Genomic DNA, 243334 nt, shown 5'->3' with positions numbered 1-243334 from the left:
CTTGCTGAGTGGGTGGGTTGGATGGGGCAAATCTGCAGGAAAATGCAGGGCAGAGTGCAAGGTGTTAGCAAGCTATGTGGAAAGTGTTTGTGGTGGTTCCCACAGATATCTAGTTATCTAGGTTTGGAGAAGGTGTAGAGAAATAGTGCCTACCAGCCCTTTTGTTCTTGGAGATGTCACATAAAGATCCCTGACCCCCAGCACATATTTTAAGATTAGCAAATACATCTTAATGTGTACCCCAGGCACTTTTCAAGTGGCTGCCTCTATGCTGTGTCTTGGTAGGGTTGTTTGTTATGCTGTCCCTTTAAATGCAGGTACTAGTTTCTCTCACCCTCCAGCTGTCCCAGAGCTGAGACTGCTTGCTGATTTATAAAGTACCTGGAGTTAAGCCCCACTGATTATAAAAAGTCAAGAAGTTAAACTCCTGGTTTTCAAAACCAAATGTTATGGGGACTCATCTTCCCAGTGTAGGTCTCCCATGACTGAAGTGTCTAGTGTGAGGTCTGTTCCTCCCCCTTTTCTGTGTTTATGTGTCCATCCCACTTTTGGTTAGTCTCCCCAGGAGTTTGGTTACCAGAGGGTCTCTTCCCCTCCTACCCTCCTACTCTTTTTGATGGGGCCTCCTCTCTACAATTAACTGTGTAAAGTCTATTCCACTAGTCTTTGGGTCATTTTCTGGGTTAGGTGCACTGATGTGACTGGTATCTAGGTGTATCCATGGAGGAGGTAAGCTTAAGATCCTCCTACTCCACCATTTTCCCAGGTTCCTCCACCTAAGTTTTTTTTTAATTGGCTCAAGAAAAGGCATGTTATATCACATGGAAACTACAATTGGGGCGACTACTTCACAGAATTTGTAGTATCTCCTGAAATTCTTCAGGTACCATCTCTCCTTTATAGAAATCAAACTGGTAGATTAAATGAAAACAGGGGGAAACACCACCTCTGTATCCCTTAAGGAAGGTACTAATTTCTGCCATTCCTCCTGACATGGAATTTTGTTTTTTTATTTACACTCTTGGTTATGGGGGAAGCAGTTTCAAAATCTTCCACTTAGCTTTCCTCATTATGATTATTTCCTCACCTGCCCACCCCAGGCCAAAGAATCAAACTGAGGGTTGTGGTAACTATCAAGTATGTTCATTTCAATTATACTTTTAAGGACTAAGGTAATAAACAGTAGGTATATCTGTGGAACTAGTGGACCCCCTATGAACTGGATCTGAGCCAGGATTCTTTATTGCTTGGTCTTCATATGTCCTCAATATAGTACGGGTGCTGTGGCAAGATTTGGGGCTTCTGAGTAACAATGTCAATTCATATTCTGAGTTTAAGCAATACTTAAAATGTTTGGTTATTCACCTTTGCCTAGAGTATGGTCACACAAATAGTTGGCCATAGGTCCTATTATGGTAGTAACAAAGAAATTATTCCCATATACACTTTTTAAGAGTTTTTCCTATTGGTGATCTGACCTCTCCTTTAGGCAATAGGTTTAAAAAGTAATTTAAATCCAAAAATTGCACACAGAATTATGAATGATTATTGAAGCATCCAGCTTCAACCTTCTGGTCATCCATCCTTGATTTCTTTTCATTGTATAAACTGAATAGTATCCCAGTGGGTTACCCATCTATCTTGCCACTAAAAGAGACCATGTTCTAGGAGCCACAGACTCTCTATGAGTCAGGTATCTTGACTGCCACCCAAACCTTGTTCTTATTTAGCATAACTTCACCCACCTGACTCTTTACTATTAAGCATGGCCATTAGCCTCCACAGTATTAGGGTCAATTGCCCCAGTTCTTTAGAAGTGTGGTAGTTTCCTATTGCTGTTGTAACAAATTACCAAAAATGATGGCTTAACATTATGCACATTTATTTTCTTGCAGATCTGGAAGTCAAAGTCCAAAATATGTCTCACTAGGCTAAAATCAAAGTGTTGGCTCAGCTGTATTCCTTCTAGAGACTCGAGGGTATAATCCATTTGCTTGCTTGTTCCAGCTTCTATAGACTGCCTACATTCCAAGGATGTGGCTCATGGCCACATCATTTCAAGGCTGCTTCCAAAGTCACCTTCCTTTCTGTCTCTGACCCTCCTGCTTTTCTCCTTTAAGGACCTCAGTAATTACAGTAGACTTATTTGCAAAATATAGGATAATCTGCTCATATCAAAATCCTTAACTTAATCAAACCAGTAAAATAATTTTTGACATGAAGGTTACATATTCTCAGGTTCTGGGAACTAATACATGGACATTTTGGGGAGGTCATTATTCTGCCTACCACAAATAATAACCCTAACTATCTGGCCTATACAGAAGAGCTACTACTGTGATTCTTTCTGATGCTGGTGCCTCTCTTACCAACTCACTCCTCACTGTACCATAAATCATCTAGGCCTTCCATGGAACTTAAGTATTAGGTTAACTTTTCAGTCTTACATGGTATACCCACCCTAGCAGGCTCCCTTTGCCTCGTCTTTTAGTCCCTTCTTTCACCATCTGAGATGTCAATTCTGATGTTTCTACCTTGTTTATGATGGCTTACTTTCTCTATGTTACTAATGCCATTTTTTAAACATGTTTGCATTGTTTTCCAGGGTTCTTTCCAGGGTATTAAATTCTATATCCTCAGAGAGTGCTCCCATACTGAAGTTTGTCTGATGTTATGGTACATCCCTTGATTCCAGCACCCTTGGAATTCAGTCCCATGCCTTCTCTCCTGGCAACAGGCAAGTGGAATGCTGCATAAGAGAAGTCTAGCAGACTTCTCTTAAATTTGAAACACAGATTGTGAAAAACATTGAAAATGAGATGGGGCATTGGGCAAGAGCAATGTCTTCCTTGACACAAAGCTCTAAAAGACATTCATTTTTTATTTTAATTTTGTTTAAGGCTCTGATTTCTGTTAAAGCCTATCCCAAAGTGCTGTTATTCAGGTAAGACCTCCAACTGAATACATAAAGCATATCTAGTGCTTCATTTATTTTATGGTTGTATTTATGTTTATGTTTATATGTGTAAACTCTGTTAAATCTTCTTAACAAGTATATAAGAAAGTTCCCCTGAACTTTCTTGAGTACTTGTAAGTATCTTTAACACCCCTTCTTATTAAGTGCATGTTTTTCTACTTTCCATACAAAATGTCCCATCCATTCCCTTCTTCATTCTTATTTTTAAATCTTGACTATAAAACAATTTCATTTTAAATGTGGCTACACTAGAACTAGTTTCTTATTGCCCATTCTAATTTATTTAAGTCCTGTATTGTAGGTGACACAGACTCACTTATCATCAGAGTCAGGTTGCTGAGAAATGAGGACAAAAGCCAGGGAGGAGAAAATTCATCTTTCCTACCTTTATTTCACACATAAATTTTTAATATTCATTCCCAGTATGTTTTTACCTAAGCATCTTCAATACTTGTTAGGCCTCTCACCTTTTCTGGATCTATCGATTCTCCTCGCAGTTTAGCCCATTTTGAAAGGAGTTGATCTGAGAAGATGGGAGAGAAGGGCAGAAGAGCAGACTGGAGGCTCTTTTTTTTTATTTCTCTCTTGGGGACAACACTGCAAATAGGCTGAACTCTTGTGGTAAGAGATGAAGTGAGGGAGGATGTCAGAAACGAAAACAGAGACCCTGAACTCATCTTCCCTTTGATGTGAGGCTGGCTGCTGTGGGCCCTGGAGAATTTGACTGATAAAATATTCAGAGCTCTTAAGCTTTGTGGTGAAGGATTTCCCCTTCTCACAGAATAAAAGCAGGGTCTACCGTGGCACATGAATATATATTTATAGGTATTATATATAACTTAGTGACTTTGCTTTAGATCTGAGTAATACTTGAACACTGTGGTCACAGCACTGCCTAGAAAGACTAGATCTCGTATTTATTTTGTAGTTAGCTCACAGGAGTGTTAAATGTAATATTTGTATTGTTTTATACCTAAGAAATCTATTTCAGAGATAAATATCTGAAAGAAGGTCGAAGATTCTTCTGCCAATGAATTTACATCGTAGTCTCTCGTCTGCTAGTATGGAAATGGTACTGTCTCTTTTCATTTCCCGAAAGCTATTAAAGAATTTAAAAACTGAGATTGGATTTATAGATTAAAATTTTTTAATTAGAAATCATAATTTCACTACAAATATTTGGAAAGACTTTCTGTGAAAAATCCTTTTGTCATTTTTTTAGAAGACTAAAACAAGATAACCATAAAAATGTTTTTATGAGATTGTATAAAAATGATAAACCAGGAATTTAATCTAATTATTATTTGAGGTAATGTCTAAATCTTTGTTCTTGAATTTTTGTGTTTTATTCCAGTTGTAAGTCTTTTTTTTTTTTATTTTCATTCCAGTATAATTAACATACATCCGTTTTAGGCGTAGAAGATAGTGATTCAGCATTTCTCTACATTACTTAGTCTTCATCCAAATAAATGTGCTCCTAATCCCCTCGACCTGTTTCACCCATTCCCCCCACCACACTCCTCCCCTCTGGTAACTATCACTTTTTTCTCTATAGTTAAGAGTTTGTTTTTTGGTCTTGTCTCTTTCTTTCTTTGTTCATTTGTTTAGTTTCTTAAATTCCACATATGAGTGAAATCATATGGTATTTGTCTTTCTCTGACTTATGTCACTTAGCATTATACCCTCTAGATTCATCCATATTGTTGCAAATGGCAAGATTTCATGATTTTTTATGGCTGAGTAGTATCCCATTGTATATACATACCATTCTTCTTTACCCATTCGTCTATAGATGGACACAAGCTGCTTCCAAAATTTGGGAGCTGCAAATAATGCTTCAATAAACATAGCGGTGTGTGTTTTGGAATTGATGTTTTCATTTTCTTGGGCGTAAATACCCAGTAATGGAATTATTGGATCATAAGATATTTCCTTTTTTTTTTTTTTTTTTTTTTTGAGGAAACTTTATGCTGTTTTCCATGGTGGCTGGACCAGCTTGAACTCCTACCAAAAATATACAAGGCTTCCTTTGTCTCCTCATCCTTGCCAACACTTGTTGTTTCTTGTGTTTTGACGTTAGTCATTCTGATGAGTGTGAAGTGATATCTCATTGTACTTTTGATTTGCGTTTCCCTGATGATGAGTTGATGATGCGTTGCGTTGCGTTTCCCTGATGATGATGATGTTGAACATTTTTTCATGTGTCTGTTGGCCATCTGGATATCTCCTTTGGAGAAATGTCTGTACTTATGTTCTTCCCATTTTTTAAATTAGATTATTTGGGTTTTTGGTGTTGAGTTGTGTAAGTTCTTTATAAATTTTGGGTATTAACCCTTTCTTGGAATTGTCACTTGCAAATAGCTTCTTCCATTTGTAGGTTGTCTTTTAGTTTTGTTCATTGTTTCCTTTGCTGTGCAGAAGCTTTTTATTTTGATGCAGTCTGAATATTTTTGCTTTTGTTTCCCTTGCCTCAGAAGACATATCTAGAAAAATGTTGCTATAGCCAATGTCAGAGAAATTACTGCCTATGTACTCTTCTATGATTTTCATGGTTTAATGTCTTACATTTAGGTCCTTACTCCATTTTGAGTTTAATTTGTGTATGGTGTAAGAAAGTAGTCTAATTTCAGTTTTTTTACATGTAGTGCTCCAATTTTTCCAGCAGCATTTTTTTTTTTTTTTTGCCATTGAGTATTCTTTCCTGCTTTGTTGAAGAGTAATTGATTATATTTTCTGGGTTTATTTCTAGGCTCTCCATTCTGTTCTATTGATCTGTGTGTCGTGTGTGTGTGTGTGTGTGTGCCAATATTATACTGTTTTGATTACTGCAGTTTTGTAGTATCTCTTAAAATCTGGAATTGCAATACCTCCAGTTTTGTTCTTCTTTTTCAAGACTGCTGTGGCTATTCAAGGTTGTAGTGATTCCATACAAATTTTAGGATTATTTGTTCTAGTTCTGTGAAAAATATTGTATTTTGATAGGGATTGCATTAAATCTGTAGATTGCTTTGGATAGTATGGGCATTTTAACAATATTTGTTCTCCCAGTCAGTAAGTATGGAGTATATTTCCATTTCTTTATGCCTTCATCAATTTCTTCCATCAATATTTTATAGTTTTTAGAACACAGTTCATTCACTTCCTTTGCTAAGTTTATGCCTAGGTATTTTATTCTTTTTGATGCATTTGCAAATGGGATTATTTTCTTCATTTCTCTCTCTCTGCTATGTGAGAAATAAATTTAAGAATTCTGTATACTTGCATCAAAGGGTTAACAAGGCTTAGGGCGGAAAGCTGCTACCTGGTGAAAGCACCCAAGGTTAGATTATAAGTAAAACAAGGCTTAAGGTGGAAAGCTGCCTCCACAGGACGAAAGCATCTGAGAACAGTTAGAGGCGGAAAGCTGCTATGGGACAAAAGTGTCCAAGGTTAGCTAGTGAAAAGGGTGCCTTGTTAGCCTTGAGGCAGCATGCTCTGGCAATCTTAAATTTTGGTGATAACAGATACTTAACTGCATTGCCCACAGAAAAATACTGTCCATCTGGTGTCTGGCACCAATATATCATTGTGCTTTAATCTCAACTTCTAATGCCACTCGCCTCCCCCCAAACCCTTTACTTCTTACACACACAAACACTAATGGTAACTATCTTCTTGTTTTCTTCTGCACATTCAGCACATATGTAAAATTTTGAGAGCTCAAGAAATACAGAGACAAAACCCCTGTTCAGGGTTCTTGTCTCCTCCCGGACTAACCTCTCTTGTATTCAATTCTGTGTCCGCTCTCCTGCTGGACAAAAGAGAACTCCAGACTCAAAGTCTGCAACACTTCATTATTAGTGTATAGAAATACAGCTGATTTCTGTATATTAATTTTGTATCCTGCAACTTTATTGAATTCATTTATCAATTCTGGTAGTGTTTTGCTGGAGTCTTTAAGGTTTTCTACACATAGTGTTACGTCATCTGCAAACAGTGAAAGCTTTACTTCTTCCTTACCAATTTAGATGCCTTTTATTTCTTTCTCTTATCTAATTGCTGTGCCTCAGACTTCCAGTACTATGTTGAATAAAAGCGGTGAGGGGGGATATCTTTGCCTTGTTCCTGATCTTAGTGGGAAAGCTGTTTTTCACCATTGAGGATAACATTAGCTGTGAGTTTTTAATCTATGGCCTCTATTATGTTGAGATATGCTCCCCTCTAAACATACTTTGTTGTAGGTTTTTATCATGAATGGATGTTTGACTTTGTCATATGATTTTTCTGCATCTATTCAAATCATCATATAGTTTTCATCCTTTCTCTTTTTGATGTGATGAAGCACTCTGATTGATTTGTGAAAATTGAACAACACTTGCATCCCAGGAATAAATCCCACTTGATTAAGGTGATTGATTTTTTAACGTATTGTGGTATGTGGTTTGCTAATATTTGTTGAAGATCTTTGCATCTATCTTCATCAGAGATACTGATCTGTAGTTTTCTTTTTTTGTAGTGTCTTTATCTGCTTTTGTTATCAGGGTAATGTTGGCTTCATAGAATGAATTTGGAAGCTGACTTTCCTCTTCTATTTTTTTGAATAGTTTGAGAAAAATAAGTTTTAAGTCTTCTTTAAATGTTTGGTAGAATTTATTTATGAAGCCATCTGGTCCTGGACTTGTTGTTTGAGAATTTTTTGATTAGCAGTTCAATTTCAAAGCTAATAATCAGTCTGTTCAAGTTTTCTATTTTTTTTTATTCAGTTTTAGAAGGTTATTTGTTTCTAGGAATTTATCTATTTCTCCGATGTTGTCCATTTTGTTAACTTATAATTTTTCATAATATTCTCTTATAATCCTTTGTATTTCTGTGGAGTTGGTTTTTATTTTTCTTCTTCCATTTCTCATTTTATTTATTTGAGTCTTCTCTCTCTCTTTTTTAATGAGTCTGACTAAAGGTTTGTAAATTTGGGTGATATTTTCAAAAAAACCAGTCTCCTGGTTTCACTGACCTGTTCTATTGTTTTTTTTTTTTTTTTTTTTAACTTTTTTAAATGTTTATTTATTTCTGAGAGAGACAGAGACAGAATGTGAGTGGGTTAGGGGCAGAGAGAGAGAAGGAAACACAGAATCCGAAGCAGGCTCCAGGCTCTGAGCTGTGAGCACAGAGCCCAACTCACAGCTCGAACCCACGAACTGTGAGATCATGACCTGAGCCCAAGTCGGACGCTCAACCGACTGAGCCACCCAGGCGCCCCTATTTTTTGGTTTGTTTTTTTCTTTCTATTTCACTTACTTCTGCTCTAATCTTTATTATTTCCTGCCTTCTGTTGGTTTGGAGTTTGTTTGTTCTTCTTTTTCTAGTTCCTTTAGCTATAAGATTAGTTTGCTTATTTGATATTTTTCTTGTTTTGTGATGTATGCTTGTATTGCTATAAACTTCCCTCTTAGAATAGCTTTTGCTGCATCTCAAAGATTTTGGACCATTGTGTGTTCATTTCATTCATCTCCATATATTTTTCTTAATTTCCTCTTTGACTTCTTGGTTGAGTTCTAGTTTCATTAGCATTTAGTAGCATTTTATTTAACCTACATGTATTTGTGTTCTTTCCAGATTTTTCCTGTGGTTGATTACTATTTTCATACCATTGTAGTCAGAAAGGAAGCAAGTTATGACTTCAATCATTTGGAATTTGTGGAGATTTGTTTTATGGCCTAATAAGTGACCTATGCTGGAGAATATTCTATGTGCACTTTTAAAAAAAGGTATATTCTACTCTTTTGGGATGGAATGTTCTGAATATATCTGTTAGATTCATCTGGTCCAATGTTTCATTCAAAACCACTGTTTCCTTATTGGTTTTCTATTTGAATGATATTTCCATTGATAGGGTGTTAAAGTGTGCTACTGTTATTTTATTAATATCTATTACTTCCTTTATGTTTGCATTAGCTACTATATATATATATATATATATATATATATATATATATATATGAGTGCTCCATGTTGGGTGCATAAATATTTTCGCTTGTTACATCTTTTTGTTAGATTGTTCCCTTTATAATGTCCTTTTGTGTCTGGTTACAGTCTTTGTTTTAAAGTCTATTTTGTTCAGTATAAGTATTGCTACCCCGCCTTTTTTTTCACTTCCATTTGCATGATAAATACTTTTCCATTCTTTCACTTTTTTTCACTTTCACTTTTAATCTACATTTGTCTTTAGGTGTGAAATGAGTCTCTTGTAGGCAGTATGTCAATTGGTCTTGCTTTTTTATCCATTCCATCACCCTAAGTCTTTTGGTTGGAGCATTTAGTACATTTACATTCATTTATGGATAGGTATGTACTTATTCCCATTTTGTTATTTGTTTTGTGGTGTTTTTGTAGTTTTGTTTTTTTTTTCTGTTCCTTTCTTCTCTTGTTCTCTAGTCTCATAGTTTTCTGGCTTTAGTGATATACTTAGATTTCTTGCTGTTTATTTTTTGCATATTTGTTACTGGTCTTTGATTTGTGTTGCCATTAGGTTTGTATATAACATCCTATGTATATGACAGTCTATATTAAGTTGATGATTGTTTAAATTTGAACCCTTTATTTACTCCTCACCCCTCCACAACACTTTACGTATCATACTTTACATGGTGTCATATTTTACGACCTTTTATTGTGTGAATTCCTTGACTGATTTTGAGAGATGTCCTTATTTTTTACAACTTTTGTTCTTCCTTCTTTTCGTATTCCTACACATATTCTTTTTTTTCCACTCAAAAAGCCCCCTTTAACATTTCTTGTAGGGCTTATTTAGTGGTCATGAATTCCTTTCACTTCTGTTTGTCTGGGAGACTCTTTATCTTCCATTCCATTCTGAATGATAGCCTTGCTGGATAGAATATTCTAGGCTGCAGATTTTTTTTTCTCTCAGCACTTTGAATATATTCTGCCACTCCCTCTGGCCTACAAGTTTTTGCTGAAAAAAATCAGCTGATAGCCTTGTTTTCTTTTCCCTTGTGTTTTTAAAATTCTCTCTTTATCACGACTTTTGCCATTTTAATTATTATGTGTCTTGACCTCCTTGGGTTCATTTTGTTTGGCAGTCTCTCTGCCTCTTGGATCTAGATTTCTGTTTCCTTCTTAAGATTTTGGAAGTGTTCAGCTATTATTTATTCAAATAAATTTTCTTCCTCCTTTTCTGTCTTCTTCTGGGATCCCTATAATGTAAATGCTATCATGCTTGAGGGTGTCACTAAATTCCCCAAGTGTATTTTCATTTTTTATTTTTTTTCTCTCTCATGTTCAGCTTGATTGCTTTCCAATACTCTGTCCTCCAGGTCTCTGAACTTTCTTCTGCTTCCTCTAGTCTACTATCTATTCCATCAAGTGCATTTGTTTTGAGTCCTTCATCTCCGGTTCTTTTTTATGTTTACTGTCTCTTTATTAAGCGTCTCATTGAAGTCTTCCACTCTTTTCTCAAGTTCATTGAGTAAGTTTATGATGATTAATCTAAGTTCTCTATGAGGCATATTACTTATTTTAGTTTTATTTACTCTCTTGCTGTGATTCTGTCCTGTTCTTTTATTTGGGACATATTCCTCTGTCTCCTCATTTTATTTAACTCTCTGGGTCTGTTTCTATGTGTTAGGAAAGTCAGTATGTCTCCTGCTCTTGAAAGTAGTGGCCTTATGAAGAAGAGGTCCTATGGTGCGCTATAGTGCAATGTCCCCTGCTCACCAGAACCTGGCACTTCAGGAGTGTCTCCTATGTGTGTTGTGTGCATTCTACTGTTGTGGCTAAGCCACTTCTGCCTTCAGCCTAGTCATTTGCAATGGCTCTCTTTGCCCATTGTGGACAGAGTTTGGTCCCTGTGTTGTTAGTGGGCTAGTCTGTAACTACCTTGGGCTTGAGTTGAGTCAAACCAGGCATTTTCCAGGTATTCAGTAGCACTGAAGTGCCATGTACTTTCCCTATATTGTCCCCTGAGAAGCTTTTGTTGGTGGGCAGGACCTGAAGTCATACCAGATATCTGCCTCTAGCTCACTGCTGGGGAAGCAGTGGAACTAGTGTATATGTGGTTATCTTCCCCTCTCCCCAAGGCAGGAGTCATTTTGGAGTAGTGCTGGCCCTTGTATGGGTTGCTTGCACACTGCCAGGCTTCTGGTAGCTCTTTGGATGGGCTCTGTCCAAAGGTGTATTGGAGAGGGTACATCCACAGGAGAACACAGGGTCAAGGGGTATGATATTAGCTAAGTTTGAGCAGGTCTCTCTCTGTGGGATGGGTTCTGGAGTTGCTTTAGAAACTCCTTTATCAAGGCTGGAGGGGGAAAGTCTACAGAAAAGCATGGTGGGCAGGCAGTACCAACAAGTTTAGTGTAGATCTGCTGTGGGAAGGGACATGCTGCTGCCCAAACTCCTGCCAAGGCTAGCCAGGTTGGAGGAGGTGCAAACCCAGAATAGTGCTGGGGGTGAGGTGTTAGCAAGGTTTGTGTGAGTATGCTGTTGGAGAATAACTAGATGTGAGGCCTGGCTGGAGGTACATGTCCATAGGGAACACAGGGGTGGGGGCAGGGTACACTGTTAGCAATCTAGGTAGAGAATGTTGCCATCATGCTCATTTCTGCAGGTATCTGTGTGTCTAGGCTGGGGGATGAAGGGGGAAAATGGTACCCACCAACTCCTTTGTTCCTGGAGAAGTCTCCCAATAATAACTGCCCCTGCTGCACGTACTCTGGGATTAGTAAACAAATCATCCTCTGTATCTCCCCGGATGTTTTAAAATTACTGCTTCTATGCTGTATCCCCACAGGGCTGTTTGTTATGCTGTGTCTTCAAGGGCATGGACTCAGTTTCCTCTTTTCCTTCTAGCTGTCCCAGAGTTGAGCCTGCTGATTTTTAAATTTCCAGATGTTAAAACCCACCAATTGTAAGAATTTGTGAAATTATACTACTTTGGTTTTCAAAGTCAAATGTTCTGAGGATTTGTCTTCCTGTGTGGGTCCCTTGTGTCTGGGGTGCCTGTTGCAGGGTCTGGTCCTTTCCCCTCTGAATGTCTGAAGTGTCCCTCCCTCAGACAGTCCTGTGAGTCCATTTAGCTCCAGATTGTGTCTCCATCCTTCCTGTCCTCTTCAATGTAGCCTCCTGTCTACATTTAGCTGTGAAGAGTCCGCTCTGCTAGTCTTCTGGTCACTTCCTGGGTTATTTACACTGATGTGGGTGTTATCTAGTTGTACCTGTGAGACAAGGTGAGCTTAGGATATTTCTACTCTGCCATCTTCCCCAAAAATCTAATGTCTAAAACTTTTACAAAGTGTTTATAACAGTTAGTAGTTTGCAAAACACTGTCATTTATATCTTATCATTTGACCCTCATGACAGTTTTATAGATGATATTATCATTAGCTAATTCCACTAGTTAAAAACTTGATCCCTCCCAGAAGTTCAGCAACATGTCCAAGTTTTCTTGATTAATGAATTGCAGAACCAAGATTTGACCTATATCTCCTGAAACTAGAGTGTGTGCTCTTTATATGCTATTTACATTTGCTACCTTTTGCTTGAGTAAATTATCTTGATCAAGTTTTTTGGTGAGTCTGGATCTTATTTCCCTCTACAAAATACAGGAACTATTTTATTTATTTTAAAGGATTTTTCCAGCTCTACATATCATTTCCTTTTGTATATTCTTAGTAGACATGAAAGATAATTTTATTTACCTACTGAGCCAACTATAAGGAAAGAGAACCAGACATAATCAACACCTTATAAAACTGAGTAATCTGCCACCTGATGATTCTTTCCCAAGACTGAATGTAAACCTGAGTTATAACATTTATCCTAATACCTATATATGGTAAGGTCATAAAAAATAGAAAAAATATGAAGAATTTAAATGAATGCTATAATTGTTTCCTTTGGAAATTATTTAATTTAGTAAAAAAATAAATTAACAATCTTAAACTATTAATGTAATAAATATTCAAAAGGTGATGTATGTAAATTTACATTTCAGTACCAAGAAAGAGGATCTGAAAAGCCTAGATCATGAAACTATATTTAATATAGTTTTTTATATTTCTCTAATTGTATTTTTGATTTAGCTAATTTAATGCAATAATTATAACGATTCTCTGAATGTATTAATACTTTATAATAATATTGGAAGGTCAAAAAGCACGGGTTCAAGTCTCGATATTTTCATCTTAGCTGAGTGACTTTGAGCATATTATTTAAAATCATTTTGATTCAGTTCCCTCAGCTATAAAATATTAGTACCTCTATTAGATATTGTGAAGATTAATTGGCATTCCATACAAATCACTTAGTACTGTGCCAAATACATAAGTGATACATAAGTATATGATGGTATTATTAACAAGCACACTATACAGCCACTGTTATTGTTGCATGTGGCAAAATCTTACAACTGTATGATCTTCTTAACTCCCATAGACCTTTGGTCATCTATTCTAGAGTGAAGTTATGGGTTTTCCCCCCCAGATTTGATTAAACCACAAGGAAAGGGTCTTAAGACAAACCTCATTATTCTTTTCCCATAAGATAAGAGACAGGCAACAAGTTTAAGGAGAGGACAGCAGGGGCTCCTGGGTGGCTCAGTCTGACTTTGGCTCAGGTCATGACCTCAGAGTTTGTGAGTTCGAGCTGGCATTGGGCTCTGTGCTGACAGCTCAGAGCTTGGATCCTGCTTCAGATTCTGTGTGTGTCTCTCTCTCCACCCACCCCCCAACCCCCGTCCTCTACTTGCACTCTGTCTGTCTTTCTCTCTCTCAAAAATAAATAAACATTAAAATAATAATAACAATAATAAATAAAGGGAGGATAGCAGAATCTAGGCTTGTGTCTAAGCAAAGAGGAAATGCCAAGATGAAGTTTATGAGCTCCATTATAGAAAATGACTATGTCATACTTATTCTTTATTGCCAAACCAGGTTACTGATCTCAAAGAATAATTATTTGACCTCAAGAAAAGTACACCATAGTATTCTTCCTGGTTACAGAAAGGAAAATGTATTATAATTATAATATATATTAAAATATTCGAAATGAGCAACAACTTAAAAGCAAGTCACAAACTGTTAACCTGAGTAGAACAATTTTTATAATTAATTTTTAACTACAGGTAGAAATGATCTTTAAGGAAATAATGGTATAAAAATAAAATAAGTAAACCTATAATACTAGTTTAATAACATATGAAAAATTGATGTAGCATGAAGAGATAGTTGATCACTTCATGGTAGAGTCTCATCTAATGAGTAGGTCAGGGGTCTGATGTTGACAAGATGAAAAGATACATAAAATGGGCTCTTAAATCATATCAAAATCTGTAACTGTTAATACAATTAAATACACCTGCATATAACAGAAAAATTCAAAATAGAGGCTCAAAGAATTCCTTCCCTCTTCTGTCATCCTGTTGTTCATCTTGCCTCAATGTCCAAAATGGCTGCTTAAGCTCTAGCTGCTCTTCATGCTGGTGCTGCAGATACTGGGAAAGAGTAAGGAGGAGTATTGTAGGACTCAGACCTCATTTTTCAAGGAGACTGCCTGGAAATCCTACACAACACTTATACAACATGTCATTGCACACTTAGTTATGCAGCCATGCATCTCTGAGACTGCGTGAGATTGGACAATGCAGTCTTTGACTCTAAGTGACATGCACCAACAAAATATTGCTCTTCTGTTAACTGACAGGAGAGATGGGCTGCTGAGGTAGGCAGTTAAGAGTCTGTACCACAAGATCAATTATCTAAATCAGAATCAGAACTGGAGTTCTAACAGTTGAGGCCAAGCAAAAAACACAATATTTGGTGGATATTTTTGAGACATTAACCCCACAATGGGAAGTGCCTATCTGCGAGTGTCTAAAATAAAATCAAAACATTACTGAGTAGCAGTGGTTGACATCAACAGGTTTAACATAGTTATTAAACAGTGATTAAGTCTGAGCCACTGCTCCAAGTCACCTATGTTTAGTCCTGGTATTAACTGTATCAGCTTGGGCAAGTTGCTTGATACCTTAGGTTCCTCATCTATGAAATGGGGGAAATGGTACCTATTTCTTATAAGAATTAAGTGAATTAAAAATGGAAACTTAGGGGTGCCTGGGTGGTTTTGTCAGTTAGGTGTACACCCTTGATTTTGGCTCAGGTCATGATCTCACGGTTTGTGAGGTTGAGCCCCGTGTTGGGTTCTGGGCTGGCAGGGTGGAGCCTGCTTGGGATTCTCTCTCTCTTTCTCTCTCTTCCCCTTCCCCCCACTCTCTCTCTCAAACAAATAAATAAACATTACAAAAAAAATAAATATTGGCTATTATTATTTTCATACTTTATTAACATCATATCTAAGGCATACATTATCTAGTAACCTTCATACTATGTGAGATATACAATAAAAACAAAAACATTTTCAATTAAATGTATATGTTAGTATCGTGCTTATTAAATTTACATCTAATTTTAGACCACACGTTATTACTGTGTGTAAAATCTAAAAATGGGAAAGTGATTTATATTTTATAGACAATTTTAATGAATACGTAGACTTCTGGGGACAACAACTGCAGAACTTTGCAATAATATTGGTAGGATTATATTTTTCTTCATTATGAATTATTAACATACATTTTTCCAATATTAATAATAAGAAAGTCACATATAGTATCCAGAAAAGAGAATAAAAGAATAAAATACACTCAGCTTATAAACCATTTGATTCTAGTTAAATCATAACTATGTTGTAGAATAGAGTCCAGATTCGTATTAGTGGCATTTCATTTTATTTAAAGTTTTATGAAATCTACTCAGCATTCTACATTAGTTCTTGGAAATAATCAGCTCTCCCATATTATTTGTAAAGTACACTCATTTAAGAAACTGCAGAAATCTTGATACACTGACAAATTGCACCCTCCAGTGGAAAAAAAAAATCTGTTTTATCCATTAAAATTTAGTGTGTTTCTGCATTGCGGGTTTGTATATTCAAATGTGTTTGTGCCTAAAAATTTTTCATGCAATTATGTTTTATTGTTTTCATGCAATAATGTATATCAACCACTATTCATTTTCTCTGCATCCCCAGGAAGTTGCTCTGAGTTTCAGAGTCTGTTATGTAAATAGTACATTAAATGTTGGGAAAGCAAAAAAGTTTTGAAAGACAAATTTTAAAAGAAAAGTAAAAGATAAAATTGGGCCATATATTAAATATCTTCTAGAAGAATAGTTTTGACTGTTTATTTAGAACAGTAGTACTTTAGATACACCTTATCATCAGGTAAATCTTTCTTTCTATGTCAAAATGTATATTATTTTGTCAATGTAGAAAATGTAAAATACTGTTAGTAAAATTATTAGTATTTGGAAAAAACTAAAAGACTGATCATATCTGTATGTTTTTCACTCTAGTCTAGGAAGCATAAAAGCTGACACTAACAGGATGTGACAAGAAGCATGTTTTGAACACAGATCAGTTTGACTCCAAGACTAAACTCATTCCACTATATTCTATGCCGATTCTGTGGTTATTGTCCTCTTGTGTTACCTTCTGTTGCTTATGAATTGGTGGCATATGATCAAAATCAGCCATAGGTATCACCTAAAACTGAGGTTCTTTTCTTAACTGTCATCTCTCCTTGAAATCCCTTCCCTCTTCGGGGTGAGTGGGTGGGGGGTGGGCAAAATGGGAGAAGGGGAGTGGGAGATACAGGTTTCCAGTTATTGGAATGAATAAGTCATAGGGACAAAAGGGAATATAGGACATAGGGAATATAGTCAATGGTATTGTAATAGGGTAGTGTGACAGATGGTAGCTACACTTGTGAGCATAGCATAACTTATAAACGTATCCCATCACTGTGTTGTACATCTGAAACTAATGTAACATTGTGTGTCCACTGTACTTCAATTAAAAAACAATTCCTGCCTCGTTGGCTTTCCTCTGTACTGCGACATGGCCTCTGAAAATCTCTTCTATTTCCATAATTCTTCTTTAGCTTTCATCTTACACACTCCAAGCAAAACAAAAGCCTGATAATCCAGGTGTGGCTACTTTTAACCTCAACATGCTCTTTAGAGGATTTACAGATCTCTTTCTTGGAGAGAAGTATGCTAAGAAATAACATTTTCCTTCGGTGTTACCACTTTGCCAAACATTTGGTGTCCTTCACAAATCAACTTAAATCTTTCTCTGAAAAGAAAGCAAACACAATATTTATCTCTGTTACCCAACACTCTTTTAGCCTCTGGACTAATTCTGACCCCTCCCCTTCTTCTTTCTTCTTCTTTGATCTCGTCTCACCTCCGAAGTCCCTGTTTGGAACCAACCTAGGCATTACCTGTCAGAGAAGGTTCCTTCTCACTCCTCCTGAACACCTTCCTTATCCTAATTCAATGTTTTGATGTTACTTGCTCCAGGTCTTATTTCCACTTTTTCTAAGTCCTTTATTTACTTCACTGTTCTACCTATTTATAAATGTATCCACTTTATTATACTTAGATCTCACTTTTTGTTCATCTATTTTAAAAAGGTACCCCCTACTTCCTAAACTTTTGTCTTACTGATTTTATTCTTTAACCTATTACTATCTCCCTTTTTCTCTTTTCTATTCTTTACCCAATTCAGGTTTTTTTTTCCCCCTTTTCTTTTCTTTCCTTTTCTTTTTTTCCTATCAACCCCTCCATGTTAGATAGCAGGGTAGGACCACAGTGGAGACCAAAGAAAGAAGACAGTCTCTTATGTCTAGAGGAGGAAACTATTGATCAAAAAACACACAAATAAACTTAAAATTACAGCTGTGTTAAATGCTACACAGGAGAGGTATGTGGTTTTATGAGAGTATGTGACTAGGTTATTAGCCTAGTCAGAGAAATTAACAAAAGCTTCTGTAGAGAAGAGATGAAGTAAAGTCTCATGAAAAGATGAATATGTGTAAGACAGTGAGTGCCACAGACAGGCGGCAGGACAAAAACCCAGCAAGGGGAGAGAACATGCAAGTTGATTTGCAAGAAGTAAAACAAGGCTGTGTTGACTGGAGCACAGACAGAGTGAAGCATGGTATGAGATTTAAACACAAGTGGGTTTGAATTATTGCAGGTGTTGTTCAGAATTTTGGTGTGTATCTTAAAACCAAAGGGATGGCATTCAAATATTTTAGCAGAGATCAGAGGAGTGGTGTGAAGAGATTCCACGTGAAATCTTATGTCTTACGTATTTGCCACGTGACATGACTTGGGGCAAGTTTCTCAACTTCTTCTAGCCCCATCTTTGAAATGGCAATAAAATGGGCCTTACAGTAGCAGTAGCATAAACAGCAGTAATGGTAATGATGGTTCAGCTTTATGGAGCATCCATCTTGCACTAGACGCCATTCTCAGTGTCGCAGGCATTGATCCTTTAGGTCCTATTACTACCATCCTTGTTTTTCAAATGAGGAAAGGGAGGAACAGAAATGAAGTGGAACAAAACAGCTAGTAAATGGTGGATTACCTACATCATAGGATTTTGCGAAGATTGAAAGAATTGATATATTTCAAGCTGTGGCCACAGGATCCAGTACATGGTAAGCATTTGGCAACTATTTAATCTTGTATTGGAGATCCAGTTTCAAATTAAAATGAACAAGATTTTTAAAACGCTAGGTTGAAGTCTAGTCAATGACAGTCTCTCTCTTTTTTTGGCTGCTTTTGGCATACTTACTTTTAACACTTTTCTCTTTTTTTTAATTTTTTAACGTTTATTTATTTTTGAGAGAGAGAGACACAAAGCGCGAGCAGAGGAGGGTCAGAGATAGAGAGAGACACAGAATCCGAAGCAGGCTCCAGGCTCTGAGATGTCAGCACAGAGCCTGACGCGGGGCTCGAACTCACGAACCATGAGATCATGACCTGAGCCGAAGCCGGATGCTTAACCGACTGAGCCACTAAGGTGCCCCAATACTTTTCAAAACCTTTATTTTTTCCTTTTCTCCACCAGGACTTTCAGCTCGCTTGGACCTCTATAGTGTCATTAACTACATGGATTTTAATCTTCTTATTGTCTATGTCAACTATACTGTACTACTCTGCATATCAAAACTTTCCACTGGGCTTTCCCCTACGTAAATACGCTTCTCTAACTTCTTCACTGAATACTCCCTCCAACTTCTTTTGTTGTTATTGTTGAAGTGTGTTTGGTGAACAACATTATTAGTCTCAGGTTTACAACATAGTGAGCCAACATTTATAAACATTATCAATTGATCACCATGATAAATCTGGCTATCATCTCTCACCACACAAAATTGTTACAATATTATTAACTATATTTCATACGCTGTACATTATATCCCTGTGACTTATTTATTTCACAACTAGAACTTTGTACTTTAACCCCTTCTCCGGTTTCACCTCTTTCCCTGTTCTTCTTCCCTCTGGCTTCTCTGTATGTATGCATCTGTTTCTGTTTTGTTCACTTGTTTTGTTTTTTAAGATTCCACATATAAGTGAAATCACGTGGTATTTGTCTTTCTCTGTCTGACTTATTTTACTTAGCATAATACCCTTTAGGTATATTCATGTCGTTCCAAGAGAGGACATCATCCTTTTTATAGCTGAGTAATTCCATTATATATATCCCACATCTTCTTTATTCATTCATCTTTTGATGGGCACTTAAGTTACTTCTATATGTTGGCTACTATAAATAAGGTTACAACGAGCAATAGGAGTACACATATATTTTCAAATTAGTGTTTTCATTTACTCCTATTCAAAAGCGGAATTGCTAGATTGTATGGTATTTCTATTTTCAATTTTTCAAAGAAACCCCATAGTGTTTTACATATGGCTCACCAATTTATGTTCCCACGAACAGTGCACAAGGATGCCCTTTTTTACACGTCTTCATCAATACTTGTTATTTTTTTCCTTTTTGGTAATAGCCATTCTGACAAGTGTGAGGTGTATCTCATTGTAGTTTGGCTTTGCATTTCTCTGATGATTACAGATGTTGAGCATCTCTTTGTGTGTCTGTTGTTCATCTGCATGTCTTCTTTGGAGAAATGTCTATTCATGTCCTCTGATTATTATTGTTTTGTAAATTTTCTCTCTTTAATACCCATCATCCACTTAGCCCACCCCCACCCACTTCCCTTCCAAATCTTCCATTTGTTCTCTGTAGTTGAGTCTGTTTTATGGTTTGCCTCCTCTCTTCTTTTCCCTCTACGTTAATCTGTTTTGTTTCTTAAATTCCGCATATAAACAGAATCCTATGGCATTTGTCTTCCTGTGACTGACTCACATCACTTAGCATAATATATTTTAGCTCCATCCATGTCATTGCAAATGGCAAGATTTCATTCTTTTTGATGGCTGAGTAATATTCCATCGTGTGCGTGTGTGTGTGTGTGTGTGTGTGTGTGTGTGTGTGTATACCACTTCTTTTTACATTTATCAGTCAATGGAAATTTCGGCTCTTTACATAATTTGGCTAGTGCTGCTGTAAACATTGGGGTGCATGTGCCCCTTCAAATCAGTATTTTTGTATCCTTTGGGCAAATACCTAGTAGTGCAATTGCTGGGATGTACGGTAGTTGTATTTGTAACTTTCTGAGGAAACTCCATACTGTTTTCCAGAGTGGCTGCCCCAGTTTGCATTCCCACCACCAGTATAAGAGGGTACCTCTTTCTCTACATGCTGCCCAACATCTGTTGTTTCCTGTGTTATTAATTTTAGCCATTCTGACAGGTGTGAGGTAATATCTCATTGGAATTTTGATTTGCATTTCCATGATGAGTGATACTGAGCAAATTTCCATGTGTCTGTTAACCATCTGGATGTCTTCTTTGGAAAATGCCTACTCATGTCTTTTGCCCATTTGTTAACTAGATTTCTTGTTTGGGGGTGTTAAATTGGATAAATTCCTTATAGATTTTGGATACTAACCCTTTATCAGATATATCATTTGCAAATGTCTTCTCCATTCCATAAGCTGTCTTTTAGTTTTGATGATGGTTTTCTTCAGCATGCAGAAGTTTTTTATCTTGATGAAGTCCCAAAGTTCATGTTTGCTTTTGTTTCCTTTGCCTTCGGCAATGTGTCAAGAAGTTGTTCTGGCCAAAATCAAAGAGGTTGCTGCCTGTGTTCTCCTCTAGGATTTTGATGGTTTCCTGTCTCACATTTAGGTCTTTCATCCATTTTGAATTTATTTTTGTGTATGATGTAAGAAATTGGTCCAGGTTCATTCTTCTGCATGTCACTCTCCAGTTTTCCCAGCACCATTTGTTGAAGAGACTGGTTTTTTTTTTCCACTGGATATTCTTTTGTGCTTTGTTAAAGATTGATTGACCATATAGTTGTGGGTTCATTTCTGGGTTTTCTATTCTGTTCCACTGATCTATGTGTCTGTTTTTGTACCAGTATCATATTGTCTTGATGACTTCAACTTTGTAATACAGCTTGTCTAGAATTGTGATGCTCCCAGATTTACTTTTCTAAGATTGCTTTGGCTATTCAGGGTCTTTTGTGGTTCCATACAAATTTTAGATTGTTAATTCTAGCTCTGTGAAAAATGCTGGTGGTATTTCATGAAGATTGCATTAAATGTGTAAATATTTTTGGGTAGTATAGACATTTTAACAATATTCTTCCAATCCATTAATATGGAATGTTTTTCAATTTCTTTGTGTCATCTTTAATTTCTTTCATAAGTATTTTATAGTTGTCAGAGTACAAATATTTTAACCCTTTGGTTAGGTTTATTCCTAGGTATCTTATGGGTATTAGTGCCTTTATAAATGGTATCAATTCCTTGATTTCTCTTTCTGCTTCTTCATTACTGATGTATAGAAATGCAACAGATTTATGTACATTGATTTTTTATCTTGTACTTAACTGAATTTGTGTATCAGTTCTAGCAATTTTTTGGTGAAGTCTTTTGGGTTTTCTACATAGAGTATCTTGTTGTCTGCAAATTGTAAAAGCTTGACTTCCTCTTTGCCTATTTCTTTTTGTTTCTGATTGCTGAGGGCAAGACTTCAAGTTCTATGTTAAATAATGATAGTAAGAGTAAACATCCTTGTCTTGTTCCTGACCATAGAGGAATATCTCTTTTTTTTCCCCATTGAAGATGATATTAACTGTGCATCTTTCATATATGGCCTTTATGGAATCACTGAGTTCCTTAAGTCTACATTATGCTTCAACATTTTTCCCCTCTTCTATTCAGCTTCACTATTTGCCATACTTTTATCTTCTATAGTACTTATTTGTTGCTCTGTTTCTTCTATCCTTGTGGTCATTACCTCCAGTGGATTTTGCATCTCAGTTATAGCACTTTTTGTTTTGGCCTGACTAGTTTTTTTGTCTTTTATCTCTATAGTAAGGGATTCCTTGATGTCTTCTGTGCTTTTCTCAAGCCCAGCTAGTATCCTTATGATTGTTGTTTTAAATTCAGGATCAGGCGTAGTACTTATATTTGTTTCAATTAGATCCCTGGCCATGACCTTTTCTTGTTCTTTTTTTGGGATAAATTCCTCCAACTTGGAATTTTGTCTAGGTCTCTGTCTTCTCTGTGTTAGGAAAGCCAGTTATATTTTCTGCTCCTGAAAGTAATGGCTTTATTATGAAGAGGTCATATATTGTCCAGGGCCTGGTGCTTCCAGAAATGTTTCTGGTGTATGCTGTGTGTACTTTAATGTTGTGTCTTGGCTGCTCTTTCCCTTAGGTCAGTCCTCTGCAGTTTCTCCTGCAGTGGGAAGTATTTGGACTTTATCCAGATTGTTACAATTTTAACTAGGTGTGCCCTGGTTTGCTTGTTAAAAGAGGCCTGATGGTATTTCCACTAAGAGTTGAAGTTTTGCAGCATTCTATGGTCAGTGGACTTGGTGTATGTGAGGGCTTTGTGCTGGTCTTCTGAAAGAGGGGTCTGCTGCTCTGGTTCTCAGGTACATTTGCCCTAATAAAGAAGCACCCATAGAGTACAAGTGGCCGGACTTGGTGTCAGTGGCCCAGGCCTCTGCTATTCATGCTCTGCTGCTCACTGAAGTCAGTCGATGCTGATGAATGGGAGAGAAAACTGGTGCCAGCCCTCTCCCTTGTCCTTAGAGAGGGGAGTTTGCACCTGCTGCTATTTGGGAAGCCCTCACAGAAGAGCTAATAATCTCCTCTGTTGTGTCCCAGGTATCCCTCAGATCCCTGACTTCATCCTGTGTCCAGGCCATCTGCCCACACAGAAGCATAGTGCACCTGTGTTCTATCCCAGACAGGCTGCCAAACTCTAGGGACCCAGATCCATGCTGGTTGTCTGGAGTAGGGTCTCACTGTGCTGAGGCTGGTGTAGGTTTGTCTGAGAAGGGCAGTCACACCAACGTGCAGAAGCTTGGAGTTTAGAATAAAGCACAGAAAAAAAAAGACCTCTGATTATTTTTTAATAGGCTTTTTAATATTGACTTGTCTGAATTCTTTACATATTTTAGATATTTAACCCCTATTGGTTATATCATTTGCAAATATCTTCTCCATTAAGTAGGTTGACTTTTTGTCTTATTGATGATTTCCTTTGCTGTGCAAAAGCTTTTTGGTATGATGTAGTTCCATTTATTTATTTTTGCTTTGGTTGTCATTGCCTGAGGAGCAGATTCAAAAAAATATTGCTATGATTGATACCAAAGGGCTTATTGCTTATGTTTTCTTCTAGGAGTTTTATGTTTTCCAGTCTTACATTTAAGTCTTTAATCCATTTCCACTTTATTTTTGTATATGGGGTAAAATAATAGTCCTGTTTTATTCTTTTGCATGTAAATATCCAGGTTTCCAGTACCATTTATCAGGGAGACTGTCTTTTCCCCCATTGTATATTCTTGTATCCTTTGTCAAAGATTGACCATAAAGATGTGGGTTTATTTCTGGACTTCCTATACTGTTCTATTATTTTCTGTGTCTGTTTTCGTACCACACCCATAATGTTTTGATTACTATAGCTTTGTAGTATAATTTGAAATCAGGGAGTGTGATACCTCCAGCTATGTTCTTCTTTCTCATGATTTCTTTGGCTATTCTGTGTCTTTGTGGTTCCATACAAATGTTAGGATTATTTGTTCTAGTTCTGTGAAAAATGCCATTGGTATTTTTTATAGGAATTGCATAGAATTTGTAAATATTTTTGGAGATTATGCAACTTTAAACAATATTAATTCTTCCAGTCCATGAGCACAGTATATCTTTCTATTTATTGGTGTCAACACCAATTTCTTTCACCAATGTCTGTAGTTTTCAATGTCTAGGTCTTTCACTTTGTTGGTTAAATATATTTCTAGGTATTTTATTCTTTTTCATGCAACTGTAAATGGGATTGCTTCCTTCAGTGCTCTTTTTGATTGTTTATTATTACTGTATAGAAATGCAACAGATGTTTGTATATTAATTTTGTATCTGACAACCTTACTGAATTTATTAGTTCCAATAGTTTTTTGGTGGAATCATTAGGGTTTTCTATGTATAATATTGTGTCACCTGGAAATGGGAAGAATTTTACTTCTTTTTTTCCAATTTGGATGGCTTTAATGTATGTATGTATGTATGTATGTATGTATATATGTACAATTTTGGTCTTATTGCGATGGCTAGAACTTCCAATACTGTGTTGAACAAAAGTGGTGAGAGTGAGCATTCATGTCTTTTTCCTGATCATAGAGAAAAAGCTTTAGGCTTTTTACTGTTGAGTATGATATTAGTTAGGGGTTTGTTCTATATAACCTTTATTATGTTAACATTCTTTCCTCTACTCCCACTTTTTGAGAGTTTTTAACATAAATGGATGTTGAATTTTATTGAGTGCTTTTTCTTCATCTACTGAGGTGATCTTTTGATTTTTATCCTTTTTGCTAGTGTGATATATCACATTGATTTGTGGATATTGAACCAAACTTGCATACCTAGAATAAATATCACTTGATTGTGATATATGATCCTTTTAATGTGCTGTTAAATTAGGTTTGCCAATATTTTGTTGAGGATTTTTGCATCATCTATATTCATCAAGGATATTGGCCTGTGTTTTCTTTTTTGTGGTGTCTTTATCTGGTTTTGGTATCAGGGTAATGCCAGCTACAAAGAAATGAGTTTGAAAATATTCCTTCCTCTTCAATTTTTTAATAGCTTGAGAAGAATAAGTATTAATTCTTATTTAACTATTTGGTATATTTTACTTGTGAAGCCATTTGGTCCTGGGCTTTTGTTTATGGGTAATTTTTTGATTGCTGATTCAATTTCATTACTAGTAATCAATTTAATTACTAGTAACAAAACCGTTCAGATTTTCTACTTCTTCCTTTCTCAGTCTTGGAAGAGTGTATGTTTCTAGGAATTTATCCGTTTTTTCTAGATTGTGCCATTTGTTGACACATAATTATCTGTAGTAGCCTCTTACGGTACTTTGTATTTCTGTGGTATTGCTTGTCATTTCTGATTTTATTTGGGCCCTCTCTCCTTTTTCACTTGATGTGTCTTGCCAAAGATTTCTCAATTTTATTTCTCTTTTCAAAGTACTGGCTCTTTGAAGTTCCATTGATCTTTGTTTTTTTGTATATGTGTGGTTGTTGTTGTTTTTTTTTAATTTTTATTTTTTTAGTGTTCATTTTTGAGAGACCAGTGCAAGCAGGGAAGGGGCAAAGAGAGAGGGAGACACAGAATCCGAAGCAGGCTCCAGGCTCTGAGCTGTCAGCACAGAGCCCAATGCAGGGCTTGAACCCACGAACTGCAAGATCATGACCTGAGCCAAAGTCGGACGCTCAACCCACTTAGCCACCCTGGCGCTCCTGTGTATGTGTTTTTTAAGGCTCCAGTTCATTTATTTCCACTCTGATGTTTCATATTCCCTTCCTTCTACTATATTTGGGCTCTGTAGCTCTTTTTCTTGTTCCTTTAGATGTAAAGTTACATTGTTTATTTGAGATTTGTTTCTTTGTTTTATGAAGTAGGCCGACATTGCTATAAATTCTTCTCAAACAACTGCTTTTGCTACATCCCATAGATTTTGGAAAATTGCATTCTCATTTTCATTTGTCTCGGGTATTTTTAAAATTTCTCTTTAATTTTTTTGTTGACTTACTGGTCATTTAGCAACATGTTTAGCCTCCATGTGTTTGTAGGTTTTATTTTTATTTTTTTCAATTTTTTCCTTGTAATTGATTTCTAGTTTCATACTGTGGTAATTGGAAAAGATGCTTGATACGAGTTCGGTCTTCTTAAATTTATTGAGACTTGTTTTGTTGAATCTATCCTGGAGAATGTTCCATGTGTACTAGAGAAGAATGTGTATTCTGCTGTTGGACAGACTATTCTGTATTTATCTGTTAGGCTCATCTGATTTAATATATAGTTTAAGTCTAATGTTTCCCTGATCAACTCAGATGCAAAAATTCTCAACAACATATTGGAAAACTAAATTCAACAGTGCATTAAGTGGGCCATACACCACGATCCAGTGGGGTGTATTCCAGGAATATAAGGGTAGTTGAACATCTGCAAATCAGTAAATGTGAAATATCACATTAACAAAATGAAGGTTAAAAATCATATGACTACTTCAATAAATGAAGAAAGGCACTTGAAAAAATTTGATATCCTTTCGTGAATAAAACTCTCAACAAACTGGGTATATAGGGAATGTACCTCAACATAATAAGGAAAGACCACATCTAACATGACAAACCCACAGCTAACATAGTTAATGTGAAAAGCCAAAGCTTTTTGTCTAAGACCAGGAACAAGACAAGAATGTTCCATTCTCACCACTTTTAGTACGGGAGGATTTAGAGTAATGAGGCAAGTAAAAGAAATGAAATGCATCCAAATCAGAAAGAAACAAGTAAAATTGTCTTTATTTGCAAATGTCATGTCATTAAATACAGAAAATCTTAAAGCCTCCACCAAAAAACTTTTAGAACCTAATAAACTAAGTCAGTAAATTATAGGATACAAAATCAACATACAAAAATCAGTTGCACTTCTATGCACCAACAACAAACTATCAAAAGAAATAAATTATTAAAACAATTTGATTTATAATAGCATCAAAAGAATAAAATACTTAAACATAAATTTAACCAAGTAGGGGAAATATCTGTGCATTGAAGATTATAAGACTTTGATGAAAGAAATTAAAGAGTATACAAATAAATGGAAATATATTCTGTGTTCATGGGCTGGAAAAATTAATATTGTTAAAATATTCATGCTATGCAAAGCGATAGATCGTATCAGCAGTATAATAGCATTCTCCATAGAAATTTTTTTTAAAAAGTCCTAAAATTTGCATGGAGCCACCAGAACCCCAAGTAACCAAAGCAATCTTGAGAAAAAAAACGAAGCTGGAAGCATCAAACTTACTGATTTCAAGCTATGTTACAAAACTATAGCAATCAAAATAGTATAGTATTGGCATAAAAACAGACACAATGCTAAATGGAACAGAATAGAAAACCCAGAAATAAACCCATGCATATATGGTCAGTTAATTTTTTACAAAAAAGGTAAGTATATACAATGCAGAAAAAATTGTCTCTTCAATAATGATTTTGGGAAAACTGGACAACCACGTGCAAAAGAATGAAACTGGACCCTGATATTCCACTATACACAAAAAACTAACTCAAATTGGATTAAAGATTTGAATGTAAGACCTGAAACCATAAAACTTCTAGAAGAAAACAGAGAGTAAGCTCTTTAACATTGGTCATGGCAATGACTTTTTTGCATTTGACAACAAAAATAAAAATTAACAAGTGGGACTACATCAAACTAGAAAACTTCTGCACAGCAAACATTCAGCAAAAATGAAAAGCAATCTTCAAAGGGAGAAAATATTTGCAAACCACATATCCAAAAAGGAGTTCATATCCAAAATATTCAAGAAACGAATACAACTCAATAGCAAAAACAAACAAACAAACCCTCCGAATAACCCAATTTAAAAATGGACAAAAGATCTAAATATACATTTTTCCAAAGAAGACATACAAATAGCCAATGAGTACATGAAAACGTGTTCAAAATCACTCATCCTCAGGGAAATGCATACCAAATTTATAAGATATTACCTCATACTTGCTAGGATGTTTATTATCAAAAGACAAGAGATAAATGCTGGTGAGGATATGCGCAGTGGTGGTGGAAATGAATATAGCTACTATAGAAAACAGTATGGAGGTTCCTCAAGAAATTCACAACAGAACTACCATATGATTGAACAATCCCAATTCTGGGAATATATCCAAAGGAAATAAACCTATTGTTTCAAAAAAATATATGCACTCCCATGTTTATTACAGCATTATTCACAATAGCAAATGTTTGAAAACAACTTGATGAATGTAGACACATGAAAGGATAAAGAACATTTTATATGTTATGTATATATTGATATATATGATATATAATGCATTTATATAATATTAGTATATTATATATAAATAATATCTATTGTATATAAAATATATACATAATGTATATGTTATATATACATTATGTGTATATATGATATATATACATTATATATATATACATATATGTGTGTGTGTGTGTATGTGTATATATATATATATATATATATATATATATATATATATAATAGAACATTACTCAGCCTAAAAAAAGAAAGTCCTGTCCTTTGCAAAACCATGGAGGACATTATGCTAAATGAAGTAAGTCAGAAAAAGACAAATACTGCATGGTATCACTAACATGTGGAATCTGAAAACCAAACAAATGAGCAAACAAAACCCTTGAAGTCATAGAAACAGAGAGTAGTAAAGTGGTTGCCAGGGACTCAGAAGCAGGGGAAATAGGGAGAGATTAGTAAAAGGCACAAACTTTCAGTTAACAGATCAATATGGTCTGAGAATCTAATATATAGCATGGTGACGATAGTTGGTAACTCTGTACTATGTAACTGACATTTCCTTGAAGGATAGAACTTAAATATTCTTACAAAAAAAATAAAAGTAAGTAAATACATGAAGTGATGTATGTGTTTATTAACTCAATGGTTGGAATCCTTCCACAATGTGTGTGTGGATCAAATCATCATGTTGTACAGTAAATCTTACAATTTAATTGTCAATTATACCTCAATAAAGTTGGACACGAAAATGTTTTCCCTCTAGTTAGCAGCGGAATCCCTAAGACCACTTGAAGTTTTTATAGTCATGATGTTTTCATAATAAGGTGACAAACCTTTCTTATTCCTTGCCCAGCATGTGTGACAAAGCTCTGACTTTGGAGTCCATAGTCTATATGAGCCTGCAAGTACTATGACCTTATCTGACACTTTTTCTTTATGGTATTTTTTAAATTTATTTTTTGTTATAAAAGTCCATGTTTACAATAGAAAAGTTGACATTTTTTTAATTAAAAGAAAGAAAATCTTACATCACCCTACCACCTAGAGAGAATTTCTGTTAATATTTTGGTGCAGGGCCTTCTAGTCTTCATTCAGTAAATTTTTTTTCTACACACGTGACCTTACCATACAAATAACAATTATTCTTTTTTACACTTAAAAATTATTACACGCTATTACAATTACAAACATGAGTATATCACTTTTATTGAAATATAATTCATATACCATAAAGTTTACCCTTTTAGAGTATACAGTCCAATGGGTCTCAGGATATTTGTACAGCTGTACAACAATTACTGCAATCTAGTTTTAGAAGAGTTTCATCAGCCCCAAAAGAAACCTGTACCTATTAGCGGTCACTCCCCATTTGCCCCTCTCCCTAGCACCTAACAACTAACTAATCATTGTCTTTGTGAATTCCCCTATATAATTCATAGAAACAGAATCATAGAATATGTGGTCGTCTGTGTTTCACTTCTTACACTTAGCATTATTTTTCAATGTTTAGGCATGCTGTAGCATGTGTGAGTTATTCCTTTCTGTAACAGAATATTTAATGCATGAATATACCACATTTTGTTTATCCATTCATCAGATGATGGACATTGGGTGTTTACCACTTTTTGACTATTATGAATAATGCTTCTATGAATATTCATGCACAAGTTTTTATGTGAACATGAGCTTTCAGTTCTCCTATGGGTGGAACTGTTGAGTCACCTGGTAACTTCATGATTAACTTTTTGAGGAACTGACCTTTGAGAATGTTTTCCAAAGCAGGTGCCCCATTTTATGTTTCCACCAGCAATGTTTGAGTGTTCGAACTTTTCCACATCCGTGCCAATGCTTGTTGTTATCAGTCTTTTTTAATTAAGACCAGCCTGGTGGAGGTGAAGTGGTAGGTACCTAATTGTGGTTTTGATTTGCATTTCCATAAAGACTATGATGTTGATCATCTTTTTATGTTTCTTGGCCTTTATATATTTTCTTTATAGAAATGTCTATTCAAATCCAATGTTCATTTTTAAACTTGAATTATGTTTTATTTTTGATTCATAAGTTTTATAAAATATATTCTGTATACTAGATCCTTATCAAATTTATCATATAAAATATTTTCTTCTCTTCTAGGGAGTGGCCTTTTTACTTTCTTGAGAGTGTCCTTTGGAGGGCTTGAATGTCACTTTCCAACTCTGCTTTTCTTATATCCTCTAAATCTCATCTATTGTTTTCTATTGGTAGAGACTAAAGGGAGCCAGCCTGCAAAGCTGAGTTCCAGCCCCAGCATCACAATGCAGAGTATTGAAGGGTGGACTTGAAGTCAGTAGACAATAGCTTAATAAATAGCACGTAAGAAAGTCAATCTTCCTGTGGGGTTAGCAATTGTACGATATTTTGTTGTTCACAAAAAACCCCACAAGTTTTTAATATTGTTGAGCCTTTCTATTAAATGGTTGTTTTCCATTTCATTGATATCTGTTCTTTGGTGTTTCCAATCTTATAATTTCTTTGAAATTTGTGGGGGGGTTTTCTTTTTGTACTTTCTTGAAATAAATGCATAAGTCAAGAATTTTCCATTTTTTTATTTCTAGTGTATGCGTTTAAAATGAAAATAGCAAAACAAAAAAAGTTAAAATTGCCCTCTAAATATGATTTTAGCTGTATCTCACTTGTTTTGATATGTATTTTTTATTATTATTCAGTTCAAAATATTTTCTAATATTCATTTTGATTATTTTCTTTTATCTATGACCTTTTCACCTGTGGGCTACCCATGTATTAATGCATTTCCAAATATTTGGGGTTTTTAAGTTTCCTTTTTGCCATTAATACATTTATAATGTTATATATAATAATTAATATATAAAATATTATATAAGAGTATACTTATCTTTTTATGTCAGTATATATGAAGTAATTATATATACACATGAGGATAGAGAAATAAAAATGAATGAATATATAAAATATATAGATAATTTCATACAGGCATACATATTTGGAATTGCTATGTCTTCTCTGTGGATTGTAAATTGTATGATTATGAAATGTCCTGTCTCAAGTAACTCATCTTGTGTTAAAGTTTACTCTGTCTGATATTAATATTTTATATTAATATAGTATATTAATATATGTACACTTAATATGTTAGTCTGTCTTGGTTAGTAGTTTCATACATAACAAAATTTTCATTTTCCAAATATTTATTTTTAACTTTTCTTTAAATTTATATTTAAATTTGTCTCTAGTAATCATCATGTAGCAAGGTTTGGTCTTTTTAAATTCAGTCTGTCAATCATTGTCTTTTTAAATATGATGATTTGGTCATTACACAGTTAAATAATTAATTATAACATTTGGTTTGAAATCTATCACCTTACTATATTTCTCTATTTTTCCACATGCTCTGTTTCTTTTTCTCTCCTTTCTTTTCTTCTTCTGAATTCTTTTTTCAGTGTTCAATTTCCCTCCTCTATTAGCTTGTTTATCAAATATTCTTTTAATTTTGATTTTAGTAGTTACCCCAGAGATTACAACAAACATCCTTGAGTTATTAAAGTTGTATATAAATTAGAACTTTTAATATATGCTGGACAACTCAGAACTTGAGAAACTCTTAATTTCATTCAATGTATCTTGCCTTTTATGTTATTATTTTGTTAATCCCAAATTATTATTATTGTCATTATTGTTTTCAGAGTCAATATTAATTTACATTTACTCATGTTGTTCTTTATTCTTTCTTTTATTACATTGTCTCCTCTGTCATCATTGTTTTCTTTGCCTAAAAGTCTCCATTTGGTATTTCTGTAACTATAAGTGTGCAGCTAACAAATTCAAGATTGGTGTACTCTAACCAGTTTTTGGTTCACTTCTTATACGAAGGATTTGTTCACTGGATATCTAATTCTAACTTGACAGTTATTTCATTTTAGCATCATTAAGATATTATGAAGATGTCTTTTGTTATTTTTTTTTTCAATGTTTTTTATTTATTTTTGGGACAGAGAGAGACAGAGCATGAACGGGGGAGGGGCAGAGAGAGAGGGAGACACAGAATCAGAAACAGGCTCCAGGCTCCGAGCCATCAGCCCAGAGCCTGACGTGGGGCTCGAACTCATGGACCGCGAGATCGTGACCTGGCTGAAGTCGGACGCTTAACCGACTGCGCCACCCAGGCGCCCCTGAAGATGTCTTTTGGATTCTAAGGTTTCCATTGAGAAGTCAGCTCTTGGTCTAATTTTGTTCCTATAATGCCAACATCTTTTTTCGTGGTTGTTCTGGATGCTCTCAAGATTTTTTTTCTTATTTCTGATTTTCAGCATTTTTAGTGTGACACATCCAATTTGATTTTTTTTTATCCTGCATGAGTCCAAGTGTTACTTGAATCTCTAGCTTGATCTCTTCCATCAGTGGGAAATTCTCAGCCATTATCTTTTAATGCCTCTTCTTCATTCTTATTTTCCTCTCCTTCTGCAGTTCTATTCAGATTTACATTAGTCTTTTCATGTGTTTCACGTTCTTTTCTCTTTTCTGTATTATTCATTCTTGGTGTCTGTGTTTTATTTTGGAGATTTCTTCTGATTTATCTTTTAGTTCAGTGGTTTCTCTTTAGCTCTTTCTATCTCAGGTTAAATCCATCCATTGTTTTTAATTTCATCACGTGTATTTTCCTATTTTAGAATTTCTAGTTAATTTCCTTCTCTTTGTTGAAATCTTCAACATTCTCTACCAATTTCTTGAACATATTACTCATAGTTTCTTTGTTGTTGTTGTCTTTCCAATAAGTCCATTTTCTTGATCTCTTGTGGAACTGTTTTGTCTACTTGTCTGTTTTGTCTCTCCCTTTTTTGGAAACATCCTTTTGTGTGTATGTGTTTGATTTGATGCTGGATATTGTGTATTAAAAATTGACAAATTAAGAGTCTGGATGATGTCATCTCAACTGAAATAGAATTTAGTTTTGCTTCTGGCCAACAGCTAAGCTGAGAGAAGAAGAAATTCCAGATTGCCTTTCTTAAATAAGGAATTTAAAAATATTAAGGTCTTTAGTCCTGTGATTTAGTCTATCTCTGGTACAGTTTTACTCCTAGGTTGGGCCTTTTAGGGGCCCAGTTGAAAACCTGGGGTGTTTACTAGGGCACTTGCTTTTTTAGTGATCCTTAAATTTCAATTTTTATCCCTTGCTTCATGAGTCTGTCAAGTTCTGCTCAGCATATCAACTTTTCAGTCAGTAACTGCTTTGAGGGAGAAGCTCCCACAAACGACAGGATCATCTCTTTGAGCTTTTTCTGCAGATCGTGACCTCACAGTTCCTCACACACAACTTTGATAGTTATCCCATGCATTCAAAACAGAAGCTTTGGTTAAAACTGTTTTGTCCTAGCTGTTCATGGTGAGAGAATTGGTTTGAGCTACTTAATACACCATTATTAATACTAGAACAACTCCATTCAAGTTTTTTAAAGTTTACATAGTTTATTTAAAAGTTTTATCCCCGAATTGCTTCTGAATTCTGATTCATGGTTAGAGTGACCTTCCCCATTTTACTGTTATTAGAAGTTTATGTGTGTTTTGTTATGGTATTTTTATGTTTTCAATCTTTATGTTGAAAATTTTTATCTGTTTGGAATTTATCTTGATCTGCTGAGAGGTTTATATACAACGTACTTTTAGTTTTGATGCTCATCTCTTTACCTATTCTAATTTACTTAACAGTCTATTTTTTTTCACAGACTTGAATTTTATTTTTCTACGTACTAAATTCATCTGTGAATTGAATCCCTGGGCTTTCTGTTTTCCTGTTGTTTATGTGTATGTCTCTATTCATGTGTCTGTGTGACATTTTTTTTAATGACTTTGTTTTGGATTAACTATCATGCAATATCCTGCTTGCATTTAAAGTGTATAATTTGATTAGTTATAACATATGTATCCACTAGTGAAACCATCACTACAATCAAAAGAATGAGCAAAAGTTTTCTTTCGTGTCCTATTTTAATCTATCATAAACTGACCCCCACCTACTGTAACCAAGCAACAAACCGATTGGCTTTCTGTCTTTATAATGTGCATCTTCTAGGATTTTGATAAAAGAATTAGTTAGAATATACTCATTTTGTCTTTTATTCAGTATAATTGTTTTCAGACTCATCTATATTATTGCCTTTATCATTAGTTTGTTCTTTTTTATTGTCAAGTAATAGTATTCTATATTTTGATTTACAATTTGTTTATGAAGTCACCTGTTGTTGGACCTTTGGGTTAATTCCAGGTTTTTTTTTAAATTTTTAATTCCACTATAGTTAACATATAGTGTTATATTAGTTTTAGGTAATTCAACAATTATATGTACTACTCTGTGCCCATCATAAGTATACTCTAAATCTCCTTCATGTATTTCACCCCACTTCCCGCCCACCTCGCTTCTGGTAACCATCAGTTTAAGATGGTTCTTTTATTTGTTTGTCTCTTTTTTCTTTGTACATTTGTTTCTTAAATTCCACATATGAGTGAAATCAGTCTTTCTCTGACTGACTTATTTCACTTAGCATTATACTTTCTAGATCTACCCATGTTGTTGTGAATAGCAAGATCTCATTCTTTTTATGGTTGAGAAATATTCCATTGTATATACACACCATTCTTCTTTATCCATTCATCTATTGATGTGTATTTGGGCTGCTTCCATAATTTGGAAATTGTAAATAATACTGCACTAAACTTAGAGGGCATATATCTTGTGGAATTAATGTTTTCACTTTCTTGGGGTAAATACCTAGTAGTAGAATTACTAGATCATATGGTAGTTCTGTTTTTAATTTTTTGAGAAACATTCATACTGTTTTCCACAGTGGCTGCATCAGTTTACATTCCCACCAACAGCATATGAGGGTTCCTTTTTCTCCACATCCTCATCAACACTTGCTGTTTCTTGTGTTTTTGATTTTAGCCATTCTGACTGGTGAGGTGATATCTCATTATGGCTTTGATTTGTATTTCCCTGATGATGAGTGATATTGAGCATTTTTTTCATGTGTCTGTTGGCCCTCTGGATGCTTCTTTGGAGAAATGTCTGTACATATGCTTTGCTCATTTTTTAAAATTGGATTTATTTGGTTTTCCTGGTGTTGAGTTGTAGACGTTCTTTCTATATTTTGGGTATTAATCCTTTATTGGATATGTCATTTGCAAATATCTTCTCCCATTCAGTAGGCTGTCTTTTATTTTGTTCATTGTTTCCTTTGCTGTGCAGAAGCTTTTTACTTTGATGCAGTCTGAATAGTTTATTTTTGCTTTTGTTTCCCTTGCCTCAGGAGACATTTCTAGAAAAAGGTTGCTACAGCCAGTGTCAGAGAAACGACTGCCTATATTCTCTTCTATTATTTTTATGGTTTCATGTCTCACATTTACGTCCTTAATCTATTTTGAGTTTAATTTTGTGTATGATGTAAGAAGGTGGTCCAGTTTCATTCTTTTGCATTCAGCTGTCCAATTTTTCCAGCACCATTTGTTGAAGAGACTTTTTCCATTGCATATTCTCGCCTTCTTTGTCAAAGATTTACTGACCATATAAGTGAGGATTTATCTCTGTGTGTTCTCTTCTGTTCTATTGATCTAGGTGTCTTTTTTGTGTGCCAGTATCATACTGTTTTGATGACTATAGCTTTGCACTGTGTCTTGATACCTGGGATCCTGATCCTCCAGTTTTGTTCTTTTTCAAGATTGTTTTAGCTGTTCAAGGTCTTTTTTGGTTCCATACAAATTTTAGGATTATTTGTTCTGATTTTGTGAAAAGCGCTGTTGGTATTTTAATAGGGATTGCATTGAATATGTAAATTGTTTTTGGTAGTATGGCCATTTTAACAATATTTGTTCTTTCAATCCATGAGTGTGAAATGTTTTTCCATTTCTTTGTGTCATCTTCAATTTCTTTCACCAATGTTTTATAGTTTTCAGAGTACAGATCTTTCACCTCTTTGGTTAAGTTTATTCCTAGATATTTCATTATTTTGGGTCTATTTGTAAATGAGATTCTTTACTTAATTTCTCTTCCTTCTACTTCATTTTTTTGTGTATAAAGATGTAACAGATTTCTCTATGTTGATTTTGTTTCCTGTGACCTTACTAAATTCTTTTATCAATTCTAGCAGTTTTTTCATGGAGTCTTTAGGGTTTTTCATATACAGTATCATGTCATCTGCAAATAGTGAAAGTTTTACTTCTTCCTTACCAATTTCGATCCTTTATTTCTTTTTCTTGTCTGATTGTTGTGGTTACGAGTTCCAGTACTATGTTAAATAAAAGTGGTGAGACTGGACATCCTTGTCTTGTTTCTGATCTTTGGCAAAAATCTCTCAGTTTTTCCCAATTGAGTATGATGTTCCTGTGGGTTTTTCACATATGACCTTTATTATGTGGAGGTATGTTCCCTCGAAACCTACTTTGTTTAGGGTTTTATCTTGAATGGATGTTATACTATGTCCATTGCTTTTTATGCATCTATTGAAATGATCATGTGGGTTTTATCCTTTTTCTCATTGATATAATCTATCACATTGATTGATTTGTGAATATTGAACCACCCTTGCTTCTCACAAATAAATCCCACTTGATAGTGGTAAAGGATTTTTTTAAATGTATTGTTGGATGAGTCCCATTTTTACTATTATAAAGTTGCCATGAAATTTTGTATATTAGACTTTGTGGATATAATGCTTTGTTTCCCTTGGATAAAGATGGAATGGTCAGCTTGTATGGTGTGTGTAAGTTTAACATTTTTTGAAATTGCTCAACAGTTTTCCAGAAGGGTAGGATATTTCTGATTGATCCATATCATAACCAACACTTGGTATCAATAGTCTTTATAAGGTTAGTTATTCTAATGGATATATAGTGGGATTTCACTGTGATTTTAATTAGATCTTCTTTGAGATGCAATATAAAGATAATAAAGATCTTTCATGTGCATATTTTCTTTCATGAAGTGTCCAAATGTTTTGCTCACTTGCTCATTTTATGTATATTTTTCCTTCTCATTGGTTATAGAAGTTATTTTTATATTTTGGATATAAGTCTTAGCCAGGTGTATGTTTTTAAATATCTTCCCCTAATCTTTGAATTGCCTTTTTACTTTCTTATCTTTTGAAAAAAAAGCATTTAATATTAATGGAAACCAGTTTAATGATGTCTTTAAATCTATAGATCAATTTTTGGAAAATTGATATCTTTACAATATTGATTCTTCCAATCTATGGATAAGACATCTTTCTTCAATTATTAGGTCTTTAACTTCTCTGAGGTGTGTTTTAGGAGAAGGGATCAGAAAACAATGGCCAATAGGTTAAAACCAGCCCATGGCTTGTTTTTGTACATCCAGGGGATAAGATTAAATTTTACATTTTATTTTATTTTATTTTATTTTATTTTATTTTATTTTATTTTATTAAGTTTATTTATTTATTTTGAGAGAGAAAAAGCATGAGCAAGCAGGGGAGGGGCAGAGAGAGAAAGAGAGAGAATCACAAGGAGGCTTCATGCTATCAGCGCAGAGCCTGATGCAGGGCTCGATCCCATGAACTGTGAGATCATGACCTGAGCTGAAATAAAAAATTGGACGCTTAACCAACTGAGCCACCTAGGCACCCCTAAATTTTACATTTTAAAGGGTTGTCAAGAAAATGGAGAATAAAATGGGATAGAGACTATCTGTAGCTCAGAAGCCTAAGATATTTAATATGTGGCCTATACAGAAGAAAGTGTGTCAGCCCTGTTGTAGAGAATTGTGTATAAACGTCTTGAACATCTCATTAGATTAGTTCACAGGTATTTTATATTTTTTTAATTAATTTATTTATTTTGAGAGAAAAAGAGAGAGAGCAAGCAGGGGAAGGACAGAGAGAGAGGGGGAGAGACAGAGAATCCCAAGCAGGCTGCACACTGTCAGTGCAGAGCCTGACATGGGGCTCAATCTCATGAACCATGAGAGCATGGCCTGAGCTGATATCAAGAGTCATACACTTAACTGACTGAACCACCCAGGTGCCCTGATATTTTACATTTTTAATGCTGTTGAAAAACTTCTTTTTATGATTAAGTTTACTTAAAATGTTACATTCTTGGTACATATTTGTTGTTCAATGGATATTCAATGAATAAATGAAGAACAACACGTTCACTTTCTCAAAAAATTTGTGAAACGGTCTGCTAAAGGATGTTGATTTAAGACCATGACAGATCAGCAAAAGGAAAACACCGGAAAGAGATTCTGGAGAGGGTAGGTTTCATTTCTTCTGTGGCTTTCTGTCTCTGCTTTTTCCTCATGGGCCCTTGCCCCACCAGATACTTCCTCTGGCAAAAACTTCTGACATCTTGGAGAGATGGCAGTTGATGCTATATAAGTGAGGAAATTTAAAAGGCATTATTTTTAATTTTTTAATCCCTTATTGTTCATTGCTGGTATATTAGTCAGAGTCCTCCAGAGAAACAGAACCAATAAGGTGGATAGATAGAAATATAGATGTTTTAAGAAATTGGTTTACATGTTTGATTGTGGGGGCTGGTAAGTCTGAAATCCATAGGGCAGGCCTGTATACTAGAAAGTCAGGTAATAGTTGATGTTCCAGTCTTGAGTCCAAATACCTCAGGGCAGTAGGCTGGAAAATCAGGCAGAATTTCTATGTTGAAGTCTTAGGGAGAATTGCTTCTTTAGGAAAGCCCAGTCTGTGCCTAAGGCCTTCAACTGATTACATGAGGTCTAACAAAGATTCCCTTTTTGACCAAACTTTAATCGGACTCCTCTAAGCTCTTTCTCAACTAGGTCCTGACTTTTGAGCTTCTGTGTCTGTCTTCTCTTTGTTCAATTTTAACAAGAACCCACAAACTCAGTTTAGCCAGAATCTCCCAACCTTACTAATATCTTGTTCCACATCCTTCATCAAACCCTAGACAATGACTAAACATGATGGCTTGCCTTTAGCAAGAATCCTATTAGGTCAGGTTAGCCAGAATCCCCCACTTAACCCTGATGTTTCCTTTTAATAATTTCCCATCTACTGACACGCCTCCTCCCCTAGTCTGCTCCTGGGCTATAAATTCCCACTTTTCCTTGTATTTGGAATTGAGGACAATCTCTCTCCCTACCACAAAACCTCTTTGTGGTAGACGCCCTGAATACAGTCAGCCTTACCATTCTTTAACAAATGTGAGGAATAATTTTTCTTTGACAGTTTCATCCATATTATGGAGGATATTTACTTTACTTAAAGACTACAGATAGGAATGTTAATCACATCTAAAAAATACCCGCACAGCAACATCTAGAGGGTTGATCAACATTTGACCATGTTGACTGATACAATCATCCATCACAATGGTGTAGTATTTGATTTGCATGTTAACTTTGTGTTCTACAGTCTTATTGTATGAACTAACAGTGTATCCATAGTTTTTTCCCGTAAATGTCTAATCATGTCTTCAGCAAACAATAATTTTATTCTTCCATTCCAAGCCTTATACCTTTTATTTTTTATCCATGATAATGGTCTCCGTTAACATAGCAAGTTAAAGTAATGACAAATGGCGTTCTTCATGCATTCTCAATCTCCGTGGAAATCTTCAGCAGTTTTTGGTCAAGTACGGTATTTGCTGTTTGTTTGGGGTTTTTTTGTTTGTTTTTTGTGTTTTGGTTTTTTTTGTAGATTCCCTTTATCTTACTAAGAAGATATTTTCATTTTCAGGTTAAGAGTTTTTATTTTTTTGTTAGTATTAGTATTAGTATTAGTATTAGTATTGGTATTACACATATTTTTTTAGGGGAATGGGGCAGAGAGAGAGGGAAAGAGAGAATCCCAAGCAGGCTCTGTGCCCACAACCCAGGGCTCAATCCCAAGACCACGAGATCATGACTTAGCTGAAATTAAGAGTTAGATGCTTAACTGACTAAGCCACCCAGGCACCCCAAGATTTTTTTTAGGTCATGACTATGTGTTAAATTTATCAAATATATTTCCGCAGCTATTGAGATGGCCAATAGTTTTTATCTTTTATTATTAATAAGAATTACATTAGTTCATTTCCAAAGTTAAACGATTCTTGCATTCCTGTATTAAATCCAATTTGGTTGCATTATAACCCTTTCTCCCTCCCTCACTCTCACAACACACATACATACAACACACATATACACACACATATACACACAACACACATACACAACACTTGGATTTGGTTTTAAGATATTTGCACCTAAGTTTTTGAGTGAATTTGACCTGTAATTATCATTTCCTGCAATGTCATTCTCAGGTTTTGATATTATGATCATGCTGGCCTCATAATACAAGGTAGAAATTATTCCCTTCCTCTTTTTAAATACATTTTTTGGAAGAATTGTATAAAATTGGTAATTTTTCTTCCTTAAATGATGGAATTCACTATCTAGGTTCTTATCTGTAGGAAGACTTTTTAAATGAATTTACTAAGAATAAGACTGTTAAACCTTTTATTCAATTGTGATAATTTATGATTTCCTAGGAATTTGTCTATTTTATGTCAATTTTGAAATTTATTGTTATAATTGCTTATAGTACCTTCTTCTTATCTTTTTAGTGTGACTAGAAGAATCTGTAATAATCCCTTTCTTTATACCTCATGTTATTTGTTCCTTCCTTTGTTGTTTATATTCTTGCTGGTGACATATCAATTTCATTTCTGTTAAAATAATTAAGTTTTGGTTTTTGAATAGTTTGTCCATTTTATATTATTGGATTTATTGGAATAAGATTGTCCTATCAACTTTTAATAATTGTAGAATGTGTAATGTCTTCCTTCTTTTTGATATAGGTCTATATTTTTTCTTAGTCATTTTTGCTACAGGCTTATCAATGTTGTTTTTTTCCCTGAAAGAGCCAACATTTGGTTTTGCTGATCTGTAAATATGCTTCTTTTCTATTTCATTAATTCCTATCGTACCCTTTTTCTTGCTTTTCTTTATTTTCAATTTACTCTTCTAACTTCTTGAGAATTTAGATGCTCATTCATTTTTAGCTTTTTTTTTTTTTTTGGTATCATATGAACTTAAAGATATAAACTACCCTTAATACATGTCTTTAGATATATATATCTCACAATTTTGCTATGCTGCATTTTTAATATCATTCAGTTCAAATTATGTGGTAATTTCCATTGTGATTCCTTCTTTGAACCATAGGTTACTTGGAATTTATATTAGTTTCCACCATATGGAAAATTTTAAATTATTATTATTGTTGCTATTCACTGATAGTCTTGTTACATTTCTTTGAAATACGTTGATATTGCTTTATGGTGTAATATCTGATCAACTTTTTTAACCTGATCAATTTTTTTTAACCTGATCAATTTTTATAAGTGCTGTTAGATGTATACTGTAGCTGTTAGATGCACTATTTCATGTGGGTCATTTATGTCAATTTTTAAAGAAATGGTATACTTCTGAGTAACTATCTTCTGATCTAATCAGCTACTGTAAGTTACTATGTGAATCTAGATTTGTCTTTCTCATTGCAGTTTTGTCAATTTTTAAAGTGCAGGTTTGTATTATTTTGTTAGAAGATTATATCCATCCTTTTAATCACTATAGCATTCAGTTATATTTTCTACATTTCTAAGATTTGACAGTCCATCAGACAGATTTACTTACCACTCATTCAATTAAGCATGCAGGGACGACTAGCAAATTCCATTAGAACAACTAAACTGTTTTGTGTATACAGACATTATTAATGGTGGAACGTTTTTGGAAATTTTTACGGTAAATTCTAAAGAACTCATCTGAATGTCACTCTGTTAACAGTAACAGCATATGCATTCAACAGGATTTAGAAAACTGTTAAGAAAATAAACTCTTGGGTTTATATTTGCATTTTCTCTTTTTCTTGCCAGAAATTTCTCAACTTTTTAAGTATTCTAATATACAGATTTTTGCTCTATTGTTTCTCTTACATTTCACTTTTCTTTTTCCGTTTCTTTGGATATATTCATTTTCTATCTTGTTTTAACCTTTCTTCTGTTTTAATAAAAGAATTCATATCTATACATTTCAATCTATATTCAGGGTACTAAGTACTAATATAATGATAACTTTCATCTCTAAATTACTAATCTGCTTGGGTATTTTTAATAATTTCTTGTTTTTTCATTTTCCTTTCAATTCTTTCATTTAAAAAGTATTTTTAATATATTTACTTTATTTTCTGTTTTTGAGGAATCCCGTATCTTCAGGCTTCGTGCATCCAAAGCCTACAGATACTGTTTTTATAGTTCTTTTACTCTTTTATAGTTTACTCTTTATAGTTCTTTTACTCATTTTAGATGACTGGTTTTTGTGGGATGAGTCACCCAGGTGATAGGAATCCTTATCCATAATTCATGTGTGTTTTTGCTAGGAATTTTCATTAAAAGTTTTAACTATTTTCAAATCACAAGACAATTTGAGTCGGTCGGTTTCCTCACAGTTTCTGTCTTTTCGTAGGAGAAACTCCCCTCCACTTCCCTCAGTTCTTCCACTGACAGCGGTGGCCCTTCTAGGTTCCAGCTATGCTCTGTGGTGGGGTGACAGGTAGAGTGGGGTCACCAATCTGGTTATCCCACTTAGCCTCAGCCTCTGCCTTATTTTCCTTGCGTCTGTAAAATCACATGATCTAGGACTTTGCTACTAAAAATGTGGCCCTCCGACCACAAATATCAGCATCACTCTGTTAGAAATGCAAAATCTTAGGTACTGGTTTCAAAAAGTTGTTAAGTATTTTTCTATTTTGGCTTCGTTGCCTGCCCTAACAGCCGTACACTTATATGTACATTTTTCAATGCTTTCTGTGTTCATTAAGAAGTTGCATAATAATTTTAGGATCAACAGCGTTAGCTGTTTAAAGCAGAAAAAAAAAAAAAAAAAAACCCACGAAATCGCAACGTCTGTTCTTTAGTGTGTTTGCTAAGACTAGCTTCTGTCCGTTGCTGCGTGAGCGATCGCACACTATTAAAGCTATTAGCGAAGATTTGTGCTACGGTGCCTCTGCCAATTTCTACTAAACTCATCAGTGTCCCCCCACACCCCCTACTCCCCAGCGAGGCTTCCCGCAAAGCTTCGACTGGTTCAATCACAGTAGGCCACCAAACCACCGCGAAAACCCGGAGTAACGGATTTGGGGCGTAGCTAGGGTCCTCCGGGGAGCAAGGAGAATTTACGGAGCCTGCGCAAAGACGGGAGCGCGCACATGCGCAGTGGTCGGTGCTGGGCCGCGCGCCGGTCGCTCCGGGAGGCTTGGAGGCTGCGCGCGCGGTTGACGTGTTCCGTGGCTGCGGAGGCGGCGAGGCTCTGGGAGGGGAAGGAGCGGAGGGAGGGAGGGTGAGGTGGGGGCTGAACCCGGAAGTGGGTAGGCGCTGGAGCGAGCGCGCCGAGAGTGGAGCTCAGCGGCTGGGAGCCAGCGGGGGATCCCTGGGTTCCCGGTAATGGATCTGTGGGGATTTTGCCCAGGGAAACTGGGGTGGGAAGGGTAGCGGGTTCGCCGTCGGCGAGCGCAGTCCCCTCCTGGGCAGGGCCTGGGAAGGCTCTTCTGTTTCCTTTAGTCGTCCCTCTGGTTGACCCTACTCCTCCTGCTCTGCGCCCCTCCTGGGGCCGTCTCCTGCCGGGTGATTTTGGCCGCGGGACGCTGTCTGTCCCCGAGGAGGTGTGCCTTGCCCGCCCTGGGAAAAGGCATGTTAATGGAGAGACCTGGATTTCGCGGCCGCGACGGCCTTATTGTCACCCACCCAGCGTCCCTAAAACCATGAATGTAGCGCGCCTCAACCTGCACCCTCAGTGTTCTTGGAAGGATCGTTCCCTTTTCGCCCTCCTTGTCTCCACCCTGTTCGTGAATTTAGGCACGAAAGGTGTGCTCTGGCTTCCTTTAAAATTATTCTTTTGTTGGCTGTCTTTTATAACCCGGCCCTCCTTGTTCTCCACCCTAAAACCTTAGCCTCGAATGAGTGGAAGCTGTGACTTTATCATAATTTAGTTCTGATTTGGAAACGATTACTAGACGAATGCCTTGAACGATTTAGGATTGCTTTGCCATAGAGTTATTTTACGTGGTTCTTACTCTTTTGCAGACCATGAAACCCTCGGGCACGCCCCTCCAGAAGCTATTAACCAAGACAATCTAGTTGTTGTTTTTTTTTTTTTTTAAATAAATCCCTTAAGACACTTATGAAGTTTCTTGTTCTGAAATTGTTGTACTGCAATGAAGAAAAGGAGAAAGGTTACTTCAAATCTTGACGAGAAGATCCACCTAGGCTATCATAAAGATTCTTCAGAAGGAGATGTTGCAGTGGAGTGTGACGAAGTAACCTACATTCATTCCACAGAAAGACCGACTCCTGAAGCTCTTCACTGTTACCAGGAACTTCCTCCCTCGCCAGATCAGAGAAAACTTCTGAGTTCTTTGCAGTATAACAAGAATTTGCTGAAGTATTTAAATGATGACAGGCAGAAGCAACCATCTTTCTGTGACTTACTTATCATAGTAGAAGGAAAAGAATTTAGTGCACATAAAGTTGTTGTTGCTGTTGGCAGTAGTTACTTTCATGCGTGTTTGAGCAAAAATCCAAGCACTGATGTTGTCACCCTGGATCACGTAACACACTCAGTTTTTCAGCATTTGCTTGAATTTCTTTACACATCAGAATTTTTTGTGTACAAATACGAAATACCTCTTGTTTTAGAGGCAGCAAAATTTCTGGACATTATAGATGCAGTTAAATTGCTAAATAATGAAAATGTTGCCACTTTTCAGTCTGAGCTGTCTGAAAAGTCATCACCAGAAGAAACACTAAGTGAATTAACTGGAAGACTATCAAATAATCATCAGTGTAAATTCTGTAGTAGACATTTTTGTTACAAAAAGTCTTTAGAGAATCATTTGGCTAAAACCCATAGGTCCCTTTTATTAGGGAAAAAACATGGGTTAAAAATGCTGGAGAGAAGTTTTTCCACGAGAAGATCAAAAAGGAATCGGAAGTGTCCTGTTAAGTTTGACGACACCAGTGATGATGAACAAGAAAGTGGCGACGGGTCAGACAATTTGAATCCAGAACATTTTGATAAGGAAAAGTCCGATAGAAATGATTCTGAGGACCCTGGAAGTGAATATAATGCTGAGGAAGATGAGCTAGAGGAGGAAATGTCAGATGAATACTCTGACATTGAAGAACACAGTGAAAAAGATCAGAATGATGCAGAAGAGGAACCTGAGGCTGGTGATTCTGTAGGAAATATTCATGAGGGGTTAACTCCTGTAGTCATTCAGAACAGTAACAAAAAAATACTGCAGTGTCCTAAATGTGATAAGACATTTGACCGCATAGGTAAGGAAGCTTTTTTCTGTCTCTAATAACTTACTTTTCTAGATATTTTAAAGGTGATAGTTAAAAATAAACTTTGAAGGTAACTTTTAAAAGGAATATTTAATGAAGATGGGTATTTGGTAGGCATTACATATTTTATCCTGTTTTAAATTTCTTTCGATTCAGGAATTTAAGGTTTTGGGGGTTTTTGGGGGGTTTTTTTTGAAGGAATTTAAGTCTTTTTAGCCTTTATTTTCTCTTCCTCATGCCCCACTAAAAGGTGACAGATCATTAGTTCAAGTATTTGGTATGGAAAAACTCCACAGAGTATTAATAATTATGAATGTGGTGCTTTGATTTATATGTTAATTTCATAGCTAAGTGCTGTTTTCAAGTCATAGAAAATTGAATTAGATTATATTAGATTAAATTTAGTAGTTTGTCTACTATTTCCCCTTGAACATGGCAATATCTGAATTAGAAATGTAGTCCCTTCTCAGTGTAGGCTTATAGTTAAGAATAAAACTGAACTGGATATAATTTAATTCTGTTGGTAGAGACTTTTGGAAATGTCTTGATTAGTAGTAGTCTTTGGTTATTACAATAACAAATCAACTTTTCCTTTATTAGAAAAGTATATGCAGGAAATGTGATCTCTAACCTTAAGTTAAAAATACGTCCGTGAACATTTAATTTCAAGAGGTCTAATATTTGGAGATATCGTACAGGAACTGTTCAAATGTGAACTTTGAAAGTGCAACAATTATTTCTGTATAAATCATAGTTATGAAATTGTGAAATATATTCCACCACATACAATGATAAAAGGAACATTTAAGTTCAGTTTGACCTTGTAAAATTACTTCTACGGTTTAGTATATCCCCATGTATCTTGCAGTTTTGAGTACTTATGTTATTGGGTTAGGTGGAAATTGATTTTATAAGGTATTAGTAATCATTTGCTCTCAAAATATGGGACAGTACACACCGTGGCATAAGTGGTAACCTTTTTTGGCTTTTTATTATGCCTTTGAATCTCCAAATCAGAATATTTTTGACAATCCAGTTTAATAATTAGTTATTACTGTTTTTACTGTGTTTGAGGCTCTGTATAAAGGTGGATAAAATAACTTTTCTTGGGTAACTCTATTGGAAGAGCATAGGAATATAAGGAACTTGCTAAACTCAGCCTGGATAAATGTTCTCTTAGGGTTATAAACAAGTGCTATGAAGAGTATAGAGAAGAGAATAATTTTTGATTGGGACACTAAGAACATGTTATCTTTTCAATGGATTCTACTTCTTGGACTTTGTATTCTTAGTGCATGCCTCCCTCTGTTCTGCCTTAATTTGACCTGATTTGACTTGAGATGAGTAAGCAGGGGTCAGTTCCCAAATGGCATTGTAGGCCCAATACTTACATCTCAAAAACAGCACTGTGAGATTCTTTAAGAGAGAGGAGTTCTATGTTCAAGTAAGATTGAAAAAAACTATATTGTATAATTCATGGTCAGTATTAACTCCGTCAAATTCTCTGGTAAAGAAACTTGGTAATTTTATTTAGCCTGGCATTTCCTCAAATTTTACTGTAAGACACTTTTGTGGTACTTCTTGTAATTTCCAAAAAACAAACAAACAACAAAAAAAACCCCTACAGTTCTTTGCACACGGTTTGGGAAAACACTGCTCAGGATTAAGTTGCTGATGTACTAAGAGGAGGATGTTTTGCAGCTTTTTTTACCAAGGGCAGCCTAGATAACTGTGAGAATCAATAGGTCACATTGTAGACTTACTTGTAGCCTCCTTTTCTGAACGTATTGGACCTTATACTCCTCTTTTATCCACGCTTCTCTTTTGCTTAAGCCTCCTTGGGGCTGCTTGCCTTTCCCCAAGATTAAGAGAGAGAGAAAGATTGGGATTGAAATTCTGTCATACTAGTTAAAAAAGCAGGAGTTATATGGTTGTCAAACTGCCTGCACTTTTGAGTCCAGGTCTTGGGCAAGTTACTTAACCTGTCTGCATTCTTGTTTCCTCATAGTGGAGTGGGATGGTGCTAATATAATGCAAATAGTACCTTCTCGTGGAGAGTATTATGAGGATTAAATGAGATAGTCTTGAATCATTCAGAATACTGTGTGAAATTTAGGTGTTCAAGAAATACTAGCTACTCTTATTGTTCATTAGTTTAATATAGTTATTGAGTATGTCTAATGTGCCTACTACTGCTAAACAGCTATGAAATGATGTACTCTGTGTTCTCAAGGTTAAAGTAATGAATACATGCAAAAACACAGTCATACTGTAGTGAAGATAATCTCATCAGGAAAAATTCAGAAGACTAAAGGAAACAGGGAAGATTTCATAGAACAGGTGGCATTTGAGCTGAGAACTAGAGAATAGGGAAGGATTTATAGGGCAGAAGGACCAACATATGTGAATACGTTGAGGTATATTGTGTTCTGGAAATTGCTGAAGGGTGGGTGATCTCACGGTGGGTGAGGAGGCATATTGTAAATGACAAGAGATGAAGATTGGCACATAAGCAGAGGTTAAATTTTGCATGGTTTTTATGCTGTAACAGAAGAGTTTAGATTTTATCCAGTGAGTGACCGAAACTTGAAAAAACTTTGACAAAGGAAATGAGAGCCTGTTGAAGTTTTAGGAAGGTCTTGCTGGCTTCAGTACAGGGAATGAAATTTGAAAGGACCAGAAGTATATTGTGGGCTTGGACTAGGAAGATGAGTAGCGTTGAGAATGGGCTGTTGGATGAGGGTAGATCAGAGAGTTGCACTGAAAATAGATTAAGTGGACTGGGTGATGGATAGAATTTAATTGTGAATTAGGAGAAGACTTGTGTTTCTTAAATGTCCTCCCTCCATTCTCATGTCCACCAGAAATCCCGTTTATTCTTAAAAACAAAAACAAAAAGAAAAAAACAGTTCAAGGACTGTTGAAGCCTGGTGTCATCCACATTCCTATCATATGATTTAAAGATGTCTACCTCGATTTTTGGTTGTTATTTATTTCTCATGAGATTTTAAGCCTGAAATTTTTGTATCTTTTGGTTATTGCCCTTTCTTGATACCCAGGGTCGTTTCAAATAACAAGTTTTCAGTAAGCTCCTATTTAGCTGAACTGAATTGAAAGGTGAGTGTCTGACTTAACTTTGGACTTGGAAGAAGCCAGTTGGGCTTCTTTATCAGGTTCTGACTTTGCTGTCTTGGAGTGGGTTATGATAATTAATGAATAAGCTGTGGGACCTGCTGGAACCATTAGCTCCACAATATGTAGTCCACTAATTTGATTCCATTACTTTGGATCTTTTATCCTTTCTGATGCATTTAATAGTTGCTTGGAGTGGGACTTCTGATCCAGTTATATTTTTCCTTAGGCTACCAGCTGTCTTCCTCAGTCTATTCTCATGCAAATAAGAGTCCTTTGACCTTTCCCCCTTAAGGTTAAAGTGGGTGAAAAAACCTAGTGGGTGAAAAGGCAAAAATAGGGAAAAGATGACAGATGGGATGAGAGAGAAAATTTGGATAATTTATCTTTTTTATTGTTCCTAGTGGGAACTAAAATCTTTCCTTGGATTAAATTTACAATCTCTTCTAGAGGTAGAAAATGTTTTATAGCTTTTTAAAAAATGTGACTCTCTAGACCATCCTGACAGAGATTCCAATTTGTTCTTAATAGAGAAGAGTTATAACAGTGACACAATACTTTAAGGTTAAATATCTTAGTTATGTATTCTTTAGAGTACGCCATATGAATAAATTCAAAGAATAATAGAAGATTTAGCAATATCAGATATATAATGAGCTAATTTGGCGATGTTTCTCTTTGTAAAAACTGCTCACAAAACCTGACAAAGGTAATTTTGCATGACCTATATGGGGGAATAATAAATTCTTAAGCACAAGGTCAAGTTTTTCATGTGAAAATTTCTTTAGAAGTGTCTTTTCTTTCAGAAAAAATTCTGTGGATGAAATTTGTTAATGTTATGTGTTTTGGTAATCAAGAATGGTCGACATAGTAGATTATTCTCTGAAGGAATACAATGTTTTATTGAAAATTTATTTGAAATGCACACTTTGATTTATTGTTGAATTTTCCCCACCCCATAAAAAAAGAAGTGGATATAGATGACTATATTTATGCTAAGTGCCTCCCACACTGCTACCAATTTTCTTAAATATGCAATTTAATATCTAATTAAAATTTTTCCCCACTGGCCCCTGGAGATCTACCTGACTCTCATGGGGTCAGTGTTTCCTCAGAAGTTATGTCTTTCTATTGTTCAGAAATGCAAATCCATAGAGATAACTGGCCTTGCAATGCCAATATGCATAAAATTGAATTAATAACTTAACAAAAAAGTTTTTTCACTTTAGATATTCTTAATGTCATAATGAATCATTCAAGTTTATATATTTTCATTGGTCTCCTTGGACTCATGAATTTATTTAAATGAATTTTTTAAAATTTTGGCTCTTTTGGTTTAAATTTTTTTTTTCTTGGTTAAATCTTACTGGTCTGTAGAAAAATGGAAGTTTAATAGTTAAAGGTGCTTTTGATTTTTAAGTTAACTGTCATTTTGATGGTTTTAATATTCAACTACATGTAACTTAATCATTAAATTAATCGTTTAAAAATTACACAGTATACTCTTGATTTGTTTACATTTTTTCCATAAGTATGTGTCATTTATATCATTTTAAAAAGCAAGTTTAATAAAAATGAAATGTGAAAACTTTCATAGTCAAGGAAAACTTTTTAATTCCATGCAATGACCTCAATCTTTTCAAAATTAAAATTGTGGGATTTTAGTACATATTGATAATGTTTGGATTCTGTACTTTTTATCTAATTGATGTGTAATAAAGGTTAAGGATCTAATCATGCATGCCATATTATGATAGAAAAAGAATAAGATCAACTCAGAAGACATTTTCCCAAAGATATTATAGCAATAATGGTCTGATTATACCCTGAAAAAAACAATATAAATCTGTGTTTGGGATATTTCAAGGTCAGAGATACGTATATTATTATACAATATGCATATTTACACATGTGCTTATACATAAATTGAAGCAAAAAAAATGCACAAAACTAGTGTTAGTACACTCTGATATTTTCTACTCTATTCCTTTTTCTCCCCATTGCTAGTCACAACTCAAGTAATTTATTTCATGAACACTAATGAACTTTAGTTTGTAAAACACTGACTTAAACCATAACATAGTTCAACTCTTGTTCTATAAAACCTACTTATCTGTAACATTTATCAAAAGTCATTTCAGATTTCACCTTGTGGCACACAAGAACATTTCCCCCAATAAATTCCAGTATTAAATCTCATCCCTTGAACACAGCAGAAGTATTCGTGGTAGAGTGTGTATATGCGTGTGTAAATGGAGACTACGTCCTAGAGGTGGCAGACAGAGAACAGAGGTGATAGGCCATTTTAACAATGGCAGGGGGAAAAAGTCAAGTTCTTCCAGTGTTCTCAGAGAGCTGAAACCCCAGTTTGATCTGTTATAATGTATATTCATATGTCAGCTCTATCCGTATTTATATTTGAGGTATACCTACATGTCTGCACTGTGACTAGTAATCCATATAATAATAGTAATAAATGACTGATTTTTATTAGTGCTCACTATGTGCAGGAATGTTTTAAGCATTGTGTCTATATTAACTCATGTACTTCTCAGAGCCCCATGCAGTATTAATAAACGCAGGTACAGAGAAGTTAAATATTAGCCTAATTAAGATCACACAGCTAATTTAGCAGATGACCAAACACTAAATTTTCTAACTATGTATATGTAAAAAATGCATCAACCATTATCTATATGGTCTATATATAAATACCTAATGGATTTTTCATCATACTTTTGTTTTTCTTGGCCCATAATTGTCAGCCTTCCCTCTCAACCTCGAGGAAAATACTTTGGTTCCCTTCCCTGGGTATTTTTATGTAAGTGCAATGTAATTAATTTTTAGGTAATATACTATGTGTTTATTAAACTTAATCATACATAAATATATATAATAGATTGGTGAACTCATTTATTTTATTAAGTAGAAAAATAATTATGATTGGGGTGCCTGGGTGGCTCAATCTGTTAAGTCTGCCTTCGGCTCAGGTCATGATCTTGCGGTTCATGAGTTTGAGCCCTGCATCCGGCTCTCTGCTGTCAGCACAGAGCCCACTTCAGCTCCTCTGTCCACCTCTCTCTCTCTGCCCCTCCTCTGCTCTCTCTCTCAAAAATAAATAAACTTAAAAAAATAATAATTATGATTTTCTTTTTTCCTCAGTGTCATAGAATATTTTGGGTTTTTTCTAATTTCTGTGATCTACATAGAATATTTTTTAAGTATATGACTGAAATACCATACTTTTACATTAGCTTTGGCCTGAAGAAAAATTTACACATTTATTTTGCAGGACAAAGCAAAGCTAGCTTTTAATTGAAAACTGCTTCTCTTACTAATAGTATTTTTTCTTATTTTTATTGCTTTTTGCTCAAAAGAATCCTTGAAATTTCTATTTTAAGCTACTAGATGTGCACATTCACAACTTCTATTACAGAATAATAATAGCCAACGTTAATTGATAACTTAGACACCGTTAGAAGTGCTTTAATGTGTATTCATTTATGCCTGTGACAGTCGTTTGAGGTAAATTCTTTCATTCCATTTTTTTCAGCTGAGCAAGATTTGAGGCATAGAGACGTTATTTGTTCAAGGTCACATAGTCTGCTATTTAAAGAGCCAGCATTCATATCTAGGTACATGTATCCAGGATCTGTGCCCTTACCTGTGATGCTGTTCCGTCTCTGGACTTTAGAAATTTCTGTTCTAAATAACGATGTGAAAAAATTTTAGTCTAAGTAGGAATATAAATAAACATTAAGCCAAAAAATATCTTTGTATTTCATTTTTTATTGTAACTTTTTCTCCTGGAAAGTCTATGTTAAAATTTCTTGATTTTTTTTTTTTTCCCCTGTTGGAGAAACCTATAACATTGTACAGAATTTAGGTGTGTATTCAGATAATACAAATCTCACGTTAGTATGATTCCTGGTATCTGTGCATTGATACCAGTTTATTTTTTCCTTTTCCTGCTTTCCCTGATACTGCCCATATACGTTGGCTTCAGCACTTTAGTGTTACACATGCATCAAAGTACAGGTGATTTACTTGTTTTCTAATATCTTAGGAGTTGGAGAGATATTATATGAATATGTTGTAGTGAAGTATAGGTTTTGTTGAGAATTCTAGATTTGTCATACCCTTTCCAGATTACCTTCTGTGGGAAGAGAGATAAAACTATCATATATTATAAGATACATAAGCATATTATTTTTCCTTTTTAAGATGTTTTTAAAAGGACTATCAAATCTGAAAATTTCAGTTCATGGATATACATAGTAAAAGTAAAATATAAAAACACTAAGTGTTAAATGAAGAATAGATCTTTGCTGAAGGTCAATTTTAAATGAAAAAAATATGTATATTTTATGGGGCGCCTGGGTGGCTCGGTTGGTTAAGGGTCCGACTCTTGGTTTTGACTCAGTTCATGGTCTCACAGTTCACGAGATCAAGACCTGCACTGGGCTCTGCGCTGGCAGTGTGGAGTCTGCTTGGGATTCTCTCTCTCCCTCTCTCTGCCCCTCCCCTGCTCATGCTCACTCTCCCTCTCTTTCAAAATAAATAACATTTAAAATATATCTATATATTTTAAAGTTTTAAGTTCCGACAATTTGCCAACAGAATGTTAAGCAAATTTACCCAAAGTCTTGTTTTTTAAAATGTGTAAACACGAGGGGCACCTGAGTAGCTCAGTCAGTTGAGCATCCGACTTTGGCTCAGGTCATGATCTCAGGTTCCAGCCCGGCATCGGGCTCTGTGTTGACAACTCAGAGCCTGGAGCCTGCTTTGCATTCTGTCTCCCTCTCTCTGCCCCTCCCCTGCTCACACTGTGTGTGTGTCTCTCTCTCAAAAATAAATAAGCATTAAAAAAATTGTAAACATGAATAATTTTTTCTAATGACCCAAGTTTTCAAGGAAGGCAGTGAGGTCAAAGTAATAAGTGTTGAGGTTTATCAGAGATATATACCGTATTTTAGGTATAAACGTGTGTAGGTGTGTGTGTATTAAATGTTACTAGTCATGAGATTTTATTGCACTGTCAAATTTCAGTCACTTTGTACCAAATACAATGAATTTAATTTTAGTTTCTCTCTTCTTATAGGGAAATATGAGAGCCACACACGTGTTCACACAGGTGAGAAGCCCTTTGAGTGTGATATTTGTCACCAGCGCTATTCGACAAAGTCTAATCTAACTGTTCACAGAAAGAAGCACAGTAATGAAACAGAATTTCATAAGAAGGAGCACAAGTGCCCTTATTGTAATAAACTTCATGCAAGCAAGAAGACTTTAGCCAAGCATGTTAAGAGGCAAGTATTATCTTGCTTCCATAATATACTTTATTGTGCCTTCTAATTTAAATATGGAGTAAGCTAAAAACATTTATGGAGTGCTTGTCTCCAATTCTTTCGTTGCTTAGTATTTTGCAAACATTTTTGATTGCAAATATATTTGATTACAGATATATTAAGAGCAGCAAATGTTTATATTTTTTATTGATGCTATTGAGATGAAGTTTTTTAATGTTGAAACAAGAACTATAGAAGTTTAAGATAGCATTTTGGTCATCCTGTTTTTTATTTTGGGTTTTGGCAAGTATATTTTCAAAATCTATGTTTTTAGACCTAGGAAACTTATTCCTCATGCTCAGCTTTGTCTTTAGTGTATAAAAATTTGTGAGAGAAAGCATGTTTAGTCAGTGTTCCATATTTAACTTTAAGAAAGGAAATTTACTGAAATTTGGACTAAAAAAAATCAAGTGAATTACCTTGAAGATTATCTGTGAATAGCTAGGTTTCTGAATGTATTTAAAATATGATTACATTGTCTTTGACTATTTCTGCATAAATTTAGGCATATACATTCATTTATTAAATGTTAATGATACCTATATTCTTAAGGTATTTACATGTGTCTGTCTCTTAATGAAAGAAATCAGTGCCTGATTCTTACAGTCACTGTTGACAGATCATATGGAATACTGACTTAACTAATGTAATCTTTTCCTAACGGTCTTTTTTTTTCCTTATAGATTTCATCCTGAAAATGCACAAGAATTTATCTCCATTAAGAAGACTAAGAGTGAAAGTTGGAAATGTGATGTAAGACCTTTTAATTTGTAGTAAAAAACCAAAATAAATATAATGTTACCTTTGGGGAAAGTAATTAGATGTTAAAAAAATATAAACTTAGCTTATCTCACTTTTAGAATCTTACACAAAGTTATCTTAATATTTATAAATTAAACCCCATAAGGGTTAGTGTTTAGATGGTGGACCTGATGGAAATCTTAGTTTTTATTTCTTATTTAAAAAAATTTTTTTTTTCTTATTTATTTTGAGAGAGAGACAGAGGGAGAGAGAGCAGGGGAGGGGCAGAGAGAGCAGGGGAGAGAGACTCCCAAGCAGGCTCTGCACTGTCAGTATGGAGCCGGAGCCCTGTGCAGGGCTCCAACTCATGAACTGTGAGATCATGACCTGAGCCAAAACCAAGAGTCAAACGGCTCAACCGACTGAGCCACCCAGCGGCCCCAGTTTTTTAGTGAAACTACCATACCGTGTACTTATGTTGTGTATATAAACTGACATTATTATACTAACAGGAGTGTAAAGTGTTTAGAATTTTCCCTCCATTTCTAGTTATCTGTCTCAAAACTCAGGGGCCTTTAACAACTGTCTTATTATATTCCACCATTTTGTGGGTCAGTCATCTAAATTTGGAGGACAGCTTTGCTAGGTAATTCGGTTCCACATGTTGTCATCTGAAGTCACTCAGTTGTTTTCAGCTGACACAGATGGTCTGGTGTGTTTTGGGGCCACTCATGGCTGGAACTTGATGTTGGCTGACAGCGAGGAGCTTAGCAAGGACAGTTGGCTGGGGACCTTGGTTCTTTTCCCCTTTGGTCTTTTCATGAGGCTACTTGATCTTTTTTCTAGCATGGCAGCTAAACTCTAAGAAGCCTAGGTAAAAATGATAGGAGTTTTTAAGGCCTAGGCCTCAGAAGTCACTGAGCATCACTTTTAACACATTCTGTTGGTCAAACAAGTCCCTACAGTCAGGTCAGATTTAAGGGGAAGGGAATTCGTTTCTGTTTTTCCAGTAGTAGCAAAGAATTTTTAGATACCTGTTGTACCACATTCACTAACATCTTTTTCATTATTTAGGTAAATATTGTTTAAAGGAATCACAAGCTGTCATTTGTCTTCCTTATTTTCAGGCTTCAATGTATTTATACAGCAAAATTTTCACTGTCTCTCTGATTTCAGCTTGCAGGAATTGAAGTTAGTTATTAATTATTTGGGTCTACATAAGTTGGTTTCTTCTCCTTAATAAACTTAATTATACTCAGCTGTAAAATGGTGATAATAATTATATCTACCTCGTAGGATTATTGTGAGAATTAAGTAAAATAAACCATGAATTATTTAGCATGTGCCTGGTATATAGTACATGCTATATTATTATTGTTGTTGTTACTGTTGTCATTTTTAACAGCCCCCGCCTTTTTTTAATAAAAGAAAATTGAGACTTTATTTTTCAGAGCAGTTTAAGTTTTACAATATAATTGAGAGGAAAGTATATTGATTTCCCATACCCCACTGCCCCCACAAATGCCTGTTCTCCCCCATTAACAGCATCCCCCTGAAGTGGTGTATCTGTTACAGTGATGAACCTTCATTGACCTCCCCCTTTTTAAATCTTGTGTCTGCCAGATTTCTCTAAAAAGCTGTATCTCTTCCTTTTGACTACTTTAAGAGATAAATTCTAAAATTATTTTTCTGCAGTTTCTTGCTCCTATTCCTAATTAAGTATATGGCAACAATAATAAAACCTACTTATGATATATAAGTGATTTAAAAATATAAATTTAATGGATTTTAGAAATCTTGGCTAGAATTAAGGTATTAAGGTTACTGTGTAATCCTAGAAATTAGCCTATTAGAAATGTAAGGAGTGGAAATTCAGCAACCTTTAGTATGAATTTAAAAGAATTCCTTACTATAATTCCTCCAAGGCTTTTTTCTGCATAATTAAAATTTGATTCTATTTTGGGTAACTTTTCTGTTGGGAGAAATTTTCCTTTAACTGCTTGAATTCATGAGTTTATTTCTCATCATGAGCTTTGTATTTTATTTTTAATTCAGGTTTCCTTATGTTTTGCATACATTTCTCTTAGATTTGTAAGAAATCTTTTACTCGAAGACCACACTTGGAGGAACATATGATTCTGCATTCTCAAGATAAACCTTTTAAGTGTACCTATTGCGAAGAACATTTCAAATCACGATTTGCACGGTTAAAGCATCAAGAAAAGTTCCATCTGGGTAAGCAGATTACTTTTTCTAAAAGCAGTCATAGTAATTATTGATTATCACATCATGCTAGAGGAGCCTGCTGCTGTTGAACCACTTAGGGGAAGGAAGTCAGATAAATTGGGAGGAATACTGGATTTGCTGCTGTTCCTAGAGATGAGTAAATATGTTGATGTTTTGTTTTGGTGGCAGATGTGTCTGTAGTCATAAACAGCATTTGTTCATAGTTAATTGGTGGATAGATCTCTGAGTGCTTGAATAAGGCATTTTTGTTGGAAAAAACTCTTTTTTTAAGGGAATAAAATTAACTTAGTATATGTGGAATTTAGCATTGTATTTGACGAATCCTCTGTCTAATGCTTACGGCCAAGGTGGAAACCTGTGTGCCAGATGGTAGTACAGTTAGGTACATTTATGACAGTCAATACTGCTAGGGAATTGTCGTCATCCATAGTAGAGGCCGTTTGCTGTGCAGCATTGGTGGTGTAGTGGTGAGTATGGCTGCCTTCCAAATTATAGGCGTGTGTAGCTAATACACCAGAAAATAAAGATTAAAAAAAAAAAAATCTTTGTGCTATACAAAAGGTTAAAATAAATGAAGTTAAAAGTAATTGAGAGTAAATACAAAGTCATAAACATGGGAATTATCTGACCTTTGGTCATTGGGGATTACAGAACTATAAAATGGTATAGAATCCAAACTCCTTTATTTATAGATGGGCTTAAAAGCAGAAGCTTTTTAGGCACAATCTGAACCAGTAATGTCATATGACTGACAAAAACTACTGTAGTTTTAAACTGTATTAATAAAAATGTATTGTTCAGAATCAGGGAGGTAATTATCTCACTGATTTTAAATTCATCTGGAATACTGAATTCATTTCTGGATACTGCATTCAAGATAGATATTGACAAGTACATTCTCAAGAGGTGGGTAATTATGGTGACATAAGGTCTTAAAATTATGTCATGTGAAACACTTTTGAAGGACTTTGAAATTTTGTTTGGGAAAGGTAGAGCACCTATCTTCAAAAACTTTTGAGACTTTATTGTTCAATAAGGAACACTTAAATCTTAGAATTGTATGTAAGACTAGTGTATGCTGGAAGATTATTTTTTAGCTTAGTCCTTTTTTGAATTGTCCTTAGTAAGTTGATCTATCATAGGATTTCATCTTGGCATTTCTAAGATACCATCATATGAAGCAAGTTTTATAATTATCAGAAATATAGTTGGAGACACGTTCATGATTGCATGTTGCATGTGAGAAGTTTCTTTATACATTAGTTCCAGGAAAAAGAGTTTCTCTTGGGGAATTGGTGGGCTTCTTCCTTTTTGAGGTGAAAATCATAGGTAATCCCTTTTTGTCCCATGTTATAGAAACATCATAGCAAAATATAATAATTTTTATAGTGAACATATTTGTTTCCACTTCCTTTTTCTGTTCCTGATTTTCTATTTCAGCTTTTGTTAAGTATATCATTTAGTAAATAAATAGGCATTCTAAGAACATTGAGTGGAAATCCTAAGGTATAGATTTAGTTTCAATTTAGAAATCTTTTAAAGTATTGGAACTTATACATTGAAGTAAGTTGTCTTGCACAATAGTTATTTTTCTATCAGTAAAAGTGTACAAGCAGATTCTTGAACTGACAACAGAGTTGTTAAAGAAAGCATTCTTGAAAAGATGGTTGAATTAGAACCATGTGTGCATATGTTTTGTATATGTACATGTATATATTGCATATGTAAATATATATGACATATGTATGTTTTGTATACACACACACACAAATTCTTTTGCATCCCATCTCTGTTTCTGTTTACTTGAATCACTGTATGTTAGGTTAGTGGTTCAGGTCTGAGGTGTGGCCCAAGAATTTGTATTTCTAACAAGTTCCTAGGTGATGCTGATGCTGATGGTCCAGATACCACACACATGAGTATTACTGCTTTAGGCTATTCTGGGTCATATTCACACCGCCTACATTAGGATTATATATTCTGTAAATCAGAGGGAGTGATATCTAAGGAATACAATCTGAACAGTTAGGGCAGAAGAATTTTTTTAATGTTTATTTATTTATTTTCGAGAGAAGATGCAAGCAAGAGAGGGACAGAGAGACAGGGAGGTAGAGAATCCCAAGCAGGCTCTTCCCTGCCAGCACAGAGCACGACATGGAGCTCAGTCTCGCGAACTGCCAGATCATGACCTGAGCCGAAATAAAGAGTCAGAAGCTTAACCGAGTGAGCCACCCAGGTGCCCCAGGGTAGAAGAATTTTTAATGTATCTCCATGTATAAGTGTAAAAGTTACAGTAGGCTTTAAAGTCAAATCTAATTTTATCCTATGTAGAGAGTTGGAATGAAAATCTGCTTTACTAACTTCCCAGCGTAGCTTCGTAAATAGAAGTTCAAGTAAGTTTAACTGTATGCAAAACTGGATATCTAATAGAGGGGAAAGAATGTAGGTATTTCATTTGAAAAACTCTCATAAGTAACTGAGCATGAAAGAGAAAGCTGCTTTCTTTCTTCCCCCAACTGGAGACTTCAGTAGCACATAAAGTTATTTCACTCTCTGCCTAACTTACTCTTGCTGTAATCTGCTCATCTTAGCACTTTACTTACTTCATTTCTTTATCTTTGTGTTTATGCTGAATCTTTTTTTCCCACCTTCTTGGAGCCTTTTTTGGTGAAGAGGGATGTAAGAGGAGGCAGAGATTTTCCATAGCACTGCTTTGCTTAACCCAGTGCTAAATATGAATTAAGAATCAATAAATACTTGTTGAATGAGTTAATAAATGAATAAAAGACTCAGATCTCATGGAAAATGAAACAAAAATATGTTGAAGATACTTAATACATTTTGAGGTCGTCTCTCAAAAACGTATTGAAATTCCCCCCAAAACTACTGTGACTACTGAACTGTTTTGCTTATAGATGTTTCTGAATTCCAGTGTCCAAATGCCATTTTCTTCCCATTGTTCTGCCATGATTAATTTCTCATTAGAGTTCACAGTAGAGTCCACAGTATTTTCAGTCTAGGCAACGTCGTTAAAAATGTGTGGTTTTGAGGAATGACAATATATTTCCAGATTATGAACTCTTTGAAGTCCTTTGTTTATTCGACCAGAGTTTCTCGGTACCTCTTCTCTCCAGAAATCTGGTATATAACATTTTTTACTTTATTCTAGTCTGATTTCAAACTAAGAATTGGCCATTTCAATTTATTAACCCATTACACTATTCAACATTTATTATGTTAGATGCCACACCCTAAACTCAGCTCTAACCATATAGAGGTGATTGTAACTTGCCTTCTAGGAATGAACAGTCCAGAAGAGAAGAGAAAACTATAAATAAATAACTTTATTGTGTTATAATATATGTACTTACAGTGGTAGGTATACATTGACAACATGCCCATTAAATTTAACTTAGTATCGATTCTTTAAACTTTAAATGTACACTTTCTTTCCTTTGTAGGTCCTTTTCCATGTGATATATGTGGTCGCCAGTTTAATGACACTGGAAATTTGAAACGCCATATAGAATGTACCCATGGTGGAAAGAGAAAATGGACTTGCTTTATCTGTGGAAAATCAGTACGAGAAAGGTGAGGAATTATCTACGCACCCAGAAAAACCCTGGTACTGTTATATACAAATAATTAACAAATATAGTTTAGAAGGATTAGGGTAATGCCAGATGTGAGATATTTGAATTTATGCTTTAATTTGAAATTTAAGGATATGCGAAGAAATTGTATAAAATGTTATAGAAGATGATATGAAATCAGGATTTTCAGGTTTAGATAGTGAATTTAACACAGGTCACATTTTATTTCTTTCTGGAACTCTAATAAAACTACATTAAAAGTTATTGATTGACTGATTTAAAAGATAGTAAGCTACAGAGACAGGGAGAACAGAAAGATGACAAGAACAACACAGATTTGGAAACTGGAAAGCAGATGAATCAGTGGTAACTGACTTAGCAGGTCTAAGAAACACAAATCCCAAGGTGGTGATGGAGAAATTGAGAACATAGTTTACATCAGAGAATCCACAGAAGGAATAGGAGTAGGCAGTATCAGATGCCTCTGGAACTAGAGTGAAGGGGAGGCAGAACAAGGAGCACTGGAGTAAAAACTTCTTTAGAAGTTCTATTCTTTGGATTTTCTTCTGGCACCCACACAGGTCATTGCTGGTGGGCACCGACCCCTCTCCCAATTCAGCAGATATCTGGACTGGACTATACCATGTTGTCCTATGATGAATGCTTTCTGAATTCTGGAAGCAGTAAGCCCCAGGCCTTATCCCTTCTGACCTCTTGGGTTTTAGATTTTATTCCCCCAGCAGTAGTTAGAAAACAATTCTCTGAAAATCTGAACAGCCAAAGCGCAAATATATTCCCTAACAAATAGTACACCTAGATCACCTGCTGTGAAGTCATCAGGGCCCCCTCATGCTCTTTGACCATCCCATCCACTTTTTAGTCTATCACACTTAATCATGGATAGATAGAAGAATTAAAAAACAGAGAAAGAAAACCTTTAATGTGAAAGCTAGATTCCAACACAATCAGGAAGGGGAAAAAAAAACTTGAAGGAAACAGATTATCCAGAAAGATGAAAACTTCCAAAAAAAAGAAGATAAACAACTGTTATGGATATTCCATTGAAGATAAAGTTGAAGGTAAAGAATCCATTACACGGGGCGCCTGGGTGGCTCAGTCGGTTGAGCGTCCGACTTCAGCTCAGGTCACGATCTCACGGTCTGTGAGTTCGAGCCCCGCGTCAGGCTCTGGGCTGATGGCTCGGAGCCTGGAGCCTGCTTCTGATTCTGTGTCTCCCTCTCTCTCTGCCCCTCCCCTGTTCATGCTCTGTCTCTCTCTGTCTCAAAAAATAAATAAACGTTAAAAAAAAATAAAAGTTAAAAAAAAAAGAATCCATTACACAAGAACAGGATGCTATATAAAAGAGTCACATAACAAATCACATTCAGAGTATGATAGTCAAAGTAAACAGCCTAATGGAAGGATTGAAGAATGAAGTTGAGGGAATCTCCCAAAAGGTAGAGCAAAAAGATACAGAAATGTAAAATAAGGATTAGAGCATTAGGGAACCAGTCAAGAGGTCTAGAAAGAAAGAACGAACAGCGAAAATAGCAAGGGAAAAAAAATCATCACTGAATAATTCAAAATAATTTCCCAGAACTGAAGCACATGAGTTGCCAGACTGAAATTACTCATCAAATGCTTAGGACATTAGATGAAAATAAACCTACTCCAAGATATATTGCTGTGATATTTCAGAACACTGGGGACAAAGAGAAGCTTCTATATGCTTCTAATTTTCAGGGAAAAAATGTTACATATGCTGAATTATGAATTAGAAGTACTTGGACATCTTTCTGAACGGCAACACTAGAAATAAGATGATGCAGTTGTACTTTCAAAATTCTGAAAGAAAAGTATTTCCAGCTTAGAATTCAGTTCTTAGTTAAACTAACAATCAGACCTAAGGATCATAAAGACATTTTTCATGATACCGAAAAGGTAGTCTTTGATGTACTCTTTCTCATGAAGCAACTAAAAGGTATGCTTCACCAGAATGAGAAGGTAAACTGATGAAGAGGAAGATGAGGGCTACGGGAAATAGGAATTCTAATACTGGGGGGAGGCAACAGGAATTCATAGGAGGATGGTGAATGAGGTTTCCAAGTTGTCAGTTGTGCAACATGCGTGTGCAATGGGTAGTTAGCCCACACTAGTGGTAGTAGTGACCCATGACACGTTGGGGCTGGTCATTGCTGAGATCCCTGCTAGCATGTTTCCTCCCTTAAGAACTGGGAGTCAGAATGCTAGAGCAGGTCCGACCCAAAATATTTTTCTTTTAATTTAATGTGGTAAGAACTTGGGGTGCCTGGGTGGCGCAGTCGGTTAAGTGTCCGACTTCAGCCAGGTCACGATCTCGCGGTCTGTGAGTTCGAGCCCCGCGTCAGGCTCTGGGCTGATGGCTCGGAGCCTGGAGCCTGTTTCCGATTCTGTGTCTCCCTCTCTCTCTGCCCCTCCCCAATTCATGCTCTGTCTCTCTCTGTCCCAAAAATAAAAAAAAAAAAAAAATAAATAAAAAATAAAAAAAAATAATGTGGTAAGAACTTTTAACATGAGATCTACCTTCTTAATAAGTGTTTAAGTGCATGATACAGTATTGTTAACGTAGGCACGATGTTGTGCGGCAGACCTCTAGAATTTACTCATCTTGCATAACTGAAACTTCATACCTATTGAGTAGCAACTCCCCATCTCCTTCTCCCTGATTCTGATTCAAATTCTTATCTATACTCTGCCACTGTATGGCACGTGTATGCCAGTGAAGTTCCTATGATTATACTTACACCTTGCTGCTTGATTTGACAGGATATTTGTTTGATTTCACAGAAATGTTTTTTGACCTGTCCATGGGAATTAGAGACAGTTCATAGTAAGTTTGGAAGCAAAGTGTATACAATAGCCTATTTACTTTGACTGTATGTATTTCTGTCAGACTTCTCGTACTTGATCCACTCTAAATTGTCAGATGCTCTGATTGTGGTGAACCTTACGTTTTCCAGTATTTATTCATGACTTTACCCACTGACATGCTGGAAAGGGCTTTTGCTAGTGTTCAAGCAAGCTACAGCCAGACTTTGATACAGAGACCCTATTCATTTTATCTCATGGCCCTTTAACTAATAGTGGCAATATTACTAGATTTGTACTTGCTACTCAGTTTTTCAAAAATATACAGTATATTGTTTAGTGATATATACTACTAGGTAGTAAAACAAAGAAGAGGGGGAATGGTTGACATACGTGGTTATCCCTGAGAGAACAGAGTAACGTGGAGGCATTCTAAGGTATAGCAATATTCTATGTCTTACTCTGCATGTAAATGTAATAATACTGTTCTTTAAACACTATTCATATTTTATATCCTTCAGCATATAAAAGTTCCATAATTTAAAAACATTAGAAATGCCACTTTCTTAAAATAACAAACTGATATCATGGTAAAATAGGAAAATCAGTATGCTATATTTATATGAAAACTTATATTTATAGACTGGTAAATTATACTTTATTTTATGCCTTATAAATTATTTTTATCTTAAAGGTCTTTCTATAAAAACAAAAAGCAGACAAACCAAAAACTAAAACAACCTTCCATCTTTTTACTTTTAATTACTTAATACATAGGGGTGCGAGGATAGTTTTAGGAATGTTTTCCCCAAAGCTGGGTACACCTGCAAGCCCTGGGGTCAAGTGTTGCTGGGCCTTGTAGAAGAGCACCATCTACTGGCATAGATGAGGCATTAACAAATGAGCCAGGTCAAGTTATCCTTGCAAAATAAGCTACATTAGGCTTTGTTTTTATGACTAAACTAGTTTTGTCTGCTCAGGGAATTTTCAAGGCTGGTCTCTGTTTTTTATTTTAACAAACCCATATCGTGTCAGTAGGGCTGGAGGCTTTAGAAATGGCAATAATTGTCTTCTTTATATTATTTCCCTTCTTCACATTGGCATCTGGAAGTCACAAACACCTGTGAAGATTTCCTTGGCTTAAAACATTCTTTTAATAGATACTGAGCACAATTTGAAAGGAATAGTACTGATAAACTGGATTCCTTCTATATTATTAAATTCTCTCCACTAAAATTCACATCAGTTTTACTTAATTTAGTAGTGACAGTTGAGCATTTTCCATTCTACTTCTTGAAAGTTGCTTAAGCTATATAGTTAAATCTTTGAGCAAACCAATGGCAAAGGAAGGCAAAGTTAATTTTTTTTTTTAAAGAAGAGAGACAAAACAAGCATGATTATGTGTTTGTGAGACTAATTCAATAAAAAGCAAAAATACTGTTGGAGAAAGGGAGAATTGCCATATATCTTTAGCTTGAACACCTTTCTAGTAAGCTTTCTAGAAATCTATGTTTAATATAAATATTGGTATTAAAAAAACTTAAGACAAATGTGTATTTTTAAAATACAGGACTACTTTGAAAGAACATTTGAGAATCCATAGTGGAGAAAAACCTCATCTTTGTAGTATTTGTGGACAAAGTTTTCGTCATGGAAGTTCATACAGGTAAGTCAAGCCATTTTTTCTCTGTATTAAGTAAGATAAATTATGTCTCTTTTAATTCTCTATTTTCTTATCACTGCATTAGTTCATTGGTGAATTAAAACATTTTCTAGTACTCGTGGTAAACAAAATTATGCAAAAAACTCTACTTAACAAACTTTTCCCTCTACATTACAGCTTTTAATACTGTTTTCATTCTGTAGTACAAAATATTAAATAATTTCTTCATCACCAAGTTTGCTAGATGCTTTACTGAGTCGCTGTCATTTAAATGTTTATTTCATTACTTAATCTTTGAATTAAATTCATTAAAGCTCTGATGTTCTAATCTCAATGCATTTTGTCACTCTTGGCTATCAAAGAAATGGTGTGAAATATGGCAAAATTGAAAACTGTAGGATTATCAGTTTTGGAAAGTCTTTTGTGTATTATTTGTAACCTGTATAATTGTTTTTATAGCTGAATTCCTGACCACATTTGCAGTTTGTGAAAAGTTGGCTTTTTCCTGAATAAATAATAGGTGACTACCTACTGTGAGATATATGTACATTTTAAATTTTTATTAATGCTCCTAAGATTTTTAATCATAAGGCTTTAATTTTTATACTTCCATTTATTATTTACCTCTTTTTCATTTTAAACAGAATGTGCCCCCTTTAGATGTAGTTCAGTCAATTTTGCTGGTTATAGTTATGGAATCAACACCTGTTTTGGCAACTTGAGAGCTTGTTTGGAGGTTCTAGCAGGGGAGCGCAGCTACTTGTATACCCTTGACCGAAGAACAGTCCTCCTCTATCGGGGAAGGTCGTCCTCTTCAACTGATCGCGCAGCTTCGGGAGAGACGCACATGGAGCAGTGAGGGAGAAAGGGGACACCCGCCTAGCCAGGCAGATCAGCCGAATCAACCCTGGCGATCAATGGGGTGACAGATGTCGCAGCCAGATCGCCCTCACATCGTGTTTCGGCAACTTGAATGGGAAAGCTATTCATTTCACTAGGGTATATATAGATGGAGGATTATGGGGATACGAATAATTCAAGTTAAATGAATTTGAATAGTTTAAACCTTTATAATCTGTCTTTGGGTGACTATAAAACGAACCGGACTTTGGTTAGTGTGAAGAAAAGTAGCAAATGTAACTGTCAGCAAGTTGATTACTTATAAAATTTACTTAATTCTCATACATCAATTTAGAAGTGGTATCCATCATCCAGGACAGGATTCTTAATTATTTGCTGTATCATATGTTTTTTTCTTTTTTTTTTTCATGAAATTTATTGTCAAATTGGTTTCCATACATGTATCATATGTTTAAGTCACTTACCTTATTTGTCTAATTCCTTCCGACTCATTCCTACTTTTGCTATCTCTGAAACTCCACCAGCAGACAGATAACAACTCTAGACATTTAGTACATTCTAAAAAGTCAGGAAGGAATGCCATCCAGACATAGTGTATATGCACACGTTGAAGTGCTTTTGTGAAAGAGGTGAGTAGCAACCCTGGAGTAAGGTAGTGAAAAGAGTGGGAAAGACGGAACGTCATAGATGTAGAGCACATAATGTATGAGGGTGGCTGAGTAAACAGCCCAATTTCCCTTACTTAATCAAGATTTTCCCTTTGGTGGCACCAGCTTTTATGCTCTTCAATTTTTTTCTTTATAGACTTCATTTACGAGTACATCATGATGATAAACGATATGAGTGTGACGAATGTGGGAAAACATTTATTCGTCATGACCACCTTACAAAGCACAAAAAAATACATTCGGGTAAGGTGTATTTTGTAATGATGGTTACAAAATCCTTTAAAAAAGCACCTGAATAGGACATACTACATCACGTTTATGTTGGCTATAATTTTAATAGTTTTAGTAATATATATACTGGTCACCCCATCAATAATGCTGGTTCTGAAAACTTTCTTTTAAAACATCTGAAAGGGATATAATTTTATGACATGTTTTTGTTCACTGCAATTTTAATAATCCGGTTGCCTTTTATGCCTACAGACTATATTTTGAAATTTGTTTTAATCAAGTTCTCAAAATTTGCACTATGCATATTATGTGGATATGTGCAATAATTGGTATTGGCATTTCTATAAAGAGAGATGCCAAGATAACATTTTTCATTTTTATTGGATTTGAAAGAAGTTAGCAAAACAGATGGTTGAAGAGAAATGATTATAATTGGGTGTTAACATTAATGTAATAGTGAATTTTTGAAACCCTGTCTTTGGAAAAGAGTACCTTAATAGTCCTGATCAATTTCAGATCTTTATACTGTATTTATAACTTTTATATTCTGGGGCTTTCTTTCATATTTTCTTCTCTGATTGATGTTCAGAAAGAGCTAAGAGAGCCAACTCTGTGAGTACAATAATTGGAAAGAGCCGTCTCTATAAGCACAGTAGAACAGGTGCTTATTATTATTTTAAACAATCTAAATATGAAGTATGCAACACATGTAATTACTTTCTTAAATGATCCCAATCAGGGGCACCTGGGTGGCTCGGTCTGTTAAACGTCTGACTTCGGCTCAGGTCATGATCTACTGCTCGTGAGTTCGAGCCCCGCGTCGGGCTCTGTGCTGACAGCTCAGAGCCTGGAGCCTGTTTCAGATTCTGTGTCTCCCTCTGTCTCTGATCCTCCCCCGTTCATGCTCTGTCTCTCTGTCTCAAAAATAAACGTTAAAAAAAAAAATTTAAAAAAAATCCCAATGAGGTTACAAGTTGCAGTTGTTATCAACTGTTATCAACTTTTAAGAGATGCTAACAGTCTGATGACTTTTTCACTGGAATTATGCATTTTCATTTTTAGGAGGAAGATTCTAACTCCTAATTCTAGAGATCACATGCCTTAATTGCATACTGGATTGTTAAGAGTGATTTTTAAAGTGCAAGCCTTTATAACTGAATATTAGAGATGAGAAATGGGACTCATCTAGAATTTTCCTTCATATTTGCATTTTAGCTCATTGCAAATGTGTGAAATCCCCACAGATGAAAAATATTTTTTTAAAAAAGTACAAAAATCTGAAAATGTTCAGGTCCTTTTTATAAACAGTAAAACAGCCTTATCTTGATTCAGTGTGTTTTCATTTGAAGTGTTTGACATCTAGACTTATATATTCCTAAAAAATTCCTGAGTTTTGAAGTCATTTCATTTATCTTGCTCCGTTACATTGAGAGGTAAGATTTGAAGTCTTCAGCAAAAAGGCTATTCATTCCTTCTCCAGGTCGGGAAAAGAGTTCACATCCGTGAAAAAAAGCATAGATTCATTGAAGAAAGGTACTTTAGTAAGGAATATAAAGCAGATAGCCCAGAATAAAGGGTGGCTTTACTTTTCTGGTTGATTTCCTATCATATTATCCTGTTGTTTGATCATCTATTTCTGGGGGGAACACTGAAGTGCATATTATAATCAAACTATTTGGGTCTTTAAGGTGAGAAGGCTCATCAGTGTGAAGAATGTGGAAAATGTTTTGGTCGTAGGGATCATCTCACTGTTCATTACAAAAGTGTACACCTGGGAGAGAAAGTGTGGCAAAAGTAAGTGAAAAAGCAATTTCTCATAAAATTACTGCATTGGATAAGTGTAGTTTGGGTGAGAGTTATAACTGGTCTCATAGTTTATTTTGTTTAATTGAGGATAGGTTAACTAGCTCTTTTTTTCTAGCTTCTGTAGCTTCTCTGTTGACCCAAAGAAATTGAAGGAAATATTGTTGTTTACTTGTTTTCAGTTGACTCAAGGCTAGGAGGTAGTAGATATTGAAGTTAATAACTAATACAGTCTTGGCATTCTTTGGGCATTTCATTTATCTTTGGTTGCTGTGGCTCTTAGCAAAAAATAGAAATGTGCTGCCTGTATACTATACTTAAAAAGAGTTACTGCTGGAAATGTTTCTAGTCAGAATTTAGATTTCTAATCACACTAAGCAGTTAAAATGGTATTTTCTTTGGGGGGGGTGCCTGGGTGGCTCAGTCAGTTGAACTTCCGACTCTAGGTTTTGGCTCAGGTCATGATTTCACGGTTCGTGGGATTGAGCCCCGTGTTGGACTCTGTGCTGGCTGTGTGAAGTCTGCTTGGGATTCTTTCTCTCCTTCTCTCTCTACCTGTCCCCCTCCTCTCAAAATAAAGAAATTTTAAAAATAAATAAATTAAATTAAATGGTATTTTATTTGAAGGAGGCATGTGCTGTCCTGAACACCAACTTTTAAAAAAAATTTCAATATACTTAACATACAGTATTATAGTAGTTTCAGATGTATTCAACAATTCTGTACATTACTCAGTGCTCATCACAATAACTGTACTCTTAAATCCCTTCATCTATTTTACCTACCCCCTGCCCACTTCTCTCAGGTAACTTAGTTTATTTCCTAAAAGTCTTTTTTCTTTAGAACACCAGCTTTTTAAGCAATTTAGATATTCAGGGTTAACTGAGATTAGTTGTTGGGTGTGTTATGTTCAGAGAATCCATGTTCTTGGACTAGGTGTTTGACACAAATGCTAAATAATGCACATGGTCTAAGGTGCCAAGAAACTGTAGTTGTAGTTTAATAGCACTGATCGTGATCAGCAAAATATATATAGTACCTTTAAATGTAGTAAGTGACAGAACACTTTGAAGAAAAGTAGGAAGTGTTGATTTCTGTCCATTTTCTTACATTTTCATATACTGGTTTATTGTTTCTTTCACTGATTTTGTTCAGTGATTCACTCACTGAATCAATGTATTCATGGTAGTCATTGAATTCTTGTATTCATTAGATAATAGGAATGCTGCCAAGGGCTGGGATAGAAAGATATACATGATTCTGTATAGAAAAGAAAATAAGAATTTCAACATATTGTTTGAATAGGTAGAAAGTAGACTGAACTGCATACTCACTTGCTCCAGAAATTCTGTTAACTTTTTCTCAACCCCTTTATACCCTTAAAAATTATTCAGTATCTCAGGAGCTCTTGTTATAGAAATAATAATATAAAAAATTATTATTGTTTAAGTAAACTCTACAAATCATATTAGAAATTCAGTTGATAAAAATGAAGACCTTGTTCATTAATTCACTTGAAAATCGTAATATACCCATCACATGCTCACATAAAAAGCAATTCTGTGAAAAATAGCAACTTTACAAAACAAATTAAAAATATTAAAGGAGGGGCATGTTTGGCATTTTTGTGTATCTCTCTAATGCTTTAATAGAAGATAGCTGGAGTATTGTATCTGCTGCCATGTGTTATTTTGTTTGAAGTAAATGAAGAAAATCTAACCTCACTCTATACATCGTTGGTAAAAGGAGGAGTACTGTGATAGCAGTAATCTTAGATAATTGTGGATATTAGTCTTTGCTACTATACCCAAACTAAGCAAGTGGTAGTTTCTTAAAGGTAGTTGCAAGGTGAAATCTGAAACAAAATTAATGAAGTTTTTGTACTCTGTTACACTCAGCCTATTGGTCTTGTACTTGAATGATTTTTTTGTACCTATGCACAAATTGTAATACATTTGTCCTTTGGAAAACATGGGTTCACTAAATTATGGCAATTTTCTAAATGTAAGCACATTTCACAGTACAGGATCAACAAATCACATGTGTTAATATTGCCTCCAATCTCTCAGAAAGGAGTATTGGGAAGCTGTCAAGATCACAAGGGCAGGTGCAAGTTTTCCAAAATTTTTATACTAGCTTGAAAGCTCAGACTTTATCATTGCTGACAAATATCGTCATTTTTTCCCTTGATGTGACAGGTTTCCTTCCTTTAATTTTCATGAAAATATCTGGCAAAAACTCAAGTCTGTAACTGTGGTTTGTCTTTCATTCTTTCAAGTAAAATGGTATTTCATGAAGAAAGTGGCTACTTCAGCTCACAACTCGGATTCACAAGTGCTTTGCTTTGAGACAACCATTATGCTTTGGTATGCCGTAGAAGTGCTTCTTGTGTCCTTCCCATTTCATCACAAAAAACATTAAAAAGGCCACACTCAGAAAGGTTGAAAGTTAGTAAAATTATAATTTAGCCCCTTTCCCACTTTTTTTTTTTTTTTTTCCTGTGATCGCATGGTGGTAAAGAGCACAATGACTGTTAGTACATTTTGGTACCACTCCCTTGTTTGGAACTGAGGTACCAGCACTTTTATCCACCATTTCTTTTGTATGTGTCATTAGTGTAAATGTCTACATAATGAGAAAGGAACATAAATGTTAAGGTATTATTTTGAAAATAACTTTGATCTTATAAACCCTATGAAAGAGTTTTGGGATTCCCTCCCTGCCACAAGAGCCTGCGGACCTGTCTGCTGGCCTAGATAATTATGGAACCAGAACCTGTAGGCTCCACTTTCTACGAGGGCTGGCTAATGGTGGATCTAGAATACGGAGCCTTACATATCATTTTATGGAACCAATACTTATTCCTATGTGATAAAAAGCCATTGAAAATTTTAAATGAGGGGCACCTGGGTGGCTCAGTCGATTGAGTGTTCGACTTCAACTCAGGTCATGATCTCATTGGTTCATGGGTTCGAGCCCTACCTCGGGCTCTGTGCTGACAGCTCAGAGCCTGGAGCCTGCTTTGGAGTCTGTGTCTCCTCTCTCTGACCCTCCACTGCTCGTGCTCTGTTTTTCCCTCTTTCTCTCAAAAATAAATACACATTAAAAAAAAACTTTTTTAAATAAAGGAAAATTTTAAACAAGAAGGTGACACAGTTGGATTTCTTTTGGGGTAGATTACTCTTATTGATGGGTGGAGGCTGGATTTGTGGTGGATAAATTAAGACAAGTAAATCAGCCAGTTAGAAGGCTGTTAGAATTTAGGAAAAAGATGGTGAGGGCCTAAACTAGGGAATAGAATTAGTAATAAACAGTAGCAGATACTTATTTGAAAAATACTTAGTTTTTTTAATTGAAAGAATGGTAGCAGTCATGGATAATTCCTGTTTTCAAGGAATTCCTGTTTTCAAGTGGGTGGTTGATAAACCAGCCATTGAGATAGAGAATACAGAAGTTGGATTAAATTTACAGAAGGAGTGGGGCGCCTGGGTGGCGCAGTCGGTTAAGCGTCCGACTTCAGCCAGGTCACGATCTCGCGGTCCGTGAGTTCGAGCCCCGCGTCAGGCTCTGGGCTGATGGCCCGGAGCCTGGAGCCTGTTTCCGATTCTGTGTCTCCCTCTCTCTCTGCCCCTCCCCCGTTCATGCTCTGTCTCTCTCTGTCCCAAAAAATATAAATAAAAAACGTTGAAAAAAAAAAAAAAATTTACAGAAGGAGACAATGAATTGTTTGGTGTGTATTGAGTTTGAGATGCCTAATAGAAACTCAAACATAAAATGTGACAGGTAAATAGGAGTCTAAATCTCAGAAGTGAAGTCTGAGCGTTTATCAAGATTTATATGTGAATATGTAAAAGCAGATTATCCAAGGAAAGAATGTGGGGAGTGATGAAGGTTAGCACCCCTCCTCCCACCCATTATTTTATAATGTTTCTTCTTCCCTTTTATAGATCTAAATTTCTTAGCCACAACACTATAGGCATTTGGGGCCAGATAATTATCTTTGTTGGGGAGCTGCCCTGTGTAGTGTAGGTTTATTCATCAGTATTCCTGGCTTCTATCCACTAGATGGCAGTAGCACCGACTTACCTCCAGTTGTGAAAAAACGAAAATGTCTTCCGACATTACTAAATGCCCCACGGGGACAAAATTGCCCCAGGTTGGGTACCACTGCTTCTTTCTGTATGTGCCTATGGTGATCCTGTTTATATCTCTATTTGTATTTACCAGGGATATGAATGGAATAGGACAAACCAAGTATGTTGATTACAGGTCTTTTGCTAAGTTTATCAGTGACACTCTGTTATCTTTAAAAAAAAAAGTTTTTTTTAAACTTTTTGTGTTGTTTTGTTTTTGTTTTTTGGGACACACAGAGAGACAAAGTGCGAGCAGGGGTGGGGGCAGAGAGAGAGGGAGACACAGAATCCAAAGCAGGCTCCAGGCTCTGAGCTGTCAGCACAGAGCCCAGTGCAGGGCTCGAACCCATGAACGCGAGATCGTGACCTGAGCCAAAGTTGGATGTTAACTGACTGAGCTACCCAGGCACCCCTCCCATTATCTTTCTAAATGTTTGTTTCATCAGGTAGAAGTAAGTTTCTAGAAGACAGGACCTTGCATAGAGTTTTTGTAGCCACTCTTTAAATGTTGAGTTGAATGAATTGAAAAGTGTGAATAGCATTTGAAATGTTAGGCATACTATTGCTATTGAATATTGTAACAATATGCCAAATATTCCAGTAAAACCAAGATGTTAAGAGCAAACTGTCTTACAGAACATTATAGTAGCCTCTGTTTGAGTTAATTATTTTGCCATGTGTTCAATTAGATATAAATTACTTCCAGGGTGAGATGATAGACTTTTAATAACTATAACTTAAATGATAATCATTTTACACATATCTTAATCCTCACAATTAAATTGGAGTCTAGGATTGTTTAACTCACAAAGCGTATTCTTAGGCACTACACTTTACTGCCTGATAAGTTAGGTTTTGAGTAATTTGCAGCTTTTTATGTCTATTAATTCGTAATAAAAATAAAAGGACTGGTATCTCATTCTTTTTTGATTTAGGTATAAAATTTATTTTTAAGTTCAAGTTTATGATACTTATTATATTTGTTATAAAGTGAACCAGTTTGGAGCAGTGTCACCTTTTTGATGAATGAACATTTTTGAGAGTACTGCAGTTTTTTTTCAGTCAGACTTAGCGTCTATTTTTTAAATTAAGGTATGCTTTACAGACAGAAAAATGTTTTTTTTAGTCTGTAGTTTTGCACATTTTGATAAATGCATGCAGTCATGTAATCATTACCACAGTCAAGATATGGAATAGTTCTATCACCCCTAAATTACCACTACACCGCTTTGTTCAACTCCTTTTTTCTTCCTTTAGCTCATCATTGATCTGTTTCTGTCCTAGTAATTTTTCCTTTGATATTTTTAATAGCAAATAATAATAATACAGAAGTTCAGTGATTTAAATCTTAAAAGAAAGGGGTTTAAAGTTAAAAGTCGAAGGACCTCTTTGTATAGATTCGTTCACTGAATATAACTGGAGGAGGAAGAACCAGAGGTAAGGTTGGTACATTTTTTTTTTAATTTAATTTTAATGTTTACTTATTTTTGAGAAAGAGAAAATGAACGAGTGGGGAGGGGCAGAGAAAGAGGGAGACAGGATCTGAGCAGGCTCTGCACTGACCGCACGGAGCCCAATGTGGGGCTCAAACTCACGGACCCTGAGATCATGACCTGAGCCGAAGTCAGACGCTTAACCGACTGAGCCACCAGTTTGGTACTTTAAAAGTAATTCCACATTCCTTTGGAGTTCTATGCTTTATTAATGTGAGAATTCTATGTATAATTTTTGTACATGATGTAACATATTTTTATTGTGTTATTAAAGTTATATTGAAAACTCAACCCTTTTTATTTTTCTTAGATACAAAGCAACGTTTCATCAATGTGATGTTTGTAAGAAAATTTTTAAAGGCAAATCAAGTCTGGAAATGCATTTTCGGACGCATTCAGGTAAAAGTTAATAGGTACTTTACATATATCTTTGTGTAATTATTCAGGATAAAATATGGACATTTAAATTTTGTTGTTCTTGGTTAAATTTTTTGCCTTTTCCCCGTACAATTTTTATTTATTATGTTAAAGGTGATGTCATGAATGAACAATATTCTGCACTTTGATTCTCTGTAAGCTTCAGTACTTTTGAATATTATTTTGTAGAATTTGGGAAAATTTTTTCCCATAGGGAATTTACTCAACTTCTAGCTCTAATTTTCCCCTTTTCTGGAGGTTTTTGGTTCTTCTATATCTGTGTAACTCTCAGAAGACATTTCTTTTTTTTTGTCTTTTAAAACAAAAAATCGGTATGATTTGATTGTCTTGCTTACCAAGTTACTGTTGTATACTTTCCTTTTCACTTAGTGAGTTGTGATTTATAGGTAGTTATAGTAGAATGATTTGCTTCAGCTGCTTCCCAGAAGATATCATTTCCTAAATCTTTTTTCCCCCTTGGTAATGCTACCATATTTTGCAATACAGACTATGTTGGATTCTTTCTTATACGTTGTCTTACTCCTTGTTTGACTTCCCACATAAATTGACAATTTTTAAAGCTTTCCTTTTTAAAAAAGGAACTTACTTATGCATTTATGGCTGCTTTGTTTTATATTTATTTGGATTTTGTCAAGCTACTGTTGTAGAAGAGAAAAATAACTGATTTCATAAATATCAGAATGAGAAATAACAATTTGGGCAATTTCAATAGCAAAGAATTGTAGTAAAGAATTTATTACTTATAAAGTGCTGCAGTTAAAAAAATTTACGGCTCCCTACAAAAGAAAAAGTCACAATTTGGGGATACATAAGTAGGACAAAATGAGGAAACTATACTAATGATATCTTCCATATTAGTTATTAATAACAAACTTAATAAACTCATGATTTAAAAGAAATGATGAACTTACAGAAAGTTAATTCAACCATTGATGATTTAAGAATTATAAAACTGCAGGAATTATTTTAGAGGAGAAACTTATATAATAAGGACTGGCTTTATAATTGCATGAAGTTTTTTGAAAACATTCACTTATAGTAATTTGTCGATGACCAATGATAATGTAGAATTTCCATTTCTGAATATCTTGGTTGGAATTTGGGACAAGTCGTTCTCACGTTGAAAACTGAGGACGTGAGGGGCGCCTGGGTGGTTCAGTCGGTTAAGCGTCAACTTCGCCTCAGGTCATGATCTCACAGTTTTGTGAGTTTGAGCCCCGCGTCGGGCTCTGTGCTGACAGCTCAGAGCCTGGAGCCTGTTTCAGAGTCTGTGTCTGCCTCTGTCTCTCTGCCCCTACTCTGCTCGCGCTGTCTCTCTTTCAAAAATAGTATGAAGACTGCTTGGAATTTTCACTTTTTAAATAGAGTATGAGCTCTATTATAGAATAAGACAAAGATTATGGCAGTTATGAAATGAGAATGAGAAATCACCTAAAGCAGAGGTCAGCAAACTTTTTTGGTAGAGGGCTAGATAATAAATATTTAAGGCTTTGTGGGCCAGACAGCCTCTCTCATAACCACTCAACTGTGCTTTTGTTGCATGGAAGCAACTATAGCCATGTAGGTTCAAATTAACATGACCGCATTCCAGTAAAATTTTATTTGCAGAAACAGGCAAGAGGCTATGTGTGGCTTTTGGGCTGTAGTTTGCCAGCTCTTAATCTAAAGTGATCAGAAGGCTACCCAGACAGGACTTCACAGTGTGGCTGTTCCATGAACTGGTTGCCATGTTCCCAAGTCCATTCCTGAGATTTATAGGTCCAGAAAATCATTTTTACATCTGTACACAAAGATTATAAGTATTCTTAGGAGTTCTTCATAATTACCATTGGAAATAGATTCACCAGAATGTCAGCTTATTATTCACCCTGTAGAAAATGAAGAGTGTACTGGCCAAGGTATCCTTTTTCTCTAATCAAGGAAGTAGAGTTGCTAAATTTGTTGATTAGAAAAACTACTAAATGTAGTTCTAGACTAAGGTAGTAACTTTATGGAATAGTTTCTCAAGGAAATGGTGAGGGATACTGAGTCATCTTTACCCATGTAAAGATGGGTGTCTCTTTTGGGACCAGAATAATTTTGCTCCCCAGATTATTTTTCCCTAGCCGGGATGCCTTTAGTACATTATCTAAATTGCTAAATTCTTATTTTTCGAATCCCCTTAACTAGACTCCATGTAGACATTTTTGTATTAGTATATTCTTTCTCTAGACAAGGTGTAACTAATGGATTGGTTCCAGTTTTCGACAGGTCAGTACACTTAATTGGTTCAAATGAGTAGATATGATTAGTGCCTATTCCCAAACTTGCAAATAGTAGATGCTTAATAAATATTTGTTGAATGAATTAGAGAAATTGGTTGGAATACAGATGTAAGATTTTCTTCTGTAAAGGGCTTATTCTCATCCATTATGTGTTTTGTTTGTTGTAATTCTCAGAGTAGTGATAACATCTGTTCTTCAGCAGTAGGCTTGTTGAAATGTAGTGCATTTATTTTAAACAGGCATTAAGGCTGATAAATTTAGGACTTGACTTTAGAGTTGGCAGAATTTTTTTTTTTAATGTTCATTTTTGAGAGAGAGAGTGTGAGCATGGGAGGGACAGAGGTGGGGGGGATACAGAATCTGAAGCAGGCTCCAGACTCCAGCTGTCAGCACAAAGCCCAACACGGGGCTTGAGCCCATGAACCGTGAGATCAGGACGTGAGCCAAAGTTGGGACACTTAACCGACTGAGCCACCCAGGTGCCCCTAGACTTGGCAGAATTGTTTATGCTGTATGTAAAGTATCCAAAATTTAATGAACTGCTCAATGAATTTTTGTAAATGAATACATCCACGTAACCACCACTCAGATTGGTATATAGGACAGTACCAGAATTGCAGAAGTATCCTCTCTGGCTGCAAGGAGTAACCTCCTTGCAAAATAATCATTATTGTGACTTATATCACCACTAATTAGTTTTGCCTGTTTGAACTTCATATGAATGGAATCATATAGTATGTACTCTTTTTTGTCTGGTTTATTTCACTCAGTATGATGTCCATGAGATTCATCCATGGAAGTGGTTTGTTTCTTTTCATTTTCATATGAATATACCACACAATTTATTTATCCCTTGAACTTTAATGGACATTTGGTTTGTATTTACTTGGATCTATTATGAATAAAGCTGCTTTGGAAATTCCTGTTCATGATTTTTCATACACAAATGCATTTATTTCTCTTGTGTATATGCCCGGCCATGGGATTGTTAGCCGATAGGATGCGTATGTTCTACTTAGTAGACACTACCGAACAGTTTTCCAAGGTAATTGTGCCAACTTGCAGTCCTACCAGTAAGTATATGACTTATGAGAATTCCAGTTGCTCCAGGTTTTCACCAACACTTGATACTGCCTTTTTTTAAAAGTTATTCTGATGAATATGTAGCACTATCTCAATGTGGCTTTAATTTAATTTGCATCTTTGTGGTAAGTAATGATATTGAGCACCTTCCCATATACTTATTGGTCATTTGAATATCCTCTTTCATGGAGCACCTGATTAATTATTTTGCTGATTTTCTTAAACTGGATTGTCTGTCTTTTTTTTTTTTTAATGTTTGTTTATTTTTGAGAGAGAGACACAGAGCGTGAGCAGGGAAGGAGCAGAGAGAGAGGGAGTTACAGAATCTGAAGCAGGCTCCAGTCTCTGAGCTGTCAGCACAGAGCCCGACACAGGGCTTGAACTCACAAACTGTGAGATCATGACCTGAGACAAAGTCGGACATTTAACTGACTGAGCCATCCAGGCACTCCTGTCTTTTTCTAATTGATTTATTATAAGAGTTCTAGCTATATTCTGGAGATAAGTCCGTTGTTAGATATCTAAATTTCAGATATATTACGCTCTGTGACTTGCCTCTGAGCTCTAGTAATGGTGTCTTTCAGTGACTGAAGTTTCTGAGTTTTATGTAAGTCACATATCAGGTTGTTTTTGTTTTTTGGTTTTTGGTTTTTTTTTTCCTTCTGGTTAGGTTCTTGCTATATCCTTTTTAAGAAACTTTTGCCTATTCCAAGGTCGTTAATATTTCTGTTGCCTTCTATTTTAACTTACATATTTAGATTATGAACCTTCTCTAATTTACTTGTTTCTTCTTAGGTTGTTAGGTAAAGATCAAAGTTCTTTTTTCACTTGTTTTCCTTTTATTTATTTTTTTCTTTTTACATGTGGCTTTCTATAACCAAGAACCATTTATTGGAAAGATTATCCATTCTTTATAGCATTTCATTGGCATATTTGTTTTAAATTAAATGATGCTGTGTGTGTGGTTTGTCTCTGGGCTCTGTTCTTTATACTGCATTGTCTGTATATCCTTGCTCCATTGTTGCTGTACCACTTAAATTGTTATGGCTTTTGATATCTGGTGATGTAACTTACCCAACTTTGTTCTGTTTTGGTGTCTTTGTTAGTCTTGTTCCTTTATGTTTTTAGATAGATTTTGAAACAACTTAATTAATTTCTAAACATAAAAATCTGCTGGGAATTTTATTGGAATGTCAGTGAATACATAGTCAGTTTTTTCCTAATTGATTATCTCTATTATATTGAATCATCAATCCATGAACAATCCCTACCCTAACTTAAGTCCTTTTACTTTTCTTGATATTGTAGTTTTGGGGGGTACCTGGCTGGCTCAGCCGGTGGAGCATCAACTCTTGATCTCGGGGTCATGACTTCAAGCCCCACATTGAGTGTGGAGCCTACTTAAAAAAAAAAAAAAAAAAAAAAAAAAAAAAAAAAAAAGATGTTACAGTTTTTAGTGAAGATATCTTAAACATCTTCATGAGATTTATATATAGATGTTTGATGTTTTTGTACAAAATTATAAATTGTATTTATTTGTATTTGTTTTTGATGTATAGAAATGCAGTTGAGTTGGTATATTGACTTTTTATGCAATGACTTTGCTATAGTTTAAGTTCTTTGGATTTTCCAAGGATACAAGCTGGCCATCTGTGAATAGTGACAATTTAATTTCTCCCTTTCTGAATCCTTTTCTCTCCCTCTCTGCCTTATTGCTTTGGTTGACATCATCAGTGGTGTATGAATAGAAATACTGATAGTGGACGTCCTTGTCTTATTCTCAATCTCCAGGGAAAAGCTTTCAGTATTTCATAATTAAATATGATGTTTTCTGTATATTTTGTAGATACTGTTTAACAGGTAAACAAATTACCATCTATCCACGGGCACCAGGGTGGCTCAGTCGGTTAAGGGTCCGACTGGCTCAGGTCATGATCTTGGGGTTCATGAATTTGAGCCCCACATCGGGCTCACTGCTGTCAGCCTGTCAGTGCAGAGCCCACTTTGGATCCACTGTCCCCTTCTCTGTGCCTCTCCCCTGTGTAGGCTTTCCCCCAAATAGATAAATGTTAAAAAAAGAAATTACCATCTATTCCTGATTTATTTACAGTGTCATGGATAGGTGTTAGATTTTTTCCTATATTTATTGAGGTGATCAGATCTTTTTCCTTTGTTAATGTGACAAATTACATTGATTGATTTTTTTAATATTAAATCTTACATTCCTGAAATAAACACAGATTGGTCGTGTATTATCCTGTTACTATATAGTTGAATTTAATTTGCTTATATTTTGTTTCTTTTTTTCTTTTTGGCTATGTTGTTTAGACATACTCCTTTTTTTCCCCTCATAATATCGCTGACAGGTTTCGTTATTATGACTCTGCTGGCATTAAAAAAATAATTTGAGAAATAATACATCTTTTTAAATGAAGTGGATGAGTTTATGTAAAGTTGGCATTATTTCCTCATTAGTATTTGGAGGAATTCACTGATAAATCCCTCTGAACTTATTTTCTATGAAGAGATTTAAGTCAGAGATTCTTGGGGTGCCTGGGTGGCTCAGTTGGTTAAGCGTTTGACTCTTGATTTCAGCTCAGATCATGATCTCATGATTCATGAGGTCAAGTCCGCATTGGGCTCCACACTGATGGTATGAAGCCTGCTTGGGATTTTCTCTCTCCCTCTTTTTCTGCCCCTCCCCTGCTCTCACTCTGTCTCTTAAAATAAATAAAACTAAAAAAAAAAAAAAAAAAAAAAAAAAAGATTCTTTAATAGTTACAGAGCTGTCATTTTTTTTTTTATTTTTAAAGAACTCTAATCTAAAATATGAAATCTATCCACCAAATTCAAGGTATCATATTATGTATCTTTTCAATGACTATAGGATTTTTTGATATTTCCTTTGTTTAGACATGTTTTTTATTTCATTTCTGCTTTTTTTGTATTTCTATTTTATTTGGGTTAAATTGCTCTTTCCCTAGTTTTTTTATATCGATGCCTAACTTATTAAATTGTAGCATTTCTTTTTTTTATTTATGTACTTTAATGTCCTAAGTTGCCTTCCAAACATTGCTTTCAGTCCCACACTTTATGTTTCATGTTTCCATTATAAATAAGTTAAAAATATTTCCTAATGTCTGTTCAGATTAATTCTCTCATTTATGGCTTATTTCAAATTGTATTGCTGAATTCCTAAATATTCGAGGGTTTTCTAACTATTTGTATGTTACTCATGTCTAGCTTAATTCTACTTTTGCCAGAGAACATGTTTTATTATTCGAATATTCTACATTCTTACTGATTTTTTTTTTGTGTGCTTATTCTATAAGTTACTGAGAGATCTGTGTTAAAATCTATTAACCTATTGATTGAAAATTATACTTTTTCATCTTGAGTTCTTTAATTTTTTGCTGTATATATTTTGAGGCTGTGTTATTAGATATGTACGGATTGTCGTATCTTTCTGTCCCGTGGTCAAAATATTCCTCTTTATGTTGGGATAAAGATTTACCAGGTCTCTTTTGGATAATGTTTATATATGTTTTTTTTATCTTTTTACTTTCAGTCCTTCCGTGGACTTGTATTTAAGATGTATGTCTTTGGAGCATCATTTTATCATCTATTATGATAATCTCTTTTAACTGAGATACTTAGTCATTTAAATTTTACGTGATATCTCATTTATTTGGATTTAAATCTATCATCATGCTATTCGTCCCATCTCTTCCTTGATGCTTTCTTTCTCTTGTCTTCAATTCCTTGAAATCACAAAGGATTTTTATTACACATTTTCACCTCGGTGCTTGTCAGTTGTATGTTCTTTCATTGTTCGTTAGTAATCACCCTAAAGATTGCTATGTGTATCCATAAATTATTAGTCTACCTTAAGTTAATTCTTTATCAATTTCTAGACAACGCAAAAAAACCTTACAACACCCTTACCTCTCACCTTTTATGCATTGTATGTATTTTAATTTTACATATACTTTAAACCACATAAGACATTATTTTTTGGTTTGTTTTAAATAACCCATATTATTAGGGCACCTGGGTGGCTCAGTCGGTTAAGTGGCCAACTTCGGCTCAGGTCATGATCTCACAGTTCGTGAGTTCGAGCCCTGCATCAGGCTCTGTGCTGACAGCTCAGAGCCTGGAGCCTGTTTCGGATTCTGTGTCTCCCTCTCTCTGACCCTCCCCCATTCATGCTCTGTCTCCCTCTGTCTCAAAAATAAATAAACGTTAAAAAAAAAAAATTAAAAAAAAACCCATATTATTTATTTTTAACCATATATGTGCCCTTTACTGTTTACTGCTTCCTGCATTCACATTGTTCCTCCTGGAATCATTTTCCTTCCACTTGCGGACTCCTTTCGAGCGTATCTGCAAGCACCAGGTTCTCTTAGGTTTCGACTGTCTGAAAATGTTTTTATTTTACTTTATGGAGAATATTTTTCCTGACTATGTAATTTATATTAGCAGCTAATTTTCTTTCAACATTGTAAATATGTGATTTTTTTCCTCCTTGAACCTCTTTTGTTGTTGAAAAGTATACTGTTAGTCTTATTGTTGCTCATTTAAATGAAATGTCTCTTTTTAATTGGCTGCTTTTTTCTCTTTAATTTTTAGTAGTTTTATTATAGTGTGCACAGATGTGTGGTTTTTTTGCTTTGTTTTTTTTGTATTTTGTGAGGTTTGTAGAACTTACTGGGTCTGTGACTTGAGATGTCTTTTCTTTTGTATAGGGTAAATCTTAAAACTCTCCTCTTTCTAGGATTCCAGTTTATTTATGTTAGATATGTTACTTTGTCATATATATATGTGTCTGTGTGTGTATATATATATATATATATATATGTACATATATATATATATGTACATATATATATACATATGAATATCATGCTTTTGTATATTTTCAATCTATTTCTCTTTGTGCTTCTACATAGATAATTCCTATTAATCTATTTTCCATTGTACTAATTATTTCTTCTGTGGTGTCTAATATGCTATTAAATCAATCTACTGAATTATTCAGTTATCTGTTCCAGAATTTTCTTTTTCCCATAGTTCCAATTCCATGGTGAAATTCTCTTTTCCTGTGTTTTCTTGAATATATTAATCATATTCATGTTAATATTTCAGTCTTATGTAATTTCTCTTCACCTTTAGGGCTATCTATTATCTTTTTTCCACCCATCTCTCAACATTTGGTCATTTGGTTCTGTTTCTTGACATGCCTGATCGTTTTGAAATGAACCTTCGATTTTGTGAATGAAAAATTGTAGAGGTTCTTGAAGTTGTATTCTTTCTCAGATGTATTTAATTTTCTTCTCACAAGCAGATAGAATGAGATGGCATGGGTCACCTCTTATCTATTTCTGATCTACCTTTCTCCTAGTTCATCATTATTGTGGTGAGACTTAAACTCTAATCTTCATCTCCCCAGTATCCTTGGGTTTGCTAAAATATCTTTTCATCCCTTCAGTATCCAGCCTCTGGTTTCTAGCTGTCTTATCCAGCAGATGTTCATCTTGAGAGCTGGCAAATGTCAGTATTTTTGTTCATTTCTCTGTTGTTCTTTCCTTTCCAGGCTCTTGACCCCTTAAATCCTGGGTAGTCCCAAACTCTAGCTTTTATCTTCCCATTCCAGTGGAATGCCATCAGGCCCTCGGCTGCCACTTGACCTCTTATTTCCCCTACCCAGGGAATTTATTTTATTTATTTTTCCCCATACCCAGAGAATTTCTTTATTTATTAATTGTCACTAAATCTGAAAGTACACTGAGGAAAGAGCACATGTCCATACCTTCCTGTGCCTCCAGAATCTTGGCCCCTTATGTCCTGGCTGCCTTGTTTGTGCTTCAGTGCCTCCAAAGAGTAGATTCTTTGAATTTTAAAAAATCTTTTATCTTTTCCTCTTCACTAGCAAGAGACATAGTTATGATATAAACTACTCCATCAAATTTGAATGCAAGTTCTCGTTATATTTTCATATACTAATTTTTAATATCTAAACATAACTCATCTATTGGAAGACATTTTTTAATTCTAAAGACTCATAGGTTACTATGATTTTAGCTGAGAAAGAGATTACATTTCTTTGAGCATTGTTTTATCTATTTCCACTCTTAAAAAATAGACTCCTTTCTGTGCATCTTGCAGGAGACCTTTCCTTTGTTTCCTTAGGTCTCTGATTTGTGATCCTGAGATTCACCCAACTTGAGTTCATTGTTATCAAATAGATAATTTTGCTACAGAAAGCCTTGCCTTGCTGTAGAATGTTTCTTCAATAAGTATTCCTCTTTTCATTAAGTCCACAGTATTGACCCTTCTCACTGTGTATCTATAAGCACCCCATATTTACTTTTTAAATATAATAATATCAACATTTCCTTTGTGGATCTTTGTCTTATAAACATAAATTGATTTTTTCTGTGGAAAAATGAAATTTGTTTAAAATGATCACAGAAACTTCTCAGAGAAATATGCCTGAGTCCCAGCTTCCTAACAGTATTTGTGGGACACTGGAACTGATTGACTATGACTTTACATCATCTATAAAAGCTTTTAATGAATGTGCTTAAGAAACTATCATGGCTAATACTGTGCCAAAAGAGAATACTTAAAACCAATACTTTTATCTTTAAAACTAAATTCTGTGCTTGTTGGTGGTGTTCGTAATGCTATGCTAGAGTTTCATTTTTTTTTTTTTTTTTTTTTTTTTTAATTATAGAACACTCCTGGCATGACTGGTTTTAATGCCAGGAATTATAGAAAGTTCTTGCATTTTAGAAGTGTAATTTTTTTTCAGAACATTCTTTTATAACCTTTTTCATATTGTCCCTCATTGTAGGCATTTCAGGTGAAATCAAATGTTGGATACAGTGTGTTCTACACACAGTTGCAAATACTATCTTTTCAAGAATTTTAACCCTTTATAAATGTTTTACTTCATGTTTTACTTCCTCTTTAGTGACATCAGTCATGATACTAGTTCAAAAACAAGTAGAAATGTAATAGTCCAGGAACCAGCATCCCAGCCTGTATACATTTTCTGTACTGGGATTTGAAAGTTCCTGTGGGCCACAAAATAACAATTAATAATATTTAATGAATAGTTAATTGTTTGGTATTAGTGGCTCAACTTGAAGGTGCAATTCTCTTAATTTTCTAGGAGAACTGGCTTTCTTTTAAATGGAAAGATAAAACAGTAATATCAACAAACCCATGTAACAATATAAAATCTTTCCATTTAGTTTTAAAATATATGCCTTGTGTTTGTTGTGCAATTGTATGTCTGGGTTTGTTTTCTCTTGCTGCTGTAGTAAATTACCATAACCTTAGTGGCTTAAGTAATACAATTGTGTATGATCTTAGATCTCTGTTCGTGAGAAATCTGACATGGGCTAAAATCTAGATGTTGGTAGGGCTGCGTTTCTTTCTGGAGGTTCTATAGAAGAATCTCTTTCCTGCTCAGTTGGGTTATGATAAAACCGTCTTTGAGCTGTAGGACCAGGACCCAGGTTCTAGTTTTATTACTTGTGGTAAGCTGAGAGCCTTTCCCAGCTTCTAGAGGCCACCACATTTCTTGGGTCCTGGCGCCTTTTCCCATTTTCAAAGCCAACAGTGAAGGGGTTGAGTTCTCCTCTTGTTGCATCTCTCTGATGCATTCTTCTTCCGTTATCTTCTGCTTTTGAAGACTCCTGTGTTTAAACTGGGCCATGCTGGATAATCCAGCTAATCTCCCCATTTCTAGATCTTTAATCTGCAAAGTCCCTGTTGCTATGGAAAGTAACATATTTACAGCTTCCTAGACTTCCTCTTTGGGAGGTCATTATTCTGCCTACCACACTGGCTAACCTAGGAATTTATGATGTTTCATATTAAAAACAAAAAGGAAAACAACAAAACTACAGCGTAGAAACCTGATCAGGAGGGACTGAAAACTAGTTCGGGTTCCTTGTTCTTTATCCTGATCAACTCTCCTTACGTTGACCTCAGGCCAGACATTAAGTATCACTACTTCTTAGTTTGATTCTAAGAACTCAGTTAATCAGAGTTGCTGTTTTAATTTTAATCCTTCTTGGGTGGGAGGAAATCGGATGTTTCTGTTTTATACCTTTTTTAGGGGCTATAGTGGGAATAAAAACAAGCAATAATAATAGTCTGTGAGTCCATCATGTACTTATCTTATGCCAGCTACAGTTCTCAGCACTATGTGTTTTCTTGTTCAATCCATTCACCATCTCTGAGGTAGGCACTATTGTTGCATATTACTGGTGAAGAAACTATGCTTAGAAGTTGGGTGTCTTGCTCAAGGTTTGGCTGGTAAGTGGTACAGCTAGAATTCAAACCTGGATCTTTTTAATGTTTGAGCCCATTGTCTTTACTGGCTTCCTGTACTGTCTCCATTTTGTGATAGCATATAATATCACTGCTTTTGTTAAGTTCTTGTAAGTATTCGTGTGGAAAATTTGCTACTTTAAATCATTGTCTTCCCAACTGAATGCATTTTACCTTAATTTCATTTTTGTTCATAACAGGTGAAAAACCATACAAGTGTCAAATTTGCAATCAATCTTTTAGAATTAAGAAAACTTTAACAAAACACCTGGTTATCCATTCTGATGCCCGACCTTTCAACTGTCAGCACTGTAATGCAACATTTAAGCGGAAAGACAAGCTGAAATACCACATTGACCATGTTCATGGCATAAAATCTCCAGACGATCCTCTAAGTACTTCTGAGGAAAAACTTGTATCCTTGCCAGTAGAGTACTCATCTGATGATAAAATCTTTCAAACAGAAACAAAACAATATATGGACCAGCCCAAAGTTTATCAGTCAGAAGCCAAGACTATGTTACAGAATGTGTCTGCTGAAGTGTGTGTTCCAGTAACATTGGTTCCAGTTCAGATGCCTGACACTCAGAGTGATCTGGTGCGTCATACAACCACGCTCCCACCATCTTCTCATGAGATCTTGTCACCACAGCCACAATCAACTGATTATCCCCGAGCAGCTGATTTAGCTTTTCTGGAAAAATATACTCTTACTCCTCAACCTGCAAATATCGTTCATCCAGTACGACCTGAACAAATGCTAGACCCTAGAGAACAGTCTTATCTTGGAACACTACTAGGCCTTGATAATGCTACTGCTGTACAAAGTATTTCTAATAATGAGCATCATTCATGAGTAAATCTAAACATTCCACAGACTTTCTTGATTGTTATGTGCTAATGGTAGCCTAGACTGATGGCTTTTAAATTAGTAAGGCTGCTATTTTTTCATTTTTCTCTAGTTTCTCAAGTCCTCAGAACCATTTCAAATCAAGAAAAATATGTATTTCTGTTTACTGAACATACGAATATTTGGACACATTTTGAGGTATAATATTTGAAATGAACATTTTTGTGATTTTTAAAGATAACTTAGTGCTTAATTTTTAATGGTTCCTCAAACTTTTCAATATTACTAGCTGTTGACTTTATGGTTTTGTTTTTGTTTTTGTTTTTGTTTTTAATCATCAGTGGACGTTTTTATTCTTCTTTAGTTTCAATCCTCTTTTCTCCCTTCCACATCTTCCAGAGAAGCTTAAGGACCATGTAGCCTTTCAGAAAGACTATAAGAGTACACTGATAATTGCAACTCTTCTTATCCTAACTTAAGATTCATTATCATTTCTTCTGCATTTTTAAAATTTGAAGTTAGATCTAAATTTGTAGGGAAATCTTGGATATTTTTGTGTTGTTTTTTTATCTGGCCGTAATTTCAGGTTATTATTAATCCTTTGGTCTTTTGATAAACTCAAAGCCAGAAAGCTAACTTAATGTAAGATTAGCTTGTTAAATGAAACGCAGAATTGAAATAATTATTCAAAGGATTGGTTTTTGCCAGTGCTTCAGTTACCATGAATACAAAATGCAAACATATGTGCAGGTGTTAAATTATACAAAGTTGAAAAGGTATTGAAAGCAAATTATGACCGTTTTAACTAGATAACTTTCAAGGTAAGTTCACCTTTTATATTTTGTCATTTATTTAGAAACAATAACAGCACATAATAGCATATATCTTCATTTCACTAAAGGAGGGGCAATTATAACTAATCAGTGAAATTTAATTTATAAGCTACTTTTGGTCTCATTTACTTTGGCTAAGTGAAATTCTGGGAAACAGAACCTACGTATTACGTATGTAACTGTTAGGAAAGGTGCCAAATTATAAAATTTATGTCCCAACTAAACTCCATGTTTACTTTAATTAAAGGGAACCACTACTTGTATACAGATTTACATGTAATCTAGATCTTTATTTTGCTTTTCAATAAGCCTAAGGCCTGTAATTATCCTTGATTTTTATTTTTGTAGGAGACAAAAGTTGAGGACTTGGTGAGAGGAAATAGCAGTTAGAGCAAAAACCTCACTGATAAAAATTGAGGAAAAAGTCAGTCAAAATTACGAAATACCTTTCAAGATGTGCACTTTCCATATTTTCAAGTCCATTTAAACTTAAACTAGGATGATATTTCCTAGGAGCTGCTTGAATGATTAGAATAGGCAGGGTTGATTTATTATTAGCATGTCATTTGTATGTAAACTACTGGAAAATAGCAATTTTAAGATTTTTCTATTTCAGTTTTGTTTACACTCCTAATTGCTTTAAGCACTTTTTTTTGTGTAAACTGTAAAGTCTGGCCCAGCCCTTGTGAAAAAAATCACAAATAAAATAATGAAGTTTTAATGAATAAAATTTAACCACTTACTAATGGGGAAACTTGTTTGCTGAAGCACTTAAGAAATGAAGGTACTTTACAGGAACATTCACATCATATTAGTGGAAATAAAAGAAAAAAATGTTGAGATTGAGGCAGTTAACCAAAGTAGCTCATATAAGTAACAAAACCAACCCGAGTTTTGCCTCAGTTATCAAGGTTTGGTTGTAATTAGTCTAGGACCAGTAGATATAATTAATGTATTCTTTTCAAAACACTTTTACTTTTGTGTGAAAATGTTATATCTGGGGTACTTATGTGATAAAACTTGACTGTATGAGGTACTATTAGTCTGTTAGTCTTTCAAATTGACTTTTAAAAATATGTCTTTATGTTTTTTGATTCCTCTCATGAAAACAAGACCTTCAACTCAAAAACTTACTATAATGAAATGAAGTAATACCTAAAAGTATACCCTGCCTTACATATAAACCGTTGTAGAAAAGTTTGGACTTCTAAAAAGGCAATGGTATATATGTGTCTGTGTATGGTATATTATATGCTTGGTAGCAAGAAAGAAATAGGGTGTTGCATTTTCACATTGAAAAGAATACTTTGCTTTTTTGAAGGTATTTAGGATTCTTTTAATAATAATTTCCTAATTCTATAAATACATAATTTGATCATAGGAGTTGGTTTACAGAACGAAACTTTTCTGGAATACATCTCTTACATAAAATGAAATAGAACTATATTTAGTTATTATTGTAGATAAACTTGAATACTGGTTTACTCTTTTATAAAATGCTTTCACAGTTCTCTTGTTTAACCTCATAACCAAATCTGAAAGAGAAAAGACATGCTGTGTTCCCATTTTAGAGGTAAAGAATCCGAGGTTAAGATAAAGGACTCACTTAAGCTCTCAGCATTAAAAATGGCAGAGCTACTAATAGGGAAAGAAAGCTAGCATTAATAAATGCTTACTGAGTGCCAGGCACTACATTTTCTCATGTAATTTTAAACAGTCTGAGAAGTAGATAGTATAATTCTTGTGAAGAAATTATCTCAGTGGGTGGACAAACAAATCTGCTGCCTCTAATTTCCAAAATTAGAATATAGAACATTTTAAATTGTGAAAACCTCATGGATTTGGGCAAACTGAATGTATATAAGTTGTTGAAGTTGGCACAAAAAATATGAAATGAGGCCTACTCTTTTCAGTTAAACTTTTGTAATATTTAATTTGGAGTATTTGGACAAGTGTTCCATTAACTCTAAAATCCATTAATTTTGTAACTGTACTTAAATTTTTGAATCTTGCAACTAAGTTTAGCCTCATTCAGAATTTTTTATTTTATGAGCATAATTTATTGTTTTAAATTAATTTTTTAGCTGATAGCAGTTAGCACTTAATATGTAAATTGAATAATTTATCAAGTGTAGAAATGTGTTAACCTAATCAGTTTTTCCTTAAATGCACCAAAGATTTTTAGTAGGTATTAAAATAGTTTAATAAAAGAATTAAAATTCTTTGTTGTTCGAATAAATATTTGTCCAAAGAAGCACAGTTGAAGTCCTAGGATTATGGATTTAAAAAGAAAAATCATTAGTTTGAATACTAAGATTAAGTGTTTGTGTTTATATGTATAAAAATAAAAACAGAAGAAAATACTCTGGGAATAGTCATACTGACAAACCAATTACAAGTAAGAATACTCAGTTTTCCTCAGTTCAGTTAATTGAATGTTATGTTTTAAGTGGACACTATTAAATGCTAAATAATAAGCTTATTTTTTACACTACACTATTAAAATAATTTTGCCTTAGAATTTTTTTTTAAGACAAGTTGAAGTTATTTTTATAAGAAACCCCACCTATATTTTGCAGCCTAAAATACCATTTAAGGTTAGGGTTTGTTCTTCATGCCAGCAAGATTTAACCAACAAACTGTAAAGGTAATGATCTTTGCATACTTTTAAGTAATTTAGTTGTTTTTGCTGGGAGAAAAAGAGTAGCAAAAATAGGGTTTTAAACTGGTGCTTTATTAAGTGACTTCCTTTTAAGTGATTGTAGGTCATGATATAGGTACACTAATTTCTGTCAACTTTAAAAGTGTCAAACATCTTTGCAGAGTGACTGTAACTGTTAAGGGCTAATAAGTAATTAAATATCATTCATTGCTTTTCAGTCTTTAATCGCAAACAAAAACACAGTTAAACTGGTATGTTTATAAGTTTGAGTTCTCTTCCTACCAGATCATTCTAACATATCCCTGATGAAAAGTCAGATTTAAAGCTTAGCTCTTCGACAGTGTCCTTTTTATACCCAGTCTTTTCTGAATTGAATACTTTGTGCCTTTTCAATGTGTTGTAGTTGCTTAAAATTGATTCTGCTGGCTAGATTGTACTGGTTAATAAATGATTTTGATTTTGTTGTTGTTGTTGTTGTTGTTGTTGTTGTTGTTGTTATGGGTTTTATGTTTGTGCTGCCTGCTGGTCAGGCAATACTTTTTTTAGATTACTTTATGATTAGGAAAATGGCACTAAGTAATAGTGTGAACATTTATTTTTGTTTTTGTTTTTGTTTTTTTAACTCTTTTGTGGCCTTTATAGTTACTGTGAAGCCACTCCAGGGCCTGTCTCTAGATGCTTATTAGAGGAATCTGACAAATAAAATAAAATGATTAGTGTGTCTGCCTCTCTGTCTTCTCCTCCCCCCACCCCCACCTTCCTTTTTAAAAATAATCAGGTCCCCATATCCACACAGCTCTCTACATTGAATGGCTTCTCATTTCAGTTTGCCTAAAACTGAACTAGAGGTGATGGTTTGAGATGAGTTTCTCATTAGGAGCAGCAACATCCCAACCAACATATGATTTGAGTTGATGGACTCAGGAAAACTTAGGACTTTTAAAGTCATACTTGTATAATTCTAAGATTCAGTGTCAAATTTAAAATGACTAAAAATACATTCTTTAATAAGGAACAGGTAACATTTCTAAAACTTTAAATAGTATTATGGTAAATGTTACTTGCGATTAGGGTGAATAATGGATAATGTGAGAACAATTTTCTAAATAATTTCTAGGAACTATAGGCACTTCTTCCTTAGATTTCCGCCCTCCCTTTCTTTCTCACATTCCTCTCTTCGCAAAGTCTGTAGTGTTCTTTTGGGGGGATCACCCCTTTGTTTCCTCTAATGTTATTTCAACTTAAAGATACTTTTATCTAGAATATTAGCATGCTTTCTGCCCTTCTCTTTGGAAGTAACATTAATAAGATAGAAGAAATAGGATTAGGTTGTGTGGAAGATGAGAGAAAGAAGGTCTTGGTAGAGAGAGTGACTATGTTTTGTTTCCTCTTCATGTTTCATTCAACTTGCTATGTATTGATCTTAAATCTATGACTATTAAAAAATCCCAAGAGAGTTTAAATTTAGTCTCTGCAGCCATTTATATAAAAAGAAATTAAGAATTATATCAGAATAGAGGTTCTACAAAGACGGACATATCTTTTTTTAATTCTTAAGTACAAAAGTAATTTAGTGCTTGCATTGTTGGAGATTCTAAAACATTTCTTGAATGAAGAGCATGTACACTTTTCATTGTTATTTCGCCTCTTTGCTTGGTATTCCTGCTTGCGTTAAAGTTGGACAGTGTACTGTGGTGTAATACAGAATTTTTTGTTTCTTCCAACAATTGGACTTTTCTTATCCCTATAGACACAACTGTATTACAATTGATGAGTGTGGCTGCCAAAAATAATAATAATAATGAGTACAGAGGTGGGCATTTAGCTGCTCCATGTTGTGTAGTAAATATTCTGATTAAGGGGATTTATGATGTACATTAAAGTGGAAATGCTTTTGAACTTAGTCTTCAGTCTCAAATCATAAGTTTTGTTTTTAATCATTAAAGGACACTTAAAAGCAATTACAAAGAAAAATCTAAAATATCAAAATTCATTATTTTGTCAACTGTGTGTGAAGTATCTTGTGAGTTACATATTTTAGCTGTCTCATGTTTCATAAATACAAATGTCTTTATAGAAAAATTCAGTTCTCTGTGAAGACTAGGAAGTGTATTGTATATTGAACTAGTTTGTTGTGTTATTTTGATATTTAAAATAAATATAAAGTTCTTTGGTCCTACCTAATACAGCATATCTAGGTTTTATTGAACATATTTTAACAGCATGGGAATGCAGAACATATTCTGCATGTCTCCTTAAAAAATTGAATGCAAAGACCATAGACAAATAGAACAAATAGAACATCTGGCTTACCATACAGTTCCAACCATAACCAGGCTTTTTCTTCCTATATGAAATGGTCACAAGGAAATTTGCAATTTTCCCAAGTTGTAGATTGAGACAGAGGCTGCAAAAGACAGTTGACCCTTGAACAATGTGGGTGTTGGGGGAACTGACCCCTGGCACAGTTGAAAGTCTGTGTAACTTTTTGACTCCCCAAAGGCTTACTGCTAATAGCCTATTGACTGGAAGTCTTACCAGTAACATAAACATTAACATTTTCTCATGTAATTTTAAACAGTCTGAGAAGTAGATAGTATAATTCTTGTGAAGAAATTATCTCAGTGGGTGGACAAACAAATCTGCTGCCTCTAATTTCCAAAATTAGAATATAGGACATTTTAAATTGTGAAAACCTCAGGAACACATTTTAGCTGTCTCATGTTTCATTTGCATGTTATATGTATTATATGCTGTATTCCTAACAATATAGTAAGCTAGAGAAAGTGTTACAAAGAAAATCATAAGAGGAAAATACACTTACAGTACTGTAACAAGTCCTGTAAGTGAACCAGTGCAGTTCAAACCTATGTTGTTCTAGGCTCAGCTGTATTTGCAAAGATGAATGTAGGGTAACAAGCAATAATGCAATACTCTGGAACTATTAACAACTGTGATACTCCCACCCCCAGATCTAAAGGGATGAGGGGAGAACACCCATGTTGAGAGGCCACCTGTTCAACTATGAGTTGCTTTTAATGTTGAGATGTAGGGAGTCCAAGGCAGGAGAGGAGTGGAGGAAGTAAGTACCTTTAGTGACCTCCCTCTTTGAAGCAAAACAGAAGCCATGGAGTAAGAAAAACTATTAATGTAGCATATATAGAATGCAGATTAGAATCCCACAGCAAAGAGCAGCCTGGAAAATAGTGGAGAGTGGAAAGGAGAGGCAAATAAAAAATATCCAGTACAGTTCATTCTGCTTTTTTAAAAAAATTGTGAGTTAACAGCATGTATGAAAAACCGTGAAGGAAGAACACATATAAACAAAATGTGCTATCAACATGTTAAAAAAAGGTGAATCAAACCTTTCAGTGACCTAAGCTTTAGAGGGCTTGTATGTTCAATGTTAATTTGATGAATAACATTCACAATATGAAATAAGTGCAATTGAAAATAATTGCAATTCATATTAACATTTTTTTTGCTTAAAAAAACTAGTAGTGTTCTCATTGTGCATCAGTCCTAAAGGATTCCACAAACAAACAAACAAACAAACAATATTCTTTAAAAATTGTTAACAGGATTCAACTTTAGGTCCTGTTGAGTGTCAGTGAATATAATTTAGTATAAACCTCACCTTTTTCCTTTTGTTTTCTACTCAGAGACTTTGCTTTGTGTCCCCATACACACATCCCCATACACACATCCATATATTATTTTTTAATTTCTTACTATCTTTAGAGGCAGTATGGTATAGTGGGTAAGAGCAAGAATATGGACCAACTGCCTGTGTACATATCCTAGCTTTGCAAGCTTGCTGTCTTGTATGGTCTATTGCTCATCTGTAAAATACAAATAGTAGCTATCTCACAGGGTTGAAGTAAAAGTTGAGATGAACGTGTAAAGGACTTTAAACAATCCCTGGCATATAGTAACAGTAATATGCAGGCCATAATCATTATTATGAGATACCTACAATTAAGATAAAAACCAAGAAGTTATTTGTCAAGGGCACTGCCTGTCAAAACCATTACTTATAAATTATTGGGAACCTCGGTTCTCTTTTGTTTATCTAGTTTTGCTACCAGTATCCCCGGGGTAAGAACCAGCACGTAACAGAATTACTGAGCACCTGTTATGGTCAGTGACTGAAATGAGCACGTTGATACAATTATAAATTTAATTTTCTTCATTTTTCTCCCTTTCGTCCCCAGGAAACCGCAAAAGAAGAGCTAATGAATATAGTGCTGGGTGGGGCATATTAGATGAATGATTTAAACTAATTTTTTGCCTACCTAACGGTTTTACAAAGGTGGACCTCTGGGCACCCGCAATGATTGCTACCTTTAATGTGGAAGTGCTGTTACTCTCTTCCCTTTAACCCAACCTGTTTTCAAATAAAAAGGCGAATTTCAATTCTAACCCGTAGTTTCAGGGTGCGCCCAAGACTCTGCCACGGTTTTCTCCCCCTCCTAGGAGACACGTTGCGGCCGAGACGATTATTTAAACAAGGCGCTGCCGTCTCATTGGCTAGGGGCTGCTGCTCATTGATTGGCCTTGTGAGGAGGTGGGCGGTGTCCGGGCGCGCCCATTGGTGGAGGCGAGAAGTTTAAACCGAGGCTAGGGCCACAGTTGTTTTGCTCCTCTTTGGAGTTTGCGAATTTGTGGCGTTTGTTTCTTATTTTTTCTGGCGTGTCGGCTCCTGGAAACGAAAGCGGGGGGGCGGATTCGCTCTCACGACCTCCACAGCCGCCTCCGAGGGGACGCGGTCGGGGTCCCCGCTCCGGAGCAGCCCTGTGGACGAGGCGCCAGAATTTCCGGGCGGCGTCTCGAAGCTGCCATGGCGACCCGGCGTGCGGGGCGAAGCTGGGAGGTGAGCCCCACGGAACGGAGGCCGTCGGCCAGGCCGCGGAACTCCGCGGCCGAGGAGGCGGCAGCTTCCCCGCCCGTCCTGTCTCTCAGCCACTTCTGCAGGTCGCCTTTCCTCTGCTTCGGAGATGTGCGGCTGGGAGCCTCGCGGACGCTGCCCCTGGCCCTGGACAACCCTAACGAGGAGGTGGCTGAAGTGAAGATCGCCCACTTCCCAGCCGCCGAGCAGGGCTTCAGCATCTCGCCGCGATCGTTTGAGCTACAGGTAGGTGGTGGGCTGGGCGTGCCCCGGCCAGCGCTCCCTCGGCGGGCTCTCGCGCACCCTCCCTAGGAGGGGCGCGGCTTGGAAAAGAAACCCACAAATGAAAGACCCGTAGATCCTTTTCGCCGACTCTGGGCTGGTCCTTGTCCCACCGGCTCTCTGGAAGCCTTGGGTGGGCGGTAACTTGGGCGGTGACCGCATACCACCGCGCGTGCACGGAGCATCATTAGAAGCGTTCTAATAGACCTCTATTAAATAGCTTTTTAGTAGACCTAAGGCGTTGCCAAAGACTTGAAGTTCTAGAGTTAATACTCGTTTTTAAGATTGCCAGAAAGAGCAGCTTTTAAAAATGTTTTGCTTCCTATCAGTCATCTTCGCATGCATTTTAGTGTCCATATGTATCAGGGAAACTGACTCCAAATAGAGTCAGGGTAACTATGCAGGTGCAATAGTGGGCTTTGTTTTGGCTGAAGGTGTCTACAGCAAAAAAATGAAAACACCTGTTCAGGGTTTGTTTATGCTTTTTTGTGCTTTTTTGTGCTTTTTTTTTTTTTTGTATGCACGCTTTAATATTTTAATCCTTTTTCCCCTTTGCTGTAGTGTACTTTTAATGGGGAATCCAATTTAATTTTATGACTTGTTTCAAGAACAACCTGGGTACCTTTAATGCATTGCGTTGACCGTGATAATGTTCCCATCCCTCTTACCAACTAGAAAATTTATGTTCTTATTTTGATTGCTGTGGCCTTTGCATTGAGTAGAACCTCTGAAAGTGTGAAAATAAGCCACACTTTCAATGCGGAGTGGCTGATGCGGAGTCTGACCAGTTGTCTAAGCAACTGCTTCATAAGGTAGTGGGAAGAGGTTCTCATCTGAGGTCCATAGACGTGTGTGTAAGCAGTGGTTCATTTACACTTAAGAACCTTTGTCTCCCCTCTTTTCTGTGGACAGATAGATTTTTTTTTTCCCGTCTATGTAATACTTTTTTATTTCTTTTTGTTATGTGGACTAAAGTTGTTTTATGGTTTTTAATTTTGTATTGTTAGAATATGCCGTCTTACAGAGTAAAAGTTCACTTTTTTAAAGTTACATTTTTATTTCATTTTCTTAATGTTTATTGATTTATTTTTGAGAGAGGAGAGGAAGAGAGCAGAGGAGGGGCAGAGAGAGAGAATCCTAAGCAGGCTCCACACTGTCAGCTCAGAGCCTGTTGCAGGGCTTGAATTCAGGACCCATGAGATCATTACCTGAGCCCAAATGAAGAGGCCGCTGCTTAACCGACTGAAGTACCCAGGCGCCCCTCACTTTTTTAAAGTGTTATAATTTAAAACTAGCTGTTTATGATATTTTATGATTTCTACCCTAAAACAAAACTTGTCTTTTCTCCTCTGAAAAACAACGGACACAATTTGTTTTGTCATTGTCGGGGTTTTGCATTCGACAAATTCCTGCCGGGCTATGGGCTATAGATGCAATTAAGATTTTCTTATAATTTTATTTTCTTGTTGAATCTTGTTGTTATTAGTGGCTTTTTTCCTTATCATGAAGTGAGATAGGGTAGGAAGATATATTTGACCTGTTAGATGTTATTATGGTGTAGAGTATTGGTGACCAATAATTATTAATCCTCTACTATGTCTAAATTGTACATAATATGTTTTGGTTATTATACATCAGTACTTCTATAGTCATTCAAAATGTGTTCTTTGATTACAGCCTAAAGAAAAAATTATTATTTCTGTTAACTGGACACCATTAAAAGAAGGCCGAGTAAGAGAGATTGTGACATTTCTTGTAAATGATGTTCTGAAACACCAAGCTATATTACTAGGAAATGCAGAAGAAAAGAAAAAGAAAAAGGTAATAAGTTTTAATCATTCTGTGATTTACTCTAAGAAAATAATAACATATAAGAATCATTTTATATTTATATTTATATTTTGATAAGTCTAAAAGTAACATGTCTGATATTGCTAATTTAAAGGTAATTTTCAGTAGCTGTCAACCTAATCTGTATGTTTTGCTTATTTTTGCAGAGGAGTCTTTGGGATACAATTAATAAGAAGAAAATGTCAACTTCTTCAAGTGATAAGAGGAATTCCTATATTCAAAATGTTAATACAACATTTTATGTTTCCCAAAAAGCTGATAGAGTTCGGAGCCCACTACAAGCCTGTGAAAATTTGGCTATGAAAGAAGGCTGTTTCCTAACAGAAAACAATTCTTTAAGCCTTGAAGAAAATAAAATACCAATATCACCTATTAGTCCCATTTTCAAAGAATGCCATGGTGAGACGTCCTTGCCTCTTTCTGTACGTCGATCTACTACATACACATCTCTTCACGCATGTGAAACCGGGGAATTGTTGAAAGTAGAAGGTGCCGATGGTTCAGAAGATTTTAATTTTAATGAGAAAGTGACAAGTGAAACTTCCTTTAGCTCCATACATAATATGAGTGGCCAAATTGAAGAGAATAGTAAGCTTATTCTTACCCCGACCTGTTGTTCAACTTTGAACATTACACAAAGCCAAGGAAATTTTCTAAGTCCAGATTCCTTTGTAAATAACAGCCATGCAGCTAATAGTGAACCAGAGGTAGCTACATGTCTTTCATCAGATACATTTAGGAAAGATAATTCAAGTCCTGTGCATTTGGAATCAAAAACTGTACATAAAACTTACCGGACAATTTTAAGTCCAGATTCTTTCATAAATGACAATTATGGACTAAACCAGGATCTAGAACCAGAGTCAATTAACCCAATTCTATCCCCAAATCAATTTGTCAAAGATAATATGGCATATATATGTATATCTCAGCAAACATGTAAATTATCATCATTATCAAATAAAAATTCTCAGGTCTCACAGTCTCCTCAAGATCAGAGAACAAATGGAGTTTTACCTTGTATTCGTGAATGTCAGGGTTCACAATCTCCTGAAGCTATTTTTGAAGAATCCAAAACTTTAGAAATGAAGTCAGATTGCTACAGTTTTACAAAAAATCAGCCTAAATTTTCTGTAATTCAGAATATTTCTAGTTACAGCCATGATAAACGTACAAGACGCCCAATACTTTCTGCCACTGTTACTAAAAGCAAATCCACTTGTAGCAGAGAAAACCAAACTGAGGCTAATAAACCAAAGGCAAAAAGATGTCTCAACAGTGTTGCAGGTGAATTTGAAAAACCAACAGATACTCAAAAAGAGAAAAGTGGTTTTCAGTCTTGTCTTCCAGTTATAGATCCAGTGTTCAGTAATTCTAAGAGTTATAAAAATGCAGTAATTCCTTCCTCAAAGACTGCTTTAGTTGCTCGCAAAAGAAAGAGTGAGGGAAACAAGGAAGATGCAAATGTGAGAGTTACAGTTACAGAACATACAGAAGTACGAGAAATCAAAAGAATCCATTTTTCTCCTGTGGAATCTAAAATGGCAACTGTTAAAAAAACAAAAAAGATGATAACACCCATCTCAAAACATATTAGCTACAGAGAGAAATCAAACCTGAGGAAGAAAACGGGTGAGTCTTGTTTGTAAAATCTTTAATGAAAGTATACGTATAAGGAGCATATTTTCTGTTTCTTTTGGTTTGGTAAATGTCCTGTTGATAAGCTTGCATTAAGTTGTACTTTTCGTTTACCAGTTTGCTTCGTACAAGATGGAAAAGGGTGGGGCTGAATTCTAAAATCCTTTTGATTTTGCTCTTACTTAAACTTTGATATTTTGTTCATTATGATGTTTTTGCCTTAATTTTAATGTAAAAAAAATACTGCATTAAAATATTTACCTTGATTACCCCAGTTACCTGGTACCCACCTCAAGTTTTACACCCAGGGGAAAGTACTTCACTTGCCTCACCTTAGTCCAGGCCCTGACTGGAAGAGCTAGTGGTGTCCCTGGATCCCATATTACCATCTGACAAAATGCAGAAGTTGTCTTTACATACTCTGTGCACCTCATGACATTATTCTCCCTCAGCCTTTACTTAGCCATTAATTAGCAACCTAGATAGAGCCCCAGAGCTCTATATTCCTTTGGGAAAAATGTCATTGCTCCTTCCCCAGTACAACTGGACCACCAAGACTACCTCAAAAACAGGACTAATTCCATCATGCCCTTTTAACCCAAATTACCTCATGGTAGTTAAGGTCCAGGAAGGGAAACAAACCACTCTACTTATTTAACAGATAATTTAGAAGAATCCTAGAGCTCCTAGGAAGTATCACACATCTGTATTATCTCATTTCTCTTTGAACGTCCCTTCCTTAATTTGAACCATTTTCTATCTCTCCAGCTCTTTCAAGTGTCTGTGCCCTCTGGACTTACTGTCTTTCATTAGCATTATCTTTTCTAAACATTCCCTCAGTTTCTTACCTTGCTGTTTGCATTGCCACCTTCTCAAGTTATGTCTGTTTTCTTTCGTATTCCTCTGACCTTGGGCCTCTTAATGGAATAGTGGACCACCTTCCTCCTCACATCTACTATTGTTTCTCCTTTCTTCCTTGAAAAACAAACAAAAAACAAACAGCAACAAAGCAGCTTGAAGCTCATTTTTCATTCTCTTCCACCCATGTTCTTCCTTGTTACAGTAAAAGATTACTCCCAAGATTTTTACATTTGGCTTCTCCACAACTACCGTCATTATCCTTGATGATTTCAAAATCCTTGTAGTGTATCCTTTCAATATTCTGGCTTTTTGATTCCAATGTACCTAGGCCACACTCTCCTAAAAGTCTCCAACTCCAATCTCCAATCACCATCTCTGTGATTTTAGCATTTTCTCTTGAAACCCAGCTCCAACATTTTTTCTCCTCTTCATACACACACAATCCTTTAATCTATCATGGTTTCCACAGTCCTCACCCTGACGTGTCCTTACTTTCCTACTTATACAGCTTGGATTCCATAACGCGTCATCATCATTTAATTCATCTCTCTTCTCCCTCGTTGTATTTGCCTAGGAAATTCCATCCCAATCCAACCCTCTCTGCTCTGTGCTTGAACCTTGCTGGTTGGTCTTTAATGACCACTAATTTCAAGCAAGCCCTTAACTCTTTTTGGCTACATCTTTTTGGATTTATTGGCTTTTATCGATTTACTGTAGACTATCTTCTCCCTCCGTTCTTTTCTCCCGAAACTTCTAACACCTCTCATTCCTCCTCTCTCATCCTTGATAATAGGAGGTAATATTTACTGAGCATGTGTTCTGTCAGACCCAGTTGTAAGTGCTGTACTATTACCTCATTTAATACTCATAACAATTACACAAAATAATTATAATCAATACAGTATTTTTTAATGTTTATTTTTGAGAGAGTGGAGGGAAGGGGCAGAGAAAGAGAGGGACAGAATCCCAAGCAGGCCCTGTGCTGACACAGATCTGTGCACACAGCAGATTCTGTGCCCTTCTACCCAAGGACGTTGCTTTAGCAATTGTCTTCTCTGTCTCATATCTTCATTTTTTACTCTCTAATGGGTCATTTCTGATACAAATATGCTGTTATTACTTCCATCTCTTAAAACAAAAACAAAAACACCTCTTATTGATACCACTTATCCCTCCTGCAGCCCCTGCTCCATTCTTCTGCTTTCCTTTGAGCAAAACTCCTTGCAAGTACCTAAGTATTCACTTTGTGATAGTTTGCTGAGATATGGGCACTTTTTTGTGTAAACATGAATTAAAAGGTGCTTTTTAATGCAAAAAAGTCACTTAGAAAGTTGCTTGTATTAGCTGTTTCCAATTCCTCTCCTATTTTTTGAACCCACTTCAATGGGCTTTTGACGACTTCACTGAAACCTTTCTTATCAAGGTCCTCGATACCTCCCTACTGTTAAATCCAGTAGATATTTCTCAATCTTCATCTTGAACTCTTAGCAAACTCTTGGCTGCTTTGAGCCTCTGCCTTCTTGGAACGCTTTATTCTGCCATCCCCTCTCTCTCCTGGTTCTCTTCCTATTTCGCTGGCTGCTTCTTGGTTCCTTGTTCAGTGCTCTTTATCATCCCGGCCTCTAAATCCTGGAGTAAGTGAAGGCTTAGTCATTGAACCTTTTTCATACTTTTACTCATTCTGTTAATGATCTCCTTCCATCTTCTAGCTTTCAGTGCTGTCCATACATGGCAGCCTCCCAATTTTGTATCTTTAGGATGGACTTCTAATCTGTAGACTCATTTATCCAACATGTAATGTTTTTGCTTCACTGTCTAGTGAGCATCTTTAATTTGTCCAAAGCCAAACCTTTACTGTCCCCTCTTCCATGATACCTGGCACATACCTGGCATGTTGCTTCCATCACAACACTTGCTACTGTGACCTCTCATCTCAGGCCCAAGCCTTGTAAATGTTCTTAAGTGTCTTTCTCTCCAAACTTTTCTTTATAAATTCAGACAGTCTGTCTGATTCCAAATTCAGTCCATCAACAAATTCTTTTCTTTCTTTTAAGTTTATTTATCGGGGCTCCTGCATGGCTCATTCGGTTAAGCAGCCTACTTTGGTTCAAGTCATGATCTCATGGTTCATGAGTTCGAGCCTGTCATCGGGTCCTGTGCTGACAGCTCAGAGCCTGGAGCTGCTTCAGATTCTGTGTGTTTCTCTCTCTGCCCCTCCCCTGCTCACTCGCTCTATCTCTGAAAAATATGAATAAATGTTAAAAAAAAATTTAAGTTTATTTATTTTGAGAGAGAGACAGCCAGAGGGGTAGAGAGAGAGAGAATCCCAGGTAGCGCAGGGCCCGATGTGGAGCTAGAACTCCGGAACTGTGAGATCATGACCTGAGCCGAAACCAAGAGGCGGATGCTTAACCAACTGAGCCACCCAGGTACTCCGAACAACAAATTGTATCTTCTCTTTCTTCCAAATACGGAATCTGATCACTTCTCACCATTTCCAGTGGCACCTGATTTAGTCTGTGTCATTGCAGAGCCTACTAACAGACGTTGTTTTCACCTTTGGCTTCTCTATAGTCTATTTCCCAGTAGCAACTAGGGCAGTACTTTGAAATCTTGGAGTGTTGTGCCTTCAGCTTTGTTCTTCTTTCTCAAGCTTGCTTTAGCTATTTCGGGGCTTTTGTGGTTCCATGGAAATTTTAAGATTGTTCTATTCCAGTGAAAAATGCCTTTGGAATTTTGATAGGAATTTCACTGAGTCTGTAGATCACTTTCGATAATATGAACATTCTAACAATGTTGATTCTTTAAATCCATGAGCCTGGAATGTCTTTCTGTTTAGTTTTGTCTTCAGTTTCTTTCATCAGTGTCTTACAGTTTTCAGTGTACAGGATTTCACCTCCTTGGTTAAATTTATTCTTAGACATTTTATTCTTTTGATGCAATAGTAAATGGAATTGTTTCTTAACTTCTCTTTCTGATTGTTAGTGTACAGAAATGCAACAGATTTTCATATATCGATTTTGTATCCTGCATCTTTCCTGCGTTCGTTTATTCCAACAGTTTTATGTTGGAGTCTTTAGGGTTTTCTGTATTTAATATTTCATCTGCAAATAGTGACAGTTTTACCTCTCTCTTTCTAAATTGAATAACTGTTATTTCTTTTTCTTGCCCAATTATACTATGTTGAATAAAAGTGGCAAGAGTGGGCATCCTTGTCTTGTTTCTGACAATGTGTCTTCTTCCATTCTTACCTGGTTTTTTCCTCAGTAATTCAAATCTTTCATTTATTTCAAGTACTGTAATCAACTTTTATTAACTCTACTCCCTGATGAATTTGCCGCTAGGTACCTTCCCTAAGCAAATTTGAATTCAGCGTATACGACATCTTGTATGTACCTGTAAACTCTGTTTCTTTGCCTGTATTGTTTCCTTGTTTCCTATAGATATTATCTGACTAGGTAACAAATTCCTTGAGAATAAGGAACGTACATATATACCTTTTTTATTTTCTACAAGGTGTACGATAAGTGATGAATGAATGACTTACTAAATAAGCCACTGAAGTGTTGACATTTGAACCTATAGTTTCTTTAAGGTGGCCACCTAGTTGAGCCTCTTTGCAGGGTTTAGAAAGAATTAGACACGCTGAGTATCTGATTTATGAGCCTATATGAGAGCATGGTAAGTCACTAAGAATGATTGACTCTTCTTTCTATTCTGATGAACCTAGGAGAGCAGAGAAAGAAGACAGTTTTCCTAGATGCATTTATTCAGTATTTATAAGGTGCCTGCTGTGTGCTATGCATTGTTCTAGGCTTTATGGATATGAGGGAGAAAAGGTAGAATTTCTGTGTTCAAGTTGTCTCAGTCCTCTGACTGAGCTATGCACAGGGAATCATGAAAGCACAGAAATGGAGGCACTTTACTTGGCTTTTGTGAATGGCGAGGAGCTGTGAGATGGTTCCAGGAAAGGCTTCTCACAGGATAAAATGACTCCAGGCAGAGGGACTAGCTTCTGCAATGTTTCAGAATGAGGATTTTTTCCTCTTAATGTTTAAAAGGTTCAAACACAAAGAAACTCAGAACCTAATAACTATCATGTCACAATTGACTGTGTTCCTTATTTTCACAATTGGCGAAGATTTGCAATCCTTCTAAATCAAAACTAAACAAACTTTTCCTCTAAAGATCCAGATAATAAAAATTTAGGTTTTGCAGGCCAAATGATCTCTATTGCAACTACCAGACCTCCACTATTGTAGAAGGAGAAAGAGTCATAGACAATGTGTAAGTGAATAAGTGCAGCTGTGTTCCAATAAAATTTTATTTATGTACACTGAAACTTGCATTTCATGTAATTTTCAAGTGTCATGAAATACAGTCATTTTGATTTTTTTTCTTAACTTTTTACAAATGTAAAAACTATTCTTGGATTGTCGACTGTACAAAGGTGGCTGGATTTTGCCTGTGGGGCATAGTTTGCCCTCTGCTGCCTTTTATTAGCTCTTCATATTTAGCAGGTGTATAATCTGGTGAAACTTGCTTTTGAGGAAGTGAACTGCTATCCTGATATAACCTATATCAACCTAGAAACGATATCACTTTGCCACTGTGACTCTTATTATACTTTTCTTTGTAGGTACCACCTACTGTCTCCCTCAGTCCCCTGGGTTAGATAACCTGGACATCATCTGCAGTTCTCATTCTTCTATCACCTGCCTAGCCAGTGGTTGTTAAGGCTTGTAGGTTCTATTAGAATAACTCTTTCTAATTTGTCTCTACTGCTTCTGTTTTAATTTAAATTCTCATAATAGCTAACTTGCGCTACTGTAATAGCTTCCTCTTAGCTTTCTATCTCTAGTCTTGATCCCTTTTATTCCATTGGCCACTGTTTTCTAAAATGTAAATGGTGGCATCACCTCCTAGATTTGAGTCTTTCATTGGCAAACCAGGTACTTCCAACTGACTAATAGTGCAAGCTCTGGGACTATAGTGCCCAGCTCCGCCACTTACTAGCTTGTGTGACTTTGACCAACTTGCTTAATTGTTCTAAGCTCCAGTATCCTAATTATATAAAACGAAAACCTATTTTTATAGAAAACCTATAATAATAATAATACACTTCTTATAGGTTTTCTGGGATAATTGCGTGAGGTATTCTATATTAAAAGACTATGCTAGTGCCTGCAGCAAAGCGTTCAAACATTAGCTGCCACTATTATTTTTACTATGATTGAAGTCTTTTCTACTTCTTCCAACCTCTTCTTGTATTGCTTTTCTGATATGTATTTTTTATTCAGGCACATTGCAGTTCTGTCAACAGGCCACATGCCTCATGCCTAACTTCCACTTTAAGAGTCCATTCAAGTGTATTCTCATTTAGGAAGACTGTCCTGCCCTTTTAAGTGAAGTTAGCTGTCCCTTCTCCTTGTTCTCATTGCTGCTTAAATGTTGTATTTTTCCTCTATGTATTGTATTGTAATTCCTTTTAAGCTTCTGTACTAGACTGAGAACTTCCTAAGGGGTGGGGCCGTATCTCAATTCTGCATTCTCAGTACCTAGCATAGAATCTGCAATACATACATAAAATAAATTGTGATTGAATGTGACTCCTAGCTTCTATAGGCACACAAGATAAAGTGTAACTTCTGGTGTAGAACTTCCAGATGTAGGTTTTATTGACCACCAAGTTCATAGCGTAGTACAGGGTACATAGTAGTTATTCAGTATTTGCTAAATGGATGTGATACTGAAGAACCAAATTTAACTTTAAGACAGTTCATTCATGGAACTTATTTCATTTTTAATGCTATTATTCTACTTTCTAACTTATTTTAGATTCATTAGTATATAGAACTCCTCATTCTAAAACAAGCAAAAGGACAAAACCCGTTGTTGCTGTGGCACAGTCTACTCTGACTTTCATAAAACCATTAAAAACAGGTAAGTGTTTACTATCTTTAAATTCACTGAAAAACTGCCATGGAATGAAGCATGAATGGCATTTGAAATGGAAATGAATTGATACTTTTTTGTTGCATTAAAGCCTCGAGGCATTTTAAAATGTGTATTTAGATAACAATTAGGATATTTTCTCAGACTTTGGTGAAATTGACTCAGGTAACAGGATTTTTAAATAACCAGGAAGTACAGCTCTACTTTTTCCCTTTAAACTTTGATTATATTTTGTACCTAAAACGCTTTCAACTGTTTGCACTAAATAGTGGAAAAGCGAATATTGTTCAGTGTTTTAAAGGTGGTTTTGCTAGGAAAAATGGTCTTTTGCTATATATTGCATAATAATGTAAAAGAGAACTTCTCATGCAATAAACCAATTGTATTCGTAGATATTCCTAGACACCCAATGCCGTTTGCTGCAAAGAACATGTTTTATGATGAACGCTGGAAGGAAAAGCAGGAGCAGGGCTTCACTTGGTGGCTAAATTTTATATTAACTCCTGATGACTTCACTGTAAAAACAAATATTTCTGAAGGTAAACATTAAATTAATGTTTAAGTTAAATAATACTGTTTTAACAGATAGTTTTTAACATGAATTTTCATTTTTTAAATTATACATATATATTATAGTTAATGGCATAGCTCAGTAATTCATTGACATGAATGCTAAAGATTCATATAAGTGAGAATTTTTAGGGAATTCTGTACTGAAAGTACTAAACTTTTTTTTTTTCTTTTTGCTTACCATTCTTGTTCATCAGCCAATTCAATTCCAGCCTTTCAGGGGAATGAGTTTTATTTTAATGCAAGTTCAGTCTGAATTAACAGTGAAACATGACTACTAAGAAATCCAATTCAATCTTAACCACATTAATAAAGTGTAATGTCCTGGTGAATAAGTCTAATAGCCTTACATGACCTGATCCTTTCAGGCATATTGTCTTCCCTTTTTTTTTTCTTTTTTTGTCTCCACTTTCACATACCTTAGTTTGAGATGTGTGTAGGAAGACTACAGAATTTTGAGGAATCTTAAAACCAGTTGATATGGAGAAACATCTCAGTGTTTGTTCTGGAAAAGGGAAAACTCAGATATAGAGCAAGATGGAAACATGCTGTCCTTCAAACATTTGAAGGCTTTTTTCCTGAGAGGAAGGGAAACTTGTGCTACTCTTGCATAGAAATGATAGGGATCAATCAGTTCAACTCAAGATAAGGAAGAATCTTTGTAAACATTTAAATTGCCAAGCCATCGCGTAGGCTGTCTTTAAGATGATAGTTTCTCCACTGTTACAGTGTTCAGGGAGAGGCCAGTCTATATTTGTTAAAGAACAATATATAGGATTTTCACAGTAAAAGCCCTTTGACTAGATGATCTCTAAGGCTGCTTTTCTTTTTCTCCAGAAGTAAACACAGCCTGATACTTAGTTCTCTTGGGAGAAAATGTGTTTTATAAAATTTCGAATTGCATTTCAAAATTTAATTGAATTTTTTAAAGTCACATTCTTTAAGAGACTTTTTTTTGCTTTTAATTTATGCAGAAGATGGAAACAGAGAAACCAGTTAGGAGACTATTTTAGTCTAGGTTAGAGTTGATTGATAGTGTTTGAACTTGGATAATAGTGGTGGGTAGCGCTAGAAGTAACTCTCACGTTAGACTTGGGATCCATTTTGCAGGTAGAGCTCCAGGTTGCAATGATAGAATGGCCCACGTATTGAGTGAAGAGTGACACTCATGTTTTGAGACAGGAAAGAGAAGAGCAAGCTTGTAAGGAGCAGAGAAGAAATCCTATTTTGGCCATCTTAAATTGCATGTATTGCTGGATTTAAGGATATGGATCTATAGTTTCACCGGAAACATTCTTCCTTTTGTTTTTACCCAGTAAATGCTGCTACTCTTCTTTTGGGAGTGGAGAGTCAACATAAAATCAGTGTTGCTAGAGCTCCTACAAAAGATGAAATGTCTCTCAGAGCTTACACTGCTCGGTGCCGGCTGAATCGATTACGTCGGGCAGCATGTCGTTTATTTACTTCTGAAAACATGGTCAAAGCTATTAAGAAGCTTGAAATTGAAATTGAAGCTAGGCGGTTGATTGTTCGAAAAGATAGACACCTCTGGAAAGATGTGGGTAAGAAGATATAGAAATCTTGAGATTAGTTCGTTGAAAACACTTGAGATTTTGTATTTTAGAGTCAGATTTGTGCATGATTTCACTTTGCTGCCTACCATCTTATACACTTTAATATGATCAATATACATTTAAGAATGGATATATATTTAAATTAATTGATTTCATGTATGTGATTATCTCTTTTTTCCACTGATTTCTCTCCATAAAATTTTATTTATTGTCTCTATTTGATTAGTGGTCTGAGCTTACTTGCTTTTCACATGCATTTCAGGAGAACGGCAGAAAGTCCTGAATTGGCTGTTATCATATAATCCTTTGTGGCTACGTATCGGCCTAGAGGTAAGTATATACACTTCAGTTTTTGAAATGATATACTTTAAAAAAAGTATACTGTAAATTTTTTTTATTGTTTTTAATACTTTTTATTATATACTTTTATTGTGTACTTTTTTATTATATATTCCTTTAGTAGACTTTTTATTGTATATTTTTAATAGATTCTTTAATAAAATATAGTTTCACTTATAAAGTCATTTGGTTAGTTTAATTGATCTTTGAGTATAAAATTTAAGGTCCTTTAATAAATACTCATTAGGTAATTAGATCATGCCATTATGTATTATTGCCATGTCATCACAAAAGAACTTTCCTGGTAGTTTTCTTAAATATCAATAGTTTGGTACTTGATATAATAACAGGTATAGTAAACTCTTTTTTGAGCTTTTACAAATGATCATACTGGGCCATTTTAAATATATTTCAAATAATTGAAGCCTCTTTAAAACCCAGTGAGGTGTGTATTATTATTTCCATTTCACTGACAAAACTGAACCTTAGATTTTAAGTAACATGCCAGATGCCAACTAATAGTCAGGATTTGAGACTATGCCAGTCTGATGCCAGAGTCCAAACTTGTAGCCATGTTGATGTAACTCTTCCCATAAAAACGTTGAATCTGAGTTTTTCACTTGGTGCATAGCTCAATAATACTTAGGATTTTAAAACTGAATGGAAAGGACCTTAGTGGTTGTAAACTAAAATTATGATTTTATTTAAAACATCCTCTCTGTGTTTATAGATTTCTTTCGTCTTTTACTGGTACACTTTTACATTTTCTTTAGGCTTTTTGCCATTGTCATGTGAGATATTCTGTTCTTCAGCTTATTCCAGGTGTTGGAATAGAATGATCTTTGGGACTGAAAGGAATTGTTAGCAATAATTTGGCTCTTATTTATCAAGAAGCTGTGGCACAAAGAGAACAAATGATAAGCTTACTGTGGTCATACAGCTGGATAGTGTCATTGCTAAGATTTCTTATTTCAGTTTAGTATACTTCGTAATCGGAAAATTACGTATCAACCAGCTCTGCTTCACAAGTCAAATAATTCTAGAACCTTAACTGGAGTATAATCCCTCTATTTGGGACACAGCATTTTGTGCCAAAGGTAAAAAGCAAGAGGTTTAGGTGGAAACTTAATGCCTTTTAAAACTTCTGCTTGGATATAATGCGCATATTCCACTGGCCAGAGCACATTATTTGGCCAAACACAAATGAAATAGGACAGCAAGTCCGTGGCAGTTGGTGGGGATGTACAATCCTTTTAGAGGGAAGGGAGGGATGAGTCCTTGTGAACAAAATATTTTACCTCACCGCCACACCTTCAGGTTCTGGTAGTGGGCATAACCTTTGAGGATTTTAAGAAAACATCAAAGGCAAAAAACATAAGTAAATAAAAATGCAGTTTTTCTATTTTGGCATATACTTCCTATGCTTTTATCTCTGTATTTTGTTAACGTAAGGTTATAGGGTATAATTTGATATGTTTTTAGTTTTTTCTAATCACTTTAAAAATCATTAAACTAGGCATGTTGATGTTAAACTAATTTCGTATTTAAATCATTAATTATAAATGGATCTGAACTTCCCAAATTGTTATCTTAGATTATTTGCAGATGGGTTTCCACGTGCTGACTATTAGAAAATTTTGAATATTTTCGTTTCTGTTGTACCTTCATGATATACTTAGTGCGACAATTCTAATTGAATTTGAACAATATGCCTACGTTTGGTAGTTTTTGGGTTTTTTTTAATGTTTGTTTCTTTTTGAGAGAGAGAGCGTGAACAGGGGAGGGGCAGAGAGAGACAGGGAGACACAATACGAAGCAGGCTCCAGGGTCTGAGCTGTCAGCCCAGAGCCCAATGCAGGGCTTGAACTCATAAACTATGAGATCATGACCTGAGCTGAAATCAGTCACTTAATCAACTGAGCCACCCAGGCACCCCATACATTTGATAGTTCTTTAAAGGAAAACATTAAAATGTAAATATCACTTGTCAGATACTTAAAAATTTATCTTAGCCTTGAGCTTTTGCCTTTTTTCATCATACACCATATGCACTAAAAACTGCACAAAACATACACACAGTTTAAAAGAAGTTATTTGGCACATATCATGTTATTTACATACTATTTAGAAAATAGAACATTAGAAGATCCTTAGAAGATCATAGTCTGCTCTCCCCCTCTTGTATCCCTTTGCTTCTTAAAGGTAACATAGTCTTGACTTTAGCTTTTAATTTCTTTTCAGACAATTTATGGAGAACTCATATCTTTGGAAGATAACAGTGATGTCACAGGGTTGGCTGTGTTTATTCTGAATCGCTTACTTTGGAATCCTGATATAGCCGCTGAGTATAGACACCCCAGTGTTCCTCATCTCTATAGAGATGGTAAGTAGTTCTGCCACCACCGCGTCCTTTCCACACTCTGCATAAATGCTGTCTTCTTATTCTTCCTGTCTCTGTTTAAATTTTACCTTCTTAGAGCTGCCAATATGAATAGTCAGTCCCTCTCTCTACTCTCCTCCCTTTCTTTACCCTCATCATTCCCCATCATTTCCTCCATCACTATAATTATTTTTACCTTTTTATTGTCTCTACTCACCCTGTCCCCAGAAGTAGGCAGTAAGGCCTGCAGAGATCATAGTAGTTTCAGTTTGCTACCACATATGGCACCTAAGATGCTACCTGCATAGTAGGTGCTCATTAAATATTTGTTGCATGAGATAGACTAAATCACTTGATGCCTCTGTTTCCTCCTCTATGAACTGGAAATATTAAATGATACCTGCCTCATAGAGTTACTATGAGTAGTACATGAATTCATATATATAAAACACTGAGAAAGGCACATAGGGTTCTATTTATGCTTACTATTACTTTATTAGCACATTGTTATCGTATTTTCAGGTGAAACTTGTCTTTCACAGATTAACTTGCTGTGCTTTTTTGTACTTCATTGAAGGTCATGAAGAAGCTTTGTCTAAGTTTACATTGAAAAAGTTGTTGTTGTTGGTTTGTTTCCTTGATTATGCCAAAATCTCCAGACTTATTGATCATGATCCTTGTCTCTTCTGTAAAGATGCTGAATTCAAGGTATAGCTTTCATTTCTTTTATATTTCACATTTAAGACTTTTGCTTGTTTCTATTGTGTATTTTCTCCTTAAAAACTTTGAAGTTTCCCAAAGAACAGTAGTCTGGAGTGGAATAGTGTGTAGTCCGTCTTACTAGTAGTTCTAACCCCACCTAACCTAATGATTGACCTTTCACCGGCACACCCTATTAACTTTGATTTGAGAATCAATGAAACTATACTTCTGAGGAATTAACTTCGGGTTGGGGAGAGATTTCACTCCTAATTTAGCATATTATCAAATTAATACAGGGGCGCCTGGGTGGCTCAGTCAGTTGAGTGTCTGACTTCGGCTCAGGTCATGATCTCACGGTCCGTGAGTTCGAGGCCCGCATCAGGCTCTGTGCTGACAGCTCCGAGCCTGGAGCCTGCTTTGGATTCTGTGTCTCCCTCTCTCTCTGACCCTCCCCCGTTCATGCTCTGTCTGTCTCTGTCTCAAAAATAAATAAACATTAAAAAAAAATTAATACTAATTTTTGGAGTCTATTATTATGAGTAATTTTTTCCAAGGCCTTAAATTGGAAATAGATGTTCATTATTACTGTATGGTATAAAACCGACATTTTTTTTCTTTAAATGTTTATTTGTTTATTTTGGGAGAGAGAGAGAGAGAACACATGCAGGAATAGTGGAAGAGCAGAGAGAGAGAGAGAGAGAGAGAGAGAGAGAGAGAGAGAGAGAATCGCAAGCAGGCCCCGCACTGTCATCACAGAGCCTGATGTGGGGCTCAATCTCATGAACTCTGAGATCATGACCTGAACTGAAACCAAGAGTCAGACACTTAACCAACTAGGCCACCCAGGCACCCCCTGACATTTTTTTATACTACCATTAATTTTACTTTATTTCTATATGCTCAGAAATTTAAGAATTTGTTATTATTGTAAACAAAATTATAATTTTGGAATATAATACCTGCAACTTGTTTTTCCGTAGACTAGTAAAGAAATTCTTCTGGCTTTTTCACGAGACTTCCTAAGTGGTGAAGGTGACCTTTCCCGTCACCTTAGCTTTTTGGGATTACCTGTTAACCATGTGCAGACACCATTTGATGAATTTGATTTTGCTGTTACAAATCTTGCTGTAGACTTGCAATGTGGAGTGCGTCTTGTGTAAGTATAAGAAATAGAATTATTTTCCTTAATGGAATAGACTAAAATTTTCTAGAAAACACTTTTCTGTATATATACAGTCTGTCCTGCTCTTTCATGTAATGCAATAAATTTCAGGATTGAAAAACTGGGGGTAAGTATCTCCAACACTTTGGTAAAATGTGTCAATTTTAAACCATGTCTCCTGTCCACAGTTTTTTTCCATGCTGGCAGTGACTAGGGTCACTGGGAGTAGGAACTATTGATGCCCCAGAATAGGAGTTGGGACAAGCATGGAACTAATTAAAATATCAAACATTTAAGTATCACGTGTATCATCAATGATTTCATGAGTACTCCATCACTTGGGACCAATTCTAGCAGTATTAATAACCTTGTTTTACATATGAGGAAAAGTAAGATGAAGTGACAGGCCTTGCCCAAGTTTTATATCATGATATTGAGACGTAAACTCAGGATGTCTGGCTTCAAAGCACACAGCATCTGTCAGTAACAAACTAGAATCTTCGAAATTGGCTGTTATGTGAATTCAGTGTGCTGTTCCTGCTTTGGGAGGAGTGGTCGTGAGCATGGTACTATAGTTGACCGCTTTAAGATGTCCACATTGGAGACATTTGTCTTATTTCTAGGAAACTCTCCAAATTTATGTTACGTTTGACATTTGTGAGGAAGGGATCTCTGGAAAAATCCCCACTTCTTCAAAAGCAACATACATGTCACATGCTTCCTTCTAAATTAAATTTTCATGAACATTCTTTTCTGATCATATGTTCTCACAGCAAGGTGATAGCTTTTGAACTTTATTGTAGCTTTCTCTTACTTGAGCAGTTTCCATAGAGGCTAGTGCATTGGCTGAAAATGTTTCACATGTTATTTTTGTATTTAATTTGTTCATTTCATAAATCCAAGCCACCACATCTGTTTTCTGGCCAATAAGAATTCACATTTTTAGACTTTTTCCACTTTCCAGGAGGGGCAGTGATTGGTTTCACGTTTAGTGCTATTTTCCACAATGAAAGACATTTTTTATGTTTTTACAAGAGTTACTGAGGACTTAGCAGTATTGAACATTGAGGCTTTTTATTTGATCAGAACCTCTCACTAGTTAAGAGACTTGACCATGCATACCAGATTTCTACTTTCCTCAGCGTCAGCAAAATGATCATAGATCTTTGAAGTTACTTGAGAATGCTTGAGAATGGTTGATGTACTAATGCCATAGGTGATGAGGTGGTCTACTGCTGCAGAAATGCTTCATATGTTGATTGGGCAGTTGACCTGGAATGATCTTAAGTTGCTTTCTAACCTTTAGAAATTATGGTTCTATAAGCAATTCTGCCAAATTTTAGCTATATATAATAATCCATTGAAGCTTGCTTTTTCTATAGAAACACTGATTATTGTCTAGTAGATAAAATACTAGTGACCTAGATGATATTAGGGGTTTGAATTTAAATTGGAGTATATGTGTCTTTTTGAGATAGGTGTTCATATTTTTACAATAATCTGGTGTATATAACAGGATGGCTTTGGAGTTTGATAAAACTGAGTTTGAGTTCTGATCTCAGTTCTGTCATTATTAGCTATGTGACCACAAGCAATTTACTTAATTTGTCTGGGCTTTGGTTCCTTCATCTGCAAAAAAGTGGGATAATAATGCCTGATTGTGGGATTTGCTATGAGAACTAAGAAAAGACAGCACGTCCTTGATTTGAAGAACACAGTAGCCCCTCCATAAATACGCTTTCTCCTTTCCTTTCCCTGTAGAACTCTGTTACTTTGTTCATGTGTTCATTTATGTGTGTCTCATCTTTTTTTTTTTTTTTTTTACATTCTGTTCATAGACCTCAAACCCCAGGCTTAAAATGAGAATGACTCTTATTTGCTAACTATGAAGCAACAGTTTTCAGATAGTTTTTTGGGATCTTTCTAACCTAAAATTCTTTAAATGTTGGAAATTTATGTGGGTGATAACTGTATTTAAATAAATTGCATCTTACGTATATATTTTATTTTGTTTTGTTTTTGTTTTTATATGTGTGTGGGGGGGAAGTTAAGTTTATTTGTATTTATTTTGAGAGAGAGAGGGAGAGAGAGAGAGAGAGCACAAGCCAGGGAGGGGCAGAGAAAGAGGGAGAGAGAAAATCCCAAGCAGATCCCATGCTATTAGCATGAAGCCCGATACGGGGCTCAATCTCACAAACTGTGAGAATATGACTAGAACTTCACCAACTGAGCCACCCAAGCACCCCTTTTTTTTTTGTTTTTTAAAGCAAAGTTAAGTTTATTTTTTCCTGTGATAAGGACAATCATACACTGACAGATTCTTAGCATCTCAGTGTGGGGAAGGTAAGGACAGGATATTTATGACATTTTGGGATATGGTTTGAGACCCATCTTTTGATGCAGGGGGCTTTTCCTATATATTTTTATATGACAGTGTCATCTGAAAATTCCTTTACTGTTAGGCGAATCATGGAACTTCTCACACGGGACTGGAATCTCTCAAAGAAACTCAGGATCCCTGCAATAAGTCGTCTTCAGAAGATGCACAATGTCGACATTGTTCTTCAAATTCTTAGATCACGAGGAATTCAATTAAATGATGAACATGGTAAAAATTGAGTAAAGATAAAAATTTTTCTTCTCACCAAAAATTGATATATACATAGATTGTGCTAACAAACTGATTTCATTTACAGGAAATGCAATCCTATCTAAGGATATTGTGGATAGGCACAGAGAAAAAACTCTTGCGTTACTTTGGAAAATAGCATTTGCTTTTCAGGTATTGTACATTTTGTAAATTTTGCACTTTTTGTCAATTTTCAGTACTGATTTATAGAAGCATTTTGCATCAGATGAGGACTAGCAAAATTACTAGGCTTTATTCTGTCCCAGGAACTGTGGTAATTGCTTTATATATATTCCAATTTAATCTTCACAACACCCGTGTAAGGTAGGTGTTGTCATTACTTCATAGGTAAGAAAACTAAAGCTAAAAGTTACCTTATCGATAGGAAGCAGAGACGAGACTAGAACCCAGGATCGTGTGGTCCCAAATCTTCTGCATGATTCACGTGACACACATTAACCACTATGCATTCCACTGCTTCATAAACTATGTTTACCTTAAGGAAAAAGACTAACTTTTGTGGGTTACAAATGACACATGAAAAACATAAAGAGACTTATCTTTTTTTGTGTGTTTCAGGTGGATATTTCCCTTAATTTAGACCAGTTGAAAGAAGAAATTGACTTTTTAAAACATACACAGAGTCTGAAGAAAACAACGTCTGCACTGTCATGCCATTCTGATGCTATTATCAATAAGGAAAAAGACAAAAGGAATAGTGGTTCCTTTGAACGATATAGTGAGAGCATAAAGCTGTTGATGGATTGGGTAAATGCTGTTTGTGCTTTCTATAATAAAAAGGTAAGTTTCTTTGTTTTGTTTTGTTTTGTTTTGTTTTGTTTTACTTCAGTGTCTTTAAATACATTTTGGTTAAAGTCAGACTTCAATTCCTAAAATATTTCATTGCATTTCTTAAATAATTTAGTTTATATATGAGCAAACTTGTCCTCAAATGAGTGAGGATATTTTCACTTACTGTATTTAATCTGTCACCAATTGTGTAATGCACGATTACTAAGAAAAATTGTTCTAGTCAGGAGTTTTAATAGGAGACACTTGTATAAAACTGGGACACCTAAGGATCACACCCTTTTTATAAAGGTAAATTCAAATAAACCCCTCATGCAGGAAGGATCAATAGAGAACCTGACCGCTGGGTACAAGGAGGAGGAAAAAATCTAAGTTGAGTGTTTTATTAGACTGATACTATATTTCTGTGTGAACTATACCTTTAATTGTAAATATGTAAAAATGAATAAAATATCTGGTAGGGAATATGAAGTCAGAAAAATGATACAGAATACATGTAACTAAATATAGTAAAGTATTATACCTTGAACGACTCTGGTTATAGAAAAAAAGTCAGATAGATGGATCATCTTCTACGTTTTAACTAAATATTAGAGAGCCACTAAAGATTAGCGGGGAGTGTGTTCCAAACCTTTCTCTTAACTTCTGGTGTTGCTGGCAATCCTTGGCATTCCTTCACTTCCAGATACATTATTCCAATCTCCACCTCTGTTCTCACATAGCATCTTCCTGTGTCTGCCTCTGTGTCTCTCTCCATATAAGGATACCAGACATACTGATACTGAGAACCCACACTACTGCAGTATGACCTCATCTCAACAAATTAAATCTGCAATGAGTCTATATCTGAATAATGTGACATTCTCAGGTCCTAGGAAGGACGCGAATTTTTTGAGGGATCCTATTTCTCCCAGCACGATAATCAAAAAATTTTTTTCATGTTTATTTATTTTTGAGAGAGAGACAGAGCATGAACAGGGGAGGGGAAGAGAGAGGGAGGGAGACCCAGACACGAAGCAGGCTTCAGGCTCTGAGCTGTCAGCACAGAGCCCAACTCAGGGCTTGAACTCATGAAATCCGGAGATCATGACCTGAGCCGAAGTTGGACACTCAACCAACCGAGCCACTCAAATTTTGTTTTTGAAATAGAATTTTATAATTGAGAATTTGGCTATAAATATAATATTCTTCTAGGTCCTATTAACCCCTAATGTGATATTCTCAGCTATTGAAAGGAAATATGGACCATAAAACCACTAATAACCTGTGTTACTATATAATCCCAGCTGATTATGCTTCTGGTATTTCCATCAGGTGGAGAATTTTACAGTGTCTTTCTCAGATGGGCGTGTGTTATGTTACCTGATCCATCACTACCATCCTCACTATGTGCCTTTTGATGCTATATGTCAGCGTACTACTCAGACCGTGGAATGCACCCAGACTGGTTCAGTCGTGTTAAATTCATCCTCTGAATCTGATGGAAGTTCTCTGGATTTGTCTCTTAAAGCACTTGATCATGGTTAGTCCCTTTTGGCTGATGAACGTTTCAAGTTTTTTCTTTGCCGTGTGAGATTTTTGACTGGACCTGTCTAATCTCTTTTTTATTTGCATAGTAGAAAACACTTCAGAGCTATACAAAGAACTGCTAGAAAATGAGAAGAAAAATTTTCAGTTGGTCAGGTCTGCAGTTAGAGACCTTGGTGGAATACCTGCTATGATTCATCATTCAGATATGTCCAATACGATTCCTGACGAAAAGGTAAGTAAAAGAAGAGTTTCTAAGAGTCTCAGAAGGTGACAGTAAAAGTTGCACAATCTCTGTTAAACATCTGCTTTCATCTCTTCTGTTGTCTCTTAGGTGGTTATTACCTATTTGTCATTTCTTTGTGCAAGACTTTTGGATCTTTGTAAAGAAACAAGAGCTGCTCGACTTATACAGACAACTTGGAGAAAATACAAACAAAAAACAGACCTAAAACGTCATCAGGTACTACTAAAAAATGAAAACACTGTAATGTGAATTGTACTTCGCAAAATGCCAGTTGGTTGATTCCTGATAGGATTTTTACGTTTTATTGATGTGTGAAACTATGGACATAATTTTAGTAATTGTGTGTGTTTTGAGTTAGGGATGGATATTTCTCCCTAACTCCTGATGTTTGCTTCAGTGGATGTGTCTTCTGGCCGCTTTCCCCAGGTTTGCTCCGGGGGAAGTAGAATAACTTACTTCCTTTGTAGATTTGTAAAAGTAAACTCAGGAGACCTGACTTAGCATTTGCTTCTTCTTGGAATCTAATGTATCTCCAGGGAACAGGAGCTTTCCATGAGGTTTTCATGCTGTGTTCGGGGAGGCTTGGTGCTGGAGTGCCCCTTGGGTCTAGGCGTCTAGTGTCTGGTTTTGCAGTTCAGTTAGCCAGTTCATTCTGTCTGTCATGAAACTGTTTTCCAGTGTTTTCTTTATTAGTTTATTTTTTTTTTAATGTTTATTTATTTTTGAGAGAGAGAGTGGGGGAGAGAGAGAGAGAGAGAGAGAGACATGGAGCATGAGTGGGGGAAGGGCAGACAGAGAGGGAGACACAGAATCTGAAACAGGCTCTCGGCTCTGAGCTGTCAGCACAGAGCCCGATGCGGGGCTTGAACCCACCAACTGTGAGATCATGACCTGAGTCCAAGTCAGATGCTTAACTGACTGAGCCACCCAGGCTCCCCTCTTTATTAGTTTAAAAGTGGTACTTTGGTTTCTGTTGTTTTATTTCTCAAGATATTTAGGACCTGGGCATAGGGATAGGAATGTTACTTATTATTTCCCTTTGTGACCCTAATACTATACAACTTTGTAAACAGAAGTGATTTTTTGAGTTTCGAGAAAAATGTGATTTTTAACCATCTGTTAAGTGGTGTTGATCAAGTTGAACAAACTATTTTAGTCCTTTTTTCTACCTACTCCTTCCACTAATAATACCATATTCACTTATTTGGAAAATCAAACAAAATAAAATGAGCAACCATGCTTGATACATTTATCAGGTATTTCAGAAATACATTCCACCCGATACTGCTCCTCAATTTTGAGTTGCTGTGCATTTAGGATAGAGTCCTTAATAACTCTATAAAAACAGTTACATTTTGGCAACTCTTACACATACCATGTATTTTGTCATAGTTTATCAGACTCAGAAATAACATTAATTGAAATTTGCTTTCACCCTACTCAAACTCTTGGTAGTAACTTTTGGGAGCTAGGCAGTGGCTTATACTCACAAATGGTCTTTTTTGCTGCCGTTATCTTCTTTGTGCCCTCTTTTGCCCTTCATCTTCTCAGGATCTGCCTCCTTGCCCACATATCCCTTCAAGGATAACTTTTGTACTTTTGGAAGCTTGTAGGAGAATTGCTTTAGGAGAGTTTTCAGCGAAGACCCTTTCCTGGCTAGTTCTCAAATTATTTCATTAATTCTGTTTATATGATATTAAATAAGATATTTAAAATCCCAAGAAACAGATATTTATCAGAATTTGTGGGGGGTCGGTGAGTGGCAAATGAAATCTTCCGAGATGATCTTGTTTTAAGAAGCTATAAACTGCAAAGATTTCTTAGCTCTTTGCCGGTGAGATCATTTTTCCTGATTTACTTCTTTGATATCAGTAGTAGAAATTTCCCTATTTTTTAGAGACCACTGCTTTTCTCCTTTCTCAGGTGACCATGCTCCCTCTCTTATACAATGATGCTAACACCCAATTATATCTTTTCATTTGCTATTTGGGACATTAAGCAGTAGGTTCCCTGTATATTCTCATAGAAATATTATAAGTTAATAAACCTATAAATACCAACTTGAGATAGCTGATTTTTCAGGTGTTGTAATTCGTATAAACTATCCATTGAGAATAGAATGGCTCAAGTTCTTGCAGAGACAAGTGAAAATTGACTAATGGCCCAATCACCTAATGAATGAAGCAGGATTGTCCAACGGTCCCCTGACCCGTTCTACCGTTTAGTTCTTCCCGTCAAAGTGTCGGCACAAACTGCAAAGCAAAGTAAATCCCTGTGTTTGGCTCATATGCAAGGTGAAATAAAACAAGCCTGTAACAGGTTGGCTGTTGGCTGTCCAACAGCATAGGATTTAAAATGATGACGTGGTCTAATTTAGAAAACAGTCAGTGACTGCCAGCATTGGAACTTTCACCATCAGTTTGTATAAGTTTTCAAAGTTGCTGATTTCATCACATGTTCACCTCCTTGAATTTGTCTACTTTCCATCTGTAGCTTCCCTAATGTCACATAAAATTGTTCCATTTACTTTGCTTGAGATTGAGATAGCCTTCAAACAGGAAAGTGTCAACTTACCTTAGCCTACTATATCTAAGAATGCCCCTTGCTCTTAGAACTTTTGACTCAAATGCAACTTTTGACTCCATTTTTAAGCTAATAGGAAATTCCTTTTTAAACCCAGATTTTAAAAATTGTGGTGAAGAACACATATCATAAAACTTACCGTCTTAACTTTTTTCAGCGTACAGTTCAATAGTGTTAAGCGTGTTTACATTGCTATGAAACAGAGTTCCAGAATTTAACTTGCACAACTGAAATTGTGTTCATGAAATAACTCCCCGTTTCCCTCTCCCCCAGCCCTGGAAATCATCGTGCTACTTTCTATTTCTATGAAGGGTGACTATTTTAGATGCCTCATATGTGTGAAGTCATGCGATATTTGCCCTTTTGTCAGTGGATCATTTCACCTAGTGTATGTCCTCAAGGTTCATCCATGTTGTAGCTTGTGGAAGAATTTCCTTCATTTTAAAGGCTGCATAGTATTCCGTTGTGTGTATATACCACATTTGGTTTATACATTCACCTTTCACTGGGCATTTGGGTTATTCCCACCTGTGGGTTCTTGTGAATAATGCCTCTGAACATGGGTGTGTCTCTTTGAGACTGTACTTTCAGTATTTTGGAATATGTATCCGGAAGTGGGATTGCTGGGTCATATGGTAGTTTCAGTTTTAAATTTTTTTTGAAGAACTGCCATACTGTTTCATTGCATTTTACAATCCCACCAATAGTGCATGAGGATTCCGACTTCTCCACATCCCTGCCAATACTCGTTAATAGTACAGAGATATCTCATTGTGGTTTTGATTTGCATTTCTCTGATAATTGGTGTTGTTGAGCATCTTTTCATTGGTGTGTTAGCCATTTGTATGTCAGGCTATCGGATATTTCTGTTGTTGAGTTATAGGAATTCTTTATATATTCTAGGTACAAGTACCTTATTACATATATGATTTGCAAATATTTTTTTTTCTCATTCTGTAGATGGTTTTTCTCTCTGTTGATTGTGTCCTTCACAGAAAATAATTTTTTTGTTTGATGTAACCCCATTTGTCTACTCTTTGTTTTTGTTGCTTGTGCTTTTGGTGTCATCCTATAAATCATTGCTAAATCCAATGTTAATCAAATTTTTCTCTATGTTTTCTATAAGTAGTTTTATAGTTTTAGGTCCTGCATTTAGGACTTTAGTCCATTGGGAGTTAATTTATATGGCATAAGAAAAGGGTCTAACTTCTTTCTTTTGTATATGGATATCTAGTTTTTCCAGCATCGTTTACTAAAGAGACTGTTCTTTTCCCATAGATAATTCTTGGTACCCTTGTCAAGAATCATTTATCCACATATATGAGGGTGTATTTGTGGCCATTGGCTATTCTGTGCCATTGGTCTATATGCCTGTCTTTCTGCTAGGACCACACAGTTTGATTATCGTAGCTCTGAAATATGTTTTGAAATTGTGGCAGGGGGGATGCTTTTAATTTGGCTATCTGTAGCCTTAAAGTCCATATGCTTCACATGGGACTTACTGACAGTGATATTAGATGGCTTACTCAGTTTGTTGGACATAATTCCGCAGCCCAGTTTTAGAATTGTCTAGTCTTTTCTCACTCAGAAGTGATCTAATATATGACTCTCACAATTTGTTAGTATTTGTTTCAATCCATTAACTACATTTTGCCTTTCTTAGAGTGGCAGTTTGATCCCTTCCGTAAGTGAATGTGTTCCCATACTGTGCGGTTTCCACTCAACAACTGATTAGGATTAATTAATAACTAGAACCTATAGCTAATATCTGTGTAGAGCCCACCCTTGGATGGTGAGCTGTCCCATTTAGCTAAAAAGAGGTTGTCACACATGCTATAAATTGTTCTTGCCATAAGAGGGAATGACTTCTATTCTAGTTTCCAGTTCAGGTAACTGAAATGATAAATCTAGCCTTGAAGAGTTTGGCAAAGTGATTGCCTAGTTCAAATCCTGGTTATCTTACCAGTGGACTGACAATCTACTTGACTGCTCTGTCTCAGTTTCCTCATAGTCATAAAATTAGTACCTGTTCATCTGCTCTTATAGTTGTGTGAGATTTAGATGAACCATTCATGAAGTGTTTAGAATGGTGCCTAGTGCCTAGTAAGTATTTAACCTATGTTGTTTTTCTTAGTAATGCATTATTAGGAGTCACGGATCTAGAGACATGTAGGGTACCAGCCTATAGTGCTCCCAGGGTAGGTGGCTCCTCTTTGAGCACCTATGCTGTCGGGCATAGGTCCTGATACCACTTCTCATAATCCAATATTCTTATCTTTTGAGTGTCTATGCTGTAAAACCGTTGTAGCCTGTGCTAAAAGTGGTATTTTGCTGCTTCTCTCTTTTTGTTAATTCTTTTGTTCAAGTTGTAACAAAACAATACTATATTCTATTGTAAGGCATTTTGTTTATTTTAGGGTCTCTTCCCCAACACCACCCCCCCCCCCCCCAGTCCACCTCTTTTTAAAAAATCAAACATGAATCTGGGCCATAATCTGATAAACATACCATATTTAAATTGCCTTTACATTTATTATTGACAATCTGTGGTATATCAAACATGTGTATGATCTTTATTTTAGACTTATATTTACTAGGAATTTTTGTTTCATCCTATAAATATATATGCAAATCCACCTATCGGACCATTCATCATTCCCAGAATTATCTTTACTCCAAAGATGAGCCTATCTTAAGTCTGAGGAATGTTTTATTTTCAGGATCAATTTGATTAATATTTAACAAATTATTTTCTTACAAATAATGGTTTAAGGTCTTAAGTAATTAAGTTTTTGATTCATATTTGCTTGTTTTTGTTTTTTGTCTTCTGTTTGTTTTTTTTTTTTTTTTTTAGGAGAGAGACAAAGCTGCAAGAATCATTCAATCAGCTGTAATCAGTTTTCTATCTAAACAACGATTGAAAAAGGAGATTAATGCAGCATTGGCCATTCAGAAACATTGGCGAAGACTCTTAGCACAAAGAAAGTTATTAATGTTAAAAAAGGAAAAACTAGAAAAAGTTCAAAATAAATCAGCATCAGTTATTCAGGTATAGAATCCTGGTATTTTGAATTTAAAAAGTTTTAATGACATTTTTAAGAAAGAAAGTAAAATATAAAGTTTTAAAGTATCTCTTAGGCTTTCGTGTTTTTCTCGTACTTTAACAAATATTTAATACTTTCCTACTACCTACTACTATGATCAGCATAAGGCTCACACAAATCAAAATGCTTCCTTTGTTTTGAAGGAGCGAATAGTCTTAATTCTTTACCCCTTCTGTCTTTGTTTTATATTAGAGGTTTGCAGTCTTCTCCATGGGACATGCTGACCCACTGTACCATTTTACTTTGTATGTCCACAAACTCTACCATGCTCTTTTTTTAATCTTTACTATGAGTCCTGGAAACTTCTTTTGGGATAAATGTGTGCGTTTTCCTCTGTAGCCCACTTAGTTGGTATATAATGAAATATTACTTATAATCTATATATAGAATGCCTATGTTAGTTTCCTGCTTAGAAAAAATTTTTAACATATCTACTTTGCATAATAGACATATTCCATTCCCCATAACTTCGTGTGAGGTTTTGATATTAGATTCTATTTTGATAACATTGGAGAGGTGTACTATTTAAATTTGCCCTATGTAAATGTCATTGAAGCTTCACCCCATAATTTTATATTTTATAAATTCGGAAATTTTTGTGTCTGGCTACTACTGTTGATAAGTGAAGGATTCTGATTTAACAAATTATCTTTTTTGAACCATTTTTAAATGTGAAATATTACCCATAGAAAATTGCACAAAACACAAATGTAGAGCCTGATAGTTTTTCACAAAGTGAATACCCATGTAACCACCACCTAGGTCAAGAAATAGAATATTGTCAGCTTCTCAGAAGCCATTTCTCAGTCCATTAGCTTCCTCACCCCAGCCCAAAGTAACCATTATTCTAATATATGCTAATCATGCCTTTTTTCTACACATCTTCTTTAAACACTATCATTTTGTCTTGCCTGTTTTTTTTTTTTTAATTTTATCTAGATGGGTCCAAACAATGTAAATTCTTTTATTCTACATTATTAAATTTGTGATATTCATTAGTGTTGAGTTTAACTGTGGTTTAACTTTCAGTCTCTAATATTCTGTAATTTACTTATAATATTTTAATTATTTATGCATCTCTTTATAGTAAGAGAAATAATGTGCTGTACACATTATTTCTCATCAGACTGAAGAGTAGAAACAGAACCACAATTGACACATAGTAAAGGAATAAGGCAGTATCTGTTGAAAAATCTTAGAGGGTCCCTAACTCTCCTCACCCATGGGTGGGTGTGCTTGGACCAAGCACAGGTGCATAACAATGGGCAGTGCTAATGGAGACAGAGGTACCTCGCCCCTAAAATGTTTTCCTTATGTGTAAGGAAAATTCATCTGCAGTAGGGAATTCTTCCCCAACCCTCACCCTGACGAAGGAATTAGGGACCGTGGGTAGTATGAGAAGGAAGCAACCTTGGCTATTCAAGAAATAAACAGTTTGTCATTTCTCAGATCTTTTCAGAATACTACTTTTTGACCATGAGTCTATAATTCCAAAATTTGGGAAGAAGTAATTTTATTTTTAATGAGAAAAATGAGAGTGATCTGTCTCACTTGTTTCTCAAATTCCTGTGTTTAAACTATTAGACCTGAACAGGGTCCATCACGTAAACAGTTTCCAATCATTACCAGATAGCTTAGCAGTCTTGATATTAAGGAGAAAATACAAAATCTAAAGGTATATTTATAGGAAATTACTTAGAATCAATAGATAGCAGAATGTCACTATAATTTTATTTTGACTGTTTCTTATATGTTATTCTAATAGAACATAAACTTGCTTATATTTCTTATGTTTCTGAAACACAGATGCAATATAAATACCATTAAGATTGAGATCATGATTTCTGAATTGGCTACAGCTGTGTCAATATAGAAACTACATAACTACAAACATAAACAAAAACAAAAGAGACAAGTAATTTCCAAAAATATATTGTTTTTTTAATTTAACTTGTTTATTTTTAAGCAAAATATTAGGAAAAATACTTGCAGAGGTGTTAAGTATAGAAAGTTATGTCTGTTTTACTTTGTGTCCTTTCTTACATTTCAGAGGTATTGGAGAAGATATTCCACTAGAAAACAGTTTCTGAAATTGAAGTATTATTCAGTCATCCTGCAATCTAGGATAAGAATGATAATAGCAGTTACTTCTTACAAACGATATCGTTGGGCTACAGTTACAATTCAGAGACATTGGCTTGCTTATTTAAGAAGGAAACATGATCAACAGAGATATGAGATGCTAAAATCATCATCTCTTATAATCCAGTCTGTGTTCAGAAGATGGAAGCAACATAAAATGCAATTACAAATAAAAGCTGCAATAATATTGCAAAGAGCTTTTAGAGAATGGCATGTCAGGAAACGAGCTAAAGAAGAAAAATCTGCTGTTGTCATACAGTCATGGTATAGAATGCACAAAGAACTACAGAAATATATTCACCTTAGATCTTGTGTTGTTATCATTCAGACAAGGTTTCGGTGCCTTCAAGCCCAAAAGTCATACAAAAGAAGAAAAGAGGCTATACTGACTATCCAAAAGTTCTACAGAGCACATCTGAAAGGAAAGACTGAGCGCGCCAACTATTTGCAGAAACGGGCTGCAGCCATTCAACTACAGGCTGCTTTCAGAGGGATGAAAGCTCGTAATTTACGCAGACAAATTAGGGCTGCTTGTGTTTTTCAGTCATACTGGAGAATGAGACGAGACAGATTTCGATTTCTAAACCTTAAGAAAATTACTATCAAATTGCAGGCACAAGTAAGAATGCATCAGCAATTACAGAAATATAAGAAGATAAAGAAAGCTGCCCTTATAATTCAGATTCATCTTCGAGCTTCTATTTTAGCCAAGAGGGCTCTAGCATCTTACCAGAAAACCCGTTCTGCTGTCATTGTTCTACAGTCTGCATATAGAGGGATGCAAGCCAGGAGAAAGTTTATTCACATCCTCACATCCATTATAAAAATTCAATCATATTATAGAGCTTATATTTCCAGAAAAAAATTTCTGAGACTGAAACATGCTACAGTAAAGTTACAGTCAATTGTCAAGATGAAACAGACTCATAAACAGTATTTACATCTGAGAGCAGCCACACTATTTATCCAGCAATGGTACCGGTCCATAAAAGTGGCTGCACTAAAGAGAGAAGAATATGTCCAGATGTGGGAATCTTGTGTCAAACTGCAAGCTTTTGTTAGAGGTCACCTCGTTCGAAAGCAGATGAGGTCACAGAGAAAAGCTGCTGTTTCACTACAATCTTATTTCAGAATGAGAAAGATGCGGCAGCACTACCTGGAAATGTATAAAGCAGCTGTTGTCATTCAGAATTACTATCGCGCTTACAAAGCACAGGTCAGTCAGAGGAAGAACTTCCTGCAAGTTAAAAGAGCAGTTACTTGTGTGCAGGCAGCTTACAGAGGTTATAAAGTACGCCAGCTAATCAAACAGCAATCTATAGCTGCTCTTAAAATTCAAACTGCTTTTAGAGGCTATAGTAAAAGGAAGAAATATCAGTATGTGCTTCAGTCTACTATCAAGATTCAGAGATGGTACAGGACATACAGGACTGTTCGTGATGTAAGAATGCAATTTTTAGAGACAAAGGCAGCTGTGATTTCTCTCCAATCTGCTTATCGTGGTTGGAAAGTTCGAACGCAGATCAGAAGGGAACTTCAAGCTGCAGTGAGGATTCAGTCTGCTTTTAGAATGGCCCAAACCCAGAAACGGTTCAGATTGTTCAAAACAGCAGCATTAGTCATCCAGCAACATCTGAGAGCATGGAGCGCGGGAAAGAAGCAACGTATGGAATACACTGAGCTCCGTAACGCAGCACTGATGCTTCAGTCTACGTGGAAGGGAAAAATAGTGAGAAGGCAGATTCGAAAGCAGCACAAATGTGCTGTCATCATACAGTCATACTACAGAATGCATGTGCAGCAAAAGAAGTGGGACATCATGAAAAAAGCTGCTCGTCTGATTCAAATGTATTATAGGGCGTACAGGATTGGAAGGAGACAGCGTCAGTTGTATCTGAAAACCAAAGCGGCCATAGTCATCATACAGTCTGCTTACCGAAGTATGAGAGTAAGAAAAAAAATAAAGGAGTACAACAAAGCGGCAGTCGCTATACAGTCTACATATAGAGCTTACAAAGCCAAAAAAAACTATGCAACCTACAGAGCTTCTGCTGTTCTAATTCAGAGATGGTATCGAAATATCAAAATTGCAAACCGTCAACGTAAGGAATATCTTAATTTAAAGAAGACAGCAGTTAAAATTCAAGCTGTTTTTAGAGGTATTAGAGTGAGAAGACGTATTCAACACATGCACACAGCAGCCACTTTCATTAAAGCCATGTTTAAAATGCATCAAGCAAAAGTAAGATACCACAAAATGAGAACAGCAACTGTCCTCATTCAGGTAAGATACAGAGCATATTGTCAAGGTAAAATTCAGCGTGCAAAGTACCTGACAATTTTGAAAGCTGTTACTGTTCTTCAGGCAAGTTTTAGAGGAGTAAGAGTTAGACAGACTCTCAGGAAGATGCAGAATGCAGCAATACGCATTCAGTCCTGTTACAGAAGATACAGACAGCAAACGTATTTTAATAAGTTAAAGAAGGTAACACAAACAGTACAGCAGAGGTACCGGGCAGTGAAGGAGAGAAACGTACAATTTCAAAGGTATAACAAATTAAGGCATTCCGCCATATGCATTCAGGCTGGTTTTAGGGGGATGAAAGCTAGAAGACATTTAAGAATGATGCATTTAGCTGCAACTCTGATTCAGAGGAGATTTAGAACTCTGAAGATGAGAAGAAGATTTCTGTCTCTCAGGAAAACCGCTCTTTGGGTTCAGAGAAAATACCGTGCAACTGTTTGTGCAAAGCATCACTTACAACAATTCCTGCAGTTACAAAAGGCGGTCATTACACTCCAGTCATCATACAGAGGATGGGTGGTAAGGAAAAAGATGCAAGAGATGCACAGGGCTGCCACTGTCATCCAGGCAGCTTTCAGAATGCACAGAGCACACGTGAGGTACCAGGCCGTGAGACAAGCCTCCGTTGTAATCCAGCAGCGACACCAAGCGAACAGGGCTGCCAAACTGCAGAGACAACGTTATCTCCGACAAAGACATTCTGCCCTGATCCTTCAGGCTGCATTTAGGGGTATGAAAGCGAGAAGGCATTTGAAAATGATGCATTCCTCTGCCGTGCTTATTCAGAGCAGGTTTAGGGGTTTAGTGGTAAGGAAAAGATTTGTTTCCCTCAAAAAAGCTGCTGTTTTTGTGCAGAGGAGATATCGGGCCACCACGTGTGCCAGGCGTCACTTGCATCAATTCTTGAAAGTACAAAAGGCGGTCATTACAATCCAGTCATCTTACCGAAGACTGATGGCAAAGAAGAAGGTTCAGGCGATGCACAGGGCTGCAGCTCTCATCCAGGCCACTTACAGAATGCACAGGACGTATGTTACCTTTCAGGCTTGGAAACATGCCTCAATTCTAATTCAGCAACATTACCGAATATACAGAGCTGCAAAACTGCAAAGAGAAAATTATGTCCGACAAAGACATTCTGCTTTGGTCATTCAGGCTGCATATAAGGGAATGAAAGCAAGACAGCTGTTAAGAGAAAAACACAGAGCTGCTATCGTAATACAAAGCACATATCGAATGTATAGACAGTATCTTTTTTACCGAAAGATTCAGTGGGCCACAGAAGTAATCCAAAAAATATATAGAGCAAAGAAGAGGAAAGCACTTCAACACGATGCACTTAGGAAAGTAGCGGCCTGTGTTCAGGCAGATTTCCAGGACATGATCATAAGGAAACAGATTCAGGAGCAGCATCAGGCCGCCACTGTTCTTCAGAAGCATCTTAAGGCCTCCAAAGTAAGGAAGCATTATCTGCACTTCAGAGCAAAAGTAGTCTTTGTTCAGAGGAGATACAGAGCACTAACTGCAGTGCGTACCCAAGCGGTCATTTGTATACAGTCTTCCTACAGAGGCTTTAAGGTCCGAAAGGATATCCAGCGTATGCACCTGGCTGCCACCCTAATTCAGTCACTCTACCGAATGCATAGGGCCAAACTTGATTATCGGGCAAAGAAAACTGCCGTTGTTCTTATACAGTATTATTATAGGTCATACGTCAGGGTCAAAACGGAAAGAAACAATTTCTTAGCACTACAGAAATCTGTACGAATTATTCAGGCTGCTTTTAGAGGCATGAAAGTTAGACAGAAACTGAAAAACCTATCTGAGGCAAAGATGGCAGCCATTGAGAAGCGATCTGCATTCTGCCGCCACGGAACTGAAACTCCGTATGAAGCTGTGCAAAGCTCAGCACTTAGGATTCAGAAGTGGCATAGAGCTTCTCTAGTTGCTTGTTCACAGGAGGCAGAGTGTCATTCCCAGGGCAGGGCTGCAGTAACGATTCAAAAAGCTTTTTGTAAAACGGCCACAGAAATATTGGAAACACAGAAGCCTGCTGCCCTACGAATTCAGTCCTTCCTTCAGATGGCTGTGTATCGGAGAAGATTTGTCCAGCAGAAAAGAGCTGCTGTAACCCTACAGCAGTATTTCAGGACATGGCAAGCAAGAAAGCAGTTTTTATTGTATAGGAAAGCAGCATCGGTTTTACAAAATCACCACAGAGGCTTTTTGTCTGCAGAACCTCAAAGAGAAGCATATTTACACGTTAGGAGCAGTGTTATCATTATTCAAGCTAGAACAAGAGGATTTATACAGAAACGAAAGTTTCAGAAAATTAAGGATAGCACCATAAAAATCCAGGTACTTGTACATTTAAATGTAACGCTTGCATTCTTTCCTGAACCAATATTTGTTAGATTTATAAAATGAGTTTAAGCAGATCATAAAACATAATACTTAGTTTACATGACCATTTCACTTTTCTTCCAAAATGGAACGTTTTTGAGCGTGGGAAAAGGGAACTAATAATTCAGCTAAGACAGTGCAGAACTAGAATTCCTCTGGACATGATCGCTCTACGCTTGTTGCATTTCAGTGGGTGTTAATTTTGAGAATATAGTTTGATTATAGTTTTACTCTTTTGAGTAAAATTATTTTTTAAGTGAGAAATTTAAGCTAAGGTAAAGTGATATTTGGCCAAGTTTAGGCCAAATGGTATAATTTTATCCCTCTACCAATCTGCTAATAAGACCTACTTAAGCTAGATAGGCCGGTGTAGTTTATTCAGAGCATTTAGCACTTCTGGTTTCCAAAGCAATTTTATATTATTTTTTTCATTCTATTATTATTATTATTATTATTATTACATATAACATATATATACACATTATATTAATATGTATGTATAATATTTATATATTATATATACATTATATTAACATGCATATGTATAATATATTAAATTATACATATATTAAGTTGAGATGTTATGCTCAAGAATGAATTGGAAAGAGCCCACTAAAATATATCCAAGGAACATTCTAGTTGTAGGAGATAACAGGGAGTTCAAAAACTAGAGCAAGAGTGTGTGTAGTACTGTGAAAAGAGTGATTGGAGACCAGGATGGCAATAGAGGGAGTGAGATTGTGGATAGCTTTGTAAGACATAGAAGGGTAGTCTTTTTCCATCGGATTAAAAGAAGTTCTAGAAGAGTTTAAAAAGAAGACCAGAATCATATTTTTATTTTGAAAATAATTGCTCTGACAATAATGTGGAAGAGGGACTGGAAGGGGAGCAAGACTAGAAGCAGAGAGACCAGCCAGGAGGCTGTTGGCAGTAGGTCAGGTGAAAGATAGTTTAGTGGTGGCAATGGGATTGCAAGGATTCGTTTGAGTGGAGGGCGTAGTACTTGCATCACATAGAGCCTAAACGAGCTTTCAAGCCACGTGCGCGACTTAAGTAACAGCAGATGCTACCATTTGCTGACAGAGGCAGCAGAGAGGAGCAGACTGGAAGATTGATGAGGTGTGCAGTTTGAGGTACATGATGAAGTTGAAGTGTCTAGCAAGGCAGCTGGCTGTGTTTGGAGAGTAGTACAGATTTCGGAATTTGACTTCTACATTATTGGCATACATAGCATCGTTGAAGTCATGGAGTGACGGGATCACGTAGGAGTAATGTGGAAAATGGGTAAAAGGAGAGAGCCTGCTGGGGACTCCAACACTGAAGAACGTCAGCATGTGAGAACATTGAGAGGAGAAGCCAACACATGGTAGTAAGAGGGAACAAGAAAACTGAAAGATTTATAGTATCAAGAAACCAAGGATTGAGGGAAGAAGAAACGAATGCTCAAATTCCAAATGCTGCCAAGAAGTTAAGGGTTGAAATGTGTTAACTAGATGTGTTAGTTAGGGTTATATTCAGTTGAAATGACAGAAAAGCCACAGTAACAATCTTAGGAAATTTTGACTATTTTTCTCATACATGATTACATTTAAAAATTATACTTTACACGTCTGGTTTTTAACATATCCTTCATGGTCTCAAACTTTAGTGCACATTGAAATCACTTAGAATTTTTAGAAATACTGATGCCTGGCTCCTACTGTGAATACCAATATGTTGGTGTTCAGGTTTGTTTACATAAAAGCCATATATAATGTGCTCTGAGTAAGTTAAGGACATCACAAGAGTAATTCTTGCTTGTCAGCTGAATTTGGAGCTTGATCCCCATGTAGATTGTGGCTGCAGTATCTGTTTGGAGTCAAGACTTGGGTTCAGATCTTGACTCTGTCGCTTACTGGCCTTGTGGTGTAACAAGTCTCTTCTTCGTCAACGTTGATTTCTGTTTTGTCAAATAGAGATCTTAATAATCATCTCACAAGATATTTGTAAAGAATAAAGGTACTTCTTCCACTTACTACCTGCACATCAACAAGTTACTCAATTTCTTTGGGCCTTGTTTACTCGTCTCTAGATTAAATATTATCTACCTATGTTATTATAAGGTTTTAATAGTGCTTAGTGCGAAGGGCTTAATAGGTTATAGCTGTCACTTACACATGTAGTCAGCTGCAAGGTTGCAGAAATTGGAAAAACTGATAGTCCTCAGACAGATAGTTGCTCTCAGGATTTTGCTGCAGCCTGGACACAAAACCCGGGATACATGTGAGGGAAGTGGGTGGGAGGTACGAGAGATTCCTGTTCCTTCCCAATAAGTAGTCAGTGTGTTCCTTTGCTTTCTGTTCTTCCAAACGGATTGAGATAGTAAGGACAATGCACGCATCTGGCTTTTCAGACATTATACATATATTAAAATTTAGGAATATTTGTTAAGGTTATATTAGGCTTAGCTGTCAGCCAGCCAGGGTACGTGTGATAAAGCATATAATAGGTGTTCACTGTGGTAAGCCGCACTGTTTCAGGGGGCTCATCTATGTCAGGAATGAATGAGCCTAATAGAAGAGTCATCATATGACTATATTTCTGCAATTGATTTTTGTCTACTTAGCATTACATTAGCTATCTTTAATACTGATTTTTTTTCAATTAACAACAAAAAAATACATATCCTTGCATATTTTTTATATTTATGTATTTAATAGGCTGCGTGGAGGAGCTATAAAGCCAGGAAGTATTTATGTAAAGTGAAAGCTGCTTGCAAGATTCAAGCCTGGTATAGGTCTTGGAAAGCACGTAAAGAATATCTAGCTATATTAAAAGCTGTTAAAGTCATTCAAGGTTGTTTCTATACCAAACTGGAGAGAACACGGTAATGTATCATAGCTGTGTTAGGGGAGTATGAGGGTCTGTGTGTGTGGTAGCTAAGTCTTTATATAAAATAATACTGCTTATTTCTTTGTCTTTTAAATATTTGCTATGCCTAGCTTGTATGGTTTCTTTTGTTAGTGTTATCTCCACTGATGAAACAAAATAAGACTCTTATTTTTTGAGATAGAGCCTTGATACAATCATTTTTCTTTTTTCTTTTTCTTTTTCTCTTTTTACTTTATATTAGCCCCCCTATTTTACTTTAATGAAGACCTAATTACCAACTTATTTTTGTTCATTGTATTTTCCTGTTCCTAGTTCATTTCTTTGAAACACATTTTCTGAAGCTCTTATCAGATTATCTATATTATTTTTTTATTTCACAGTGTAAGAATTTTCCCCCAGTTACCAGAATTGATGAATTATTATATCAGTGATGGTTTTAAAGATTGTTTTAGGAGAGACTCTAATGTTAGAAGAGTTTCTTGATAAATTCCACAGGTGGAAGCTCAGTGCTTACCATATAAAGATATAGTTGCTGCTATCAGCTGTTAAGGACCAGTAGTACCTAAGTTTCCTGTACCAAAATCTTGAATTTTTCTCATTGGTGCTCAGCTTTATTTTCTAAGAAATGTGGCAACATGATGTAAGTTAAATCCATTCTCAATTTTTATGTGTTACTGCTATGTTGGCCCCTAACGTTTAATCTCTGGCCCTTAGTTTTTAAGTTTTTCTCTAGTTCTCCTTACAGAACATTTCTTTTCAGATATTTGTACGATACCTGGCTTCCCTTTCAAACAAATTTCCATTTCTCATTTGCCTGATGCTGTTCTAATCTCCCAAGTTCTTTTTGTGACCCGCTCCTATCTGCTCAAAGACTCACTTGCAATATGGACCCAGATTTTAGACTCTGCCGTTACTTCTGTCAGCATCCCCTTTATCTAGGCTTTGTGTAGGTCCGGATAATTGTACTTTCTTTTCATCCTGGTTGGAGTTCTTTCTCATTCTAGAAATTCATATTTCTTGCTACGAACATTGCCAATTGCAAAACTTCTTTTTCATTGTGTCATTTCGTGTGTGTGTGTGTGTGTGTGTGTGTGTGTGTGTGTGTGTATGTAGAATTCTGATTGCTAGAATTAAAGTATAAATTGTTCTTTTCCACTTTCTTTTTTTCTTTCATTGCCTTTCTTATTTTTTCTTTCTCTAGTATTAAGTAGTGGGGGGGGGGGGCAATAAATACTTACTGAGTAAATTAAAGAAATTTGTAATTGCTTTCCAATGCCTACTTTTTAGGTTTTTGAATATGAGAGCATCAACAATTATCATTCAGAGAAAATGGAGAGCTATGCTTTCTGGAAGAATAGCTCATGAGCACTTAATGATAAAAGTAGGTAAAGAAAGGGGGAAAAAAGCTCATTTGCAAAGAGCCATTTTAGGAAAGAAAACAAAAGGAATTGGTTTTTTTTGTTAGCTATACATTTATTTTAAACACGTCATTGCAGTCAACTAAAAATTATATTCACCCTTAAAAATGCACTTTATGAATATATTAATTTGTATATTTATATTTAAAAACTATTCTGAAACCCAAGTTTGAAGTAAATTTTAGAGTAAATAATTTATTTGGAGAGAGTCATAATAGGTGTAGCATATTTTGTCTACTATAAGTCAAACAATAAAAATTTTTTAAACTACAATTGGTGGCCTATTCAAAATATTTAACATCAAAGTTTTAGAATAGCTGCAGTACCTATAGTCTTTTATTAAAGAAAGCAAAATTAAAATTTTATTTGTAAATTTCAATGTAATATTCACTATTATTATATAGCTATTATTATTATGCCTACTAGTGTATATTTACTAATTTGATCCTCATAAAAACCCTCTGGTGTAGTGATTATTAATTGAAGTAGTTAGTATTCTTATTTTACAAATGAGGAAACTGAGGTCTAGAGAGGTAAAGTGACTTGCCCAACGTCATCCGGCTAGTTGGTGGGGAATCTATGTTGTAAAACAGAACGAGTGCCCATTTTAATTTATATACTTCTTTAGGTTTCTTAGAATTGGTTGTCAAGATGTTATATAATCGAGGAGTCTAAGATGTGCTGGTTCTGAGATGTAGTCTTTGGTTCTTAAAGCAACAGACAGCTTCCCTGGTAGTTGTTTATAATGCCCATTCTGTTCTCTATATTGCTAGCACTTTTATTAAATGTATTTGTTCTTTGGTAACATTAGTCCTTTTCTCCCTCACAATGAGAAGTATCAGGAAGATGAGAGGGAAAGAACACCAGATATCTATTGACCTTGGCTTGCACCTTCATAAAAACCTAATTTTTAGCTGTAGAAATTACATACAGTCACCTTATATATGAAATATGACATTCTTAAGCTAAAAATGTAAAAAAAAAAAAAAAAAACAATCGTAATTACACCATCTCATTTTTCATTGAGAAATTCAAAAGCCTCCAGTGGGTTGAAATTATTATTCCTTTCTGTTAAGTCACTCACAAATTTTTCCTTGTAGAGACATCAAGCTGCTTGTTTGATTCAAGCGAATTTTAGAAGATACAAAGGAAGGCAGGTCTTTCTTCGGCAGAAGTCTGCCGCTTTGACCATACAGAGATATATACGAGCCAGGAAGGCCGGGAAGTGTGAAAGGATAAAATATGTTGAATTAAAAAAATCTACAGTTGTTCTACAAGCACTAGTGCGCGGTTGGTTAGTAAGGAAAAGAGTAAGTATTTTTAAGTACAATACCTCAGTCTTAAGAAATGAAGGTGTGTGGTGTTAAATTGTGTTAAGAAATTTTAGATTTTGGAGAATAATTTCAGAACTAATAATATAACCAGTATAACCTCTCAGCTTCTGCAGAGGCCTATAACAAGATCACTGGTTGCTATAGATTTTTGTTTTATGAGCCTGTTTCTCATAGATGCTCACCAAAAATGCAAACTAATTTTTTTCTTGTAATGAATCTTAACAAAGAAACTGAAAGAAGGATGAGGGAGGAGCTCCAAATGTGAAGGAGGTTGTCATTCAAGTAGCCTTTTGCTACCACCCAGCAACTCTGAGGTGTTGTTAGCTACTGTTCCTGTGATAACTTCCACATCTTCAGCAAGAAAGAATCCCTCCCGGGGAGGTCACAACGTTTTTGGCATCAATGTGCAAAGCGCTGTCAAAGACAAAATACTTAAATTTGAAATTAAAAAGGAGAAATCTCTTCTACTGTGTTCATTAAATACAAATTAGAGGTCTAAAGGCCACTATAGAGAGGTTTTGCTGCAAAGAGTCTTGTGCTAGATTTGTGCTAGACTGTCTAATAACCGGAGAAATCCACTCAGATAATTTTGTCTGACTTACTATCACCGTCTCCCAACAGTTCTCCCAACATTTTTGTGAGTACTGTATTCATAGACTTCTCATATTATAGTTAGTACATCGAAAGCTTTATTTACTGTTATTGTGTAGTCCAGTTAAATTAAATGCTGTTCTTTAGTAAAGTGCCCAAAATATAATTTTGCTTTTTTATACTCTGAGTTAGGGGGTACACATTTGGAAATATTGTATAGTAAAAGATTATAATCACTTTGAGTTCCATCAATGTAAATAATTTCAGTAATTAAAAGTTAATTTATTATTGCTAATTTATATAATTCAGTATGGAGGATATACAAAAATAAACACTGATCGATTGTCTTAAGAGTCAAATGTGCGGTTAATTTTTTATTTCTCTTTTAGATTTCAGAACAGAGAACCAAAATTAGGCTTCTTCACTTCACAGCAGCTGCATATTGTCACCTGTCTGCTCTTAGAATTCAAAGAGCATATAAACTTCACATGGTTATGAAGAATGCTAAGAAGCAGGTTAATTCAGTCATCTGTGTTCAGGTTGGCTTTTCCTTTACAGTAAAACTATGTGGTAGAATTTTTGTTATGAATTTTTTATTTTAATAAATAATTTCAAAATACCTTATGCTAAGATCATATAATATTTAGCCTTTTGCTTTAGGATGACATATTTAGGATGGCTTGATGGGCTAGAAATAGGTTGATGTTTTATGATACAGGAATAAAGCTATGAATTATTTTCTGAAATAATTGTACTCATTTATACTTGTAGCAAAGTCTGAGAGTACCTGTTTTTCTACATTCTTGCCAACACACAGCATTAAAAGACTCTGGGTTTTGCTGTTTTGATGAATGGCAAATTGTATCTCATTTTTGCTTTGGATTTCCTTTGATTGCAAGCAGTTCTAAAAAATCTTTCGTGTGTTGACTATTCAAATTATTATCTGTGTATTGTGTGCTTTTTCTTAATGTATGTATATATGGGTTGTTTTTTCCATATACTTTGCCCATTTCTCTTTTGCATCTTCTTTTTTCTTATGATTTATAGGTTTTTATGTATTCTGGGTAAGAACTCTGTATACATTAACATATACTTACATATAAAATACTGAGTTAGAAAACAAACTGCAGAAGAACACATACAGCTTGATAGAATTTATATAAATTATGAAATGAAGGCCATGTTGTACAGGGTTAAATTCACACCCTCCCCCCGCTCAGTGAGTGCTAGAGGATTTGTACCAGATGGAGTGGAGAAGTAATGCCACTGGGGAGGATTGAAAGATATCAATCTAATGTTCTATTTATTTCATTTATGTATGCATGTGTATGTATCTATTTATTTATTTTAAAAACCTGAAGTTAAAAAAAAAAACAAAGCCTCTAATGTTTTAAACAGAGATGGTTTCGAACAAGATTACAGCAAAAGAGGTTTGCTCAGAAATGTCACAGTGTCATAAAAAGTCAGCGTGAACTTCAAGAACATATGAGCCAGCAAAATAGAGCTGCATCAGTAATACAGAAAGCAGTACGCCGTTTTCTCCTCCGTAAAAAAAAAGAAAAAATTAATAATGGAATCACTAAAATTCAGGTAACTGAAAACATTACGATGTTAGTTCCAGACTCTGGTTTATAATTCACCTACGTGAGACATCTAACGTGTTAAAAACACAGCCACATATATTTTAAAAAGCTGAGGTTCACCAATAAAATAACTCATAAATGCTATGTCATTGATAAGCCCTTTATTTTCAGATTTCCCTAGAGACATTTATGATGAAGACGTGAAAAAATACCTTAGCATTTAAAATAGACTTAGAGGGGCGCCTGGGTGGCGCAGTCGGTTAAGCGTCCGACTTCAGCCAGGTCACGATCTCACGGTCTGTGAGTTCGAGCCCCACGTCAGGCTCTGGGCTGATGGCTCGGAGCCTGGAGCCTGTTTCCGATTCTGTGTCTCCCTGTCTCTCTGCCCCTCCCCTGTTCATGCTCTGTCTCTCTCTGTCCCAAAAATAAATAAAAAACGTTGAAAAAAATAAAAAAATAAAAAAAAAAAAATAGACTTAGATATCTTTGGTCAGTGAATGATGCTTCAGGTTACATACAGGAATATGATATATATTTTTCTTTCCAGAAAAATTGATTTTGCTATTTATTAGAACCTGACTTGAGATTTTATTTGCAAAGTGTCTGATTACATCATATGAATTTACGGAAAATACTTGTTTTGTAGAAATAGTTATAAATATAAATTCAAAACATCATGGATTGTAATCTTACAATCACTGTGTTTTGTCTCTTTAAGGCATTATGGAGAGGATACTCTTGGAGGAAGAAAAATGATGGTACAAAAATTAAAGCTATACGACTAAGTCTTCAACTTGTTAATAGGGAGATTCGAGAAGAAAACAAACTCTACAAAAGAACTGCTCTTGCACTTCATTATCTTTTGACATATAAGCACCTTTCTGCTATTCTTGAGGCTCTAAAGCACCTAGGTTAGTTTGTTTTAACAATAGCTTGTATGAGGGTAGAAATGCATTTTTACCGTTGAGTGTGCAAAGAGTGTTATAATACAATATTAGCTAAAACTTCATTTTGTTGCTGTGAATTAATTTCTCTCTCTCTCTTTTTTTCTCCTCCTTTCAGAGGTAGTTACTAGATTGTCTCCACTTTGCTGTGAGAACATGGCCCAGAGTGGAGCAGTTTCTAAAATATTTGTTTTGATCCGAAGTTGCAATCGTAGTGTTCCTTGTATGGAAGTCATCAGATACTCTGTGCAAGTCTTGCTTAATGTCGCTAAGGTAGTAACATTTTGATAATGAGTTGTTCATTGGTCAAGAAATCTGATCCAGCAAATTAAGTTCATGCTTGCTCACCACTGGAATTTAGATCGCCAAGTTAGAATTACTTTGTGGGCAAGAGTCTTAGGTGGGGGAAATGTTTAATGCATTAACATAATTATACATAGAAACACTAATTTTTTATGATTTTATTTCTTGTCTTTATGATATTAATAACAATGATTACTAACATTTATTGAGTACTTACGATGCGCTAGCGTTTTTCATGCATCATTTAATTTAGTTCATAACAATATCCTCTGAGGCAGTTCATGTTATTCTTGTTTAATAGAGAAGGAATAGTAATCCTTATAGAAATTAAGCCTCCTGCCTCAGCACTTGAATGTGATAAGTGGTAGGGCTGAATTTGGATCCATTTTTTGTCCACCTCTGGAACTGGTGTTCTTATTCACTGCATTGTATCCAAGCAGTAGAACCTCTTATAATCATGTCTGGCAAAACATGATTAAGATATTGCTTCAACTTAGTTACCCTGTATGTCATACTGTGTATAGGTATTAGAATTTACGTTTTTGGCGTTGGACTGGTGGCAGATATCTGTACTAAACTATAAATGCATGTAATCAAAAGTATTGAGATGACAAATTTCTTTTCCCCAACCAACCCTTCAGCCACAACTTAGAGCACTTTATCCAGTATTTTCTTTCTGAGAAGGAGTGGTTAAGAACACCAGTGTTCAGATCATAGCTCTGCAGCTTACTTTAGGTTACTTAGCCTCTTTGTGCTTCATGTTCTTTAACTGTAAAATGGGTACAGTAATAGTATCTACCTTATAATGTTATTGTGAGGATAAAGTGAGTCAATATATATAATGTGCTTCATACATAGACGTACCAAATAAATGTGAACTGCTAATATTGTTTTGTTGTTATTTTTGTCTTAGTATCCTTCACATGATTTGTTCCCAGGCAAATTTCAATATGAATCTAGTGATACAATGAGATAATTGAGGCAGGAAAAATATCTCCTAAATTTACTAGTTTCAAATTTATTTTATTTTAAAGCAAGTGCATCTTCCTCTCAAGAAGCATGCAGTAGGGTAACTAATTAAATCTTAGCCTTTATCAGTATTTTACCCTATGATTAACTATCACAGATAAGTTCTGTTTTTCCTGAGAGATTCTCACTAAAATTGCCCTGTTTTTGAGTTTGTTTTTATTTACTTCAAGGTGTTCATGTTCAGGGATTCTAGATTTGATTCACATTTTATGGCACTTTAAAGTAGGTGGGAAGAGAAAAATTACAGTGCAGATATGCATATAAAATGGATTCAGAAATGATAGTAATATCAAAAATTCATTTCATGAAGTCCCTTGCACTGGCTGTAGATAGTCCAAAAAGTTGGTCCTAAGCTTTCTTTCCGCTTGGGCTATTTCTAAGAGCATATGCATTTATTATAACTTTTGCTTTCTTTCTGTTCTCTTCAAGTATGAGAAAACCACTGCAGCAGTTTACCATGTAGAAAACTGCATAGACACACTATTGGACCTTTTACAAATGTACCGAGAAAAGCCCGGTGACAAAGTTGCAGACAAGGGTGGAAGCATTTTTACAAAAACTTGTTGTTTGTTAGCTATTTTATTGAAGACAACAAATCGAGCCTCTGTAAGTATTAATTATCTTTCTTTCAGGTATCTTTCTAGGTTTTCAGGTCTAAGACTTTTACACTTTTCCTTCAGTAATTATCACAATTTTTAATTAAGTTCATTTATTTATTTTGAGAGGGAGAGAGAAATAGAGAGCAAGTGGGGGAGGGGCAGAGAGAGAGAGAATCCCAGGCAGGCTCTGCACCATCGGTACAGAATCCAACACGGGGCTCGAGTTCACGAACTATGAGATCATGACCTGGGCCGAAGTCAAATACTTAACTGACTGAGCCACCCAGACACCCCAGTAATTATCACAATTTAAATAGGGTTTTGTATATGTTCAAACCTGCCTTTTTTGTTGATATAAGAGGTGTTTCTAACATATTAAAGAAACTGAATTTCAAAAATAAAATGTACTATGGCTATAGAAATAGCCATTTCCCTTTTACTTGAGGAAAGAAACAAGTGATCCTATCCAGGTAGAAAACCACATATATGTGGCTCCACATCTTCTTGTTGTAACCCGTAAGTACATTTCAAGTTTTTCCATGGTGAGACCTCTCTAGGTGTTACAGTCGGCAGAGAGTTGACCGTAGGCTGTAATAGGATTCTGGCCTTCACTGTGAGAACAAAACCACTGAAGGATTTACGTAAGAGAGTATGCTCCAGTTTGGGTTCTAACATGACTTTGGCTACTGATTGAAGAATAGATTTGGGAAAATGTGGATGTATGAAGACCGTTCAGTGTGGATGTAGGGAAACCAGGAAGGAGGGAAATAAGAGATAGAGATAGAGAGAGATAGAGATAGAGATAGAGATAGAATTATAGATATAAATATTAATATAAATATAAATATAGATACAGTGGTCTGGGTAAGAAATTGTACTTGACCTAGGGTTGTATTATAAGAGACAAGTGGATAACGTTGGAAACTAGGAAGAGAGAAAATTCACAGGCTTTGGTAACTCAAATATTTGCCTTTTTTATAATTGTCTTACAAATTAGTTTATATAATGTTAACCAATCTAACTGCTAAATTTGGAAAGAATGGCTTTTGATTTTGTTAAAAGCTCGTAAGTTTACACTATAGTGGTTCTTATTGTTGCTTTTACTAGCATAGAAGGGCTACAAAATTGTTCCCAGTTTTAATAAATGTACATTTTCTTTTTTAGGATGTTCGAAGTAGGTCCAAAGTTGTTGACCGTATTTATAGTCTCTACAAACTTACAGCTCGTAAACATAAAATGAATACTGAAAGAATACTTTATACCCAAAAGAAGAATTCTTCTATAAGTATTCCATTTATTCCAGAAACACCCATAAGAACCAGAATAGTTTCAAGGTAAGCAGTAAATGTACTCTATAGTTTTGTGCCACTATCCATTCATTCATTCATTCATTCAGCAAACATTACTGAGTATGTACTATAAAGCAAGGTACTGTGCTGGAGAGTGGAGAAACAACATATGAGTAAGAATAGAATCCTTGGTAACTCTAAAGTAGACGATCTCAGTAAATAATGAAGCAATAACACCGTGGCTTTGGGTATTTACTAGTCATTCAATAAATTCATTGTATTAAATAGTTAAGTGCTAAGTCTGAAAATTAGCTTTTTATAAGCTTTGGCGTATAAACTTTTTTTTCCTGCATGTAGGACAAACTATTCTGCTTGGAAGCTGCCAAAAATCCCTCGTGGCCAAAATATCAACTTCCAACTCCTCCCATAATCCTCCTGGTACTTGAAATTTCTCCTTCTAGAGAAGTTCTTTATGAGACCTTGCATGAGTTTCCTAGAACTGCTGTAAAAAATAACCACAGACTCATTTATTCTCTGAACATTCTTGAAACCAGAAGTTCAAAACCAGGGTGTCAGTAAGGCCTCACTCTCTCTGAGGGTTCTGTGGCAGACTCTGTCTTTGACTTGCAGTTTCTGTGACTCTAGGTGTTTTTTGCTTGTTGCTGTATAACTCCATTCTCTGCCTCTGTCTTCACATGGGCCTCTCCTCCTTCTCCCTCCTCTGTGTCTCTTAAAAGGACATATGTTGGATTTAGGGCCAGTTCCAATAATACAGGATGATCTTATCCTAAGATCCTTTAGTTATGTTTATCTGTGGAGACCCCCTTTCAGAATAAGGTAACATTAACAGATGCTAAGGATTTGGATGTGGATGTATCATTTTGGTGTGGGGGCCACCATTCAGCCAACAGCCAACCTATAGAGATAATAGTAGCTTAACTAGTTTAAGACATGTAACTTTAGAAGTTTAAAAAAAAAATGGGTGTTAGCTTACCTGGTTAACCAAGTAGACACCTCCATCAGTGTCAGAGTAAGAATGGTATAGAGTTGAACCCTGTGCTTTAAGGCGCTGGACTTGTGATTATTGTACAGCATGGAATTACATAGTTCAGGAGAATGACCATAAATAAGCAAATAAAGTATCAAAGATTGTGGTTGCTATTAGGATAGAGTATCACTCAGAGGGCCTGCTAAAATTGCTGTGACTAGGAAATTGTCTCTGGGATATAATTACAAGAAGTAAAAGTAAGGAAGGACAGAAGATAGAGTGGGAAGGGACGTTGAAGCGTGGGTTTTGTTTTGGGTAAGTCTGAGGTGCCTATGAGAAATTAGAGGAAAAGACAAACAAGCCATTAGAAAATCAGGGCTGTGGTTCTGGCCAGAAGAATCAGTCTAGAGGTTTAAATTAGGTAATCATTAGATTCAGGAATCATTAGGTAGCATTCAAGACCACCGCAATGAACGTGATCACCTCAGGGGAAGAGAATACCTAGAAAAGAATGCCCCAAACTGACCCTCAGAGTAACCCCAATTTCTCCAGAATTGAGACAAGAGAAAGAACCAGCCAACAGCTCTGGACAGGAATTGCTGACTGGATAGACGCTGTTCCAGACTGGCGGCACATCAGCCCTTCAGCTTGCTGCTAAGAGGCTGTTAGATGAGGTGTGAAACTTGCCCCTTGGACTCAACAAGATGGAAGCCAGTGGTGAGGCAGTGACACAGAGTCATGAGGACTGCAAACAGGTGCAACACATCAGATGAAAAATTGATGAGTCTATAATGATACTAAAAAAACTCATTGCTTACCCTTGAAGGATGCTAGAGAAACCACTCATGATACTTACTACGGGTAAAAGGAAGGAGTCAAGTCTTTCCCATTTTTTTTTTTTATACATACTATATCTTAGGTAACCAAATGGTTGTTGTAGAAAAGTTTTCTATAAAAAAAATTCTGTTTAATAAATGCAGAAGGTATATGAAACTATTATTATTTTGTAGCCCCTCAAGAAATAATAGGTGTGCTCTGGGCCATGAACATGCATGTTTGATAAAAGCTTTAGATGAATTAAATCGATGTTTGTGGCAGTAGTCAAATCCATTGATGAATCTCAACATCACAAAAAGATAAGACCACCCGATATTGTGTCTCCTGGTACACAAGACCATCTAAATATGATTCTTGTCACTAAAACAAACCTGAATCACCTCACACCTTTTTGTGCTACTCTAATAAGTGTGACCCCCAGACCAGTGCCAGGCTGCAAAGTCTGTTACTGCTCTGTGTTGCTAAAAGTTCAGGAGCATAGAGTCAGCATTTAGAAAGTTAGGTAGTAATTTAACCATGCTACTACATAGTTTGTAAAGTCAGGTTTATTGGGATACAGTTTACATACAGTAAAATTCATCCTTTTTAAGTGTAATATTTGTTGAATTTTTTATGACAAAATTCGGTCTTCTGTTATAGAGAACTGTAGGAACATTCTTCTGTTAGAAGGTCTAAATTGGAATTATAATACTGATTTAAGGGACAAGTTTGTTATTATTTATGAATTTATTTATGACCCAGAATTTATAACATTAGAACTTCAGCTATGACTTTTACATTTTATTGAAGCAACATTAAAATTTTATTTTAAAATAATCAAGTTAGCATTTTCTGAGTTTACCTTATTAATAAAAGATTTAATTGGTTTTGATGAACTAAATTAACTTATGATGTTTTATTTCCTTCCTTCCTTCCTTCCTTCCTTCCTTCCTTCCTTCCTTCCTTCCTTCCTTCCTTTTCTGCCTGTCTCCATTTCTGTGACTCAGCACTTCTCTGCCAGGCATAAATCCTACAGTGTTGACAATGCACTATTTTTTGACCTGGGTTAACATTAGCAGCTTGCTTTATAATTACTCATTATAACAAACTGTGTAATAGTTGCAAATTGAAATTTTGATTGCATATTTCACAATATAACATAAAAATAGCACTTGCTTGAAACTTATTAATGAGGACCATTTCTATATATGATTTCTACTTAAGGAATTGGTAAGTTTTAATACTAATTATGTTTTTAAAACTGTAATTAACATGAATGAATAACTAGCTTCCCCTTTTTTTCAATATAGTCACTTTTTTTAGGTAGAATTTACCAGCAGTGTATACATGCACCCTTTATATATGTATGCAATTCAGTGACTTTTGACAAACGTGTACAGTTGTGAAACCAGTACCAACTGAGATAAAATATTTCCATCACACCCAAGTTACCTTGCGCCTCTTTGTAATCAGTTGTCTCCTTTTAGCCCCTAGATTCAGGCAACTACTAATCTTATTTCAGTACTTTTAGTTTTGCCTTTTTTATATGGTTACCCAGATGGAATCATACAGTATATAGCTTTTTGTGACTGGATTCTTTTTTTAGCTTACTGTTTTTGAGGTTTACTTATGTTGATGCATAAATTAAAATTTCATTTCCTTTTATCACAGAGTACTATTCCATTGTATGGCTATACCACGCTTTGACCACTTAACAATTGATAGATATTTGGATTTTTAACAGGAAAGAATAAGAAGATGGAAATGCATATCATAGTAGGGATTTATGTGAGAAAGATGTATGAGCTCCCCTCTGACGAATGCTATTTTCTTAATGAAGTATGAGATTATAAACATTAGCTCAAAAGCAGACCAGGGAGGGTATGTATGGAAGGGACATTTGAAAAGAAGAAAGGAATAAAATGGTTATCTTGGAGAAAGAGGAAGCATACTCGGCAATTTCAAGCACCCATTTAACTTTGTAATTATTGACATAAAATCAGTCAGCCTGCTTCTGCAATTTTTCTTTTCTTCCTATTCAGCTGTACAGGAATGGAGAAGGCAGATATTTGAATTCAATTTGGAATCCAAATAGAACCTTCCATTTGAATTTAATAGAGAACAATAGCGTTAATGAAATTTGCTAAGGGGATTATATTGATGGCCCTAAGCTAGACAAGGAGGGAAGTGAGATCAGCATTCGGATGGATGGATGGATGGATGGATGGATGGATGGATGGATACATGTTGAGGTCAGTGAATCAGAGATCTTAGGGTGGAAGAATATGTGCAGTGAACGTATTAAATCAAAAGACATGGATAGATCAGAAGTGGTGGGAGAATGGCAGCCTCAGATTGAGATGTCAGTGGTGGGGTACTTTCTGGGGATGACAAAGGCTCTTATGTGATCTCGTAGAAAAGGGTTGGTTAATGTAGAACAGAAGGAAAGGGGCAAAAACTGACAGAAGAGGTTGTTGGCTTTTGGGCTGCATGAATGTTGAAGTTACTAAGAATGGTGGCAAAAGTTGAGAGAAGATCAAGAACCAGGTTTACAAAGAACAAAACACCGGAGGTTGACAGATGACCCAGAGGCAGTGGTGAGCTAAACAGCATAAACTTCAAAGGAAGAAGGATGACAAGAAATGCCTGAAAATAGTAAACGGCAATAATATGAAGCCCTCTCACCTGTTAAAAGGGAAGCAATGTGCTCAGGAGTAGCCACATTTTAGTTCAGACAAAACAGTGAAGGTAACCCCTTGAAGAGAAGAACTTTGTTAATGCAAGATTTTTATTCTTTTCAGACTTAAACCAGATTGGGTTTTGAGAAGAGATAACATGGAAGAAATCACAAATCCCCTACAAGCTATTCAAATGGTGATGGACACACTTGGCATTCCTTACTAGTAAATGTAAACATTTTCAGTATGTACAGTAAAAAGAACTATTAAAGCTAATCATGCATGTGTAGAGTGTTTTTGGCTTTCTTTTGTACAACTTCTAAAATCCAATTTTGTATTAAAATTAAAATGTATATATATATATATATGCATATATATGTATAAAACAATAACTAAACTGTTGTTCTTTTGTTATTTTATGGCTTTATGATTGTGAGAAACCACTATCTCATGAAATGATTATAACACTTATTCGTGTCTGTTACCTTAAAATATTATATTAGTCTGAATATAATCATATTCCAGAAGGGAAAAGAATAGCTTTATTACTCTCATTTTATAGATTAATTGAAGCATTTTTCTAAAACAAGTTTTGAAAATACGAGATTCTGCCAACACACTTAGAAGTGACAAGGGGATAAAATAATCTCACAAATGCCCCCAGACAACATCTCCATTTGTTTCCTTGACGGACTGGACCATCCAGACAGGCAGGGGAGCTCCTCTAGGGAAATTAAACTCCACCTGCCCTTGTATATACTAACAACCCTTACCTTTGAACTGATTGGAGTTCTAATTTGACCTGGAAAGAGTATGATGTTGCTTACAAGAGAAACTTGTCACCTAGTCATATACATAGACCTGATAATGATTAGGTGTTAAAACCTAATTTGGTATTTTCAACAGTTTTGGGTCACTATTACCAATACTAACCCAGTGTGGTTTCAGGGCCACCAAAGCCTAATTCCAGTGGCTGTTTGAAATCTGATAGTGTCCCAAAATGTGTCCATATATGGAAGCCATAAAAGGTTTTAACTTTTAAATGAATCAGTAGTAGCTAAAAATGCAGAGACCACTTAACTACTTAGTTTTCTAATTTGTTAGAATAAGGATTACACCTAATTAATCTGAAATCGGCTGAGATTTGGTTAGGATAGCTCTGAAGACCGTTGTGGTATATCAAAGAATATATTGAAGTTAACTCTAGAATTTGTGATATTTCTTTGCTATTTTTTTTCTCCCAATAAAGTGTTCTAGGAATTCTTAGTACTCAGTATTTTTCAAACATGATTTTTGTTGACTCTCCCAAATGCTCTGGGTTTTTTTTCTTTCATTTAAAGGAATTGTAGTATAAGAAATCTATTTTTTTTAATGTTTTTACTTATTTTTGAGACAGAGAGAGACAGAGCATGAGCAGGAGAGGGGCAGAGAGAGAGAGAGGGAGACACAGAATCTGCATCAGGCTCCAGGCTCTGAGCTGTCAGCACAGAGCCCGACGCGGGGCTCAATTCACAGACTGAGATCATGACCCCAGCTGAAGTGAGACGCTCAACAAACTGAGCCACCCAGGCACCCCAGAAATCTATTTACCTTAGTAAATTAGGCTAGGATACAATGTTTATTGGTATTAATTTCCTTTAAGATGATTTTAACCAAAAAGTATTTGCACCAGAAATATTTCTATGAAGTTAATACATGTAAGATGACTTCCACGTGTTAAAAATTTTTCCGTTGTTGAAATTCAAACTAATCTTTTAAAATTTTATGTAATATCCTATATTTATATTAAGAGCATTTCTCCCAAATTTATGTGATAAATCCATATCATGATTCTAAGACCTAAAAGCTAAAAGGCTTGCGTGTCTGTGTTGTATGTCATTGTATATTGGTTGGGAGGACTGGTTGAGAAGAAATGAAGCCTATTACTTCAGAAGTAGCTCTTTTCTACAGAGCTAGTACATTATATTAAAGAAGGAAAATAAATGTATTCACTGCAATCTAATTTTAGTTCACATGAGTTTATTATTAATGGTGAAGTTAGGTGAATTTCAAATTAACCTTCCTGTTAACCGTAATTAACCCAAATGTCCAGTAGATGTCATTATAACCATACTGTGTCATTTTTTAAATTTAGTTTTAAATGATAGATAAATGTATTGTTACATAGCTATGATTTCTACAAATAAAATCCATGCTTTAGATCCTTGGAAATTTTATCTACATATTCCTAGCACAGCTTGTTATTCCTATTATACTTCGGCTTCATGCTTAAGAGGAAGAAATTCACAGTATGCATTCTGTATTCAGAATTGTTGAATTTTTCTCAATAGGTAGGTGACTTTTTTCCACACTTATTATCTTTAGAGCTTCTAATTTTTGCTTATAGCAATGAAAGCCTAGTACGTTTAAAAATCTTTACTGATTAAGAAAATACTATAGCAATTGGATTGCTTGTTGCTAGTAGCTACATTTTGCTAATAGTCTTGCTTGCTTGCTTATTTATTAAAAAAAAATTTTTTTTTAATGTTTATTTACCATTGAGAAAGAGAGAGAGAGAGCACCTGGGAGGGGCAGAGAGAGAGAGGGAGACACAGAATCTGAAACAGGCTCCAGGGTCTGAGATGTCAGCACAGAGCCCGATGAGGGGCTGGAACTAACTAACTGTGAGATCATGACCGGTGCCGAAGTTGGACACTTAACCAATTGAGCTATTCAGGCATCCCCTATTTATTTTTTTAAGTAAACTCTACCCTCAACATGGGTAGAGGGGCCTAAACTCACGACTCCAAGATCAAGAGTGGTATGCTCTACCAACTGAGTCAGCCAAGTGCCCATCTAATAGGCTTGGTTTTTAATTTGTGTATTCAAATAGCCATTGATTCTTGGTGTAAAGAAAGAGTGATAATCTGTCTTTCTGTTTTCAATAAAGAGGGAGAATTCCAATGAAAAAACTTTGCTTATAACTTACCAGAATTAAAAATAGTGGAAATATTTATTTCCAACTAATATTTGAGAGCATGTTTGTTTTTGAGTGTGTGTACAAACTCCCAACCCATGTAAAGGAAGAAGGAAATATTCTAAAAACTTGATTATTTTACAAAATGTTTATGGAGGATCACTTAAAGTAGCTTCTGAAGCTTATATAAATTAAGGACTTTTTTACCTAAAAAAATTATAGATGCCTATTTCAGAAACAGGTTTTAGGCCATAGTTTTAGTCTATGAATAATATTCTATTATTACTGCAGATAACTTGTTTGTTTGTGAAAGTGGTATTTTTTTAAATTATGATCTAAATGAGTACAAAATGAAATTTGATCTAAACTTTGCCCTTGCTTTGCCAAAGCATCATTGTTTCATACCTGCTGAACATTTTTTGAATATTTAGAATAAATTCTTCTTGCTGTCAATCTTCGCAATTGATTTTTATCAAGGTGCATTAAAAGAGTAATCCAATAACATATTTACTTCCACGGTGTTACTGACGAATTGTTCACAGTGCTGTTCAGTGTCTTCCTTCTATTGGTACTTTCTCTTCGAGGCTATCTAAATTCCAGGGATGCCTGGTGGTTCATTCTGTTAAGTGTCCACCTCTTGATTTGGCTCAGGTCATGATCTCACAGTTCATGAGTTCAAGTCCCATGTGGCTCTGTGCTAACAGAACAGAGCCTGCTTGGGATTCTCTCTCCTTGCCTTTCTCTGCTCCACCTTTGCTCGTTCTCTCTCTCTTTCTCTCAAAAATAAACATTTAAAAATAAATAAATTCCATTGCCATTTTCATAAAAGGACTTTTCATTACATTTGTGTTCACATTTGCTCTAAGGTAAGTGCTGAGTTAATGGTAAGTTGTAGCAATCTGCTCCCCATCGTACCCAGGCAGCTTTCTCAGGGAAAACTCATCTTGATTCATAGTCTCACTATGAACATGCAGATGTTTGCTCTTTAACAACTTCCATATTGTGCAAGTTGGGGATACTCTTAACTTCAGGTTACCTGAAAACCAATCAAGGAAATTTGACCACAAATGGTGAGCCAAAAGGTGGCTCCAGACAGATACTGGTATTCAAATCACTGAGAATATTGCATCACATCACTAGTTTACCCAAGTGGAGACTGGGCAGACTCCTAAATCAGTTTGAGTCCAGTTTTTCCTCTCTGGGAAAAGAGTCAAGTGTATTCTAGCCTTAGCCGTTAGCACTGGAGCTGAGAGAGACAGCTAAGAGTATTATTTTCAGGTCAAACCCTCTATTTGCCGTATCTCCTGTTTCTTTTATTGCAGACTGTTTAACCCATTCCTTCCTCCCCTGGCTCAGCTTTACTAATTACTCCTAAAGCAAACAGTAACATCAGTCTTTCCATGGCCTACCCTTTGCCCTATTCCCAGGGATGTGTGTTAGATTTGACAAAGAATTATAGGCCTGTCCTTGCTGCTTAGTAATGGGACTGCATATACCCCTCATTTGGCCACATAAGTTGCGATGGCTCTGACATTCCCTTAGGAGCATGTACTGTCAAAATTAATGGTTTGAATGTTGTGTCTTGTGCACTGATATTGTGCTGTGCTGGTACACAGCAGTACAGGGCCAGTCTTGAGGCAACTGGGTCAGTCAAGATAGAAGAAAATTTTGTGAGGAGCAAAAAACAAAAAGTGGTGTAACTCCATCCATTACTTTTCATTCTCATTTTCACCTCCTGGTCATAGAGGCCTTTCCAGTAGAGTCTTCTCTTTGCTCTTTATATCATATTGAATGTGTGAACAAGTTCACTTAGTTGACTTAGCCAGCCTTTCAAATCTTTTCCCCTCCTGGTTTATTTGTCCATTATAAGTTTCAACGAGACCCCTGCTCTAAGAGTGTGAATCAATATGGTGTGTCTACCCAATATGTTTCTTTGCATATTTATACATTGGTAACATCCTCAAGAATACTTGTTATGGTCAAACATAATCTTAAAATTTCTGTATAGATGAGTAGTGTTATATCATTGTGTTTACATTTCTCTAATACTAATGATGTTAAACAACTTTTCAAGTGTTCTTTTCCCATCCATATGTCTGATGACAAGCCTGTTCAAGTCTTTGTCAATTTTTAAAAACTGGGTTGTTTTCTTAGTAAGTTTTGAGAATTCTTTAAATATTCTGGATAGTAGTCCTTTATCAGATAAGTGACTTGCAAATATTTTCTCCTTGTCTGTTACTTGTCTTTTCGTTCTCATAACCGTGCCTTTTGAAAAGCAGAACTTCTTATTTGATGAAACCTAACTTACCAATTTTTTTCTTTCATTCATTATACTCACGGTATTGCATCTAAAAACTCATTACTCAACCCAAGGTTACAAAGATTTTCTATTACGCTTTTCTTCTAGAACTTGTGTCATTTTAGTTTGTTGTATATTTTTTGAGCCATTTCAAATTAATTTGTATATGTTACAAAGTATGGATCAAAGCTTATTTTTTTACATATGGACAACCAGTTGTTCCAGGCTGACTTCTAGAAAAGACTATGCTTTCTCCACTGAATTGCTTTTGCACATTTGTCAAAAATCAGTTGACCATATAAGTATTGGTCTCTTTCTGAAATCTCTTCTTTTCCACCAATCTGTTAAATTTTTATGCCAGTATCATGCTGTGTTGATTACTGTAGCTTTATAATAAAGCTTGAAATCAAGCAGTGTACGTCCTCCAACTTTGTTCTTTTTCAAAGTTGATTTCACTATTCTAGGTTCTTCCCATCTTCATATGAAATTTAGATCATTTATTAATTCATTTCTTCTGTTTACTTGGAATTTCATTTGGTCTTCATTTTCTAATTCTCAAAGTATATGCTAAGTCGTTTTGAAATCCTTTTTTTTCTAATAAGTAGGCATTGCTATAGATTTACCTCTAAGTATTGCTTTAGCTGCATCCCACAAGTTTTGATATATTTTTCATTTTCATTTAGTTCAAAATGCTTTCTCTTTTGATCTCTTGTTTGACCCATGGATTATTTACATATGTGTTTAGACAGCAAATTCTTGCAGATTTTCTAGATGTCATTGTAACTTAATCCAACTCTAGTATTTTTTATGATTTGGCTTCCGTTAGGTTGATTGAGACTTGTTTTATGGCCCAGAATATGGTCTGTTTCACAAATATTTCATGTTCACGTGAATAAATGTCCTGCTATCATGTAGAGTGTGCCACAAATATCAGGTAAGTCAAATTAGGTGATAGTGTTGTTCAAGGCTTTTGTATACTTACTGTTTTTCTGTCTACTTGTGTCAGTTATTGAGAGTTGGCTATTAAAACCTTGGACTTTAAATGTGGATTTTTCTATTTCCCCTTGAACCAAAACCCAAAACTGATTAAATTACATGTATTTTCAAGCTCTTTATTAATTGAGGAGATCTTTAGGACTATGTTGTCTTGATAAATTGATCACTCTATAATTGTAGAATGAACTTCTTTATTCTCAGCAATATTCTTTGTTCTAAAATCCATTTTATTTGACTTAATACAGCAATTCCTGTTCTCTCTCTCTCTCTCTCTCTCTCTCTCTCTTTTACATGTTACAAATATTTAATTATGGTAAAATACACATAAAATTTACCATTTTAACCATTTTAAATTTATTGGCATTAATTATCTTTACATTGTTCCATACTCCAGTTCTCTTTTGATCATTGTTAACATGTGTATTGATTTCATAATTCTGTAACAATTCACACAAACTTGTTGAATTAAAACAACAACAATGTATTCTTTCACAGTTTGGGAGACCATTCATCTGAAACCAAGGTGTTGGCAAGGCTGTGCTCTCTCTTGAGGGTTCTGGGAGAAAATCTGTTCCTTGCTTCTTCCACTTTCTGTTGGCCCCAGATATTCCTTGGCTTCTGACCCCATCATTGTAATCTCTGCCTTTGAGGTTACATGGCCTTCTCTTCTGTGTAATTTCCCTCTGCCTCACTCTTATAAGGACATTTGTCCTTGGATTTAGGGCCTCTGTGATGATCCAGAATGATCTCAAGACTCTTCAATTTAATTACATCTGCAGAGACCCTTTTTGGAAAAAAAGACTCCAGAGATTACAATATAGACACATCTTTTCCGGGCCACCATAAACCCTCTACATATTGTATATATATCCATATTTTACTCTTTAACCTATTTGTATATTTGTGTAGGATGGGTTTCTTGTTGAGTTCATATAGTTGGGTCATTGTATTTTAATCTAATCTGCCAATCTCTATCTACCTTTACTTGAGATGTTTAGACTTTTTACAGTTAATGTGATTATCGATATGGCTGAGTTTAAATCTATCCTCTTCCTGTTTATTCATCCTATCTGCTTTCTCCACTAAAACCTTTTTCTTATTTTCTGACCTGTTTTGGATTAAATACTTGCTTTTTTTTTTTTTTATATTTTGTTTTGTTTTTTATGATTCCAACTTATCTACCTTGTTGGCTATTACCTATAACTCTTTGTTATGTTACTTTCAGGTTTCTAGTAAATCACAGTCCATTTGTAAGTGGTATTTACATCACAGTCCATTTGTAAGTGGTATTATAACACTTCATATATAGTATAAAGATCTTCTAATATATTATATTTCTGCCTTTCCAACCTTTGTGCTATTGTCAATATTTTACTCTTAGCATGTTATAAACCCATAATAAAGTATAATTTTCATCACTTTTGCTTTTAACCATCATATATCTCTTAAAAGATTTAGATAATCTAAAAATCTTTAAAGTTACTCACATAGGTGCTATTTTGAAGTGCTCTTCAGTCTTTATGTAGACTGAATACCACATTTCCATCTGGTATCATTTTATTTAATCTGAAGGAATTCCTTTAATATGGTTCATAGTACAGGTCTGTTAGTGAAAATTTCAGCTAATATATATATCTGAAAAAGTCTTTATTTTTGGCTCTCATTTTTAAAAAGTATTTTACTACGTATAGAGTTCTAGGATGCAGGTTTTCTTTCTTCTAATTTTTGTATACTTTAAAAATGTTGCTTCCATTGTTTTCTGGCTTGCAATGTTCCTGACAAAAAGTCTGCTCTCTTCTTGTTTTTGTTCCTCTGGGCTGTTTTTTCTTTTCTGAGCGCTTTAAAATTTTTCTATCACTAGGTTTAAGCAATTTCATTATATCGTGCCTTACTGTGATTTTATTTATGTTTATTGTTCTTAGTGTTTGACTATCTTTGATCTATGATCTTATAGTTTCCACCAAATTTGGAAGATGTTCAGCTATTATTTCTTCAAATAGTGTTTTCTTTCCTCCCCATCCTCTCCTTTGGGGACATTGTGAATTTTACCTATTTTGCATGCTGGATAATTCTGTACTCCTATAAATACTTTTGAGCTTGTTCTGGAATTCAGTTACTTTACTTGAAAACTGATCCTTTCTGGTCTTGCTATAAGCTTTGTTAGGCAGGAACAGTTTTTCTCTGCTACTGAGGTAAAAACCCGAGAACATTATGAATGCCATGTAAATCATGAAGTGTTCCACTCTGACTCACGAGAGCAGGAATTATCCCCAACCCCCAAGTGGATTCCAGGAATTCCTCCCTTTAATCTTCTCGGGTGGTACCTTCCTTGGCCTCTCATGTTTTTCTCTCAGATGTTCTAGTCAGTACTCAGCTAAAAACCTAAAGTGGACCCTCTGCAGATCTCTGTCTATGCAGCTCTCTTCTCTCCTGTACTTTGCACTCTGACCCCCTACCTGCTTTGGTTTCATAACTCACAATTCCATCTCCTCACCTTGGGAAGACCACCGTACTCTACAGTGTGGCAAGAAACTCTCAGGCTGTGGGGTGTTTTTTGGGTTCATCTCATTGCCTAATCTCTAATGTCTTAAAAACTATCGTTTCTTAAATTTTATCTTCTTTTTTTTTAAGTTGTTTCAGGTGGAGGGTGTATCCAGTTCCTGTTGCTCCATCGTGGCCATAAGCCAAAATCTGACCAACCAATTTTTGTTCCTTCCTTTTTACTTCTTTGTCTTTATTTATGACAATCATGTGTAACTTTTTGCGATTACTTTAATCCTTTAATTTATTAGTTGCACATTTTTAAAACATCATTCTTTGGGGCGCCTGGGTGGCTCAGTCAGTTGAGTGTCCGACTTCAGCTCAGGTCGTGATCTCACAGTTTGTGGGTGCGAGCCCCTCGTCGGGATCTGTGCTGACAGCTCAGAGCCTGGAGCCTGCTTCGGATTCTGTGTCTCCCTCTTTCTCTGTTCCTCCCCCACTCCTGCTCTGTCTCTCAAAATAAACAAAAACATTAAAAAAAATTTTTTTAACCATTATTCTTTAACCTAGAATTTTTTTAAAACAAATTTTACGGCTGAGGTCAGAGAGGTCTTTTCCTGCTTTCTCCTCTAAGGTTTTGATGGTTTCCTGTCTCACATTCAGGTCCTTTATCCATTTTGAGTTTATTTTTGTGAATGGTGTGAGAAAGTGGTCTAGTTTCAACCTTCTGCATGTTGCTGTCCACTTCTCCCAGCACCATTTGTTAAAGAGACTGTCTTTTTTCCATTGGATGTTCTTTCCTGCTTTGTCAAAGATGAGTTGGCCATACATTTGTGGGTCTAGTTCTGGGGTTTCTATTCTATTCCATTGGTCTATGTGTCTGTTTTTGTGCCAATACCATGCTGTCTTGATGATGACAGCTTTGTAGTAGAGGCTAAAGTCTGGGATTGTGGTTCCTCCTGCTTTGGTCTTCTTCTTCAAAATTGCTTTGGCTATTTGGGGCCTTTTGTGGTTCCATATGAATTTTAGGATTGCTTGTTCTAGTTTCGAGAAGAATACTGGTGCAATTTTGATTGGGATTGCATTGAATGTGTAGATAGCTTTGGGTAGTATTGACATTTTGACAATATTTATTCTTCCAATCCATGAGCATGGAATGTCTTTCCATTTCTTTATATCTTCTTCAATTACCTTCATAAGCTTTCTATAGTTTTCAGCATACAGATCTTTTACATCTTTGGTTAGATTTATTCCTAGGTATTTTATGCTTCTTGGTGCAATTGTGAATGGGATCAGTTTCTTTATTTGTCTTTCTGTTGCTTCATTGTTAGTGTATAAGAATGCAACTGATTTCTGTACATTGATTTTGTATCCTGCAACTTTGCCAAATTCATGTATCAGTTCTAGCAGACTTTTGGTGGAGTCTATCAGATTTTCCATGTATAATATCATGTCATCTGCAAAAAGCGAAAGCTTGACTTCATCTTTGCCAATTTTGATGCCTTTGATTTCCTTTTGTTGTCTGATTGCTGATGCTAGAACTTCCAGCACTATGTTAAACAACAGCAGTGAGAGTGGGCATCCCTGTCGTATTCCTGATCTCAGGGAAAAAGCTCTCAGTTTTTCCCCATTGAGGATGATGTTAGCTGTGGGCTTTTCATAAATGGCTTTTATGATCTTTAAGTATGTTCCTTCTATCCCGACTTTCTCAAAGGTTTTTATTAAGAAAGGGTGCTGGATTTTGTCAAAGGCCTTTTCTGCATCGATTGACAGGATCATATGGTTCTTCTCTTTTTTTGTGTTAATGTGATGTATCACGTTGATTGATTTGCGAATGTTGAACCAGCCCTGCATCCCAGGAATGAATCCCACTTGATCATGGTGAATAATTCTTTTTATATGCTGTTGAATTCGATTTGCTAGTATCTTATTGAGAATTTTTGCATCCATATTCATCAGGGATATTGGCCTGTAGTTCTCTTTTTTTACTGGGTGTCTGTCTGGTTTAGGAATCAAAGTAATACTGGCTTCATAGAATGAGTCTGGAAGTTTTTCTTCCCTTTCTATTTCTTGGAATAGCTTGAGAAGGATAGGTATTATCTCTGCTTTAAACATCTGGTAGAATTCCCCTGGGAAGCCATCTGGTCCTGACTTACTTTTTGGGAGATTTTTGATAACTGATTCAGTTTCTTCGCTGGTTATGGGTCTGTTCAAGCTTTCTATTTCCTCCTGATTGAGTTTTGGAAGAGTGTGGGTGTTTAGGAATTTGTCCATTTCTTCCAGGTTGTCCAATTTGTTGGCATATAATTTTTCATAGTATTCCCTGATAATTGCTTATATTTCTGAAGGATTGGTTGTAATAATTCTATTTTCGTTCATGATTTTATCTATTTGGGTCATCTCCCTTTTCTTTTTGAGAAGCCTGGCTAGAGGTTTGTCAATTTTGTTTATTTTTTCAAAAAACCAACTCTTCGTTTCGTTGATCTGCTCTACAGTTTTTTTAGATTCTATATTGTTTATTTCTGCTCTGATCTTTATTATTTCTCTTCTTCTGCTGGGTTTAGGCTGCCTTTGCTGTTCTGCTTCTATTTCCTTTCGGTGTGCTGTTAGATTTTGTATTTGGGATTTTTCTTGTTTCTTGAGATAGGCCTGGATTGCAATGTATTTTCCTCTCAGAACTGCCTTCGCTGCATCCCAAAGCGTTTAGATTGTTGTATTTTCATTTTCGTTTGTTTCCATATATTTTTTAATTTCTTCTCTAATTGCCTGGTTGACCCACTCATTTGTTAGTAGGGTGTTCTTTAACCTCCATGCTTTTGGAGGTTTTCCAGACTTTTTCCTGTGGTTGATTTCAAGCTTCATAGCATTGTGGTCTGAAAGTATGCATGGTATAATTTCAATTCTTGTAAACTTATGAAGGGCTGTTTTGTGACCCAGTATATGATCTATCTTGGAGAATGTTCCATGTGCACTCGAGAAGAAAGTATATTCTGTTGCTTTGGGATGCAGAGTTCTAAATATATCTGTCAAGTCCATTCCCCTTTCCTTAAATTTCCATCAGTCTTATGCTGAAGCTCCAATTAGAAGTATGATAGACTTTTTGATGATGTCTATATGCTCCTACTTCTCCTAGTAGCACACAACAAAACTGGCCTGGGCATGTGCTATTTTGGTCATGATCTTGAAGTTGAATCAGGAAGACACCAGCACAATGCTGAGGTCAGGACCATACCACATTTACTGTCATTGCTGTCAGCAGTAAATATTCCATAACCTGTCCCTTGACATTATGAAGTTAGAAACAAGAGTTTCTGATTCTTCTGCAGCAGTTTAGTAAAGCTTGTGCTTCCAGGATTGTTCAAACCAGGCAAAATGGCAGAATCAACATAAATGTGGCTTCTGCTTTATGATATTCACTGTTCACATCTATTTTTTTCTGAACATGTATCTAGTGGGTAAAATCTAGGTCGGTACAAGAGCCATAGTGTCCTAAAGTTTTGGAAGTGTACTTTGGCATGCATTAAACAAACTTTACAGGAGATACAAATAAGAGAAGTGAGGCAAACATTTCATTGTTTATCCCTAAAGTGCCAACTTTGAAAAAATGTTGAGTGGAAATGATATTTTGTCAAGCAAGTATATAGCCCATAGAATATACTCAGTTATATAATTAAAAAGGAACTGTTGTTATATTCAAAACCTATAGGAAGTAGATTTTAGATTTTTATTATTGACAGATAAGGTTTAGAGATAATGAAGGAAGAAAGAAGGAAAGAGAATTAGAATGACATATTTATGATTTCATCTTTTATTATCTTTTGATATTTCCACTAAAGGCATTATTACCCTTTTTTCTCCCCCAGAATTGGGATAGACTTCATTGGACTGTATTTATGAAATTTGACTTAGGATTTTGTTTTTTTTCTTTTTAATTTTTTTTAATGTTTATTTTTAAGAAAGAGAGAGACAGAGTGTGAGGGACAGGGAGAGAGGGAGACAAAGAATCCAAAGCAAGCTCCAGGCTCGAAGCTGTCAGCCCAGAGCCTGACGTGGGGCTTGAATCCACAGACCTTGACATCATGACCTGAGCCAACGTTGGTCGCTTAACTGACTGAGCCACCCAGGCATCCCAAGATTTTGTTTCTAAGACAATGTTTAATGCAACTTTTTTAGGATCAGCAAACTGTGGAGTACTAAATTATTCTCAGCAGAATTTCCACAACATGCTTGGGAAAGCTACTATTTTTACCATTATTTTAGAAATGTAGAAATGTAGGGGTAAATGAGTTCTCATTTTCCAAAGCCACAATCTGGATATTGAGATTATAAATCAGAGCTGAGTGACTCCAAAGTCTTCACTCCAAACCTGTAGTACATCAACAGTAAATAAGCAAGCAAAACTAGACAGGAAATTTCTGAAAAGGGAAACTTAAGTGTGAGGCCTACATTAATTATTAAACGTTCACATATATTTTATAGCTAGGGTAGCTAATGGGATAGGACTAAAAAACATGGCTAGTTTAAATGCCGAAACATATAAGATTATTTAGCATATGAGAAAGGTGGAAATGCAGATCAGAGGCAAAATACATGAATTATTTGATAAATAATGGGATAGCATGGCAACTATCTGGGAAAAAATAAGGTTGACATGTTCATGAAGATTTATTTTATATTCATTAATTAAAAATTAAACAAGGGAGGGCACTTGGGTGGCTGAGTAGGTTAAACTTCTGATTCTTGATTTTGGCTCAGGTCATGTTCTCACAGTTCATGAGATCAAGCTTCGCATCAGGCTCTGCTCTGAAAGCACAGAGCCTGCCTGGGATTCTCTTTCTCCCTCTCTCTCTCTCTACCCCTCCCCCATTCTCTTTCTCTCACTCTCAAAATGAATACATAAACATTAAAAAAAAGTTAGCCAAAGGAGTATTGTAAGATACTATAGCAATAATAAAAAAAAAAAGTTGTAGTAATTCTAACAATAACACAAACCCTGTAATCTTCAAGGAAAAGATTAATTTGCAAAATCCACTGTGACAATTTAAAAGATAAATAGTACATCAAGGAGAAAAATGTATAACTCAAAATCACAGACTAAATCCATTTTTTCAAATATATAAAAAGTGCATACAAGTTCACAGCAAAAAGACCAACACTTCAATAGAAAAATGAGCCAAGCTGGGGACATGTGACACGTGTAGTACTAAACATTGCAGAAATTCTAGCGATGATGAAACATGGTAGGCAACTTCATTATCCAATAATAATTTAATTTATACATCCATATACTAGAAAACTGATCTAAAAACAAATAAGGAAGTCACTTGGGCATTGCTATGGAGTGATCTCCAATATATACTAAGTGAAAAAGTAATGAGCTAGAAGGTATATATTTGCTTGTTTACACCGAAGATAACTCCAGAAAAATGCAAAAGGTATTGAGGGCATTATTTACCTTCTACAGAGGAGAAGTGGGTGACTGAGGAACAAGTGTGGGATGGAGAGTTTTCACTTTGTACCCTTTGAAGTTAGCACCATGTAAATATATTATTTCAGAACATAAGACCTTTAAAATTATGTTGTTTAGCTTTGTTCTTACTTGGAATAAAAGAGATTCTTCCAGACTTTTAATTTTTGAAACACTAAATATACTCCCTCATTTAGTTTAATTTTTAGATGTAATACACTTACTACATTTACTGAAATTAGTAGATGCTGGCAACTTTTAATTGATTAGAAATTTAGATACTTAATTTTGATAACATATATTTTACTTTTTTAAAAAGAACTTCGAAGCCTGGATCTATCACTAGCTTTGTGGTCTTTGACAAACCAACTTCAATACTTTCTATGAAAGTATTCTTTTATTAAATTAAGCCATAAAAAAGGCTGAAATGCTGGTACCCACAACCACATGGATAAATGCCAAACATTATGCTCAATGAAAGAAGCCTTACAGAAAAAGAGTCCTTGTGTTTTCCATGGATATGAGGTTCTAGAACAGACAAGTAATACGATTGGTGGAAAGATGAGAACAGTGGTTACCTATAACAGGAGTGAAGGTGAGGACTACCTGGAAAGGAGTCTGAGGGAATTTTCTGGGTGATGGTGATTGACAGTGGTCTGAGGTATACAGGTGAATGCACTGTTCAAGACCCACAGAGGTTACTTTTAACAGTTGCACATTTCTTTATAAATTTCATATGAAAAGAATAATCTGTAAAAAATACTGAGCTTCAGTTAATGATATATTTGCTTAAGTAGAGGGGCATGCACGGATATCTGCAATTCGCTTTGAAATGAATTAAAAAATGGATGAATAGGTGAATAAATATGTGATTTTGGAAGTGTAATATAATGTTAATGGTAGACCCAGGTGAGAATGTTTGAAAATTTTCAAATTAAAAAAAAAGAAAAAACTTTGAAAATAAGCAGAGGTATATCCCTAAACTAAAAGTCACCTAAAATGCCCATGAACGGTAGAATGGATAGATAATTTGTGGCATATTAACAGAATAGAATACTATACAGAGAAGGAACTATCTACAGCACAAGATGAATCTCATAAGCAAAATATTAAACAAAAGTAGCTAGACATTAAAAAAAAAAAAAAACACTCCATGATTCCATTTATGTAGTGTAAAACCAGGCAAAACTGATCTACACTGGTAAAAGTCAAAATAATGTCTCAAATAGTTACAAAAAGAGAGGGAGGGAGGCAAACCATAAGAGACTGTTAAGTACAGAGAACAATCTGAGGGTTGATAGGGGGGTGGCGGAGAGGGGAAAATGGGTGATGGGCATTGAGGAGGGCACTTGTTGGGAGCACTGGGTGTTGTTATATAAGCGAAGAACCACGGGTATCTACCCCCAAAACCAAGAGCACGCTTTATGCACTGTATGTTAGCCAATTTGACAATAAATTATATTAAATAAACAAACAAACAATGTGATTTCTTAAAAAAAAGTAATGTTTCATATCAGGGTGGGCATATTTAGTGACTTCTGAGGTGCTGGTATATTCTATTTCTTATTTTGAAATGGGTTCAGTTGGTGAGAATTCATGTTCTGTGCTCTGATTATTTGTGTGCCTTTTCCCTTAATATATTCTAATAAAAAGTTACATAAATTAAAATAATAACAGCTCTTATCTCCCCATCTTACTTTGTTATTTAGATTAAAACCCATGAAAATGTAAACTCCATGAAGACTATAATTTTAATCTTTTTTTTTCACTGCTATATACCCAAGATTAGAACATGACCCGTACATAGTGGTCACACCAAACATTTTTTATCAATGAATGATAATATAGCACAGTGTTAATTCCATCACCTGCCACAGAATACAAACACTCTAAACATTAGATCTTACTATAATATTATGATATCATTGCTTGACACAATTAAGGTCATTTTTCTCTTCCAGCAGTGCAACCTAGACAGCACTGTATTTTTACATCAGGTATCATTATCTCATGTTTCTAAGTTCATCTCTCCTTTTGATCAATGGTGGTAGAGAAATCAATGGCCACAGGTGAACTTTACTCCATGGACTTACAATAGAGAATTGAAGTTGAAAATTTACCTTGTTTTTTATGCAGTCTGAGTTAATTATTTATGCTGCCGCTCTTGTTGCCCTTATAGGTGATCATGCCCTTATTGGACTCTGGCACCAAAAATTCTGTCAATTAACATAGTTGTGTTATTTTAACATTATTCCAAAAATGGTTTAAATGAAAGATGTGTCTTGTTACAAAGAGGCTTAGACAGATGTTGTAAATAATTAACTTTTTCTTCAGGCAAAGTATTGTGTACTTAATGAGGAGTCCCTAGTGCTTTACAATTGTTACAATCTTTCTGGGGCACACCACTGAAGATGAGGTCGAAAGACTTGGCTTTTATCATCGTATTAATCATCTCAGGAGAACTCTATGCAGAAGGTAAATTGAATTTTTAATACTCTTATTCCCTAAAAACCATAAAGGGAAATTCTAACATCCACTTAACTTGAACTTTTAATATAGTCTTTCATTTTTGTGTATCAACTTTATAAAAGCACAGTTCTTATAAATAGAATTTGTTATAGTTAGGCAGATTTATTTTTCCTTTGGGCATAACTAGTAAGTATTTTTGTAGTATTTAGTATTTTGTAGTATTTAGAAAAACAAAACAAGACAAAACAAAATCCTGCTTTGTATCTCTAGGTTTTAGGGCATAGGAGATTAGGATCTAAATACCTCAAAGGGTTTTCAGGCTAACAGTACCACCATTTAGAAGTCGTATGTTAATCTTAATTCTAACTTCATAATTGAATTGATTCATAACACTGCAAAGCTTGTACAAATTTAATTCTCTGTTCATAAAGTGAGATGTTAGTGTGGGGAATTTGAAAAGAAAAAATAGCCATAAATCATCAAGATTTTTGACTCTTCACCCTTTGATTTTTACCCTAATTTATTTATTGGCTTAAATCTTTAAGTTGTGATCAGGAGGACCATGTAATTGATTACACAGACAAGGATACTTTTGAGAGTGAGAGGGCGCTCTATTAATAATTGTGTGGGACAACCGTTGCAAATCAAGAGTGTCCAGACAAACCAATATCTGTTGACTCCCTGACTCAGAAATCTTCATCGCCAGACTTTCCAGTGTGTGAATTAGCGAATGTGAGGTAGGCTGTGTACAAGTGTGGATTATTTAGAAATAATTAAGCTTGAGGGATAAGAAACCAGACGGGTCATTAGGTGTCAGCAGAGTGAATATACAAAATGGGAAACCACAGCAATAAGGCTTTTCTAAAATAAACACCTTAGGGAATTTGTTGAAATAAAATATCTTACAGATTATAATTGCCTTTTAGGTGAAGAGTTTACTACAAATTGTGTACCCCAAAAAAGTCTGCTATTAAAACAGTAAAAGTGAAATAAATAGAATTCATCTTATTCGATACAGTTAATTCTACAATAAAATTATTTTTTAGGAATAGTTTCCTTTGGTTTCATTTTTCTGTCTAAAGAGAGAAAAACCAGCTGATACAGTTCTCTATTATCTTTATCATGAAGACATTGCATTTTCTAGATAATTTCCTAATTTTTACATGGTCATAATCTTCTTTCTCCCAAGCAAACAGAAAAATAACCTGCCTGAAGACAGGGACCACAGTCTCATGGTCACCCCCACTGGAAACCTAACAGGCAATAACTGATTTCATAGCATGCACTCATCATTGGCCTATGAAAGGTGCCACTTTTGCTCTATTTATATATTTCTTCCCTTTATCCCTGATCCCAAACTCCATTTCCCCTAGCATCAAACTGAGAGCCACTATAATGTGTTTGATATATTCTTAAATATGTAACCATCTTTCTGAACTATGTCTGCTTTTGTGTATGTGCTTGACATTCACATAAAAGCTTGCCATAGATTTTCTCTCCTTACTGGTTTGTTTTACTTGCTATCATTTAAACATTTCCATGTTGCTCAATCTATTTTGTTGCTACTGCTACATAGTGTTTCATAAATTTTACTTATCCATCTTCCTAGTGATGGACACATAGTTACCTCTAATTTGCTTCTAACCACAAATAACTCTGAAATAAATGCTGTCCATATAATCACCCTATTTCTTTGTTATAATTTCTCTGGCATATATATATTCACATGTGTGTTAATAATATTATATTTTATATTTTAAAGTTGCTAAGAGAGTAGATCTTAAAAGTGCTCATCACAAGGAAAAGAATTTGTACCTGTGTGGTGATGGATGTTAACTATATTTATTGTGAGATCATTTTGCAATATATACAAATATATATGTGTAATCATTATACTGTATGCCAAAAACTAATATGTTGTATATCAATTATACCTCGATAAAAATATTATGTAAGTACATATAATATTTACTTATGTGTGACAGGCATCTGTCACTCAATAATATGTTTGTGAGAGTCACCATTCAGAATTCACCACTTGTATTGCTGTATACCATTTCATGGAATGCATAGTCTAAAATATGTTTAACTTTTCCACCATGAATGGGCATTTGGATTGTTTCCAGTTTGGGACTACACCAATAATGCTGCTACAAACATTCTCTAAAATGTCTTTGGGTGCACAGATAAATACTTTTTTTCTTTCTTCTTTCATGTTGTTGATGTGGTATATTACATTGATGGATTTTTGTATGTTGAATGATCCTTGCATTCCAGGAATAAAGCCCACATGCTCATTGGTCCTTTTAATACGCTGCTGAATTCTCTTTGCTGCTATTTTGTTGAGAATATTTGCATCAATGTTCATAAGGGATGAATGCTTTTTAAATATGGTATGTGCATATTTTGCTTTAATATCGCCAGAGATAGTTGAGTACTTTTTACTAGGTCTGTGACCATTTACATATCCTGTTTTGTAAATCTCTTGCTCAAGTCTTTTATTTATTTTTAATGGGTTGTCTTTTTCATTCTAAATTTTAAAAAAAGCCATTCATTTAAAAATTCTGTACGTTTGCAAATCCTAAGCAGAACTTCACCTATTCTAGAACTCTGCTGTCCATGATAGTGACTACTAGCCACATACAGCTATTGAAATGTGGTGAGTCCACACTGGGATGTGCTGTAAGTGTAAATATGCACTGAAGTTCAGACTTAGTAGTAAAAAAATAATGAAAAATAATTTTAATATTTGAAGGGGTCAAATAATACCTATTATTAAAATTAACTTCAATTGTTCCATTTGTTAACGTGACTACTAGAGATTTTGAAATTACATGTGTGGCTTGCATTATATTTCTGTTAGTGAGTGTTGTTTTACAAAGCTAGGGAAAGCTTCCCTGAGGAAGCGGCCTGACCAATTTTCTTCTTACTGTTGGGTATTGGGATTACAAGCAGATTAATTCTGATTGAAAAAATTGTCACAGAAGTGCCTTAAAATTTTAGTTAATAAAAAGAAGTACTAGTTAAAGTGGCTGTAAACATTTCGAATTTAGAAATGTTGGGGTGCCTGGGTGGCTCCGTCAGTCAAGCGTCTGACTCTTGATTTCGGCTCAGGTCATGATCTCATGGTTGTGGGATGGAGCCCTGCACCTGAACGTGGAGCCTGCCTAGGATTCTCTCCCTCTGTCCCTCCCCTCCTCCTCCCCCCCCACCTCCCCCCCCCCAAAAAAAAAAAGTATTGCCATTTGGTTTCATGGTTTTAGGTATGTTTTTCAGTTTTCATCTTGATATTTACTCATTTCAGAGAAACCCTGTGGCTTTCCTAGTGTGGAAAATGGAAGGATTGCCCAATATTACTATCCTTTTAAAAGCTATTACTTTCCAATGAGAATAAATGAAAAATTGTCATTTTCCTGCTTGGCTGGTTATTCAACTGCAACTGGAAAACAAGAGGAGCGAATCACATGTACCCAAGAGGGCTGGTCTCCAGAACCACGATGCTTCAGTGAGTTGGTGGCCTGTGTCCACAAAATATGTATAATATGCGAAGAGAGTAGTCTGTAAGGGTCCAATAAAACCTGGCTGGTGGTGAAAAGTTTTGGTAGATTAAGAACAAAATTACTGGTCCAGGGTCTCTGTTACAAAATGAAGGCATATTCTGAAATTCTATAAATAATGTTTCTTATTAAAATGCTATTGTCTTTATTTTCAGTAATACCCTGTGAAGAGAATAAAAACATTTATTGAAATTGGTGTTATCATACTGCCAGAAACAGAGATACAAATAAGTTACTTTAAGGAGTGAGGCACTTACACAGATAATGTGCATAGGAAGCCAGAAAAAAATGCTTGTCACTGGCCATAGGAAGAAGAGTAAGATTGTTACTGTAGTGTTTTATCCTTTGAAAGACTCATCTCTCCTTTGTGCACCAACTTCTTCTCCCATAATGTCCATTAAAAAATGTGTTTTCTGAATTTTGAGTTCAAATTTAGGAAAAATAAATCTGATGGATCTGTCTCATTATTTAATGCCAGGCTACCCTATAGTCAAACTATTAATTAGCTTCCATCAGACCAGGTGACCTCTCTCAAACAAAGAATTCTCTAAGCTCTGTTTTGCAGAGTAGAGGTTTTAGATGAATCTCTTTCATTTAGAAAGTCGGTATGTGCTTGTGTTACACAGTGTTAAAAATTGTCAAACACAGTGGACTTAAAAATATTAGGAAGTAAATTCAAATGAAATTGCTTCTACTTGCCATTAATGGCAATTAGTTAGTGGAAGAGCGCTGTTAAATTTTCTAAAAGTAGATGTGATAGGTGTAGGTGTCACTATAAAAACTGAAGTTAATAAATACAAAGAATGTCAGTATGAAGTTGAATCGATTTTTGAAGTTTGTTACAGAACATGCAGGATACTTCCAAAATTAAGGAATTTGGGAGTGAAATTTGTTCTTCATTCTTTAAATTCCAAGAATAATAGGGGCACCTGAGTGGCTCAGTTGGTTAAGCATCTGACTTCAGCTGAGGTCATGATCTCACTCTTCATGAGTTTGAGCCTTGTGTCGGGCTCTGTGCTGACAGCTCAGAGCCTGGAGCCTGCTTTGGATTCGGTGTCTCCCTCTCTCTGCCCCTCCCCTGCTCACCCTCTTTCTGTCTGTCTCCCTCTAAAAAATACATAAACATTAAAATAATAATAATAATAAATAAATTCCAAGAATAATATTAAACTTTTGCCTTATTTTTACAGCTAAGTAAAAGACAAACTTAAGTTCACCAAGTTAAACAAAGAATTTTTTTTCCCATAGAAAAATGCACTAAGCCCGAGCTGACAAATGGTTACATCTCTGATGTAAAATTATGGTACAAAATTCAAGAGAACATGCGTTATAGTTGTAATTCAGGATATAAAACTACTGGAGGGGAGGATGAAGAAGTGGTTCAATGTCTTGCTGATGGATGGTCTTCTCAACCTACCTGCAGGAAGGAACATGGTATGTGTTTAAGAACCATTTCCTAAAACCGAAGAAAAGGGACAGTGAGGCTAGTACTTTCTTATATTGATAGGCATTTTTATTTAATAGAATTTATTTTTCATCATGTCTGCAAATGCAAGAAGTTGGTATTATATTGTTTTTCTTAAGTGCTAGGTGTTTCCCTAACTCAGGGGTTCTCAACTCCTAAAACACACCTACTCCAGTAGCTCCTACTTATTTGTTTTGATATTAATAGACTTTTATTTTTAGAGCAGTTTTAGATTTGCAGAAATATTGATCAGCTAGTACAGAGAGTTCCCATATACCCTTTCCTGCCCTTGGCCACATACAGTTTCCCCTATTATTAACATCTTGCATTGAGTGAGGCGTATCTGTTGCAATCGATGAGCCAATGTATAACCAAATTCATACTTTACATTAGGGTTCATTCTTTGTGTTACACATTTTGTCCAGTGTCTAAGGATACATATCTACCAGTAAGGTGTCATGCAGAATAGTTTCAGTGCCTAAGAGCCCCCTGTTTTCCACCTATTCATCCATTTTTTCTTCCCTCAAACCGTTGGCAGCCCTCATCTTGTTTTTTAGTTGTGGCAAAATACGCATCACATGAACTTTACAATTTCAACTGTTTTCAAGTGTACAATTCAGTAGCATTACGTACATTCACAATGTTGTCATCACCATCACAGCTGTTTCCAAAACTTTTTCATCAAACCGAAGAGAAACTCTCTACCTTTAATAATCCCCTACACCCCCCCCACCATACCCCAGTACCTGGTAACTTCTATTTTCTGTCTCTGTTTTCTTATTTTAGAAACTTTGTATAAGAGGAGCCATGCAATACTGTTCTTTTGTGTCTGGCTTATTTCACTTAGCACAATGTATTCAAGGTTCATTTATGTTTTAGCATGTATCAGAGTTAATTTCTTTTTATGATGGAATAATATTCTGTTATATATATATGTATATATATAACATTCTAATATTATATATATATGTATATACATATATATATATATATATATACATATAGCATTTTGTTTGTCCATTTATCCACTGATGGACACGTGGATTGGTGACAATTCCTCTAAAAGTTAAACATAGAATTATCATACGATCCAGTAATTCCACTTCTAGGTATATACCCAAAGGAATTGAAAGCAGGAACTCAGTCTACACCAATGTTGGTTCCCAGCAGCAGTTTTTCACAACAGCCAAAAGGTGGAAGCAGTTCCTACTTTATACTAATAAAGAAAAGAATGAAATGGAATAAAATAAAAAAACCTTAAACCTGTTCCTTGCAACATATGTAAATTCCTATTTCCCTTATTAAAGAAGAATTCAAGATAATGCCCATGATTTGTATTGGCAGATGCATATCGGATACACTTAAAATAATCCAGTAACTTGAATAGACATACTTTGTTAACGTGTTGTCAGTTGCTTAAACTGTACAAATCCTCAGATGGCACATAATCAAAAAATTGTTACTGAACAAGCCTTTAGTTGAATTGTGGCCTTTTTTCAACTACACTAGAGTAGAATTTTAAGAATAGAGGGGGTGCCTGGGTGGCTCAGTTGGTTAAGCAACCAGCTCTTGGTTTTGGCTCAGGTCATGATCTCATGGTTGGTGAGATTGAGCCCCGCATCAGGCTCTGTGCTTATGGCACAGAATGTGCTTAGGATTCTCTCTGTGTCTCTCTCTCTGTCTCTGTCTCTCTGCCCCTCCTGTGCTTGTGCAGATCTGTCTCTCTCTCTCAAAATAATTTTTTTTTTTAGAAAAAAGAGTATAAGACTGGTGCATTAACACACAAGGTGTATTTAAAAAAAAAAGGGAATAGAGAGACAAAGGCAAACTGGCTGTTTTTCAATTTTGCCAAAGATGATTCCACCAAATATGCTCAAGATTTTGTGAAAATACATTTTGAGATTTCTTTTTAATATTATTATTTTAATGATAAAATTCATAAAATAAATAACGTTGATTTTTTTTTTTAGAAACATGTTTGGTCCCTGAATTACATCATGGAAATTATTCCACAACGCAGAAAACATTCCAGGTGAAGGACAGAGTACAATACGAATGCACTGCTGGCTACTATACAGCTGGAGGAAGGAAGGCAGAGGAGGTAGAATGTCGCACATATGGATGGTCTCTTACACCAAGATGTACCAGTACGTTCTCATTTTAAAGATGATCTGGTCTCATTTAAAAACTTTCTCTTATATGGAAATGTATATAAATTGTCACCCTGATTATGTTTCATTTTTCATACTTTTTTTTGCTTCTGGTTTTAATTATGTCGATCATAGGCTTTGATCAGTTAGAGCTCTCAGGGGCTTCATACGTAGCTCCCTCGCTGAGGTCTGTTGAAAGTCAAGCCTCCACACAGGAAAAAAAAATAATTAAAAAAAAATTAAAAAATAAATATAAAGCTCTCAAATAGCAGAATTTCTTTTAGCTCAGATAATTAAATTAACATAAGCCTAATGATATTTCATAAATATAGGAATTGACAAGCTTTTATATGTATTACAAAATATGGCAAATTTACTAATTTCCATTCCAGATATGATATATAAATAGATGAATTTTGTTCAACAGAAAAAATGACACTTTCTTTTGTATTTTATGTCGTTCTTTCATTTTTAGAATTAAAGTGCTCTTCTTTAAGATTAATAGAAAATGGTTATTTTCATCCTATAAAGCAAACTTATGAAGAAGGAGATGTAGTTCAGTTTTTCTGTCATGAAAATTATTATCTAAGTGGATCTGATTTAATTCAGTGCTATAACTTTGGTTGGTATCCAGAATCTCCTGTATGTGAAGGTAATTTTAAAAATTTCACACTCATACAAATAAAATGTCATGTCTTAATCAGCTTCAATTTTTTTTTAATATATGAAATTTATTGTCAAATTGGTTTCCATACAACACCCAGTGCTCATCCCAAATCAGCTTTAATTTTTATGAAAAAATATGTTTCTGATGATATCTAATCCATGTCCTGAGTGCTATCTTTTAAGATAAATATGGTCTTTTAAATCAGCGCTATTTTCACCAATATTTAATACATTTAAATTTGAAGAAATCTTAAATTTTGCATTAGTTTGTAGAGTGGTTATAACTTTTAAACTCTCTTATTATAAATTTAAATATCTTATAACAATGAATAAATTTTCTTTTTGAGAATTACTAGATTCAATTATTCCAAGCTGGCAGCTTTGTGAGGGTTTCTTTCTTATTTGGCTACATATTTCCTGATATGAAAATACAGTCTTCAGAACACTGGGGGTAAAGAATAGAAAAATCAACAGAATATTAACCAGAGTAAAAATGAAAAATATGATCCTCTAGTAAGAGCTATTGTAAAATGTAATCCATGGGGTAAATTTCTATCACTGGACATGTCCAAGAAGATAGTATGATCACCTGTTGGAAGGCAACAATCCAACAGTCATTTAAATGTACCTACAATGAGATATGAAAGAGATCCTAGCCTAGCAGAGGGAACAGATTTGAAAATTGTTCATTTGAAAATGAACACATTGATACAATGTGACAAATATAATAAAGTCAGGTATAAAGTATTTGAACAAACATTGAAGATTTTGAGGTATGGGGTGCGATAGCATTTTTGGAGGTGTTGGATAGTATTGGAACTGAAAGGTAAGTAGGAGTTTCAGGATTGGGAGAGATGGGGAGAAGTAAAGGTCTTGATAGCCTTTTCTCTGTAATATAGAAAATAATGCCATTATTGACAGGCAGGAGGAAGACAGGAAAGTGGAACTTGGAAGAGGGGGTGAAGCTAGAAAGAGTGAAAGGGGGAGATGACCAGAGGTATGAGATGGGACTGCCCAGAAGGATCCTAATTCTTTAAATGCACCAAATGATAACTTCAATGTTTTTGTTTTTAATTGTCCAGTCCTGCTCAAGAACCTTGGTCTAACAGTAGAGAGGAAGATTGTTAGCAAATTACCTGCCGCATGTTATTTGAGAAATAAATGGCAAACCTACATTATGCCCAACCCCCTCCCCCCATCCAAATTAGTCAGCATGCCAGCATGCCATGTTATTTTCTCTAGTAAATAGTCATTAGATGTAAGGTAGGCAGTGCAGTTGGCTGAATAATAATAAATTATATCCTAATCTCTGGAGCCAGTGAATGTTACCTCATTTATAAAAAGGGACTTTGCACATGTGATAAAATTAAGGATCTTGAGGTAGGAATAATTTCTGGGATTATCCATGTGGGCCCTAAATGTAATCCCAAGAGGGAGGCAGAGGGAAATTTGACTACAGAAGAGGAATAGAGATGTGACAGTGGAAGCAAGAAGTTGGAGTAATAGGAGGAAAGGTCGTGTGCCTAGGAATGCGTTCAGCCTACAGAAGTTTAAAAAGGCAAAGAGGCTGATTCTCTCCTAAAGTTTCTAGAAGGAATGAAGCTTTCCTGATGTTTTGATTTTAGACCAGTGAAACTGGTTCTGGGCTTTGCCTTCCAAAACTGTAAAGAATAAACTTGTGCTATTTTAAGCCACTTAAGTGTGATAATTTGTCCCAACAGCAATAGGAAATTAATACAGTCTGCATTTTAGAATAGTTAAGAAGATTTTATTTAATTCATATAGACATGGTACAAGAACAGATCCACCAGTTAATAGTTAATATACTTACTTCAGAAGCTTTAGTTTATCTATATGAGAGAAATAATTGTCCCTGCTTAATAAAGTTACTTTAGGAATAAAGGAGATAATGAATGCTGTTTTAATTTACTTGCTTTTATAGTTTTCTATTGGTGTATAACACCGCTATTACAAATTTAGCAGCTTAAAACAACACATTTGTATTATTTCATAATTTCTGTAGGTCAGGAGTCTGGGAATAGCTTATCTGGATCCTCTGCATCTTTGTCTAACAAAACCGCTATTAAAGTGTCAGCTGGGGCTTCGGTCTCATCTGAGGCTTGACTGGGGAAGAATCTGCTTTCAAACTCATTGTGGTTGTTGACAGCATTGAGTGCTTTGCATACTGCTGAGCTGGGAGCCTCAATTTCTTCCCAGCTGCCTGCTGGAGTCAGCCTTCTGCTCCTGGCCTTGTTGTCTCCCCATTTGGAAGCTCACAATGTGGGAGTGTGCTTTTTATCAAAATCAGCAGGGAGAGAGTCTCTCGACAAGAATGGCCTTACAGTAGTATGTTGCATATTATACATACATAATCACATACATCCCCTTGTCTTTGCCACATTCTATTGGTCAGAAGGAAGTCACAGTTCCTGCTCAGTGGGGAGGGGTATCACACAAGGAAGTGAACAACAAACACATCAAAAGTGGAGATCAAGGGGGTGACCTAGGGTCTGTCTTCAATACTTCCTATGGTACTTGGCTCAATGAATGTGTTTATTAAATCTACCTATTATTTTCGTAACTATATGACTAAATATGGTGATGTTTTTTATAAGGAAGAAGAAACCGATGTCCTCCACCACCTCTGCCACTAAACTCCAAAATCCAAACACATTCAACAACTTATCGTCATGGAGAAGTAGTTCATGTAGAATGTGAAATTAATTTTGAGATACAGGGATCAGAAGAAATACGTTGTGAAAATGGAAAATGGACAGAACCTCCAAAATGCATTGGTTAGCAACACCTTGAATAAGCTTTCCCTAAAATGAGGTTTGCATGTGTAGCTAAACGGTCTCTTTCCTTTCATTTGTTTCTTTGCAGAACAAAAGGAGAAGATAGCCTGTGAGGACCCACCTTTCATTGAGAATGGCAGGGCAAACCCACACTCTACGATTTACTACAATGGGGATACAGTAGCGTATGAATGTAAAAGCGGGTATCATCTCCGTGGATCAAAAGAAATAACTTGTAAACGTGGAAACTGGACACGTCCTCCTGAGTGTGTTGGTATGTATGCTATATTTACCATCAACAGCTAAGCCAATTCCGTACAATTTTTCACTCTCCTTATTTAACCCACACGCTTATAGCAAGACACTACTGCCTACTACTGCACCTACTCTACTACCGTTTTCGCGTGTGTGCAGCCATCCATAGAATTTGACCCAGTATAAAGAATTGGGAAACTAAAAAAGATTTTTGAATGTCCATTAGTGCTAAGCACTGTTATCTGACCTATTTTATACCATGATTTCTGAGCTTTATATGAAATTACATAAGTAACAGTGTGCTTCATTAGAGAAGTAAATAAGGGCATATTGGATTGGGTGACTGGCCATGATCATGATCTACTTCCTCCCCCTTTATGTCCTGCAAAGTTATATTAGCGCACTCTGTTACTGACTTTGAGTCAGTCCTTCTGATATTACTTATGCATCTGGCCAGTCTGAGCCCTACATCCTTCTGAGACATGTCTCTGGTCTTTTGTTTTGCTGATACACACAAGCAGGCTATACTGCCACTCCTAGGTGCTACCCTTCCTGTCATCCTTCTCATTTCTCGAGCTCTCCTAGAAAGATCTCCACAAACATGTTTATTTAAGATATTTATTGCATAAGAGAAAAGCTATGAAGGGTGCTAAAGAAATCAGCAGATAAGAAAAAAACTAAAGGGAGAGAAAAAGTAGAAAATCTCATCCACGGATTGACTGAGATCTGAGATGAAGGGAATGAGAATAAAAAAAATAAACAATAAAAAAAACTGATGATAATATTTGGGTTATTGTTTACCTTTCCATACATTTTAAGAATATATCTATTATGATTCATTCATAAGCAAAAAAAGTGACAAATATGCATATACGTTCTTAGGTGAAACATTTGCTGTTTATTCTTACATAGTAAATTTTTAAAATATTTGAGTTGAATAGCATTTTTCTCATTTCTGGAGAATTTAGAAATCAATTGTCCTGAATCAATTGTCCTAAATATTGAAGAACTAGAGTATGGGTAACTTTATGATATCATTATGTTGTTATAAGTTCATATTAATTTTAAAATAACCACTTTCCTTAGAAAATAATGAGAATTGTAAGCCTCCACCTGCTGTAATAAATGGGGCTGTTGTTGATGGATTACTAGCAAGCTACACAACAGGATCCTCTGTGGAATATAGATGCAATGAATACTACTTATTGAGTGGGGCAAAAATATCTCGTTGTGAACAAGGAAGATGGTCACCCCCACCCGTTTGCTTAGGTAAGATAGAGAACACATTGTGGTTTTTTTTAAATAAAGAGATGCAATTGACATATAACATTGTGTAAATTTAAGGTGTACAATGCAGTGAGTTGATGCACATATGTATTTTGAAATGTTTACCACAATAAGGTTAGTTAACATTTCCTTCACCTCACATAATCACCATTTTTTGTCGTTCTTATCATTATGAAGATCTACTCTCCTGGCAACATTCCAGTATCAAAATAATACTATTGACTATAGTCACCATTATGTACATTAGATCCCTGGAACTTATTCCGTTTATAACAGAACACGCTGAATTTCTTTTATGATTATGTGTCTATTTTTATGTGATTTTTACACATTTTATGGCATGGAAAAGATGAATTTTGTATAAACTTTTTCCCAAATGTTTCTTTCTCTCTCTCTTTTTTTAGGAGGTTTTTATTTTATTTTTTTAAATATGACTTATTGTCAAACTGGCTTCCATACAACACCCAGTGCTGATCCCAATATCCCTTCGCTTTTCTGTAAACAGAAAATCTAATATCACAGGGTCTAAAACTCCACTAGTTCTTACCTGTTACTTTTTAAAAATTGTGGTAAAATATGAACAATAAAACTTTACCATCTTAGGCATTTGTAAATGTGCATTTCAGTGGCATTAAATATATTCACATTTTTGTGACTGGTTACATTTCGTGTTATCTTTCTCTGAACTGAAATTTTCCCTTACTAGGATCATCAGCATCTCTCCTATATTGTCCCCAGAATGTCATTTGGAGAGGATAATCAATCCAGTTCCTTCCTTGCTAGAGCATATTGTTAATAGCTTTCTTGGCTATCAATTCCTCACTTGAATGATCACCTTTCTTTTATTTTGCTGAGCAAATAAAGACATGCTTGTAATTACTGTAAATATATTTTGCATTAAGACATGGTATATAGTTAACAATGTGTCAAATGGAGAATTAAGGCAGCTATCTAAATAATTATCTGAATTGAGATAACTTTCAGAAAATAATATTCACCTTTCACTTCAAGCCTATATATTTGCCTCATTTTTGACATTGCTAGTCAAAATTATATTTAAAGGAGTGTAATTGGTCACTACAGTTGCAATGAACTTCTTACATTGTGACTTCTACAAATAGGTAATGGTATCATAAACTTTCTATAAGTTAAAATAAAATAGTAATTTAATTAAAAATGTTAGCCTTTCAAACTATAAATGTAAATCATTGTTATTTACTAAAAAAATAAGTATATAGAAGCAACTAGAAGAAAACAGAAAATATCAGTAACTTAGGAGGAAACAAAAGCTGTTAATTACTTAGACAATGGTTTTCTAAGCCTTTTCATACACATACACACACACACACACACACACATGCAATGCATATTTATAAAAAATATATGCTATCATGAGAGGCTATGTAACTTGTTTTTTCCCCACAAACTATATTATGAATGTGGTTTGATATATTTGTACAATATACATTTTTATTGATGCATAGTATTCTATAATGCAGATATGCCATAATTAAATTAATCACTTTTAATGGAAGTTTAGTGTGGTTTCAACATTTTTATATTCCAAACAGTACATTTTTTTGTACTAAATGTTTGCACGCTTAGAAAACACTTTAGTTTTTGATTTTTAGAATTAAGTATGTTTCTCTCACATGTCTTATTTTGTTTTAGCTTTTTTTTTTTTTCAGATTTTCTGAAGGAGAACTTTGGATGAAAGAAATTTGGAATTTTAATTATTTTTCTGTAAATTGTCAAATTGTCCTTGAGAAAGTTAATCTGATTTATGACCCTACCATCAGTGAATCAAAGTAGCACTTTTCTTAATCTTTGTCAACTTGATTATTTTAATCTTCACAAATTGTTAATCCAACAATTAAAATTATTTTAATTTGGTTTATTTAAGTATTAATAAATTGAGTTTATTTATTTGATTTGGTTATTTAAGTATTACTCAATTGAGCATTTGTCAATTTTCTAGTGGCTGGCCACAGGTTGTTTTTTTTTTCCAATGACCTTGATTTTTTTATACTTGTAATAAAAGTTTTATTAGTATAAATTATATTATTCACTTGACAATGATGCAAGATATAACAATGTATATTGCAACCATTTTTATTTTCCTTTTCTTTATACTGTTTTCATATATATAAGTTTAAATTTTAAATCTTAAGCTCTTTCCATATCCCCTTTGTGGTTTCTCTGTTCCAAATCATTCTTAAGCTACTGTTCTCATGCAAATTCAGATATGTCTACCTATGGCTTTTCTTTTTTATAATTTTTTAAATGTTTTAAGTGTTTTTTATTTATTTTTGAGAGAGAGAGAGACAGAGCACGAGTGGGGTGGTGGGGAGGGGGAGACACAGAATCCAAAGCAGGCTCCAGGCTCCGAGCTGTCAGCACAGAGCCTGATGCGGGGCTCGAACTCACGAACCGCAAGAACATGACCTGAGCCGAAGCTGTACACTTAACCGACTGAGCCACCCAGGCACCCCTACCTGTAGCTTTTCTATTGCTTTCCTATTTTTATAAAAGTTTTTGATATTAAGGCTTTGATGATATGATTGATAATGCATTGAATGGAAGTACAGTCATCTCTGAGGATGGAGACTAAATGGAAATAGCAATGGAAAAGCTAGTAATGAAACAACCTCATAAGGAATAACAAGGTTTAGGGAAATCTGTCATTCCGTCTGGAACAATTGTCTCGAGACACACAGACTTGGTGCTCATAAATCAAAGCAGATACGAAATGAAGACCATTTATTGTCATCAGGGCAAGAGGGCAGAGTTCTGTACATCTTATTTGTCCTCAGAAACTGCAAGTACTCTCACTACAAATGGGGAAAATGGTGTAAGGAGCAGAATCTTCCATCTGTGAATTATTGTTCCAGTCATTATGAACCTCTTCAACCTCCCGCCGATCTTCCCTGTCTCATTCTACTCCAGCCACTCTGGTTTCCTTGCTCTTCCTCACACAAGACAAGTATGCTCTTACCTCAGGGCTATTTCCTCTTCCTGGAATGCCCTTCCCTCAGAAAAAGCCATGGTTCACTCCTTGACCTTCTTCAAGTCTGTGTCGATACTACTTCTTAGGCTTATCACAACCATTTGACTTAAAAATTACTTCCCTTACCCCATCGCTCTGATAGCCCCTCCTCTCCCTCCACTACTTATTCCCCATCTAATTTATTATATGTGGTTTTAAGATGGCCACAAATTATAAAACCCATGTATTTAATTACTGCTAGTTCATTTGTGTTTCTCCCATTTAGAAGGTAAGGTCCATGAGGGTAGAGATCTTTGTTTTGTTCTTTGATATATCTCAAGTGGTAGGTGTCCCACAAATATTATACAGTAAATATGTTTGCTATGTCATGATTTTTATTTAGAGGGAGGAAATCATGCTTAACCTATTATTATATATATATATATGTTTTTTTCTTTTTACTGAAGTATAGTTGGCACAAAATTTTACATTGAGGGATACAACATGGTGATTCCACAAGTCTATAAGTTATGTTACACTCACCACCAATGTAGCCAATATCAGTCACCTTACAACACTATTACAATACCATTGACTACATTCCCTCTGTTGTACTTTTTATCTTCATGATTTATTAATTCCATAACGGAAGACTGTATCTCCCACAATGTGTGAAGGGTCACACATTTTGCCAGTCCCCATACCCCACTCCTTTCTGGTAGCCATCAATTTGTTTTCTGTATATATGGCTCTGTTGCTGCTTTTTGTTTGTTTATGCATTTGCTTTACGTTTTAGATTCCATATATAAGTAAATCATATGGTATTTGTCTTTTTCTGACTTATTTCACTTAGCTTAATACCCTGTAGGTCCATCCATATTGTTGCAAATGGCATGATTTCATCCTTTTATTTAAAAAAAAAATTAAACATTTATTTATTATTGAGAGACACAGAGCATGAGCATGGGAGGGGCAGAAAAAGGGGAAGACACAGAATCTGAAGCAGACTCCAGGCTCTGAGCTTTTAGCACAGAGCCTGACATGGGGCTCAAGAGACCATGACCTGAGCTGAAGTTGGACACTCAACCCACTGAGCCACTCAGGTGCCCCATGATTTCATCCTTTTCATGGCTGAGTAATATTCCATTATATGGACACTTGTGTTGCTTCCATATCTTATCTATTGTATATAATGCAGCAATAAACATAGGGATACATATATCTTTTTGAGTTTGTGTTTTCATTTTCTTTGGGTAAATATGCAGAAGTGGAATTATGGGATCATGTAGTATTTTTATTTTTAATTTTTTGAGGAACCTCCACAATGTACACCACAGTGGCTATACAAATATACATTCGATCAAGAGGGCACGAGGTGATTTTTTTTCCCCTTCTACATCCTCACCAATATTTGTTACCTCTCTTTTTGATTCTAGCCATTCTGACAAGTGTGAGGTGATATCTCATTGTGCGTTTTTTTATTTAAAAAAATATTTTTTAACATTTATTTATTTTTGATAGAGAGAGACAGAGCACAAGTGGGGGAGGGGCAGAGAGAGAGGGAGACACAGAATCCAAAGCAGGCTCCAGGCTCTGAGCTGTCATCACAGAGCCCCATTTGGGGCTCAAACTCACAAACCATGAGATTGTGACCTGAGCCAAAGTCAGATGCTTAACCGACTGAGCCACCCAGGGTCCCCTATCTCATTGTGGTTTTGATTTGCATTTCCCTGATGATGAGTGATGTTGAGCATCTTTTTATGTGTCTGTTGACAATTTATATGTCTTCTTTGGAAAAATATCTATTCAAGTTCTCTACCCATTTTTTAATTGGATTATTTGTTTTGTGTGTGTGTGTGTGTGTGTGTGTGTGTGTGTGTTGAGTTGTATAACTTATTCATATATTTTGGATATTAACCCATTATCATATATATCCTTTGCAAATATCTTCCCCAATTTAGTGAGTTGCCTTTTTGTGTTGTTTATGGTTTCCGTTGCTGCACAAAAGCTTTTTATTTTGATGTAATCCCCATAGTTTATTTTCGCTTCTGTATCCCTTGCCTCAGGAGACATATTTAGAAAAATGTTACTAAGGCCAGAGTCAAGAAGATTACTGCCTATCTTTTCTTTTAGGAGCTTTAAGGTTTCAGGTCTCACATTTAGATCTTTCATCCATTTTGAGTTAATTTTTGTATGTGGCATAAGAAAGTGGTCCAGTTTCATTCTTTTGCATGTAGCTGTCCAGTTTTCCCAGCACCACTTATTGAAAAGGCTTTTTCCCATTGTAATATTCTTGCCTCCTTTGCCATAGATTAATTGACCATATGAGCATTTCTGCACTCTCTATTCTGTTCCACAGACCTATGTGTCTATTTTTGTCCCATGCCATGCTGTTTTGATTACTTCAGCTTTGTAGTATATCTTGAAATCTAAGATTGTGATCCCACCAATTTGGTTCTTCTTTCTCAAGATTGCTTTTGCTTTTGTGGTTCCATACAAATTTAAGGATTATTTGTTCTGGTTCTCTGGAAAGTGCTATTGGTATTTTGATAGTAATTGCATTGAATCTATAAATTGCTTTGGTTGGTATGGACATTTTAACAATATTAATTCTTCCAACCCATGAGCATGGAATGTCTTTCCATTTCTTTGTGTAATCTTCAATTTCTTTCGTTAGAGTTTTATAGTTTTCAGAGTAAAGGTTTAATCTCCTTGGTTAAGTATATTCCTAGGTATTTTGTTCTTTTGGACATATTTATAAATAAAATTAAAATTACTTTCTTATTTTCTCTTTTTGCTGCTTTGTTATTAGTGTGTACAAATGCGTTTGAATTCTGTGTATTAATTTTGTATTCTACAATTTTACTGAATTCATTTTTTTATTTTAAATAGTTTTTTGGTGGGGTCTTTAGGGTTTTTTGTGTATAGGATTATGTCATCTGCAAATAGTTACAGTTTAAATTTTTCCTTATCCATTTGGATGCCTTTTATTTCCTTTCTTTATCCAATTGCTGTGGCCAGAGTGTTCAAGTGGTATGTTGAATAAAAGTGGCAAGAGTGGGCATCGTTGTCTTCTTGTTCTTGGTCTGAGAGGAAAAACTCTGTTTTTCACCATTGAGTATGATGTTAACTGTGGGTTGACATTTGTCATATGCTTTTTCTTCATCTATTGAGATGACGACTGTTAAAAACTGAGAACAAACTGAGGGTTGATGGGGGGTGGGAGGGAGGGCAGGGTGGGAGGGAGGGCAGGGTGGGTGATGGGTATTGAGGAGGGCACCTTTTGGGATGAGCACTGGGTGTTGTATGGAAACCAATTTGACAGTAAATTTCATATATTAAAAAATAAAATAAAATAAATAAATAAATAAATAAAAATAAAAAATAAAATTCAAAAAAAAAAAAAAAAAGAGATGACGATATGGTTTTTATTCTTTGATTTCTTGATGTGGTGGACCATATTGATTGATTTATGAATATTGAACCATCCTTGCATCTCCAGAATAAATTCTGCTTGATCATGGTGAATGATTCTTTTAATGTATTGTTGAATGCAGTTTGTTAATAATTTGTTGAGGATTTTTTCATCCATGTTCATCAGGGATATTAGCCTGTAGTTCTCTTTTTTTTGTAGCGTCTGTCTGGTTCAGGTATCATGGTGATGCTGGCCTAATTGAATGTATTTGGAAGCTTTCCTTCTTCTCTTATGTTTTGGAATAGTTGAGGAAAATAAGTTTTAACTCTTCTTTAAATGTTCAGTAGAATTCACCTGTGAAGCCATCTGGTCCTGGACTTTTGTTTTTTGGGGATTTTTAAAATTACCAATTCAATTTTGTTACTATTAATTGGTCTGCTCAGATTTTCTATTTCTTCCAGATTCGGTTTTAGATTATGTTTCTAGAAATTTATATATTTCTTCTAGATTGTCCAATTTTCTGGCATATAATTTTTTGTAGTATTCTTTTATAATCATTTGTATTTCTGTGGTGTAAGTTTTTACTTCTCTTTTGTTTCTAATTTTATTTATTTTTGTTGTCTCTTTTTTTCTTGAGAGTCTGGCTAAAGACTAATCAATTTGGTTTATCTTTTCAAAGAAACAGCCTCTAGTTTCACTGATCTTTTCTATTTTTTTTTTAGTCTCTATATTATTTATTTCTGCTGTCTTTATTATTTCCTTCTTTCTACTAACCTTGGGCTCTTTTTGGTTCCTTTGGATGTAAGGTTATACTGTTTATTCGATTTTTTTGTTTCTTGAGGTAAACCTCTATTGCTATAAATTTCCCTCTTAGAACTGCTTTGCTGCATCCCAAATATTTTGGATCACTGTGTTTTTGTTTTCACTTATATCCATGTTTAAAAAAATTTTCTTCTTTAATTTCTTCATTGATCCATTGGATGTGTAGTAGCATGTTGTTTAGCCTCCTGTTTGTGGGTTTTTTTCCCCATTGTTTTCTTTGTTATTGACATCTAGTTTCTTACTGTTGTTGTAAGAAAAGATGTGTGATATAATTTTAATGTTTTTTAATTTATTGATACTGTTTTGTGGCTTAACATGTGATCTATCCTGGGAACGTTCCATGTGCACTTGAAAAGAATGTGTATTGTGTTGTTTCTGGATGAAATGTGTTAGGGATATGTGTTATGACCCTCTGGTCTAAAAGTTCATTCAAAGACACTGTTTTCTTATTGATATTACACCTGGATGATCTATCCATTAATGTAGTGGGATGTTAACGTCCCCTACTACTAATGTATTATTGTCAATTTTTTCCTTTATGTCTGTTAATATTTGCTCTATGCATTTAGAACTCCAATTTTGGGGTGCATAGATATTTATAAGTGTTATATGTTCTCATTGGAATAATTTCCTTATCATTATGTAATGCTTCTTGGTCCCTTGTTATAGTCTGTTTTAAAGTCTCTTTTGTCTGGGGCGCCTGGGTGGCTCAGTTGGTTGAACATCCAACTTCGGCTCAGGTCATGATCTCACAGTTTGTGTGTTCGAGCCCAGCATCAGGCTCTGTGCTGACAGCTCAGAGCCTGGAGCCTGCTTCAGATTCTGTGTCTCCCTCTCTCTCTGCCCCTCCCCCACTCATGCTCTGTCTCCCTCTGTCTCAAAAATAAATAAACATTAAAAAAAATTAAAAAATAAATAAAGTCTCTTTTGTCCAATGTAAGTATTGCTACCCTGGCTTTTTTTTTTTTTTTACTTCTATTTGCATCGTATTTCTTTTTGTATCATTTCACTTTTAGTCTCTATGTACCTTTAAGTCTTAAGTGCATCTTTTGTAGCTTAAACAATATTTTTAACGTTCAAATTAAGTGGTTTAAATTTATAATATAATGATAATAATAAGAAATGTATAAATTCATTTGATAGCAATATAATGTATATTTTATTATGTATATGTTTGAGGGGCTTTAATAATGTAAATGTTAAATATAAAACATTGCTTCTGATACCTGTCAGATTTTTATTTTAAAAATATATTAAGCTTCATACTTGTCAAATGAGTAAATAATTGAAAAGAACATTTTTTCTTACAGAGCCATGTACTATTAATGTGGATTACATGAAAAGAAATAACATAGAGATGAAGTGGAAGTATGAAGGAAAGGTCTTACATGGAGATTTAATAGATTTTGTATGTAAACAAGGATATGACTTATCTCCATCAACCCCATTGTCTGAATTATCTGTACAGTGCAATAGAGGAGAAGTGAGATATCCTTTATGTATTATAAAAGGTAAAATAACAGTGTTTTCTGACAATTTCTCAGGTGATTAATATCACTACTTGGGTTCAAAGTATAAGAAAGACCCTACACAACTCACTATCATCATCTTCTAATATACAACATTGGTAATGATCTGATTAATTTCCAGTAAGCACAAATACTTAAAAAAGATGACTATGCTGACATCTTTTAATTCCAATAAGTCAATTTTATAAAGGGAGAAATTAATAGGTCTTATAAATATCCCCAGACTATCAGGGGACTGATCACCCTAATGTGAGCAATCAACAACTCTGGAAAACATTGCCCTTCTTGGGGTTTGCTGGGTTTGTATTGTCTCAGAAAAGATCTTGATACAGACTGGGAGATTCTTTGTGCTCCTTGGACATGCAACTATTACTTTTAATAAGAAAAAAAATGTAAGAAGATACATACAGAAAGCCTGGCTTCAATGGGGTTTCATACATTTTCACTTTTGGCTACATAAAAAGGGAAAAATAAAATCATGATTGTTAATTCTTTGCCAGTTTTAAATGTGTATTTCAATTTTATAATAAGACTCTAATTCTTGCAATAATCAATTTTATGATATTAAGTTATTACAGAATGCTCTCAATATTTGAAATTTGACAGCTATTTTAAAAATGCTTTTACATGAAATGTGCCATTTTATTTCCATAGCAATTATTAAAGTATTGGATGCTTACTATATGGAAATTCATTATATCCTTCTAAAATTATTTTTGCAGAATCTAAAGGAATGTGTGCATATCCTCCACTTATTAAAAATGGAGTCATGATTAGTTCAACATTAGGCATCTACGAAAATGGTTCTTCAGTAGAATACAGATGTTTTGATCACCATTTCCTTCAAGGGTCTAGGGAGTCCTATTGCTTAGATGGAGTGTGGACTACACCACCATCATGTTTAGGTATGTACTACTAAATATCCCACTATTTAATAAAATAAAAACCATATTTTTTCACTTTCTATTCTCTTTTGTTGATATAACACTATTATAATGCTTAATTTGCTATATTTGTGCTTCAGTGTACCTATTCAATCATTAGTTCCTCCTCTTTCCTTTAGATCATAAATAACTATTGTCCAGCTGGTTCTAACAAGTATTATTAAATACAAATATACACCAGATACTGGTGTTGTATGGGGCTATACAGTGACTAAGGGGCTATGACTATGACTAAGTCATAGTGGTGTGGGTAAACGTGTTAACAATTATCATTCAGTGTGATTGGTACTATAATAGGAAACATGAGTGCAATGGGGAAACAAAGATAGAAAGTTGAAGCAAGTTAATGCCTTATTAGTGAAGTATCTGAGTAGAAGTAACAATATCTACCAAGATTCTCAGAAGTCAAAAAAAAAGCATATCTTTAAATAAAAAGAAAATTTTTTTGTGTCCATATTTGACTTATTTGCTATTTTATTTCACCAGCTTGAACTTGAGTACAATGCTGAGTAGAAGAAGTAGTGGATATCTTGTTTCCCAAACTCATAAGCAAAACTTTCAATAATTCATCTTTATTTACAGTGTTATAAAGTCTTTAAAAATCGAATTAAAAATATAGAAAGCTCTAATTTCTATTTTTCTAATTTCTTTTAATCTTCAGGGAGTGTTTAACAATACCTATTGAAATGACTATATGAGTACTTTTCCCCCTAGAATTATAATTGCTTCTTTTTGATTGTTAAAAGCGGGATTATATTCCTCTAATAAATCACACTTGGTTGTGATGAATCATGATTTTTTACATGTTGTTGGGTTTTATTTGCTTATATTTTACTTAGAAGTTTTGCATCTATTTTCATGAGAGAGATCAGTCTGGTATTTTCCTTTTGGGTTTGGTATGAACTTTCTACTTATTTCATATGGTGAATTGGTATGTCCCTTCTTTTTGAATTCTCTGGAATTTGTGTAAGATTGGTACTATTTCTTCCTTAGTAATTGTAAGAATCCATCAAACATGCCATTTGGGCATCAAGTTTTCTTTGAGGACAGATAATGACAGCTGTCAGTTTTGGTAGGGCGGTTTCTAGGAATTTGTCTATCTAAATTGTCAAATTTGTTGACATAATGTTCACAACATCTTTTTACATTCTTTTTAATGCCTTTAGTGGTGAGTCTTTTGCCTTTACTGCTATTAATATGTATCTCTTTCTTTGTTGGCATGTCTTACTAAGGGTCTACAACTTTTACTAGGCCTCTCAACTAATATTTGTATCATCAAATGTTGCTTATGATTTTATTAATTTATGTTCTTATCCTTATTTCCTCTCTTCTAATTTCTTGAGTCTATTTTATAGATCTTATTTTTATTTTTTATTTTTTTATTGTGTTAACATTTATTTATTTTTGAGAGACAGAGAGAGACAGAATGTAAGCAGGGGAGGGGCAGAGAAAGGGAGACAGAATCCAAAGAATCAGCACAGAGCCCGACGCAGGGCTCGAACCCTCGAACGGTTAGATCATGGCCTGAGCCTAAGTCAGAGGCTTAACCGTCTAAACTACCCAGGTGCCCCTATAGATCTTCTTTTAGCTTTTTAGATAGATACTTAAATTACTGATTTTCAGCCTTTGTTTTCTTTCTAATATATGAATTTAAGGATATAAATTTCCTACTGAGCACAACTTTAACTTTATCTCACACGTTTTTACATTTTGGAATTTTATTATCATTCAGTCATTCAGTTTAAAAATATATGATATCATGGGGTTCCTGGATGGCTCAGGTCATGATCTTGTGGTCATGACCTCACGGTCATGAGATTGAGCCCTGCTCAAGATCCGCGCTGACAATAAAAAACCTACTTGGGATTCTCTCTCTCCCTCTCTATCTGCCCCTCCCCAGCTAGCGCTCTCCGTCTCCCTCTCTCTCTCTCCTCTCTCTCTCTCTCTCTATATATATATTTTTGATTCATTTTGATCCATACCCATTTTGATATCTTGTATGCACTCTGAGGTTTTTAGGTTTTGAACATTGGAGGATTTTCTTTTGTTACTGATTTCTAATGTAAATCCCTTGAGACATTTTTTTTTTATAAGACTTGGGTTTTTTTTTTTTTTAGTTTTTAAAGGTTTTTTTGGTTTTTTTTTTTATATTTCAGGTATTTATTTAAATTTTAGTTAGTTAACATATAGTGTAATATTAGTTTCAGGAGTACAATTTAGTCATGCATCACTTACATAGAACACCAGTGAGACGTACTTTGAATTATATCAATCCTTTGAGTTTCATTTGATACTTACTTTATTACTGTATTTGTGGTAGGTACATGTTCTTTTGAAATAAATGAATAAATAATCGTCAGTGTTGGATTCACTGCTGCTGCACATGTCAGTTGAATTTTGTTTTCCATGTTAAGTTCATTCATATCTGTGCTGATTTGTGTTTGTTTGTTTTTCTATCAGTTGTCAAAGGAAGTATGTTAAAGTCTCTCCCGCTGTGCATTTAAAAACATTTCTTATTTTAGTTCTGTCAATTTTTGCTTTTGTGTTTTCACGCTGTTCTTCTAGGTACACACAAATTGAAGCATATTAAACCTTGGTGTATTGGCCCCGCCAAACTTTAAGAGAGTCTTCCTTTGTCTATGCCGTGCTTTGTTTTTTCTGGTTTTGCCTGAAGTCTACTTAAGCTGTCCTAGCACACTTTTGACAAGTATTTACAAGGCATACATTTTTATCATCCTTCAACTTTCAATTTTTTGGTTTCTTACTTTCAATATGTATGTCTTATAAGCAATATATAGTTAATTTTAAAGGCATACTTTTTCAGTCTGACAATCTTTCTCTTTATAGTATTTAGTCTATTTATATATTAATATAAGTACTGATATATTGGGGTTTATAGCTACCATCTTACTGTACTAGATATATATCCTATGTGTTCTGTATTCTTTTCTCTCTCTTTTTTTTTCTTTTTTCTTTTTTTTTTTTTTTTTTTTTTGCTTTCTTTTGGGTAAATCAATTCTTTTCATATCATTTTACTCTCTACTAGCTTGTTGGTTATAATTTCCTCTTGGCTTCCTTTAAGTGTTATCATAGATATTACATAATTCAACCTGGACTTATTACAATTGCATACAAATTAGTACTTTTACCACTTCTCCAGGACCCAGAACACCTTGACTTGATTTACCCTTCCCACTGTTTGTACTACCATCACCCATTTCATTCTCCTTACAGTTTAAGTCTCAATGATACTGTGAATATTATGTTGTTCAAAAATACTCTTTAAAATTTGTGTTTTTTCAGTGATTTGTTTCTCATCTTCTCCTGCTTCTCTCTGTTTCTGATTGGGATCATTTTCCATACGCCTGAAAAATATTATTTTTTTATTATTTTCTCAGTTTTTGTTTGTCTGCAAATTTCTTTATTTTCCTTCCCTTTTGAAGAGTTATTTTTGCCAAAGGTAGAAGTCTAGTTTGGTCCTCATTTTTCTTTTAGTGCTGTAAAAGATGTCTTTTTATCCTTTTTTGCCTTTTGTAGTTTTTGTTTGTTAATGTTATTCATAATTGTACTTCTTTGAAACTAAGTTTCTTTTTGTCCTCTGCTGGTCCTGACATTCTTTTCCCCTTTATCTTCAGTGGGTTATTTATGCTGGGCCTGATGTGGGTTTCTTTGAGCATTTCATTCTTCAAGTTGGTAGCACTTCTTGAATCTGTGGCTTGATATTTTTCATAGGTTTTGGAGGTATCTTTTATCTTTTTTTTTGTTTCCATTTGGCTATTTTCTACTGATATATCTTCCAATTCATTAACCCTTTCTTTAGATATGTCCAGTCTGCTTTAAATTCATCTACTAAGCTCTCAATATCTTTGCATTTCTAAAATGTCCACTTTATGCTTTTGTGTGCGGGTAGATTTGAGTTCTCTGATGAAAGTCTTTACCGTAACTTCCATTTCTTCACCATGTTAATCCCACTTATTTCAAGTTCTTGTCTGAAAATTCCATTATCTGGATCATCTGTAGGCCTATTTCTATTTCTAGCCTAATTTCTTGCTATTTTTATTAACAGTTGATTGAATATCAAATATTATTCATGGAAGTTTCTAGTAGCTTGAAGCAACAGTGCCATCTTGTTCCAGAGAATACTCATCTCATCTTCTGGATAATAGTGTAGGGGAAATTGGTCTCAATCTAATTAGAAGTGAAGTTTTTTCCAGGCTTATTTTCAATCCTTTGTTTGCCTCTACTCATAGAATGTAACCCTGCAAGGTTCTTCGCTAAGAATTTTGGTGTTCATACTAAGGTTCCTCCTCTTGACTGGCTATCATATTACTGGAAGACTACCAACAGTTTAATATAGCTTTCCATACACTTTCTGCTTGGCCCTTTATGCTCTCATTTCACACAAGTCAAGAATAGGCAAATGCTTCAAGGGAAAAACCCATGCCAAGTATCACGTTCATTCTCTGCACCTCCCATTACTCTGGGTCTTGACCCTTTAAGTCCTGGCTGTCATGGCTGACCTAAACTTCCATTTTTTCTATCCTTAACAACACTAGATTCCCAAAAGATCTGCTAGCCCTATGTTTGTTGTTGATCATTTTCGACACAGTCTCTCAGCTCATGCTGAGAATCACTAAATCTCCAAGAGGAAAATGCCCCTAGAATGTTGGATTCTTCTGAATGAGCTTTTACCAGAATCTTAGCACCATGAGTGCTAAACTGACTGGCTTGGGAATTCTCTAATTCCTTGAAATTCTTGCTTTATGTCTTTTCAGATTTTCCATGTTTTAGTATAAGTGCTTGTCTGATATAGGCTATTCTGTCATAGCTGAGAACAGAAGGTCCATGAATTAATTTTTAACTTGTTTTAATTAAAATTTCATATTTTGTAGAACAACATTTTAAATTATAGTGCCATTTGACCTGATTTTCAAAGCTATTTTTCAGTGACTACAAAGACTCTCTTAGAGTCTTTCTGATTATCTTTATTCATTTTTATTCTATCTATAGAACTTCTAGCATAACAGCAGATACATAGGGATTCAACAAATATTGAAATCTTGAATAAAGAAGTTTGTTAATGTATTATATGATTCATATGCTCTATTAACAATTCTGGACCTTTAACCTATCTCAGAATCTACTGTTTAGTGCTAGGTCATTCAAGAGGCAAATAAGGACACAAATAACTTCATTTTCTAAAATAAATTGACATTTTTAAAATATCAATATTTTTATTAAGGAAAAAAAATCAAAGAAATTTATCAGGACTCCTAATAACCTTTTTAAGTTTTTGTTTTGTTTTGTTTTAATGCATTAGTGGAAGGACACAATAATATTTTCAATGCTTAGAATTTAAAGCACCTTAATCCAATATTGATATTCCTTAATAACTGGAAATTTAAAAGAGAGAAAACTGTCAGCCACTCTGGATGCCATCAGGTGATAGAGTTTGAATCATTGTTGAGAATCCAGCTTCTTTCTACATTTCAATAATATCTTATCTATCCAACAATCAAACAAATACTTTGTCTCGTGGGGATTTTATTTGAGCTTTCTGAGGAAAAAAAAAATAAGAAAAGGATGCTTACTTGAATAATTGTTAGTAACTCTCAATGCTCTTTATTAAAAAACACCTTTATTTATTTGCTATCTTTGAAAATCTTAATGACATAAAGCTAAGTGACTGGCAGGATATACACTTTTTTCTTTGCCAAATCCAGGACCACAGAGATAAATGGCAGACTGTTTTCTGTGAGCTTTGAACATATTTTCCAACTCAAATATTAATTCTAACTAACTTAGTTGCCACTCAAATGCCTGGGAATTTTAAGGTCATCATGAGTAGGAAGCCACAATGCTTCCTGTTAGTGCCAAGATGTGTCAAGATTATTTTCTTCTTTTTATTTTTCAGAGCCTTGTACGTTATCTTTTGTTGAAATGGAAAATAATAACTTACTCCTGAAATGGAGTTTTGACAACAGACCATATATTTTCCATGGCGAGTATATTGAATTTCTTTGTAGGAGAGATACATATACAGATGAGTCCTCTATTATAGGATCTGAACTCAGAGTGCAATGTGACAGAGGGCAGTTAAAATATCCAAGATGTGTTCCAAAAGAAAGGTAAGAAGAAACTTTTGCCTACAATTAATTATTTTCTTCATGTTGTTATCCAAGAGATTTTTTTTGTTATAAATTTCAGAAATATTAGGTTCTATGACACTCCTACTTTATGGTCATTATAAAGGAAAAAATAATTTTATTTTTTTAAGCCAGGCAAACTCCTAGAAATATTAATTAATTCAACAAACTTTCTGAGTTGTCTGAAGTCAAAGTGTTGTTTGTATTTCATATTTGTGACACTTGGCAACTTGGCAAATCAATTTATATGGGCAATATTTAAATGTGGAAAAATTAACCTATATGTTGAGATGGAAAATCACATTTTCTCCCACCTCTCAGTATAGACCCAAGTATGAGTAATAAAGATGGGGGAAATAAGGGGCACCTGGGTGATTCATGAAGCCTGCTTGGGATTCTCTCTCTCTTTCTCTCTCTCTCTTTCTCTGCCCTTCCCCACTCACATGCCCACTCTCTCTCTCTCAAAATAAATAAACTTAAAAAATATGAGAAACAAAACTGTACAAATCTTTCTATTGATAGAAGAGCATATTAATAACAATGATTAAAATTATGTTATTTTCAGGAACACATTTCTGTGCAAGAGCTTGGAAACACTAAAGTGTTTCCTCATAGGACAACTTAAAAATATATATTTTATACCTTTTTGTTTGTTTTTTTCCTCATTCTTTTCTGGTTTTTATTTGAGTATAGTTGACACACATATAGTTGTAAAATTCTGTGTTTCGGGGATACAACATAATGATTCAGCAACTCTATTGTTATGCTATGCTCACCACAAGTATAGCTACAATCTGTTACCATGAAATGCTATTATAATACCATTGACTATATAACCCATGCTGTACCTTTTATTACCATAACTTACTTAAACTGGAAGTCTGTATCTCTCACTCACTCCCCTTCTCCCATTTTGTCCATCCCTCCATCCCCTTCCTCTCTAGTGACCGTTTGTTCTCTGTATTTATAGATCTGTTTTTGCTTTTTGTGTTTTTTTTTGTTTTTTAGATTCCACATATAAGTGAAATTATAAGGTATTTGTCTTTCTCTGTCTGACTTATTTAAAGACCCTGAATAGCCAAAGCAATCTTGATAAAGAAGAACAAAAATAGAGGTATCACAATTCTAGATTTCAAAATAAACTACAAAGCTATAGTAATCAAAATAGTATTGTACTGGCACAAAAATAGACATACATAAATGGAACAAGATAGAGAGCCATACTTACATTGTCAATTAATCTACGACAACGGGAGCAAGGATATACAGTGGGGAAAAGAAGTCTTTCAATAAATGGTGCTAGGAAAACTGGACCGCTACCTGCAAAATAATGAAACTAGGCCACTTTCTTACATGATACACACACACACACACACAACTCAAAATGAGTGAAAGACCTACATGTGAGACCTGAAACCATAAAGCTCCTAAAAGAAAGAATAGGTAGTAATCTTGTCTTTGGCCTTAACAACATTTTTCTAGGTATGTTTCCGGAGGCAAGAAAAATAAAAGCAAAAGTAAACTATCAGGACTACATCAAAATGAAAACCTTCTGTATAGCAAAGGAAACCATCAACAAAACAAAAAGTCAACCCACTGAAAGGGAGAAAATATTTGCAAATGATATATCAGACAATGGGTTAATATCCAAAATATATGAAGAACTTATACAACTCAACACACACACACACACACACACACACACACAATCCCCCAAATATTCCAATTAAAAAATGGACAGAGGACATTTTTCCAAAGAAGACATACGGATGGCCAACAGACACATGAAAAGACAAAAGACACTCAACATCACTCATCATCAGGGAAAATGCAAATCAAAACTATGAGATATCATCTTCCACTTGTCAGAGTGACTAAAAACAAAAAAGACAAGAAATAACAAGTGTTGTCAAGGATGTGGAGAAAAAGGAACCCTAGGGCCCTGTTGGTGGAAATGTAAATTGATGCAGCAACTATAGAAAACAATGTGGAGGTTCCTGAAAAAATTTAAAAATCAAAATACAATATGATCCAATAATTCCACTTCTGGGTATTTACCCAAAGAAAACAAAAGAAAACAAAAACACTAATTCAAAAAGATATAGGCAACCCTTTGTTTATTGAACCATTATTTACAATAGTCAACATAGGAAAGCAGTCCAAGTGTCCACTGATAAATGAATGGATAAAGAAGATGTGGAATATTATATATATAATAGAGTATTACTCAGCCATAAAAAAGGATGAGATCTTGCCATTTGTGACAACATAAGTAGACCTAGAGAGTATTATGCTAAATGAAATAAGTCAGACAAAGAAAAACAATAACCATATTTTATACTTCTTGATGAATGAAAAATAATTCTGCTTTTAGAAAAATATGTTACAATAATACAATGAAATGATGTAAATGCAAACAATTTTATAGGATCAGGATTTTGACCTTTTAGATGATGCAGTATAAAATGGAAATTATACTTTATGTTCAATTAAGAATATTATAAAAATAACTTATGGCAAAGTGTATGTGTTACTGTCCTAGTCATTGTAAACAATGAACTGTATGAACAACATTAAGACAACTTTTTAGATACTTTGAACACTCTATTAAAAAAACATTCATAAGACACACATGGGTGGAAAACTTTAAAAATAATTTTTAACTATGGTAAAATCAGTGGAGGAAAATTTTATATGTATTTAAGTGTTTTGGATTTCTCATTTCCAAGAGAAAAAGAGGTAAATAACTTAGAAAAAATGTTCAAAATATGGTATTATTGTATCAAATGACATTGAGTGTTTAAAAAGGAATTAATTGCTGGTATGATTTACCAAGTTGGGCAACTTGCTTTCAACAATAGTTAGTTAAAACAGTGACTAATTATATGAAATGTTGAAGGGCTAAGAATGTAATAAATACTTGACCAGAAATGGTGCTTATTTCAAAAATCTCTCTCCTTTTCTGTCTTTCTCATCAAGGATGCTGTCTTATCAAGAACACTTAAGGACATAAAAATGCATGGCAGAGAGAAGAATAGTATATCAACACATCATAAAATCTTTTGTAAAACATGATTTTTAGAAGAAAATACAAATCTCTAAGTTTTTACTTGCTTGAGGATTTGAATCTAAATTGTCTATGTTGAACATTTTTTTATTTATAAATAAGCCAGAACATGTTGTTTCCTTTCTCGTTTGAATGATTTGACATGTAACTTAACCTTTATTGAATATTTTCCATCTATTAAAAAGATTGATCTACATGCAAAAATGTTTTTGATACCTATTATCCATTCATTGTGCTATACTGTTGCCTTCAATATATGTGAAAAAATTCACATTTGTCTTTATCATATTCATTAATGTTAGGGTTTTCTGTTACTTTTAATTCAATCTTTATGTCAATATTAAGGAACCAAACACACTAGAGATAAGAAACTATACATCATATAAGAGGATTTACTTTCTTAAATACAGAAGAGACTACCCTTCAGATTTCCTAAATGTAAAGAATTTTAGCAATTAACTATAATATTAGCTACAAGATTAATAATCAAATTGTGAGGTGGTGAACTATCCACATCTTAAAATGTTGCCCAAGGAACATGGCTTAAAAAAGAATAACCCTCTCCATTTTTTTAATATAATTTATTGTCAAGTTGGCTAACATATAGTGTATATGGTGTGCTCTTGGTTTTGGGGGTAGATTCCCATGATTCATCACTTACATACAATATCCAGTGCTCATCCCAACAAGAACCTTTCCATTTTTATATTTTACACTTGCAATTAATATTTTTAGGTTACGTAATTGTTGGAAGCATGCAGATTATGAAATCAAAAATCTGTCCTGCAAGCAACAAAGCCTGAGAGTGTAGTATTACCAGCATCTTTTGAAGTGTTCAAATGGCCACACTGTCACCTTTCTGTTTGAAGGACAGTTATACTTCCAATGGTTATTACAGTTCATTCAGAAGCACATGTAATCACACTACCCCTGTCAGGACTGGTTGTTGTTACGAGAACAGCACATTTTCTTATCTAGAAGATACTCGGTTCATCGAACTCAAGACCTTCTCAATATGATGACATTCTTTAAACCCTCAAGTTACAATTTTCCACTGGTGTGCTAAGGGATACCTTCTTGTAGTGAAGCCACACTGGACCCAACTCTGTGGATTAAATAAGACTTTGTTCAGTGTTGAACATGTATACTTCAGAACTGTCCTTGAGTCGATAATCATGATTTTAATATTCTGTAGTTGTTTTCCACAGTGGATCCCATAAAATTGAAATTTGATTGAAATTAAATATCAACAGCAAAGTGTTAATCATTTTCAATTAATGCATCAATCAATCCATTAATCAACAATATTGAGCACCTGTTATATCCTAGAAAATAGAAGATTTGCTCAAGGCGGGTAACTCTCTTGGGAATATGTATTCAGTATTGCCATATCTTCTGATTTTTTAATGGTGAGATCTCCTCTGATTTTGATATGTGGAGGGGGATCTAAAAATATTTTGTGAGCAATGTGGCTCATAAGCTGCCAATTTGTCAACTGCAAATGCTGAATAAATGAACATGTGAAAAGTACAACACTGGAAGCATGTATAAAATAAAGTGATGGCATGGAGGAGGTGGTAATTAACTTTTTGGTGGGTGTATAAAGCTTCCTGGGAAAAGCCCAAGGTCTGCAAGGCTAGAGAAGACATCCCAAGTAGAGGAAACGGCACACACAAAGTCAAATATCAAGCACATACCATATGCTAGGCATCATGCTGAGCCCTGTAGATAAAACAGTGAATATGATACGTTGTTTCTACTGATATGGAGCATTGTGCTTTGATGGGAAAGGAAGGTATTAACTAAATCCTTACATGATGACATGTGCCAAGAAAGACATGTCCATGAACACAAGGAGATGCAGCCTAGTCCCAGATGCTCAAGAAAGGCTTCTTTGAGGAAGTGATACATCAGCTGAGACTTGAAGGGAGAAAAGAAATATTTTGAGTAAGGGAGGATCATGCAGAAAACATGTGCAGAGAATACGATGTTTCCAAGAAGATAGTAAATATCCAGTATGGATTGAGTGGAAGGAGTGAAGGAGAGAGGGGAACAAGGTAAACCTGGAGAAACTGGAGTCCCATGATGAAGGTCTTTGTAGGCCAAATCAAAGATTTTGGAAGTCACTGATTGAAATGAGATGTTTCTAGTAATTGCTAAAAAGACACCACTGACTGCCATAAGGAGAGAATGGTCTGAAGGAGGAAAAATGTAGGCATAAGGACAGCCACTTTTAGGGAAAGAATGCCATCATCCACGCAAATTATGATAGTAATTTACTGGAGGTTGTTGGGGAAGGTCATCAAAAAGACAAGGCAACCAGTTGACCTGTGAGCTGTGCCCCAGATCCTAATCCCTTCCCCTGTCCTTGGAATATGGGTTCCATTTGCCTTTCCTGCTCCCTGAGGCTACTCCAATGGCATAGACTTGAGAGAGTCTTGTGGTATTAAGAACACCTGCATGGCACACATGACTGAACCTAGTTAAGGCCTCTATATAAACTTCAAGATCTGATGAGCAGGTGCAGAGAGCTAGCCCTCTTCCTGATGCCCAAGGCAAACTTCATATGTAAGTTCACTTTGCTTACTAAAACTGCCACCTACCAATCTGGAGCGGGCTGCCTCTTTTTTCAAACTCTGCCCACCCTCTGAGTATGGGGGCCAATTTCAGATTATATGTGGGAGGCACCCAGGAGGGTTGCAAATCAACAGAGGCAGCAGCATGGACAGTACAAGCTAGACTGGAGCAAGAGATGCTTAAGATGTGAAGTCACTATGATGGTGACTGATTAGATGCGGGTGGGGGTGAAGCAGAGAAAAGGTTCAGGAGGGCACCTTGGTTTCTGGCTTAAGTGGATGCTAGCCATCTAAGTGTAATCAGAGGAATCAGAGCAAAAAGCAGTGCAAGGGAGTGGGGATTAGCATGAAAAGTTTAGTGTCAAAAATGTAATTTTTGAGGTATTTGTTGGGTAGCCAAGAAGAAATATGGAGACAGTTGATTCTTACAGTCAATGCTGTAGTGAATGACCCACATTCAGAAACAAAAGACTTATTCTCTCAGCTGCTGGAAGTTCTCAATTACCAGCGTCCTAAGTCAGTTGCTTCAGCTGAAGAAAATCCTTCCTCCCAAGGTCATAACTCCTTCCAAGGGTGACCTGCCATTGACCACTGACTGGTCAACAGGCATTCTTAAGAAAAGACCCTTCATTCCAACTCAGGACACTTTGAAAGGGACATTCCAGCTTCAGATCTACCCCTAGAGTTGGCAGATATCACTGCTTCCTTCCTTTCCCTTCCATGGGTATGGATCCTAAGAGTATTCCCTAAAAATGCTCTTGGCTGTTAATTTCCATCTCCTAGCCTGGGAACCCAATCTGTGAGAATTATATAAGCCTGATTATCAGAACAGAGCTCTGGGCATAATTTCCAGTTGTCAGTTAGCAGATGTCTGTTAAAACTAAGTTAATAGATGAGTTTTTCAGGGTTAGTTTAGAAGTGGGCCTAGTTTAAGGCTTTGAGGATACCTAAAGCTTAGTGACTTCCTATAGGAAAAGGTATAATGAAGGAAACTGATAAGGAATGGCTGGACTGTTCCAATGAAAACCAGAAGAGTTGAGGACCGAAAATAGTGTTCGGATATCATTGATTACCTTGAAAGAAACAGTACCATTAAGTGTGAAATGGAGATAGGAACAGGCTGAGGGATAAATCTAAGGTACAAAAAACAGAGACGTGACTGTAGTGAGCTGGGCAGTAAGTGTGACAGTGAAGGGGAGAGAGGTAGGTTGGCCTGGAGGGGGAGGGAGGGATAAAGAAGGGTTTGTTTTTTTAATGGAATGGAAGAAATCAGAGCATGTTTTCATTAAATGGGAATGGGTCAGTAAAGAAGGACAGGTTGGAAAATACTGAGAAAATATTGCATAACAAATTGCAGAGGATTCTTGCAAAAGTGAGAAGAGATGGGACCCAAGACACAAGTGGAGGGTGGCTCTTGGCTGGGAGGTGATTCATGTCACATAATTTCTGTCTCCTCTGTGAAGGAAGGGAAGTCACTGCTGGGCATGTGGAAGGGATATGTGGGCAGAGAAGTTGAAGGATGGAGGAGACCAGAGAAACTCGGAACAAGTCAGAGGGTGAGGGGATAAGCAAGCACAATCCAACAAGGTGATCTGGCAAGCTGTAACCGTTTCAATGAATGATCACTTCAATACGATGTGATGTGTGATGTGCTGAGAATAATGTTACCATAATGACCAGTTTGCTTTTTAGAGAGCTTCATGTTGCAAGATTATCTTTAGCATAATGAATATGAAAGCAAACAGTGTTGACATGATTTGCCACCCCTGCAATATAGGACAGATGAGTCAACGATCAAAGAGTCCCTAACAAGGTGATTGCCCTAGGGTAGCCCACAGTTTAAAAGGGCACTGCCTGGTGGTGCAGAGAGAAACTAATTTTTCAAAGGGAGAAGTTCATAGATATCTCTGTTTCTTCATAATGAGAGATCGAAACCCTAGAGAACATCACACATTAAAACTGAATTCAGGGAGGGGCTCCTGGGCGGCTCAGTTGGTGAAGCGTCTAACTCTTGATTTTGGCTCAGGTCGTGAACTCACGTGCAGATCAGGCTCTGCACGGACAGTGTGGAACCTCTTTGGGATTCTCTCTCTCCCTCTCTCTCTGCCCCTCTCATGCTCTCTCCATCTCTCTCTCTCAAAATAAATAAACTTAAATAAATGAATTCAGGGAAACTTAGCATGATTCCTTTGGAGGAAAAATGGAGAGCATGAGAAATGTAAAAAGTCTAACCGAAACTGAAAAATGGTTTGCCTAATATACTTCTGAAACGTAAACTGAGGACTAATCATTAGACAATATGCAAGGTTTCAACCAACAAGAATTTTAATTTGTTTTTATATACTTGATTTTTATTTTCTCATGAACTGTTTTACTTTTTTTTTTTAATTTTTTTTTTAATGTTTATTTATTTTTGAGACAGAGAGAGAGCATGAATGGGGGAGGGGCAGAGAGAGAGGGAGACACAGAATCGGAAGCAGGCTCCAGGCTCTGAGCCATCAGCCCAGAGCCTGACGCGGGGCTCGAACTCACGAACCGTGAGATCATGACCTGAGCTGAAGTCAGACGCTCAACCGACTGAGCCACCCAGGCGCCCCAATGAATTGTTTTACTCTTTAGATGCACACCACGTTGTGTTTTATATACTTTAGTCTTTAAATGCACCTTATAAGGCCCGCAGAAGGGAACCCATGGTAGGGCAGTAGCACAGTGGGAGACCTCCCGTCATGATTTGGTCTTCGTTCCTGTTACTCCTGGAGGCCAGGAGCCCGCAAGCATTGAGAACCAGGCACCCCGCAGACCCCCCTGTGCTATGCCACAGCTGTGACAGCCTATTCAGAACTTACCCATCTCAGGTTCCTTAGTGCAGGAGCGCACCCGTGTTTGGTGATATGGGTGCACATTGGAGGACCCAGTAGCACTCCCCAGAGGCCCAACACTGATGTGACCAGTCTCCTGTCTTTTCCTTCCACCTCCAACACGAAGCATTCAAAAAAAAAAAAAAAGGAAAAAGGAGAAAATAAAGACTTGTTTTTTCTATATGCCATTTATTGGAAGAAAACTTCAAATCATTCCTTAAAGAGTTTATTTATTTATTTTGAGAGAGAGAGAGAGAGAGAGAGAGAGAGAGAATCCCAAGCAGACCCCACACTGTCAGCACAGAGTCGGACGCCGGGGCTCAAACTCACAAACCGTGAGATCGTGACCTGAGCCAAAGTCAAGAGTCTAGTGCTCAACCAGCTGAGCCACCCATGCGCCCCCTAAGACTTTCAATTTTGCTTGGTATATGATAGACCTATCCCCATATCAACACACATGGATTGATCTCATTTGTTATAAGATCTAAATAGTATTTCAAGAGCTGGAGGTAACATAATTTATTTAATTAATCTCTCATTAACGGACTTTTCAATTGTTTTTATCTTCCTCACTTCCTTTCTACCTTCCTTCTGTTTTTTTTCTTCCTTAATTCCTTCCTTCATAGGTTACGGGTGGAAATCAAATAATATAATTTAAAGCAGAAGTGAAATAGAATTCTAAATATATTTAAAAGAACAAATATAAATGCCAAGAAAGATCTTAACATGAAATAAAATCAGGTGATGGAGGAGAAGGAGGGAAGAAGCGAAAGGAAAAGATTGTAAGCTAATTTTATTGTTTCTCACGATAGAGACCAATAGACATTGTCTGAAGCTTGTGGGAGTAACTAGAAGCAGGAAGTATGTCAGACAGGCAGTAAGAAGGCAAGGAAGTAAATTTTTTAGCTTAAAATACTTCAAGTGAACAAAATATAAGTAACGAATATAGAACACTCTAACAAGCAGTCAATAAGGTATATCTTATAAATTTATGTTAATTTTGTACCTAAATAACAGTGAATGTGAAGCAGTCATGAATACTGGTCACGTACATTAGGCCATAAAAAATTCTAATTAAATTCCAAATAGACTAATATAAGCAAAATTCTCTGGTTATATGCAATACATTTACAACTTAAGCAAAATAAAAGGGGCCGTTCTCCTAAGGATGTACAAACTTTCTATTCGACAGGTTGGGTTTAAATGGAAATATGAACTAAAACTGCCGAATTTCTAGAAAACATGAAAACATTACCTATCGGACTTTATGGGCTATAGATAAAACAATTCTCAGAGAAAATATCAGCTTAAATATATATATCAATTAATGTTTTTAAAAATGGACTAAACAGCCAAATCTAAAAGCTGGAGGAAGAACAATAAATAAAATTTAAAAGAGAAGAAATTAACACAAGTAAATACAAACCTTAATAAAACAGGAAACATACAGACAATAAGTAAATAAAAATTGACCTTTTAAAAAAAGTAGCCAAAGAGAAAAATGAATAGAGATATAATAAAGCACAAATATAAATAACAAGAAATGATATGGAGTAAATAATGCCTCAACTCACTGCAAATCAACTTCTTACCCCATTATTCAGTTTATTCTAATCTGGAAAATTCAGGGAACACATGTACATCTCAGCCTTAATTTTTTTTTAATTGACTCATAGCAGACATACAATGTTACATTAGTTTCAGGTATACAACACAGTGATTGGAAAAATCTATACATTATGCTATGCCCACCACAAATATAGCTCCCATCTGTCACCATAACAACGCTATTACAATACCATTGACTATATTACCTATGCTATGCCTTTTATCCCCATGATTTATTCATTCCATGACTGGAAGTCTATACCTCCCACTCCCCTCCACCCATTTTGCCCATCTCCCCACCATCCTCCCCTCTGGCAACTGTTTGTTTTCTGTATTTGAAGGTCTGTTTCTGCCTTTTGTTTCTTTGTGTTTTAGATTCCACATGTAAATGAAATCATATGGTATTTGCCTTTCTCTGACTTATTTCACTTAACATAATACCATCTAGGCCCTAGAACTATATAAGACACATATACATATACCACATCTTGTTTATCCATTCATCGATCAATGGACGCTTGGGTTCCTTCCATATTCCTTATCTTGGGTATTGAAAATGATACTGCAATAAACATAAGGATGTAAATATCTTTTCAAATTAGGTTTCCTGTTTGGGCAAATATCCAGAATTGGAACTACTGGATCATATGGTATTCCTATTTTTAATTTTTTGGGTAAACTGCATATTGTTTTCTACAGTGGCACCGTTAAGTATGATGTTAGCTATGGGTTTTTCATATATAGCCCTTATTATTTTGAGATAGATTCCTCTAAGTCCACTTTGTGGAGAGTTTTTATCATAAACAGATGTAGAATTGTATCAAATGCTTAGTCTTTATCTATTGAGATAAACATATGATTTTTATCCTTTGTGTTGTTGATACGGTATATCAAGTTGATTTGCCAATATTTAACCATCCTTACATCCCCAGAATAAATCCCACCTGATTGTGCTGAATGATTTGTTGATGTATTGTTCAACGTGATTTACTAATATTTTGGTGAGGATTTTGCATCTATGTTTATCAGGGATATTGACCTGTAATTTTCTCCTTTTTTAGTGTCCTTGACTTTGGTATCAGGGTAATGCTGGCCTCATAGAATGTAGTTGGAAGGTTTTTTCCTCTTCTGTTTTGGAATACTCTGAGGAGAATAGGTATTAACTCTTTTGTAGAATTCGAGTATGAATCTATCTGGTCCTGGGCTTTTGTTTGTTGGGAGCTTTTTGATTACTGATTCAATTGCGTTACTAATAATTGATTTTTTATTTCTTCTGATTCACTTTGGAAGATTGTATGTTTCTGGGAATTTATCCATTTCTTCGAGGTTGTCCAATGTGCTGGCATATAATTCCCCATAATAGTCTCTTAAAATCCTTTCTGGTGTCAGTTGTTACTTTTCTTCTTTTGTTTCTGATTTTATTTATTTGTTTCCTCTTTGGAAACAAAGAGCCTTTTGGCTAAGGCTTATCAATTTTGTTTATCTTTTCAAAGAACTGGCTCCCTGGTTTCATTGATCTTTCTTTCTTTCTTTCTTTCTTTCTTTCTTTCTTTCTTTCTTCTTTCTTTCTTTCTTTCTTTCTCCCTCTTTCTTTCTCTTTCTTTCTCTTTCTTTCTTTCTTCCTCTTTCTCTTTCTTTCCTTCTTTCTTCCTCTTTCTTCCTCTCTCTTTCTCTTTCTTTCTTTCTTTCTTTCTTTCTTTCTTTCTTTCTTTATTCCTCCCTCTTTCTTTCTTTCTTTCTTTCTTTCTCTTTCTTTCTTTCTTTCTTTCCTCCTTTCTTCCTTGTTCTTTTTCTTTCTTTCTTTCTTTCTTTCTCTTTCTTTCTTCCTCTTTCTTTCTTTCTTCCTTCCTTCCTCTTTCTTTCTCTTTCTTTCTTCCTCTTTCTTTCTTTCTTCCTTTCTTCTTTCTTTCTTTCTTCTTCTTTCTTTCTTTCTTTCTTTCTTTCTTTCTTCCTCTTTCTTTCTTCCTCTTTTTTTCTTCCTCTTTCTTTCTTTCTTTCTTTCTTTCTTTCTTCCTCTTTCTTTCTCTTTCTTTCTTCCTCTTTCTTTCTTCCTTTCTTCTTTCTTTCTTTCTTTCTTTCTTCTTCTTTCTTTCTTTCTTTCTTTCTTCCTCTTTCTTTCTTCCTCTTTTTTTCTTCCTCTTTCTTTCTTTCTTTCCTATTTCATTTGTTTCTACTTTTATCTTTATTATTTCCTTCCTTCTGCTAACCTTGGGCTTTGTTTGTTGTTCTTTTTCTAGTTCCTTTAGGTGTAAGTTTAAGTTGTTTATTAGATTTTTCTTGTTTCTTGAGGTAAGTCTATATCACTAAAGATTTCCCTTTCAGAACTGCTTTTGTTGCATCCCAAACATTTTAGACTGTTGTGTGTTCATTTTCATTGGTCTCTGTGTATTTTTTTTTATTTCCTCTTTGATTTCTTCATTGACTTATTGGCTGTTTAGTAGCATGGTGTTTAGCTTCCATGTGTTTGTATTTTTTTCCAGCTTTTTCCTTGTGATTCATTTCTTGTTCTACACCATTGTGGTGAGAAAAGATACATGATATGATTTTCATCCTCTTAAGTTTATTGAGACTTGTTTTGTTGCTTAACATCTGATATGTCTTTGAGATGGCTCCATGTGCACTTGAAAAGACTGTATATTGTGTTGTTTTTAGATGGATGTTCTGTATATGTGTTAAGTCCCTCTGGTCTAATGTGCTGTTCAAAGACACAGTTTCCTGATTGATTTTCTGCCTGGATTATCTATCCATTGATGTAGTGGGGTGTTGAAGTCCCAGACTACAGCCATATTGTCAATTTCTCCCTTTATTTCTGTTAATATTTGCCTTATGTATTTAGATGCTGCAATGTTGGATGTATAGATATTTATAATTGTTATATCCTTTTGTGGATTGATCCCTTTATCATTATGTAATGCTTTTCTTTGTCTCTTATTATAACCTTTGTTTTAAAGTCTTTTGTCTAATATAAGTATTGCTACCATGGCTTTTTTTTTTCCTTCTATTTGCCTACTGTATCTTTTTCTATCCTTTCACTTTTACTCTGTGTGTTTTTAGGTCTGAAGTAAGTCTCTCACAGCAGCACAGAGATGGCTCTTGTTTACCTGTTCCATCACCCTATGTCTTTGATTGGAATATTCAGAGCATTTACATTTAAAGTAATTCTTGATAGGTATTGGGGCACCTGGGTGGCTCAGTTGGTTGAGTGTCTGACTTCAGCTCAAGTCATGACCTCACAGCTCTTGAGTTCAAGCCCCGCATCCAGCTCTGTGCTGACAACTCAGAGCTTAGAGCCTGCTTCAGATTCTGTGTCTCCCTCTCTCTGCCCCTCTACTGGTCATGCTCTGTCTCTCTCAAAAATAAATAAACATCAATAAAGTAAATATTGATAGGTATGTACTTATTTTCATTTTCTTAACTATTTTCTGGTTGCCTTTGTAGTTCTCTATTCTTTTCTTCTTCTCCTTCCACTTCCCCTTGCCCCTTCCACTCCTCCTCCTCCTCCTCCTCTTCCTCCTCCTCCTCCTCCTCCTTCTCCTCCTCTTCCTCCTTCTCCTCCTCTTCCTCCTTCTCCTCCTCTTCTTCCTCCCCCTCTTCCTTCCCCCTTCTCTTTCTTTCTTTCTTTCTTTCTTTCTTTCTTCTCTTTTTCCTCATGAGTGATGACTTTCTGTGTTGTTATCCTTGACTTTATTTCTCTTTATATTTTGTGTATCTATTATAGGTTTGGGGTTTGTGGTGGCCATGAGGGTCAAATATATGATCCTAGGTATGTAACAGTCTGTTACATACTTATATACTGTTAAGTTGATAGTTTAGTTTGAACTCATTCTAAAAGAACTTCTTTTTTACTCTCTCCTCCATGTTTTATATAAGTGTAGTTATATTTTATATAATTTTAAAGTAATTTTCTTACCTCTGATTATGGCCTTTACGTTTGCACTTAAGGAAGTCCTTTTAATATTTCTGGTAGAAAAAGTTTAGTGGCGATTAAATCCTTTCACTTTGGTTTCTCTGGGAAGCTCTGTTTCTCCTTCAATTCTGAGTGGTAGCCTTGCTGGGTATCATATTCTTGGTTGTAATTTTTTCCCTTTCACCTCTTTGACTATATCATGCCTCTCCTTTCTGACCTACAAAGGTTTTCTGCTAAAAAATCGGCTGATATCTTATGGGGCTTCTCTTGTATGTGATTTTTTTGCTTCTATTTCGCTGTTTTCAAAATTCTCTTTTTATTGTTAACCTGTGACATTTTAATTATTATGTGTTGTGGTGTGGACCTCCTTGGGTTCATCTTGTTTTGAATTCTCTGTGCCCCCTAAACCTGGATGTCTGTTTCCTTCCCCAGGTTAGGAAAGTTTTCAGCTAGTATTTCTTCAAATGAATTTTCTGCCTCCTTTACTCTCCCTCTTCTCTTTCTGGTACTCTTGCAACACAAATGTTTGTTCACTTGATGTTGTCCAAGAGATCCTTTAACATAACCCCATTTTCTGAAATTCTTTTCTTTTTGTTATTCAGATTGAGTGCTTTCTATTACCCTGTCTTCTAGATTGTTGATACGTTCTTCTGCATTTGCTCCTCTACTATTGATTCTCTCCAGTGTGTTTTTCATTTCAATTGTTGCATTTTTCAACTCTGATTAATTCTTTTTTATCTCTCTGCTGAAGACCTCACTAAGATCTTGCAGTCTTTTCTCCAGGCTGGTGAGCATCTTTACCATCATTACTTTAAAATCCTTGTCAGGCATACTGCTTATCTCTGTTTTGCTTAGTTCTTTTTCCAGGTTTTTGTCTTGTTCTTTTGTTGGGGGCATATTCCTCTATCTCCCCATTTTACCTGACTTTCTGTTTTTGAATCTATGAATTAGACAGAACAGCTACTTCTCCTAAACTTGAAGGAATGGTCTTGTGTATGGTACTCCCCCATGCAGACTGTGTATTTGGTGACTTTGCTGGTTGGTTGGAGCTGTGTCTGGTGTGGGCTGGGGATTCTGGGGCACTCTGTGCTGAGACTTCCTTGGTGTGATGGCCTGAGCTGAAGTGTATGTGGGCCTGGATGGTCCTGGGGCTCTTTGAGCACAGGGAACCCTGGTAGGACATAAAGCTGAAGTGGGCATGGGCCAGGGTGGTCCTTGGATTCTCAGCACAGAGGGTACCCTTGCAGGATAGCTGAAGCTGAACTGGGTACAAACTGGGGTATTCTGGGGCTCACCATGCAGAAGGCACCCTGGCAAAGTGGCTAGAGCCAAGGCAGGGCATGGGCCAGGGAATCTGGGGCAATCCACATGAAAGGCATCCAATGGGATACCTGGAGTTGAGTTGGGTTATGGGATAGGCAATCCTGAGGTGCCCCATGCAGGGGGCATCCTGGCTATAGCTAAAGTGGGCATGGGCTGAGGTATTCCTGGGGCTTTCTACTCAGAGGGCACATGCAGAGGACAGCTGAAACTGATGTGCATGCAAGCTGGGGTGACAAGGGTACTCAGTACAGGGATCATCCTGGCAGGGCAGTTGAAGCCCAAGCAGGGTACAGGTTGGGGTTCCAAGGTGCTCCAAACAGGATGCAACCAAGGCAAGCACAGGCTGGGGTGTTCCTGGGTGCTCTGTGCAAGGAGTACCTTGGCAGGGTGGCTAGAGCCAAAGCGGGCATGAGCCGGGAGGTACAGCAGTGCTCTGCACTGAGGGGTGCCTTTGCAAGCCATCTGCACCCAAAGTGATGTGGGCCTGGAGTGTTCTGGGATGCTTTGTATCTGTGTCATTTTGGTGTGATGGCTAGAGCTGTAGTGAGCTCTGACCGGGGGGTGTCCCGATGTGTGCCTTGCGGGGCTGCTTTGGTAGGATGGCTAGGGCCAGTGTGGGCTAAGAGCCAGGGGCTCCCTGAGGCAGTAGGTTTGCTGTGGTGCTTGGATCTTACCTCAACCATGATGGCAAGGTGGACAGGGAACACAGACTGTGGCACTGGGCAGCTCTACGGAGAGAGTTCCAGTAGCTCCCCTGCCATTTGGTGGATTTCTAGGGCTAGTTCCCTTACGTTCTACTTGCTCTTTGAAACCAAGGATTTTTTTCCTGTGCACCAGAGTGTCTGGGCCTGGGGTGCATCAGGGACTGCAGCTCACTGAGGTGGCAGGCCAGTTATGGCGCCCAGAACCCTTCACCCATCTGCACTATCAAGGTGAAAGAGGAACAGAAACCATGGCACGTCCAGCCTCTCCAACCCAGGGAGAGTGCCGGCAGCTGTCTCACCACTTGGCAAGGTTCAGGCCTAGTTCCTTTAAATACTAGTCGCTCTTTCAACTTAGGCTTTTCTCTGTGTCCCAGGGCTGGCAAATCTGATCTCTCATAGTGTCCGTCCCCACTGACACTATGAGGCAGTTTGCAGGGCTGGGGGGGGGGGGGGGCGGGGGGGCGGGGTTAGTTCCCTTTGTTACTGATCTCTTTCTCTCTTGCCATTCTGTGTGGTCTCTCTGTCTTTGGTTGTGCAGAAGCTGTGCCGTCAACCCCCAGTTCTTCTTCAGGAGGAATTGCTCTCTCAGTAGGTAGCGATTTCGTGTGGAGAAGATGAGTTCAGGCTCTTCCAACTTCAGATCAGACCAGAACTCCAAACTTTGTTTTATTAACATAATTTTATCGTTATTATGAGTAGTACTTTTTCTTTTCGCACATTCAGAGCTCTCTCCTAGTCAAAGAATGTAATAAGTTTCTAATCACTATTTAAACCATTCAACTACATACATCTGTAAGTGTACTTGTTTATGTTGCCAGCGACATCATTTTAGTTCAAAATTGTGGAAGTCCCTACTCTATCATATTCTTATTTTTCAATGTACACAAACACACAAAAAGAAAGCAAAGAGGCTGGAGTGTTAAGACCTGGTAATGAGACAGTCATGTGACATGTCCGGTAATTTTGTCAAGGGTGCAAAGCCTTGATCCAAACGAGAGTGGAGGGTATTAGGCAGACAAAAATAAAATAGAATGGGATTATTTGGCAGTGGTAAAACATAATGATCATGAATTTTGAGAGATAACCATCTGCCTATTTAGTTTTCTCCACAACGCTTGGCTGCTTAAGTACTGGGATAGAGAAGACTGATGGATAAGTTTCTTCCATATGGAAATTTGTTAGACTAGACCTTCAAAAGAAGAGAGAGGCAGGAGATTTGAGGTTGATTGCGAAAGAGTTTGGGCATAATAAGACTTTTAAGGGGAGGTATGAAGAAAGGAAATAAATACTGGGCATTTAAAGATAGGGGGAAAACAGGGCAGCTGAGTGGCTCAGTCAGGTAAGTGTTCGACTTCGGCTCAGGTCATGATCTCATGGTTCGTGAGTTTGAGCCCTGCTTCAGGCTCTGTGCTGACAGATCAGAGCCTGGAGCCTTCTTTGGATTCTGTGTCTCCCCCTGTCTTTGTCCCTGCCCCCCACTCGCACTTGGTCTGTGTGTCTGTCTCTCTCACTCACTCAAAAATAAACATTAAAAAATATTGTTTATAATAAAAAAAATTTTAAAGATAGGGGGAAAGTATTAGTTCATTAAGTTTAGAAATGTCAGGAAGGCTTTTCAGGTTAGAAGAGTTTTGCTCACTCCCAGAGGGAAGTCTCGTTAAGAAAACCACTTAGACTTAATTTAGTTGTATACCACTTCTTTGTTCTTTGACATTATTTTTCAAGTAGAATGCAAGTGAGAAAAACCTACAGTTAGTAATAGAATAGAGAGGTTTGGAGACACCTGAGAGGAGTTTCTGGTTTGCAAGAGTAGCTTATGTTTTCTTTCTCAAACCAGGTGACTGAAGGTTGGTTATGAGGGAAAAACCCTGAGAAGGAAGAGAATATAGCTGAGAATTCATGTCAGATGCACACCTATTTCTTTTTCTTTTTTTAAGTTTATTTTTGAAGGAGAGAGAGAGAGAGTGTGTGAGCAGGGGAGGGGCAGAGAGAAAGGGAGACACAGAATCCAAAGCAGGCTCCAGGCTCTGAGCTGTCAACACAGAGCCCGACATGGGGCTCGAACCCACAACAGTGAGATCATGACCTGAGCTGAAGTCAGGCACCCAGCTGACTGAGCCACCCAGGCTCCCAGATACACACCTATTTCTGATAGTGTAGGTCTCCTGGCAATGACTTTTCCTAGTTAATTATTTTCATTTTCTTTTGTTCTAAAAATGTGCCAATTTTGCTTTTCTTCTTGAAGGAATTTTTCACTAGACATAATATGTTGAGTTCAGAATATTTGATTTTAGTACTGAAAAACTGTTTTCCATTATCTTCCAGCCTCCATATCTGCCAATAAGAAACCAGCCTTCATTGAAATTATTTTTCCCCTGTATGTAATGCATCATTAGTTAATGGTTGTTTTCAAGATTCTCTCATTATCGTTAGTTTTTGGTAGTTTGTATATAATATATTTTCTTTTTATTTTTCTTGCATTGACTTTATTAATTTTTTAGATCCCATATAGTTATGCCAGTCATCTAATTTGAGGAACTGATGATCTGGCTTCTTCAAATATTTCTTCTTACATATTCCTTCTTTCTCCATTCCTTATTAGCCTCCATTTACACATTTCATTTTTCTATTGTCCAACCAACTGTTCCCACACTCAGTTTATAATTATTTTTCTTTTTTCTTTAGATTGGATTATTTCCATTGTTTATTTCCATTATTTCCATCTATTTTTATGCTCACTATCTTTTGTCAATTCCATCTATCTTAAGTCTCCCCCATGAAGTTTTTCTTCAGATGTTGAATTATAAGTTCTAGAATTTCTTTCTCTTTTATAGTTTCTATTTTTCCACTAATGTCTTATGTTTTTACTCATCGAGAGCATATTTTTTTTTATTATTTCCTTTAGAATAGCTATAATTCTTGTTTAAAATACTTCTCTATTCCAATATCTGGATCATCTTATAGTCAATATCAGTTACCTGTCTTTTCCCTTGAGAATGGGTTTAGCTCACATTCTTCTAGTTATTTGTATATCACATAATTTACTCATCTGACAACTGTCTATAAAGGAATGCTTTCTGGAATTGCCAGTCTTGTACTCCTTTTGTATTTCTTTTTAATTTCTTCACATCTTGGAAGAGAGTAGTAAGCTAAGAATAGCACATCTTATCAAGTACTATACTGCCACTCAAGCAACTTCCTTAGAATTACATGCCACAAAATAGTTTGAGAAAGAAATTCTCAGAAACTGAGAAAGAATATCTAAGTTTAAAATACTGCTATGTATTGTGCTCTAAATAAAATATTTTTATAAAGATTTTTATTTTTATTCTTGCGAGAGACAGCGCAAGCAGGGAAGAGGCCGAGAGAGAGGGCGGGGTGGGGGACAGAAGATCCAAAGCGGGTTCTTCACTAACAGCAGCAAGCCCAATGCAGGGCTCAAACCCATGAATCAATCACAAGATCATGACCAGAGCCAAAGTTGGAATCTCAACCGACTGAGCCACCCACGTGCCCCTAAGTAAAATATTGTGTATGTATTTTATCATTCTAAACATTTTAAGTTAGCAGTTTCCTTTTAAGATTTCCTCCTCAAACTGGAGGAGGAAAAATAAAACTTCTGTCTGCCTTTCTCCTATCCAAGAAGTCAGCTGTTTTAATAGATAACCACTGTGGGTTCCAACTTTTTACTTTTTTATTCAACCCCATCAATCTTTGAGTTAGTATAAATTCACTATAGGGGTGCCTGGTTGACTTAGTTGGTTGGGCGTCTGACTTTGGCTCCGGTCATGATCTTGAGGTTGGTGAGTTCGAGTCCCAGGTCGGTCTCTGTGCTGACAGCTCAGAACCCGGAGCCTGCTTCCACTTCTGTGTCTTCCTCTTTCTCTGCCCCTTTACTACTTGCACTCTGTTTTTCTCTCTCTCAAAAATAAATAAATAATAAAAAACTTAATAAATAAATGAATAAATTCATTATAAATTCTGATATGGTCTTAATTTTTTATTTTATTTTTTAATTACCAGTGTTTGTCCTGATTTTGAAATGTTGGCCACAGTTTTTAGAACACTTTATTGAGATATAATTCACACATCATACAATTCACCCATTTAAAATGTATATTCAATGTTTTGTTGTATAATCACAGAGTTGTACACTCATCACCACAATCAATTTTAGAACATTGTCACTGTTAACTATCAGCCCCTGCCTCCCTACTCCAGCCCTAAGCAACCATTGATCTACCTTCTGTCCCCTCTACACCTGTCTATTCTGGACATACCCTACAAATGGAATCACATAATACGTCGTCTTCGTGACTGGCTTTTCTCACTTAACATAAAGATTCTGAGGTTCATCCATGCTGTGGCATTTGATAGCACTTTATTCCTTTGTTATAACCAAATAATAGTAAGATGCATGTTTTGTGTATATTGACAAGCATCTGGGTTGTATCTATTTTGGGGCTATTATGAATAATTCTGCTAAGACATTCATGTTACAGTGCTTGTGTGATATATGTTTGTCTTTCTTTTGGTATATATCTAGGAGTAGACTACTGAGTCTATGATAACTCTATTTCAACCTTTCAAAGAACTTCCAAATTATTTTCCAAATTGGGTGTATCGCTTTACATTCCCATCAGTAGTGTATATGTGTTCTAATTTGTCCACATTCTTAACAATAGTTGTTACCATCTGATTATAGCCATCCTAGTGGGTGGGAAGTACTATCTCATGGAGATTTTGATTTAGTTACTTAATGATTGATGGTGTTAGGTATCTTTTCATGTGTTTTTTGGCCATTCGTACATCTTTTTTGGAGAAATGTCTGTTTAGATCTTTTGCTCATTTTAAAATCAGGCTGTCTTTCTATTTTCACTCGTAAGAGTTCTTTAATTCTGGATACGAGTCCCTTATCAGATATATAATTTGCAGCTATTTTTTCCGATTATATCTGCATGCTTTCATTTTCTTATTAGCATTGTTTAAAGAATGAGGGCTTTTAGTCTTGATAAAGTCCAATTTCTCTATTTCTTGATTGTTTGTTTTGATGTCTTATCTAAAAATCTATTGCTGTATCTCTAGTCATGAAGATTTTAAGAAATTGTTGTCACCATTTTCATAGATACTTAAAAAAAACTTGCTGGCCAAAAAAATGTTTTAACTATACTATGCTACCTAAAATACAGGAACATGCAAAGGACATTTCTAAAAGTTCCTGTTCAGTATTTCCCCAAACTATGGTACATCAAAAAATAATGGAGCTTTGGTATGAAGTCAGCCTCCTGGCCCACAGCACAGAGTTGTTATACTCTCAATCTTCTACTTTCTTGGTCTCTAATCACAGTTCTTGATAACTCTCATCTAACTGTAAAAGTAATATAATTCAAAATGAAAAATTATAAAATGTAGGAATATAAAAATTTACAAGTATTCTAATTGCTGAAACCACAGACCACATAGAATTATTACAGCCAAACTTTGTGTTTACTCTCAATCTTTTTTAAGTATGCATATCTAGATAATCCTATAGATGCACTATTGTAACCTAATAATTTTCATTTATGGTTACCTTTTTGTATGCATGTATCACATCTTGACTATAATAGAAGTTCTGCACTAGGATTTGTAAAAATTTTAGTCTTCCACCCATTTGTGGAAGATGGTATATTTAGTATTTGATGAGTAATCAGCCTCCCATCAGAGGACTTTTTAATATTTACTAATGCTTGCTACAAGCATAAAAGGTGACAGTTTTTGTATTTAGGAAACATTTTTTTAATGTTTATTTATTTTTTAGAAAGAGGGAGACAGAGAGTGAGCAGGGGAGGGGCAGAGAGAGGGGGAGACACAGAGTCCAAAGCAGGCTCCAGGCTCTGAGCTGTCAGCACAGAGCTCGACGCGGGGCTCGAACTTAATGAAATGTGAGATCATGACCTGAGCCAATGTCGGATGTTTAACGGACTGAGCCACCCAGGCACCCTACAGTTTTTATATTTTATGATGTGATAGAAAGATGGAAAGCCTTGAAGTTGTCTTATACATTTTAGACAATTAGAAGAGGTTAGATGGGACAAAGCACTGAATTGAGGCACATGCTCACTTTCTGTGGGTAATATATGAACAGGAGACCCAGCACTATGATTTGACCCAGGTATAATATGGTCCACCTAATAAGTGAAGCGTTGCTCTTGGTTTACAAATTTGTGAATCTCTGAAAATTCAGAGTTCAAAATAAAACTGAGATAAGCAACACTCGAAAGAATAAATACATTAATTATAGAATTGCCTATATAATGCATACTTACAACATACATATAGCATTACTTTAAAATTTATATTCAGGGAAATTAATGCTTGTTTCATTCACATCTGGGATATTCAACTTCCCCTTCCTGACAGATTGCCCGAAATGACTGTATTGACGTGTTTGCTTTATGTGGCCATTTACATTCAAATTCAACAAAATCCCCTGTTTTTACATAAAGTTTTTTGGTGTCTTTTCCTCTTAACTGCACGTTATATTTGTTCATGTTATCTTCAGATATTATACATGCATCTGAAAGAATTAAAAAAAATACATCATTAATAATATACCTTTCCCTTTCCAAGAGTAGTGACATTTCTTTTAAGAATATTTTGGAATTAAATAAAATTTATGAAAGGATATTAAAAGCTAATATTTATTGAGTTTGCCCAGTACTGTTCTTAGTACTTTGCCTTATCTCTAAACACTGTGCATCATTTCCCTGAGCTACACAACAGGAGATGGGGGCTCAGAAAGACTGAGTAATTTCTCCAAGGTCACATAACTTAATGAGTATTTTGAACCAGAATATGGACCCTGGCAGTTTGACTTCAGAGTCTGTGCTCTCAGTTACTGTGCTTTACATGCCTAAAAACCACATGCCATATAGGATTAAATTAAAATGTTCTGTTAGGGTCAGTGTTATTCACCCTCCTTTCCCAACTCAGGATTCTCTTTTACATTGTTTCCAAAATGTGCATAGTGTGAGCATACAGATGTATTAACATCTTACTAAATATTACAGTAAAAACAAGTTTACTTCTGTCTATCAGATATACGGTGCAGAAAGTGGACTGAAGAAGGCACAATATATATAAAAACCAACCATCTCTTAAAATATTCACTTAGCATATTCTCGAAGGTAATTATTTATCAATAAGACCAAAAATTCTACTAGCTATTATATTAGCTATTATATTTCTTATTTAGAGCTCCTTTTCCACAAAGTAATTATCAGTGGGTTGTCACTTTTTTGCAACATTGATTTCTGTAGGAAAGCAGTATTACCTTCCCCCCATGATCAGAGTCCCCTCATTCATTTTTAAATTTAGCATTTTGAGAGGTAACATTCCCCTGAGTAAATAGCACGCCCAGCAGTACTAAGCAGCATGTTCTCTATCGCCCATCATCTCTGATATAGGAATTGCTCAAAGTTTTAAAAATAAGCACATGGTTAAATTTGAGGAGCCATCCTAGGCAGTGGTGACCATAAGGAACTTCTTTTCGTACCTAGATCTGTCCATGCCCAGGATTCTAAGGTACATTACCAAGTATTTTCCTGATGACATATGATAGACCAGTCCTTTTACTGTTAGAGTGAGGTTGATCTTTTTTCTCCCTCACTTTTTTGTAGACAGGAGAGGCCACCATAGCCTCAGGCTTAACTACATGAAATTTGGAACCAGATTGCTGTATCTGATTCCTAGCTCCACCAAATACTTGCTAAGTGGCTTGAATCCATGTCAGATAGGTTTTCAGCTGAACTGAACTTAAGTAAAAATCATCCCATGACATTAGTCCATGAGAGCTTTACTATGAATATCAAATCTCAGACTTTAGGAGAATACGACAAACTCACCTATGCATTTTGGTGGTTCTGACCACTGTCCATTTCTGCACGTTACATCTATGGAGCCCCGAAGTTCATAGAAAGACTGGCAATGGTACTGGACTTTTGATCCTGGAGGATATACTGTTAATGGGAATGAGGTGATATCTCCATTGCTAATAGGTGGAGGGGAACCACAATATTGTGTTGACTCTGGAAAATAACATTTATGTGTTGAGAGAAAACCGATATGTAGTTTAAATAAATTAGTATAAATACATTTCTTTTTATTATATGTTCGATGTTTAATATGATGTCTGCAAGCTCAAATAACTCATTATATAATTTCTACAATATAACCTGATAACCAAAAATTATAGTGCTTCCCTTCACCCATAAGTCAAATACACTTAAGTACTGAGTACATGTATCTTATAAGAGCACGTATTATAAGGGCACCCATAAGTCAAATAAACTTAGGTATTGAGTACATATGTATTATAAGGGCATGCAACTAGGAATAGTTTTTATTTAATGTGTGATGAACAGATAAGTAAATCTTATCTGGTCTACTGTCCACCTCCTCCATAAATTTTTTTATTTAAAGAGGAAAGGTAAAAATAAATAACTCCCTTCCCATTTCTATTCTCTGGGACAACTGTTACTTTCTGCAAGTAGCATGTACCTGTGAAATGAATTATTGACCTACTGCCTTCCATTTATTTTCCAATTCCAAATAATAGCATAGGCATCTTTCTCTGTCAATAAAAATTTCAACTTCATGTTAAGAATGGCTAGGATACATTCCATTGTACTGATTTATCTTCCTACATATCACCAAGGATATAGATACGAAATGGCCAAATAAATAATCTTATCCTGAATAACTTCTTCTATTTCTTGTTTCATTGAGTGACTCTTCCTGTATTTTTCTCGGACTAACTCTTTCACGTGGGCACTAGATTCTTTCTCCATTAAACTCAGCAAAGACCATGAATCGTCCCTTTTGGCTGTATTAATTTGTCCTTCTCTACCAAATCATTCATCGACATACAAACGTGTTGAAAATGTCACAATGTAAGGTAAAATTTCCCTTTATCCACACCCCATATCCAGCTACTGCCTCATTTCTCTCGTCCCTTTAGAGCAAACCTACTTGTTTCCTATCATCCCTGATCTTACTTTATCAGCCCACATTCTCTCTGGAACACACTGCAATTAGGTATTTCCCAGTGCTGAAATACCTCTAAGCAGAGCTACCAATAACTTTAGGTACCTAAATCCATTGTTCAATTATCAGTCATCTCGTCCAGTTCTAAGTAGTCTTTGACATGCTTGCCCACCTTTTGAATGATATTGTGTAACATGTCCTTCTGAAGTATGTCCTTGATACTGCTTCTGGGACACCAGCTCTGATAATGTGATTTATGATAAATATTTGGTATTATTCCCCATTCCTGGCACAGAGATCCTAAAACTCTTGGAATTTCACAAATGATGAGAGAAGTAAATGTGTCTTCTGTTATGTTCGTGAGATGACTTTTATAAGACCCGTAGGTCACCAGAGGATAACCTGGTTGCCAGGAGGGCTAACCATGTGATGAGGGGGTTGGAACTTTCATTCCCATCTTGACCTACAGGGGAAGAGATAAGGGCTGGAGGTTGAATCAATCACCAATGGCTAATGGCTTAATCAATCATGCCTATGTAATGAAGCCTCCATAAAACCCCAAAAGGACAAGGTTCTGAGAGTTTCTTGGTAAATACATGGAGATGTGGGAAAAGTGGTGGCTGGAAAGGGCATGGAAGTCTTGTGCCCTTTCCCCATACCTTGTCCTATGCATCTCTTCCGTCTGGCTGTTCCTGAGTTATATACTTTTATAATAAACCCATAATCTAGTAAGTAAATGTTTCTCTGAGTTCTGCAAACTGCTCTAGCAAATTAATCAAACACAAGGAGGGGGGTTGTGGGAACCTCCAAGCTATAGCCAGTCAGTCAGAAACACACAGATGGCAACCTAGATGTGCGACTGGCATCTGAAGTGGATACGAGAAGCAGTCTTCTAAGACTGAGTTCTTAACCTGTAGAAATCTGATGCTAGCCCTGCATAGTGTCAGAATTGAGTTGAATTGTAGGACACCTAGCAGGTGTCTAAGAGTTGCTTGTTGGATGTGGGGGAACCCCGCCTCCCCCAACACACACAATGTAATTGTGTCCTAGAATCATTTTATCAGCCTTCCCTAGTTTTTCTGGGTACTATCTGGCTACTCCTCATTTCCCAGATCGCTAATAATGGAGAGTCTCCAAGGCTGTCCCTTCGACCTCCTCTCTTTGTTAGCCATTTGGGCTCTCCATGTGATCCCATCCAGTCCTGTAGCTTTAGAAATCATCTATATACTAGCAGTTACCAAGTTTACATCCTAGCCCTGACCACTCCCAACTGCCCATTCTATATCTTAAGCTGCATATCAAGTAAACACACTTAATAAAAGTGGATATCCAGTAAAGACCTCAAGCTTCTTTCTTATACGGTCACTGTTGTAAATACCTCCTAAAGAAACAGTTTTTAAAAGTGACAGCATTGAGTAACTAGATGACAATTTAATGCTTCAAAATACGGTGCACCACATAAATCATAAATTCTTTTTCCTTTTCTTTAGATAAAGCAAAGAAGATTAGTAAATACTTTTTCAATAACATTATTTAGAAATAAACTACTAACCAATACACTGGGGTAATGACTGCCATTTTCCACTTTTACACACAATTTCTCTTGCTCCGTGAAGTAGATAATTTTCTTTGCAAAGAACAGCTACTTTTTCTCCATCCTGATAATTCACTGTGGTTAGCATATTCTGAGCATTAGGTATCTGAGGTGGAGGTGGGCAGAGTTGTGTCTCTTTTCCTAAAAAATATTGGAATTAACTTATTTGATTAATAAAATCTAAAGAAAACAGCTCAACAAGATAATATTTCAGTATATTTCAGTATAACGATTGTGTGTGTATGTATATTTTTAGGTATATATATGATGCTATAGTGACAAATGTACTTTATGTTAACATAGTTTAAGGTTTAACAAGCACTTTTGGGGTACAACCATCAGATTAAAATTTCTCTGGTGTTCCCTTCTATTTCCTATTCATTATTCTGTCTCTTGTACAAATTAACCCTTTTAGTTTTTTCTAGCTAATTTATATGATTCAAATAAGTTATGCACATGTTATTCAAACAAGTGAACACAAAAAAATTAAATTGGTGATAGTAATGAGAGAACCAATTAAGACTTCCCCTAATAACCTAACCCTTGATCTCAATAAAAGCTTTCGTGATTTGCCTTTTGTTCTAAACATGACAATGACTGGTGATCAATGTAATTAGAATGCTTCTATTTGAGTAGAAATTAACTTACTTTTGGTTGCTTGGTTTGTTCTAAGGGATAAATTTTAAATGGCCAATTTGGATGCCAAAACATCATTAACTGAGCCACAGTCCCACCTCCTGACCTGGAGTCATACAGTGTTCTCCTTCAGTTCATTCCCCACCCCCCACCCCAGGACAGAAGCTGCTAAAGTGGTACTTCCCTTCAAAATTATTACAAAGAAATTAATACATATTTTTTATCTCCCACTATACTACTTTCTTTTAAAACCAATATAGAAGAGTGAGCTTATCTCTCCTGGTTTCACTACATTTAAAAATATACTAATAATTTATAGTAAACATTTCCAAAATTATGTGAGTAGAACCTAAGATCAGTATAATTTCAGCGAAAACACACATACTACCTGGAACCTGATTTTTACATTGGGTTTATTTTTTCAAGGAAAGGAAGGCACATTAGAATTCTATACTTCAAATCCTGTAAACAAAAGCTATTTCTGTGAAAACCCAGAGGGTTCTCTGAGAGGTGGGACCACTCATGCATATTTCTATGCTCTATATGACTTGCCCTATTTGTTTATTGGTTTAAGAAATATATGGCATAAAAGAATTTCATTCCAGTGTCATCATTATTCTAGTCAACCTTTAACAGGGTCAGTCTTTAATTATCTGTTTTGGCTCAACTAACTCTGCAAAAGAAGATAAAGAATAGCCTGATATTACTGTTATTGCACATTTTCTGTTGGTGAAGTCTGGCTCATAGGCCAGAGGGCAAGCTATGAAAAGTACATGAAAAGAAGATAAGACACATTCAATAGATAGATGGGGCAGTTTGCTCTGTTACGTAGACGTTTTCCTACTTTGGGTGTCCCATTTCCCCTTTGTTGAAGAATTTTGTAGTGTCATTTATTCATTTCTGTTTAGGTGTGCAAATATTTTTATTTAAATACAAAGTCACAAGGATGAATACTTGTTGAATTTCATCAAGACTCTTGACTGAGCATCAAGGTGTGTGATGCCAATCTTGGGAATCAGCAACCATGTGCTGTTTACCTCCTAGAAGTCCCAAATGGGGAAATAGGAAGGTTGACATTGTCTGTAATCTCAAACATATAAATAATAATTAAAAAAATGTAAACCAAGTCCCAACTAACCAAGTTAAATATTCAAATATCATTGCTATTATATTTTAGGTAAAAATATTATGCATGATTATGTCAGTTGTCCAACTTACTTTCGTTACAGAAGTATGGACATTGTCTTTAGAAATTTCAACCTAGTATAGATATAGTGTAGTTGAAACAGCACTAATATAAGAACCAAGAAACGAGTTCCAGTCTTGATTTTGGCTAAGTGACTTCTTGGGGTCTTGTATTCCTGGTCTGTAAAATGAAGGACTTTGTTGTGTTTCTTAAGAGTAAGTCTGGCAGGCGCCTGGGTGGCTCAGTCAGTTGAGCGTCCAACTCTTGATTTCGATTCAGGTCGTGATGGCAGGGTCGTGGGATTGAGCCCCACATTGGGCTCTGCACTGAGTGTGGAGCCTCCTTAAAATTCTCTTTCTCTCTCTCTCTCTCCCCTTCTGTCCCTCTCCCCCACTCACGCTTGCTCTCATTCTCTCTCTGTAAAATAAAAAAAGAAAAAAATAAGTCTGGCAATTTGAGTGACAAATATTTGCCACTTGATAATATCCTCACCTAATCTCCACCTGCCACCTACCACCATTTCTCGAAATTGTTATTAAACTCTTCTTTCAGCTTTCAGGAAAGCTTCCTCCTCAGTTTTCTACCTCATTCTGGAAATATAATTTTATTATGTATAAGTACAACCTTTAAGAAAATCAAGTTGATGCAATAAATCAAATGTTTATAATTTTTATCTAGCTCATATCGAATATTTGGGGATTTTAAATACCATTGTTAATGTGTTCTGTATATTTTATAGAATTTTTAGTATTAAAACTATCAGTAATCTGACAACCAGCAATGGAGGAATGGTACATTATATACCGCCTTATCTAATACACAAACATATTAGGTTCTGATGTGAAATCAACAATACAGAATAGATATTAATGTGTATGATATGATAATAGGATTAATAATGAAGTACCATTAAGGTGTAATATTTTTAATGCTGCTGCTTCTCCATATAGGCAGATATGTTTTATTCCAGAGTCACTTGAGTGGCTCTCTCAGACAAACATAAAGCATCATGGGGAATGAGAGCGGCAGGATGTCTTGTTTTTGTCATTTGGCCCAAACTACATTTTTTCCCCAAATGGAGTTAAGGGTATGAGTAGACTGGAAAGGAGAAGGGGGGTTGTCAGGAAGTGAAAATATTTACACAAAAAAACTTCTGGGATTTAAGCAGCAATAAAACAATAATCCCATTTTCTTTTCCCCAAGATTTTTTGTGTCGATCCTGCCAAGATGAAGAACTGACCAGGAAATATAATACGGAAATGGAACTCAGGACTCCAAAGGAAACTCCAGGAAAAGAGAGGTGAGCATTCTGAAGTCATCTCAACATTGAGGATCAGAGGGAGACAGATTTCCCAGATGCTTTCTTTTTATTTTCTAACCCTAACATCAGACTTTAGCAGGGCACTTGGAAAAGGTTGACAGATGTTTTGGTTGTTTGTTTCAGGACTCTGAAAATTTTAACAGTTGTGCTAGCCTTCATACCACTTGTAAATTTTCTTTTAAAACTCTGCTATTTTGTGGCGCCTGGGTCGCTCAGTTGGTCAAGCGTCCAGTTTCGGCTCAGGTCATGATCTTACGGTTCGTGGGTTTGAGCCCTGCAACGGGCTCTGTGCTGACAGCTCAGAGCCTGGAGCCTGCTTCAGATTCTGTCTCCCTCTCTCTCTCTCTGCCCCTCTCCCACTAGTGCTCTCTCTCTCTCTCTCTCAAAAGTAAATAAGTGTTAAAAAAAAACACAAAAAACCTCTGCTATTTTATTTATGTTTATGTTTCTAGTGGCTTTCTCATCCTTTCACTGTTCCAGGAAGGATAAGAGCAGCAATGTGACTTGCTTTTTTCCTTGGAGGGGCATATTATATTCTGGAATTTCATTCATTGGTTTCTTAGCTCTCTTATAAGACTGTTTAAAATAAAAAAAAAAAAACTATAATTTTAGAGGTGCTTAGGTGGCTCAGTCACTCTTGATTTTGGTTCAGGTCATGATCCCAGGGTCATAGGATCAAGCCCTGCATTGGGCTCTGCGTTGAGCATCCAGCCTGATTAAGATTCTCTCTCTGTTCCTCTCTTCTCTCTCTCTCTCTCTCTCTCTCTCTCTCTCTCCCTGTCTTTCTCTCTTTCTCTCTCTCTCTACCCCCCCTCACCCCGGCCCCTCTGCCCACTCACGCATGCTTTCTTTCTCTCTCTCTCAAATTAAAAAAAAAAACTATAATTTCATACTTTATCTTGATTTTTCTTGTTTTACGGGTATAAGTAACATTGTCTTCTTCCTTTTCTTAATAAAAGAAACTAGATTCTACAGCTATAGTAAAGTTCCTCTTGTGGATATTAAATGTGGATTCACATGTATGTGTTTAGAGAAAATAAAAACTAGAAATTACACATATGTGATTAAGTAGAAGGAAAAATGAGGAAACCAGTGAGGCCACAAGAGGAACTTTACTATAGCTGCAGGATCTAGTTTCTTTTATTAAGAAAAGGAAGAAGACAATGTTACTTATATCTGGAAAACAAGAAAAATTCGTGTCTGTGAATTTATTTATTTTTTAGCATTTATAAGGGCTATACTATAGCATATCGTAAGGCAACTTGCTTTTTTCATGAACTATGATGTTTTGAGACCCATACATGTTTGTATATGCAACACAAAGCATTAAAATAAGAATATTCTTCTTTCCTTTGCCTAGTCTTCCAAATTCAATTATACCAAGATTTAAAATGAGATGATAAAAAAACTTTTTTTTTTTTTTTTTTTTTTAGAAACAGAGAGAGCATGCAAGCAGGGGAGGGGCAGAGAGAGAGAAGCCTAAGCAGGCTCCATGCTTTCAGCACAGGGCCTGACGTGGGGCTCAGTCTCACAAGCCATGAGATCGTGGCCTGAGATGAAATCATGAGTGGGATGCTCAATTGACTGAGTCACCCAGACACCCCAATAAAAAACTTTTTAAAGACATGCCAAGAGATTATAAATTATGCTCTGCTCCCATTAAACTGGTATTGCACGCATGAGAGGCTAAAAGGATGAGTTTTAAAGAGCCAGTAGTAAAGGTTTCCTTAAAGAGTGCTGTCTGCATGTTATATCATGGGAGAGAGAAGGGTAAAATCACATTCCGCTTAGGCCAAGTGAAAGTAGGAAGCTTCTATACAACTGCTTTTCCCAGGGAATTAATGGTACAAAGAACAGTTTCTGACTCACACTTGAAATTTGAGAATAACTGAAGTAGTCTGTCTGGTAACACCTAAAGGCATGCCTGCACTGGTGATATTTTCCATTTCCAAATCTCAGTGGCTAGGATGGAAACCACAGGTAAAGGCTAGCTGTGGGTTGTCTTAAAAGGGCTTTCCATGAAAAGTCAACTGTGGGGAGTGAAATAAGTCCAATGGAAAAATGGGCTTGAAATCCAGGATTGCTAGAACTTTGTCAAGACAACTACCCTAGGTTAAGGGAAATCTCCAGAAACGGCATTCTCCTAAGATCTGTAAATGCCCTTTTCATGGTATTTTCCTTTTCAATTAATGTTTTTAACTCCTTCATTTTCAAAACTGTATTCTTATATTATTTTTCTTATATTTGTATATTCATCTAATTTTGGCTTATAGAAATGTTTATTTGGACCTACCCACCATTCTTCTTGACTAGAGTAGAATTGATTAGCTAGGTCTGCTCATTAACCTTTATAAAATTATTGTTATTTCCCAGATCAGCTGTAAGTAAAATATTCTATTTCATTCATATCTTCTTTTACATTTATTATTTTGCCTCCTAATATCTGGAGTTTACTTTTCCTAGCCTAGGGGAGATAGATAATAGATGAAAGATAGATGATAGATAGATAGATAGATAGATAGATAGATAGATAGATAGATACTAGATCCAAACTTATTATTTTAAGGCTATACATTTCACTCTAAATTTTGGTTAGGTTGCCTCTAAGGGGTTTTACTATATGCTCTGAGAATTATAGTTCTTAGTAGTGTAAACACTATGTTATTAGGTTATTTGGAAGTGAATTATTTCACAAAATGAAGGGTAAGGAAGTAGATAGATATTATTATTACTTTTAAGTATTATTTCTTTGTGGTTATAAAAAGTAATCTATAGGGTATTAATATTTGAAACTTATGAGAATTATTTAATGCACAATAACAGATTAATTTAAACATTACATGGGCACAGAAAAGGCTTTAAAATGGTTGAAACACTCAAAGCAATACTTCACTTCCTTACATAAAAATAAAAATATATTGAATAAAGAAATTTAACAAAAATAAAAACATTTTAGTTGTTTTAAACAAAATATAGTTACCCTAGCTTCTTGAAATTATTACTTCTTTAAATTTAATATATTTTACTTTTTACCCTCACAATTTCTGATAACACCACATTCTTTTGTTAAGAATTAATATTTCATCTTGCCGATATATATTTTATATGATTTATTTCAAAGGATGATTTTGAGTGGTAAATTCCTTTCATCTCTCCTGTGTTTAAACATGTATTTATTTTGTAATCATCAATAAATACTTTGGGTATGGAAAACACTGGTTGCCAATTACTTTTTCTAAGCACTTTGAAGATAATGCTCCATTTTATCCTGGCTTCTTATATTATTGCTGGTGAGAAGTCTGAAGTCTACTCTGTTTTCTCTATCTTGTTATTTCTCTGTAAGCATTATATCTTTTCTATGCCTGGTTTATTTTAATTTAATATGGTGCCCACTTTATAATTGTTTGTAATTTATAATCCTGTTGCTCAAATTAAATAATTTGAAAACAAGCCTTTGAGGAATGTGAGATTTAATATTAGGAAAATAATTCCTTGATCATTTTTCTTCCCAGACTAATTTCTACTTTTGGTCCAGACTTTGTCATGTCTGTTAGTTTAACCTTCACAGTGTGTCATTGGGTTTTAGTTGTTTCCCAACATCATTGAAGATTGAGTTTTTGTTCTATTTTTACCGTTCTTTTTTTTTTTTTCTTTTATCATTCAAGAGATTGTAACAGAGTAAAAATGGGTTTACTTCATCACCTTTACCAGAAGGCAAGGGCTCTTAAGTGATAATATTTGAAAATAGTGTTGTGAGTAGTTTCTATCTTCACCATCAACTTAAAAATTTATGTTACGCAATAAACAATTTAATTTAAAAACATGTTAATTACAAGACAACTTTTCTAATAAAGATGAAATAAGTTCTACAAAATCTGGGTTTTTTTCTCTTACAAAAATATCTCTAAAACAAATCTTACCTCTGCAGTTTGGTTCAGGATACCAGTTTCCATTTATGCAGGATATTTGCATCTGTGCACTGTTCCCCAAACATCTGTAATTTATTCTGGCATTATGATTATATTCAGGCATACGCGGACTTAGCAGTTTTCTTCGATAAAAATTTGGTATTTTGCAACTCTTAAGTTGGTCTGTTGCTATTCAAAAGGAAAATATTGATACATGAGCAGAATATTGAACAGAAACTAGCAATTATTTCAGTAAAATATCTGAAATATTAGCGGTATAATGAAATCATGTTTGATGCCTTTAGGCCATATCACATAAAACTACTCTTAATTTCATTGCGTAGGCTATACTGGCTGTTGAAAAAATGAGAAAGAAAATTAAAAGCTGTGTTCCATTTTGAATGACAGAAAAATATGTCAAAGTTGCTTAGGAAATGGGAATGCAAGATGGATTAGTCTGGTCCAGGGTTTTGACTGGAGAACAGTCCTTATGAAACTTCATTCAGCCTAGTTTTTTTTTTTTTCAATATATGAAATTTATTGTCAAATTGGTTTCCATACAACACCCAGTGCTCATCCCAAAAGGTGCCCTCCTCAATACCCATCACCCACCCTCCCCTCCCTCCCACCCCCCCATCAACCCTCAGTTTGTTCTCAGTTTTTAACAGTCTCTTATGCTTTGGCTCTCTCCCACTCGAACCTCTTTTTTTTTTTTCCTTCCCCTGCCCCATGGGTTTCTGTTAATTTCTCAGGATCCACATAAGAGTGAAAACATATGGTATCTGTCTTCCTCTGTATGACTTATTTCACTTAGCATCACACTCTCCAGTTCCATCCACGTTGCTACAAAGGGCCATATTTCATTCTTTCTCATTGCTATGTAGTACTCCATTGTGTATATAAACCACAATTTCTTTATCCATTCATCAGTTGATGGACATTTAGGCTCTTTCCACAATTTGGCTATTGTTGAGAGTGCTGCTATAAACATTGGGGTACAAGTGCCCCTGTGCATCAGTACTCCTGTATCCCTTGGGTAAATTCCTAGCAGTGCTATTGCTGGGTCATAGGGTAGGTCTATTTTTAATTTTCTGAGGAACCTCCACACTGTTTTCCAGAGTCAGCCTAGTTTTTAAAGACCATGAAAAGATATGCGTATCTGATTGTTTCCCACTAAATAACCACATATCTGTGGGAAGTACAGTACTAGGAGAGATAAGTCTGGATTTCCCTTGAGGTTCAATTACTCCCACATTTCAGAAGCTCAGTAAAGACCCTGACGCAAGAAGTCAGAGTATGCTCACAGGAAGAACCCCCTGATAACAACACTATTGAGCCTTAGAACATGCATTCACAATGGGCCACATGCTTGTCTACATAGTTTTTATTGTTACGATTCTTCCCTTTTGTCCATAAATATGTAGCTCATCACGGAATCTTTCCTTAGGGTGTCCAAGGATGGCATAATGAGACATGAATTGCTCTGCTACTGCTTTTCTTCCAAGTGTTTTTTAATCCATGTTCTAAATCTCCCCTGTGTGATGCTAGTGATTGGGTATCTGTATTTCCCTCATATAATAATTGTTGACCATGAGCACATACAATTTACACCTTTTTATAACAGAGTCCAGTCTCTCGGGGCTGGAAAACATTCCCTCCCTGTAGGTCATCATGAATTGCCAGTGGCCAAGGTGTCTGCCAGGCTTAAAGAAGCACAAGTGCGACAGTTTTCATCACCAGAAGTGGGTAGGTCAGTTGATAAACCAAAAGTCTAGGAAATGAGGGAAGAGAGTGGGTCTGGGTTTTCCACTTTAGAATCTTGAAGAACAGCAACAGAGAGTGCCAGTTTTTAAAGCTCAGAATTAAAGGCTTTCATATTTTGAGATTTCTGGAGATAGGACGAAGGAGAACAGTATCTGAGGGTATCAGGACAAAACTTGCACATACTTATACATTACGGCTGAGAGCCCAAGACTGCTTGAATGCAGTTGAGAGAGCACAGCACACAGCCTGATGGATTGATAGAAAAACCTGAAAGAGATTTCACTACTTCTGCGGAAGAAAATGGACAAGCTGATCAGAAAATCTGGAATAGAGTTAAAAGATTTAGAGGCACAGGAAGAGTAAGAATCAGGCCTAGTTCCTAGGTCCTGCCTTCAACTCTTTCTCTAAGAGGAGAATCCAAATATCCCAGACGTAAATAGAACTCAGGCTACATGGTTGTTATTTTGGTGGTTGTTTCTGGACCATGTAGAGATAGTTTCATGAACTAAAGAAATAAAATAAAAGAGATTAAATTGTGATTATTTATAAAAATAAAATATCCAAATTCATTATTAGAACTAATATGGGAATTTAGCAAGATTGCTGGAGACAAAACCAATATACAAAATAAAATATAATCCTGTATATAGAAAGTATAACTCTTCAAATATATAAATTAATAAAAGATCTCAAAATAAAATATAATCCTGTATATAGAAAGTATAACTCTTCAAATATATAAATTAATAAAAGATCTCATTTATTTTATCAATAGAATCCCAAGGAACTTAGGGGAAAAGCTTATTTAGAAATAATTTTAATGAGAAATGTATATTATTATATATAAATTTTAATATAAGACCTGACTAAATAGATTGATGCATTATATTCATGGGAGAAAGAATCAATAATAAATAAAATTGCAATTCTGGCCAAATTTACAAATTTCATGTAATCCCAAACAAAATTGAACCAGAATTGTCAAAGAATTTAGTTTTAAAATACAGATAGAGGGGCGCATGGGTGGCTCAGTCAGTTGAGCGTCTGACTTCAGCTCAGGTCATGATCTTATGGTTTGTGAGTTCGAGCCCCACATCAGACTCTGTGCTGACAGCCTGGAGCCTGGAGCCTGCTTCGGATTCTATGTCTCCCCCTCTCTCTGCCCTTCCCCTGCTCATACTCTCTCTCTCTCTCTCTCTTTCTCAAAAATAAACATTAAAAAAATTAAAAATAAAATAAAACAGATAGATTCGGGCATTTTAAAGAATAGTTGCTATGATTATAATAAGTAAAAAAGATTGCTGTAATAATAATGATTTTTTCCATATTACTATAAAAATAGACAAACAGGTTAAGGGAACAGAATAGATAATCTAGAAATAGATATAAATAGGGTACTAGTAATGGCATGGGGGAAATAAATATTAGTAGAAAATAGAACAATTCACTTAGTATTGACATAGTTTTCCACATCGACACAAACAAAAGTACTCTAATACAACATAAATATAACAAATAAATTAAAAAAATAAATCTTAGTAATGAGATTTTAATCCTTAGAATAAAAGGGTATATATTTATGCACCTAAAAAATGAGGGATTCCTAAACAAGATACACACAAGCATGCAAACAATCGAAAAAAGAAAGATTGACAATTGAGTTTAAACAAAACCCTCCAATGAAAAAGGTATCATAGAGAAAATAAAGCAAAAAAAAACTTTAAAACTTTAAAAGGTTTGCAATATAATTATGAGAATATTTAATGCAGAACTCAAATCTTAAAAGGAGAAAGAAAACACAAAGTTAAAGAAAAATGTTCATTGCACGTAAGAGAAAATCTAGCTACCGACAAATACTTGAATTTACACTCAATATTACTATCAGTCAGACAAATGAAATTAAATGCGAGAAATGATTTTGACCCACCGTCTTGGTGCCAGTTCAAAAATATTAAAATATCAAGTGAGGGCAAGAGGAGTAAGGTCTCCGTATACATCTGGCAGTACCTTGTAAAATCAAAGTATCTACAATCCAATACCATCAATTCCACTTGCAGATGTATGTTTTAGGAAACACTGAAGCATGTCTTTTATACCAGGACAAAAAAAAACAAAAAAACAAAAAAAAACAATTTCCATTTCCAATAGGGTAATGAAGTGATAAAGCAAGGTACGTTCTCAAGGTAGATTACAACACAGTAAAATTACAATGTTGAAGAAAAAAGCACTTTGCAAGTAGACAATAATTTTGCATAAGCTTAGGGGAAAAAACACAAAAATTTCCTCCTATATATATATATATATATACACACATATATATATATCAAAAAGTAGAATGGAAAGTACAAATTCTACTTTCTGCTTGATTGGAATTTCCCTTGGGAGGATGATAGGATAATGGATACTTCCGTTTTTCTTTCATGTTTTCATTTCAATGATTTATTCTATTACAAAATATTTAAAGCAAATAATGTCAAAAATATCAATTGTGTATAGTGTAACACAGATGTTTTACAGCATTCTTTTTTTCCCCATTTTTTTCAACGTTAACCAAAAATTGAATCAAAGTACCTTGGCTATGCCTTCTCATCTAGAACCCCTCTGGGACTACAACACGTTTAGGCTGAGGAGGAGAGATGAGGACAAGTTTTGAGACATTAATTCAATTAAAATGTCAAGCAGCGTCTGTATAGACTTCCTATGTGTATGACAAAGTCTAGACCAACAGAAGGTAGAGTGCGGGTATGTGAGACAAAAAAGAGAGCTGATACCAAGTGCACCGTGCCCCAGAGGAGGAGCTTGTGGGATAACAACCAAAAATAATTATGAAATGAGTTACTGACACAGAATCTTAACACTTTATGCAAATAAAGTAATAGAGTATTGCATAAAATACTTTATGCAAACCTAAGCGAATGATTACTCAGGCAGTGAATTAGAGATTGGGTCCATACAGATGAGCCCTGATATTCTGGCACTTTATAATCTAAATGGAAGACAAGTATCTATTAGGTACATGACAATGATAAATGTACAGACAGACAACAGAGTGGAGAGGCTATATCCTTCTACTAGAATTTTGAGATGAGCATATGGCTACTGGAAAATAAACCAGGAGAGGTTACAGAGGTGAGTGAATTTTGAGTTGACTCTTAAAAGGTGAATAGTTTTGCATATGATTACAGCAGAGAAAGACATTTCAGGAAGAGAGCAAAGGCACAAATGAGGAAAGGCACAGAGATTTAAAAGAACATGGCTTATCCAGAAGCTAAGGAAAATCCATTTTGCATAGCTCCATCACATGGTGAAGATAGGATCCAGCGGTAGATACCTAGGAAAAGCAATCTGATATTACCCCGAAGCAGAAGTCCCAAACTCTCCTGGTTCACAGAGCTCTAAGCATCTCAGTAATTTTTCACAGTGTTCATAGGTCAAAGAAAATCTTTACAAATTCACTTTCCTAAGTAATTAGGAGCAAACAACTTAGTAAGTATCTTATATCCTGTTTAATACCTGATGGGCACCAGCATGTGCTGGTGTGGCTATATTTACTGACTTAAAAAATTATAAACAATCAAATACAAACTTAAGAAATGTATTCTCACCAACACACTCGGGAAGTTCAGTCCACATTCCATCCATACAAGTAATTACATTATTTCCAACCATTGTATATGCATTTCTGCAGTGCAGTTCCACAGAAACACCAGGTCGATAGGGAGGGACTGAGGGCTGGGCATAGCCATTCTTGAGGTGAGGTACATATCCACATGTTTTCACGTGTTCTAAGAAAATGTAATAAAAGATCTGCTTACTTTTAAAATATTTCAAATATATACATGTAAATATATATATATATACATGTATATATACATATATATATGTATACATATATACATATGTGTATTTCATATACACATATATATATGTATATGAAAAGTGCAAAGTTTAAACTGTTGTGTTTAAACATTAACATCTATTTACCAAAACAAGTAGGCAGATTTGTCCATTCTCCATCGATGCACTGTATGTTCTTAGGTCCCATCATTAGAAAAGCGGGATTGCAATCATACTCCACCATTTCACTGTGTCCATATTCTTCTTTCCTTATCTGTTTTGTTTTACCATTGGGGAGTTGAGGGGGTTGACCACATGACTGTACTTGCTCTATCATAAAGAAATTGTTTAAATAATGCTTAAATAGTCTTATAAATCTGGCAAAACGTGGAGTTACTATTTTGGTTGACCTAGAACTAAATTACATTTATGCTACATTCCTATTTTCTTCAGGTTTGCTTTTTACAGTGTACATAGTGTATTGTGTAAAGTCTATTCTTTTTCTCAAATATTGATGCTTTTTCTATAAATAATTCTGAGCAAAGAAAGATGCACAATGAACACATATACCGATCATATGAATGTTACATTTTGCCCAATTAATTTTTTTGTGAAGTAATTTAAAGTAAATGACAGACATAGTAAGATTTGACTTCTAAATTCTTCAGAATACCTAAGAAATAAGAACACTGACCAGCATATACAAAACATCTTATTGCATTTCTTTAAGTTAACAATTTTTAGGGCAATCTTATCTTCTTTCTATATGCAAATATCCTGATTGCGCCTACCCCCCATATTGTGCAGGTTATTATAACCAAGATATTAATTGTACCCTTGAAGATTTTAAAGTAGTTCAATGATCTGGATATCATATAAAAGTAAGTAGTTGTCAAATATGTGATATGATATACATATGCCATTATAGTTTTTATTAATTAATACCTTTAAATATATAAAATAACTATCAAAAATTTTGAAAAAGTAATATCATCTGAAGCAAGTAAAAAAATCATAATTCTTTTATATTGAATAATCCATATGTTTATTTGATTACTTCTTAATTACTTAATAAAATATAACAAGGCCCACACAATATTTTTTAAAGTATTCTTTTTTTAAATTGAGTTTGGGGAAAAATCCCTAACATTTCTCAGTCCCGGTGACTATATTTTGATCTATAAAACTCCATTACATGTTTCAAAGCACAGAGGTAGAATTACCCCTTGATAAAGGAAACATAACTAATCTATGACCCAGCATCCCTCCTTCTTCTCAATTAAAATACTACTTTTGCCATTTTTTTGCAGTTTGTCAGATTATAGATATAAGATCCGATAAAATACATAGACATTAATATAAAATTTTATAAGTTGTTTCATCAGCTCTAAAATAAATATTGACCTTTACATGTTGGAAAATTAGGTGACCATCCAAAATGATAGCATTGAACTGAATCTGGTCCAACTCTTACAAGTCCTTGTCTGCAGGAAAATTGCAACACATCTCCAGGTGTGTATTTTTCTTGTTTTGGATAAACATGTATGTTAGCTTCTAAAAATGGAACAAGACATTCTGTATCTAAAAAAAAAAAAGTAAATAAATATGTGTGAAATAATCATTGTGAAATTAAATTTAACATGTGCAATACAAAAATAAGATTAGGGGGACTTCATACGCAGAGATGCTTATATTCTTACCTTCAAAAAATAAGCTAATTATTTACACCCAATAAATATGTGTAAGCCCCTTTTAAGAAATTAACATTTTGAACAGCAAAGTAAAATTTTGTATGACAATCTCCTCAGGACCATAATAAATGTATGTAGTATATGGACTTTTTCAAAAAAATGGCTAAGCAACATGGCTAAGTTGCTTCTAGGTGTTCTGAATCTTTCCATTATACCCAACCACATCTCTAATATCTTCCTAAACCACATCTATAATAACTTTCTAAATACCAATGCATTATGAATGCCTTCTGGTTCAGGTAAAAATGGATATATATATGAATATGTATGTGTATTTTTCTCTTCTAATCTGTATTCGTGGTTCATTTATAAAATTAGATATTGAAATTCACATGTAAAAATACAAATGACATTCAAGACAAATACTCTCAAATCAAGCACAAAAATATGATGAAATATTTTCTAATTAAATCTCAGAAATACTATTTAAACTAGCCAGTTTTATACATTGTTATCGGCAATTTAATAGTTTAATAACAGTTTGTACAAACCCCCTGGAATGTGACTCACTCAGCTTTAGTAAAATTTGTACCCATGCATCTCTGTGTTTTATTCCAATAATTTTGCATGACAGTTCTTTACTTACTGGTTGTTTACATTCCCTTTCTTATCCAATTGCAAAAAAAAAAAAAAAAGCTATTGAAAATAATTTATCTTGGCTGATGTAGGATTTTCTAGCTGCTTTTTTTAAGTGTAATTATCACAGAGTGTTGTAGACAGAATAATGGCCTCCCCAAAATGTCCACGTCCTAATCCCTGAAACCTGCAAATATGTTACCTTTCCTTGGAAAAACAGACTTTACAGAAATGATTAAATTAAAGGACTTGAGATGGAGAGCTTATTTTGAATTATCTGGGTGGTAGTGGACCCAATGTAACCACAAGGATTCTTACAAAAGGGAGCAGAGGTGTCAGAATCAAAGTAGGCAATATGACAACAGAAGCAGAGGTTGAAGTGATATGACGAAGGGCCATGAGCCAAGAAATGCAAAGGGCTTCTAGAAGCTGTAAAAGGCAAAGAGATCGATCCTTTCCTCGGACTTCCGGAAGGAAACATGATTCAGTATCTTGATTTCAGGACTTTTCACCTCTAGAAATGTAAGATAATAAGTCTGTATTGTTTTAAGTAATTAGGTTTATGGTAATTTGTTACAGCAGCAGTAGAAAACTAATACATATGGGGAAAAATGTACAACCATATTTAAAAGGCACATGATTTGGCATGACCTGAGGCATTCTGGGCTGCATTTGAATCAAAGACTTTGTGTAACACCAAGAATGAACTATAATGTAAGCTATGGACTTTGGGTAATTGTGATGTGTCAATTGTCAATAGCACCCTGGCCTGTCAAGTTGAAAATGGGACAGATTATCTTGCATGTGCGGCACAAGTAGTATAGAGAAATCTCTATACCTCCCCCTCAAATTTGTCATGAAACCCAAAACTGCTCTAAAATAAACAAAAACACCAAGTCTCTGGCTATAAACTATGAGTAATAATCCAATGACACGGAAGAGGATGAAAGTCAAGGAATAAAGTATCTAAAGTGACTGCAGCATGTATAACCAACTATAAATTTGGTAATGTTTGCTTAGTTTTGAATTATGAGGCAGTTTTAATTCAAGGTACCTTGAAAATAGCTTTAATTTTGGTCATAAATATTATAATGTACATGGCATATAAACAATCTTATTTTGGATGGGCTAAGTGCTTTTCAAAGATCTGTTATTATATCAACATTTAATGTTGGTCTTTTAAAGCTATATGGAGCACCTTAAATTTAGATTGTTGTCCATTAGGAAATATCTTTCAAAAGAGTCTAGTGAAAAGAAATATATTCAGAATTGCTTCTATTTCCTGGATAAAAAAGTACTTACGATAGCATTTGGGCAAATGACACCAGTCATATTCACTACATACCATGAAATCTATGCTGCTTCCAATCTGTTTTTATTTTCTAAGTTTACTTATTTATTTTAAGAGCGAGAGAGAGAAAGAGAGCAAAAGAGAGAGCATGAGTCGGGGAGGGGCAGAGGGAGAGGGAGAGAGAGAATCCCAAACAAGCACTCCACCATTAGCACAGAACCCAATGTGGGGCTCAAACTCCAGAACCATGAGATCATGACCTGACCCAAGAACAAAAGTCAGATGCGTAGCCAACTGAGCCACCCAGGGACCATGAAGAAATTTTTAATATATATTTTTTTTTCTCTAAGCAAAAAAATAAATAAATTTTTATAAAAATGGATAAGCATATTCAGATTCAGACAAAAACCACTGTCAACTACAATATCTGATTTTAAATATTTTTATGAAAATAACCACACTGAAAATATCAGTGTTTGTTTAGTAAATACTGTCATGATAAGTTAATAAATATGGCCATTAGGAGAAAAAAATAAGCGTTATGCCAGGGAAACTACAACCTAGAATTATTCTTTCAGTGCACACTTTTCGTTTATTAAAAATAACTGTGGGCGCCTGGGTGACTCAGTTGGTTGAGCACCGAACTCTTGATTTCTCAGGTCATGATCCCAGGGCTGTGGGATTGAGACCCACATAGGGCTCCACACTGAACATAGAGTCTGCTTAAGATTTTCTCTCTTTCTCCCTCTGTCTCTCTCCCCCGTTCATGCTCTCTCTCCCTCTAAAATAAAAAAATAAAATAAAATAAAAATGAATTAGCCATAAATCCTCAAATAAAACATTCTAGGAAACAATGTAAAGTATATTAAGTTTTATATACAATAAGGTAGATTATAAATAGATGTATTGGTTTTTAAAAAAAACGAGAGCAAAGAATTCTTGTCAGTAGAGTTTTGGCATGCCCAAGAGAAATCCAATTCAGTAATCTAATAATTTCCTATAAAGTGTTATGGGTGATTTCCAATAAATCAGACCCCTGCATTAGGCTTCACACTGGTTTGGGGTTACTACTAGGCAGAATTCATTTAACTTGGGAGTATCAGACCAGGTCCTGCATCAGACCAAAAATGGCACTGAATTCGTAACTGGAAAACCAAATAGGAAATAATAGATAGTAAAACAATTGGCTCTAGAGGATTGGGATATGGAAACAGTGCAATGAGAGTACAAAAAGGAGTCCATGTATAACTCACGTGAGGTCAGAGGTTTTTAGGCAGACTGTTCATTCCTTTAGTTGTTCAGTAGTAGTGTTCCATGAATCGATATGCTCCTTGTTTTTACTGTAAATGACTGTGGTGGGCTAAATAATACCCCCTCAAAGATGTCCACGTTCTAATCCGCAGAACCTGTGAATGTTACCTCACATGGCAAAAGAATTTTTGCCAATGTGGTCAAGTTAAGGCTCTGGAGATGGGGAGATTATCCTGGATTATCCAGGTGTGACTGATTTGATCAGAGTGATCCTTACAAAAGGCATGCAAGAAAAGTCGAAGTCAGGCAGAAAATGATGTGACCACAAAAGGAGAGGAACAGGGAGAAAACTATTTAAAGGAGCCAAACTGCTGGCTTTGATGGGGGAGGAAGGGGCCCCAAACCAAGGGGCCTCTGGCAGCTGGAAAAAGTATGTAAACAGTTTCCTTGCTAGAGCACCGGAAGGAATCAGCCCGGCCTACACTTTGGATTTAACCTAGAGAAACTGATTTTGGATGTCCTAGCCTCCAGAACTGAAAGAGAACAGACCTGTGTTGTTTAAGCCATCATGTGTGTGCCAATTTGTTACAGCAGCCACAGGAAACTTATAGAATGACACACTGAAGCACCAATTTCTGGGAGTTCTGTTAAATAAATTAGCTTTAAAGTTTGCCTTTACTCTATCAGCTGAACTGTAGCCTATAAGTGTATTATCACATATGTCCGCAAATGACCTCTGACCTAGAGTGAGGTAGCCATGCTAAAAATCATTTTGATCCCTGAAGCCTATAGGACTTTCACTAGAATAGCAGAAACTTCAGAATTTTAGACCTTATTCATTTTTGAAAGGTTTTTTCCCAAATACATTTTTTAATTATATATAGTCGTGTATCAAAAAATAAAAAAGAAGTATATGAGTGGCTGGTAGAGCAGATACAGTGCTCTCTCCATCTTTAATAACTGAGAATTAAAGCATAATGTTTAAAGCTTATAGCATACTTCTGAGACGTTTATGTACAGTTAAAATTCAAAAAACGGCCAAAACAAAACTGTTCAAACATAATATTGGGATCTGATGATAAAAACAAGCATCAACAATTTGTTTTATCAAGTAATATAATAAACTACAGTAAAAAGAGGATGCAACAAAGTATAGAAAATCTTAAATGTAATCCTGTTAATGTGAATTTACTACTTGGTAACATTGATATGTATATTAGAAACAATTCATAAAATAATTTTTGTTTGCCTGAACCTATAAAAGTCACTGTAAGAGAGAAATCAATGTCTCTCTCTATATTATATATATGTAGATATGTATGTATATGGTAACATACGTAAATAGGCAGATAGATAATAGAGGTAGATAGATGTTGATGATAGATGATAGGTAGGTAGATAGATAGATATAAATAGATGGTTTATTGTATCAGGACTGCAATAAGGTTTTGTACATATTTTGATCTATACAACTTTAGGGGATATCATTTATGCAACTTAAGCAACTGTATGCAGACACCTATATTGGAACACAGGCTAATATTGTTTTGTGTTGACTACCTGTCCTGGTGGAGACCTTGCTATGCTAGGAAAATAAAATCACAGTTTGCTCCTGTAAGAAAATCATGGTGGTACTTGAAAGGAGTTTGATATAAGACAGACTTCCCTGAAAATGTACTTGCTATATTTAAGAAAATATTAGTGAGGGCGCCTGGGTGGCACAGTTAAGCAACCGACTCTTGATTTCAGCCCAGGTTATGATCTCTCAGTTGTGAGATTAAGCCCCTCATCTGGCTCTGTGCTGGGCATGGTGCCTGCTTAAGATTCTGTCTCCCTCTGCCCCTACCCCTTTCGCATGTGCGTACATGCTCCCTCTCTTTCTTTCATTCTCTCTCTCTCTCAAAAAAACAAAAAACAAAAGCAAACAAAAAAACAAAAACAAAAACAAAACCTTTTTAAGACTGTAGCATTAAGAGTAAAGCCAATATATCTTTAAAGCATATGATTTACAATGTTAGTAACATTGGATACCAAATTTAAATGCACATGCATCTCATGATTGATTTACGAAACGATTAATGATTTTATCAGCATTTCCACAGCTTCTTTGGGGAAACAAAAAGTGTGCATGCTCCAGAAAAAGTTTAGAACTCTTGTTCTAGATATTTATTTTTCTCTATTCTTTTCCTGCATTCCTCTTATCTATTTTTTCATCTTTTTGTGTTTCTTTCCACCATTTCATTATCCATTCTTTATTTCTCCCCTTGCTACTCTAATTCTTTTTATTTATTTTTTTTTCAGATTATTAGGTTTATTACAACCATCTTCTAAGCTGAAAGACATTCTTCATCATCCTTCACAGGACCACAAAAAATCAGGGTCTAATTCTTTTTAAAAGCCATTCCTCACTAAATATTTGTCAATAAATTAACATAGTTGGTAGAAAATAAGAGCTTCCACCATGGTGGAAATAATTTAGGGATTTAAAGAAAAATCATTAATCATTGTTACCTAGATAGTTCAGCACACTCACTTTGTAGATCAGTAATCTCAGCTCAAATAGGTAATCATTTACTCATGGACCCAGAGGTAATTTTTCTCAGAACCCATGCTGGAGTCCAGTTGTTCTGAAACATTGTTGACTCTCCACGGTGTTCTCTCTCTCTCTTTTTTTTTTTTTTCATGTTTATTTATTTTTTGAGGGAGACGGAGAGGGGAACAGAGGATCCGAAGCAGGCTCTGTGCTGACAGCACAAATGGTGGTATCGTGACCTGAGCCAAAGTCAGTTGCTTAACCAACTGAGCCACCCAGCTGCCCCTGACTTTCTCCATGGTGTTCTTGATCCAACACCCCACCTTGGATACACAGAATTTTTCAAAGGCTAACGGAGTCTCACAAAACGTACACAGCAACCAGCTTGAGTGGGTTACTACTGAGTTGAGTTGTCAAATTGAGTTGTCAGGCTTCTAAAATACAATTGCTGGGCTGATGATTGCCATCATCTCACAAAAAGGAAGAGAGCTGGTACTCGAGATGAGATAACAATGAAATATTTATACCATAACTGAAGCCTTCTAAATTATGAGCCCTGTTCAACCACTGGACACTTCAGGTAGGAAGTCAATAAATGTGTTCTTTTGTTATTTTTTTGCAAATATTAGTCATCTGCAAGCCCCTCATAATTGAAAGAGGTCGTGGCCTAACTTACAATACGTAACCGAGTGAGTATTGTAATTCAAGCCGCTTTAAAAAGACTCTATTTTCTAGAAGAATTTAAATATTGAAGTTGCAGAATCACATTAAAAAAAAAAAAAGCCAATCAGAAGACTTCATTTCCTGATAAGATGGAGTAGCTGGTGTCAGCATAGCCTCCAACTGGGAAAACATTAGAAAACTGTATAAAACCTCTCTCTAAAAAACTGGAAACTGGCTGGTGCGAGTCCGTGATAATCAAGAAAAGGGGGACAAAAAACCACCCAAACCCCAAAGTTTGATCCGTGGTTGTTTCAGCTTTCTGGTAGCACTTTCCAGACTGTGTTGCAGGGAAGGAGAAGCTATACAGAGTCCAGCGGGAAGAGCAAGATCACAGTTTCGGAGACCATGGTGGCTAGAATTTACAGGGCAGAGTAACAGAGAGAGCGTATTATGATGAGAAAGAGCCAGAGACGTTTTAAGAGTGTTCTTGAGTCTTTGGTTGTGTACTAAGCTGTGCAAACAGGATAGAATTCCATGAGCTGGCTTAAGAGTGATTGCCAGGGACTCTTAAAGATGAAGAATTACAAGCGTTCACCCAAATCTGGGAGATCCCGTCATATTATAGTTTCCAAAGGAATTGTTTCCCAAATTCCAAGCCACTCGTAAATAAACCTAACGCTTACGGGTACAAAATATTTTAAACATAAAAACTGACAGTTTATTGAATTCAGCATAGGAGTTTAGTATACACACAGAAAATAACTATAAAAATCTATCTTAGTCATAGGACATTTTTAACTAGTATTGGACATATTTTCACTTAAATACTCTCTTCAGCTTAATACTCGAGTTTTAAATTAAGTTCATTTTCAACTAATGTGATAATTTTCATGGAAACAATTAAAGGGTGTTACTTTAACCTAAAGTTACAGCCTTCAAAGTGTTTGTGTTGTCTAATAACTTTACTTATTGCATACATTAGATTTGTGTAGGCAGGCAAACTTTGCTATCTGTACATCTATCAGACACAGTTGGAACTGAAAAACAAATGCATAATGATAAAAACAAAAGGTGAAACCTACATTTAGCTTCTGACAATAGATATATTTATTTTATTTATTTATTATTTATTCTTTGGATATATTTCTTTTAAAAAATCGCATCACATGTCAGGAGGTGAAACGACAGTATTTTACTTACTGGTGGAACTGCATTTGGGGGGAGAAGACCATCCATCTTCCAAACATGTAATGATGTCAGTATTACCGGGAAGGCTGTAGCCGATGTCACAGACAATTTGTACAGTGTCCCCTTCCAAATGTGTTTGTCCTGAAGATGCAGAATGACCATTTTCCACAAAAGGAAAGAAACACAGTCCTAAGGACCAAAAATTGTTTAATGTACAAGGTGGAAGTGTTAAAAAAAAAAAGAGCAAACTAAATTTGTGTTTTGCAATGTTTTAAAAAGAATGTCAAAGTCTCAAAACTGAAATCACATATAAAAACAAAATTTCAAAAGAATTTAGATCATACTACTATATATATGATGTTTACTATATGAAATATAGTCATATATTCCATATTTGGAAGTAAATTAACATTTCATTTTGTTCTGTGGTTTTTATTTAAAAATATTTTATTTTTATACACTTTTCCAGGTACAAAACAAGATTTTAATATACCCATTTCTCTCTCAATTTTCCTAAATGTTTCTTATAGAAGGAGAAAGACCATTACTGTCTCCTTTGTTGGTTCATATGTTCTGCCTCCCATTGTTCTTTGCTTAATATTATCTATTCTCTCCAGAGTCTGCTCTTCATGTTCATTGAAAGATATCATTGTAAGAACAAAAGAAGGGATTTATGGAAAATATAAAAGTGAAAATATTTACACTTATGCAATCTTTGCATTGCAGGAATAGTAAGTTTCAAATTGTTGCAAATAGTAAGTTTCAAAACAGAATGAGTATGTAGAAAGACTTGTTTTAAAATTTTTTTTAATGTTTATTCATTTTTTTTTGATAGAGAGAGACAGAGTGTGGGTGGGGGAGGGGCAGAGAGAGAGGGAGACACAGAATCTGAAGCAGGCTCCAGGCTCTGAGCTGTCAGCACAGAGCTCGATGCAGGGCTCGAACCCATGAACCGTGGGATCATGACCTAAGCTGAAGTCGGACACTTAAACAACTGAGCCACCCAGGCGCCCCTAGAAAGACTTGTTTTAAAGGAAAAGTATGACCAGGCTGATACGAAATATTAGGAACTGCATATTAGTAGTTCAACATATAAATCATCAGTTTTTAAGATTAAAATGTGTAAAGCACTTCTAGGTAATACAAGGAAGTTCACACATTTATTCTTCATTTGGTTTTCATAAAAGGCTTTTCAAGAAAGGGCTACATTTCTTATCTTCGCTGGCTTCTCTAGTCCTGATCCCCGTGATTGTCCACCAAGAGCCCCAAGAGCCCGACATCCCTTCCGGAATATCTTCTCTATTGACTGAATGACACATTCGCATCTACTGATCAGGGCATTTACTCACTGAGGCACCTGGGTGTTGGCGACCATCCTTCCTCCCTGCATGTTATGCGATTCCAAAAGGATTTTGAAGGAGACGCAAAGCTATATTCACAAGAATAATAAAAAGTTTTCCCAACAGGAACTGAGGAAAAGGGCGCATCTTTCTTGTCATCATAAAGAATTCCATGGTTGATTCTTGGAAAATCACAATGTCCCACTGGGAAAAAGAAAACAAAACTGAAGAATTAACCTACATCGGTGAATCATTAAGTCATATTTTAATCATCTCATTGATTTTTTTTCTTTCTTCTAGCTCAAATTCCTTTACCTTATGTGCCTTCCAGTGTACTAATTAGTTGAGAACAAAAAATGATCCCTACTTAAGAGTACAAGAGTATTTGAAAAGGCCATTGTCAATGCAGTTTATGTTTTGGAGCCAGGGGGAATAAAATCTCTTTTGCAGTAACTTCTAGAAGCAAATCCCCCACGGTTTAGGAACACGGCAGAGGGGGGGTCAGCAGCAGTTGTGACCTGTCCCCACAAGGTGCTAGTGGTCTGGGGGCTCATCCATCCATTCCTTTCTCTACGCTGATGATACCCGGGGGAATCTCTGCCTGAAGCCTCTGTGTCCTCTGGTTCTCCCTGGTGCTTGAGGATGAAGCGGTTTTGTTTTCCCCTTATGCAAAAAAAAGGAAACAACTTCCAGAAATTCTGCTCCCAAACCAGTTAATTGGGAAAATTCCCTTCTGGCATTTATCTAGGGGTGACTTTCCCTGTCACACGATATTTCACATGGGTGATGCTTGTGGCCTTTAGCCTGCAAAACCTGGAGTTTCTTATCTGACGGTTTACAATTTGACATTTGTCATTCTCTGGTAGTTTGGGAAAAGGTATGGAGGAAGAGACACCCCCACCCTGCCACATAACACTGACATCCGTACATTCCAGAATTCTTTTTCAGATCTGCTTTGCCCTCCCCTCAAATTACAGCATTTGATTTCCATGCATTTCTACCTACATATACTTTGCCATCCAGAGTGACTTCACTTTCATCTTCCAATTGTCCCTATTCTACCTACCCTTCAACGCTCATTCTACATTAAGAAAATACTCTTTGTGCACACAGCGATGTGCTAGCTCTGAAAGTTAACTTCTTCTGGCAGGCCTCCCTTATCCAGTCGCCAAAAGTAGGAGATAATATCTCTTGTCTAAGCTTTCGGATAAAAGCTTATGATGTTTCCTATGAAATACACTCCCTTATATATATACATACATATATCACATATATATATATATATATATATATATATATATATACATACATACACACACACACACACATAGTTTTGCTCTCTGTTTACTTATTTGCATGTTTTGCTTTC

At 35.5% G+C, this 243334-nt stretch overlaps 4 protein-coding genes across 10 annotated transcripts in view; 3 read left to right on the top strand and 1 right to left on the bottom strand.

Moving 5' to 3' along the window:
• The first annotated feature begins 43724 nt into the window (after nt 1–43724).
• Nucleotides 43725–91443, top strand: ZBTB41 (zinc finger and BTB domain containing 41). Its single transcript, XM_060644019.2, has 11 exons — nt 43725–43835; nt 44478–45731; nt 53974–54181; nt 54904–54973; nt 57049–57196; nt 60670–60799; nt 65219–65314; nt 66977–67083; nt 68760–68865; nt 74811–74899; nt 86832–91443. Exons 2-11 carry the CDS (start codon nt 44609–44611, stop codon nt 87485–87487), a joined length of 2733 nt encoding a protein of 910 aa, XP_060500002.1. The 5' UTR covers nt 43725–43835; nt 44478–44608; the 3' UTR covers nt 87488–91443.
• A 117-nt stretch (nt 91444–91560) lies between these two features.
• Nucleotides 91561–147660, top strand: ASPM (assembly factor for spindle microtubules). 5 transcript variants are annotated; one of them, XM_060644014.3, is made up of 28 exons: nt 91561–96110; nt 97824–97967; nt 98144–99629; nt 106335–106439; nt 106844–106990; nt 108338–108583; nt 108858–108925; nt 111176–111317; nt 111892–112022; nt 112997–113172; nt 115641–115786; nt 115875–115960; nt 116387–116608; nt 117932–118139; nt 118237–118379; nt 118479–118607; nt 123829–124023; nt 126129–130883; nt 133628–133794; nt 135087–135180; nt 136318–136527; nt 137532–137681; nt 138541–138732; nt 139444–139636; nt 139788–139942; nt 141431–141607; nt 142765–142934; nt 147495–147660. In XM_060644014.3, the coding sequence occupies exons 1-28, from the start codon at nt 95817–95819 to the stop codon at nt 147595–147597; spliced, it is 10434 nt and encodes a 3477-aa protein (XP_060499997.2). In that variant the 5' UTR covers nt 91561–95816; the 3' UTR covers nt 147598–147660. The 5 variants fall into 5 exon arrangements, with proteins under 5 accessions (XP_060499997.2, XP_060500001.2, XP_060499996.2 ...); XM_060644018.2 differs by having other exon boundaries at nt 118234–118379; nt 126129–128504; XM_060644013.3 differs by having other exon boundaries at nt 118234–118379.
• Nucleotides 147661–163764: 16104 nt separating this feature from the next.
• F13B (coagulation factor XIII B chain) lies at nt 163765–196647 on the top strand. Of its 3 annotated transcripts, XM_060644010.3 has the most exons (12): nt 163766–164045; nt 167344–167544; nt 168845–169030; nt 171032–171208; nt 171687–171863; nt 174493–174672; nt 174761–174946; nt 176014–176196; nt 184748–184948; nt 185689–185871; nt 191825–192038; nt 195036–196643. In XM_060644010.3, exons 1-12 carry the CDS (start codon nt 163982–163984, stop codon nt 195067–195069), a joined length of 1986 nt encoding a protein of 661 aa, XP_060499993.1. In that variant the 5' UTR covers nt 163766–163981; the 3' UTR covers nt 195070–196643. The 3 variants fall into 3 exon arrangements, with proteins under 3 accessions (XP_060499995.1, XP_060499994.1, XP_060499993.1); XM_060644012.3 differs by lacking the exon at nt 167344–167544 and having other exon boundaries at nt 163765–164045; nt 195036–196647; XM_060644011.3 differs by lacking the exon at nt 171687–171863 and having other exon boundaries at nt 163765–164045; nt 195036–196646.
• Nucleotides 196648–212089: 15442 nt separating this feature from the next.
• Nucleotides 212090–243334, bottom strand: part of CFHR5 (complement factor H related 5) — a 33725-nt gene continuing 2480 nt past the window's right edge. The window contains exons 2-10 of the mRNA XM_078440569.2: nt 241975–242169; nt 240638–240814; nt 232777–232953; nt 231520–231702; nt 231141–231320; nt 225784–225960; nt 218679–218861; nt 215986–216168; nt 212090–214658 (exon numbers count right to left, since the gene is read on the bottom strand). Coding sequence (XP_078296695.1) covers nt 214462–214658; nt 215986–216168; nt 218679–218861; nt 225784–225960; nt 231141–231320; nt 231520–231702; nt 232777–232953; nt 240638–240814; nt 241975–242169 — 1652 coding nt within the window. The 3' untranslated portion in view covers nt 212090–214461. The remainder of the gene's footprint in view (nt 214659–215985; nt 216169–218678; nt 218862–225783; nt 225961–231140; nt 231321–231519; nt 231703–232776; nt 232954–240637; nt 240815–241974; nt 242170–243334) is intronic.

Source organism: Panthera onca, chromosome F1 (assembly GCF_046562875.1).
Source record: "Panthera onca isolate mPanOnc1 chromosome F1, mPanOnc1 haplotype 2, whole genome shotgun sequence".
NCBI classification, from domain to species: Eukaryota; Metazoa; Chordata; class Mammalia; order Carnivora; family Felidae; genus Panthera; species Panthera onca.
Note: the sequence above shows the minus strand (reverse complement) of the source record. Positions and strands in the feature narration are given on the sequence as shown.

Coding starts and splice junctions, on each gene's coding strand:
- F13B (XM_060644010.3), top strand. CDS start 163,982: ATGAGGTCGAAAGACTTGGCTTTTATCATCGTATTAATCATCTCAGGA. Junction 164,046..167,343: donor AGGAGAACTCTATGCAGAAG/GTAAATTGAATT, acceptor TACTCATTTCAG/AGAAACCCTGTGGCTTTCCT. Junction 184,949..185,688: donor TCCTTTATGTATTATAAAAG/GTAAAATAACAG, acceptor TTATTTTTGCAG/AATCTAAAGGAATGTGTGCA.
- ZBTB41 (XM_060644019.2), top strand. CDS start 44,609: ATGAAGAAAAGGAGAAAGGTTACTTCAAATCTTGACGAGAAGATCCAC. Junction 57,197..60,669: donor TCAAGAAAAGTTCCATCTGG/GTAAGCAGATTA, acceptor TTTCCTTTGTAG/GTCCTTTTCCATGTGATATA. Junction 74,900..86,831: donor GCATTTTCGGACGCATTCAG/GTAAAAGTTAAT, acceptor TGTTCATAACAG/GTGAAAAACCATACAAGTGT.
- ASPM (XM_060644013.3), top strand. CDS start 95,817: ATGGCGACCCGGCGTGCGGGGCGAAGCTGGGAGGTGAGCCCCACGGAA. Junction 108,584..108,857: donor ACACCTCTGGAAAGATGTGG/GTAAGAAGATAT, acceptor CATGCATTTCAG/GAGAACGGCAGAAAGTCCTG. Junction 141,608..142,764: donor AGACAACAAATCGAGCCTCT/GTAAGTATTAAT, acceptor TTTCTTTTTTAG/GATGTTCGAAGTAGGTCCAA.